The 211,435-nt window shown below is 40.1% G+C and overlaps 4 protein-coding genes across 12 annotated transcripts in view; all 4 read left to right on the plus strand.

Annotated features, from left to right (window-relative positions):
• Positions 1-24,416, plus strand: part of LOC146374308 (kinase suppressor of Ras 1-like) — a 61,625-nt gene extending 37,209 nt beyond the window's left edge. For 3 of the 4 annotated variants that reach the window (XM_084950309.1, XM_084950308.1, XM_084950311.1), the window contains 18 exons: positions 6,831-6,978; positions 8,230-8,626; positions 8,843-9,006; positions 9,126-9,192; positions 12,137-12,220; positions 12,320-12,381; positions 13,661-13,773; positions 13,930-14,104; positions 14,887-14,941; positions 16,936-16,981; positions 18,100-18,360; positions 18,456-18,652; positions 18,853-18,949; positions 19,287-19,420; positions 19,512-19,643; positions 20,058-20,193; positions 21,632-21,762; positions 22,404-24,416. In XM_084950309.1, coding sequence (XP_084806435.1) covers positions 6,831-6,978; positions 8,230-8,626; positions 8,843-9,006; positions 9,126-9,192; positions 12,137-12,220; positions 12,320-12,381; positions 13,661-13,773; positions 13,930-14,104; positions 14,887-14,941; positions 16,936-16,981; positions 18,100-18,360; positions 18,456-18,652; positions 18,853-18,949; positions 19,287-19,420; positions 19,512-19,643; positions 20,058-20,193; positions 21,632-21,762; positions 22,404-22,485 — 2,481 coding nt within the window. In that variant the 3' untranslated portion in view covers positions 22,486-24,416. Of the gene's footprint in view, positions 1-6,830; positions 6,979-8,229; positions 8,627-8,842; positions 9,007-9,125; positions 9,193-12,136; positions 12,221-12,319; positions 12,382-13,660; positions 13,774-13,929; positions 14,105-14,886; positions 14,942-16,935; positions 16,982-18,099; positions 18,361-18,455; positions 18,653-18,852; positions 18,950-19,286; positions 19,421-19,511; positions 19,644-20,057; positions 20,194-21,631; positions 21,763-21,895 lie in introns of all 4 variants that reach the window. The other variant, XM_084950310.1, reaches the window with a different exon arrangement.
• A 33,900-nt stretch (positions 24,417-58,316) lies between these two features.
• Positions 58,317-70,620, plus strand: lgals9l3 (lectin, galactoside-binding, soluble, 9 (galectin 9)-like 3). Its single transcript, XM_084951092.1, has 8 exons — positions 58,317-58,497; positions 60,585-60,673; positions 62,228-62,432; positions 62,717-62,836; positions 63,015-63,128; positions 65,159-65,247; positions 68,794-68,950; positions 69,193-70,620. Exons 1-8 carry the CDS (start codon positions 58,462-58,464, stop codon positions 69,337-69,339), a joined length of 957 nt encoding a protein of 318 aa, XP_084807218.1. The 5' UTR covers positions 58,317-58,461; the 3' UTR covers positions 69,340-70,620.
• A 10,795-nt stretch (positions 70,621-81,415) lies between these two features.
• LOC146374310 (unconventional myosin-XVIIIa-like) lies at positions 81,416-204,763 on the plus strand. Of its 6 annotated transcripts, none has more exons than XM_084950317.1 (43): positions 81,416-81,556; positions 84,216-85,290; positions 120,472-120,534; positions 121,057-121,144; positions 123,058-123,164; positions 125,056-125,232; positions 125,477-125,687; positions 126,404-126,546; positions 126,624-126,724; positions 128,012-128,075; positions 128,189-128,333; positions 136,345-136,515; positions 136,695-136,785; positions 137,056-137,248; positions 137,959-138,045; positions 145,143-145,284; positions 145,395-145,554; positions 146,478-146,664; positions 147,382-147,586; positions 147,850-147,959; positions 151,289-151,354; positions 158,260-158,388; positions 165,263-165,406; positions 166,099-166,188; positions 166,849-166,968; positions 168,247-168,358; positions 169,732-169,859; positions 170,698-170,852; positions 171,035-171,158; positions 173,216-173,323; positions 173,506-173,598; positions 174,239-174,349; positions 175,557-175,661; positions 176,257-176,403; positions 176,901-177,014; positions 183,018-183,134; positions 183,256-183,339; positions 188,297-188,434; positions 189,996-190,181; positions 190,354-190,493; positions 196,282-196,404; positions 198,588-200,024; positions 201,877-201,985. In XM_084950317.1, the coding sequence occupies exons 2-42, from the start codon at positions 84,301-84,303 to the stop codon at positions 200,014-200,016; spliced, it is 7,398 nt and encodes a 2,465-aa protein (XP_084806443.1). In that variant the 5' UTR covers positions 81,416-81,556; positions 84,216-84,300; the 3' UTR covers positions 200,017-200,024; positions 201,877-201,985. The 6 variants fall into 6 exon arrangements, with proteins under 6 accessions (XP_084806443.1, XP_084806444.1, XP_084806448.1 ...); XM_084950318.1 differs by lacking the exon at positions 120,472-120,534 and adding an exon at positions 191,466-191,510; XM_084950320.1 differs by lacking the exon at positions 198,588-200,024 and adding an exon at positions 191,466-191,510 and having other exon boundaries at positions 81,418-81,556; positions 196,282-196,416; positions 201,877-204,763.
• On the plus strand, positions 109,036-118,508 carry LOC146374311 (uncharacterized). The gene is made up of 4 exons (XM_084951530.1): positions 109,036-109,074; positions 110,917-110,949; positions 113,644-114,741; positions 116,442-118,508. Exons 1-4 carry the CDS (start codon positions 109,036-109,038, stop codon positions 116,562-116,564), a joined length of 1,293 nt encoding a protein of 430 aa, XP_084807656.1. The 3' UTR covers positions 116,565-118,508.
• Positions 204,764-211,435: the final 6,672 nt, after the last annotated feature.

Below are 211,435 nucleotides of genomic sequence, written 5' to 3' on the forward strand. Positions count from 1 at the left end.
CCCATAGTTTTTTCAGTTTAGTTTAGTTTTTCTATATATTTTATTTATAGGTGTATCTAATCTAGTCTTTTTTTCTCCAAGTTTTCAGTTTTTATAAACCATGGACCTTAGTCGTTTCTTCCTTGTTTTTATGGTCTCGCAGTCTTTCTTACGTTTTTCATGATGGGGGGGGGGGTCATACCGCAAGAACATCAGCGGAGACGTTGCAGGTGCCGGGCTGGAGAGAGGCTGAAAGTGAGGTGAAGAAAATATAAATCGTCCGTTCCATCGGTCACTACGGGAAAAGTGAGGTCTCTGGCTAATAAGATGGTAGGCTGTTAAGACATCAAAGGGAGTATTGGGAGTGCAGTATATTATGCTTCACAGAGACATGGCTGCACCTGGACCACAGTGCACCTGGCTTTTTCACTTTTCACGCGACAGAGACGCCAAGCTGAATGGTAAGAAGAAAGTTGATGAATTAGTTGATGAAAGATCCAGGACATGTTACTGTGAAGGAATGTCTCTGCTCGCTAGACATTGAACTTTTAACTGAGAGTATTTGCCCATATTCTTTACCACTGTAATAGACCCTGCGCACGAGAAAATGCTAACTTCCTGGTTTGACACCGGATGTGGGGTTGTACATTTCCGGTAGCTTTACTTTGCGGTCAATCGCTACTGAAGATATACTCCAAAATCATGTCCAAAACTCGAAAACGGAAAGATCGCGTTAAGTTACAAAGAGCAGAAGGTGGAAACACTCACCACTGTTGTGTCACAAAAAATCTAATGATCAATTTTGACGTTTAAAGAGTTTAGATCGATCAGTTGTTTACATCACTCAACACAAGCAGAACTGCATTACTGCAGCAGAAGACACATCGTCCACATTCAGAAGCACATCTCTGTATAGTGACTGGTCTTATGATTTAAACAGGCAAATGTTCAGCATTCAAACTACAGGTGAAGAATAGTCAAACCAGATGTTTCCCCGTTATGTCGATGTCAGCTAGTCAAGTACACACCTACACAGCATGTTAACAAACCGTGAAAAAAAGTCACACAAAAAATGAACGATTGCTGGTAAGGGTTTCTATACATTAGTATTTACGAAGGGTATGTTGTGACTTACCTTCAAAATTACAGTGGTCCTCGCTATAACGCGGTTCACCTTTCACCTCGCTGTTTCACGGATTTTTTAGTGCAAGTTTGCATGCTTATTTTTACATCACATTGTGTCCTGCGTCCTGATCGCTGCAGACGATCTCCTCCGTGACGTCTCTCCTGTACAGTACAGAATTGCTGCATCGATCGCTAGCAGTGTGACTCTGAAGTGCAGTACTGTATGTCCACGATGTCCATGAAACGTTTTGCACTGTTAAAAAAATAAAATTGGCTACTTGATTTCACCTATCGCTGGTTATTTTTAGAACATAACACCCGCGATAAACGAGGGACCGCTGTTTACAGATACTAAGAAATATAACATTTGAATCCCTTTTCTCTTTTGCTCTGAGGCGCGGGGTGAAAAATATCGACAAGTCGATGAACATCATTTACAGATATATTCGGTAAATGCCCAAGACATCTATAGAAATGTAAATCGCCGCTTGATTCATTCATTTGCTTAACTTGTTTTGGACCGTAAACAAGGCGCGAATAGGACACCGGAAACAAAGCTCCCCACAGGAGTTTCCGCACCGGAAGTAGCATATGCTAACGTGCACATAGTCTATTGTCTTTGACTACATCAGCAGGGGCAGCAGCATGTGACATTATACAAGTGACTGTCGCTGACCTACGGTGCAAACATCCAGAGGCTTTCATCACCATTAGTGGTGATTTTACCCGTATCAGTCTGGACTGCACTCTACCCGTTGGCAGAGACAATAAAACTCTGGACCTTCTGTATGCAAACATGCAGGATGGATAAAAAGCCGCTGCAAGTTCAGAAGGATATACCATGGTGGGACTGATCAGGTTTAAAGATATATACCGAGAGAAGCTGGAGACCAAACTCCAGCTGAATAACATCAAAGCGGTGTGGAGATTGATGTCTGTGAAGGTTCTCAGTCATCCAGGTCATCGTAGTCAAAGGAGCTTGCAAAGAAAAGCGTCTGGACTTCTTTAAGTTTACTTGAAGACGTTTCACCTCTCATCCGAGAAGCTTCTTCAGTTCTAAGGTCAAATGGTGGAGAGTCCCAGATATAAACCTAGTGGGAGTATCCCCCCACAGAGGGACAAAAGGACCCCCTGATGATCTTCTAATCGCCTGAGCCAAGGTGTGAAACTAGGTGTGGGTCCCAATCAGCCAGAGTTTCGGGTGTGTTCATTGTGAAACCGAGCAAAGTCAGCAAAGAGGCACAGAAAAGAAGACCAGACACCAACGAGGGAGGATAAGAAGGACAGACGCAACAACATTGTCATCCCCTATGTAGCCGGTGTATCAGAAAAACTTAGGAGAGTTTTCTCCAAGCATGACATCCCGGTGCATTTCAGACCCAGCAACACGCTCAGACAAAAACTGGTTCACCCGAAAGACAAAACGCCAAAACACAGACTTAACAATGTGGTGTATGCTGTACAGTGCAGCGAGGAATGCCCAGACCTCTACATTGGAGAGACCAAACAGCCACTTCACAAGCGCATGGCACAACACAGAAGAGCCACCTCCACAGGACAAGACTCAGCAGTCCATCTGCATCTTAAGGATAAAGGACACTCTTTCGAGGATGCCAATGTTCACATTTTGGACAGAGAGGACAGATGGTTTGAAAGAGGAGTGAAAGAAGCCATCTATGTCCACTGTGAGCGACCATCTTTGAACAGAGGCGGGGGTTTACGACACCAACTCTCTGCCATCTATAATCCAGTTTTGAGATCCCTTCCCAGACGCCTTAACGCCCACTCACATCCTGGGCCATCTGACCTCAGGAATTCGCATGATAAGGTGGGGCCAGGTTTCACAATGAACACACCCGAAACTCTGGCTGATTGGGACCCACACCCAGTTTCACACCTTGGCTCAGGCGATTAGAAGATCATCAGGGGGTCCTTTTGTCCCTCTGTGGGGGGATACTCCCACTAGGTTTATATCTGGGACTCTCCACCATTTGACCTTAGAACTGAAGAAGCTTCTCGGATGAGAGGTGAAACGTCTTCAAGTAAACTTAAAGAAGTCCAGACGCTTTTCTTTGCAAGCTCCTTTGACTGTGGAGATTGATGCATCTTATCACTAGACTCAATCAAAGACATACAACAGCAGGGGAGTAGCCTGGTTAGAGCCAATGAGCTGAATCTGTTTTTCAACAGGTTCAGTACTGGAGTCCCTCTTGCCCGTCCTCACACAGCACCAATCTCAACACTTCCTCAGCAATCAAAAACCCCTTGTCCAGTTGACTCGCCAAGGATTGACACGACTCGACTCGGATCCACTGGTTTTCCATTACAAACTAATAGTTCTTTGTTTGCGTGCTTGTCGCAATGTGATCACCGACAATCACTTGTATAATGTCACATGCTCTTGCCCCATCCTTTTTTTATGGTCTCACAGTCTTTCTTACGTTTTTCATGGTGGGGGGGGTCACGCTGACGAGAGTGGCTCTGTGTGTTTAGAGACGTCACGGGTGCCGGGCTGGAGCGAGAGTGAAAGTGAGGTAAAGTAAATGTAAATCGTCCGTTCCATCTGTCTGACATCCTGCAGGATCTCTTCAACCTGAGTCTGCTGCACGAAAAAGTACCAGTGCTATGAAAGACATCATGTTTAGTACCAGTATTAAATTAAGCCAGTCCTTCTGATCTTGATAACTTCAAACCAGTTGCCTTGATGTCATGTCATGAAGGTGCTAAAGAGACTGGTTCTTGCTCGTCTTAGCCTGTTCAGTTTTCTTTCCAGTGGATGATGCTGTTACCTACCTGTTGCAGTGTGCTCACTGTCACCTAGATGGTACTGGTGGCATTGTGAGAGTCATGTTTTTTAATTTTTAATACCCTCCAATCATTCTGCTGAATGAGAAGGGGGGGGGGGGGCACGCTGTCTGATGTGGTGGTCAGTAATACTGTGGCACAATAGGGGACTCCATTCCTGGTTTACCTTGTACTCCTCAGATTTCCAGTACAACAGTGAAACATGCCATCTGCAGAAGTTCTCTGATGGCACTGCAGTGGTTGGGTGTCTTAAGGCTAACAGGAGTTGGAGTACAGGAAACTGTGGAGTGAGCCAGAAGAAATCTTTTTTTTTTTTAAATCACTGTTGTATATAATTATAAATTCCTGCGCTCAAAAAAAATTTTTTTGGTTTGTCCGTTTGTCCGTCCAGATTTAGCCAAATGCTTGACGTCAGAACTGAAGAAGCCTCTTCACATGTCATCCAATTGGCTTTTTCAGTTTAGTTCAGGCTGCATCTGTCGTCCGTCTGTCTATCCATCCAGATTTAGCCAAATTCTGCAAAAGTGGACAGATAGCACTGTTTAGTGTAAAAGGATAATGGCTGAAAGCATACCCCAAAGCTAATCTAAGAGTTTAACAACGTAATGAAATGAGGTCTTTATCTGTGTAAGTCATCAGGTTATATAGCGGGCTGCGAGAGACCCTGCCTATGCAATTCACCAACCTGATCACGTCCAAAAAAGGTTTTTCTTCTTCTTCTTTTTAACCATCAGAACGTCATGACAGTGTGACTACCTGACAGAAAATGACAGTGAATCCACATTTTTGCACAGATTTGACCTTTTAAAGGCACGTGCTCCTAAACTTTTGATCAGCTGTAAAACAGCCTGTTTCAGTTTAAGTGTTGTTTTCAATACATTGCATGCTCAAATGCATGTTGAAGATCCAACCATGCAAAATATGATTTTTTCCATTTTTCAAGTGGTGTTAAACTTTTGATTGGGACTGTAGTAGTCTAAGATGCTTGGAAAGAAGCTGAATGAAGTTCTTTATATTTCACCTGTCATCCAAGAGGCTTTTTCATTTCGGAACTGAAGAAGACTCTTAGAAGCCTCCAGTTGCTTTCTTCCTTAGAAATGAATTATTGTTCAAACGCCAAGTCAGTTGCCTGATCTCAACTAAATGGAACATGCTTTTTCATCATTAAATATAAAACTGAATACAGAAAAGGCCAGAAATGAGCAGTAGCTGAAGGTGGCTGGAGTAAAGATATAGTGGAGTAACAAGGGATGAAACAACATGTCCATGGGTTGTAAAATGAAGTACCTACCTGCTTTTGGCTAAATAGTGTCATACTGCAACTTAACACAGGAACACTCCAAAATGACAGTGTGTGAATGTGAGCTGTCGTTTTCTGCTGCTTATCTGGGTTCAGTTTGCGGGGGCAGCAGTTTAAGCTGAGACAAAGTCATAATTGCTTCACCATAACCTGGGCCTCACCCGCACATGGGAGGCACCAACATAAATCCCTATTCTACACACACATGATCTTTCTCTTAGTATTTAGGTATGAGTACAACAGCATAAAGCAATGATGAAGCCAGCACAAAGAGACTTTAAAGTGATCGCCACAGTGACTCTAAAGTAGAATCACTGTGGTGAGGAAGAAAATGTTTGCAGTCATGCAGACAGATGCTTGCAAAGAGCTGAAGTTGTGTTAGCAGCAAAATGGCATTGTTCCTGTCTTGGTTGCAGTTTGCAGTTTATCATTGTTCTCGTGTCCTTTTTTGCAATAAAAATAAAAGTAATGTTCATATCCACACTTTAGATTGCACCACTATTTGCCTCTTTCCGCATACAAACTGAAATTAGCTGATTGTAGCATACGTACAAGTGAAACCAATAAGCAGAATCGATAGGCAAGCAGACTAACAATTCCAAGGAATTGAACTACTGGGAACTGGTTCTCTACAAGAACTGGTTCTCAATTTCCATGCGTACGCTAAGCCCCTCCTGAATGATCAAGCCCCTCAGCCGATATAGCCACGCTTTGGGAGAAGCACATTCATTTATTCATTGTTCATTGTGATTGTGGGAACATGGATCACCCAGTTAGTTGACAGCTTTGCTTTCACGCTCAGCTCCCTCTTTACCACAGCAGGCCAGTGCAACATCTGCAGTACTGCAGATGCTGTGCCAGTCTGTCTGTCAGTCTTCTGCGCCACTCTCCCCTCACTTGTGAACTAGACCCTGAGATACTCGAACTCCTTCCCTCGGGCCAACAATTCATCTCTGGCCCAGAGAGAGCATTCCACCATTTCCTTGCTGAGAATCTACACCTCAGATTTGGAGGTGTAGATTCTCATCCCAGCCACTTCAGCTGCAAACCACCCTAGTGCAAGCTGGAGGTCACTCATTGGTGAGGCCAACAACATCTGTGAAGACCAGGAACATGATCCTGAGGCTACCAAATCAGAAACCCTAGGCTACTGGGCTTTCTCATAGACCTTGGCCCACAAATTCTTTTCATAAAAGTTATGGATAGCATTTAGCATTTAGAAAGGGCAGTTTTGACAGAGTCCAGGTCTCACTGGAATGAGTCCAACTTACTGCAGTGACTAAATGGCCCATAATAACACGTTAGTCACCTGGTACTCCTGAACCGCTGCCCACAGGATGATCAGAGGGATGAATGTCTCTAAGTCCACAAAATACAAGTTAATTGAATTTTAAAAATCTATATTTCTTGTTTAGCTGTTTTTGGTTATCATTTTTTCTTTGTTTCTCTCGTTTTCTAGTTTACACATTTTTGCTGGTTGCAGTATTGCTTATATTTTGGTATACTTGGATTTTAAGTCAATGGGAATACACTTTGGGTAAAATCTGGCATATAAATAAAAACGAGTGAGCAGTAGATAACTTAAGCTGTCGGTGATATATGTCATCCTTGTGTCATGCAGGCTGCAGCAGGGAAGCTCTCGGTGGACAGCTTGCTGCAGATGTCCAGCTCTGAGCTGCAGGACATGATGAGACGCCTAAGATCCAACTCAGAGGATCGCTCTCGCCTCACTACTGCTCTCTCCTGTCTAAAGAGTGTTAATGAAACAGGTGACCAAAGAACCTCCCCTTCTATGTTTTGTTTTTCATGAGTCATTTGTAGAATAATTCATCAGAGGATATTTCGGGAGGGGTATATACAAGAATTTTTTTAATAGCAGTGCTACAATTCATACTTTAATCATCTGCGGTGGCTACTACATTGTTTTAGATGCTGAAAAAACAACCCTACTTACTAAATTCCACTGAAGAAAATTAATATATTTCCATTTCCATGAATTTTGTCAGTGGGCTGGTAGATGTAATCTAGCATATGTTGACTTTTTTCATGAATGGTCAGATTGTGCGCAGCTATGAATTGTGAGGTAATATTGTGAAGGATGCCATCACATAAAGGACAGCTGACGTGTCCTCTTTTAAGGAGGTAATGAAGCATTGAAGTTCTTTTCCTAAGCATTTGGAGCCTTTGAACAGCTTATGTTATGGTTGCTGCATAGCGACTTTAGGGTCACTTCACTCTGCTTAGAGCCTTCTTTAGCAAAATTAAGTTTTTGAATGTACCCATTGTCTCTAGTTGTGTTTGGATTTCTTCTTGTCATTTGTGTTGTACTAATTGTTTTATTACTAAAATGCAGCACTGTTCAAAAGTAATGAGCCACTCCTCTAATCTTCATATTTTTGCAAGGAAATTGGGAAACAATTTATTGAAATGTGTGCATACATGGAAGTACAGTATATAAGACTCTTAGGGACTTGTTGGTGCAAAAATACTATTTTATGTGTGTCAAATTTTTTGTAATTGGATTTTTTCATAGATTAAGCTAAAAGAAAATGGAACAAATTATGTGTTTTTGTGACATGCTAAAGATGTGTGAATGAAGCGCCTAAAGATTACATTATATTACATTAAAATTAAAAAGATTCAAATTTTAAAAAAGTTTTTTGCTAGGTTGCCTGTTATGTTTGGACAAAAAACTGTTTTATCCATTCAGTAATTCACAGGCCAGTCTCAGGTTGCTGAACAAACAAAACAAATGATTCTTGGAAAATGGTCAGGTACAGGGAGTGAACTGACAATGAGTGAAGAAACAGCCACTGTCAAAAGAAAAACTTTAGACAGAAATCTGAAAGGACTATTGCTGATGACCACTTTAAAAAAATACAGAAAAAAGTGTTATTCCTTGGAAGCAAAATATAAAGAAATGAGGATTGGTATAATTTTCAGCTCCTACAGAGGTGTTAAAAGTTTGATCAGACTGATTGTATTTCACAAGTAATGATCCAAACTGTCTTTAATTCTAGGAGGTGATCTGAGGCATAACTCAGGCTCCTGCAGTTCTGAGTCACAACAGGACAGCAGTCCCTTTTCTCCTATTAGACCCTCTTTAAGCTCTGGTAGCCCTTTTACCTCATTAAAACCCAACAGCAATCATGGCCGCTCCATCTCTATATCAGTGGTACCCTGTTCAGATGACCAGAGACCAACTGTACCAGCTGAGAACATGAGTGATCCGTTCTCTTTGGAATCAAGCACCCCTTCACTAACACAGGTCTCAAAGACCCACACGTTCAAGTCCTCCCACACACCACCACCACCCTCTCGCAAACTGTTGCAACTGCTTCCCAATATTGCACTGACGAAAAACAAGAGTCATGACTCACAGCCGACCAACCGCAACGAGGATCCTGGGACACACAAGTAGGTTTTAGAAGGAATTCTGCAGTCATACATTTTCAGCTCTACTTTGACAGGAAGATTTCTATGTACTTTCCTGAATCAATTTCTTATCTCCACAATTGTGAAAACTATTTTAAAAAATCATTTTGTCTATCCTTATAGTGTAATTCATGAATCACATTTATAGTGTAAGGAGGTTTCACCGTAGAATTTACAAATTTGTCGGTGTCTTTGCAGGACCTGTAAGAAGAACAAAGTGTTGGCTGCTATTCAGATCAACGGCTCTGGGATCAGTCCTGAAGATTCAGGTCTAAGATCACCTCTGCTGTCTGCCCAAACACCTGGCCCTGTCCCAGCCTCAGCTCCATACATGATGCCCGTCGCCCCCATCTTACTGGACAGTGAGTTTCTATAAAAGCTACCGGAGTGGATTTCTGTTCACATAGACTTTTGGCCCTTCTCTGTATCAATTTGACAAAATCTCTTCTTTTGATATGCTGGTTTCTAATATCCTTCACAGATCTAGCCATGCAGAGAAGTTCCCCCCATACAATAAGAAGAGACATTGGCCTGGCTGTAACCCACAGGTCAGTAACCAGTTTGAAAAAAACTAGTTATCATATGTTATGTTATGGCCACTGCAGGTGATGCATTTTACATATTGTGTTTCGAAAACTAACTGAAACGATATTTTGAGCATCTAACTTAAGCCAAATAAAATAAACAGGAAATGTTAACACAACAGCTATCAGGAGGAATTGGTGCATGTCGAGTCTGGGATGTTTACATGACATGAAGTGGTCTGTCTGTACAGTAGTTCTTAAAACATATTAGGCTTTTTTTGAGATACCACTTAGAATATAAAAACAAACGGCTAAAACAAAAATGTAAACTAAATTAAAATTACACATTTTCAAAACATAAAACATAAAATCTGGAAACTGAAGCTAAAGTGAACTAAAAACATAAAACTTTTGACATTCATTTATCAATAAATTGATATCATCTTGATATCAGTGATATCATCTGCATAATCTTTGTGCAAGTGTGAATGCAGATAACCATTCACAGTATTGTTGTTACCTTAATCTTTATTATGATTATTATCATTCCATCTTCTGTATTTTTTTTTTTAGTTTTAAAAAGTTATTTATTTATTTTTAGGCATTACGGTTTTGAATTTAGAAGCAGTTTTTCAACCAGTGCACCGAGAGAAATCTGACAGGAATTTGCCACAGAGTAACAGTATGGCAGTAGTAACTGGATAAAGCATTCTGATTGGCCAGTTAACTCCAGGCTTATTTTTTATTGGTGGATTTGTCTTCAGCAGCTAGGTGGTTCAAATCTGGGAAGTTGGGGTCAGTAGATGACTTTTTGAATCATCTTTTCTGGCTGGATGATTAGAGCTGAAACCATTTGCCTGTCTGTAGTGGATTCCCCCACATTTCAACTCATCTAACCTAATATAATGTCTGTCTGTATCTCCCCACTAACATGGACCTGGTCTGAAAATAAAACTCACAAAACAGTTCAAGATTAAAAACTACTTTACCTGCACACACACACACACACACACACACACACACACTCAGCAGGTTATTTAGTGTCAATTGATGACTTTCCAAAGATTTGAATAAGCCCTCTTGTGAAAGAGAATCTGGACTCTGCAGGATCTTATGACAGGCTTTTTGTGAACTTTAGCTCCACTTTCAAGTGGGTCACTGACTTCCTGTTTGAGAGGAAGCAACAAAAGCAGAATGTGGCATGTCACCACCTCTGCTAAGAAGATGCTGACGAACACTCGATTAAAGTGTTTGTCACACTGTCCGCTGACAAGATTCTGCTGTCCATTCGACTTTATTTTACTGACTTCCTGTTTGAGAAGAAGTCATTGATCTGCACACACAGCAGATTAGAGTAGACATGCAGATATTCTGCTTTTTCTTTCAAGATTTTAAGATTCTTGGGTTTAGATGTTTAAAACACATAAGACAACTCTTCAAGTGATTTAAAGAATATCAGCTTTCAATATTCATTCCGATTTATTTGATGATTCTAAATTTTCTTTTGTCATTAGCTTTTTCTAGTGTACATTTTAAAGATGTTTGGCTACTTTGAAACTTTGAAACTTCTTCTTCTGTGTGAACTTCAGTTTTCAACAGTTTTGCAGTTTGGCTTTCATGTGAATGAGTCAGCATATTCAGTGTACACACTGCTGTACAAGATTGAGCAATTATAAAAGTCTAACTCAAACCTTTCAGCTGTCAGTATTCACACTGCATTATTTCAGGAAACCCATTCTCTAGTTTTAGTTCTGTACATCACCACCGTGGATTTTAAATGAAACAACCCAAATGCAGTTGAAGTGCAGGCTTTCAGATTTAATTCAGTGGGTTAAACAAAAAGATTGCATAACAATGTGAGGAACTAGAACATTTTTTTAAAACAATCCCTTAATTTCAGGGGTTTAAAAGTAATTGAATAAATTACTTACAATGGCTAATACTTGGTTGAAAATCCTTTGCTGGCAATCACGTACATCGCCAGATGCTGTATTTCCTCCTTTTTAATGCTCTGCCAGGCCTTTACTGCAGCAGCTTTCAGTTGCTGTTGCCTTTCTGTCTTCAGCAAGCGAAATCATGCTCAATTGGGTTAAGATCAGGTGGCCATTCAAGAATATTCATCTCCTTTCCTTTAATAAACCCCTGGCTTGCTTTGGCTATATGTTTTGGGTCATTGTCCATCTGTATTATGAAAGGCCGCCTAATCTAGCTGGATTTGAACAGACAGTATGTCTCTGAGCACCTCAGAATTCATTCGGCTGCTTCTGTCCTGTGTCACATCATCAATAAACACGGGTTTCCAAGAGCCACTGGTAGCCATGCACGCACATGCCATCATACGGCCTCCGCCGTGTTACAGATGATGTGGTATGCTTTAGTTCATGAGCCCTTTCACACCTTCTCCATACTTTTTTCTTGCTGTCAGTCTGGTCGAGGTTGATCTTGATTTTATCTGAAGGAATGAAGGAATAGCCCATACCTGCCCATGAAATAGCCTTTGAGTCCAATTTGAGTGAGATTTTATGTAAACATATAGTATGTTTATTTCATACTGTACTATACTGGACTCCTCTATACTACATGTAATACTATACTCCTTTTTACATATGAAATGTTATTCTTATTAGCAGACTGAAATGATATTTGAACCTGTGATCATGCCTTTGGCTTCATCAGGAGAAATTTACGTTTTTTAGCTTAAGAAAAAAAAGCTCTAAGAACAGCTTGATGAATAAGATGTTTTTTGTTCTTTCCTGAATTCCTTTGTATTCACAGCATGCAGAAGTTACTATATGACTTTACACTGTCAGTCATTCTAAATGAAATTATTATTAAATTAAAATTCTACATTTAGATTAGTCACAAAATTTAAGGCTAGGGTTTTACTCATCATCTATTATCACCTGACTAAATTCTTAAACATATTTCTCAATATATTTGTCATATTTGTTCTCCTTCTCTTTTGCAGGTTTTCGACTAAGTCCTGGCTCTCCCAAACATGTCAAGTTTGTTCTAAGAGCATGATGTTTGGTGTCAAGTGTAAACACTGCAAGTAAGAACTGTAAAGATAAGATCGTGCACTCTGTCAGACTGCAGTACAACTTGTCATGACTTCTTTAGTGTATTATTTAGAGTATTCTTCTCCTCACAGGTTAAAGTGCCATAACAAGTGTACCAAAGATGCACCTTCATGTCGGATATCATTTGCTACATGTAAGCAACATCAAAATAATTTAGTGATGTGTGACTTTACTGGTCTAGTGGTGTTAAAGACTACATTAGAAATCTCCTGGTTAGACTGGTTAGAGATTGGAACGGGCCAATTTCCAGCATTCGTGGCCCTGACCAGTGACCAGTTGGCCATCCTCACCTATGTTCACTTACTACCCGGTCCATTTCATGCATGTGCAACACATGCACAGCAGTGCAGGCAAATAGTTATGCGCTTACTCACAGCTGCACATATATCAGTATGGAAAGTCCTGACTGTGATGAAACCGTTATCCAGAGCTCAGAAATGGGTGGGGCTGTAGCTCAGGAGGTAGAACAGGTCATCCTTAATCAGAAGGTTGGTGGTTCTGTCCCTGTATACTCCAGTCTACATGCCAAACATCATTGGGCAAGATACTAATCCCAAGTTGCTCTCTGACACAGTCAGCCGAGTGTAAATGTGTGTGAAAGTTAGATAGAAAGCACTTGCGTAGAAAAAAAGTACATGTATGAATGGGTGAATGAGGCATGCTGTATAAATGCTTTAAGTACTCGGATACAGTAGAATAGTGCTAAATAAGAGCCAGTGCACTTAAATTTAGCTACCTACAAGCCAGCAGTCCTTGATCATTTGCTCAATTCTATGAGTAAAGGAGAGTAAAAAAAAGAAAGTGTTAGTCTGTTATCTAGTGAATTTGTAAACATACTGGGATTACCATTGATTTGTTATATAACTCTATTGAAATGTGGGGTTTTTTTGGTAAGGGAAAATATGTTAGATAAAAGTGGGTATACAGGGTTTTTTTTTTTTTCAGTTCTATAAGTGGGAAAATATTCTACAACTTGTAGTTTTAGGAAAATTGTTATGGAAATTATATTTTTCTTTGTGGTCAGTTGTAGTTCTTAGAAATCAGTAACAAAGGGTATGCCAGGTCACAACTGGTGCCGCTCTACACTACAACATGGACCTCGGGAGGAGATGCAAACCCAGCCTGGGGAAGTAAGGGAAGATGAGGGCACATGACAGTACTTAGTAATGTCTGTAGACAAATCATCCAGGTGATTCAAGTCTAGCGATTACTGGCAACAATGCTATTAATTTTGTAATGGACTCCCATTAGCTTTGACAGTTACACTAGTAGCATATTAGGAAGGATATTATAATGGGCAGGATAGTATCAGCAAGAATCTAACATGTTAGGGCCTGTTTATTTTATTTTAGGAATTGTAAAGTTTTGAAAATATTTTAAGCTCAAAGCTTGTATTTTTATCTGACCGGTAGTGCCAAGGATGCGTAGGGCAGAATCGGTACCATCAGACATCAACAATCGGATTGATCACACAGCCGAAGTCTCAGTGCAGTTTGGCACCTTACCAAAGGCACTAACCAAAAGGGTAAGTGCAGCTTTCTAATATGTGTTATATCTCATTCAGGTCTGCTGTAGCTCTTTCTATTCTTCAATACTGAAATGGAGAAGATTGTTGAGATCAGTGTGCAAGAAATAAATAATGTGAAATAATTGAAATAATGGACTCCTTGTGTGTTTGGAGGACCCTGTCCCCAGTATTAACCAGCTGGAATCCAGCAGTAACCCGTCATCAGCCACCTCTTCCACACCTTCCTCTCCAGCACATTTCCAGCAGAGTAACCCTCCAAGCGTAAGTGCCACCCCACCACCTAACCCATCACCACAGAGCTCCTGGGACCACCGCTTCAACTTCCCAGGTATGCAACGTAATAAAGACAGCATTGTTTCACTCTTAGAAATTATATATTTAACTATAAATTCAATTAAATATTAAAGTTGTAGAAATTACATCTCTAACAAAAGTGAAAAGTGTGTTTTTGTGGAAAATAAGGCCTCATTTGTTGTCAGGAAGACTTTGTTGAGATGTGGGACTAGGGGAATGTTTACAGCCCTGTGAGTCTTAAGAGCTTGAAAAAAAGATGACAGCTGGACATCTTTAATTTATGAAGATGTTTCAATTCTCATCAAAGAGGCTTCTTCAGTTGTAAAAAAAAATGCTGGAGAATTCCAGGTATACCTTAAACTGAACCTTTTGTGTTTTAAAAAAATATTGATTAAAAAAATATACATAATTAAAAAAAATATTTGGTGAGTTATTCCAAATAAGTTTAAAATGATATGAAAATCAGTGTAATCTGTTTTTATGTAGATTTTTGAGAATAACCAACTTTTATTTTAAAACTGGGCTGTATGGCAAAACCAGTTTTTCATGTTTAAAAGTGTCAAGTGAATGATTGAGCATGTGAGCATCATGATCTGTCTTTGAACCATTCAAAGAATTGTTGTAAAGTGTTTTATTGTCAAACTGGTTAAAAACATTTTTAAATGCTCAAACGTGATAGTTTGACAGCTTCAAACTATGTTGGATTTAACATCCTTTGTCCTCATGTCATGTACTGCAAGTATCCAAGCATCAATTTTGAATGATGATAAGTAGTTTTGTAGTAGTGCAGTGCTCTCAAGCTGAGTTTTTCAACAGATGTTCCTGCCTCCACATACAGCGTTCAGCATTCTGGCAGTCACAATGAGTCTGGGTGAGAGAATACAACATTCATGTAGCGATCCAATGATGCACTTTTATTTCATTCATATACTTACTATCATGAGTTCAAGTCCGATTTGGTAGGAATTCAAACAGTAGCAGTGCTTTACCAAACAGTCCACTTACATAGTACACTTTCTAAATTACTTTAAAGTTCACAAATGGCTCTTTCAAACTGTATATTTAACATTTGTAGGTATAGTTTGATATTTCTCCTTTCTCTTTCTTTCTCCTCCTCCACCGCTGCTCTCTCTCCTTCCTTATTTCCCCCTCATCCTCTTCCTCCTTACCTCAATCGAAGTCTCTAACACATGAAAGCTTACGTGTATATAAACATACTTATTTATCCCCAATATTGTCACAATTGCTTATTGTCACGAGATTAGACATGCGACCCTCCCCTTTCCAGTTTACTATGAGCTGTGTGAACAACAGCTGATTGAAGTGTTTGTTCCACTAAAAAGAAAGTTTCACTAACACAAGTTAGCAGCACCTAACAACAGCAAAAATGGCAGCACTAACTGGCAGAAAATTTGAGGATATCTTCGACAACTCACCATCTGTCATTAAACAGAGGTGAGCTTCAATGACATTGACTTGCATTGGACTCTTTTGCAAGGTTTTACAGCCTTCCTCCTCTTTTTATATCGACACAGTGAGTCACTCTCTTTATCCACCAGAGCAATGCAAATTTTAAGATTTCTTTTTAAAAGTATTGTTAGATTGACCTGTATATCATTACGGTTTTTCTTTTAAACTCTCTTAAAAAAATCCAGTATTGCTATGTAGAGAGCACACAAATAGATTATTTACAAAATTTTCTTGAATTTGTAAAACTCATAAGATAACATGAGTTGGAAACAAATCTACCATGGCATCTGAGTTTCTGCTGATGTTACATCCTATCAAAATACTGACCACCTTTATTTGTGGTTTTAGGAAACTCCATTCCTGGGTCTGCCTCCTTGCAGGAGAATAAAGTAGAATCTTACATCACATTTTTCTAGCTTTAGGGCATTTACACTGTAAGCCATTTGTTCATATATGTCACGGTCAGCAGGAGCTGACTGCGAGAGTGTGAAAATGAGGTGCGGACAAAGGGGGTGACGGAGCGGAGCCTTGAACAAAAAGCGAGCTGTTTTATTCAGACTGGTAGACATGAACAGAGCCCAAAACAAGAACGACAACTAAACTCGAACCCATTCTGGGAAAACTAACTGAAAATTCTGATCAAACATGATAACGGTGACAACTAAGATTACTATGAGTTCTATGATTATGACTAGACGTGGAAACACAGACGTTCTGACAAAGAGAATGGAACACACAGACTAAATACACACAAGGGGTGATCAGGGGAAGTGGAATCACATGGGGAAATGGCTGACACAAATGAACATAGTGACACCAGAGGGGAAGTGTAAAACTAAGCACATTGAACGAGGAAACTCCAGACCTTCAAAATACAACAGGAAACACAGACGTAGAAACGACAGCACCAACTAGACAACATGAAATACGCTGACACGAAATACATGGCAGACTGCATAAAGGAAACCAGAACAGACTTACAGAAGAGGACATAGATGGACCTAAACTAGAATAGGCTCAACTAAAACCTAACTAATAATGCAACACCAGAACTACACATATTATTCTAAGAAAATACAAATTTACCAAAAAACACTCAAAATGCTGGGTCAGAGACCCAGCCACTGACAATATAGTTCTTTATGCGGGCCGGTGTTTTTGGATTGGAGCACCTGGATAAAAGCCACACATGCAAACTCTATAAAATAAGGCTCCAGGGGGGTTTGGAGCAAAATAGTTTTGCTGCCCAGCACAATGCCGGGACATGGAAAGAGGAGAAAGAGGAGCCGTTTTGGCAGCCAGTAGCTCTCAGCAAGTTTCCAAATGTAGTTATTCTAAAGATAAATTAATTTGTTACAAATTTTGGTGAATTCTTGTTAATTTCTTTGGTTTCAGGATGGTGATTACTGAGACACAAATAACAGCCACAGAACAGGGACTGGTGAGTAATAGAAGCCACATAACTTATTTTCTGTACAGCACTTTGGTCCTGTGTTGGGTATTTTAAAGTGCTTTATAAATAAAATTTGATTGGATTGGATTACAGTATATTAAATTAAAAAGATGAAGGGAAAAGGATGTGATTTGCTGGTTTGTCTCCATTACATGTATATTTTACTCATGTCATTTTCCTTTGGTTTACAGTACTTGCCAATGCACTGTGCTAAAGCATGTTCCTTTTTTTCTGACACTGATATCCATTTGGTAACTTTTCAGCTTGTTTCAAATGTTCCAAATTTTGTTATTTTTCAGCCTTTTGTTCAAATGATTCAAGTCATTCTTGTCTCACAAATCTACACACAATACTTCAGCAAAAGCAAGTTTTTGGGCTGCTTTGTTAACGTATTAAAAACTGTTCCATTTCTATTATCCTATTCCAAATATTCAGACCTTGTATTTAGTACTTTGTTAGAGACCCATCCTCGTGTCTTCTCATTAATGATCCTACAGCCATAACCAGAGGTCCTGTATTGAACATTCCCATTAAGCAGTACTTTTTTGGTGGAAACATTAAATGATGTGTTGGCTATATTAATATCAGACCTACCCAGTGTTCGGGACGTTTTTTTTCCTCGCAGAACTGCTTCAGATCCAGCTGATTCATACAACACCCAGTGTGACTGTCTATATGAGGTTATTTCACAGTATCTCTATTGGATTGAGGTCTAGCCTGTAATGGATTTGCTGGGATGTTTAGTTGGGTTTATTATATTTCTTTATTTAACTTAAGCTCATTTCCTGCCTGCCATTATCTTTGAAGATATTGGTAAACATTTCCTCCTAATGACAATGAACTTTCCAGGCTAAAAGGGAGCAGCATCCCAGTGGAGCAATCTTTTCATACTCTTCATACTGATGGATGTTATTTATTCCATCAAATATTTCTTCCAGCAACCACAAGAATTGTATAACTATCCAAAATACTTTTGGTCTGAATGGAGAATTACAAGACTGCAATACCTATTTCACATTTGTATACCAAGTGCTGCTATTTCCAGTAATAGATATCAAAGTGTTTAACATCAGTGTTCACTTTCATTCTTCTGCCATGTGTTACAGGAAGAGGAAGGAGAGGAAGGAGAGGAAGATTACACAGCTATGGATAAAGAAGAAGCTGACCAGACTGACACAAAAAAGAGTTATTCCAAGGAAGAGTATGATGAAGATGGTCTGGATGATCTGCCCTCTTCTATATGCCGCCGTCAGGCTGTTGGCCGTTCTGGGGTCCCCATCTCTCGTAAGGTCAGCCAGACCAGTGTCTACCTCCAGGAGTGGGATATCCCGTATGAGCAACTACAGCTGGGAGAGCTTATTGGAAAGGTGAAAGCAGATTTGTATCGTAGAAATATAAAATCCTGTTCAAAAAATGAAAAGAAAAAACATTATTTTTATTTAAATTTTGGCTTTATGTCCAGGGTCGCTGGGGTAAGGTGCATAAAGGTCGCTGGCATGGTGAGGTGGCCATTCGCCTTCTAGAGATTGATGGCAACAATCAGGATCATCTGAAAGTCTTCAAAAAAGAGGTTATGAACTACAGGCAGACCAGGCACGAGAACGTCATCCTGTTCATGGGTGCATGCATGGCTCCTCCTCATCTTGCTATTATCACCAGGTACTGCTGCATGACTGCTCACCTAAACACTGCATTGTCACTTATGTTGGCTTCCCCCCATTTCAAGTGCGGTTCCAACCACAAGTGCATATGTGCACTGTTGTATATAAAGTTCTATACAAAAAGTTGTTTGCTGCTTTTTTGACTTTTTGTGATGTGATGTTTATTTTGTAACCATACTGCATGTGTTTCCTCTGCAGTTTCTGTAAGGGTCTGACTCTATATTCTGTTGTAAGAGAAAGAGGTCACCTGCTGGACATAAATAAAACCAGACAGATTGCACAGGAAATCGTTAAGGTAAGTAATACCTGCATATTCTATTGGTTGATAAATAAGATGGAATTGTAGCCAAGAAATGCCAAACATACACTATGTACATTATATAACAAGTAGGAAAATGTACTGTTTTGGATACAATGTCAAGATTGAAATATGCTGCACTTCAGCATGTTTTGGTGCTTCCCCTCATCGCCAGTGCCACGATTTGAAAAAGTTTAGTGTCACACGTAAAATAAAAATCTACACAACGAGGCTTTAAACATATAAACTAAAAATATCTACTGTTGGGTCATCTTCATTTTCTTTTTGTGAATGTAGGAATATCTTTTGTTCAGAAAATCTTTGTTTGTTGCAGGGAATGGGTTATCTTCACGCTAAAGGCATCATTCACAAGGATCTGAAGTCCAAGAATGTGTTCTATGACACAAACAAGGTGGTGATTACAGACTTTGGCCTGTTTGGAATGTCTGGTGTGGTACAAGAAGGCAGGTAAGAGTGAAAGAAACTGCATCTAGGCAATAAATTTATGGTGAGCCATGTTTTTTCTCCTAATTATTCTTCTCTGTGTTTCTGTGTTTAGAAGAAAGAATGTGCTGCGGATACCACAGGGCTGGATCTGCTACCTGGCTCCAGAAATTGTTCGAAAATTGAGCCCAGAGGTTGATGAGGACCAGCTGCCTTTCTCCAAAGCTGCTGATATTTATGCTTTTGGGTATTGACTAGTGCCATTTATACTAGAAACTATTAATGTGATATTGAAGCTATAGTTTATATTATGCAGTTCTGCCTTTTAAATCTTTGTTTAGGTTCTTAACCTTTACTTTGTTATAATTTTATATTAGCTTGTTTTTGTGTTTTCTGTGGTACATAACAATTGTTTAATTGTTTGGTTTTCTCGAAGTTAAATCAGGATTTTTACTGTTGCCAGCTAACATAGTAAAATTGTTTTTGTAGAACCATGAATTCAGCTATCCAGACATGATGTGCAACTTTCAGCTAGAACTGCACACAGTTTTTTAAAACCTTTGTTTCTATTTTATTCATGCTCCATGTTGCATATTTGAGCACATGATGTAAGAAAATGTAAAAGAATGTAGTACATGAAAGGATCTTGTGTCATTTCCAGCACAATCTGGTATGAGCTGCAGATGCGAGACTGGCCAATTACCAACCAGCCTGTGGAAACTATAATCTGGCTAGTGGGTCGTAATGAAGGCATTAAGAATGTGCTGTTAGAGTCCAATCTGGGCAAGGAGGTCACGGTGAGTCTGAAGATCATGTCTACGAAAAAACTGACCCTGTTGGTAACTGTCAACAATTTACAATATATATTTTCTTTGTTCCCAATGTGGGAAATGCTGTTGTTGTAACAGCAGTATTAATAATAATCATCATAATAATCACAAGTATTGCATTTCAACATCAACACAGCACAGCATAATGACATTACTAGTGTTGTAAGAGCGAATGGTAGAAATAAAACACCGAACACATCTTTCCTTGCCACACAGTTGTATTGTAGAGTTGTTCAATGTGATTTATACAGCTTCTGTGCTGGTCTCCCAGTTTAGACTGTTGTTGATGTTACACCCAACTACTTGTACTTCTCCACTACATCAACATCCGGTTCTAGGATACACATGGGCTATGTAGCTGTTACTTTCACCACTGGTCTGGTCCAATTCAGGCCTAGCTGAGTTCAGCACCCACAGGGAACAACTCTAGCTTATTGCCAGTAAGGCAGACCAACAGTTGTACAGAGACCAAATGGCTCATAGTTACGGACCAGATGGCCCTCAGAGAGCACTCCAAGGGATGCAGGCAAAAGCTTTCTCCAAGTCTGCAAAAAACATGTAGACTCATTGGGCAAACTCTCACCTGCCTCCAAATATATTTAAGAGTTTGAAGAGCTTGTACAGTGTTCTGCAACCAGGATGAAATCTTCACTGTTCCTCCTGTATTCTAGGTTTAACTAACAGACAAGCTCTTCTTTCCAGTGCCATAGCATTGACCTTTCCAGGGAGGCTGAGGAGTGTAACTGCTGTAACTGTAACTGGAGTACACCTTCTGGTTCCCAATCCTAAAGATAGGAACCGCCACCCCAGTCTGCCAATATAGAGGCACCACCCCAGAATTCTATGCGATGTTTGTAGAGCCGTGTCAACCAAGACAGCCCTACAGCTTCCATAGGCTTTTGGAACTCACGGCGAACTTCGTCCGCCAAGGACTTGTTTCAAGCTGTTGCTCCTAAGTGGTTGATGGCTTTCGTGGTGGTGATGGGGCCATCAAGCTGAAAAAGGAGTCCTATCAGGTTGGATTAGCCTGTAGGACTTCAGAGGAAGCTGATGGGTACCAAAAGGCCAAACTAAATGTGGTTCAGGCGGTAGCTGAAGCAGCAACTCGGGTTTCGGAGGACATCAAAAAGAAAAGTAAAGAAAAGAAAAGAAAGAAAGCAAAGGCATAAATTTGTAAAATTTCAGTTTCATCACCATGCATCAAATGTTTTCAGTTCTCAACAAATTTTGTTTAGCATTGTCTTGAAATAAGCAAAATCTTTTCTTAAAAGGCATCTTCTGGATAGCAACACGTGTAAAGTATTAAAAGTATTAATATTGATTATATTATTATTATTTTCATATTGATTAAAATTTGATTACCAACCAATCACCATGTTCTATCTGTTACCTACCGTCCCAACAGGAGATCCTGTCTGCCTGCTGGTCCCTTACGGCAGATGACAGGCCACCTTTCACCCAGCTAGCAGGCATGCTGGACAGACTCCCTAAACTCAACCGCAGGCTTTCTCACCCTGGACACTGGAAAACAACAGAGTAAGTGTCATGGAGTGACAGTAAATTCATAATCTGGGTGAACCAACCCACTACACTATATAACATCAACATTCAAAATGTTTACCTATTTATTTTTAGTCATTGCTCATCAAAATCTTCATTTTCATTTCAGAAAAATTTGAAATTTTATGAAGCTAAGAGGAACCATTACACCATCAGTCAACAAAAATGCTGTAAATAGTGTTTTTTAAAGAAATGTGAAAAATGTAAAGCTGGCCTGCTGATGATCAAATGATATATATGTACATACTTAGACTGTTTTTAATGTGACTACTGTTTTGTTTTGAGGAACGAATGAATAATGTATCAAGTAAATGCAGTTTTTCTACTTTAACTGGTAAATTAGGCACTATCTTTACTTTTTCTTCTGATACGTGATAGTGTTTATCACAGTCTGTAATGTACTGCATTTCTCTTTTTCTTCTGTCTTCAACTTCCTCTTCTCTGGATGTTGCCTGATTCACCTTGGCCTGTTCCTGTTGTGCCTCATCTCCTGACGGCTTCCTTTGGGTCCTGCATTTCCATCTTTATCTATGATCTTGTTTCCTTATCTTTCTATTTGCTTACTTGTTTTCCAACATTCCTGTTTGTCTCCTGGGTCCACTCCTATTTTGGTTAAGGCCACTGGAAAATCGTGAATGCCTGAGACATCACTGCCATCAGCATATCACTAAGTTAGGCAGTGAGAGCTTGTTAAATTGACTGAAAATATGATATGAAAGATGCAGCTCTGACAGATTTCCTATAAGATCGGATATTATGCATGCACTAGCCAAAATTTGTATTCTAGATGAAAACCAGCAGATGAAACCTTTTAAGTTCTGTCAGGGATGTCACTTCTGCTCACGAGTTTGGAAGCCCTTTCAAAATGTAATTGAAATGAATGAAGATTATAGATTATAAGTAAATGAGGAAGTAATTTCGGACACCACTGAAAACAGTGACATCATAATACCTGGGTCTAAAAATGCTTTGCTTTCATCTTTATCTCTTTTCCCTTGATTAACCTGTGTGCCTACTTTCCCCCCACATTTCTAACGCCCAACCTTCAGTGAATGTAATTCTTCTTATATATGTTTAAATGTGAGTGTAGGCATAGTCTCATGGCTGTTTGAGTTAACTAAGAGCTGCTGGTTTCAGCTCTTAGTTAATTTAAAATACAATTTACTTCAAGGGTTCCACCAGAGTTTACTTTCAAAGGGTCAGTTCACAATATACACCCAGTAATTTTTTAAGTTACTTACTAGAAAAAGTGTTGTGCTTATAAATATACATTGATTATTATGTAATTATGATGCAGTCTCATAAACTTAGAATTAGTCCAATAAAATACATCAGTGCAGATTTCTTCTAATCTTCTTCTAATCTTGAGTTGTTGATTTAGTTTTTTCCAGAGTTTATTGTCCTACAGCAGCCACCATAGCTACCATTAGGTACTTGAATTGGAAGAGAAGAAAACAAAATTCAGTTGGCTGCAATCTAGTGACATCTAGTGGAGAGAAACCGACAGCTCTTTGCAGAAACTGCTTTTTGGTTTGTTTGTTTTTTGTTTTTTGTTGTTGTTGTTGTTGTTGTTTTTTGTTTTTTACAAATTTTCTACACACTGAAGAATATGAATATAGATATAATTTTAGCATTAACAGTCTGACTCAAACAGTCTCTCAGTCTACCACTGTTCTAATGTGGAATTTCTGCCTCTTTGATTCATAATATATCTCCAAAACTGAAAGTGTTTGCCTAGACTGAGTTCACTTTAGTGCGAAAGGCACCACGGAAATCATTTACCTCTCTACCAAAGTAATAAATATCACAGACAGATATGAGTTACTATTTATGTTCCACTTTGGCACAATGAAAGATAAAGATGATTGAACTGACCCTTGGAAAAACGATTCCCTCAAAATAACAACTTTGCTTTTTTTATTTCTGTTGCAATTTTACAAGATTCCCTGAAGCTATGAAATAGCTAAGTAGTTATGAATAGATGACGAATGTTGTGGTATCGAAACCACGATAGAAAGACACTGCAGTGCTCCAACAACACTTGACAGAATGCAGCTGTCGCACACTGCCACCTGATTAGTCATCATTAATTTATCAGAGGGCAAACCACTGAGTGATACCACCCACAGTGGGATATAAGAAGAGATACAAGTTATCTGTCTACTTTAACTTCTTATAGGACAACAGTAAGCGGAAGCACAGTAATAGAAAGAATGTTTTCATTATAGTATAAGGAAGATTGTGACAAGAAGCAGTGCACCCTTGCGCAATTTGTATTAGTGAGCAAGACATGGCTGTTGTGTTTGTGAGTTTTCTTTCCTCAGGCTGTACATTCACCAAAAGTGTTTGTATGTAATGGTTTCACCAGTAGGGCAAAGCCCAATCTATGATGAGAAAATTGAACTAATGCATATATGTAAATACAGTATTTTACTGCACGTTGTATTTTATACATGTTTGAGCAAGGGTTGAGTTTTAAAATGTTTTTGTTGGTACTATATTTATGTATGAGACTGTTGTTGGTGGATTGTTTTCCTTTTCTTGTTTCCATTTTTCTGTTTTTTGTTGATACTTTCAAGGCTTTTTGTCTGAACAATTTAAGACATTAAACTTGATATTTTGATAAGTGACTTGGTGTTCACTATTTTATAACAGTGTTTGTAAAAATAGCCATACATTTATTTTAAATGAATCTACACTACCAACTGGACATAGTAGTGGTAGAGATGCAGAAGAAGAGGGCCGTAGCAACATCAGGAAGAAGGAGCACGAGAAGCTGGAGAAGTACTAAGGGTTCAGAGAAGAGAAGATCTGGAGGGTGAAGGTAACGGTGGTCCCAGTGGTAATCGGAGCACTCAGTGCAGTGTTTTTTGCAAGCTAGTGGCTCCAGCAGATCCCAGGAACAGCATTGGAGATCTCTGTCCAGAAGAGCGCAGTCCTAGGAAAATAAAAGATATTGCGCAGGACCCTCAAGCTCCCAGGCCTCTGGTAGAGGACCTGAACTTGAAGGATAAAGACCGCCTGGAGGGGGCAAGAGGGGATTTTTTAGCCAGAGTGAAGCTGACCCCCCACCAACATGAAAAGTAAAGGCAAATAGGCGTTAGAGAGGCAGTAGAGCGGTTAGTGCTTTGTTTTTGCAGATTTGTGCAGGTACAATTATCATTTGTGCTGCTTTGGTTTTTGAGATATTAAACTTTATTTTATAGGTTATTTAAAGGTCACCATCCCCCCAGACTGCTCCAAAACGGACCAAAATGGTCTACGTTTTTAGTCTTTCATTTGTGCAGGTAAAATTATCGTTTGTGCTGCTACGGTTTCTGACATATATTGATTTTAATTCTTACGGCCTACGCTATATAACAACAATCTAGCTGTGGCGTTATACACTTTTATAGAAGACTGTCCAGTTTTTTTTAGGCTTGCTGCGTATTTATGAATGTTTTGTGTGTTTCAGTACATTTTAATAAACCAATTTAGTCAGTGGAAAGGTTGATATTTCTGTTACCAGTGCAGAAACGTACACAAGGTAGGCTAAAGTTTTTATTTTTTTCTGCAGAAAACACTGAGTTACATGTGAAGTGATTCAGTCTGTCTGTATGATTTTGTTTTTAATTATATATGTTCATTATCAGGGGCGGTTCTATATGGCGTTATTTTTGTGCCACTATTCTGAGCGCACATACAAAAAATTTGAGCGCACATAAAAAAGAATTTCAGGTGCAAGTGTTGCTTTTTTTTTTTTTTTTTTAATACTTTATTTGTAGTTTTCCAATTATCATACATGGCATTCTTATTATTTTACAGATAACCACAAAACAACAATCCCCACAGATCATAAAGACAGATAATACCAAGACAGGAAAAGGGAAACAAACAAACAAAAAAACACACACACAGACACACAAAGGGCGGTGTACCTCTCAATTGTTTTTACAGGACTGTTCTAGGGCAAACAAAAACATTCAAGGTTCCAGTTCCAGACCACGTAGATTGTTGACGTATGTTAACAGAGGGTCCCATGTTGTGTGGAATTTGCTGATGGATCCGTTGAAAGTACATCTGATTTTTTCCAGTTTGACATTTTGCATAACATCCCTTATCCAGTGGTGGTGTGATGGAGCAGTAGTAGACTTCCATTTAAATAAAATCAGGCGTCTCGCTAATAATGACAAAAAGGCAATGACCCTCTCTGTAAATGGGCAGAGGGAACAGAAGTCGCTATACCAGAGAAACAACCAAAAATTGCCACCAAGGGGGAAGGCGAGATGTTATAGGCATAGGCTTTAGAGATGACTTCAAAAAATGATGACCAGAAAGGAGCAATTTTCGGACAGGACCAAAACATATGAAGGGAAGTAGCTGGAGTCTGTGCATCTATCACACGATGGGTCTATGTTCGGAAATATTTTTGTTAGTTTAGCTTTTGAAAAATGTAACCTGTGTAACACTTTGAATTGTATTAGGGGGTGTCTTGAACATATAGAAGACGAATGGATCCTGGTAAGAGCCATATCCCATTCTTCGTCAGACAGCTGGGCACCCAAATCATTCTCCCACTGTTCTCGAATGTATGAAATAGACAGGTTACAACTATCCATAATATGTGAGTAAATAAATGATATTCTGCTTTTTTTCATCTCATTGACCCTTAGTATAGAATCCAAACAGGAAGGAGGGGGGAAAGTAGGAAAATTAGCAACCTTTTTACGTATAAAATCTCTGATTTGCAAGTATTGCAAAAAAAGCTAGCAAACATGTCATTAATATACATATCCTCAATACTGTGAATGCCCCTGTCGTACCAAATTTTGAAGCCATTGTCCATTAGGGATGGTTGAAAAAGATGGTTACGTATTATTGGAGAGTGAATAGAAATACTCTGAATACCCAGATGTTTTTTAAACTGATTTACAATGCGAAGCGATTGAGTAACAATTATGTTATCTTTAACATTATTAACTAGAGGTGGTAGGGGTGCACAGAGTAAAGCTGGGAGTGAATGTGGCCTGCTTGTGACCCTTTCAATCTGTAGCCATGCAGGGATCTGATCATTCCAGTCCTTTAGCCATAGAGAGATGGTATTGAGATTCGCCGCCCAATAATATGTGTGCAGGTTTGGCAGTGAGAGCCCACCTATATTTTTTGGTCTTTCCATAAATTATTTTCTTATACGAGACATTTTATTATTCCATATAAATGAAGAAACCATTCGATTAAATGACATGAAAAAAGACAGTGGTATGTAAACAGGTAACGCCTGAAATAAATATAGAAAATATAGAATATAGAAATTTTGGCACAATATTCATCTTTACAGAATTAGCTCTCCCAATGAGAGATAATGGTAAAATAGACCATCTTTTAACATCTTGTTTGCACTGTTTCAATAGAGGAGTGAGGTTACTGTTAAACAGACTGTAATAGGATTTGGTGACTTCTACACCCAGATATGTAAAGGACTCGGTAGACAACTTAAATGGCAGATTGGGGTATTCTCCTGCATTATTACTAATGGGGAAGTATTCACTTTCAGCTAAATTTAGTTTGTATCCAGATATGCTTCCAAATTCCTGTAAGACTCTCAGGATTTCAGGGGTAGAAGTGATTGGATTTGTTACATATAACAACAAATCGTCCGCATACAGTGAGACAGTGTGAGTTATGCCACCACACGAGATACCTTGTATACTATTATTGCTTCTAAGAGCTATTGCAAGTGGCTCTATAGCTAAAACAAAAAGCAATGGACTCACTGGATCCCCCTGCTTGGTCCCTCTGTGAAGAACAAAAGGTTCTGATGAGGTACCGTTGGTATAGACTGAAGCAGTCCGATTAGTGTAAATGAGCTTGATACAATGAATAAAGTTAGGACCAAAACCAAACCTCCAAAGTGTGTGAAAACGATAATCCCACTCAATCCGATCGAACGCCTTTTTGGCGTTAAGCGATATTACTGCTTCTGGGGATGGAGTATCAGCCTCAGTATAGATGATATTAAACAATCGTCTCAGGTTAAAATAGGATTGTCTACCCTGGACAAACCCAGTCTGGTCCTCTGAAATAATATGAGGAAGAATTTTCTCAAGTCGGAGTGCAATGGCTTTTGAGAACACTTTGCCATCACAGTTTGTTAAGCTGATTGGTCTACAGGATGAGCAATCTCGGGGGTCCTTATTCTTCTTTAATAAGAGTGTAATAGATGCCTGCCGAAACATAGGCGGAAGAATGTTATTCTCTATTGCTTCTGTGTAAATCAAGAGAAGAAGAGGGGCAAGTTTGTCCATAGATTTCTTATAAAAATCCGTTCGGCAACCCGTCCGGACCAGGGCTTTTTCACTCTGAAGGGACATTATGTCACGGTTCTGGGTCATGTTGACCCAGCTTCTGTTTTTCATGCTTTGGTGTTTTTCTAGATTATGATTTGATTTATCAGTGATACTGTTTTGATTATGATTATTATTTAGTAGGCTTGGTCAGTGTCAAGTCTGTCTCTCTCTGTCTAGTCCGTGTCTTAGTAAAGTGTGTTTTGTTTCCTGTTTTACTTTGAAGGTTCTTGTTCCTGTCTGATGTCAGTGTTCCGGCTTTGCTCTCCCTGTCTCGTTAGGTCTTATTCCTCCCAGCTGTGTCCCCCTTCTGTCTCTAATTCCTTGATGACTCCCTCAGTGTATTTAAGCCCAGTGTGTCTTTTTGTCAGTGTCGCGTCGTCCCCAATGCTGTGTGGATCTCCCTGTGTCTCACTGTGAGTTTTAGTTTGTTGTTTCCCAGTTTAGTTTAGTTTAGTTTGTATGTTTTTCCTGCCAGCCAATAAAGCTGTGACTTTGAGTTAACACCTTGAGTCTGAGCGCCTGCATTTTGGGTCCACATCTCCTGCCTGCCACACAGCGGTTCATGACACATTATTGCATTTTTAATTTCTTCCAGTGTCAGACTTTGTTCCAATTGTTCTTTCGAGTCAGAGTCAATTATAGGAATATTCAGATTGGGGGGGGGGGAAAAAAAGCGTCAAACTTATTTTGAGATGGTGCTGAATCTGAGAAATATAATTTAGCATAAAATTCTCTAAAATAGTTGTTAATAGCTTGATGATCCTCAGTTGATGAGCCATCTGATAAGATAAGTTGTGAAATAACACGGGATGCTGCTTTTTGGCGGAGCTGGCTAGCTACTAATTTGGATGGTTTATCTCCCTCTTCGTACAATCTACTACAGGATTTTAAAATGAGCTACTCTGCTTGGGCGGTAGTTAATAGATCAATTTCAGTTTGTAAGGCCACTTTGCTCTTAATCAAATCAGGGGTCAGAGAACCAGATATGAGTCTGTCCAGGGTCTTGATTTCTGAGGATAACTCCTCAATCTTCCTATACTTCTTCTTCCTCATATAAGCAGAATGAGAGATAATCTGTCCCCTGAGATACGCTTGAAGCGTCTCCCAGAGGGTCGAAGCTGAGATGCCATCCGTCCTGTTTACCTGTAGAAAAAAAATCTATTTGTTTTGTAATGAACTTCACAAAGTCTGAATCAGCCAGTAAGAGTGGGTCCAGCTGCCATGTCCGCTTTGTCCTCAGAGTCGGAAGAGTTACCTTAATACTAACCGGGGCATGATCAGAAATGACAATTGGATCATATTTACAGTCTGTAATAGCACTCAGTAAGTAGGGTTCAAAAAGAAAAAAATCTATCCTAGAAAATGACTTATGCACATTAGAGTAAAACGAATACTCCCTTTTAGTGGGATATTTAAATCTCCAAGGGTCTACAAGTTTATGTGCCTCTACGAATGACTGAATTGTTTGCACGGATTTAGACAGTCTTAGTAAAGATTGGGAAGAGCGATCCCAAACAGAATCCATTACCAGGTTGTAATCCCCAGACATAACCAAATGATAACTATCCAGATTGGGAATGGAGCTTAGCATATTTTTATAAAAGTTCTCGTCGTCAAAGTTTGGACCGTAAATATTGATCAATACTAGGCGAAGTTGAAACAGCTCTCCCACAACCATCACATATCTGCCATTAGGGTCCAAGATAGTATCTGATACGATGAAAGGAATTTTTCTATGGATGAGTATAGCCACTCCTTGGCCTTTACAATTAAATTGCGAATGAAACATTTGGCCCACCCATTCTTTGTGAATTTTAGACTGACCACAATTCCTGAGGTGGGTTTCCTGTAGGAAGGCAATACCAACCCCAAGATGTTGTAAATGAGAAAGGACCCTTTTTCTCTTGATTGCCTGGTTCATACCCTTCACATTCCAACTCATAATTTTTACGTCATCATTATCTGGGACAGGGTCCAATTTACTCTTTGTCAGAACTATGTAATTCAAAAATATAGGTGTTTGCCCAATTTAAACGATAAAAAAGCACAGTAGGTGCACACAGTGAATACAGAACGAATACCACACCCCCCAAAAAAATTCAAACTTTTGCAAACCTGCATTTGCATGCTGCCTGCAATAAAGGATACATTTTTGAACCATTAATGAACCTCTCCAACAGGGTATTAAACAAACTGTAACGCCCTTTCATAATTTGAAAAAGAGAAAAGAAAAAAGAAAAAAAGGGCAATAACATAAGTAATGAAGAAAAAAAAATTGAACATTTAGGAAGGTGTTCATGAGTGGCATTACGTGTGGTGTGTATTTACACCATCAAAAATAAAATGTTCATTACCACTGTCATGATCAGAGGCAGTAAGACACAGGGTTCTCAAGCACGAACCGCTTTTATTGAACTGTAGTAGCAGTGTATGTGGCTACATCAATTTTCTGAAAACATATACACACACAGTATTCTAGCGACCTCTAGTGGCCGCCCCCATGGTAGCCTTAGTAGGACAACATAAACAGATTTCACAACATCTCCCCCTTTAACAAAAGTACTTTAACCATAAAACAGTGTTGTCAGAACGCAGGACATCACAGGGGTAGACTACCCTCAGTCCTGATAAGGGATTATTCTGCCCTTAGAACATAGAAAGGAGATAGTCCTCAGTCTCTGAATCTGAGAGGTACTTTAATCTCCCGCCCCCTGGAAGTCACTCTCACAGGTGTGGTAGGGTGGAGAGGAGACCCCAGGACAGGGCCTGGTGACGCCTGCCTTACTGGTGGTTCTTGGGAAGCAGCCGCCCCTTTAGTTGGAGTAGTCGGTATAGCTGGAACAGTGCTCTGCTGCTGTTCCTCAGGATCAGCGCTGCCCAGGACAGGCTGAACGTGTCGTCTGTTGCGGCGAGTCACGGTCCCATTCGCCATCTCCACCAAGTAGGATCTCGGCTCCTTAGACTTACTGGTGACCTTGGCTGGAGTCGTCCACCCCTTTAGCCCGTCAAGCTTCACTACAACATCCTGGCCTGGGAGAAGCTCAGGAAGTGGACGAGCTGAATGTCTGCTGTTATAGAAGAATCTGTAAGAGTCCTTAGCTGCAGCATCCCTTTGGCACACCGTGTCCCTATTGACTGGACTGGGCAGCAATGTCTTTTCGAGTACTGGGACGGTGGTGCGGATTTGACGTCCTGTCATAAGTTGAGCTGGGCTTGCACCGGTTGCTGCAATTGGTGTAGAGTGGTAACTCATTAAGGCTAAGCAGGGGTCAGGCTGTTTGAGAATGTACTTGGCCGTTTGGACAGCTCTTTAAGCAGCTCCATTTGACTGGGGGTAATGAGGGCTCGACGTAGTGTGGGTGAAGCCATAACTCAGTTTGAAGTCTTGGAACTCTGATGATGTGAACTGCGTCCCATTATCACTGACCAGTTCTAATGGGATCCCCCATCTAACGAACATGTGTTTAAGCTTGTTAATGACCTGTCTGCTGGTTGTTGTAGTGAGGGAAGCAATCTCAATGTCTCTTGAAAAATAATCAACAACGACAAGAAAGTTCTTACCCTCGAGCTCGCACTGATCAGCTGCAATCTTTTGCCAGGGGGCATTGGGCAGAGGAGTAGTCACGAGGGGTTCCCGTCGCTGTGTAGGGTTGTGCTCTCTGCAAAAGGTGCATGACCTCACCTTGTGTGTTATTTGAAGTCCAATGTTGGGCCACCACACTGTTGATCTTGCGCGCTCTCTACATTTAGTTAGTCCTTGGTGGCCTTCATGTAATTGGTAAAGGACACTGGGTCTGAGTGCTGTGGGAATTACAATGCGATCGTGGTAGAGCACTAGACCATCTGATTCTGAAAGGTGGCTTCTGGCTGCATTAAAGCCTTGCAGTGGTGAGCTCTTTGCCATTCTCCGAGGCCACCCTTGTCTGATGAAGATGATTGCCTTTTGAAGCTCTGGGTCCCTCTGTGTAGCTCTACAAATTTCCTCCAACTTATGTGACTTGATAGGTTTGCTTGTCACTATGTTGCTCACATATGCCTTGACCTAGCTGTCTGTCTCGGATGGGTAGCATTCAGATGCTAAACATTCTTTTTCGATCTGCGAATATCTTTTCTCTGCGTCTGTGAGCGTGCGAGAACAAAAAGCAACGGGCCGTAACTCCCCGTCATGGTCCTGTAACAGTGCAGCACCCAGGCCATAGCTGCTGGCGTCCGCACTGACAACTGTTGGTCGGCCTGCATCATAATAACAAAGTGCAGGGGCAGCCACGAGCATTGCTTTTGCTTTGTTGAATGCTTGCTCCTAAGGCTCGCCCCACGCCCATACAGTCTCTTTCTTGAGTAGGTTGGAGGGGGGGGTGCAGCACTGTGGACAGGCCCAGCAGGAATTTTCCAACATAGTTTATTAATCCGAGTACCTGCCTGAGTTGTTCTACATTGGTAGGGCTGGGCATCCTGGCAATAGCCTCCACCTTGCCATCATCAGGTTTCACACCATCCGCACTGATGATGTGACTGAAGAACTGTAGCTTATTCTTTCCGAAGTGGCACTTGGACCTGTTGAGCTTAAGGCCTGATTGTCTGTAATACTGTAATACTACATCTAAGCGTTGGTCATGCTCCTCTTTGTTAGCCCCGAAAACCAGTATGTCGTCCATCACGACGACAGTCCCATCTAGGCCCTTGAGCAAGGTGCTCATGAGCCGCTGGAAGATCTCGGGTGCTGAAGTTATGCCAAATGGCAGGCATCTGAAGCAAAACCTGCCCATGGGAGTTATGAACGTGGTCAGTTTTTGGCAGCCGGGGTCCAGTGGTATTTGCCAGAACCCACTGGAGGCATCCAAAGTAACTTGGGAGTTATGTATTCCAATGTGGGCAAAATGTACCATTTGCTCTTTACTCCCTTATTCAGACGTTTTAAGTCCACACACACTCTGACCTCATCCTTGTTGCGCTTTGGAGCAGGCATCATTGGTGCACACCAGTCTGTTGGCTCAGTGACTTCCTCAATGATGCCAAGTTTGAGCATGCGCTTTATTTCCTTTTCCACCTTTGGGAGGACAGGAAAAGGCACCCGGCGTGGGGTGGTTACACTGTACGGCACTGCATTTTCGGTCAGCTCGATTTTTACAGGTTCACAGTTCAGCAGGCCAATTTCTCCGAACACATCCTCTGTTAAGTCACTACTGACTTTGTTAACTCTAGTGAGTAGTCCCATGCGCTTCGCCACCATCTTCCCCAGTAGGTTACTTGCGTATTGCCCTTTTATAACTGTAATCCAATGCTGGTACTTTTGGTCTTTGTACACTGTAGTAGCAAGGAATGTACCCATGCACTTGACTTTTCCACCAGGGCTGTACACAGTTGGCTTACACTGGATAAGTTTGGGTCTCTGCTGTGGCTTATTAACCCTCTCAGGCTCAAATTAAGTTTTTGTTGCTAATGCACAAAATAATACCTGCAGTGGTACTTCTGAGTAAAAAAAAACTCATAAAATATGTATGTGGGGTAATCAGGTTGTTAGCTTTTAACTGTTGCAAATCTGCAACGCCTGCCTTGAGAGGTTTAAAGGTCGTTTCTGTCAAAAGATAAGATAAGATGACCTTTATTAGTCCCACAGGTGGGAAATTTGTTACAAAAAGCTCCCCTATGAAGAATGAATCCTCATCTGAGTCCTCTACAGCCTCAGCCCTGACCTCTTTAAGCATTTTGGTTTTGCATACAACTTCAAAGTGTCCCAACTTATTGCACTTTCTGCATCTTTTATTGCGGGCTGGGCAGTTTTCACTTTTGTCATGCACCCTGTTGCATCTTTGGCATTTTGGTTTACTCTTACCATGTTGTTGCTCACGTACCTGACGAGGTTGGTAGTAACTCCTTCTCATGCTGTTATAATGCCTCTGTTTCACCTCATTCACAGTGCTTTCCACTCGCTCCGCACTTTGCTGTTTGACTTGTTCACTCTGGCGTGCTAGTTGAATGGCTCTATCCAGAGTTAAGTCCGCCTCGAGCTGGAGTTTTTGTGAAACATCTTTGTCAATTAATCCAATGACGATATGGTCCCGGATCTGCTCATCTTTACTGCCGCCAAACTCGCAGTGCTGCGCGAGCTCGTACAGGCTCCACACGAAAGCCTCGACCGTCTCCCCGGCCCTCTGGCTCTGTTTGTGAAAACAGGCGCGGTCGTGGATGACGTTTCTCTTTGGGACAAAGTGCTCATCGAACTTTTGTATAACCAGATCATACTCAAACTGCGGACTTGGCCTGGCCTCCGTAGCAGCAGGAAACACAAATGAGCCATATATTGGTTCAGCATCTCTCCCCATGGAGTAAAGAAGCGAGTTCACCTGCACTTCGCCGCTCTCCATCCCTAGCTTGGATGCCGCTTAAAAATGGGAGAATCTCTGTCGACATATCGGCCACTCTGCCGGCTGTGTAAAGTCGAATGGCTCCGGAGGTCCAAATTTAGCCATTTCTTTGTGTAACTTGGCGTGAAGTCCTCAATTCTGACACCATGTCATGATCAGAGGCAATAAGACGCAGGGTTCTCAAGCACGAACCGCTTTTATTGAACTGTAGCAGCAGTGTACGTGGCTACATCAATTTTCTGAAAACATATACACACACAGTATTCTAGCGACCTCTAGTAGCCGCCCCCATGGTAGCCTTACTAGGATAACATAAACAGATTTCACACCGACTCAGGATTGAATGTAGAGAAGCAATAGATGCCCGGTTCTCCTCCCGAAACGAGTCGATAGAGGCTTGTACCGCCGTAACTGCATTTGCTAGCGCGTCCATGCTGTTAGCGTTAGCATCTGTTTCTGTACTGACCGAGGAGTTTGAATCGCTCCGTGCTGTGGTTTTCCCACCCTGGGATTTGGGCGGTTTAGGAGGCATTCATCCACTCATAGGATAATAAAGTCACCTACTAAATGTTCCAACGAAGCTTTGGAAGACACGTCTACTCACTACTCATGCTCAAGCGCGTCCCCGCAAGTGTTGCATTTTGAGGAGAATAGCAGCCCCTCTCGCTCAGTTTTTGAATTTGCGCTTGTTCGCAATGTGTCGCTCACGCTCTCAACATTTCTGCCCCTCTGCGTTCAACTCTTTCTGTACACCGTTATATTCGTGCCACAAAACCAACCAATCACACAGACTTGGATGCAAAAAATTCTGATTGGCTGTTTTGGTCTCTAATCTGCTCGAAATGACGAAATGCAATATCCCGGAATGCATTTCGTCCGAGGCAGTGGCGAAGGAACGCAGAGTGGCGGAGTTTGAAATATTACTCTTTCTGGATCACAAAATAAATTAATAAGATATTTTCATGCAAGAATAGTGCTGTGTAAACTTCAAATATCAAGACATCACATGTTTGCAAAAGTGCTCTAATGTTTTCGGGCATTTAGCTGTTACCCACCAGCTGACCGCACAGCTAAATGCCCGGAGGCTGATGGTGATTTTTCATTATTATTATTATTATTATTGTTATTATTATTATTATTATTATTATTTCTGTGTCTTTGTTGCACAGTTGCCTCTTCTTCTCTCATTCTCTCATTCTCAATGATCAGCTGATCATCTTTTCTGTCGAAAGTCCCGTCTCTCTTGTTTGTTTATCGCCCACTTTGCACCAGAAAGAGGAAACCAGCGGATGTTGTGCTAAACAACAGCAGCATGTTTAAGGTTGATAAGCTGTTGTTAGAATTTATTTAATATTACTTTCTAGTATCAGCTGATGTTTGCTAGAGCCACAGCCGTAAAAGCTGCTGGTCATGATATCGGTTTGGATATTTGGTGAGAGGGAAGCATTAATCATACATATATACCAACAAGACAGTGTACATCACTGTCACAACAGCATTTGTTTTCGTTCAAAGGCTTTATGTTTTCGTTTTTTGTCCCAGTCCAGCCCTGGTTGATCGGGTGGTCAAGGCACGGACTCCCGGCACATCGTTTTCAAACCCCCCGCAGTCTTTCGCTACTTGGGTTAAACGCGATATATAAGTCATTTAGATAACTTCTAAATGTTAGTGTTTGGTTTAGTATTTGTTCCTGAGTAAATCGGTTTGGCTGAAATTTAAGTTTATCTTCATAACTGGACCGTTTTATTTAATACTGAAGTCTTACTTGGAGAGCTGTCAGTCTACAGGGTGGGCCATTTATATGGATACACCGTAATAACATGGGAATGGTTGGTGATATTAAATTCCTGTTTGTGGCACATTAGTATATGTGAGGGGGCAAACTCCTCAAGATGGGTGGTGACCATGGTGGCCATTTAGAAGTCGGCCATCTTGGATACAACTTTTGTTTTTTCAATAGGAAGAGGGCCATGTGACACATCAAACTTATTGGTAATGTCACAAGAAAAACAATGGTGTGCTTGGTTTCAACGTAACTTTATTCTTTTATGAGTTATTTACAAGTTTCTCTTTGTTCACAGCCATTGACATATCGAAGAGGTTAACACGTGAGGAGCGGATCGAAATTGTGTTGATATCTGGTGAATGCAGTAACCGGGTCATTGCAGCAGATTTCAATGCAAGACACCCTACAACAGCGGTCCCCAACGCCCGGGCCTCGGACCGGTACCGGTCCGTGAGTCGTTTGGTACCGGGCAGTGAGAGTTGAGACTCAGGTGTGAAATGTATGGTTTTCAGGGTTTTAATCGGTTTTGAGCATTATTTTGTTATCGTTTTTATCGTTAACTCGGTTTTCCTGGGTCTTTTCACGTGTGTTATGAATAAATCTTCTTTTTTCGGTACCGGTACTAGTTTTATTTTGTTGTATTTATCCGCGACACCTTAAAGGCTGGTCCGTGAAAATATTGTTGGGCATAAACCGGTCCGTGGCGCAAAAAAGGTTGGAGACCGCTGCCCTAGGAGACCACCCATCTCCCATGCTACAGTTAGCAAACTGCTCTCTAAGTTTCGTGAAACTGATTCAGTGTTGGATTTGCCAAAATGTGGATGCAAGAAAAAATGTCACTGGAGAGTGGCATTAGTCGAACATCCCTTCGGCGGATATTAGCTACTCACAAATAGCACCCTTACAAACTCCAGCTACTGCAGCATCTCAACGAGGATGACCCAGATCGCAATATTTGCGGGCTTTTATTGCTTGCGCTGCAGCTGTCAGCTGGTTGTTTGATCCATCCGTTTGTGTTCAGTGCTCGGCCCTGATTAAGATGTGGATCCACAGGTTGTTGGTGTGGCTCGTGCTCACCTGGGTTTTTTTATCCATCATTCATCACCCGACGACAGCTCTTCTCCAGTACTCTGCTACGGATCTTTTGTGGCTCCGTTTTTGCCTGGCTGTCTCTCCACCTTTGGCTCTATACTTCTACCCGGACATCGCCTTCAAGCCCTGCCGCAAGTATATCCACCGAGGGCTTCAGCGGAATTTCAACATCAGTGACACTAACTCAATATTGTCCATCTGGTCAAAAACTCGTCGTCCTCCCCGCAAGACTGACCGGGCTGTCGACCGCAATGTGCTGACCCACCTGGCTAGATCAACTAAGCCTACTGTCAGGCATGGTAACTCCAGCATCAACTTCGGTCTATTAAACATCCGCTCTCTCACTGGTAAGGGACATCTTGTCCATGATCTCCTCTGTGATCATAAGTTGGACTTTCTTTGCTTGACTGAAACATGGCAACAGCCCAATGACTTTATTTCTCTCAATGACTCCACTCCATCTGAGTTTGTTTACACCTGTCAACCTCGCATCTTGGGGAGGGGCGGAGGTCTCGCGATAATTCACCGGAAGCACTGGAAAGTTCTCCCTGTCTCTGCCCCTCCCTCCCATTCATTTGAATACATTGCACTACAGCTCCCTGGATCTACCCCCACCATCATATGTACTGTTTATCGGCCACCTAAGCCAAATAAGGAGTTTTTAAATTAATTTTCTGCTCTTCTCACTCATTTCTCTGTACTTTCTCCAAATCTGATAATTGTTGGTGACTTTAATATTCATATGGACAATGATAAAATCCCTCTTTCCAGAGATTTTACCTCCTGCCTGGAAGGTTTTGGGCTTCTACAGTACATAAAATCCCCTACCCAGTCTAAAGGTCATATCCTGGATTTGGTCTGTTGTTCTGGCATTACCCCCACCCATTGTAAAGCCACATTGTTTCCCTAGTCTGATCATATGTTTATTTCTCTTGATGCAAACATAACCGCTTCCAAAACCTGTATCTCTCGTAATATCACTTTTAGGAAAATTTGTAATATTAACCCAGCTGTTTTTTCATCTGCCATCCATGACCTTCCATCTTTTCTTTTCTTTTTTTGCCTGTCCCATTTGGTTCTTTAGCCGTCAGAATTGTTGTCTGAAGACCAACAAGGATACCCAATGGATTTACTTTGCCAAAAGGATCATCACGGCCTTGCCGTATTGGTCCATTTGATCAACCTTTGTTGTTATTATTTATTTTATTTTATTTTCAGTTGTTACAGACGGGACAGACATGACTGAGGGATAGGAAAGGGAGAAAGAAAGATGAAGGAAAAGAAAAACAGAAGGGAAGAGGGACAGTGAGAAAGGGCACTTAAAAAGAGAAAGAAGAGAAAAAAAAAAATCTCCTGGATCACCTATTGAGAGAAAAAGAAGAGAAAACAAGCAAAAAAAAACAGAGCAACATACTAAACACAACACCATCACGTTAATCTAGCTAAGTGTAAACAGCAGTAAATACTAAATATTGAATGTTGTTGTGTAGCAAGCAGGACCGACAGCACACAATGTGCTTGGAAATAGCAGCCAATAAAGGTGTAGTTTATGTCTATGAACAGTGAACACCCGTGTGCACACCTGTGTGGATCAGCGCCCTTGTATTCAAAAGGTTTCCCCTTGTAATGGTCTGCTAGAGGATGTAGAGAGCCATAGCTCTGTCCCCCAGGGCATGAAGCAGGCATGGAGGAGATCCAGGCTCCAGACATCCAGAGGTCCCAGAGTGCGAGAGCCCAAGGAGGACCACCGGAGGGGCATCCGTGCCACCCTCCTGGGAAGAGCTGAGGAGAGCCCCAGATGAGGGGTCACCCAGTAGCCACGGAGCAGAAGCTAGAGGGGGCTGCAGTGGCGTGCCCGCCGGCTCTGCCGGCAGCCAGCTGTGCCAGAGTGAACCGAGCCTCAGGCCCAGAGGCCGGAGGCCCAAAGGCCCCCTTTGCCCTGGAAGAGGCCTGACCGAGCAACAGGCACCAGGCCCCGCCAAGTAGTCACCGGGAGTGAGCTGGTACATACCTGAGCGCCCAGCCCTGGACACCAAGAACCACCAACGCACCGACCCCTGAGGGCATCAGTTACCGGCAGGGAGTGTGGTAAGGGGAGATAGGCCTTGGAGGACCTGGGAGTTCCCAGAGAGGTGGAGTGTAGGACCCTGTACACACAATCACACTCCCCAAACAAACTCTATACCCCAGGTCCAGGTACCCTCACCCCTGGAGGGGGAAACGGCACCTAGACCCAGGAGATGTTACCCTTTCCCCCGGGGTGGAGGCAAGCAGACCGCCCCAGGCTCCGCAGCAGCAGGGAGGCCCCGCATCTCAGATCCCAATCGGACGGCCAACACTTCCTCCCAGCCCCCCTGCCCCGATGGCCAGCAGAGAACAGGGGTGTGTGAAGACCCCAAACCTCCCTCCTCTCGCTCATGTGTAGTGTTGCATGTGTTGTTCTAAGGTGCATTTAAAACATGGGAGAGCATGGTGCTGCTGCCAGAGAGCAGCAGGTGTTAGCACGGCCCCTCCCGAGAACCCTCAATGTCTACATGGATTTAAAATTGAGAGGTGGGCACCGGCGCCAGAGGTGGGGTTGAATACACAAACCGTCCACTTGACGCCGTTAACGTGCCCACCCTCAAGGCCCTATATGTATGTGTTATGAGAGTGTGAGTAATGTGGATGTCTACTTGACCACTGCTACACCTTACTTGACCACTGCTACACCTCTTTCCGGGATGCGTACAAAGCCCTCCCCCACGCCCCATTCGGCCAATCAGATCACCGCTCCATCTTGCTCTTGCCTGCCTACAGGCAGAAGCTGAAACAAGAAGCTCCAACCCTGAGGGCGGTGCACAGTTGGTCAGACCAATCGGAGTCTACGCTCCGTGACTGTTTTGATCACGCGAACTGGGAAATGTTTCATGTGGCTGCTAATGGGTTATTGCTAATGGGTTGCTAATGGGTTTATTGCTCTTGGGGACTTTAACAAAGCCAATCTGAGCCAAGAGCTTCCCAAATACAGACAGTATATTAAATGCCCGACCAGAGAGGAGAGGATATTGGACCACTGTTACAGCACGATCAGCGGGGCCTATCGTGCGGTGCCCCGCGCTTCACTCTGACTTTCTGACCACGTCATGATCCACCTGATCCCCGCGTACAGACAGAGGCTGAAGCTCTCCAAACTTGTCGTGAGGACTAAAAAACTGTGGAGCAACGAGGCTGTGGAGTCTACAGACTGGGACACAATGAAGGCTGCTTCTAACAGCTTGGATGAGTTTACGGATACTGTCACCTCCTATATCCACTTCTGTGAGGACAGCATTGTGCCATCACGCACCAGGGTGAGTTATAACAATGACAAACCCTGGTTTACTCCTAAACTCAGAAAGCTGTGGCTGGAAAAGAGAAAGGCGTTCAGAAGCGGAGACAGGGACTGCTACAGAGAGGCCAAGTACAGGTTCACTAAAGAAGTGGACATTGCTAAACATCAGCACTCTGAGAAGATGCAGCAGCAGATCTCAGAGAATGACTCGGCCTTTCTGTGGAAATGTTTTAGGAATATCACCAACTACAAGCCTAAAACCCCCCACTCCACTGATGACTTGCTCTTGGCCAACACCCTTAACGACTTTTACTGCCGTTTTGACAAGCCATTAAGCAGCCTTCACACCTCCAACGGCCCCAACAAAAGAGACACTTTGGACACTCATTCCCCCACCTCTCCCCCCTCCATAGAGCCATCACCACCATCAAACACTTCACCTACAACACCTCCCTCCACACCCCACACCAAGGAGGATTTCACACCACCTTCTCCCACTACAACTCTTCATATTCATGAAGCAGATGTGAGGAAGCAGTTTAAGAGTCTGAATGCTCGAAAAGCTCCTGGCCCAGACGGTGTGTCTCCTGCCACCCTCAGACACTGTGCAAACGAGCTGGCCCCAGTGTTTTCTGGCATTTTCAACTCCTCACTGCAGGCATGTCATGTGCCTGCCTGCTTCAAGTCCTCTACCATAATCCCTGTCCCCAAGAAACCAAGGATCACTGGACTAAATGACTACAGACCTGTGGCCCTGACATCTGTGGTCATGAAGTCATTTGAGCGCCTGGTTCTCTCCTACCTTAAGACCCTCACGGCCCCCCTCCTGGACCCCCTGCAGTTTGCATACAGAGCCAACAGGTCTGTAGACGACGCTATCAACATGGCTCTACACTTCATCCTGCAGCATCTGGACTCCCCAGGAACCTACGCCAGGATCTTATTTGTGGACTTCAGCTCTGCCTTCAACACCATCCTTCCTGGGCCAGCTTTCCCAGATGAATGTGCCTGATCCCATCTGCCGGTGGATCACTGACTTCCTGACGGACAGGAAGCAGCATGTGAGGCTGGGAAAGAATGTCTCGGACTCCCGGACCATCAGCACCGGCTCCCCTCAGGGCTGTGTTCTGTCTCCTCTGCTCTTCTCCCTGTACACTAACTGCTGCACCTCCACCCACCAGTCTGTCAAGCTAATCAAGTTTGCAGATGACACCGCCGTTATTGGACTCATCTCAGACGGGGATGAGTCTGCCTACAGGAGGGAGGTTGAACGTCTGGTGTCCTGGTGCAGCCACAACAACCTGGTGCTGAATGCCCAGAAGACAGTGGAGATTATTGTGGACTTCAGGAAGCACACAGCCCCCCCCCATCATCCTGACTGACACCCTCATTACCTCTGTGGACTCATTCCGCTTCCTGGGTACCACCATCACCCAGGACCTGAAGTGGGAGCCCACCATCACCTCCGTCATAAAGAAAGCCCAGCAGAGGATGTACTTCCTGAGGCAGCTGAAGAAATTCAACCTGCCAACACGGACGATGATGCAATTCTACACTGCAATCATCGAGTCCATCCTCACCTCCTCCATCACCGTGTGGTACGCTGGAGCCACTATCAGGGACAAACAGAGACTGCGTGTTGTGCGCTCTGCTGAGAAGGTGAGACTCCCATCTCTGCAGGACCTGTACACCTCCAGGACACTGGGGAGTGCAGCTCGGATCACAGCTGACCCTTCTCACCCTGGACACAGTCTGTTTGACCTGCTCCCCTCAGGCAGGAGGCTCCGGTCCATTCGCACCAGAACCTCTCGCCATAAGAACAGTTTCTTCCCCTCTGCTGTTGGACTCATGGACAGTAATCATATGACTGTTCCCACCACTAACACATGACCCTACACTGTGTTCACTGCATCATTCCATGTTTGGCACTGATCACCACCTGCACTCATGCATATATCTATCTACTTAGCACTTTTAATTCTTATTTTTATGTCTATTTAAGCGTTATACGACAGTATGTTTGCACTAAGTACCGCAGCAATTTCCTAATGTTGTAAACCTGCTCGACATTTGGCAATAAAACCCTTTCTGATTCTGATTCTGATTCTAATGACATTGATGAGTACACAGACTCAGTCTGCGGATTCATCAGGAAATGCGTGGAAGATGTCGTCCCATCCAGGACAGTTAAATCCTTCCCAAACCCAAAACCCTGGATTAACAGAGATGTTCGCACGGCACTGGCGGCACAGAGCACCGCTTTTGCCTCCGCGAACACATCGGACTACAAACATGCACATTACCAACTCCGGAAGACGATCAAAGCAGCCAAACGTGAGTACAGGGACAGGGTGGAGCAACAGTTTGACAACCCTCGGAGTATGTGGCAGGGACTAAACACAATTGCAGACTTTAGAGGGAAAACCAGCACACCGCAGACCGCGGCCTCTCTGTGTGAGGATCTAAACGTATTCTACGCTAGATTCGACACAGCGAACACCATGAGACCGGATAGTGTGCCCACCGCGGATGACGTCAGCGCGCACATTGTGTCTGAGGAGGATGTGCGGAAGTGCTTCAGGAAGGTGAACACACGCAAAGGTACTGGTCCGGATGGGATTCCCGGCTGCGTCCTCAAGTCATGCGCTGCTCAGCTGGCTGGAGTGTTTACACACATCTTCAACCTTTCCCTCTCTCTGTCTGTAGTCCCAGCCTGCTTCAAAATGGCCACCATCGTCCCTGTACCCAAATCCTCCACCATCTCCTCATTGAACGACTGGCGACCTGTAGCCCTGACCCCCATCGTGAGCAAATGCTTCGAGAAGCTGGTCAGGGACTTCGTTTGCTCTTCACTACCCGACTCACTGGACCCTCTACAATTCGCATACCGCCAAAACAGGTCCACTGATGATGCCATAGCCCTGACACTACATACTGCCCTGTCACACCTGGACAAGAGAGACACGTATGTGAGAATGCTGTTTGTGGATTACAGCTCAGCATTCAATACCATCGTTCCCTCGAAGCTGGACAGGAAACTGCAGGATCTAGGACTGAGCAGCTCCCTCTGCAGCTGGATCCTTAGCTTCCTGTCTGACAGACGCCAAGTGGTCAGACTGGGCAGCATCACCTCATCCCCCATCACACTGAACACTGGTGCTCCACAGGGGTGTGTACTGATGAGATGATGATGATGAGATAGCCTTTATCTGTCAGTTGCAGGTCTTTTGCCCACAACCAAGATGACAGACCTTGCCGACCGTACATACAATACACAAACATCACATTGGGGAGACAGGTAGCGAGGAAAAAAACATCGAAATGTGTAACACAAAAGGATAATACAGGAATGCACAGATATCAACACACCATAGCACAATAAACACAGACAAGCAACATGGGAAAGAGTTCCAGTGTGTACATCTGATCTGGGACCGCTGCAATCTTTCGACTGCGCCTCCAACTGACCCGATGTCCACATCAGAGGGGAGGTAAGCGTTGGAGGTGGCGTTAGATCCGGGGTAGGGAGGGTGATGCGTCGGTGAGTGCTTATCAGTATATGTATGTGTGTGCGTGTCCATAGTTCAGCTGAGACAGTGTCCTTCGCCCTGCCAGGCTAAGTAAACAGTCTTCCAGCCAACCCAGGTGGCCTTGCATGGAATGGGAAGGAACAGACTAAACACAGTCGTTATCAGGGTGTTTTGTTCAGCTCCGGCCTTGCAGCTGGCGCCGAAGGGGTATCCGCATAAGTGATGTTATTTTTTACTTTAGTGCGAACAGCTCATATGAATTTCAAAGCAGTTCTACAGTCCATCACTGGTCTCTCAATCTCCCGTTGGAGAGCCGCGAGCTTCGCCATACTTGCGTTCTGTGATGTTGTAATTTCTTGTGCTCAAGGAGCCAATTTCTGAGAACTCACGGCAGTGTGCCTCCCCGAGATGTCATCCAATTTTGCGCCCAGAGATGTTATTCCGAGCTAGCCCTTCTGAGATGTATCCAGTCTGCAGTCAGAGATCTTATTCTGAGTATTCACAGCAGCCGTAGCCTCTCCAAGATCTTATCCGTGCTGACTCAATGGGCCCATTTTGAGAAACTCACGCCTCTCCCATCGCTCCAATCCCAGCGGGCAGCCTTGTGGGGGTTTGAACAGCCGGTTCCCCTTTCTTAATTCTTCGATAAGTCAGGGCCAAGCCAGCTCCGATCAGCCAGAACCCTGTTACCATGGTTCCGAATAGGTAGATATCTTCAGCACTCAGGCTCACCCAAGCCCAAACTTCTCGTTGAGAAAGGGGGTGTCAATTGCATTTAGGGACCAGTTGATCCAATCCATAATTCCTCTTTTAGGTTTTAGAGAACAGACTGTGAGAGAGTGTTCCAGGCAAAAGTAATACAAAAAACACGAGACTAGACAAGGACATAAGCAGGGAAGATAAGGGAGAGGAGAAAAAGTGCGTCCGCCTCCTCCGAGAGCCAAATGAATAGCCCTCTCCTGTACTCACTCTACACCTACGACTTCACGGCCACTAACAACTCCAACATCATTGTGAAGTTTGCGGATGACACTACAGTGGTGGGTCTTATCACCAACGGTGATGAGACGGCTTACAGGGAGGAAGTCAGCGCCCTGACCCACTGGTGTCAAGACAACCATCTCACCCTCAACGTCGCAAAGACAAAGGAGTTGATAGTGGACTTCCGGAGGTGCAGAGAAGTACACACCCCCATCACCATCAATGGCGCTGCTGTGGAGAGAGTGAGCAGCTTCCGGTTCCTTGGTGTACATCTGGCTGAGGATCTTACGTGGTCAGTACACACAAACAAAACAGTGAAGAAGGCGCAGCAGTACCTCTTCTTTCTCAGGAGACTGAAAAGATTTGGCATGAGCCCCCGCATCTTCAGGACCTTCTATCGCTGTGCCATTGAGAGCATCCTCACTGGATGCATCACCACCTGGTATGGCAACAGCACAGCTTACAACCGCAATCCAGAGAGTAGTGCGGTGCTCTGAATGGATAATTGGAGGTGAGCTTCCCTCCCTCCAAGACATCTACAGGAAGCGGTGCCTGAGGAAAGCGGAAAGCCTCCCCTGCACCCTGGTGACACCCCAAGGCCCTACTTGTGTGGGTGGGTGTGTTGGAGCGGGAAGAGGGAGGCAGCCGGGGATGGGGAGGAAAAGAAGGGAGGAGCAAGATGCCCTCCCTGGGGCCAGCTCCCCCGCTGACCCCAGTAGGCACCCCTGTCCTTCGGCACCCACCAAGGCAAGGGAGCCCAGCCCCATCCAGATCGGGGCCTACGGCAGCAGGACCGCCCAGCCCCACAGGACCCGGGGCAGCCCACCCGACCCCACCACAGAGGAAACTCTACCCACCCTAACATTCAATCATCTCCCAGACTGCACAAGACAGTAGACACCCAGGTTAAGTTTATTCTCCACCTCTCCTATACTCTCCCCCACCTGCAGAGTGGACTCCTGCAAGGATGGAACAAACTCCCTGTCGGTTGAAGAGCCCCCTAGTTAGGCCGATGCGCCAGAGGCCCCCTGCGCCAGGGCTGAGCTCCCATGCACCCACCCGCCCACAACCTTGGTGACACACCAACAAGGACCTAAGCCCCCAAGGCCCAGCCAGAGCCCTAGCATGGAGGCGAAGCACCCCCGAACCCCAAGCCCCCACGCCTGCCCCGGATCCACTCAGGGGCAGCCAGGCTACCAGGCCAGTAACCTACGTCTGCCAGCACAGACCCTCCCCCAGCCCTGCTGCACGCAGCCACAAGGAGAACACCCTCTAAGAGCAACCAGAGCCACTAACCAGGTTATGACCACAACTCCTGGGTTAAGCCCTCCAGGGATAACGTCCCTAGGGATTCTCCAGACGCCCTAAGCCTGTCCCTACCTCCACATCAACCACAATGGCGAAGGCGGGACCAAACCACGACCCCCCCACCCCCGCTAGGTGATGGAGCCGATCAAAGGAGCCCAGAGGGATTGATCTAATGTGGTGGCAGAGGCTGTCTCGAGACTAATGTGATCTATTAGATGGTTTCTATATTGGCTAGAGTTAAGATTATTTTTATTTTTCCAGTTCATGAGGACTGTTTTCTTGGCAATGCATAGGGCAGTAAAAATCATGTGGACTGTATTAGTTTCTGTAGTGACATCATCCAATTTGCCCAACAAACACACTAAAGGGGAGGTTGGAATTTTACATTTCAGACACTTTAATAAGTCTTCACATATCCCGCGCCAAAACTTCTGCACTGGTGGACAGAACCAAAGAGCGTGGATGTAATTGTCTGGTGTATTGCCTCAGTGTGAGCAGTTGTTGGAAGATGTAAAGCCCATCTGGAACATCCGATGACCTGTATAGTGCACTCTATGTAGTATTTTGTATTGTATTAATTGCAAACTGGGATTTCTAATCAATTTAAAGGTTTTTAAGCATATCTTAGACCAGAAGTTTTGGTTTAAGCTGACTGACAAATCTACTTCCCACTTTGCAATAGGAAGGGATATTGATTCATCTATTTTAGAAAGTGTTCTGTATATTTTAGACAATAATTTAGGGGATTTAGGAGTAAGAAAATGTATCGCGCTTGTTGGTGTTTGCAATTCAACTTGACTGAGGTTAAATTTCTTTTTTACTATGGATTTAATTTGTTGATCCCATATTGTATAACTAGTCTGTCAAATGGAATAAAGTCTTTAAGTATTTAATTCCTTTACAACTCCATTCTGGAAAATTAATCATATTATTGTTTTGTAATATGTCAGGGTTATTCCAGATAGGTGTACGTCTGCATGGGATTAATGAAGACCGTTATTTTTATAAACTCCCACCATGCTGTCAGAGAAGAGCTGATGTTGATGCTTTTAAAGCATTCATGTCTTTTGATGTTTGAGCTGATAAATGGTAGGTCTGAAATCTCTAGATTATTGCAAAGTGCCTGTTCAACATCTAGCCAGGGCTCATCTAAGAAGGTACGTTTTAACCATCCTGAGATGTACTGAAGCCTGTTGGCTAAGAAATATTGTTGAAAATTAGGCAGATCTAATCCTCCTTTATCTTTGGTTCTTTGAAGCATTTTTAAGCTTATACATGGGGGTTTATCTTTCCAAAGGAATTTAGAAATATACAAATCCAGAGATCTGAACCAATCTTGTGATGGTTTGTTCGGGATCATTAAAAATAAATAATTTATTTTTGGCAAGATCATCATTTTTATAGTGGCGAACCTTCCCATGAGTGATATGGGTAGAGATTTCCATCTAGTCAGATCACCTTCTACTTTCTTTAGAAGTGGGATGTGGTTTAATTTATTTAAGTCTGAAAGCTTAGGAGAGACATTAATACCTAAATATTTAATATATCCAGATTGTAGTGGGGCAGGAGAAGAATTATGGAAGGAGCAGTTAATTGGAAGACCTGTAGATTTTGACCAGTTAATTGAATAATTTGAAACTCTTGAAAACCAGCTTATTAGAGTAATTACCTCAGAAAGGTTGGTTTGTGAGTTTGGGAGAAAAAGCAACACATCATCCGCATAGAGACTGATTTTATGTTCTACGTTCTTACATTTTATGCCCTTAATTGTTGTAGCCTGTCTAAATGCTGCTGCTAGTGTTTCAATAAAAATTGCAAAAAGTGAGGGGGAGAGTGGGCATCCCTGTCTGGTGACCCTCAGGAGACAGAAGCTGGAGGATGTCTGGTCATTTGTTCTGACACAAGCTGTTGGGGAATTATATAATATTCTTAGCCAGTTTATGAAAGAGTTTCCAAAACCAAATTTGTGTAAAGTTGCAAATAAAAATTTCCAGTTAACTCTGTCAAACGCTTTTTCTGCATCTAGAGATAATATTGTGGTTTCAATGTTTTTACTGTGTGAGTAGACTATTAAATTAAGTAATCTATGTGCGTTTGTTGATGAGTGCCTACCTTTTATAAAACCAGTTTGGTCAGGATGAATTAAGAGGGGGGTTATTTTCTCTAGTCTCTTTGAGAGAGCTTTGCAGATTATTTTGAGGTCTACATTTATAAGGGATATTGGACAATAGCTTGAGGGAAATGAAGGGTCTTTGCCTGGTTTTAGCAGGAGACTAATTTTGGCGGAATTCATATTTGGTGGTAGTCTGCCATTTTCCTTGATTTCCTGCAACATTCCGTGGAATACTGGTGCCAAAATTGTCCAGAATTCTTTGTAGAATTCTGCAGGGTAGCCGTCTGGACCTGGAGCCTTATTATTGGGCATCAGGGCTTCCTGGAGTTCACCTGGCATCAGTGGCGAATCCAGTGCCATTGCTTGACTGTCTAGTAATTTTGGAAGAGTTACGTTGTCAAGAAAAATTTCATTTTTAGATGGGTTTATTTGTGGTGAATATAGAGTTTCATTGAAATCCCTAAAAATGTTGTTTATTCTTCCAGGGTCATATATTGTGTTTCCAGATAAATCTTTAACAGCACATCAATGTGTCTTTTAGAACCCATTCCTACAAAACTTCTCAAAGAAGTCCTGCCATTAATTAATTCTTCGATCCTAAATATGATCAACCTATCTCTAATAATCGGCTATGTACCACAGGCCTTCAAGCTGGCTGTAGTTAAACCTTTACTCAAAAAGCCATCTCTAGACCCAGCAGTCTTAGCTAATTATAGGCCAATCTCCAACCTTCCTTTCATATCAAAAATCCTTGAAAGAGTAGTTGTCAAACAGCTAACTGATCATCTGCAGAGGAATGGCTTATTTGAAGAGTTTCAGTCAGGTTTCAGAGCTCATCACAGCACAGAAACAGCTTTAGTGAAGGTTACAAATGATGTTCTTATGGCCTCTGACAGTGGACTCCTCTCTGTGCTTGTCCTGCTAGACCTCAGTGCAGCGTTCGATACTGTTGACCATAATATCATATTAGAGCGATTAGAACACGCTGTAGGTATTACAGGTACTGTGCTGCAGTGGTTTGTATCATATCTACCTAATAGACTCCAATTTGTACATGTAAATGGAGAGTCCTCTTCACACACTGAGGTTAATTATGGAGTTCCACAGGGTTCAGTGCTAGGACCAATTCTGTTTACATTATACATGCTTCCCTTAGGCAGCATCATTAGAAGACATAGCATACATTTTCACTGCTATGCAGATGACACCCAGCTCTATCTATCTATGAAGCCAGATAACACACACCAATTAGTTAAACTGCAGGAATGTCTTAAAGACATAAAGACCTGGATGGCCGCTAACTTTCTGCTTCTTAATTCAGATAAAACTGAGGTTATTGTACTCGGCCCTGAAAATCTTAGAAATATGGTATCTAACCAGATTCTTACTCTGGATGGCATTACCTTGGCCTCCAGTAAAGCTGTGAGGAACCTTGGAGTCATTTTTGACCAGGACATGTCCTTCAACGCACATATTAAACAAATATGTAAGACTGCGTTCTTCCATTTGCGCAACATCTCTAAAGTTAGAAATATCCTGTCTCAGGGTGACGCTGAAAAACTAGCTCATGCATTTATTACTTCCAGGCTGGACTACTGTAATTCATTATTATCAGGATGTCCTAAAAACTCCCTGAAAAGCCTTCAGCTAATCCAAAATGCTGCAGCAAGAGTACTGACAGGGACTAGAAAGAGAGAGCATATTTCTCCTGTTTTGGCTTCCCTTCATTGGCTTCCTGTTAAATCCAGAATTGAATTCAAAATCCTGCTCCTCACATACAAGGTCTTAAATAATCAGGCCCCATCTTATCTTAATGACCTTGTAGTACCATATCACCCTATTAGAGCACTTCGCTCTCGCTCTGCAGGCCTACTTGTTGTTCCTAGAGTATTTAAAAGTAGAATGGGAGGCAGAGCCTTCAGTTTTCAGGCCCCTCTTCTGTGGAACCAGCTTCCAGTTTGGATTCGGGAGAGAGACACTATCTCTACTTTTAAGATTAGGCTTAAAACTTTCCTTTTTGCTAAAGCATATAGTTAGGGCAGGACCAGGTGACCCTGAATCCTCCATTAGTTATGCTGCAATAGACGTAGGCTGCCGGGGATTCCCATGATGCATTGAGTTTTTCCTTTCCAGTCACCTTTCTCACTCACTATGTGTTGATAGACCTCTCTGCATTGAATCATATCTGTTGTTAACCTCTGTCTCTCTTCCACAGCATGTCTTTTATCCGGTCTTCCTTCTCTCACCCCAACTGGTCGCAGCAGATGGCCCCGCCCCTCCCTGAGCCTGGTTCTGCTGGAGGTTTCTTCCTGTTAAAAGGGAGTTTTTCCTTCCCACTGTCACCAAAGTGCTTGCTCAAAGGGGGTCATATGATTGTTGGGTTTTTCTCTGTATCTATGAATCGCCTCGAGGCGACTTTTGTTTTGATTTGGCGCTATATAAATAAAACTGAATTGAATATAGTTGTTTTTTCTTTATTTATTTTTAACTGGTTAGCTAGAAATCGACCTGATTTGTTACTGTGTTCAAAATTCTGCAAGCGAAGTCTTTGTACTAGGAATTGTGTTTTTTTTAATTAATAATTTCATTTAATTCTAGTTTTGTTTTTGTCATGATTTGGCTGTGTGGCAGGCAGGAAGTGGACCCAAACGCAAGCTCACAGAGGCAGGAATGAACTCAAAACACAGCTTTTATTGCTGGAGGGAAACGGCGAAACAAACTGATAAGAAACTACACTGGGAAGCAATACACTAGCACACAGAGAAACACACGGCCATGAATGAGGGAGAATGCGACACCGAACAGAGGGAGACATAAATACACAGAGGTTTAACGAGGGAAGTGGGAGCACACGGGGAACACAGCTGACACAGATAATCGTAACGAGACAGGGCAGGAGTGAACACAACATGACGCATACTGACGAGAGACTGTCAAAGTAAAACAGGAAGTACACAGAGGTTCAGAGAGGAGGAGAGAGAGAGCACAGACATAACGGGCTGGGGAAAACATTGAATGAAACACAAGGAGGGGAGACGAGGGCTCACAGATACACAGAGGGGCACACAGGGGGTAAAAGTCACAAGGGGAAATCAAATAAGGAACAACTTAACAGAGCAACCCAGGAACCATGGCCTAAATGAAGAACAAAATACAAGAATACATGAAAACTAAGAATGCTGGGCCAACATGGGCCAGGATCATGACATCACCCCCCCTCAAGGGCTGGCTCCTGACCGCCCAAACCCGAGAACCAAAAAACAAGAAAAAACGAAAACAACCCACCCAGGGCGGGAGGCGGGGGACCAGGATGGAGGGAATGAAACCAAACAAAACACAAGGAGCACCAAGAGTCCAAAACAAACTACATAATTGTTATGAAATGTATAAATTTCTCATCTAAAATGGACAGTGTGCTCATCTTCCAAGACATGGAGCGCTCAATATGTCTCATGGGTTGAATGGTTAGGACCACAGGAGTGTGGTCAGAGAGGCCTATATGACCAATATTTACCTGCTGAACTAACTGACTGATACACTTGGACATAAAAATATAATCTATACAAGATGCTGACAAGTGAGGGTTAGAGTGGAAAGTGTACTCTTTACATAGTGGATTATAGTGTCGCCAGACGTCCACAAGGTCAAGCTCATTTACAATTTGCCAAAGGGCTTTGGAAGTTTTTGTCAAAGATTGTGGGGGAAGTTTATCCATTTTTGGGCATAAAACACAGTTAAAGTCACCCGCTAATATTATATTAGCACAGTCCATGTCCACTAATTGACTAAATAATATTGTGTAAAACTCGTCATCCTGTGCATTCGGCGCATATATTACCTAGGAGAACAGTTACCCCATGCAACATCCCTTTAACCAAAATATATCTTCCTCATTGTCCTTGTGAGTGGCTGTAACAGTGAAGGGAAGATTTTTGTGTATAAGAGTAATAACCCCCCTTTTATTTGTGGAGTAGGATGTAAAAAAAATTTGACCAACCCATTCTCTACAGTATTTTTTCTGTTCATCATCTGGGGTTTCTTGCAAAAAAGCAATGTGAATCAAATCTTTCTTCAGAGAATTTAGAATAGACTCTTTTTTTCACCACATTGTTGGACCCTTTAACATTCCAAGTACTTATCTTAACTGACATATAAGAAGAGTAATATATATTTTGTGCTGTTTACATATTTAACCAAATCTACATTTGACCAGTCTGAGCCTATTAACCAAAAATAATTGAGCATAAAACAAGAACACTGGTTCCCAGCAAAACCTGAACACAAAGCCTGGAAACTAGTGGTGGGCGGATCGATCCAAATATCGATAGTATCGATCCCAAGTCGGTATCGGTATCGGATTGATACTAGTCTGGTTAGATCGATTCTTTACTTTGAGTTCTGCTTGTTTGCTATGCTGTGCTTTTGGCAAAAACGAAACAGCCAGGTTGCTGGACTCGCCGCTCCTGTGTCAGCAGAGAGCAGGCACACTTTGCTCCCCCCCCCTTATGTTTCGGTGTTGCGCTGACACGTCACGTGACTTAGACACTTTGGGGGGTTATTAAGTTGTTTACATATTAATTATATTTTTACCAATTGTTTTTGTTGTTGAGAATTTTAATTGTAATTTTTGTATTACAGTTTATCAACAGTATTTGTTTTAATTTGTTTACTGGTTTTCGTGCACTTAATATTAACAAAAAAAAAAAAGATCGCCACCACGGCAGACCCAATGGCATTTTCATGCTTCGCCGCATCATTTATTCTTACAATAATCACACGGTTGCTGTAACAGTACATTCAACGGCTGCAGCTCTCCCGCTGGCAGCCGTACACATCACCACCACCAAACCTGCTGCGGCATCGCAGAACACGCCCTGCCACATGCCCCCATCGCCCGCTTCACCCCACCCCGCGAGCAGGCGAAGGAATCGGCCTAGACCATTGGCGCCCCAGCAACGGGGAAGTGTCCACTCTGGCGGTCGCCCGTGCCTCCAGCGGAAGCCCGGAAGGTGGCCTGATGGCCACCCATATGGCAAGCAGCGGCGGCGCAGCAGGAGTGGAAGTGAGCCAGGGCTCAGAGGCAGCTGGGCAGACGGCCAGCACGCAGGACCATGCAGCCTGCGTGCCGAAGCGGACAGCATGCCGCCCTCAGGCAGAACCCCAGCGCACCTCGCGCACCTCGACCTCCATCTCCAGCTTGGCAGGTCCCGCTGGTGCGCCAGCCTCCGGCTCACCCCGAGCCGGTGATCACCGGCTTACAGTGATCACCCGGTTGCTGTAACAGTAGCCTACATTCAACGGCTGCAGCCCTCCTGCTGCCAGCTGTACACATCAACACCAAAAACAACAACAGTACAAGCAGCGCACAGGTTTTAAGCCGGTGAGGCATGATTGTAGATGCAGTGAAGGTGAGTCCATCTCACCTGCAGCAGCATCGCAGAACACGAACCACCACAATAATAAAACATTTTTTATTTAATTATAAATAAATTATTTCTCCTAATTATGTCCTGGGTTTTAACTAATTAATAATACCAAAGGAAACATCACAAAAAACACTTAAGGCCATGAAAATTAATTGCGATTTAGCAATTCAATGAGGCATCCACCTTATTTATTGAAAAGTATCGTATCGGTATTGGTATCGGCGATACTGGCCCAAATTTACTTGGTATCGGATCTATACCAAAATATGCAGTATCGCACACCACTAGTTAAATCGGATGTTAATGCTGAGGGAAACGGATACGACTCATTTACTCATGACTCAAGAATACTTCTCTGCGCTCTCACGGCTGTTCCGTTAGTCCGTTACGCAAGGCCAGGTGAACGCAGCAAACACAAACAGGCAGTGCGAGTTTTAGACCTCGCTGGTCGGCTTGGTTATACGCATGAGAGTAAAACGTTTTGGGTTTTTTGCGCATCATAAAAGTTTTGTTTTGTAAAACTTTCCGATCTTTCCAAAATGTTCACTTGCGAGCAGTGTAAATGAGGAAGTGTACACTGTTGCTTCCTGCATCTAAACGCTGAAGTGAACTTTGGCCTCGAGGTTTTCAGGGAAGAAAAGACACATGCAGATGCTTGAGTCCATGAGGCGTCTTGAGTTTTGGCTCCAGTGCAGCGGTTAGGTGGGAAACAGATGCGCAGAATATGGATAAAACAAAAGTTCGAAAACAACCCGACTTGCGTTATTCCGATACGGATATAGTGTGTAAAATATCGAGCCAAAACAGAATTCATATTTGGACATGTTTACTGGCCCAGAAGTAAATACATTTGCTTAAACATCTGCGACGCACAAACAAACCAAGTGCAATACACAGTGCGGTTAAGACTAACCGCAGGCTTTAAAACTGGTGTCACACACGACACACAACTTAAACTAAACATATAGCGTGTAAAATTCTATCAATAATAGAAGATCAATAATTAAAGTCACAGCTATTCTCTGATGTTCCTGTGTTAAATGGTATTCATTATTTCTATATTCCACTTCCTATAAGATCAGATTATAATAGTGAAGTTGCAATTCATGCATGACAGTTTAGCAGGAAGTGGTTTACAGCAGTAACATCCTTTTGCATTTTTGAGGCCTTTCCCCCTTCTTTGGTTCTAAGTACATCATCAGTAGCAGGACTTTTATTGGGACCAGATATATAATAATAACACTAATAATAATAATTATGCTGCTTCTGATGATAACATTTATTATTGTTGTCCTTTGTATATCTATGTAAAGGTGTCATTGGGGTGAAAATCTTTTTTCCAGGGAGAGACGATAAAACACTTTCTTTTCTAGACTCTACATTTTTTAAATGTATTATTTATTTATTTTAATGTGAGTGCCAACTGCTGGCTGCTGTGGAGGTCCTGGAGGGCCTTACACTGGGACCAGGCTGCATTTTTAGGTTAAAGTCGGCCATGTTTAGGTTGAGGAGGCTTCCTGTTGACGTGTGTGTGTGTGTGAATGAAGTTTGTAATAAGGAATAACTGAGTGCTCAAATAGAGTGTTATTGCTTTTCCCAACCCCAATGAGTTTAGCCTAATTCATGTTTTTCAATCACTTCCTCCTGTGTGTATATGCTGATATGTATATATATTTATAAAGCCTATAGTCCGACCATTTAGCAACTTGTTGTTGGTATTATGTTTTCACCATTTACAAGTTACTTAGTCATATATCCCTTTCCATTGGTTTGGAGTTCTGGGGGCATCAGTCAATGCAGAGTATATTGGAACCCGCAATCTCCAGCTCTTCTGATGGTACACTGAAGTCTAGAGCCAGTCGAGAAACAGCCATCGCCCAGTTGGAATTTGTGAAATAAATATATCTGCACCATAAAAAAAAAAAAACCTTAGAATGAAGCAAATAATTTGTGTTCTTCTTTGTATGATATCAACAACTGTGCAACTTTGTGTACCAAAATATTCTCAAAACTGAACAAATTAAAGTTCACAAATACGTGTTTTTCCAACTTAGATGTGAGTTTTCATGTCAATTTTGCCAGCCTTTTCTTCTTCTATTAAACTGCTGCCAACATAAAAACAGACATTCATGAAGGAAGAGACACACATATTAAAAAGTTAAGAAAGTGATACAAAGAGCACCTTCAGGAAACAAAGTAGCTACAAAATATGTAGCTATATATCCATCAGAAAGAAAAGAAAGAATGATCAGTAACAAAATGACACTGTTTCTTTGGTTTATGTGGCATTCTAACTTCATTTATTTAATTTTTGTAGCATATTAGATTTTGCAGTCAAAATATAAAGCCAGTAATTTGATGTTTATCCATCTTCTTTCTAGATAATCCCATTCACTGGGTCAATCCAAGGTGGTCTGCAGGAGGGGAAGTCTATCACTGTCAGTGGACGTGTCCTACCTGGGGCTGACAGGTCTGTCTTCTTGTTCCTTTATTTATCAGCAGAAGTGTTTTATTTGTTAACCAATGATTTTCTTCAAAGCTTTCGTCAACAACTATTTTTTTGCACAAAACAAGACGAAACTAAATAAAAACGAATGCAGGGGGACATTAACACTTTCATCTATAAATAAAAATGAGATGAAAATGTTCTGGACCGACAAGATCCAATCAGAAGTAATTAAGTCACCAAAACCACGTGAGAGTGTTCAGTCCACTCAATGGGCAGATGTGTCTGGGGCAGGAGCAACAAAAGTAAATACAGTAAGACAGGGGTGTCCAAACTTTTTTCACTGAGGGCCACATACATAAAAATATAGGAGGGGCTCGGCCACTTACTAGAAATTAGGTATATAACCTTAACTTTAGTGTATTAAAGTTAGAAAAATCACTTAACAGTGGTCAAATATGTTATATTGTTGAATATAATTAAAGACAAAACTGCCTTCATCACAGCTTTCCATAAATGGATCTTTATTCATTTATTCAGAAAAAGCTTTGGTAGCTCATTCTCAGTCCGGGGATGGACGTCCAGGTACGCACCGGCTCACTCCTGGTGGCTGCTTGTTGGGGCCTGGGGCTCGCTCGGGCCACTTTGGGGGTGGGGTGCCCTCAGCCTCTCGGCCTGGGGCTCGGTCACTCTGGCACAGCTGGCTGCCGGCGGAGCTCACGGGCACGTCATTGCAACCCCCCCTGGCTTCTGCTCCGCGGCTGCTGAGTGACCCCTCATCTGGGGCTCTCCTCAGCTCTTTCTGGGATAGAGTTTTGATCTCCTCCATACCTGCTTCATGCCCTGGAGGACGGGGCTGTGGCCCCCCACACCCTCTAGCAGATCATTACATGAAGGAACCTTTTAAATACAAGCGCGCTCATACTCACAGGTGTACACACGGGTGCTCACACACACAAACTACACCCTTTTTGGCTCCTACCTCAAAGCACACTGTGCGCTGTCGATCTTATGTGCTGCACAATAATGTTTAATATTTAGTATTTGCTGTTATATTCCCATAGATCATCGTGATGTTGTTTATTATATTGCTCTTTTTTTTCTTCTGCTTGTTTTCTCTTTTTTCTTTCTCAACAGGTGATCCAGGTGATTGATATGTGTATTTTTTGTCTGCTTATTTTGTTGGTTTTTGTTTTTTGCCCCGTCCCTCTTCCCTGCTGTTTTTCTTTCCCTCTTTCTTTCTCCCCTTTCTTTTCCCCAGTCAAGTCTGTCCCGTATTTAGCAAGTGAAAATAAAATAAAATAAAATAAACAATAAAAGGTGAAAGATTGACGCGTCATCTGGAACAAACATACAGACATATATAAAGGATTATTATAGCATGATGATGATATCACAAACTGGTAAGTTTCAAATCTCTAATTAGTATGTTGTAGAATTCCACACTAACTTTGAACACCTGTCATGTGTTCCTTAGCAAGTGTTTGTTTGTTTTTTGTAAAAGTCCTTAAACCCTGTGGTGGTAAAGAAAGCATTGCACAAAAGTGTGTGCTAGTCCAAATCATTTTTCCCACAGTGATAATACACAGCCATTATTTTCTTTCCATATTAAGTTAAAGCTTTGGAGATGGCCTGCCATTAAACTTAACTTTAAGTTGCTGCTGGAGTTACAGTGTAGTGAAATTATTTTTTTATTGAAAATTTGTCTGTGTGTATGAATGTGTGTGTTGTAGAGTCTTGTTTGAGGTTTGATAGTCTACAGTTAAATCGGATGTTAATGCTGAGGGAAACGGATACGACTCATCATATTTAAATGCCACCAGGAAGAAGACGGGCGGGGTGGTGGGGGACTCTGGCAGGATAAGCAAATAAGCAGCTTGCAAAAAAACTTTAAATACCGCCTATTGTAGAAAAACGAAACCTAAAGGTGGGCTAACTCGCAAAATTCAGAGCACTCTACAGCGCAACAATCTGTGTCCGTTCAGGGATATGGCTTTTTATCAGCAGTCACCTTTTTACAACCCGGTAAGAGAATAAAATATGTTCATCTTAAGACTTTTCGCTCTTTTACGGACGGCAAGAATACTCCTCTGCGCTCTCACGGCTGTTCCGTTAGTCCGTTACACAAGGCCAGATGAACGCAGCAAACACAAACAGGCAGTGCGAGTTTTAGACCTCGCTGGTCGGCTTGGTTATACGCATGAGAGTAAAACGTTTTGGGTTTTTTGCGCATAATAAAAGTTTTGTTTTGTAAAACTTTCCGATCTTTCCAAAATGTTCACTTGCGAGCAGTGTAACTGAGGAAGTGTACACTGTTGCTTCCTGCATCTAAACGCTGAAGTGAACTTTGGCCTCGAGGTTTTCAGGGAAGAAAAGACACATGCAGATGCTTGAGTCCGTGAGGCGTCTTGAGTTTTGGCTCCAGTGCAGCGGTTAGGTGGGAAACAGATGCGCAGAATATGGATAAAACAAAAGTTCGAAAACAACCCGACTTGCGTTATTCCGATACGGATATAGCGTGTAAAATATCGAGCCAAAACAGAATTCATATTTGGACATGTTTACTGGCCCAGAAGTAAATACATTTGCTTAAACATCTGCGACGCACAAACAAACCAAGTGCAATACACAGTGCGGTTAAGACTAACCGCAGGCTTTAAAACTGGTGTCACACACGACACACAACTTAAACTAAACATATAGCGTGTAAAATTCTATCAATAATAGAACATCAATAATTAAAGTCACAGCTATTCTCTGATGTTCTTGTGTTAAATGGTATTCATTATTTCTATATTCCACTTCCTATAAGATCAGATTATAATAGTGAAGTTGCAATTCATGCATGACAGTTTAGCAGGAAGTGGTTTACAGCAGTAACATCCTTTTGCATTTTTGAGGCCTTTCCCCCTTCTTTGGTTCTAAGTACATCATCAGTAGCAGGACTTTTATTGGGACCAGATATATAATAATAACATTAATAATAATAATTATGCTGCTTCTGATGATAACATTTATTATTGTTGTCCTTTGTATATCTATGTAAAGGTGTCATTGGGGTGAAAATCTTTTTTCCAGGGAGAGACGATAAAACACTTTCTTTTCTAGACTCTACATTTTTTTAATGTATTATTTATTTATTTTAATGTGAGTGCCAACTGCTAGCTGCTGTGGAGGTCCTGGAGGGCCTTACACTGGGACCAGGCTGCATTTTTAGGTTAAAGTCGGCCATGTTTAGGTTGAGGAGGCTTCCTGTTGGCGTGTGTGTGTGAATGAAGTTTGTAATAAGGAATAACTGAGTGCTCAAATAGAGTGTTATTGCTTTTCCCCACCCCAATGAGTTTAGCCTAATTCATGTTTTTCAATCACTTCCTCCTGTGTGTATATGCTGATATGTATATATATTTATAAAGCCTATAGTCCGACCATTTAGCAACTTGTTGTTGGTATTATGTTTTCACCATTTACAAGTTACTTAGTCATATATCCCTTTCCATTGGTTTGGAGTTCTGGGGGCATCAGTCAATGCAGAGTATATTGGAACCCGCAATCTCCAGCTCTTCTGATGGTACACTGAAGTCTAGCGCCAGTCGAGAAACAGCCATCGCCCAGTTGGAATTTGTGAAATAAATATATCTGCACCATAAAAAAAAAAAAACCTTAGAATGAAGCAAATAATTTGTGTTCTTCTTTGTATGATATCAACAACTGTGCAACTTTGTGTACCAAAATATTCTCAAAACTGAACAAATTAAAGTTCACAAATACGTGTTTTTCCAACTTAGATGTGAGTTTTCATGTCAATTTTGCCAGCCTTTTCTTCTTCTATTAAACTGCTGCCAACATAAAAACAGACATTCATGAAGGAATAGACACACATATTAAAAAGTTAAGAAAGTGATACAAAGAGCACCTTCAGGAAACAAAGTAGCTACAAAATATGTAGCTATATATCCATCAGAAAGAAAAGAAAGAATGATCAGTAACAAAATGACACTGTTTCTTTGGTTTATGTGGTATTCTAACTTCATTTATTTAATTTTTGTAGCATATTAGATTTTGCAGTCAAAATATAAAGCCAGTAATTTGATGTTTATCCATCTTCTTTCTAGATAATCCCATTCACTGGGTCAATCCAAGGTGGTCTGCAGGAGGGGAAGTCTATCACTGTCAGTGGACGTGTCCTACCTGGGGCTGACAGGTCTGTCTTCTTGTTCCTTTATTTATCAGCAGAAGTGTTTTATTTGTTAACCAATAATTTTCTTCAAAGCTTTCGTCAACAACTATTTGTTTTTTGCACAAAACAAGACGAAACTAAATAGAAACGAATGCAGGGGGACATTAACACTTTCATCTATAAATAAAAATGAGATGAAAATGTTCTGGACCGACAAGATCCAATCAGAAGTAATTAAGTCACCAAAACCACGTGAGAGTGTTCAGTCCACTCAATGGGCAGATGTGTCTGGGGCAGGAGCAACAAAAGTAAATACAGTAAGAAGTTACTGTGTGAGAAAAGATATGTTTGTTTCATTGAAAGTTGATAGCCCATACAGACCGTTGCACATCTGTGTTAAGGGACAGCCACTTAAGAGGTCACTATTAATCATGTGTCTCATCACATGAGCCAAGGTGTTTTTTTGTTGTTGTTGTTTTTAAAAAAATAAGGCATGGATCTGATATGCAGGGGTCCATTTTTATTATTATTTATATTTTTATTTATTATTTTAAATGAGAATAAGAAAGAAAAGTATGTCTTTGTGCTCCCCTTTTCCCTGTTAATGCCCTATCGGCCCCCCTGGCTAAACTTTGCTAGATCCGCCCCTGCACAGTTACCAGCGTCAGCTACGTAGAAAAGGATCCTGGTATAGAAAGTAATCTTAAATAAATTCTAACAACAGCTTATCAAGCTTAAACGTGCTGCTGTTGTTTATCCACTGGTTTCCTCTTTCTGGTGCAAAGTGGGCCAAAAACAAACAAGAGAGACGGACTCGCGACAGAAAAGCCGATCAGCTGATCATTAAGCAGTTTCATGATTGAAGTAGCAGCAAGAAGAGGCAGTCGCTCCATATATCGTTTGTTAAGCTTAACGCAGGAATGCTTTACAAACATTCAGAGAAGGACTTACACACTTGCTTTACTTCTCTCGGGGATAACTTTGTCGGAGATGAAATGCCGGGTTGCTAGCGAGGCTCCAAATGCTCAACCACAGCCGCTCTATCACGTGATGCATACTGCTCCAACGTGCTAACGTTCTGAGGCGAGTTACGGTGTGTTGCAAGTTTTGTGAGGTGCTTTCGTGATATTGAATGGATCGGATTACATTTTTTATTTTTCTCCGATATCCGATCCAGTAATTTAGGTCAGTATCGGACCGATACCGATACGTAATATCGGATCGGTCCATCTCTAATCTTAACCTGCCATGTTTGGATGAACAGAAAAGCAGAAAAGGTTTACTAGGTCATATTAATGTATTATGTTTTTTTCTGCATCTTAAGATCTTATTCTCTTTCTCTCCAGTAAAATAAAAAGTACAGACTGTTCATTTCTTTGTAACTTTCAAAGAAATGAATGTCTGTAGATCATTGCCCCACTGTAAGGAATATTTTTGTTAATTTGTAGTTCTTTACTCAGCACAGTCATTTAAAAACTCCTAAAACTTAAAAATTACAAGTTATACTCATTAGTTGTCTGTGAATATAATCACATAATACACCCATATGTTCCTTCTTATTCACTTTCTTACTCACAGGTTCCATGTGAATCTACAGTGTGGTTCCATGGCTGGTGCGAACATTGCTATCCACATTAACCCACGCTATGAAAGTCAGCATTATGTGGTGACCAACACTTTCCAGAATGGGAGCTGGGGCACTGAAGAGAGGAAGTACAATTCCCCATTTCCTGCTGGGTCCTCTTTCACTCTTGTCATTGCTGTCACCCGGGACTTCTACCAGGTCAGGTCCTAAACATTTTAATATGATCTACTCAGTTATGTAAATAAATAAATAAATAGATAAGACATTTCATTTTACTGTATTTGTGTGTTTATTTAAGTGTAGAGCAGATCATTCATATCATAAAAATCTATTTATTGTATTGAAAGTTTTATTTAAAAAACTAGAATTTCTTAAAATACTCTTCTTTGTGATTCTTTCTCTAAAATCTATTGTTGTGCAAAAATAGTTTTTACTGTTCGGACAATAAGACACAAATTTAATTCCATATGTACTATTACCAGCTCAGCAACAATGGCTGCCACTTTATGGAGTACAGACATCGCCTGCCATTTCACCAGGTTGACACCATCTCAGTGGGTGGAAAAGTGGAAATTTCTTCCATTGCTTTTCAGAGCCCTGTGGTGAGGAAGTTTACACAATTTATTGGCTGTTTATTTGAAATGCATAAGTAATATAGCAGCATAGTTGGTTGTGTATTTGTGCTCATTTTTGAATAATCTTAAACCTGATAAATAATCAAGAATATGATAGAACAGTGATAACAAAGTGGTTTCTTTTTGTATTTTATTTCCTGCACAGTCAGCTTTTCCTGCTCAGCCTGCGTTTGCTCCACAAGTAGGCTTTCAACCCCAGCCCGGATTCCCAGCACAGCCCGGATTCCCAGCACAGCCTGGATTTCCTCCTGTAACACCTGTGAGTATCGTGGTCAGGTTCTAGTTTGTAACATCTGCTGTGGTGACAGCAACAAAAACCTTCTTAGTTGAGTTGGAGAGTCATTTGAAACACACGCGTACACACACACACACACAGACACACACACACACACACACACACACACACACACACACACACACACACACACACGCACACAATGATACTACCTAATGAAAGCATGAAATGCAAATAGAACTAGGACCATCACAGAACCCTGTGGAACTCTATAAATTGGATTCAAATTGGATTATATTACCTAAATAGCATTCAAACCACTGTAGTGCAGTTTCTTTAGTGCCTAGGACAGTCTCTGGAGTTTGGTGAGGCCATGGAAACAAAACTTTTGGTATGTGTTCTTTCTTCTGGAAAACTGTTAGGTGATTCAGGGGGGCAGTATTTTACTTACATAGTGTACATTAGAGGTGGGGGTGCTGCATGCTGACTTTAGCTAAGGATATAGTTGTGCGGTGTTGGGCGGTGTAAGTAATACTTTGAGGAGCTTAATCCTCAGAATCTCATCTCTGCTTTTTGCAGATGATGTGGTTCTGTTGGCTTCAAAGGTGGTGCCCTCCAGGTCGCACTGGAGTGGTTCTCAGCAGAATGTGAAGCAGCAGAAGTTAGAATTAGCATCTCCAAATCTGAGGCCATGGAAAAGGGTGGAACACTCACTCAGAGCCAGGGACAAGTTTCTGCCCCAATTGGAGGAGTTTAAGCATATTAGCGTCTTACTTACGAGTGAGGGAAGAGAGGAGCAAAAGACTGACATACAGATTGGGGTGGTGTCTGCAGTGATGTGTTGTGGAAGTTTTCCATTTAAATAAAGCCTGCAGACGAGCGGTGAGCGGTAGCTAACGTTCTTTAATCCAAACACACAAAGAACAGAAAACCAAGCTTGTGAAGAGCCTACATGACCGCGGGGCAGGGTCAGCAGAGTCTCCCTGAGCCTAGCATGGCTCTCAGTTAAATACCTTCTTCAGGAACAAAAGGCAGTACACAGCTGTTTCACACCTTAAGGTTCACACTCCCTTGCTACCTCCCAGAGTCCTTGAAGAGACAAAAGACTATTCCTGTGGTCTGCTTCCCCCAACTTCCTTACTACACCCCCACCATTTGTCTTACTGTATGGGTGTCAGACATGTTAAAATCCAGTGGCACCAAGGCATTATACAATAAAATAATGTGATTAATACATAAGTAAAAGAAATTCCTATACAGATGTGAATGTTGTACCAGGCCTTCATGGTGAGGCAAGCACAAATATACTTGTCGAATAACATACCTGCACCTCATCATCATGAGATGGTAAATGGACATCTGAGCACTCAAAGCGCTTCACACAACTTGTGCATTCACATCTTTCGTTAGTGCTTTATAGCTAACATTCGCACACATTCATACTCCGATGGAGTATGCAATTTGGGAGCAATTTGGGGTTAGTATCTTGCCCAAGGATATTGGGAAAACCAACCTTCCAATTAGTAGATGAACTGCTCTACCACCTGAGCTACAGCCACCCCGTCTGGTGGGTGCTTCAAATGTGCTGACAATTAGTATGACTCTGTGTTGATTTATTCAATTTAACATATTCAAACTGCTGCAACCTGGTTTCTGAAAGGCAAAATAAATAAATATGTTGATCAATTATTAAATCATTTAATAAAAAAATCATTAATTAAATGACAGGGACTTACAAGAGAGAGACCTAATGCTTAATCACCCACATTTAACTGTTTTACTCTTTAGTGTAGCTAAAGATGCTATATTGTTCTTTCTTTGTGAATTTTCTTTGTAGTAGTATTAAAATGGATGCATGAGACTTTTGTGAAAGGTAACGTTCTAGCTTCTAAAAATGTGCTCATTTATTTGTGGCTAAAACATTGTCCCTAACCCTACCTTTAACCCTAAAGATGTCCCTAGTGAACTGATGGATGTTAAGAAGGTAAATCTTACCTAACTTTAGTCAGAGTTGCAGTTTTGCTGTTGAAATAATATATATTTCTTGTGTGCAGGTGGTTCCATACAGGTCTGCCATCAGTGGTGGACTAAGACCTGGCAGGACCATCACCATCCAGGGAACTGTATACCCAAGTGCCACAAGGTCAGACTTCATGATCAGATGTTGCTTTATTTACTTTGAAACTAGCATATATCAATTTAACAGCGAACATCATAACTATGTATGTGAAGTGAAAAAATTAAGAATTAAACTATACAATGAGGGAGATCCCTTCCAAAGAAATGAATTATGGTGGCTTAATTTTAATGGAGAAGAGCACAATATCAACAAAAAATATGGGAAAAAAACATATTACATAAATGTTAGAAGTTCATTTGCATGTCATTGAGTAAATCAGTTTTATCCCCAGGCAAGACATAACTTAGTACTTGGTCGAGAAACCCTTGTTGGCAGGCATAGTGGTAAGATATTTCTCATAGTTGGTTACCAGGTTTGCGCACACACAAAGCACAGATTTTGACCCACTCCTATGTACAAAACCTTTAAATATCCTTTAGGTTTTTGGGTGCCACTTGCCTTCATTATTGTGCACAGATTTTATAGGGGTGGCTGTGGCTCAGGTGGTCGAGCAGATCAGCTACTGATTGGAAGGTTGGTGGTTTGATTCTTGGCTCCTCCAGTCTGTATGCCAAATATCCCTGGGCAAGATACTAACCCCAAATTGCCCTCCGATGTGTTCATCTGTGTGTGAATGCTTATTAGTTGCACTTGAGTTTAGAGGTGCTTGTATGAGTGGGTGTGATTGGATGAATGAGACATGTTGTATAGAGTGCTTTGAGTACTCTGGGAGAGTAGAAAAGCGCTATATAAGAATCAGTCCATTTACCATTTTCTATAGGATTGAGGTCTGGTGACTGGCTAGACCACTAACACGACGAAACAGCCTTTGTTGCCTTGGTGTATGTTTTGGTCATTGTGTTGGCCATACCAGAAGACCCATTCACAACCCATTTGGCTGAAGGAAGGAGGTTCTCATTCAAGATTTTACAGTATGTGGCCTGTCCATTGGCTCGATGCTTGACTGTGTGGATGCTGTTCTTTGGGTCAGCATTGCTCTTCCTCCAAGCATTGTGGGTTGAGTTGATGCCAGAGAGCTCAAATTTGGTTTCATCTGACCACAGCACTTTCTTCCAAGCCTTCTTTGAATTAATAAAATGTTCACAGGCAAGTTAAAGACGGTCCAATACATATGCCTTCTTGAGCAGGGTGACCTTGTGGGCGCTCCAAGATTTGAATAGAATAGAATAGAATAGAATAGAATAGAATTCAACTTTATTGTCATTGCACATGTCACAGGAACAAGGCAACGAAATGCAGTTTGCATCCATCCAGAAGTGCGTTAGCCATGATATAGATATATTACAAATATATATATATTAGCAATAATATAGATATGTAAGTATATTACAGAAATGGGTCTATTATGGTATGTTATAATGTACACGGTATGAAGGTATGTTATGAATATGCTATAACTATAAGTATGTACAGGCTGTAGTGAGTACAAGCTATGTACAGGCTATGAACAGGATATAAATTTAAAAAAAACTATACAGAAATATGAGATATACAGCTATACAGAAATGTGAACTGTGCAAGTTATAAACAGTTGTAGAATTAAAAATTATCGTATGTACAGAATGATTATTTACACAGAACTATACAGTAGTGCAGTTAAGATAAGTGAGATGTGTGGATAATTTCTACAGAGGCTATATAAAGTGCTGGTGGTTGTGAGTGGTGGTTCAGTTCATGTTATTATTGTGTGTTTGAGGGTACAGTTGTCCATTGTGTGTGTGTGTGTGTGTGTGTGTGTGTGTGTGTGTAGGTGGTTGTGGGTGTGTGTATGTCCAGTCCATGTGTTAACGTGGGTCAGATGTCAGGAGGCAGAGTTCAGGAGTCTGACAGCTGTGGGGAAGAAGCTGTTCCGGTACCTGGTGGTTTTAGTCCAGAGGCTCCTGTAGCGCCTCCCAGAGGGCAGGAGGGTGAAGAGTCCATGTGATGGGTGACTGGTGTCTTTGATGATTTTCCCAGCCCTTTTCAGACACCGCTTCCTGTAGATGTCCTTTATGGCAGGAAGTGGTGCTCCGGCGATGTGCTGGGCAGTTTTCACAACCCTCTGCAACGCCTTCCGGTCCGAGGCAGAGCAGTTCCCGTACCAGACTGTTATACAGTTGGTCAGGATGCTCTCGATGGTGCAGCGATAGAAGTTCACCAGGATGTCTGAGGACAGGTGGTTCTTCCTCAGAGTCCTCAAGAAGAAGAGGCGCTGGTGAGCCTTCTTGACCAGCTTGGAGCAGTTGGTCGTCCAGATGAGATCCTCGGAGATGTGGACTCCCAGGAACTTGAAGCTTGAACACGCTCCACAGCCGTCCCCTTAATGTAGATGGGTGGATGTGGGTCAGCATTCCTCCTGTAGTCCATGATGAGCTCCTTGGTCTTCTTAGTGTTAAGCAGCAGGTTGTTTGTGTCGCACCACTCAGCCAGACGATCCACCTCCTCCCTATAGGCGGCCTCATCGTTGTCATTGATGAGGCCAATCACCGTGGTGTCATCTGCAAACTTAATGATGGTGTTGGAACCATCGGCAGGTCTGCAGTCGTGGGTGAAGAGGGAGTAGAGGAAAGGGCTCATCACACAGCCTTGTGATTGTAGATGAGCAGTGGTTATCCAGCCGGACATGTTGGGGGCGGTTGGTCAGGAAGTCCAGTAACCATTTGCACATGAGGGAACTGATGCCCAGGTCTGTCAGTTTCCTGATGAGTTGTGAGGGGAGGATTGTATTGAATGCTGAACTGAAGTCTATAAACAGCATTCTGGCGTAGGTGTTGTTGTTGTCCAGGTGTGAGAGGACAGTGTGCAGTGCGATGGAGACTGCATCCTCTGTGCTCCTGTTCTGATGTAGTAGTAGTGTGTAGTGTGTTACCAAAAGTGTATTTCGTGACTGTGCTCCCAGCTACCTTCAGATCATTACCAAGGTCCTCTTGCGTAGCAATGGGCTGATCCACCACTCTACTCAATGAGACAAAATTTTGCATTGATGGTCATTTTATATTTCTTCCATTTTTTAATAAGTGCACCAACAGTTGTCACCTTCTCACCAAGTTTATTCTTCATGGTCTTGTAGACTATTCTAGCCTTGCGCATGTTACAGTTTTGTTCCTGATGTCCTTTGACAGCTCTTTGGTCTTGCCCACAGTAGAAGAGAGCCTGGGATAGAACACATTGATTCTGTGGACAGGTGTATACACATAATGAGTGGACATCAGGAGTATCTGTAATAGACTGATTGATTGTAATCTGTGTGCCACACAGGGACACAGCCAATGTACAGAAGCCAGAATTGTGGTTGTAGGTGATCAAATACACATTCAAATGTTTCATCTAAAACAGACATTCCAGTTTGAAATGTAAATTATCTGCCAAAGCTACAGTAACATAACATTGCTCTTGAATTGAATCTTGTTACCAGGAAAAAACGAGCTTAAAAAAACATAAGAAAATTTTTTTTTTCGCCAGCCAATTGGTAACCAAACTGTCCTGTCTGTATAATTAGAGACTTAAATTACAAAAGAAATGATTAATTAATTAGTCACTGGTATTGTGTTATTTTGTGTTTCGTCACAGGTTCACTGTGAATCTTAGCCACCAGTCTGGCATCGCTCTGCATTACAACCCACGTTTCAATGAGAATGTTGTGGTTCAAAATACCAAGCAGTGGGATCAGTGGGGCTCCGAGGAGCGTGGTGGTGCCATGCCTTTCCACCGGGGTCAGCCTTTCACGGTACGACTCTGAACATACTCACTGTACAAGTTTCAGTAGAAGTCACATCGCTTTGTGGTACACTGCTTTTCAGTCATGACTTCACATAAAATAAAGGAGAATTATAGGTGATCTGACCTCGGAGTACCATATAACTTATAATGTTTCTATTGTGTCTCATGTTAAGTGTGCTATCTTTAGCTGTTCGTTTCACTGTAAACAAACTGATTTCACTAACAAAATGATCTTTTATTTCTTTTTAGTTGACTATAAGTTGTGAAGCTCACTCCTTCCGAATTGTGGCCAATGGGATGCAGACCCATACTTACAAGTATCGTTTCAACCCCCTGCATGCCGTTACCTCCCTGGAGATTGACGGTGACATCAGCCTGACCTCTGTGATTGTGTAGAGATGCAGGACCCTGTTGCTGTTGGCAGCATTTTACAACATTTCCCTAACTATAGCCACAGTAATTAGCCATTAATTGGAAATTTGTGCTAACTGCTTAATTTGATTATATAATGTACAAAGTATAATCAACAGCTCTGCATTCATTTTATAATCGCCTGATTCTATAATATTGTATGCTCTATATTTCTGAAACATGGTCACTCTTGAAAGAAACAACCATTATTGGTTATCAGGGACGCCTAATTTACACACATACATTCTGTCCAATGAAGGCAAAAAAGAGTAAACATTTTAAGCAAATGTAACACTGTCTAGGTGGAAGTTGGATTTGTCACCAGTATTGTAAACTTGACCCATGTTCAATCATTTTCTTAGTTGAGTTCAAAAGCTTTTACAGTCATTGGTCTGGTCCATCAAATAGGTGACACAGAAAGCTAGCCAAACACATCCATAGGTAATTTCGAATCACAAATTAACCCACAATGGATGAATAACCGCTGCACCACTAAACTCAGGTGGTGCCTGAGTAGTTGATTTTATTCCCATACTGTAATTTTTAGATTTTATTTCTTATCATTCTGCACTTAGATCATTACTAGCCAATCTCTATAATATTCTTTACTGCATTTCACATGAAAATGTAGGGTGGTCTTTTCTGTCTAAAAGAACTGCTGCTTATATGTTAATGTTTATCTCTATGACGTTTGTTGGCAAGCTGCCATTTTTCAATACTGTGCTTGACAGTTTCCCTGAGCCATATCCAACTTATTTCAGTTACTTTTCCAACACTGCAAGGTCTATACTGAGCCTCTGTTAGTTTCTTTATTCCAGCTATAGAGTACATATAAGACCGACATAACCGCAGTAAGCTACAGGTTGGTGGTGTCTTATTATGAAGCTTTGTTGTTGTCATCTTGATATTTTAATGAATAAGGACAAAGAAATCTGTCAATATACCAGGTCATGGCATTTATGCAAGCCACCAGGCTGCTTTTTAAAGCCACTTTGTGGGCTAACCCACTGCTTTGAGGGCTGTCAAAACATTAGATATTGTATTGATCCCCATGATGCCACGTCATTAAGACTCTGATGTTGTTGGGAGTGCAGACTTTTGGTGGGAATTTGAATACAGCCTTCACATGTCTGATAATGTGAGTTTCCACCGACAGTTATTAGATCGCTTTTACTTATATTTTCAACTTTAATATTTCTTTTATTACAAGCTGATGTGTGATGTAAGTGCTGCATAAAAATAAATAAATGATTGCAATGAGCACAACAGTTTGGGCTTTGGAGTTAATTTATGTAAGAATAAATATAATCTTGTCTCTTTGTCAACAATTTGACTTTACAGGTACTGGAACTGGAACCACATAGTAACCTTCCATCATGGCCACCAGAGAGTGCTATAAGGCTTTAGTAAATTGAAATCAGTGTCATGAGACACTGATACAGAGATATGTCATTATATTGCCTGCAGTTTGAAGATAATGTATATATTCAAGATTCAAGACCATTATTAATCCTATGCAAGCACAACAGAAATTCAGTCATGCCAGCATTACATGGTGCACAACATTAAAACACATAAATAACAAGTGACACATAGTCACAGATAATCTCAAACTGGTATCCTAAACATAGTGCTGTACTCAGATGATTTAATCTTTGTGACATGATCCATTATCCTGCAGGAAGCAGCCATCAGAAAGAGATCGACATGATCAGCAACAATACACAGGCGGGCTGTGACATTTAAATTATGTTGAGCTGGTGCCCAGAAAATATTCCCACATCATTACACCACAAGCAGCAGGCTGAACAATTGATACAAGGGACAATGGATCCATGCTTTTAATGTTGTTTATTCTGACCCTGCCATCCAGCTGTAGCAGTAGAAATCAAGACTCATCAGACATTGCTGTCAAAGTGTGTGAACTGTTGCCTCAGTTGTCTGTTTTCAACGGACATCTGAAGTATATTTTGTCCAGTTTTGTGGATATATGCAGTCATTTTTAACATCAGCTTTGGATAATTAAGCTCTTGGAACTGCACCAAAAAAATATTAATAATAATAATGATGCAGGCTGTGCTCAATTTTCAGTCATCCAGGTCATTGTAATCTAAGGAGCTTGAATACATTTCACCTCAGACTTCAATATTGAGGCTTTAATGCTCCTCAGTGTACACAGCACAGTCCAGAAGCTGCAAACTAGTAAAAAAGACAGCACAGACCAAGACTATCGTGCTGATTAAGAAAACAATAAAAGAAAATGCTGACAGTAGTGTCCAGATCAATATAGTGTTTCTTTTGATCAGTACAACAGTTTACACCTCGGTAATGTAATTTCAGGGCCATGTTTCTATGACTGATAACAGTAGCATTGCTATCTACTCATTTTCAAAGTTGAGGAGCTGTGTCTCCAGTTCCAGACTGGCCTACAAATCTATGAATAATCTACATTCATTCAATATACCATTGCCATTAAACCAGGCTGAAAAGTTACTAAATATTTGACACACTAAGCAAGAGAGAAGCAAGGCAAACCCATTTCCAACTTTTTTTTAAATTTCAGACCAAAACCACTATGATGATTATCAAACAATAAATAATAATAAACAATAAATAGACAGTGGTCCACCCAGATATTCAACACCTCCAGCTTTTAATCTGTTTCACACATGGAATTGTTTCCAGCTCTTACAATAAGAATTTGAGTTGTCGTTTTTTAAAATTTCTTTCATTCATTTTGAGCCCAACTGAATTCACTAAGCTGCAGCTCCAGACCCCAAGCTAACAAAGTGTAATCCCAAAACATTTTGTCACACATCCAAGTGACTTCTTCAGTCTGCCCAACCTTATAAACAGTACATTTGCACAATGCCTGAAACTAGTACCACAGACAAACAATGGGCTGTAAGATCAGTTTCTTGATCATTAAGAAACTGATTGTTTATAAACATCATTATAAATTTTATGTACAAATACATTGATATTTATTGATAAGAACACCTAGCATAAAAAGCTTTTCTCCAAACCTGAGCTTTGAGATGCTTTTTGAAATTCTGAGCTTTCTGATCTCAGCGTTAAGATGCCTGTTCCCTGAGTGCAGCTGCCTCAATAAAGTATTTCTGCTTCTTGTCTCCTCCTAATGTTGACCACCTGCCTTTACTATCCTTCACTGTATCTAAGGAAAAAAAAAATGGGACAAACATTTGCCTTCCTTTTATAACTATATTGATACAGAGGTATTTAGAGGTAATCCACTTGAATGAAACATTTCAAGTGGAGAATGAATGAAATCAGTTTTTCAGGTGGCACAAAGTCAGTGTTTTTTTCTTTTAAATTCCGTTATATGGAACATGGCGTAATTTGGATTAATAGTAATACTGTGTTTTTTGCATATTATTGCTGTACATGCTTTATATATTTTAAGGGTTTAAGGGATCTACAGTGTTACATTATAATTTATAAGGATATTATGTGTTTGTATCATCTCTACCCTGTTCCTTCCTGTTTGTTGGAGAGGTTGTGGGCAGATTGGGAATTTTACACACATTCCATTCAATTGTCTTCAGTTAATTTATTTCTGGAGATATGTTGAAAAAGAGATTAAACAAATGTTGGGAATTGATACTATGTTAAATGTGTTACTGGATGTATGTAGCATACACCCGGATAATATAACCAATGAGAAATTGATATATGTATTAAGAATGATACAAGTGATTGCACCTCTGTTTTACCCCTTTGATTTGTTTTTTGAGTTGAAGCACTTATGGTATGGCATGATTTTCTCACTCAAAGGAATATTTAATATACTACTACTCTACTTCATTTTATTAGAAACATACAATTTATCACAGTTTGTTAATTTACAGCACTACTTCACTTGCTTCAAGTAAGCTTGAAGGAAAATGAAGTGGTGCTGTAAGGAAGAGGACTCCCTTACTAGGATTGTTTATATTATAAGGTGTATAGCACTGTTGCACTTTATTAAAAGCACCTTATCTAGCACCTTATTCAGCATTGCACCTTGACTATAGATATGCACATGAAGAACATTTGCACAGACGTTTAATTATTTATTGAATATTTATTGTGTATTTTAAAATCAGTAGGTAGCCTTTTGGTTCCAGGTCCTGCACAGCTGCTCCTCATTAAGAAATGTGGTGGTTGTCTGTGAAAAGGAAAGGTTGTTACTGAGAGCAAATAAGGTTAACCACTGAAGAGAGCTGTGGCAAATGTGTCTGGAAAACATAGAAATAAAGGTGGTGCAAAGACTATGTCATGTGATTACCCACCTTTCTTTCTTGTGTCCTCTCCAGGCTGTTTGGGCAAACGCTTCCCCAGGGATCCAGACACCAGTTAAAGGTTCCGGGAGAGGCCATGGGTTAAGGGAATGTGGGGAATCTTTGTGCTTTGAGTTTTTGGTGTTTTTATAATAATGGTATTGTGTACGATAAAGTGTGAAATATTTCAAAAATATTAAAATGTTAAAATGTATGTATATATTTATGTAATAAAAATGCTATACTATAGAATATGGTGGAAGGTTAGGATTTGAGAACAGACCTGTTAGTAAAATAATGCTTTTGTCATGGTCCTGAGTCAATTCAATTCAATTCAAATTCAAATTCAAATTCTTTATTGTCCCACAAGGGGAAATTAGTTTAGCAGCAGGATAAAAATAAACAGAACAATAATATAAAATAATAATGACAATAATAGTGATAGAAAGTCCAAGGACAGTTATTTGCCATGTAGGAGACAAGATGCAGTAGGGATAAAAGAAACCTGGAGTGTTTTAGTCTTCCTCGGAAGGCAACAACTCAAACTCACTGTGAAGTGGATGGTTCAAACAGTTAATAATAGAATGAGCCTTTCTAAGCACATTTTTATTGTAAATGGACAAAAGTCCATCTTGCCAGCGCCCTGAAATTTTGCTAGCAGTCCCAACCGATTCTTATTCTTCACCGTGAGGTTACCAAACCAGGCAGCGATACAAAAGGACATCACAGATGGTGTATTATTATTATTATTATTATTATTATTATTATTATTATTATTTGTGGACTCATGTTCTAGTTTAGGGATGATTTGTGTTTTGGGATTTTCTGGTTCTGGGGTTCTGGGTTGCTGCTCTCTCTGGTCCCCGGTGTTAGTGTTTCCTCTGTCTCGTCAGGTCCAGCTGTGTCTCCCACCTGTGTGTGATTCCCCAGTGTCCCTCTGTGTGTATTTATGTTGTGTGAATTGGTGTGCTCGTTACTGGTCCGTCTGTGTTCGTCTCCTGAAGACTGTTTGTGAACCTCTCTGTGAATCCACTGTGTGCTCTCCCTGCTGTCCTCCCTTAGTGTTCAGGCCGTTCTATAGTTGAGTTTTTCCCAGAGATTAAATTAGATTATCCTTAGCTCTGTTTTTGCCATCCCTACTTTGTGTTCTGTCATTTATAATAAATCTCCCTCGCATCTCAGTAAATGCCTGCATTCGAGTCCTTTATCCCACACACCACATTGTCACAACTGAAGAGCTATATGGGCAAATAAATGCCTGTTGTTTCCACCATCTTGTGTCTTGGTCTTCCTCATTGTAAATCCAGTTGCAAAAAGCCGATCTGTCACAGGTGTCAATAAACTCAAGTGTCTCGAAGTGCTGTTCCTGTGCAGGAATGGTTCTGTCTGGGGGGGAAAAAATACCAACGGCTGTGAAGCCGAATAGGGTAGCCAGGGTACCACCAGCCACCTCAGTTTATACACCATGTAAAATTATCAGGCTGTTGTCTCCTGCCAGACTCATTTTGGAAACTCTCCTATGGGTCGTATTTGAGGGCAGTTGGCATATTCTAGGTAGCTGGAAAAAAGCCAGATAAAATACAGCAATAAACCGGTGTTGAAGGGTCTTTTAGCATGACTGGAATTTTACTTTAACAGGCCAAAAATTGACAGGCATCCTGCTGAATTATATGTTACTCTCACATTTTAGAGACCAACCAGCTTTGTTACTTTTAAGCTTCTGTTTAGACACAGAAGAGTTCATAAAAGCCAAAAGCTAGAATCTTTAACAAGCCCATGTAAATGGGTTATATGCAGAAGACATGTTTTTCTATCACCAAGTCTCTGTTTGTGAAACAGGCTGCAAAAACATTCATGTTAAAAGGTCATTTGAAAGTCCATAAAATTCAGCATTATTGACAACCACTGATAGTCAGCTTTTGTTTTGAAGAACTTTTATTTTGAAAGTTTTCACACTTCTTGTAATGCTTTCAGTCATCAAAACATTCAATGTAGTACTGGTTGTAAGGCTGTGACAGTGATATTAATAAGATTAACAACAGCCGTGCTGAACTGGTTTAAAGCTGTTCCTTTAATGGTCCTGTTAAACAGGACACACTGACCCCCATATACCTCCACGGGATCAGCCATGATGAGTTTAAGACTATGAAAGAGAAAGGATGATGTGACCATGTGGGTTGGATGGCTTGCTGTGGTGACTAGAAGTACGCTAAGGATATGAGATGTTTAAAAAAAACCCAAACATCATCAGGGAGGAACACAGAGAAAAAGGAGGGTGTAGGTAATATAGAGATAAGGATTTCACTCTTTACCAAAAGCTTACCAAGAGAAAACTACCTCACGCTGAAAAACTTCTTTCACCATGAGGGACAAAAACTTTTCATGTACAAAATGCTAAAGTATCACATTTAAATTGTGTATTATATGGGTGTTGTCACAGTGTTAAGACAGCTTGTGGTTCTGATATTCAGCTGTAATAATATCAACGCTTATGTTTTATACCGATTCTTTATGAGTGAGGCTGTGCTTTTCTGGCATTCATGACAGAACTGTAAATCCTATTACATCTAACACTAGATGAAAGAGGTTTGTTTTGAAGTATTTATTATGCATGTAGATGAAAAGGTTTTGTCATAGAGATCGAACGGACTCTGAGAGTTTAATACAGCTCACAAAAGTTTATTTACAAAGACCGGGTCTTTGTAAATAAACTTTTGTGAGCTGTATGAAAACCTTTTCATCTACATGCATAATAAATATACAATGTGAGGGGGTAAGGCTTCCAGGGATCCAGGGGGAGGAAGGAAGACCACACCAGACTCAAACGTTGCAAACACGCTAGGGTCCTTTTCAGTCACTCCACACTACACAGGTCCAAGGAATCTATGTGCAGGAAACAGACAATTAGTACAACGCTAGGAAATCACATGAACTGCAAGAGCTGGATAAGCCAGTTACACTAACACAGGTTGCACAATGATTCAGTGGCAAGAAGCACCAAGCCACCGCCTTAAGTAGTGGCCCAGAGAGACAGGCTAATGAACAGCAGGTGAGTCATTGATTGCAGGTGCGTGGGCCAAAGGCAGGAACCCATAACAAGTTCCCCCCAGGCGGAAAAGAGGCAGGAAAGAAAGAGCGAGAGAGACAAAACAATAACAAAATATGACAGGACCATGACAGGTTTGGGTATTAAACACATTGAAACATTTTTTTCTGATTATTTTCCAGGCTCAAAATTTACAGTGGGTGGTGTCAGTACATTATGGAGGCAAAATTCCACTGAAAAAATATAATTCTTCATAAAACTTAAGCTAATCTTGTGAAAAAAAACATAAAAGATACCAAAACACAGATTAAGTCAATAAAAATCCAAAGCCTTGTGCTCCATAAAAATTTTAAATTATGTTTCTACAATAAAATATGCTTAAGAGGTTGGTTTAAAAGATGTTGGTCAATTTTTTGCAATTTTGATGTGGAGAAGCAATGGCTCTACTCTGAGCCCCTCCTGGATGGCCGAACACCTCCCCCTAACTCTAAGGGAGAGGCCAGCCAACCTTCAGATAAAGCTAATTTCGCCGGTTTTATCATTCTTTTGGTCACTACCCACAGCTTATGGCTGTTAAGGGTAAGGACGTAGATCGACCAGTAAATTGAGAGCTTTGTTTTTGCACTCAGCTCTGTCTTCACCAGACAGGCTGGTACAGTGTCCGCATCATTGCAGCCGCAGCATCAATCCATCTGTTGATCTCCCGCCTCCTTCTCCCGTCACTCATGAACAAGACCCCGAGATACTTAAAGTCCTCCACTTGGAGTGGGCACTCCACCCTTTTCCAGCTGAGGACCATGACCTCAGATTTGGAGGTGCTGATTCTCGTGCCCAACACTTCACACTCAGCTGCGAACCGTTCCACTGCGAGCTGGAGCCCATCACCCGAGGAAGCAGAGATGAGATTCTGAGACCATCCAAGTGAAAGCCTTCTACCACTTGGCTACGACTGGAAATTCTGCCCATGTCACGGTTCTGGGACATTTTGACCCAGCTTTTTCTGTTTTTTATATTTTGTTATATTTCTATATTATTGATTATTATTCTAGATTAAGTTCAGTGTCTGTCTGCATCCTTGTAAATTGTTTCTTGTTTCCTGTTTTACTTTGAAGGTTCGTGTCTGGTGTCAGTGTGTTCAGTTTTACCTGCCTCCCGTCTCGTTAGCCCAATCCCTCCCAGCTGTGTCTCCCTCATGTTTTCCATTCCCTGATTACTTCCCTGTGTATGTAAGCACTGTGTTTCCTTTGTTCTCTGTCACGTCGTTAATGTCTACTCACCCTCAGTCTACGCTCTGTGTTTCGGTCCCTGTTTATCTGCCTGTCAGTTTATATTTTCCCAGTATAGTTAGTCCTCTGTTCAATCTGCAACCTGCAAATAAAGCTCTTTACTTTGAGTTCAACTTTGCCTCACTGAATCCCGCATTTTAGGTCCTTCCTCCCTGCCTGCCTGCACACAGCCATGACAGCCCATAAAAATTATGAACAGAATCGGTGACAAAGGGCAGCCCTGGTGGAGTCCATCAACTACCGGAAAGGAGTCCGACTTATTGCCGGCTATGCGGATCAAGCTCTTGCAATGGTTGTATGAGGATCAAATGGCCCATAGCAATGGGCCAGACACCCCATGTTCCCGAGCCACCTCCCACAGGACACCCCGAAGGACACGGTCAAATGCCTTCTCCAAGTCCACAAAACACACGTAGCCTGGTTGGGCAAACTACCATACACCCTCAAGTATCCTCGAGAGGATAAAGAGCGGGTCCAGTGTTCCATGACCATAACGAAAACCACATTGTTCTTCCTGTATCCGAAGTTCAATTAACGGACTCTACTTTCCAGCACCTGATCATAGACTTTCCCAGGGAGGCTGAGGAGTGTGATCCCCTCCTATAGTTGGAACACACCCTCCAGTTCCCCTTCTGAAAGATAGAAACCACCACCCCGGTCTGCCAATCCAGAGGTACGGCCCCTGATCTCCATGCAACATTGTAGAGGTGTGTCAACCAAGACAGCCCTACAACATCCAAAACCTTCAGGAACTCAAACGTCATCCACCCCAGGGGCCCTGCCACCAAGGAGTTGTTTAACAGCCTCAGTGGTGACCTCACAACCAGAGATAGAATAGTCGTCCCACTTGTCCCCAGAGGTGGCCTCCGCTCTTGGCTGAAAATGACTCCAATATTCATCAGTTTTACCAAGGCCAAGAGAATGACCAAATTTCCCCTTGTGTTACCAAATTTTCCCTTGTGGGACAATTAAAGGTTTATTCTATTCTATGCCATCCAGAGTAAGGTAGATACCATATTTCTAAGATTTTTTAGGGTCAAATACAATAAAGTTTTATCTGAATTTAGAAGCAGAAAATTAGAGGTCATCCAGGTCTTTATGTCTTTAAGACATTCCTACAGTTTAACTAATTGGTGTGTGTTATCTGGCTTCATGGATAGATGGGTGGTGGGTGTCATCTGCATGTATGCTATGGCTTCTAATGATACTCCCTAAGGGAAGCATATATAACGTAAACACAGTTGATCCCATAGCACTGAACCCTGTGGAAGTCCATAATTAACCTTACTGTGTGAAGAGCACTCTTCTTTTACATGAACAAATTGGAGTGTATTAGTTAGATATAATTCAAATCACTGCACTGTAGCATCTTTCATACCTACAAGCATGCTCTAATGATTGTAATAAAATATTATGGTCAGCAGTATCGAACGCTGCACTGAGGTCTAGCAGGATAAGCACAGAGATGAGTCCACTGTCAGAGGCTGAAAGAAGATCATTTGTAACTTTCACTAAAGCTGTTTCTGTGCTGTGATGCTGTGGTGGGCTCTGAAATCTGACTGGAACTCTTCAAATAAGCCATTCCTCTGCAAATGATTAGTCAGCTTTTTTTTTTTTACACAATTATTCTTTCAAGAATTTTTGAGATAAAAGGAAGGTTGGAGATCGGCCTATAATTAGCTAAGACCGGTGGGTCTGGGATGGGTTTTTAAGTATTGGTTTAATTAATGGTTTCATTTAATTACAGCTTAAAGACCTGTGCTACATAGCTAATTATTAGAGATAGGTCGATCATATTTAAGATAGAAACATTACATAACACAAATGTTGATGGTTTGGAGGATGTAATTACTGAGGTTAACACAGTAATTAAACAATAGTAATTCCATTGTTATAGTAAAGTAAATAACAATGCTATTGAAAGTAGCCGTACATAATGTTATATCTGTGAAATGATTCCAAGTATTTTTTTCACTAATGGTTAAAATTGTATTTGTTAAGAAATTCATGAAGTCATTACTAGTTAATGTTAAAGCAATGGTTGGCTCAACAGAGCTCTTTTGTCAGTCTGGCTACAGTGCTGAAGAGAAACCTAGGGTTGTTCTTATTTTCTTCAATGATGAATAGTAAGATGTTCTGGCTTTATGGAGGGCTTTTTCTTTTTTATAAAGCAGCAAACTATTTTCCCAGGCTTTCTTTTTCACTGGAGTTACATTATCCAGAGTCGTACATAGTGAACAAGTAGAATTATTAACAAGATAATCGACCGCTGTGCACAAATACTGTGGTACAGTGGTACAGTTTAAATACACAACTCACAATTAAAAACAGTCTTTCCTAGTGATGCGCGAATCATGAACGAATCGTTCAATACTCGAGAATCACTTTACTGACTCATGAATCATGATTCACAAGCCCAACTGACTCACTGACTCATCCCTGTTGCTGTTAGCAGCAATGTATCTAGCCTATAATTAAAATTGTGGAGAAAAACACAACATCCAGTATCGTAACAAAAAAATTTCTGCTCTGAACTGGAAGAAAAAACCATGAGTAGAAGCTCACATCAAGAAAATAGCTCCTCGGTTCACAGTAGCATCGCTCTGCTAACATGCTAACAACACATTTGAGCTACTCACCCCCTCCCTTCCTGTGCTGAATCATAGAGCGAACAAATCACTCACTCACTCACTAACCCCCTCCTTCCTGTGCTGAATCATAGAGCGAACGAATCACTCAGGACTCACTAATCCCCTCCATCCTGTGCTGAATCGTAAGCGTAAGCGAATCACTCAGGACTCGCTCACCCCCTCCCTCCTGTGCTGAATCGCAAGCATAAGCGAATCACTCAGGACTCGCTCACCCCCTCCCTCCTGTGCTGAATCATAGAGGAACGAATCACTCACTCACTCACTCACCCCCTCCCTCCTGGCTCACAGCTTCTTCTTCTTCTTCTTGGTTGGCAACCAATGTTAAGGCGCATTACCGCCCCCTGGCGCACAGCTCAGTGGACATTTAGATGAGAAAATATATATTAAACACATTTAAGGAAAATACTAATAAAATAAAAAATAAAAATATATTAAAATAAAATAAATAAATGTTTATTAAGCAAATTTGATAGGAAATTACTTAATTTTAGAAATGTTTTTGCTCTTTTTTTGCTCTATAAAATAGTTGTTTTCTTTTTAGAATCATTCATCTTAGCAGTAGGATTTACATGAAAAGAGAAACAAATTAAGTTTGAGTGAAAATGTACATTTTTTGCACTCTCTGGTCGACTGACTCAGTGAATCAAATGACTCAAAAAATCCGATTCACTTTGGTGAGTGACTCATTAAAACTCGATTCAGTAAAAAGAATCAAATTTACCATCACTAGTCTTTCCAGTAGTGTACCTGGTTACACTGTATGAACAGAAGGGGGAGTAGGTTGACTGCGTTTTAGATACAGTATTGACGCTTCAGAGCTGGACTGGGAGCAGCCTGCTATCACAACCAGAGCCTGAAAGCTTGTTTCTGTTCCCTACAAGCCGAGCTACACCCATTAACAAGGGACTAGCGAGGCTTCGTTTGAAGTATTGGAAAGCTGTGAGTATCTGTTCCTATAATAAGATGTGCTTCTACTGAGAAGGCACATTTAGTGTTAAGGCAGCTGTGCTGAGACGGACAGGCAGTCAGTGGGGCTGACTGAATGATTTTCATAGGATCCCAGAGTGTTCCAGGATTTTCTTTACCAAAATGAGGGCAAAGAACTGAGGCTGTGACCTGAGCCAATTAGGCTAGTTAGCTAGCTAGACGCTAAATGAAAAGTGAAAAAAAAAATACATAAAATATGTAACCTTGTGTTTTTGGCGCGTTCTCATTTGGAATAGCATACAACAAGAGATATTGATTATTAGGTAACATTACCTTCATTTACAAAGCAGTAGCTCGGCTAGCTAATGTAGCTGAGAAGCTATACTTATTTTAGCTCTGTCATGCTTTTGTCCCCGACTTCACGCTTAATGAGAAGTGCGGCTGACAAATACGCTTTGTTTACGTTAGTGGTTAAGTATTAGTGTCGATTTAACCGCAGAAGCCAAGTAGATAAAAGGGAGGCAACTTAAAACTCTTAAGCCATTTAGCGTTTTAGCATTCCTTAACCAGTGCATATAGGACCTAACGCTACTCTTAGTGCAGACGCTCTTCGTTTATTTTGGCTACAGATGACAGAAGGTAATAATCTGAACGGACTGTTAAGGAAACCTTTACTGTTCTGGCAAATTGGTTATTTGATACTGTGTTGCTAAACACTATGTAAATCTGTACAACACGTTACCACGGTAGTTTTGCTGTATAGTTATAAATAGCTGTTATGTTTTCAGTGCTATTCTGTTACACCTTTGAGCATATGACTACTTCATAACTGACAGTTTAGGCTCTTGCCTGATGAGGTTTTTATAACAGCTGAATGACATTTTTTGCTGGAAATCCGGACTTATCTTAGCAGGAGAAATCACTGACATAATTCACCTATTCCACAGTTAAAATAGTAGGAGGTTTTTTATTTTTATTTTTTGTAAATAAGAATCTCTGTGTATTACCCAGCAGTTTATAAGAACCAGGCTGAACCATGTGGATGTGCCTGCCTGGACTTTTAAGTTTGTGGCAAGACTTTACCTTATTTGTGAGGCTTACAAAAATGGTCTTGTCAAGATTCTCCAGTGGGCTTCTTTAATGTAAGAATACTAGAAGTGTTCAGGGATGTAGGTCTGTTTTTTTTGCAAGGGCATCTACACATATGCTCTATGCAAACAATCAGGTTTGCTTAGACGTTTGATGCCAGCTTAAAAAAATGTTTTTAACTTCATTCATTATCACTCATTCAGTCACCTGTAATTTTTTACAGTCTTCAAACTAGATCTGGTCTGTGCATTTTAATAGTAGTAAAATTATGTGTGTAATTATGGACATTTTTAACTATATGCAACAATACAGTGGTAAAAAATCCATTAAATAAGCAGGCAGAATCATGAAACAAAGCAGACAAAACATGTGGGATTTTGACTACAAAACATATTCCAATACAGAAAGTGCTGCTAAACTGTTGAGGCTGAGAAGTGATATAAAAATGTAACTATGAGACAGTATAAATGTCTGTTGTCAGATTATGCCACCACTAGCAATAATAATAATAATACATCCATCCATTCTGTTCCGTTTATCCTTGTCAGGGTCACGGGGGAGCTGGAGCCTATCCCAGTGTACACCCTGGGCAGGTCACCAGTCCATTACAGGGCTAACACATAGAGGCACACAACCATTTGCACCTATGGGCAATTTAGATTTACCAGTTGACCTAACCCCTCTAACTGCACGTTGGTAACCACAGAAGGTCCTGGGTTCAATTCCACCAACAGGCCAGAGTCTTTCTGTGTGGAGTTTGCATGTTCTCCCACAGTCCGAAGACTTCAATAATACTGATAATAATTATTGTTTATATTATTTAATTGTGACATTAATGAGAAAAGGCAATTTTCTTAGCCTGTCTGACTGTTCTAGGTGTGTGAAAACATTAGGGAATCATTATTCTTTCATTATCACTGTTACAGCCGCACACTGTCCTGCTTACCTTAATTTTTTATTCAGTTACAACCTTTTGGTCTGTGTGACCTTTGTCAGGTACAAAGAAACAGTGTTCATACACGTTTGCGCATATATACACATTGAGTAAGATTCAGCCAATTAGGGATTCCTGGCTATTAGGTAAATGGTAAAATGGTAAATGGACTGGTTCTTATATAGTGCTTTTCTACTCTTCTGAGCACTCAAAGCGCTTTACACAACGTGTGCATTCACCCATTCACACCCATTCGCACAAGCACATTTTTCTAGGTGCTAGGCATGTCACACCTGCATAATAGTCCACTCAGAATGTCAGTGCAGTCATCCACAAGCCAAATGACATTTAACATCGCCATCTGATTCAATAACCGGGCAATTCATGTCTCTTATATATTCAGAAATTATCACTTAAATTCATAAATTGCCACAATTACAGAACTAGTTTACAACAAATATTCATACTTTATGCACAAATCAGTGATGTATAATATTTTAAAATACCAACATCGCAATATATAACAGTCACATATACCACTAAATACACTCATGGACACGCACTGGTGTGCATGGAGAGCAGCTACTGTAATATTTAGCAGTTTAACAGAAATTGTTCTCTCTGTCTCTCTCTTTTTTTAATTCTTAGCCTTTCCTCGCTGGATCATAGCAAACACACCTGACCTGAAGTCAGTTCAGCCGAAAAGGGAACATTAAGTTAATTTAGTGCCACAATGTTTAATCTAAAGAAAAAGGAGAAGGAGAAGAAGGAGAAAAAGGAGAGGATGTCTGCAGCAGAGCTGCGCAGTCTGGAGGAGATGAGCATGCGCCGTGGTTTCTTCAACCTGAAGAGGGAGTCGAAGCGGGAATCTAGGAACAAGCTTGAGATTTCCAACCCCATTCCCATCAAAGTGGCCAGCACCAGTGATCTCCCCCTCACTGACATTGAATTAGATGGCTTGAGTAACCGAAGCAGCATGATCCTGGATGACCAACTAAGCATTGCCAGCTCCAATGATGATCTGAAGGGTGAGGGTGGAGGAGGACAGGATGGACAACGCAGCTCAGTGCGAGATCGAGTTGCTCACTTTGGTTCACTTGCCAAGCAGAACTCTACACAGATGATGAAACGCTTCTCCTTTTCCCAGAGAAGCAAAGAGGAGAGCCCTTCAGAGGGATCCACCCCTTCAGGCCAGAATTCTGCTGCCCCATCCCCACAGGTGGAGAGTAAAGTTTTCAGCATGCTCCGCAAGCACAGCCTCAAGCAGCAGCCTGGAGCAGAAGCCCCCAAAAGAATCTGCATTCCCGAAGTGGTCGATAAAACCTTCCCTGCACAACTCCAGCTGCCAGCTGTGGTTGCTCCAAGTCCACCTGAAACCCGTGAACTGGAACTCCAGCGCCGTAACACTGGTGACTTTGGATTTTCTTTGCGTCGCACTACAATGCTGGACCGCAGCCCTGATGGAGGAGTGTACAGACGTGTGGTTCACTTTGCAGAGCCTGGTGCAGGCACTAAGGATCTGGCACTGGGCCTGGTGCCAGGCGATAGGCTGGTGGAGATAAATGGACGAAATGTGGAGAATAAGAGTCGAGACGAGATAGTGGAGATGATCCGTCAGTCAGGAGACACGGTGAGGCTGAAGGTGCAGCCAATACTGGAGTTAAGTGAGCTGAGTCGCTTCTGGCTGAGGAACACCGAGGGGCTGCGCAGGGAGGCCAGACTGGTAAGGACCTCTTCCACTTATATATTGCTTTGTTGGTGATCAGCAGTGGCATCCAACTTTTTTGTCAGTTCTGCATATTTTGATTTTGAAAAGCCATGTACCTTTCAAACATTATGTAAAAAGTACAGAGTAATTGTCTCTATTGCCGAGATGTAAAATTTGGGTGTTCCTGTGCTTATATTAATCTTTATCAATTGCTCATTGTTTTCTAGTTTATAAGTTAATTGTTAGTAGAAGCCTGGAGATTAAAACTTTCTTTAAAACATACGTTTTGTGCTGCTGATTGAATATAGCAAAGATGACTTTTATTTTCCCTTTTATGGTTTGAAATTATATTTTTGTCCACTCATTTCAAACTCACTTAAAAGGCTCTAAACAGAATTTTCTTACTCCGCCTCTTTTTCTTGACTAAACCCTTTTTGATTTTATTATAATTACCTAACCCTTACTTAACCCTTTCACACCCAAGTTAATAATATGTTTTTTTCACAACAAGAATGTTCTGGACCTTTTTGTTTAGTTTGTTCTTCCTGCTTCTGTGTGAGGTTTCTTCTGCAGCCTCTAAACCTTCTGATCTTACATTCTCAGTCATTTTTGACTGCTGTCATCTGGCAAATGCAGGTGAAAATGCTGACCTTAGTGGTGAGGGTGTAGCTTGATGATTGATGTATTTTTAGGTTTTAGCCTTTACAGAGCCCTTCCTCAGCAGCAGCTTGGCACAGACTTCCATTTCTGCAAAGTCAGCTTTTCCTTCGTTTTTACCTGAAGTGCTGATACACTCAGCATAATGTGTGTTTACACAGCACTGATTCCATCAGTACAACCACTGACTCGATATCTTACCGCTCAATGCCTTTTCATTGACAGAATTACTGTTTTCATTCGCTAATTCTTTCCTGTCACATTTACCAATTTAAACTACTGTCAACACTTCACAGATGTTTAACAGTATGTAGGTTGTAACGGTGATTCACGGGGCATAATTGTGTATTTTCTGTTAAGCTTTTAATTTGAAAATCCACCTCGTATGCTAATGGCAACTGAACGCAGTGCTAATAAAACTTGTATTGATGATTGCATGTTTAGCTGTCATAATGTACAAAACAACATGTTCAATAACCCGCTGAGTAGAATTGCAATGATTAGACAAGTAAAGATGGTAATATTTTGCTGATCCCCCCCAAACCCCCCCGCCCCCTTGTTTGATTCTGCTTTATATTTGGATCCTTGAACAGTTGTAATACTTTGTAGCTGAAAATCTTGCGCTATTTGTATAGATACCTGGCTTTAACAGCATCTGAGTTTACTCCAGCGGGCTCAGTGTCCCGATCAGGGCATAGTTGGCAGTATCAGAGGACTTTGTTTGGCTTTGGATCAAGAGTCCTTGTGACACAGTCAGGCTGAAAGAGACTCTGATCCCCTACTCCCACAATGGAATTCATCTCCTCTGGGATGCAGGGAGTGACTGTGCAGCCCATGCTGCCTTTTTCTAAACAGGAGACAGAGGCAGTGGCTAACTGAGGAGGTCTTTCTCTACAGTGGCTGTTTGTTAGGAAAATGCTGCTCTGAGTACTGGATAAGGACTTACTTGTGTCATGTGGGGAACTTCTAAAGTTTTCATGAAGCAAACAGGAAGTGTACACCGGAGGGAACTTTGTTTTAAGTGTATAGACAATCTTTGGTCAAGTACGCAAACATTCTGCACACCACAGAATGATCCGTTTTGTTGATTTTTTATGTATGTTAAACAGCAGGCCCCTCTGTGTCTCTTTGTTCACTTTAATTGATATCACCAACTTGGGTCAAACAAAGGCAAGCTGACAAAGGGCCCATCATTCAATCTTGATAAAGTGTTGCCAAGTCACACTCCCAATTCCAACAGCAGCTGCTGGCTTTTCTGCATATTTTAAACATATTTTTAAAGCTAAGGTGTGTTGGTGCAATGAGTCTTCAACACAAGTATGAACACATTAAGACTTGATCAGGACTTGGAAGCAGGCAGACAGGATGCACTATTGTTTTAGCTGTGACCAGCATAGACAGGATATTCTTAAAAAAGCACGGAGATATCTTCGGAAACGAAACAACACATAGTACAATCATAGCCATATGTTTAAACTAAGGCCAGACACAGTAGCTGGGTCAGCTGATGTCAAAGCTTCTGTCAGTTGTTTTCGAAATGAACTTTTCTGCTGGTCATTTTGAGCATTCACTGATATTACTAAAAAACCATCAAAGAAACATTAGTGGTGTCTTCGCTCTTATGTATTTACATTGCACTGGGAACACCAGTCCACAGAGAGAAACACTGACCAGCCTGGCTGACCCTTTGAAGGGCTGCTCTAATGGTTTCCAGTTGCTGCCATAATGGAAAGCCCCTAACATGACACAAAGTAAGCCTCTTATCCAATTATACTCTGAGCAGCATTTTCCTGCTCAGAAGCCAGAGCTTCTGTCTCTTACCATGTTGTGTCCTGATGACTCTATTACACACACAAGCATACAAAACATGAAAACAGTGGCAGCCATGCCGCCACAGCTGGTAACAGCTAAGAAAAGTTTGGCACACTCATAGTGTCTTGACCTGCCAGTCACCTGGTCAAGGATATCCTGCCTTATCATCCTTTTTGATCTAACAGGGACTATCAAATTGTTATATTGATTGATTGTCAATTGTTATTGTCATGTTATATTCAGTAAGACTTGAAACAAGTGACTGAGTTAGTTCCCGTTCTACTAAACAAGGGGATGTCCTTTTTGTCTGTTTACTTCCCGCTGTTTTTCTCCCTATCTTTTTGAATTTTGTCTTTGATTGGATCTGGCTTTCAAATGTCTTTACTGGCTGTCTCTGTATTAGGGTTTCCTACTTTACTGATGGCTTTCTTTCTACGTTAAGGCTCATTAGGCGCTAAGATAGTGATGTTTTAATTGTATAGAGGGCGAAATAATTAATTGGTCTCTTGGTGAATTTGTACGTTTGCCTACTTTGAGAGAACTGAACAGTGTCTCTCCACCGAGTCACATTTTGCTTGTGCATCAAATACAATGCAAAGCGTTAAGGTAATTTATTTATTTTATGATTATTTTATAATGTGTGTGGTCATCGCTATAGCAATGTGGCTGAGCATCCTGTGACCTGATTAGCGTTAGATACGAACGCTACAACAAAGGTGGATGTCGGGGTGTGGATATATCTGCTGCTTGGTCTGTGGCTTTTCGTCAGAGTCACGGGCCACTGTGTTGGTTTTTTTTTTTTTTTTGAAGCTTTTCTATCGTTGCTGGGTTTCAAAAATGGTGGTTTTAATTTTTTCACTTTGGAACCATGGCCGAGCAAGTAGTATTTCAGTACCAGGTACTATGACCTAATGGAAAACCTTTAAAACTGTGGCGAACCGTTGCAAGTCGATCTGAGTAGGTACTAGTGGAAAAGGGACTTATCTGTCACTCCTAAGGCATACCTGACCATTGTCTCGATGTCCACATACATGTCCTGCACCACCCTCACATACTTCTGTGCCACATCTAGTTTCCTGAAACAGTACCAAAGTTCTTCTCTTGGCTTACTCGGTCACCCTGACCTGCTGCCCATCAAGCTAAAAAGCTTCCTTTCTTCTTTGTCAGTGTCCAGCCTCTCATACAACTCAGTAGAGCAGGGCGATATGACCAAAAATGTCTATCACGATATACATTTGAAAATTTGCGATAACGACATAACTGACGATATAATTGACACTAGACAAAATACTTGCAAATACTTTTGCAGTATTTGCAAATACTGCAAAAAAAACAAAAAACCATCAATGTATTTTGCACTTACACAAGCAGCTTTTTAAGTGCATTAAAGTTATATAAAAAATTTGCAGTGCAAATGCAAATCCTTGCTGACAGTTTAACCAAAAGGCATTTCCAGTGGAAATTGGCCGACATATCCTCAGCATAACCATGTATAATATCCACAAAACTTAAAAAGAGGTTATACACACACAGTACGGTAATATTATGTTGAAGCACAGTACGTATCACTCCGAGGCTCCTGCCTACGACAGCCGTAACGCTCCGACAATCCATCAAGCGGTGCGGCTTCGTAGCTTAGCAAAGTCGTATTAAAACATTTGACAGATTTTCGAGCGCCGTGTACATAAAATCGTTTCGAGGTCAGTAAACACAACCAGAATTCATACATAAGGCACACGGGATTATAAGGGGCACTGACGATTTTCTGAAAAATCAAAGGATTGATTTTAAGTTTTTCCAAAAAACATGGTAATAACGACGGCCCACTAGCATGCTCTACCAAAAATAGTGCTTTGTTGTATATCTGACGGACGAAAGCCAAACCCGTTCCACATCACTGAAGTTGCAGCATTTTTACAAACCAATTCTGGTTCATCCGTTTCATTCAACGATCCACTTTCGCTCTTCTCATTCTGCGCTGCAGCCATGTGCGTATGTAAACAAAGGCACTGCGCATGCGCGTTTTACCCATATTCTATCGCGATATTTCATTTTCTTATCATTGCCCAACATTACACCGGTATTACCGTGAACGGTATGATATAGCCCAGCCCTACAACTCAGTGTAAGCCTTTTCTTTTCCCTTGTTTGCCTTTTTTCAAACAACTTGCCTCATTCATAATGCATGACACAAAGCCCCACATTTTTAAGTCGCAATTTAATATTTTTTTTTAGATGTTATTATTTGATATCTTAATAATATGCAAACATCTTTTACATTAACATTTCTTCATATCATATTTAACAGAGGTCCCGCACAGTAAAGCGGGATGATTCGCTATGGAATAATGTGTTTAAGGCATTATTATATTACATTAGTTTGCAATGAAATGTAACTGAACTACAGAGAGAAACTTCTTTTCGGTGACTTGTTGTCTAATACTGGAGCCTCAGTTTTTCGTTGATAAAATTAGCACATCCTCTCAGTCAGCTGAAGAAAAGTGAATGTTGGCCTATGACACTGTTAAGACACAATGACCTCTGTGGTGTTCTATTATAAACACGTATGAAAACAGTGATATGTCAAGTTTTTGTCTTGGATGAGTTCCTTAGTTCCATGTTGCGCTCCTCATTTTTCCATCTCAAATCCATATTCCCCCTAAAAAGTGTTCAAGTAGTGTTATTATTGATGTAAGCATATATTAAGTAGAAAGAATGCCTTAACTTGTCATGTAATTGCCATTGCCAAGAAGCTTACATCTTTAGTATTTGGCATACTTTTGCATAATTATCTCAGCTTTTTACAGCCACACCCTGTTAATTAGGATAACATGCAGCATGGAAATGTTTAAGTAAACCTGCTAACTTGTAAATATTATTCACATAAGATTTTAACAGAGGGAATAAAAACTGAAAAGGTCTGAAATAAGAGGGCTGGGTGGAGCGTGAGAGAGACTGGAGGCTAAAGTAGTAAGAAGCCATCTTTTCTTGTCTTAACAGGCTGCCTAAAAGCAACGGAAAGCACGTCTTCCCTTTAGGTCTCACTTTGGTATTTGTGGAATCTGTTTTCGAACAAATAGGCCACTTCCTGACCCTATCCTCCCGAGAATCTCTTGTGGAGGAAGAGGAATGAGTTTTTGAGGATCAGGGTTGATGGAGGAGTGAAGGAACTTGATGGGTTCATATGGCTTAGAAAACATCTTGGAAAACAGTTTACTGTATGGTTTTCTGTATGGTAAACTGTTTTCTACAATGGTTCTACATGCTGTATTTAAAAAAACTTTTTTCGCACGTTGTTATTCAGCATGATCTAAACGTCTGGAATCCAGAATAATGGACTCGGGATCATTGACTAAGACCGTGTTAAAGCTGACAGTAGTTCTGTACAAACACAGTGTCCTAATTAATGCTTTCATAAATGGAAGTGTTAATCATTTGTTTTCATCAATAAACAAAATGCAGTGAATGAACAAAAGAGAAATCTAAATCAAATCAATATTTGGTGTGACCACCTTTGCCTTCAAAACAGCATCAGTTCTTCTAGGTACACTTGTACACAGTTTTTGAAGGAACTTGGCTGGTAGGTTGTTAACATCATGGAGAACTAAGCACAGATCTTCTGTGTATGCCGGCTTCCTCACATCCTTCTGTCTCTTTATGTAATCCCAGACAGACTTGATTATGTTGAGATCAGGGCTCTGTGGGGGCCATACCATCACTTACAGTACTTCTTGTTGTTCTTTTCGCTGAAGATAGTTCTTAATGACTTTGGCTGTGTGTTTGGGGTTGTTGTCCTGCTGCAGAATACACTTGGGGGCAATAAATAATCATTTATATTTCTGAAAGCATTCTTTTCTTATAGCATTTTTTTCCACATCTGCCTAAAACTTTTGCACAGTACTGTACATGCATGTATACATAAATAAATAAAAAAATACTGCAGTTGCTCTTGAAGACAAAAAGCTAATCACACCAAAGGAAATAAAATGTTCTTTGTGTACTTCTAGGCAGAGCAAAAAATGAAGCTGTATCAAAAGCTTTTAGCCATGTACATCACATCAAGTCATGGCTAACAAGCAGTGGACAGAGTGTTTTCAGATACAACTACTATGGCATTAACCAGCCATAAAACCACGGACAGGTGCTGCTACAAGATCATTATTATCTTGTCTAGACATCATACCTAACTATTAAAAACGAGGCCGTGTGTAAGAGCCATCAGAAATTAATTAATCCAACTACACATAAATGGATGGGCATTTCTCTTTCAAAAGAGCTAATGCTAATAACACCCCCCCCCCCAATCTGTATAGCAAGTATGTTTATTTAACCACATACAAAGATGTTGCAACATCAATAAATAGGTGTTTTAACATTTTAATGTTTTAACGTTCAACTGATGAGGACTGACAAGCCAGTAGACTGGAATGCCGTAGGACAAGTTTTAAGTTTTGTGATAAGTGATGGTTGGAGCACACATTTAATGGCGGTGCATAACTTTACATCAGTGTGTCACAGTTGCCTTTACTTAACATTATTGGTAATTACCAGAATATTTTTGTTTCTGTAATGGTTGCACTACGTGCATATGCTCCTTAATTGGAATAATGCTAAAATGTAACTATTGTTGTTATCCATAATTTTTTAAAATGTACTGCTTGCCAAAAAAAAGAAGACAAATTGAAAAGCACATTATTATTTTCTTAATAACGATGCCAAATTGCATTTATTTAGTTGCATTCTTGAATAGAAAAATTAATTTTAGTGGTTGAATATGATATTTTATTAATTTCTTAATTAATACATTTTTTAAATTAATATTCTGACATTGGTTCTTGAAAAGGACTATATAAATATGTCTGTATAGGTTCTCAGTCATCCAGGTCATGGTAGTTTAAGGAACTTGGACTATGTAAATAATATTTTTTCTTTATTTACTTACTTTTGACTTCACAAAGTCAAGTCTACTGTGTTGGTTCAAATTTAGGTATAAAAATGTGAATTCAGTTTGAAATGCGGCATTCCTGTTCAAAATGGTGAAAAAGGGAAGAGTCTGTGTTAAAGCACTTTGCGATGTTCGAGGGTTCTCACAGTTTGATCAAGTATGCTTTGGAGTGGATTGCCAAGACTGATACTTGCGGTAAGGAAGAGGCAGAAAGCCGACTGAAGCAGATATCTGGCACCTCAAGATTTTAAGTACTAGAGCCAGAGCTCCATCTCAGATAAATACGTCTAGATCAGGTAAATGGACTGCTTCTTTCATACCACTTTTCTACTTGACCCTACTTAGCTTGTGAGATCAGACAAGTTCGTGGTCAGGGTGCTATGGCCATAATCAGGGTCTGAGAAGATCTCAAGAATGAATAAGCACATGACTGAATGAACAAGGCTTTAATGTAAAAATGGCTCATAAGAAGTCATTATTAAGCCCTGTTTGTACCTAGAAATGCCTGAGATTTGCTAGGGAGCATAAAAACATAACTGTAGACTACTGGAAGAAGGTACTCTGAATAGATGAGTCCTCGTTTAAAGTGTGTTTCAGCATCATCCTGTTTATGTCTGCAGAAAAGCTGGCAAACATTTTGATGCTATAAGCAGTTCACCCAGAGTGAAATCTCATGATCATCCTCACGCCACAAATCAAGATCTTGCATGAAGCTTCAGAATGAGGTAAATTGGAAGAAAAACTGTCAGTCAAAACAGAATTCAATGATTTGTAAGTCATTGAAAGCCTATATTTAATTTAAAGTACTGAAAATACAAGAGATTAAATGATAAATAAATAAACAAACTATGCCAGCAATGTATTTGAAAAAATCTGGGAGACTGGCATGCTTTTGGCTATGCTCGTCTCACTAATAACAAATGTTCAATTCTTGTAGAAGTAAACAAGGGCTTAAATACTTACTTTGCTTTCCCTGAGTAAGCCTTAACATGGACTACAGCAACGAAAAAAAGTATATGGCCTCAGCCTATAGAAAGGCCTTGGTCAGAAGGTGAAGTTGAACTTCTTGCTGTGAGGCGAGGGTGCACACCACCACACCACCATGTTGCCAAGTTCTGTATTTATAACATATTATTTTAAATATTCCTTGCATAAAGTATCAATAAGAGTATTTATTCTGCACAATGTGAATCCTCATCGTTGAAATATTGACGACTGGCCTGTAGGTGTAAATAGACAGTGGAGTCCTGGCCTGACAAGTTAGCTCGTTTGTGTTGTGCCATCAGCTTAGTCAGAGGTTTTGTAGTTTCCCCGATGTATAAATCATGTCATTCCTCCTGGCACTTAACAGCATGGACTATATTACTCTGTTTGTCCCAGGGGACCAGATCCTTCGGGTGGACCATGTTTTGGGTTTGAAAGCTACAGAGACGTGGTGTTTGGAGAAAATTTGCGAGTTAGCGTGGATCACCCCGTGCGTGGGGCTGCACGGTGCTAACACGTTTACGAGCTAACCGCACTAACGTGTTGACGCTGTGCAGCCCCATGCACGGGGCGATCCGCGCTAACGTGTTAACGAGCTAACCGCACTGTGTTGATGCCGTGCAGCCCCACCCATGGGCAATCCGTGCTAATGTGTTAACGAGCTAACCGCACTAACGCGTTGATGCCGTGCAGCCCCACGCATGGGGTGATCTGCGCTAGCGTGTTAATGAGCTAACCGCACTAAGGTGTTGATGCTGAGCAGCCACATGCACTGGCAATCCACATTAATGCGGTTGTAACGTTAACGTCATTTTAACAAGATTAATGCTGGCAGCACTAATTTTTAGACATAAGTTGTAACGGCCGCCATTTTCTTTGTGAGTGTTTATTACATTGCATGCTGCGGGGAAAAGCCTGTTCTAACGTTTAGAACAGCCTGTTTTAAGGTTTATTTTGAGGACCTGATGGCTGTTTATTGCTTCTCATCCGTAAACTCCATACTCTATCGTGTGATTCTTGCATAGGTGGTAGAAGAGGTTTGCCGTGTTTGAGTCTGAGGTGGGGACCGGTTTGCGACATAATTTGCATAGCACAGTTTTGTGGTCCGTGTCAGACTTTTCATAACCAAACCATGTCCATGCTACAGAGGTAGCCCGTCGTTTAGGAATAAGGTCCTCGATTTGTTTTGATTGGTCCTTCTGTTTTTAGCTATCTGGTTCTGCCTCATCTTCACTGGATTTGCTGGTATTATCTGTGCCCCAGTAAAAAAATATTGGCGTTAACAGTGTATTTTGCGACAAAACGAAACAAAAGATGGCGTATAATTTGAAATGATAAACGTTTTCATTTTGTCATCCTAGGGCTGGGCGATATGACCCAAAATTCATATCTCGATATTTTTTAGCTGGATGGAGATATACGATATATATCTCGATATTTTCCCAGATGAGATGTAGTCCCAGATGTCACACAGGCACTTTTATTAACATACAGCATAGATGTACATGAAGAAATTACTCAAAAATAAATGATCAGCATTTATTAAATAATAATGCTCTATAAATAAAAGAAAACAATGTTGTTTTTGTGCATAACAAAAAGCTCACAATTGTGCAGTCAAAATGTAAACTAAAAGATGCTGAGCATAATAACACAGACAGACAGATTTCACAGCTGCTCTGTTCCCAAGTTCTACTGCGTGACTGACAGCCTGGAGTTTGAAATCCTCTTTGTAACCATGTCTCTCACAGTTGCCATTTATGGCCCTTATACGTTGAAGCACAGTACGTATCACTCCGCGAGGCTCCAAACTACGGTAGCCGCAATGCTCCGCCTCCGACAATCCATCAAGCGGTGCAGCTCCGTAGCTTACCAAAGTCGTACTAAAACATTTTTTTGACAGATTGCTGAGCGCCGTGTACCACATAAAATCAGTTCGCGGTCAGTAAGCACAACCAGAATTCATACATAAGGCGCACTGTCGATTTTTGAGAAAATGAAAGGATTTAAGGTCCTCGTCGTTAGCGCGGTTAGCTCGCTAACACGTTGACGCTGTCCAGCCCCAAGCACGGGGCGATGCGCAGTAACTTGTTAACGGAGATTTGCCGTGTTCATCTTGTCATTGCCTGCAGGTGAAGCTATGGGGGAGGGGGAGTTATGTTCAGTGAAGGAGAGGCGAGGCCGAGTAACATTGCGGAGAGACAAAAGTGGACGAAAGAGAGGCAAACTTATATAAGTATAATTGTAACGTAACATATACTATATCGATATAAACGATATTGTCACATCTTATATCTCTTATGAAAATATATCGATATTTTTAAAAAACTCGATATATCGCCCAGCCCTACGTCATCCTATATATTTTGTCATATATGGTAGGGAAGTTCCCTACCACCCAGAGCCTGTCTCAACTCCTCTTTGAACTCTGCATAACATTTTTCCTTTTTCAACTTCTACCATTAAATCTTTGCTTATGGCTTCACTTCCTTTCCCTTCTTAGTGTACAAAGTCATCCAGACTACCTTCCGATGCTGAGTAGCTACATTCTCCCCTGCCATCACTTTGCAGTGTCTTTCAGACTGTATGATCTGCAAAGGTGTAGTTCACCTGTGTACACTGTCCTCCACTCTAATAAAGCTCTTTTCAGCTAGTCCCTTGTTACGAGGAGTATCCAGATTGGGTAGGGCTGAGTTTTAGATATAGCAGTTTTATGTCAGATGTCTTTGCCGACACAGACCCATAAGAGTTTTGTGTCTTTGGTTAGAAACAAATTAGCAATCTTTTGCTTACCAACTGAATGTGTAAACCACTCTACTATGGAAGCACCTACCTCATCTTGTGTTCCTCCTTCTTCTTAACCTCCTAAGACCTGAACTCTTTCATAGCATGCATTTTTCATTTCTCTTTGCTATTTGGGCTGATTGGGATCTGATGAATGTAAAAACAAAGAATTATCTTTTGACCTGATTTTGCTCTACAAGGGCCTGGTGTCCACATATGAGGACATTCGTTTTAAATTTCGATAGAGCAGTGGCAGTATAATGTTCTCGTAAGTGGATATCAGGCACTTGTGGAGCAAAATTTAGTATTGTGGTCTACACAACCCATAATGTGATGTCCACATATCTGGATGCCAGGTCCTAGGAGGTTAAAGTATATTTTCACCATAGTGAATTCCATCCATGCTATTGGTTAGTCTTAACCCCTATAGTCCATTCACTCTGACTGGCTGCTGTTTCATTTTTAATTCCTAATGGCTCTCTGTTCCTCTGTCCTGTCAATGAGTGGAGCACAAGAACCAGATCTATTCCCTGGATGAAAAAAGTCCAAACATGCTCCAGACTTGCTGTGGAGATATTGTTAATGCTAATATTGTTGTGCTAAAATGAATACCACATTTCTGAGGAAGCCAGTTACCTAGCTCTCAGCAGGTAAGAAATGTGTGTAAGAGTTAAAGAAAAGTGGCGGATTAGCACACTGCCAGAGCCCATGTCTTGGTTTGATACCACAGTTTGTTTTGGTCTGTCTCTGTTAGTGCTGCTGCTGCCTGAAAACCACACCGTCAGCACTCTCCTTTTTCTACACACTAAGCACAGTGACACAGCAGCATGGTCAAAACACGCTGTCTCCGTTGAAACACTTGGATGTTTCCCTGTCAACGCTGTTATTGTTCACTAAAACTAAAAGAAAAAGAAAATCTAAACAAAAACTAGACTTTAAAAAGAAATTAAAACTGAAATGATTTTGTGGACTTGGAAACAAGCTAAAGTAAAACACAAATATATAGGAAATATCCCCAGTCTTAGTGTGTATCACCACTACTTTGATGAGGATCTATGCGCTCTATACAATAATACTTAATTAAAAGTAACACTCTAACTGAATGTGTTCTTTTTATTTAAGGAATCCCTTTGGGACATAGGGAGTTGTACTTTCCTCTGCAGTAATTACAGACACGTTGTTAGTCTGCAGATATCACAAATACTGGGATAAAACAGAATCACTGAGTGATTTTATCCTGTTAGCCTATGGGGTGGGGTGTTGCCTGCGGTGCCGTGCAAGGAAGGCGCACGCACCTGCACGGCATCCACAATCATGCCCCGCTGACTTAAGTAATTACACTGGGTCCTGTGGTTGGGGTTGTTGTTGGTATGTTGAGCTGGCAGTGGGAGAGATCCAGCTCTGTGTGCAATGTAACAGCAAACGTGTGTGTAAATAATGGATGCAAAGCATGTTCATGCCATCGGGTCTGCTGTGGTCATTCACATGAGACTTTTCCATTTTATCTTTTGCAGCAACTGGCAGGTCAAGCCAACCAAAGTATATATCATTGTGATCATTAGCTCTGATGAGTTATTTAGTCATTTTGTTCTTGACAGCAGACACTTCCTGTATGAAAACCCCCAAAATGCAAGAGTAGGAATTCATTGCAACAAATGTAAGCATGCTCCTTGTTTTTTGGGTCTTATACTGTCTTGTAGTATTTGAGATATAGAACTCACCAAGCCACTGGTGCCACATAGATTGCAATGAATTGCACTCCATTCTGTGTGGCAGGGGTGTTTCAAACATAAGTGATTTCATGGTTTGGCTACTAAGCTGTTGTTCAGTAGAAGATGTGGTCAGAGTGAATCAGTCACATTAATCACTTTCATTTACCTCTAAGCACATGCTCTGGCTCATATTTTTGTTAAACTCAAGTGGATTCAAGTGGAGCTCCAGTTTTTCACCTAGTGCCAGGTTAAATTATGGTATTGGGGCCCCATTTAAAAAAATAAAATAAAAAGAAAGAAAAGTTTATTATAAATATATGCACACTTAAAAAGACCACATTTGTGCCACTCAATGAAAACTGCTTTTCAGTTTTTGTTTGACCAAATGGGCAGAGTGCCTCTGTGTTTTATCTATAATTTCCTCTCCTGACCTAAGCCCCGAAATTTCTGCCAGCCCAACACAGCAGACAGTGGATTAGCCTGATTGTACACTACGGTATTCAGTCATAAGTTATGGTGTGTGTGTGTGTGTGTGTGTGTGTGTGTTCACCTAACTAATGGCTTGCATATAGCAATCTAGTAATTTACAGATATTGTATTTACTTTTAACTATGCAAAAGACTACTGAAATATCATGTGAAATATGTTTGAGTTTGAAGCTTTAAGTCATATAAAATCTATTCCACCTCTCTTTTTTCTGTAAGAGTCAGTCATCCTTGAAATGCATCTAGGAAACCTTAGGGGAGGTGATTATGTAATTTAGGTTTTAGGGTTGCACATATAGAAACTATTTTTTTTATTTATTCTTGTACCTGTACTCTACTGTGATTTTTATCCCTGATATTTTTTTGTCGTCAGCCCAAGTCAGAGTTACCCTGATGATATTGTCAGGAACTTTTTTCAGACTTGACAAAACTACAGATTACTGAGCCACACAACTCCCTGGTAAATTCATAAATTCATGAATTGTAGTCATGCTCAACTCTTAAGTAATGTTGAGTGATATCAGGAGTTAGGGTGATATGACCCAAAATTCATATCTTGATATTCTTTAGCTGGATGGCGATATAAGATATATATCTCCATATGTTTTTTAAAGCCATAAAGTAAGAACAAAAAGAGAGTTCTTAGTCAAAGCTGTGTCCCAAATCTCACATAGGCACTTTTATTAACATACAGCATAGATGTACAAGAAAAAATTACTCCGAAATAAATTATCAGCATTTATTAAATAATAATGCTCCATAAATAAAATAAAACAATGTTGTTTTTGTGCATAACAAAAAAGCTCACAATTGTGCAGTCAAAATGTAAACTAAAAGATGCTGAGCATAACAACAAAGACAGACAGACCGCAGCAGGTTTCGTGGTCAGTAAACACAACCAGAATTCATACATAAGGCGCACTGTCGATTTTTGAGAAAATGAAAGGATTTTAGGCCGGTCGTCAACGCGTTAACCTGGTTAGCTCATTAACGCGTTGACGCCGTCCAGCCCTACGCACGGGGTCATCCGTGGTAACTCGTTAACAGAGATTTTCCCCGTTAATGCAGTTATGGCGTTAACGTCACACTGGCAGCACTAAAATAGTAATCTTCAAATGTTTTCTTTTTACTGACCAGCTCCTTTTTGATAGCTGCCGTGTCCATCTTGTCGTTGCCTGCAGGTGAAGCGATGGGGGAGGGGGAGTTGTGTTCAGTGAAGGGGAGAGGCGAGGCAGAGTAACGTTGTGTAGGGACAAAAGTGGACGAAAGAGAGGCAAACTTGCGGCTCCACAAGTATAATTATAAAGTAACATAGACTGTATCGATATAAACGATATTGTCACATCTCATATCTCGTATAAAAATATATCGATATATTTAAAAAGTCGATATATCGCCCAGTCCTATCAGGAGTCATTAACAGATCAAAAGTAATGTACCGAATTTTTCTCAAATAAAGTCAGTTAATCTGGGTTTATTTGACACACACGTAAAACCAAAATGGATTCCAGTAGGAAAACAATCCTCCCCGGCTGTGTATGGAGTGTCTGCAAATACTGCAAAAAATCTTGTGAAGACGTGATGTTTTTCTGTCCTTGTAAATTGTGTGGCTTTGAAATGATTGCAACCTTCTATTGTTTTGTTGTTTTTCACTTACCTTTGTGTTAGATTGGCAAAGCTGTGACACTATCATTGAAGTGGGTAGAAAAGTTGATGACCATTTCTAACACAGCCGGCTGATTTCAGGATGATCTTTTTGCTGGTACTAAATTAAATTTTGCTCCCACTGATCTTTGTGAAGTGTCAGCACGAGGCTTTGTACATAGATGTCACCAAATACACCCACCAAAGAGGGAAAAAATAATCATGAAGGCCTGAAGTTGACATAAACAAAGAACCCTTTCGCTCTTTGAACACATTTTCAAGTTAACTTTCAACAACCTAAATCCATTATGGATTGTGATGTGTTCAGAAGCTGCAACCTGATTTCTTCTGACATCATTGACATGTCATCAATACATTCCATTGAACCACACATGCTTTTAGCTTTCATGATGCTGAGGGTTTTAGTCAATGATGCTGTTTGTTTGGTTTTGGCAGCAGTCACTGGCCTGTGCTTTGCTGCCCCAACATCTCTTGCACTTTGATCAGATATGAATTACAGGAGCTGATTCTTAGTGTGTAAAGGGCATCATCTGCTGTTTTGTTATGCCTATGCATGCCTCAGAAATTACAGTAGCCAAACAGAATTTGCATGCTTAGGAGTAGGGATGGGTACCGGTATCCGGTGCCACGATGGCACCAGTTCTGACATAAACGGTAGTAACCAGACCGAAAAGCAGCGCACATTTCGGTGCTTTATTTCGGTGCTTTTTTTCCCTGAGCTGTGATACACTTTAGATTCTAGCCAATCATTTTACGTTTCCGAGGATAGTAGGCGGGTCCAGGTACGTACGTTCTTTTAGAGCAGAGCTACAGATTAAAAATGCCCAAGGAGGACCGGTCAAATGTATGGCTGTACTTCACAGCAAAATATGCAAACTCAGCAGCCTGCAACAAGTGCTTTAAGCTGATACTGTGATACTGTCAAAGGAGGTAACACCTCAAATCCGATGAAACACCTGGCCACGCATAGCGTTTTTTTTAAAAGCCGAGAAATGCGCCGTATTTGATAGCTTGCTGCGAGACCTCACTCCGTGCACATCTACTGCGGGTGGGTTGCCAGTTATTGGACCCGGAGCAACATCCCCCAAAAACCCGAAGAATAGAGTCCTGGCCCCTAGCCCTGCCAGTGTAGCAGAAATGATGACGGATGATGATGGCAGCAGCAGCCGTTCTTCTCTGCGTGAGTAGCGTAATGTTGTTCGTGTGTAATTTACGTTGAGTAGGCTAACCACGTTATTACATTAATGCATGTAAGGTGAACTAGCAAACATCATCATAGCTACATGCGGCTGTCTTCTTGTTTGATGGCAGATACTCCCTTCACCCTGGCCAAAAAGGCTAAAATGACCAAAGAAAAAGTGGAAAACAGTTAAACACGAGAGGTTTTTGGATAAAGTTTGTGTTTTTTCCATTGTTTAAGCACTGCTTCCAGCCAAGAGTGATACCATATATGCCCCATAGCTGCAGAAAAGGCTAACATTGTTATCTTTTTACAAAAAAACAGCTGAACATGAGAGGTTTTTGGACAAAGTTGGTGTTCTCCATTCTTTAAGCACCGGTTTGAGCACCGTTTAAGCACCGGCACCGTTTCAAAAGTACCGGTTTGGCACCGGTATCGGATAAAACCTAAACGATACCCATCCCTACTTAGGAGTGAAAAAATATGTTCATTTGAGATGGGGTGTTTTTTGTTTCTTTTGAAATGTAGAACTGTGTATGTCTGTTTGTGTATGCATTATTATCATCTTTGCGTTTTTAATTTTGTCACTACCAACAAATACTCAACTTTGGCACCTGCAGCCCTGCCTCTGCTCTTTTTGTTAGTGCTATTGTCTCTAAATTATACATAGCAGGTCTCGCTACCATCTTGTAAACCTTATCTTTCATTCATGTTGCTATCCTGTGACAAATCACCTGACACCTGTCTCCACCCACTCCATCTTGCCTGAATTCTCTCCGCCTCTCTTGTGCATTTGTATGTCTGCCTTTGTGAGCACAAAGTGTAATATTTTGAAAATAAGGAAATATGGGGACCTTTGACTTGTTCAGTTTAGATTCTGGTTTAGGTTAGGTTAAAGATATTAGCACACGTGGTATGAGACAGTCATGAGATCGAATAATATAATTAAGAAATGTGCGTACAAGCACAATCATTAGGCACCTTGAGTCAACTGTTGTTGTGATCTGGCACTATATAAATAACACTGAATTGAATCATGTATAGCTTTTTATATTATATCCAATAATAGGATAAATTTATATCTTCATGTAATTTAATTATAAAGCTGTCAGTTTCAGTGTAATTTGTGATTTACAACAGTATGCTGTGTTTTCCTCAAGTTATCTTCAAATAGAGTAGGCTGCTGGTGATCAGTAAATAATTGCTATGTTTTTATTGTCAAGATTATTAGATACTTTGTCATTAGATTCTTTCTCAGGATCAAGGGTCGAGGATTAGCTTCTTAATTTTACCATATGAGGAAAGAAAATCAACAGTTTGTAGCTGGGGTACTGCTTCTTGGATGGGAAACACCCAGCTGCTTCTACTGATGGGTGCCAATGATATTCTGGGCAGTTTTAATCATCTTCTGCAGAGCTTTCCGGGCTTAGGCCTTGATCATCCCATTGTGATGTTTCCAGTTAAGAAGATTTCTGTTGCTCTTCTTTAGAAGTCAACAAGTACTTGAAGTTGAGTTGTTTTTGAGCTTTCTTCATTAGGGTTGAGATGAGTGATAACCACAGCTTCAGTGATGTAAAGCATTTCGCCTAATTCAACAATCGAGTCCTTAGTTCTCTTGATCATAAGCAGTGGGTTGTTTAGTGAACTTTTACATGGTAAAAGCCTGGGCTATGCTCTCACGCTTTGCTTTCACCTTATCTTTGTCTTTCCATATGTTAGTAAATTGAGTATGTATCATTCTAAATATTATATAAATAAAATGACAGTTAAATATTTTTAGAAAAAAACAACTTAACCAAGTTGGGTCAAATTTCAGACTGTTGATTTCATCTCATCTGATTTGATTTCACACAAGCCTTTGTATACAGGACTTTGCTAATCATGATACTCAGAGTCACCGTAGAGATGTTACGTCAGCGCATTTCTCCCTTCTTTCACCACCCTCTTCTTTAGGCTGCATTCTTTCCAAAGGCACTTTAGCTTGCCATTCCCACAACCCTCATTCTCTTTCATCTTGGCTAAAGCTATCATAAAATATTTGTACCTTATCTACATCAGTCTCCCAGATTCCCTTCCCAGATTAATGTGGAAGCCACTGCAGAAAAATATATTCTGTAGTTTTGGGATTGCTGAAGTGTGTGTGTGTGTTTTTGGTTCCATGGCTCCATCTTGTGGAGAAAGATCAGAAGTGTGGAGAAATGCAGAGCACTAGGGGGTCAATATCTGCTGCCTACTGGCTGCTCCCAATAGGGCTTAAATATCTTGGACTCTCCGCCAATTGCGCTTAGAACTGAAGAAGTATCTCGGATGAGAGGTGTAACATATTCAAGAAACTTAAAGAAGTCCAGTCGCTTTTCTTTCCAAGCTCCTTAGATTAACATGATCTGGATGATGGGGAACCTTCACAGGCTCATAAACCTGACAGCTGCAGTAAAAAGTACTGTGATTGCTCAATGAGTAGGAAAGCAAAATTTAAGTACCTGTTGATGCCTTTTGCGTTTTCATTTTTGAGTTGTTTCCATAATTCTCCTGATTTGATTTTTTGCACATCGAGGGGCTGCTGTCTTGTGGCTGGTTCTAAGCTTTGGATAGCTTTAGCTTTGGACAATTTGCCTTTCTTTAATCTTTATAATGTCCATGTTCAGCTGGGTGAAGGGGATTAAACTGTTTGATTAGGTTTGTTGTTACCAATGTTTTCATGGCTGACCCCTGAACCCCTGGTGAACTTTGCATCTTCACTCAGAGTGAGGAGCTTCAATGCAATATTTTTGTGTGCATTACTTTTTGCCTGCATCGTGTGTTGCACATTAAACAGACCAACCTGAGCCTGACCAGTTGGCCACCAATAAGGGCTGAGGACATTGGCAATGGGGATTTTCTGGTCCCTGGCTAGCCAATCAGCGCATCTCTAAAACATATGACTGTGGTAATTAAAACATGCCTCAGACAGGGTTTACTTACTAAAACAATCACTTAACAAATATATATACATATATAAAACGTGGGTCCTTTTTAGGAAAAGCCACAGATTAGTATAAAAAACTCCTGTTAACAACAACGGTAAATAACATTACTCATAAGAGAACAGACTTTACTTAACTGGGACTCATTCAACTGAAAAAGTACCACAGTTTAGACAGAACAGAGATAAGACCTGGGTTTTCTTTCTTTCCTTTGCTAGCAGGATGAGAGAAGCATTCATTTCCTGTAACATGTTCCACTCTACTTCTGCTTTCATTGTGATGCCTTCCTTTAGCTGCTTTACACGTCTTCCTCTTTGCTGTATACACTGGTTTCACAAAGGAAGACAGTGCAACTAGGAACCCCAGCACTCTACACAGCACATGTAACATGTCTTGTGCAAAATTCAAAAGCAGAGAGAGTTGATAAAATAGAAGGTTTTGTAGGATTAGAAAGCTGTAGTGCTAAATGAGGAATTGAATTGGAACAAGATGACTCGACTAAATGTGAAGGTACGTTACCATTATATGGGACATGGCACTGTAACTCAACTCGGAAGTTCTAAGAAATAATGGCTAAGATCTCTCCTGACTATTGCTCTACAAGATCAATGTATCTTTTGTCATTATAGCAAGCTCGTACTGTAGTGCTGTGCAAATTCTGTGTCTCTGTGTCTACATATACAGTTATGTTTAAAAGTTGAATTACTTGAACAAACAAAAACTGGGTGCACAAGTTGATGTTATTTAGGATTTTCTGTAATCTGCACAGGCTCAAAAGTATACATACAGACTTAAATACATTTCTCAAAAACTTGCAACAGTTTTTAATCAGAGTATACCATCAAGTCAGTTAGGTTGCAGAGGGGGTTATTAATCAGTTCCAGCTGCTTTGGTGTCGAAACAGGTGCACTAGAGAGGCAACAGTGAGACGACCCCCAAACAGGAATGGTTTTACAGGTAGAAGCCACTGACAATTTTCCCCTACTCATCTTTTCTGACCTCTTTTTCACTAGTTTTGCATTTGGTTAAGGTCAGTGTCACTAGTGGTAGCATAAGAATGGCTCATCAATATGTGCTGTGGCCAGAAGGTTTGCTGTGTTTCCCAATCCCCCCCAAGACAGAATCACTTGTCTGATCAGGACCATACCATTACATTGTCAGGCATTCATTTTTTTTTTTGTTCTCAAAGATATTTTTATCAGATTAAAACGACAAACAAAAAGAGATACACAAAAAATTCTTATACAATATGTGAGTAGGTAGGCTTCACGATGATTGCTTAAGCTGACATAATAAAATACAGCTTAATAACACAATCACATATCTTTTAATTGTTGTTTACCCCCTACCCATCCCACACAATAGCTCTGTCCCTCGATCCAGGTAAAAAAACAAAAACAAAAACAAAACAAACAACAGCAACAAAAAAAACAAGAGGAAAAACAGAGGATTTGCTGAGCAGCCGAAGGCTGGAAAAATATTTCAGGAATTGCCTCCACACCTTGTAAAACTGGTGTTACTAATCGAATAACAGATCTTTTCAAGGCTTAAATAACACATAAGGCACCTCAGCCATTGAGCACGGGTGGGCAAAGCAGCACCCGTCCATCTTAGTAGGACTGCACATCTCGCTACAAGGGAAGCAAAAGACACTGACAAGGTCAGCAGTGCATCAGCCTCCCCATTAGTGCCAAAAATAGCAACTAATGGATTAGGATCCATATGATATTCAAGAATTAGAGACAAAGGTTGAAATATGTCCATCCAGAATGTTTTTTGCTTTGGAAATAGACCCAAGATATAATGCAGCGTGTATTTGCTGCCCAATAGTAATACTGGAAATTAGGCATTGCCAGGCCTCCATTACTCCTGGGCTTTTGAAGATGGGCTTTAGTCAATCAGGGGATTTGGCTCTCCATATATAAAATGATATAGTTGGATCTAAAGAATCAAAGAAAGATTTGGGGATAAAAATCTGTATTTATTGGAAGAGAGAGAAAAATTAAGGGAGTACATTTTGATTGAGTTAATTCTTCCCACCAGAGAAGTAGAGAGAGGGGACCATTGTGCCAGGTGCTGTTCTGTATTATTTAATAAATAAAGGAAGTTCACTTTGAAGAGACAGTTATGCTTCCTTGTAACTTTTATACCTAGATATGTAAATTGATTTTGTGCTATTTTAAAGGGGAGAGTAGAATAGTCATACACTGGTGCTCCTCAATCCACAGGAAATAACTCACTTTTATGCAGGCTAGGTTTTTATCCTGAAAACTGACCAAACTGATTAAATACTGACATCTTTGCGGGTATAGATATTTGGGGGTTTGAAATAAAGATCAGTAAGTTGTCAGTGTACAGGGATACTTTATGCTCAACTCCTTTCCTCCAGAACGCAGTAATTTCCCCACAGCTGCGGAGTGCGATGGCAAGTGGCTCCATATCGAGATCGAAGAGTAGAGGACTTAAAGGGCATCCTTGATGGGTTCCTCGTTAGAGGTTGAAAGGTTGCAACGTTAGGACACACATATAATAAATAGCCTCATCCATGAAATAAATTTCGATCCAAAATTGAATTTTTATTGAATTCTAAATAAGTATTTCCACTCGACCCGATCGAATGCCTTCCCCACATTTAGAGAAAATCCACAGAGAAGGCACTTGGGATGCACTTGGGAGGGGTGTATACTATATCTAATAGACTACGGATATTGAAACAGGAGTAACGATTCTTAATGAAACCAGTTTGATCTAAAAATATAATTGATGGCAAAATGTTTTTCAGCCTCGTGCCAAAACTTTAGCCAAAATTTTAACATCGATGTGTAATAGAGAGATTGGCCTGTAGGACGAACATTCTGCGTTGCCTTTCTGGTAAGGATGGCAGACGTTTACCACGCTTCCATGAATTGGAGAGGGTTAGACATAATTGAGGTGAAAGCAATGATGAAAAAAAAAAAAAAAGCATCAAGCTCTCCAAAACACACATTGTGTACACTCCAAAAAAAAACCCTTCCTTCCTTCAAATCCAATGATTTGAGTAAACACATGGAACCACAACACGACATATAACCAACTTTGAGAACATTGTAAGCAACGAGACATGAATAGCATCCCTGCTTGCAAATAGCAAAGGAGAAGAGAAAAGAAGAGGAGTCTGTAATGCGTAAGCGTAAACAAAAATCCTTACATATCCCAAAAGTAGGAGAAAATCAGACAAAACAGTCTACTCACAGGGCTGTCCCTCAAATAAGCATGAGTACATAAACAATCTTTCAGTGTGATTCCGCTGTAACGGGCAGGTCGTCCAGTTATCTTCTCGCCTCATCAGTCGAATGAAACCACTGTCTTACACTGCTGGGAGATGTGATGCAAAGTCTTAGGATACAACAGAGCGGGTTTGAGACCGTGTTTATACAGCTCAGCCATCACTTCTGGGTACTCCGTGCGTCTGTTTAGAACTTCCGGGCAGTAGTCCTCCACCATGCGAATCTGCAGTTCATGGTATTCTAGTTTCCCTCTTCTCTGGGCTTCTCAGTTAAGAAGGTTCTTTATCTGGTACCAATGAAGGTGTATGGTTTCGGGGTGCAGTCTCTGTCCTGGGGCCGGCTGGGAGAGACGAGAGAAGTTGCATGTGGCAGCATTGATGAAAAATAATTAGAGCCTTTATTGTTGTAATTACTCCATGTGCTGAAGTGAATGTAACACCTGCAGCATCAGCCTCATATATAAAGCCACAATAAGCAACAAATAAAATCTCGGCTATGTGCCTGGGATGACCTTCATAATAGGCAGTTAGACACGCACACAGGCAGGCAGGCAGGCAGGCAGGCAGCTGAGATGACACCAACTAGAGCAGCATGTGTGGTTGAGCAGTGAGGCAAGTGATTGAACTGTGGCAATGGTTGGGGGAGTGAATGGCAGAGCTGTCTAGAAGACTGGAAGGCTGGGGCTCCTATTTTTACCTTTTAGCAGCCTCCTATCACAACAGCTGTCCCCGTCAACTCTTGTCTGTACACCAACAGGAATAGCCAGCCTATCATAGTGCTCCCTCTCTTGTCAGCCCTGCCGTTTCACTCTCTACTTTGTATGTCTCTGGCTGGTCTTTCAGATCTATTCCTCTTTACCCAGTTACTGATTTGGTCTGTTGTTTGAGGACTACTTTAATACAGAAGTTGTGGGACTGCTTCATTTACAGGTAGAATTATTTATACTAACTATTTTTTTTTTTTTTTACAACAAGTGGTTTCTTCTGCTGAATATATATGACAAGAATGGGGCCTTGAGGCTCTACAGCCATTGCCACTATTTATGGCTAGAGATGGACAAGGGGGGGCTTTGCCAACTGAAAGTAGCATTACACAATACAACTTCCTTGGTTCTTGTTGTAGTCCAAATTTTTCTGCTCAGATGTTGGTCAGTAAGTGGTCCCAGTTAACTTACTTTACATTTATGTTTTCTTGGAAAGGATGGAAACTTATCAGCTTGTGGCAGATATGGTTTGTACATTATGAAAATAATGTTACGATAGATTTTTACATTCACATTGATTCACATTGTCTATAAATTATACAGGATGAATGAAGCTGTGATGTTCTCACCTCCAAACTTCACTGTTGGTATAGTGTTTTTGGTGTCATCTGCAATGTCTTTGACCTCCAATCATGGTTGCATTATGGCATCCAAATATTCAGTTTTGGTCTCATCTGACCAAACCATATTCTCACAGTATTTCACAGGCTTGATGAAATGTTGTTTAGCAGATTTTAAACGTGTTTCAACATGCTTTTTCTTGAGCAATGGAATCTGACCACAAGTGATTTTTGGCCCTTTGACAACCCTTCTAATAATTCCTTTCACTCCTCTGTCTGAAATCTTGTGGGGAGCACCTGGCCATGGTCAGTTTATGGTGGTTTATGGTTTATGGAAACGTTTTTTATGCATTTTCCATCAAGCTAGCGGATCATCTTCTCCGTCTATGACCCCCTTGCTGAGATAACAGTCCATTTCTATCTGCACCTTCTCCTCCATTGTGCAATTTAGCAATTAGTTCGCCCATGTTTGGACTTCTTCTGTGTTCTAAACGCGGAAATCAGTCCGTGGATGATTACATTGCTCTGCCCATCAAAAAGTCTGCGCTTGCGTGAATATATTGCCTATTGTTAGTTATTGGACTGACGATTGTCCGTTGGAAAATATTTACATATTGCCCAACCTTAGCCCCAACAGTGCTCACTGGAATCGTCCAGTGCCAAGAGTATGCTTGGAAACAATAAGGTTGGGAAGGTCTTGCGAGAGCTCATTGGTTTTACAATCATGAAAAGTTTCTTGTGCGGCACCTTGGTTTTCATAGGCCATCAGTTGAGACTGAACCAGCTGATATTAATTTGCACAAAATGACAGGATTGCTTTCTAATTACTGATGAATTTTAATGCCTTTTTGCACCTCTCTTTCTTGATGTGTTCAATACTATGTAATAATAGATTGGATGGGTCGTTACCAACATCTGGTGATAATTTCATATCAATAGCACCTTGATTAGTGACATAGTCAGTACTTATTTTTACCTGCTGTGTATGTTACAATCATTATAGTAGTATAGTACTATGATACACCATTCTAATTTGATATTTTATATTATGACACAGTGCTCAATTTAACTGTCAAATGTATATGATTGTGGGATTTGCATAAAATATTTGTATACACCACATAGATGTTGGCACTCACAATGTCCTTGGCAATGCTTATGGAAACTTTTATCAAGATTAGCCCACTTGTGTAGGATGAGTTACTTTTGATTTTGTATAGTTGTTTTTACAAAAAATGTTTACATTTCTTAGAATAAGCTCTAACTTTGTGCTCATTCTTTGTTTTTCTCAGTGCTTTGTCATTAAAAACAAAACGTTACTTGCGCTGAAAATTCAGTGCGTCCTGGTGTGTGAAGAAGTTTCTCTTAACTGTGTGTAATCTTCCTTTCCTAGCTTTCCTCCACCTCCTTCACCTGCTTTCATCTCATCCATCAAAGTCCATGACAGCAGATCAGCCAACATGGCATTTTCATCTCGTTTTTCGTTCTGGGAACAAAAGGGAAGTCTTGTTTAGATGTTTAGTAGAGCACATTAGTGTGATGGGACTACTATGGTGTACTAACATCTCTATGTTTGGATTTGTGTGGCATTTGGTGTGGCACCCCACTTCAGATTTTAATGGCTTTCACTTATTTTATGTTATACTTAACTAACGCAATTTAAATGCAGTAAGTGCATTGGTTTCAGCTCTTGAAATAGTAAGACAATTTTTACAGCACATTATTGCACATTATATTGCACTGAAATAAAAATATTTTCATGCAAGAGATGGCTCTCAGAATATGTGCATGTTTTGAAATTTGCATGGTGTGCAATGGATCTAAGCTATAAGATTTTGATCTGGTTTCCTGTTCAACACATTTAGATTAAAGAAGATAACAAGCCAGCAAACAAAAGTGTAAGTAAACAATGGCATTAATTAGAGTTTCTGGCTCTCATTTTAGAATCGTCTTGGTTCTTGACATTTAAAATCCAGTGTTTTAGCATGGTCTTTGTATTTATATTTCAGGTTGAAGTGTTAGGATGACACATTTTATGGCAAATACCCTGTATATATTGCCATCATCTATTTCTTTGTTGTTTTTTAGGTTAAATCTGTGAATATATTTAAAAACAAAATGTTTTGTTTACAGCACTATTCCTGAAATATTTGTGGCAATATATTTTAAAGCAAATGTAAAGCTTTCTGAATTATTTAAACTACAATTAAAGATAGTAAAAAAATGTAATTAGTGAATAAAAAAGTGAGAAAAGAAATAAACACATTTAAAAAAATTAAAATTAAAAAATTCTAAGTTTGTTGTTGCATTAGTTAGTTGTAATAACAATACGCAAAGGTTCTTTTCAAAAGTATAGAATGTTCAAAACAGTGTAAAACACAGAAATGCTACAGATTATTAATAAAAAATATATAAAACATTTCTATAAATAACTACTTTGACTTTAATCTGTCACTGACTGTAACAGACATGGCATGTCTGGAACACATCACTCAAGAGGTGCCTAGGAACCATCCTAGTGAGATGCCCAAATTCTTGAGCTGGCTCCTTTTGATGTAAAATGGCTCTACTCTGAGTGTATACATATTCTCATTCTTTCAGTTATTACCTAAAGCTTGTGGCCATAGGTGAGTGTAGGGATGTAGAGCTAATGTAGATCTACTGGTCAATCAAACAGCTTTGGTTTCCTGTCAACAGTACAGACCAGTTCACTGTCTGTATCACTGTGATTGTGGCCCAGATCCGTTTCCCCTTCCCCCCGCTTGTGAACATGTCCCTAAGAGACTTAAACAACTATACTTGGGTCAACAACTGTCTGAGGCCCTTTTGAAAACCATGGTCTCAGACTTAAAAGTGTTTCATCAGGCCACCCCTGATGAAGTTGACAGAAAATCATATCATCTGCAGAAAGATGGAAGAACCTGAGACCACTAAATTGGAGGCATACCACCACTTGGCTATGCCTACAAATTCTGTCCATAAACATCTCCAGAAAACATCTGTCTTGAATGTCCTCAAGAGGATAAGAGCTCGCCCAGAATTCCGTACAAAATGCATTGTTCCTCATGAAACTTCTCCCACACCTGAATTTTATATCAGCCACTGCAAGAGCCGCACTCCACATGGACTGCTGGTACCTGTCAGCTGCTTCCCGAGTACTACAGGAAAACCAAATTCGACAAGACTCCTGCTTCAGCTTGACGCCACCTTGGTGTCCAGCATGTAGTTCAGGGATTACTACTTTGACAGGCACCAACCACCTTGTAGCTGCAGGTCTATGCATCTGCCTCAGTAATGGGTACTTGGTATGCCAGGTCTGTCCAGTGTCCAAGACATGCACCTGTGTGCTACACTTTCTAATACCCCACCCTGTGACTCCAAGAAGGCTGGGTATTTTGAAAACTTGTTTGGCACATAAAGGGCAGTGATAGTCAGGACACTTTCCCCATCATCCACCAAGATGAGAAAGTCTTGACCAGGAACAAACCCTAACTTACATGCACCAAATTGTGAGATACAAGTATCCTGACCCCTGCTCTCAGCCTCACCACGGCAAATGGTAAATGGACTGGTTCTCATATAGTGCTTTTTTTACTCTACTTCAGTAGAAGTAGAGTAAAAAACTCAAAGCACTTCACTCAAAGCACTTCATAGACACACTTTTTTTTCTACATCTTAAGTGCTTTCCAGCCACCCCCGGTCTCCAGAAGACTGGTTCAAGAACCCACACTGTGTGTTGAGACAAACTCGACTATATCTACCTAGTATCTCTCAAACCCAACCACTCAGGCTTCTTTCCCAACAGACAAGTGATGTTCCATGCCCCAAGTGGTAGTTTCAACAGCTGGGGGTTAGACCACCAGGGTCTCTTCTCTTTCATGATGCTTGACACACATTGCAGTTGAAAACGTTCTTAATTATTATCATTATCTAAACATCTAGGCTTATCTCTTTCCTAATATATAATAACTGGAATACTCATTCGCATCAGCATATATTTGAACTTAATGCCACAAAGTTTTGGTTTTAACTCATTCCATAGTAGGTAAATCCCTGTAGTGTACTGGATTAATCATGCTAACATGCTTTAGCTGATAGTTGGCAACTAGCACTTTCCCAAAACCTTGAGGTGGACGGCTAGACATCTTGTTCCAGGAGAGCAAATATGTCATTATAGATAGACCTTTGGACCTGATGCAGCATGCTGACTTATTTTATATAGAACAGAAACTCTCAAACTGATTGCTTTGGGATGATTACATGTTCTTATACACCCTTTTAGTGTTAAAATTAGTACCATGTCTAGCAAAATGGAGCTGTGATGTTTGCTGAACCTGTCCTGAAAGCCTTTGATTTCTTAGGGAGCCTGTTTTTAGGCATTGGATTTCTAGGCTAAATTCAAAGTCATTGGAAGCTCCAATATTGCATTATGTTGTAGGGTTAAAGGAATATCTGTTCTTCTCTGTTACTAGTCTTCATAAAATTCATTGTAACACACCAACATTTTTATTCTTTGACAGAATAAGACATAATGCTTGGATTTTCATTACTTGTCTACATTCATGTAATTGCTTTCTTTTCTCTGTGAGTAGTCAGACAGTGATGGGATTCCCGGCCGAGCCAAGTCAGTACCAGCTCTAGATCCTGGCAGGGGTTTATTGAGGGCAAAAAGTCCTACTGCAGAGTCAGTTGCCAGGATCAGGAGTCCTTCCCCACCAAAAGTCAGGACACCCATAAAAGTCCAAGGGCACTTCAAAAGTCCTGAGCCACCATCAACGACGGCGGCACAACTTAAAAGTCCTGAACCTCCACAAATTCCTCGGAAGCTTGAACCAGATTTAAGTGAGCAAGAACAAAATGGCGTGGTGGGAAAAAGCACAGTCAATGGTACTGCCAATGGTATCATCAGCCTTCCAGGCACCAGCACCAACCAAATGGCTACCACTGATGACCAGGGTTACACACGTAAGAAAGTAGTAAAGGTTGTTCGTCGTGTTGTCAGGAAGGTTTTACCCTCAGAAGATGAGATCAATGTACCAGCAAAGAAATCTGACAAAGTTACGGAAGTAGGCAAGCCTGCTACTGACACAATCAAAGTAGCAGCAGCAGCAACCTCCGTGTCCCAAACCCAAGTGATGCCAGGATTCTCTTTTAAACATGATGTCATCAAAACAGAAGACAAAGATGATATTTCAAGGGGCTTAACAAGCCTTATGGTCAGAGGCAGAACAAGGGAGCGCTTTCCAAGAATATTTCAGGATAACCGACCAGAAAAAATGGAGTTAGACAAGATAAGTGAGAAGATGGATGAAAAACTTGACTTGAAGGAGACAACAAAGGAGCAGAATGAAGTTAAAGCCAAGCCAGAGTTGCAGGATGTTAAACACAAATCCAGCAGCTCTTCTCCAGTTACAAAGGAAATAACATCTTCTCTGGCTTCTGTTAACCCTGCTAACAAAGCAACTGTGGGCTCAGCTTCAGGTTCTTCCAAATCTCCTCATTCCCGACCTTTATCTTTCGCACCAGTTATGGGCTTCATCCCAGCTCCTGACTTTATACCTGAACCCCAATCATGTTTCACTGCATCAACTTCTGTGAGCCCTAATCCTCCCCAGCCCAGTGTTGGTCCACTGTCTTCTACGCCTATAGGAATTGTTTCTATCCAGAAACCTGCTGTTAGTCAAAAAGAGGTACAGTCTAACACTTGGCATGTCGTCTTGACTTTTGGGACATGGTGTTGTTGATGTTGGGTGCATAGCATTTAAAATGCATGTTTGGAGTGAAAGAGCACTGTAGTGTTTGCTAATAGTGTTTGCACCACATTTATGTGTAATGTTAGTGTTCACAGTGGCTAGACTCAGCCACTTTTAAAAAGCTGTGGAAGACAAATGAGCAGAAGAAATTGCAACACACAAGGAAATGGTTTACTTGGAGTCTCTTGAGCTAATTGCCAGTAGATGATGAAGTCACTAATTAGTAATTAGTCAATTGACTTAATGTACAGTTGTTCAGTTGTTTGACATTTTATATTGAAAAACTGTTGGTCATTTTCTTTGTACCTTTTGTTTTTGGGCATTCAACAAGGGCTCTTTTATGAATACCCTGCTTCTAATCAGCTTAGCAACAGGTGGTGTTATATTTGGAAATATTAATATTATATCCAACCAGTATTTCTCATTCTTGTAATCATTAAACCACAAGCACATGTTTACGTCCTCAGCTTAGTCATTTCTACAGAATGCTGGTGTCGCTGTCAGAATTGTATGTTCTTTAGCGGCTATGTAAACTCCTATGGTTTTAAATACACGTGCTAGTTTTGAGGTTTATGACTCTTGAATCATTTTTGTGATTAAGTCTGCCAATGAACAAGGAGGACAGTTTCAGTTTTTAACCTTTGACATATCACATAGCAGAATGTATTTGATAATAAGCCTTGTTTGCAAAGATGGAGTGTCAGCAAAGACATTTTTCAAACAGGGAACTTTGGTAGCCTGACATGACTAGCATCACCAGGTAGAGCCAGTTACTGCAATTCTGCTTTGTGGAAAAGCAACTGAAAGAAAAAAACATTATATTTGAAAATGATGCTGCCACAGACAAGTACGCTAACTGGTCTGCTGCCTGTTTCTCTCTTTATTTTCTCTTTAGCGCTCTTAATTTTTTCACACATTCTGTTTGGTTTGTTCCAGATTGTGTACTGCCAATTTTAGTAATATACTGTGTTACTCTGTTACACTGTTTTTACACAGTTTTTTTTAACCTCCTAAGACCCGAACTCTTTCATGGCATGCAATTTTAATTTCTCTTTGGGACCTCATGAATGTAAAAACAAAGAATTTTCTTTTTTACCTGATTTTGCTCTACAAGGGCTGGATATCCACATATGACATTTGTTTTAAATTTCGATAGAACAGTGGCAGTATAATGTCCTCATAAGAGATATCAGGCCCTTATGGAGCAGCATGTTTTATTGTCGTCTAGACAACCCAAAATGTGATGTCCACATATGTGGATGCCCAGTCCTAGGAGGTTAAAGCATACGTACTGTTTGAAGCAGAAGCTATTTATATATTACTACTATTACTACTACTACTACCTATGTAGTGCTACTACAGAACTACTAAACATGGTGTTTTTGAAATGGATTCCATGGTAACCCAAACTGCTTATGCTGTTGATACAGTCAGTGTATGTGTTTGAGTCTCCTGTGGGAAACATTAGTGAAGTCAGTGAGGATATCTGATGTACTTGTTTATTTTTTAAAGATGACTAAACATAACTAAAATACATATCCATCTGCTGAGGACATTTCTGTTTGTGTCTAATTGTGGGCTTTGCTTCATCTGTGTCAGTGTGCTCAGATTCAGTATTTTGCTGCTTTGACCTGTAGGAGGCACCGGTCAGTCCAACTGAGGAAGCTCAGCGACGCCTGATGAAGATCTTTGGCGTCCCTGTAAATAAACAGATAATATTGCCTTTGAATTTTCCGTGTTTACACATCAAAAAAATCTAACCAGCATTATTCACTTCCCCCATGGTCTAAAGCAGTTTGACGATTAGGCAAGTTAAAGCACCGATGTAAAGGGGTGGCTCTTTTTACATTTCACATTTGTGCATGTGGCAATAACACAGTGTGCTGGTATGAAGCAACTGGTGGTGAAAACTGTCATGCCATGTAAAGTAAGGGACAGTTAACCCTGTAGCAAAAAAGTAAAGAGCCCATTATTGCTGTCATAATTTCGTAAATGCCAGGTGTTACCTCTACATATAGTGTGCTGGCACAGGAGTACAGCAGTTTTCTTGAGAAAGTCTCAAGCTGTTGCAACATCTCCTTCTTTATAGTCTGAAGCCCTGTGATCCTCTGCACTGATATCTCATTGAAATGGCAGTAAAAACTGACACAATCATGTCTTCAGCCTGGCTGTGCAACCGGTAAAAGGCTCCAAAAAAAGCATAGAGATGCTTCAAGTGGTGCTCCCATTGATTATTGATTATTTACTGCTTTGCCAGTGGCGTCATTGAGTCAGTGGTGTTAAAGAGAAAAACTGTTTCACCAAAGGGAATCCAGAATAGCTGAAATGGTTGATTTAAAGTCATGAAACAGCTTAGTTTAAAAACGGCTGTTTTTAAAAGTTGCTCTCTGAAAGCTGCTAAATTTATTCAGTTAAATTCTGTTTTTTTTTATTTATCACCAAAAACTATGAGGCAACTGTTGTTGTGATTAACTGGTCTAATGTTACATAGTCTTGCATCTCCACACCCTGCCCACTCAGTCACTTTGGTAAACTCCACTTATGTGCCAGCTAATAGAAAATATTCCCCTAAAGACAGCAAGACAGTACCATGACGACATGGAAGTTTTTTTTTTTTATCTCTCCTGTTCATATTGAATTCTGGATCTTTGATGAAATGTTAATTAACCTTCAAATGCACTCTTGCAGTTATAACGATCTGTGTTGCACAAGGTCAGGTTAAGTTAAGCAATGGAAACTAAGTCTGTCAGCAGGGTTAGGGAAAAAAATCAGCAAATTCTGAGCTTTAGCTAACTAGTTCTGCTGCCTGTGTTTTTTGTTGTGCTGTAGTCTTTTTTAACATCTCAGAAATGTTCCCCTTCCTTTCTAATTTAATAATAACTTCACCAAAGCTGTTAGCATACATCACTATTTATCACATTGATCATCATTCCACTCTCACAATTTTTTTGCAACAATTTCCCTTACTACTGTGTTGCTCATTACCTGACAATAAAAACTTGTACTCTATTAAAATTATATTTCAAAACAATGGAAAAATTACTGGAAACCTTGAAAATTGGGCTGCCCTGATAAACATGAATTGGGCCCACAGTTCTTCTTGACTTCTGATGCAATGTCAAATTCTGTTACCTTTAAATTCAGTCATTTTGCTGGAGCTGCTAGAGCTGTGGACACTACAGAAACACCCACTTATGGATTTTGTTGTAGACTTGACAGGTTTCAGAGAGAGTTCTGCTTAAGACATTCCTGTGGAATGAAACTCAAATTATATCTCGCTAGTTAGTTTTGTAGCACATTCCCTTTCATGAGTGATATAACCAACTTACCCAATAACTGAATAATTGAACTGACTACATTCTCATTAGATAGGGGAATTATTTCAATGCCATGGTTACTCATTGTAAAGCCATTTTCCCTTTTCCATTGCCACTCAAATGTTCATGCACTTCTTGTTACTTTCATGTTCTGCAATATTTTCATCTGAATTTCCATGTTGACTGTGTCTTCTGTGTTCTTCCCCTCATTCCCTGTCTTTCTCTCCATGCTTTACTCACACTGCTTTTGCTGGTTGTCTCTGTGGCTAGCTGGAGCCAGCAGTCAGTGTTTCATCTTCTGTTGAGGCGCTCGTGTCTGCACCCCTGCAGGCTCAGGGCACCCTCCATGCACCACAGACCTGCATTTCCCTGGGGCTCCTATCTGGAATTTGTACTCATTTGACATGTGAGAATGTAAGGCCCAAAATCCTTTTAATTTCCTCAATTTCCCCCATTTGAAGTATTGTATTGAACTAAATTGAATCGAATTTTATTTATGTAGTGCCAAATCACAACAACAGTTGCTTCAAGGTGCTATTGACAGTTAAACTCCACGAAACTCCACATACGCTTAATATGTTTGGTTTTGTTAGAGCCCCCCCTCCCCCTCTCTCTCCCTCCCTCCCTCCCTCTCTGTCTCCCTCTCTCTCTGCAACTGCAAATCCTAAGTAAAATGTATATTAAAAAGAAGGCAAACCCAAATTGTAACATGTTAAGAAACAAATAAAGCCATTTTGAAGAACAATAGGCTGGAAAAGTAAGTGGTACTAAATACAAAAATCCAATAACTGGTCTCCTCAGTTTGCAGACATTTGTAGAATGAGCCTGTAAACAGTGGTAACCTTTGCCCTGTCCTACATTTTTTTTGACCTATTGCCATCAAGTTCAAAATGACCTCAATTCTTTCCTTAAAAGAGTAGATTTTCTCAGTTTCAACATTTGATGTGTTTTCTGTGTTCTGCTGTACTTCTGCTATTGTACAGCATCCCAACATTTTTGGAATCAGAGTTGTATTTCAGGCTTTCAAGGACTTTTTCTTACAATATAGTGTTAGTCCTTCAATTCAGGCATGCTAAACTGGATAAAGTCTTTCTAAAGATGAGAGCAGCTAAGACATTATACAGGGATGCTAAAGTGATATAATAACCTGCAGATAGTTGGATATTAGGTTGGGTTGGATATTAGGTTGGGTTATTAAATTAATAATTTCCAGAATTGCCAACATATTCACAGAGTGGTATGTGTGGCACATGGGGGGTTGGGCAGGGAGTTCCTACTTGGCACGTGTTTTTTAGTAAATGCAATCATGAAAGAGCTTGTTATGAAAATAATTTGTAATCATCTATTTGGGATTTTTTTGGTTTTAAGCAGATAAAAAAGTTAATTTAAATACATGAAGCAGTGAGGAGGCTGTCACTTGCAGCCTTCATCACAGATTGTTTGACAACTGTGTTCACTTATTTGTCATGAGCACAGAACTCCAGGGCTTTCTCATTGATGGCTGGCTGAAATGGCCAGTAGCCTATAACCTATTGCTCAGCCTTCATATACTAATCAAATTTCCTTGTTCTTTATCGGTATAAAAAGTCTAAACTTCACTGTTGGCATTTTCAGTTTTCTGTTCCATTGTATTGGGTGCGTCTACTAAAAATCTCAGATGAGTTTGAATATCGGTCAAGTTTTCTAAACATCTTGCGAATGCAATAACTCATAACTCATAACTCAGAAGGAATTCATCTAGGATTTTCAGATTGATACCACAGGTGCATCAACAAAAAATTGTGGATGAGGTTGAATCTCAGTGATCTCAACCTAAAGGTCAGAGTAAGTTTTCTGTCAATGTGGTAACTTGAGAACAAGGTGATGTAGGATTATGAAATTGGTAAATGGTAAATGGATCGGGTCTTGATAGTGTTTTTTTTACTCTGAGCACTCAAAGCACTTTACACTACTTGCATCATTCACCTATTCCCACCCATTCACACAAGCACTTTTTTCTTCGCTCTTTCTACGGAAGTGCTTTCTATCAAAGGCAATGTCTTTAGAGTCTTTATGAATGAGGCCTTTTTGCTGTCATATAATCATCATGTTTTAGTGACCTGTGAAACTTTCAAAATGTAACATTCAAGCAGTACTTTTAATCGATGATCATGCATAGTGAGTAGACTTAATTTCTCTTTCTCATATATTCTGGATATGTAGAGCATCTGTTGCAGTGACATTGTCTACAGCTGTGCAGATGATGTTTCATTTTATCTGTGTATTTGTTTGTATATGTCTGTCTGTTTTAACATATATTGCTTATGTATAACTGTGACCTTTAACCTTCTCATGCTGGCAAAATCACCAGGGATCAGTAGAAGAGGATCTTATTGCTCTCCAAGCATCTCATGCAGCAGCTAAGCAATCCCAGGTGTGGACTGCACTATGCCTGAGTGTGACAAAATCACCAGCTCATCCCTTGTGTTGTGCTGCATTGTGCTCGTGCTTGCAAAGTGCAGTGTTCCCTATTCATGTTTCCTGTTAAAATGTAGTAAAATGTAAGAAGTCATCAATAGGAACACCCTAGTTTTTTTTGTGCTTGTTTCCAGTTTACTTTGTTTTACACTTTCATTCTTGGTTCCCTATGTGTTTGTGTTCTTTCATGTTGTTATGAATATTGGGCTGAACCAAGCTACTCTCTGGCATTTTAGATACCAGGGGTTGCTACTGAACTGCCGTTTGACAAACGCAAATGTCCTCACACATTCTTCATACAAGCCTGATCAGTCAATCACATGATCATTATTTTGAAAAGCTTTAATTGCATCCTTTCAGCATGTACTGATATCTCACTGGAAATTCAAATGGTTTAAAAAAAACACATGTTGCTGTGAGTGGTCCACAGGTATAATTTCCCCTGCTGTCCTCTAATTCTGACCTTTGTCCTTTTTAGGTGAAGACTGAGGAACAGATTGCAGCAGAGCAGGCCTGGTATGAATCAGATAAAGTATGGCTTGTCCACAAGGATGGCTTTTCCCTGGGTGAGCCTGGCTTAGCTTTTTAAAAATGTTCTTACAGTGGCATCACATTTTTCCCCATTCCATTGCCTTTTATTGGTCTTTTATAAAAAGCTACATAGTTACTTGCTTCTAAATGTGTTTTTTAATATATCTACCGTTTAAAATACATGAGGTGTGTACGTAATATTTTACTGTAAAAAATCTGTTATTTTGCATTAACTTAATTTGTCCGGTTACTTTAGAGCCCCTGAAATGAAGGGATTGTGTTAAAAATGCTCTAGTTCCTCACATTTTTATGCAATCTTATCCAAAATTAGAAAAAAGTTGTCTCTGTCCAAATATTTATGGACCTAACTGTGTCATTGGATGGTGAAAAGAGTACCTAAATTACTTAAGTAGCTCCTGAATCTCCTTTAAATGCATCCTATAGTGGAAAAAGAAGCTGGAAAAAAAGGGGACATCGCTCACATCCTTGTGGCTGTCACTGAGGGAGTTAAATAACTCTCTGACTGCACGACATCTGGGGTGATTGAGATTTACCCTAGGTTTGAATGCTCGTGATCAGGGGTGTCAAACATGTGGCCCACGGGCCACATCTAGCCTGCAATAAAAATATATTCGGCCCACAAGATAATTTCATGTGTAAGTTAATAATGACATGTTGGTATGTGGGAGCTGAATCTTCAGCTGTGCTGGGAATTCATGCAGGCAGGGGCGCGACTTTACTTTGATTGGCACATCAAGCAGTCAATCACATGCAAAGACAGACTGGGATCATACCATTATGTGAAAGAAGGAAGAGGGGAAGAGGTTCTGAAGACAGCAAGTGTAGTGGTACAGGCCAGGTACACAGAGAGAAAAAGTGAAGAAAAGGAGCAAAAACATAAAATAAGCAGCATCTGGCTGCATTTCAATGATACTGGAGACTGCAAAGCTGAGTGCAGAATTTATCACATCTTTCCATTGCACAGGACAAACGGTGTCCAGGCTTTAAACCTCATATTCTCCCTAGTAGTATCAAATCCATGAAAATAAGGCTTTTACACTGAATAAAAAACACTGAAAAAATTGCTAAATTGAAGAAGACTAAATTTACAGTTCAGTATTAAATTCTACATAAAATAAACTACATACAGTGTTTTTGAATGGCAGAAATGGAAAAATGTGTGCATGTAGTACAGAGCCATGGCTCAGTGTCTGAGTTTTGCTGACCGATTTTTTTCTTCTTCTTTGTAACAGCAGTTTTTTTCTTTATCATGTAGAAAAACTGTTAAATATGTAATTTCTTTACACTGACAGAATGATGAGTTAAGGTCAAAGTGGGCCGTAGGTGCTCCACGATGTAAAATGAGTTCGACACCCCTGCTGTAGATGTTTTGGGGCTGTCAGCCTGCTTTTGCAACATTATGTTGAAGTCATAGAAAGTGCCTGTGGAGTAGCGGACTGGAGTCGTTGTGATGATGTGGTTTTGTTGGCTTCACTGAGCAATGATTTTCAGTTTGCACTGAGAAAAGTGTGTTGTTCTTATCCCGATCTGTTTGCAGCAGCTCAGCATATGCATTCTACAGCTTACCACTTAACACTGCATATATTTGCATATTTGAAATTAAATTTTTAGAACCTCCTAGCTGTGAAGTGTTTTTCATTGGGATTAAATGTGTTAATTAGCTATAAAAAATAATTTTATTGGATGATAAAGTCTTTAAAATGGAAATAAAAAAATCCACACATGTACATAAAAAACAAAACAGATCCGCAGAGGGGAAAACTGGTGGTCTTCTGGGTAAACTGCTCTTTAGAGTTTTAGATGGCAAAGTCATGCATTTTTCCTTTTGTTATTCTCTTTAATCATCCACTTAAGATATAGAGATCAGTAGAGTTGAGCACTTCAGTCAGGCAAAAACTAAAGTGTTTACTGTCTTATCTCTGGCTAGCCACCGTGATAAAGACAGAAACTGGCTCTCTGCCAGAGGGCAAGGTAAGAATCAAAATGGAGCATGACGGGACTGTACTGGATGTGGATGAAGACGACATTGAAAAGGTGAGTAGGTGACTTCCGACCCTGTTCATCTAAATTCAATTCAATTCATTTTAATTCAATCCAGCTTTATTTATATAGTGCCAAATCACAACATTTGCCTCAAGGTGCTTTATATGTTAAGGTAAAGACGCTACAATAATACAGAGAAAACCCCAACAATCAGATTAGCCTCTATGATCAAGCGCTTTTGCAACAGTGGGAAGGAAAAACTCCCTTTTATAGGAAGAAAACTGCGGCGGAACCAGGCTCAGGGAGGGGCGGCCATCTACTGCGACCGGTTGGGGTGAGGGGAGGACGATGAACTAGGTTTTCAGTATCTCTCTGAGACAGGTTGTTTCTAATTTTAGAGATATTGTACAAATAGAAGAAATCAGTCCTCCATGTTTTGTTTTGTTTTTATGTGCATTGAAGGACACATCCTGGTCAAAAATGCCTACCCCAGGGAGGCAAGTATAATGTAAAGAGAAATGGTCCTAGCACAGAATTCTGTGGAACTTCATAATTAACCTTAATGTATGAAGAGGACTGATGTTCTAGCTTTATAGAGGGCTTTTTTCTTTCATAAAGATCAACAAACTATGTTTTTTAAATTAGTAGGACACCTTTTCCTGTTAGACTTTTACCAGGGAGTCAATTACTTCTGATTTGAGGCTTTCTTTGTCAGAGGAGCTACAATCTCAAGAATCGTACGCAGTGAAGATGTAAAACTATTAGGAAGATAATTGACCTCTGTGGGAGTAGAGTTCAGGGGGCTACTTTGCCTTGGCTTATGGCACTAAAGAAGATAACAGTGCAGGATTTGTATTGTAGTTAAACTTAATTATAGCACTTTCAGATATACATTTACTGCAATGCATATAAAGGTCTAAGTTTGTCACTTTCACTTCTGGGATATTATAAACAATAATACCCATAAATTAAAGTAGATTATTAGATTAGATTGTTATGATCGCATTGAAGGATCCACAGTACAAAACTTTCATATCAAATCACACTGTATCACAGAACAACAATGTGCATATTAATTATGTAAGCCTGTGGTAAACTGATGGTTAAAACATTTTTTTGTTGCTGACACATTAAATTCGAACATTCAAGCACGTTTGTTGTTGTGACTTAGCACTGTATAAATGAAATTGAACTGAATTTAATAAACGATTCATATTCCAAGTAAAACATTGTTATATAAATTATTATTTATATAGCATAAAGTTTTTTTAAGTTCAACAAAGCGAAAAAAGCTAGCTTGAAGCTAGCTATCATTAGCAGCCTATGTACATGCAGAAGGAGGTCCAATCAGTGTGTACGAGAGACTCAGAAGCAGAGAATCAGTTTGTCACAGACGGCCACAGAGGATACTACCAGCTCACGGGAATGCTGGAATAGGTGTAGGTAAGGTCAGATGGGACTGTTGGGAAGTTTGGCAGACGCACACTACTGGCTGTCTAAAGTTACTTTCTTGCTCACAGCACTTATAGTACTTCTAAAATCTATACAAATAATTTCAGTGGAGCACAGTAGCTTTGTTATTACCATAATTCTGAGAGCAAGGATCTAAACATCAGTGCCCTGAAGAAAAAAAGACAGTTATTTAGTTGATTCTGCATTATTTTTATAAGTATTTTTTGAGAAAGGAAGGAAATCGAACATCTGCCAGTTCACTATACTGATTGTTTAGACATTTCATGAGCAACTTATGGCAGGTGCTTGAAACCAGATGTAACTGACTAAATAGTTTATTCACTAAACTCTCCAATATAAGAATATGAAACTATCACATTTGGTAAATTTGATTTTAAAATGACTGTGTAATAAAATAGGATAGGAAGTGATTAATCAATGAATGAGTACAGCTCTTCTGTCATTTTATGATTGCTCTCTCTATGTGTAGGCCAACCCTCCATCATACGACAGATCAGAAGATCTAGCTTCACTACTCTATTTGAATGAATCCAGTGTAATGCACTGCCTGAGGCAACGCTATGGAGGGAACCTCATCCATACCTATGCTGGACCCAACATGGTGGTCATCAACCCTCTCAGCATGCCCTCCATGTACTCGGAGAAGGTAAGCTCAAGACTAATGAGCAAGGCCAGCCAAATTAATGGATTGCATTTATATATAGTGCATTAATGCCGGTTGTTTGTGAAATAAAGTGTAGCTGTTTAGTTTAGTGTAGCAGTGTAATGATCACTTCGAGGGTTTGGAGATGCTTTATGCTACAGCTAACTCTTCATTAGTCTCTCTTTAGTCTCTCTTTATTTTTGTGTTTGTACATGTTTTAAGCTCATGTTCTGTTCCTGCTCATAAGGTGATGAACATGTTTAAAGGCTGCCGGCGTGAGGATTCAGCTCCTCATATTTACTCTGTGGCCCAATCGGCCTACCGCAACCTGCTCACCACCCGACAGGATCAGTCCATTGTGCTGCTGGGCAGGTCTGGTAGCGGCAAAACCACCAACTGTCAGCATCTTGTCCAGTACCTGGTCTGCATTGCTGGCAGCACAGGAAAAATCTTCTCTGGTGAGTTTGTCCACAAAAGACAGGGGTAGGTGGACTACAAACCTCAAATATCTTATATTGGAATTTTAAATGGTTTCTCAGGATTCTCAACCTAGTTAGAAAGAATTAGATAATAATTCATAATAATTAATAAACAAAATCATCATCTGATAAGTTCTCTTTTTTCAGTTAAACTGAAAAAAGAGAACTTATCAGATGATGATTTTGTTTTTTAAGAATAAATGCTCAGGTTTGAATTTGAGCACAGGATAGCTTACACTGTCCAAGCCAGAACATCACAGCTGTACTGGTTTCAGCCTTTTGTTTTGCATAATCCTTATTCTCCACAACTTTTGAAATTAAGTATTACAGATGATAAAATCAGATAATTTTTAAGTGGTTTTTCTTCGATTACTAAATACAACTAAATAGAAATAATTAACTAAACACAAGAAGGCTCAAATCCTGTTACTGTCTAACATAAATCAAAAATGAAAGAGAAGAAACTGACAGTGTGAGCCAGAGGTTTTTTACACCAACAAGGATATGTAAGACAGACAGGCTGCGGTTTGAGTCAGGGCCTGTTTTGAGGACAGGTATAACAGTTATATACTGAAACACAGTATTGTCAGTGTCAGTGTAGCCAGTCCACACAATGTCAATCTTTGTGAAACATTGATTGCTAGTTTGCAATGAATCATCAAATGATGGGACATCTTATCGTTTTGGTGACACAGCTGAGAAGTGGCAGGCAGTCTACACCATACTGGAGGCCTTTGGGAACAGCTCTACCACCATAAACACAAATGCCAGCCACTTCTCTCATGTTGTTTCCTTGGACTTTGACCAAGCTGGGCAGGTGGCCTCTGCCTCCATCCAGGTAACAAACACAAGTGCGCGCACACAGCTGATTAGCTTGTACTGTACCCTTTTTACAAAACTCTCTTTACTTCTTAGACAATGTTGTTGGAGAAACTGAGGGTGAGCAGACGACCTGAGGGGGAATCCACCTTCAACGTTCTTTACTACATGATGGCTGGAGCCGACAGCAGTCTCAGGTGACTCGTTGAGCCCTTTTTTGTACTGTTTAGTAACGTAGAGATTTTCTTTTGTTTTTTAAAAATAAAAAAACATTTTTTGATTTGGAAGAATTATAGAGTTACAATAGGTTTTTCACAGTGTTTGTCATATTATTTCTTGATGTTTGTTTTCTTGTCAAGATTTCGTCACCTATTCTCTGTTTGCTATGGATAGGCATGTCTGGAAGTTTCTGGACAGTGGCATAATATTCACTGTTTCACTGCTGTATGGCAGCGCAATTGCATTGAAATGAAATTGTCAACAATCAGTATCAATGATTTTTTCAGTCATTGTATCATGGGAGCATATGTTACTTTAAAACCTGTATATATACCTTACAGCATGAATGTACAGGCTGTTAATTCTATAGGCCACCCATTCCCAAAGTCAAGAATCCTGTTGCCCACTTAAAAACCAGAAAATCCCTTGTGGTCCACCCACCCTAACCAAAATACAAGAGGATGTGATGTATTTCCTTGAAATTTTTAGTCAAAACACAAACAATGCATGCTGTTGATTAAACTTTCTAATGCTTTGCAGTGTGTTAGGGCCTCCCACCGGGACCAAAACCTAGATACAGTGTCTGAAGAAACAAAACATATTAGCAATTTAACATTTTATGGTAATCAGGTGCCAATCAGGCAGCAGCATTGGTAGATAAGATTTGGCAGGTTTTTCATGGGGGTAACCCATATACTCGATCCACAAATGCATTTTTCTTGCAAATGTGGCAATGCTTAAGGGGAAATAAACAGACTTTCCAGTGGTGTAATATTTATAGCTAAGATGCATTGTTACAACAAAGAAAAAAATCAACCAAACGCAGATTTCGTTACTTTTTTAGGTAGCAAGTGGACATTCTGTGCTCGAAGTCTAAAAATGGGCAAGCTTAAGGATTTGAGTAAATTGTTGTCACTAGACGACTGCAGTTCTTGTGAGGTGTTCCTGGTTGACAGTCGTCAGTATCTATCAAAAGTAGTACTTGGAAGGAACTGTAGTGAACATTGATCCTGTGATTTGCAAGTCATTGCGTTCTGTTTTTAATTACATTTAACAAATCTTCTCAACTTTTTTAGAATTGGGGTTTTACACTAAATATCTTTGCTAAGTCAGCAATTAAATTAGAAAGCTGTCTTAAAAGAAAATCATTGTCACATAATATGGATATTCTTCTGATATAACAAAAATACAACAACTGACATCAAGCTTAAACATTTGTCTGGCACTGAGGAGCTTATGTTTCTAGTGTCTTTCCTCTCCTCCAGGACGGAGCTGCACTTTAACCACCTGGCTGAGAACAGTGCTTTTGGGATCCTGCCACAGACTAAGGTAATCACAGTAGATGGTAGATGTTAATAAAATGTGTGGATGAAAGCAGCTGTTTATTGCAAAATTCTAGACTCCCTGCAGAGTTCAGTAAAGTTTGATTTGATCTGCTTCAGCCTGAAGACAAGCAGCGATCCTTGCAGCAGTTCACCAAGCTGCAGGCAGCCATGAAGGTGCTGGGCATCTCCAGTGAAGAGCAGAAAGCCCTCTGGCTTATCCTCGGTGCCATTTACCACTTGGGGGCAGCGGGGGCGACTAAAGGTAGGAACGCCCTTCCTCGTTGATTTTAAGTACATCAGATCTTGACTAGGGAGATGGTGTGATTATAGGGGAATAGGAGAAGATGTAATAAAAGGATAGCGTACAAATAGAAATCTACAGTGTATCACCAACTGCCACACCTGTCAGAAAAACAACCATACAGCAACTAGAACCCAAAAAAATAAAAAAATGCACAGATATATTCTTCTTGTGGGGGTTGTGCGGTGTGTGAGTGTGAGTGTGAGAGAGAGTGTCCAGTGAGAGTGTAAGTGTTTAAGTGTCTTTGTCACAAAATGAACTTGAAAATGAGGGTAGGGGAAAATGGGCTCCAGGCGCCCAAGAACTGGCCGGCAGAGACCCCCCCAACACGGAAGACGTGTAAGCCATCCCAGACCACCAAGGGAGTGGGTCAACAACCATGTCAGAACAGCGAACCACACGCCCTGGAACCAACAAGTATGCCCAGGGAGGGGCAGCAGCATCCAGCAAGGAGCACTAGGGAGGGTGAACCTCTTTCCTCCATGACCATATCTCACAGGGGCCAAGCCCCAGCAAGCCCCAGACCCAGCCATGCACACACACAAACACATGGACCAGATTGTCATGGTCAAAGATCTGACCACCCTCATAAGTTCTGGGTAATGACCAGTAAAATAAGGTCGTGAATCCAAGCAGCTAAAAGGAATTTCCTCTGTAGGGAGGCTCGGCTGTATCTTAGACTTAAAGTTAGGAGCTTAGACATCTGGAGAAAGATTGTAGTAGAGCCACTGGCAGTGTTGGGGAGTAACGGAATACATGTACCGCCGTTACGTATTTAAAATACAAAATATGAGTAACTGTATTCTGTTACAATTACCATTTAAAAAGGTGGTATTCAGAATACAGTTACTTTGTTGAAATAAAGGGATTACACGGCGGTCTTTTCCTGTTTCATATGTTAGGCTGTCCCCTCTCTATTTTTGGTAATTCCACGCCGGTGGAAACCCAAACAAAACACGCATTAAGAGGCTCAAATGCCTGGGTCTCAAGCCCATGTCACCTCTACTTGCGTCCCGCAAAATGACGTGACGAAATATTTAAAAAAATTATTGTTCAAAAAATTATTTAATATGAAGGCAATACAGGCATAGCCCCAAAGAATGTAGCATCATGGGCAATGTAGCCCAGTTGTAAGTAAGCTATTAAGACTCGACTGTACACTGTGTTCCTGTTTTCCTCTGAAACAATGAGTTCCATTGGAGCAGCCTTTCAACGCCTCTCTCTGTCTCTCACTAGCAAAGTTGACCCAGACAACAAAGTAAAGCTAGTTTTCGGCTACGAGCCCAACACGAACCCGACGTATTAGCCAGAGGTCCCTTTACTACGGTTCGGAGCCGCGGACCTGTTTTATATACGCACAGAATAGTTTTCTATACGAGATCGCTGCAAAAAGTGCAGCCTTACCTAATTTCCACCTACTGTTACTCATTTATATTAAGATTTAAAAATGTAGTTGGTATTGGTATGATGAGTAACCTTCAGTAATAGTAATGAATCACACAGCAATAGTACATTCATGTAGTTGTAAAAAGCATGATAATGTATAGTAATAATATAAGTAATCCAAAGTATTCAGAATATGTTACTCTCATTGAGTAACGTATTACTCAATGATAGTAACGTATTACTCTCATTGAGTAATACGTTACTCTCATTGAGTAACGTAACGGAATACGTTACAAAATACATTTTGGGGCATGTAATCTGTAATCTGTAGTGGAATACACTTTAAAAGTAACCTTCCCAACACTGGCTATGTCCATGGTGCTGATGTAAGCTATAGGTGACGGTTTCTGTTTGTATATAAATGTGTATATATATATGTTGTCATATATATGATAACACATGTTCAGTGGAATCATAACAAAACACCCACATTTCTGTTTTGTAACGCAAAACAATTATAAATCTGAACAGAGACGGCGTCTGAGGTTGCGTTGATGCCCGAATTCTTTCATATTTATTCCTGTAAAGTAAGACAACTGTAGCCCTTTATAAGATTTATTTAATTAAACCCTTTATTAATGTTCTGGCACGTGCATATGAGAGGCGTCATCATCTCCTGTGAGACAAATTTAACAAAGATCTGTGACAAAACTCAGCGATAAAACAATAAATTGGAAGTGTAAAAACATCTTTTTACTGTTCTTTGAGGTAAATCCCAACATTTATGATTTTCTGCAGCCTGTCCTGGTAGCTGCCATTCATAAGGATTATTTCTGCAGAAAAAGAATGACTCCTTACATCGCCATGATTAGTTACATGGTCACAACAAAATTACGGCCTGTTTTGCACCCTACTTGGAAAATGATATTAAAAAATGATTTCCTTATGTATTTTTAAAACAAGAAGTTGGCTCATCCAGCTCTCAGCTGTTGCCATACTGTAATTTGTGTCATTTGCTTCCAGTTATGTCTAATCAGTCTGTTTAGACTCAACAAAATAGTTGACCTATTCTGTGGGCACAAGGACCTCCACCTGGTTCTTCCAGTGATAAAGCAGTAGTCACAGGCTCCACAACCACAAAAAGCACTCAGGATGACACTTCTGTACCTAATCCAACTACTGACTTTTTTCTCGATTTGGACTGAAATTCATGAATCTCAGTCAAAACTTAGAGAAGAAAGCACCAGTGAGACTGACAGGACAAGAATCTGTCAGACAGACTGATTGCTTAAATTAGCGAGATGAGGAAAGTATTGACCGTGTCCTTAAAGAGGCACAAATAAATCTTGATTTGGTTAAAACAGTTTTAAATTAGCTATAAAAATCTTGACTGGGGTATAACAATATTCATTAGACTCTTACCATCTTAATCAGGCAATACACACAACAGTTCAAAATGTACATCAACCCAACCAGCTGCGACAGATGGCTGCCCCTCCGTGAGCCTGGTTCTGTCGGAGGTTCCTTCCTATTAAAAGGGAGTTTTTCCTTCCCACCGTCACCTAGTGCTTGCTCATAGGGGATTGTAAAGCCCCTTTTGGGGTTTTCTCTCAAATACTGCAGGGTCCTTCCCTTACAGCACACAGAGATTTGTGATGACTGTTGTGATTTATTGCTTTATAAATAAACTTTAATTTGAAATAAAAAAGTCCAAATTTTAAAAAGTAATGGTTTGTGTGTACTTTTAAGTGATGTATGTCAAAGTCAGTGCAACAACTCAGTGTTTCTTGATATTTATTTATAACCACCTGTGTTAATTCTTGATATTTATTATTGAGGGATTGGTATATATTAGTGCTATTTCTTAAATTTGTAAAATCTGTAACATATTGTATTGTTGAAATAGTTTAGTCTGTTACTGTTATTGTCTTGGAGCAACAGTAACCCATCATTTCCTTAGGGATTAATAAAGTATTCTGATTCTGATTAATGATATGTGTAGTATTTAACGATTCAGTAATGAATGAAGCTTGACCTTCTGGGAAAGCCTTTCACTTCATGTGAAAAGCAGTGTTGTGTTAAGCTGCCTTGTTGGCCATAATAGTTTACAGATGAAGCATGTTCTCTCTTGTCATATGCCTTTCATTCTCATTCCCTCTGCTTTACTGCTTCCATGATGTTACGCTGATTTTATACACTGATCTGATGCTTCCTGGAGGTTTTTATTGTAGAAAAACTCTTTCTGATGATCAGTTTGCTGAAAGGAAAAGGTATAAAATCTTTTCTGACATGCAGTGGAGCCCCGAAGGTCTGACACCAAGAGTGAGAATCCTCCTCTTGCTTTAGTCTTGAATTTAGTTTTGACAAAGTTTATTCTGAAATGATAATATTGACTTAAAAATGTGATGGAAAAATGTAATCTATTAATGGTTCACTTGTCTAAGAAGAGATATTTTGAAAGATAAGTTTAGATTAAAAAACTATTAACTTGCCTTCGCATGGCCTCAAACAGCCTGTTCATGCTAAAACAATAAATAAATACCCCCCCCCCCACCCAATGTGGCTGATTTAAAACAATTCTACAAAGAAGATTGAGCCATATTTTCTCCAGAGAAATTTGAAAGATTCCCTTTCAGTGTTAGTTCTTCATGCAAAGCTAAATTTATTCCCACAGAGGAGTAATTTACTTGTAAAGGCTAAAAACAACATTATGAAAACTGAAGTGTCATCGTGTCCGTACTGCTGAATAAAATGCATATTTTCCTTTACATTTGTTTTACTTCTCATAGTTGGGTTTCATTTGGAATTTCCTTTGGAAATCCAAGCGCTTTAGAAAGACTGGAAAGTGAGAAGTTTGCATGGATCACGTCATGGTCTTCCTCACCTCTCAGTCAAAGGTCCTGATGAACTCTAGCTATGCCCACTGGTCTGTGCCGAAAGTCACTAGTTGAGGCAGTTTGGGCATCTTCTTAGTAAGCCTATTGGCCACCAACCTTTGAAGGTTTGTTGGGCACACCGAACTGGTAGGAGACAGCAGGGTAGACCCAGAACTTGTGTAAAGTGAACTGGAAAGTATTGCTTGGGACAAAGGTGGTAGAAATATCCCACTTACCCTGCTGCCACTAGAGTGAGCACTGATCCACTCCAAATAAAGTAAGACCTGAAACTTGCAATGTCATCCTGCTTAATAGGGAAAAGGTATATGGAAAAAAGAGGCCATGGATGACAATATGTTAACAACAAACTGGCAAAAAGTCTAAAATGAATTTGTACCAAATGGGCAGTCTAAAATCTATATGCCATATTTGACTTGTCCCTTTAACATGATCCTCCTAAGTATGTAATTTTAGTTGTTTTAGATTGTAAGGACAACTTGAAATAAAAATGTGCATATCCTGCATTTTGGTTTTATACTTATATGCAAGTTTCCCAACAACTGATTTATTGATTTTCCCAGCTTCTCTGCACTGCACTGCATTGCATTCATTTCCCTGACCTGATTACTTAATGCCAGCATGTCTCTGTTCAAATTACAATCAATTGTAAGGCATCAAATGTGAATTCTTCTTGCAGAAGTTGGAAAAAAATTGTTTTTAAGTCAAATTTACTTTCTACCACCAGCCACTAGGTGTCATGTTTGACATATGAATGTACTGCTCTCAGTCAGAGGCATGCTGACTACAGAGGTAAAAGGGAATGCAGATTTTTTCCATTAGATGCCGTTTAATGTGGCTTTTTCCAAAATGTTTCAGCAGTCCACAGTTAATTCCCCTAGAACTTTTAGAAGTCTAGGTATGTTGATCAAATCCTACATTGTGTTCTGTTTTTATGTATGACATCCAAACAGTTTTTGAAATTGAGTTTTAGTTTAATCACTAGTCATATATTTGAGGTTTTACTGTATATAAGTAGAAGGTCCCTTAACTTTAAAATTGTGCAGTCTGAAAAAGAAGGCATACCTGCACAGAAAATAAGATGGAGCGCAACAGAATACATTTATTTTATATTTGGATGTGACTACTTTACAATCACTACCAATTTAAGTGCCAACTTTAATTTATTTGCAAAATTGTGTCTCCATAACTGGAAGTGATTACACTTGCACGTATTTATCGATTTTTCTCCTCATTGCAGCAATCTCAATGTGGTGGCTGTGTGAAGTGTTTCCTTCTGTTTTTTGGGTCGTATGGGTTCAATGTCAGGTGGCGATGGATGCTCCAACATAAAACTGGGGACAGTAAAAGTCATCTTTTTACATGTTTTTGCTGAAATGCACACTTACTTCAAAGTGACATCAGTCATAGTATAGAAAGTCTTTTGTGACTTGAATAATGTTTAACGTCAATAGTCTGCACTGACAGTGACTTTACTTGAAGGACATTCTTTATGCTTGGACCATTTTCTTTTAGTCCTGAGTATCATTTACTCTCCACTGGTGTAAAACAGGGGTTTGGGGTGCTATCAGTCACATGTTAAATTTCTCAGCTAGCTGTTCCAAAACATAATGATGTGTTGTCAGTGTTGTTGAATGCTAATGTTCATGTTTTCCTGTGTCTGTGATGATGTGATGAATCCTTAAACTATTATCTCTAACACCCCCCCCCCCCCTCTCTTTTTACTTGCATGTTTGCATGCTGCGCCATATCAAACACAGATGGAGATGAAGGTAATGGGAAAAAAACAACACACAAGTTGTTGACCCCCCCCTTTTTTTTTTAACCTAAAAAACCTTATGTCAGAGCCTCTCCTGTTTGTTTTCTGTCTGTATGCCTTTATCATTCTCTTCAGCCCTTAAGCCATTAGCATTTTTATTGTTTCTGCTCCTCCTCTTTCTCTCTTGTGTTTTTTGTGTTTTCTTCATTACGGCTCTCCCATCTCCTTGCATCGCCTTTTCCTTTTCTCTAAAGTGAAAATCAGAACTTCACTGTTTCTTTAAACTGGCCTCTCTGATACCTCCCCTGTCACCTCATTCGACTTCTGTCACACTACTACAATTCTGAAACAAACAAAGTAAAACTTGTACATTTTCAAATCTCTTGTTTGTGTTTTAGCTCTCTACCACAGACCTTGTATTTCCCAGATTAACCTGGAAGGGACCCTGTTGGGTTCTCTGGTTCTGTGTCGCTTTGATTGGCTGTATGTGCCTGGTGTTGTCATGATTCTTTGGTTTATTCTAACACACTGGCTTTGATTGAGGTTCAGACCAAGTGGAGATGCTCTCTTCTTGCAGATAATTGTGCAAAAACAGATTGAGAGTTAGGATTAAACATGATTAGCTGTCATCTCCATCACATATCTAAGAACACACCAGCCTCACACAGCTTTTCAGTTCTCACAGTAGAGATTTCCATATTTATGTTTGGAGTCGTGGGAACAGAACACAAACATGATGTGCTAAAACCCACACAACAGAGGACTCTTGGTGTTTAAGGTGGGATCATAACTGGATCCTACTTAAATATTTTAAAGATTTTTAAAACATTGATTTCATTTATTGATATTAAAATATTTAAGTGTCTCTAATTTTTACTGTCAGTGTATGTGCTGCAAAGTGTCAACATGAAACTATTCTGTACTAACTTTAAGTATTTTAGTAAAAATAATTTACATTACGTCAACTGCAAGATATTCACCAGTTGACTTTTAGAGCCACCAATGTTCAGCATTAATTCAGCATTAAACATTGCACAAAGAAATGCTGCCTTTCTCTCTTTGTCTATGCCGTTGACAGCATATAATACAGTATAGTTGTGGTATTATAATAATACATTCTTCAGGAGTCTGCTGTCGTGTTTTGGATGGGGTAAAGTGATATTATACAGTAAATCAGTACTAGACTGTACTGTACACCTCATGACATCTTTCATTAAGAGAATAGATACTTTTTAGTCCTTCTAGTGAGTCCATCACAAAAGTTGCCTTTGTTGATGGCAGTAGTTGGGGTCTGGAAAATTTCTCATTCACTCTGCCACTTTCAGGAGATGAATTATCATTATGCAGTTAAATCTTGATATAAGAGATATCCCACTCAAGTATAAGAATCAAGTCAACATTCATTTCCTTTTAGGGAACTCCTCTAAATCACAGATGCTGATATGACTGCGTTACTGCGTTAGAGAAGCGCTAAATGTTCCATTACTGCAGAATCTCAAGCTCAGTTGTCGTTTCATTTCAACTGACAGTTTTTGCACTTTTCAGCATTGTTTTTTCACATCTGGGACAACTCCTGTCAAAGGCAGAGAACATCTCTTTTGGTTAAATAGAGGTGCCAAGCGAAGTGTTTACCAGGTAGAAGGCCAGGACCATCGTTGAAATTGAATTTGTATTTTAACAGTTACAGTCTGAGGTCTTGTCAGCTATACTGAACCTCAGCAGAGCTGATAGTTGTACTGGATTTGGATACTGGAGTGTCACAGATATGAAATCTTGCCTAAATTTGCAACAGAAGGTAGAAATAGTAGTTTTGATCTACAGTAATTGTATACTTACACTTGCTCTTCATTTTTACCGTACATGTTATCTTCGTTGCCTTTCTTCTTCTAGCTCTTTATTTTAGAATTTGAACTCATTCATGCTTTACTTGTAGTGGGACGTCGGCAGTTTGCTCGTCATGAATGGGCTCAGAAAGCGGCCTACCTGTTGGGCTGCACCTTGGAGGAGCTATCTTCATCTATTTTTAAGCATCAGGCCAAAGGACTGCAGCATTCTACCTCATTCAGAGGACCACCAGATGAGGCTAGCCATGGTGATGGCTTAGGTAAAAATACTGCAAACGTTGGAATTTCCATTTATGTTGAATTATTGCTAAAAGGGTTCCCATTGTTGATATGATCATTTTTTCTTAGATGCAGACCACATTTTGCTTGTTTCCAGCTGCTGTTTAAAAACTGAGTCTCATGAAAAAAACATAAAATGTGCATCTCATCTGTCTCTCAGGCCCTAAAGTCACAGCTCTGGAGTGTTTGGAGGCCATGGCATCAGGACTTTACTCTGAGCTTTTCACACTTGTCATCTCCCTTATTAACAGGTTAGCTGTCAGCATTTACCTCAAATTCTATTACTACAGTATTCATATTCAATTTGGACTTATATAAAATAGCTAGATCATTCATGAATTCATCTTGCCAGATAAGCGCTGCACTTTAGATTTTTTTTGTAAAATATTTAAAACATTCACCTTCAAATATTGTAAGAATGAATTGGTATATAAATATAATTTTGACACTGGGAAGCTGCAGACTGCTTGATTAGTCAAAGCTTCTTCACTAAAGCCTGCTGATGTATCTGTGTCTCTCAGGGCCCTGAAGTCTAGTCAGCACTCTCTGTGTTCTCTGCTGATCGTTGACACTCCGGGTTTCCAGAACCCTCGGCTGGCTCATCAGCAGAGGGGAGCCACTTTTGAAGAACTCTGCCACAACTACACCCAGGAGAGGCTACAGACTCTGTTTCATGAACGGACCTTTGTCAAGGAATTGGAGAGATACAAGGAGGTGCAGCTGGAATAACAGAGCTTAACACTTGGGAGGGACAGAACATATACATATTTCATGCACTGATTTTAAGGACGACTTAATAATAATTACATGTAGTCAAACACAGATGTATATTTTTTCTGGCGTCTGCCTGTACTGATAATTCTCAACTAATTTAAATTTTTAGGATTTTAGATGCACTGGAGATCAGTTCATTGGTGCTTCACAGCAGTAAAGAATTTAACCTCAGTACTCCAGATAATCCACAGGATACTTGGGGTTTAGAAAATTTCTACTTCTACTGCAGTTCCAATGCAAGTGGTTCACATCAAGATCTGGGGTTTCTACGAGTAATTGAGCTTCAAAACTTGAATAAATACACAAAAACTCAAATGTTGAGAAATTGGTGGTGTCAGTCAAAGCATTTCTATGTGTAGTTTATACCCTCGCCCTGTGCTTGTGTGGGTTTCCTCCAGGTAAGCTTGCACAGACCAAAGACCCTACAATAATGCAGAGAAAACCCCCAACAATCAAATGTCCAGTTTAGGAAATGTTTCCAAAACTTTTTATGTACTCAACCCAATCTATAGCTTTAGTAACTGCTGATTTCAAGATTGAGATGAACAGCTACACTTGATTTTCTGTTTTTTATTTTTTATGAGCTCATCTTCTGCTGGTATATGTCTTGTAGGTTACTAACCTGAGTTTCTGTCCCCTCCTGCATCTAGGAAAACATAGAACTTGCTTTAGATGACATAGAGTCCAACACCTCACTGTCTGTAGCAGTTATTGATCAAGCCTCAACCCAAGCTCTGGTAAGCAACCCTCACTACACTCTGCTTTGCTTTCACCTGGAATCAGTTGTGAGAAATATGCTGTGTTAACAGCACAGATTAAAGTTGTGTTTATGTTCAATTCAATTCAATTCAATTCAATTCAATTTTATTTATATAGCGCCAAATCACAACAAAAGTCGCCTCAAGGCGCTTCATAGATACAGAGAAAAACCCAACAATCATATGACCCCCTATGAGCAAGCACTTTGGCGACAGTGGGAAGGAAAAACTCCCTTTTAACAGGAAGAAACCTCCGGCAGAACCAGGCTCAGGGAGGGGCGGGGCCATCTGCTGCGACCGGTTGGGGTGAGAGAAGGAAGACAGGATAAAAGACATGCTGTGGAAGAGAGACAGAGGTTAATAACAGATATCATTCAATGCAGAGAGGTCTATTAATACATAGTGAGTGAGAAAGGTGACTGGAAAGGAAAAACTCAATGCATCTTGGGAATCCCCTGGCAGCCTACGTCTATTGCAGCATAACTAAGGGAGGATTCAGGGTCACCTGGTCCAGCCCTAACTATATGCTTTAGCAAAAAGGAAAGTTTTAAGCCTAATCTTAAAAGTAGAGATAGTTTCTGTCTCCCGAATCCAAACTGGAAGCTGGTTCCACAGAAGAGGGGCCTGAAAACTGAAGGCTCTGCCTCCCATTCTACTTTTAAATACTCTAGGAACAACAAGTAGGCCTGCAGAGCGAGAGCGAAGTGCTCTAATAGGGTGATATGGTACTACAAGGTCATTAAGATAAGATGGGGCCTGATTATTTAAGACCTTGTATGTGAGGAGCAGGATTTTGAATTCAATTCTGGATTTAACAGGAAGCCAATGAAGGGAAGCCAAAACAGGAGAAATATGCTCTCTCCTTCTAGTCCCTGTCAGTACTCTTGCTGCAGCATTTTGGATTAGCTGAAGGCTTTTCAGTGAGTTTTTTGGACATCCTAATAATAATGAATTACAGTCGTCCAGCCTGGAAGTAATAAATGCATGAACTAGTTTTTCAGCGTCACTCTGAGACAGGATATTTCTAATTTTAGAGATGTTGCGCAAATGGAAGAAAGCAGTCTTACATATTTGTTTAATATGTGCGTTGAAGGACATGTCCTGGTCAAAAATGACTCCAAGGTTCCTCACAGCGTTACTGGAGGCCAAGGTAATGCCATCCAGAGTATGAATCTGGTTAGATACCATATTTCTAAGATTTTCAGGGCCAAGTACAATAACCTCAGTTTTATCTGAATTAAGAAGCAGAAAGTTAGCGGCCATCCAGGTCTTTATGTCTTTAAGACATTCCTGCAGTTTAACTAATTGGTGTGTGTTATCTGGCTTCATGGACAGATAGAGCTGGGTGTCATCTGCATAGCAGTGAAAATGTATGCTATGTCTTCTAATGATGCTGCCTAAGGGAAGCATGTATAGTGTAAACAGAATTGGTCCTAGCACTGAACCCTGTGGAACTCCATAATTAACCTCAGTGTGTGAAGAGGACTCTCCATTTACATGCACAAATTGGAGTCTATTAGATAGATATGATACAAACCACTGCAGTGCAGTACCTGTAATACCTACAGCATGTTCTAATCGCTCTAATAGGATATTATGGTCGACAGTATCGAACGCTGCACTGAGGTCTAGCAGGACAAGCGCAGAGATAAGTCCACTGTCAGAGGCCATAAGAAGATCATTTGTAACCTTCACTAAAGCTGTTTCTGTGCTGTGATGAGCTCTGAAACCTGACTGAAACTCTTCAAATAAGCCATTCCTCTGCAGAAGATCTGTTAGCTGTTTGACAACTACTCTTTCAAGGATTTTTGATATGAAAGGAAGGTTGGAGATTGGCCTATAATTAGCTAAGACTGCTGGGTCTAGAGATGGCTTTTTGAGTAAAGGTTTAACCACAGCCAGCTTGAAGGCCTGTGGTACATAGCCGACCATTAGAGATAGGTTGATCATATTTAAGATCGAAGAATTAATCAATGGCAGGACTTCTTTGAGCAGTTTTGTAGGAATGGGGTCTAAAAGACACGTTGATGGTTTGGAGGAAGTAATTATTGAAGTTAACTCAGAAAGATCAATTGGAGAAAAAGAGTCTAACTTAACATCAATGGTACTAAGAGTAGCTGTAGATAATATTACATCTGTGGGATGATTACTGGTAATTTTTTCTCTAATGATAAAAATTTTATTTGTGAAGAAGTTCATGAAGTCATTACTAGTTAACGTTAAAGGGATGGTTGGCTCAACAGAGCTCTGACTGTTTGTCAGCCTGGCTACAGAGCTGAAGAGAAACCTGGGGTTGTTCTTATTTTCTTCAATCAGTGATGAATAGTAAGATGTTCTGGCTTTGCGGAGGGCTTTCTTATAAAGCAGCAAACTATTTCTCCAGGCTAAATGATGATCCTCTAAATTTGTGACACGCCATTTCCTCTCCAGATTACGAGTCATCTGCTTTAGGGTACGTGTTTGAGAATTATACCACGGAGTCAGGTACTTCTGATTAGAGACCTTAGTTTTCACTGGAGCTACAGTATCCAGAGTCGTACGTAGTGAGGAGGTGAAATTATTAACAAGATAATCGACCTCTGTTGGGGTAGCGTTCAGATAGCTGCTCTGCTCTGTGTTGGTACAGGGCATTGAAGATGATAACAGTGGGTGGATTATATTCTTAAACTTAGTTACAGCGCTTTCAGAAAGACATCTACTTTGATAAAATCTACTCTCCACCGCTGTGTAATCAATTATTGTAAATGTAAATGTTATCAGGAAATGATCAGACAGGAGAGGGTTTTCAGGAAACACTGTTAAATGTTCAGTTTCTATGCCATATGTTAAAACAAGATCTAGAGTGTGATTAAAGTGGTGGGTGGGTTCTTTTACATTTTGAGAGAAGCCAATTGAGTCTAATAACAGACTAAATGCCATGTTGAGGCTGTCATTTTTAGCATCTACATGGATGTTAAAATCACCCACAATAATTATTTTATTTGAGCTCAGAACTAAATTAGATATAAAGTCTGAGAAATCAGACAGAAACTCTGTGTAAGGCCCAGGTGGACGATAGATGGTAACAAGTAAGACTGGTTTCTGAGTTTCACAGCTGGGGTGGACAATGTTAAGCATCAGGCTTTCAAATGAATTAAAAGTCTGTCTTGGTCTTTCATTAATTAATAGGCTGGTGTGAAAAATTGCTGCCACACCGCCCCCTCGGCCTGTGCTTCGAGGTTTCTGGTAGTTAGAATGACTCGGGGGTGTTGATTCATTTAAACTAACATAATCATCCTGCTGCAACCAGGTTTCTGTAAGACAGAGTAAATCAATTTGTTGATCAATTATTAAGTCATGTACTAACAGAGACTTGGAGGAGAGAGACCTAATATTTAATAATCCACATTTCACTGTTTTACTCTTTGGTTCAGATGTGGATACTGTACTGTTCTTTCTTTTTGATTGTTTATGTTTAAGTTGTTTGTTGCTGGTTTTTTGTTTGTTTTTTGTCTTTTTGGAAGCTGACACAGTCTCTATGGAGATGGGTTTTTGGGGGGGTAGCAGGAGGAGAGAAGCTGCAGAGAGGCGTGTAAGACTGCAACTCTGCTTCCTGGTCCCACCTCTGGATAGTCATATTTTGGGGGGTTTAATAAATTTGTCCATATTTCTAGAAATGAGAGCTGCTCCATCCAAAGTGGGATGGATGCCGTCTCTCCTAACAAGACCAGGTTTCCTCCAGAAGGTTTGCCAATTATCTATGTTCAGTGGAGCATTGAGGTATTTAGGTCCAGATTCAAGGGCAATTTATCTGGGCCTGAATTTCAGTCATTATTCAGGGAGACATTAATGCAAATGAAGCTGTAGCCAAATGAGCACCCCAGAGTACCACTGAGCCAGCAAATAGCTCTTTTCATCACTGCTGGCAAATGCAAATAGTTTTAGGTCCATGGCCAATCTAGCAAAGCAGGCATCAATATGTGCTGAAGCCAGAGGACCTGAGATCTGGGACAGAAAACTCCCCCTCTACTCTTCTTGAGACTGAAATTAGATGTAACATAAAAGCAGAGTTTTCAAAGCATGCTTAGCCTAAATGCTTGTCAACTTGTTGTGATGGTTGGTTCCATATTTTCTTGCTGTTTCTTCCATTTCCTTTAGGATTTTGTCTGAGATCAGCACTATTGATTAGAATCAAATTTGTGATGTGTTTTCTCTTTGAAGCTTGAAAGAGTCTCCTTTTCTCTCCACTCGTTGGTTCCCTTTTTACTAAAAGTCTGTGTTGTTAGCAGTACAAGTATCTGCAGCATTTGGTCTGTGTAGATGATCCTGCAGTCTTGATGGAGTTGATGCAAGTACTAGATTCCAGCTTTCTTTTGTGTTGGACTGTGTTGAATGTATTAGATGATTTATATAATGGTGTGTATTTTTATTTGAAGTGGAATCGCATGAGAGTAGAACAACAAACCTGTAATTATGTAAGAGTAGCAAATGTCTGTTAACCATAATAACTGACATTTGATACCATCAGCAACGTTGTTTTTCATGCCAAACTGTTGATCGTTCTAGTTTTCAAGACACCTAGAGACAATCAAATCTCCCAAATATTAGCTGAAATGCTTTAAGCTGCATCCATATTGGAAGCAGTTCACAGCAACCAGAGGCCACACAACGTAAATGACATTCTGTGACTACAGGCAAAATAACAAAATAACCACTGGAGATACATTTCTCCAGGCAAGTGGTTGACGCAGTTATCAGTGCGAGAGCAGGATCCTGTTGTTTGACATATGACTAGGTAGTAAATAAATTAGATGGTTACCCAGGCAACCCGTACCTGGAACATTAAGGAAACAGGTGTCAGCTTCAAAGCGAGTGTGGTGCTTTAGCAGCAAAGACTACAGAATGGATTCCTTTTTGCTGGCATGTGTGAATCTGAGGTCAGTTTCTAATGGTACAACTGAATTCAAATGAACTCTTAGGACACTAGATTGACAGTGAATGTTCTGACCTACAATCACTAAAGATTTTAGAAGTTTCTGCAACTGATCCTCTTTATGATGGACCTACACATTATGTACACACATCCTCAGATAATACAGTGCTCAACCACAAACACTTTTGTGTCAAAATCACTCTGTCAAGCTGCCCTGGTCTTTCAAGGCAAGGAATCTGTAGACTGAAGGTGTTAGCGTCACAAGGCCTCTGTAGATCAAACTTTTATCTTGTTTCCAATCCTGAACAATCAGAGCAGTGAGGAAAGGTGCAGTATCCTGTTGAAAGGGGCCACAATAATAAGAGAGTACTTTGCCAAGAGCCTGTAGCAATGTTAAGATACGTGGTACAGATATTACACCAACATAAACACCAAGGTCCTCTGCCTCTGGTGCCTTTTTTGTTCCATCTTCCATTGCTCTGTGGCACATTTCAGGCTCCCACATGTCCATAGTAGGCGTTTTGGCAATGGTCATGGGTCTGCAAAGGCATTCTCACCACTGTGTGGCTAACAGCCCTCATATGCAGCAAGATGCATATATGCATAATCTGGTACCTTTTTTCCTAATCATAACCAGCTTGAAGGATTTTAAGCAACTACATAAGACTTTCGGTGAGCTTGAACCACACAGCTTGTGCTCCACCAGGCCATCAATGGAACTACACCACACTGCCACTGTCCTTTTGAATGGAATCATAATAATTGTGTGTCTGTGTTTGTGTGTGATGTCAAGTAGTGACCAACAAATTATTTCAATTTATCTGAAGAGGAATTAAAATAATGTTGTTGATCTTTTTGAGGTAGCACCGCATCGTGTTACACAAATATGAGTCTGTCCAATACCTTTAGCTTTAGTTAATACCTGCATTACTAATGACACCCAGAAGAACAGTAGACACGGAAACGCACTGTGACTCAACTGATTAAACAATACAGGTGGTGCATTTGCATCTAGCTTGTGATGTCTGTTCAAATTACAGCAAACTCTTCTTTTTAATCTCTGTAAGTGATTCAAATGACACTTTAGCAGATAATTTGTTTTCAGCAGCACAATCCTAAGCCTCTTCTTTGATTTGGAAAGCCTTTAAGAGTCAGCTAACTTTGTATTTTCATTAAAAGCGGCCTGTCTGCACAGGTTTCATATTTTTATGTCGAAAGTCTCATCTCTGCTAAGTCCACAAATTCAACAATTTAACAAAACAGTGCAGGATTTAAACTTTGTACTGACAAGAGGAGTAGTTTTATAATCAGCTGTTAAGGTTATGAAAGCCTATATCCAAGTAATCAGCTTTTGTATATTGTTAGATTTTGGGTGCTAATTTACTAGCATTAATTGAACATTGATTTCTAAGTAGAATGACGGGCATTCAGAAATGCTTGTGGAAGGCTTATTCTGCATTTGTACAGAATTCGTTTTATTTGCTTGCTTCTTACTTAAATATATGAGCTGTATGATTTTCAGTGCACAGTTGGAAAGCTCACTCAAGTCTGATTTGTGTGACTGACAATTTTTAAAAGATGGGAGGAAATCTTCTTAAAAGTAGAAAATTAAATGAAAGGGCCAATCCTTGCACTTTAGTTTAAATCAGTCAACAATGGTAAATAAATAATTGATGTTCAGCTTTGAAGGTTTGGGAGGACATTAGAATGCACTTGATTGAGTCTTTATGAAAAATGCTGAACAAACCTTAAGGACAAATTTCTCTAGAGCAACAGCAGCTTACTGTAGGTGGAGATTTGCCATGTGGAAATTCACTTTATCTAAGGTTTGAAGGAGTAACAGAAATTGGTCCAATCCATGCTACCGAAGGCCTCTTTGTTTATATAGTGACATCAGATGATGGTGCTGACAGTCAACTCCACAGCTCCAAAGCAACCTTTAATCTTGAGAGCAAAAATAAAAAATGTTTTTACTTTCTTTATTTTGTTTTTGAAAAAAGAAAGCAAAACACAAACATCTCTTATAATTGCCTTGTCAGATATTTGGCTGCTTAGTACCCAGTCACTGTCCTCTGATGAAAGTGACAGATAACGATTTCTATATTGTCTTTCCTTGATCTGTCCAAATAAAAAAGACATTTTCGCCTGCCTTTGTTCATCACAGGTTCGTACTCTAGCCAGGACAGATGAAGCTCGAGGCCTTCTGTGGCTCATGGAGGAGGAGGCTGTCCAGCCAGGAGGTTCAGAGGAAACCATGCTGGAGAGACTCTTCAGCTACTATGGCTCTGCACAGGGAGAAAACAAAGGTGAACACTCAAACACGTAGCTGTCCCTTAACGCAATCAGTCGAGGCTTTCTGAAGAAACAAATAGACAACACTGATACACCATGGCAGAATATTTCCATTCTGTTGCAGGAGCTAATCTACTTCTGCGAGGAGAGAAGCCCCACCTCTTCCTGCTGGGCCACAGCCATGGGACCAATTGGGTGGAGTATAACACCCAAGGCTGGTTGAACCATGCCAAGCACAACCCTGCTGCCCAGAATGCTGCAACTCTGCTGCAGGACTCCCAGAAGTATGATGCCTCTGTCTATGCATGAACATCATCCAATTTAATAGAACAATGTATGAAGTGATTGGTCATCACCGCTGTTGTTTTTTAAGCTGCACATGCCCTGATGGAGTTGCTAGTAGTGGATTTGAATTAACTGGTTACGTAAGAAGAAAATAAAACTATGTCCTGTACTAATAGAATTACATTTGTCTGATATAGAGAACATAAATGTACATTACAGTACACTGCATGTGAACTTGTGAAAAAAATGCCCAATTTATTCTTGCATTGCCTGGATTTATCTCAGTTTCTGTCATGTTAGGCCTGCCTTTCCACCTCTTTGGGGGCTCTGTGTTCTCTTGTCTTTAGTTCATATGCACTCATTTCAGTCTGTCTGTAAATTTTATGGTTTCAGTGACTCAAAAAAAAACATAATATGCTTGACAAGGGGAAGAATACATCTATCATGTAGAGTTTAATCAAATGTTTCCAGTATGATCTTACTGCTACAATTCACAGTTCAACAATGAATGAAGTCAATATATTTTGTACTGTAGGTTATGAAATCAATGGCTCTTTGTCTATAAAGTCTTGGGAACATTGCCTTACTGTCTTGCAAAAGGGAATACACACTCTACTTAAGTATAGTCTAGCTAAAGCTAATTAATTTGCTCTAAAAAGACAAAAATTGCAGGGACAATATCTAACTTAGCAACTTTTCAAAATCTGTTTCAGACCTTTAGCAGTCATAAGGTGAGTGTTTGACACCATGAGGCAACAGAGTGAACCAAAGAGTGCAGCAAGGAGCCTGTCAACATATGGCTCTCAAAACAGTATAATATGGCACTAATGCTATCAGATTGATTTCTTTATATTGTCTTGTGAATTCTTGGATGCTAGTGATGTGGATTTGTACAAACCCTATCATCTTTCTGCCACTGCAGGAAGAACATCAGCGCGCTGTTCATGGGCCGGGCCAGTGGAGCCACCGTGTTGTCGGGCTCCATCGCCGGTCTGGAGGGCAGCTCCCAGCTTGCCCTGCGGCGAGCCACTAGTATGAGGAAAACCTTCACTACAGGTGTGGCTGCTGTCAAGAAGAAGAGTCTGTGTATCCAAGTGAAACTCCAAGTGGTAAGTGGATGAGAGTGTGGTTAAAAAGTACGAAAACACAACAGGCACCAACCACCTTGTGGCTGCAGCTCAGTGCAGCGGCTTTGGCAATGGAGCTGCTAAACATGGTCCATTCGGACCCAATGTCCCTAGTCTCCCTCGGAATGCACACCTCTGCCATAGGTGTGCATTGAAGATCTTGCAGACCGGGGCCTCTGCCAGGCGTTCCCAGCGCACCCTCACTATATATGCACATTAAGGTCATGCAGTTCCCACCACCTGATCCAACTCACCACCTGGTGATTGGTTGACAGCTCAGCCCCTCTTTTTAGCCAATTGTCCAAAACATATGGCCGCATCTCTGGTGAAATGATTACAAAATCGATCCTCGATCTCTGACCTAGGGTGTACTGATGCCAAGTGCACTTATGGACACTCTTTTGTTTGAACATGGTGTTCATTATGGACAAACTTTGTTTTGCACAGAAGTCCAACAACAAAACACGGCTCTGGTTCAGATCCGGGAGGCCGTTCCTCACAATCATTCCCCTCCAGGTCTCGCTGTCGTTGCCTACATGAACATTGAAGTCTCCCAGTAGGACAACAGTCCCCCCTTCTGTTGCTTTTGTAATACTTGTTAAGGCAGTGACGCTTAACTCTCTACTATTTTTATAGCTTGTTGTTGCATGAAGTCTTAGAGCTGGAAACTGATATCTGATATAATCTCTTTATTTTTAGGATGCTCTGATTGACATGGTGCGGCGTTCTAAGGTTCACTTCGTCCATTGCCTACTGCCCAAAGTAGAGGCAGTAGGAGGAGGTGATTACCGTATGGCTCATGGAGAGAGCCCTGACTCAGGTCTTATGACTCTGGACGTGAGCCTCCTGAGAGCTCAGCTCCGAGGATCCAAGCTGCTAGATGCTCTGCGCATCCACAGGCAAGGTAACTACTTTGCAGTGTTATATGTATGTAATTTCAACACTCTTTCCAGTCACTGTTATGCTGATGACAGAACCACGTTTCAGTTTAATTTGATCTGGGGTTAGGGGTTAAAGTACCCTAATGTAAGACTGTCCCATAGACATTCATACTTTTGTCTGTCTGTTGGCTGTTGATAAACTGCTAGCCTTTCCACCAGCTGCTACTTTAACTTTGATGTTCTGAGTTTGTGTGCTCTCTTCTCTGTTCTACCTCTCTGCCTCTAGGTTATCCTGACCACATGGTTTTCTCTGAGTTTCGAAGGCGCTTTGATGTTCTGGCACCTCATCTAACCAAGAAGTATGGCCGCCACTACATTGTCACAGATGAGAAGAGGGTGAGTGCAGAGTTAGCATGATACTTGCAGTTCTGCTGTGAGTAGTTGGACTGTGACTGCTGATATAACGAAAAGTGCTCTCTTGTCAACATCCTTAGCTGTTCGTATATTAAGATACAATGTAATCATTTGCCTTGGTTTAATCAGAATAATTAATTCACAAGGGGAAATTGTTTTGTAAAATTTGCTCAGGATTGTGGGAGATGTAAGGTTATTTAAAAGTACCTGAAATCCACTGTTAAAGTAATGTGGTGTAAATGTGGGATAAATAACAGGAAATGTTACTTTTAGATCGATCATTTATGTTCTTGTAAGTCTTTTGCCTGTAAGTCAAATACTTACTCATGGGGATATCTTTTGTCTTTTTTTTCACACCACAAAATCAGGTACAGTGTAGAAAGGATGAAGTCTGGACATGCGGTGTTTCCCTCTTTGCCCTCCACACTTGAGTCTGTGATCACAATCCATTTATTCTTCCTCTTGTCTTACCGCTGTCCTGGCTCTCCCGCTCTTGTGTGTAATTAATTATAATTGTGGGGGATGGCAGCATTCAGCCACTGTACTGAATAATTACTGATGGTGGGAACAGTTCTTTGTTTCCTCTTCTCTCTGTCTTCCCATCCATTCCCTTGTGTCTTTTTTGCCTCGTTATCTTTCAATTTCTTTTGCATAGTTGGCAGAACAGTTTAGGAACATCCCTGGGCATATGATTAATGTCTTCCCTACATTTATTTAGCGAGTATATAGCATTTTTGCACTAAGGTGTGATTAGTCTTACGACGATGCTGTGAGAAAACATATCTACATTAAGATCCTCTGTACCTCATGTCTTGTCTTAAAAGGTGCAGAATCTGTTTTCTAAGAATCAACATTTTGTTTTGTTTTGTAAAAAGAAAAAAAAAACTTAAACAAGGACATCAGACACACAGATGTGTAAAATCTCGTGCTCCTTTCTATACTGCTCTATGCTACACTGGCAGTGAGGAGGCTCAAAGTTTCTTGAAGATGAGCTTAGAGAGGATATCCCACTCAAAGAGTACTAATGCTACGCAGATCTCTTTATTTGAAATGTACAGTGGTCAAAAACAAAGGAGGCAAGGAAGATGGATGGAAGGTGTTGGTGTGAGATAGAGATTACTTTAGCCAGATTTAATTGGACGATAATACAAAATATTTTTTTTTCACAGAGGGAGAAAGCAAGAGAGAGGGGGTTTGGTTTGCTGAGTCTGTCGGATGATTTGTCTCTGCCAAACAAAAGCCCCCATTTTTCTCCTGCTATAGCCCAGTACTGTCTGCTCCTCTTAAGACAGCATGCTGTAGCCATGTTGTCAGTGTCCATATGGTACGCCTGCCAAGAGCTTTTCAGACCAAACAGGCAAACAGCAGGGGAGAAATTTAATGCATCATCCCTGAGAAGCTTAATTCTCTCTAAAGTTTTCCTCCTTTGAGAGGTTCCATGGTCTAGAATGCCTGGTATGAAACATCTTTTACAATCAGATCCCAGTTTCATACCTGTCTGATAGATATATCTGTCTGTCAGCTTCTTGTGAAACACAAGAGGCAGCCCAAAAAAAAAAAAGGATGCTTCCAAAAAAGCTGAAAACTGAAGCTACAATATTAATAACAATATTGTTTTTTATGGCAGCTTAATTTTGTAGGTTGAAATGAAGTTTTCCTGCATTATAAAATGCAATGTGATTGTTCAAAGTCACGCTTACACACAGAATCTAAATAAACTAGGAATTTGCAATTTTTTGTACTTTTTTATACAACACTTCAAATCAAATTCAAGACTGTTGCAATAAAGGGAACGTATGCAATTGAAAAGCCTACGTTTCCAAAAGACCACTGTGTCTAGTTCCACTTCACGTCAGGGAAAATGTTCTGAGACTAAATTTGAGCATTTTTGGTTTTTGAACAAATTTTAATTCATCAACTCCAAAACATAATCATGATGATCTGAGATCTGAAGTTTAAGTCTGATGAGTAAATTAACAACAGAATGGTTAAAAAGAAGAGTTACTGAGGTGTTCAGTGAAGAAATCGCAAAAATACCAAGGACCTAAAACCCTTCTTTAAGAGGAATGCTCAAATTCTTCCTTAATTACTGCAAAAGTCCTGTAATTACATTAATCTTGTCTTGCAATTGTTCAGGAATTTCACAAAACAGATATGTGCGTGAAATAAAGGTAGTTTTTCCAAGAGTTCTCAGAATAGATTCCCTCAAAGGCTCTTACAGTGGGGGAAACAGTTACTTGATGATGAGCCCTTGCTGTTGCCTTACCAAAAAAACAGAGGAGAAAAACAAGAACAGTATCTAATTTTTATTGCAGTTTTATTTCAATGCAGCAATACAGAACTACAACTATTTTATTTGTAAATGGAAGAAATCTAAAATGGACATCTTTCCAGATAGAGGACGGATGATTATCGTATCTCATGGGGTGGGGATGATCATGAGAAAGGTGGTAGATCAGTCCAAAGCTTGGAGCTTGTTAATGATCTGAAGGCAGCTGGGAACACAGTGACCAAGAACCTTGTTGGTTATACACCATGCTGTAATGGATTGAAATCTTGCAACGCCAACAAGGTCCCCCTGCTCAAGAAGGTACATATACAGTTTAACAGTGAACATCTAGATGATTCAGAGAACGCTTGGGGAAAAATGTGAAACCAAAATTGAACTCTATGGCATCAACTCAACCGTTTTTTGACAGTGATCAAACACATACTGCAAAGACAATAAGAGAGTTGCCAAAGAAGCACATTAAGGTCATGCAGTGCCCTATTCAGTTTCCAGACCTCAGTTATATAAAAAATCTGTGGATGGAGCTGAAGCAGGCTTTAAGTTTCTGAGTGGCAGCCAAGAAACCTAAAAGATTTAGCGAGTTCATGTGAAGTGGAGTGGTCCAATCAGTTTGTAACTTAACTGTAATTCCTTTTGTCTGGATTTTAGGTTGCTGTTCTGTGTTTTTCCCCTAAAATAAAAACCACCATAAAAGTTAGAAACTGATCATTTCTTTATAAGCAAACTTTCCAGTTCAGCAGGGGATCAAACAATTATTTCCCCCACTGTACATTTAATGACGCGTTTACCAAATGTAGTGTGTAGCATCACTTTTCACACCTTGTAGTCTGTTTCCTTTTAGGGACATCGAGGTATGTGTGTGCTTGTGTTAGCTGATTCCAGAGTGGATTGGTGTTTGTTGCTATGGCACGTAACTTGCATCATTTTTAGGAGCCAAGTCACATGACCAGACATAGGTAAGGCCCGGACACAGAGCGATTGGGTTGTTTATCTATTGAGTGTTCGTTCTGCTCATATCCAGGCAGTGGAGGAGTTATTGGAGTCTTTGGAGCTGGAGAAGAGTAACTACCACATGGGGCTAAGCAGGGTGAGTGATGCCTCATGCATACACTTTTCATCTCAATGTACTTCTACTTATGAGTTAATGCAGTTTTCCTGTTATTGCAAACTCAACATTTCCTTCACAGTACTAATTCTTTTCGTGGTGATCCTCAGACTCCCCTCTTTTTTATTGCAATCCTAAAATCCAGTTCTTTCTTCTTTGTTGTCTTTACATTTGTTGTTGAAAATTAGATTTTTGTGGGTTTTCATCATCACTTACTACACTGATGTTGATCAGCTTGTCGTCTGGCTGTTGCTGCTTTGTGTTGCTGTGAAAGAGCAAGAAAAAGTATTCAAATTCAAAAACCTTTTTATGCTTTGGCCCTTGCAGTTAAACAGATAATTAGAACACATTTTCATTCTACTCACTAGCTTGTCTAGCAAAAGGGGCGACAGGCTCTCTGTTTCTTTTTTGTTCCTCTGCAGTGACAAAGTCTTCACACTTCCACATGTATCCTCACTAGTTCTAATTCTCTTTTTTTTCTTTTTGGGGGCAAGAGGTGATATTTTCTGCACTCTCTGTATCTTGCCAAGCAGCAGTCAAACACTTGCCAGACTGTTGAGGATAAAGTGCAGCTAATCACAAGGAAAAGGGCAGGCAGTTTTTGCTAATTAGATCTGTGAATGTCTGCGGAATAAAGAACAGTCTGGGCCTTGAGCTGTCAATTATTGAAGTTTCTTGGCAGATATTGCAGAATGTTTGACCTTGCTTCAGAGTTTGACCACTAGATTCCCAAAGTTAACTTTTTAGTACCAAAGTTTTCTTTTAATCTGTGGTTTTCATATCAGTAACATTGGTAATGCCTCTTGTTTTGTAAGGTTTTTACTGACAGTTGAAACACAAAGGTGTCCAACCAGCTCATGTGGGAAAGTAAAGCACCAGCTTCCCATTTAGAGAGTAAGTGGCCCAGTCTGTGGGCCAATTACTCTCCAACCAGCCTACTCCTATAATACTTAACTAAACATCTGATAAATACCCTATATTACTCATCCATCGCTCCCCATATTTCCATATTAACAATTACACAGTATGTACAGTTAGATCCGAAGGTCAGTGAAGATAAGTAAATACATTTTCTAATTCCAGATGACAGTATCAGTTTGGTTAAATTACTGCAACACTTGAGCTAGATGGACTTGATAAAGACATTAAACATGATAATCAGTTTTATCCCAGGGTGATGTGGCAATGTTACAAAGACTTTTTTTATACTGCTGAATAGGGATGGGTATTGATAAGATTTTCACGATTCCGATTCCATTTTCGATTCTGTTTAACGATTCGATTCTTTATCGATTCTTTTTAAAAAGGAGAACACTAAGGTCGATTAGCTTAGAACTTTGTTTTATATCTTCTCTTTGAACAAGATAGAAATTTAGGAGTAACATGGCCTTACAAACCCAACAGTGAGATCTTAAGAGATCCACAGCCTCTTCAATGGGGTGTCACAGGGTCCCCAGGAAAACAAATTGTAAATGTAAAACAATAAAATAAATATTCTTCTGTAGCAATAACAAAGTATAACATAAATTATTCTGTAGCAATTACACAAGAATATCCAGTAATGTCACTGCCTACAATTAAACACATTCACTTACCGAAAATCGGGGCATCTGCTGTGGCAAATGGGTGCAAGCCTTTGACCACAAACTTAGTCACTGCTCGGTGACATTCTTCTATCCTGGCCTGAAAGGAGACACTACCGGTAGACTGCAGTGAGAACTGCCAGGATCTGAGCCAACCAGACTCTGTCTGTCTCTCTCATCATGGTCACCTAAATGCACAGTAATGGCAGGTTTTGTAATAAGGCAGATCGCGCTAACATAATATGCACTGTTAGTTGATTATTTACCTGCCGCATTAACGGGAGAGGACGTGCAAACGTTACCGCTGCTGCTGGGTTGAGATTCATGAGTCCGGAGCGGGTTTCGATACCCATCCCTACTGCTGAAAGTGTTGGGCTTTGCAAATGTTCCATAAATGGTAAATGGAGTTGAGGTCAGATTTCTGAATTCAATAAACATTAGTCTTTTTAAAGATGCTAACAAAAATTGTGTGTCCTCAAAGAATGGAGTGCCACTTCTCCTTTATGAAGAAGGTAGCTTGGTGAAGCAGCACTTCACATCACAGAATAGTTTACCAACCAGTTACATCATTGTTGAAATGGTTGGAAAAGGAGAAAACACAACAGGATTAATTTAGTTAAACACATTATGTTATATCATTACATATTATTATTTATGTTATTATGTATATATATTTATTTATTATTTTTATTATATATATATGTATGTATATATATATATATATATATATATATATATATATATATATATATATATATTATTACTATATATATATTTGTGTATGTTATTTTTTTTAATCAGAGTCAGATGGAAATACAAGAAAGACAGGCGCACTTAAAAAATGGCAGTAAAGAAAACAATGACTTGCCTAAGAGATGTTGTTGATAATTAAAGGTACATTTTCCAGCTAACGTTTGTCTGTGTTAATTAATAATAACACCTGCCTAACATGGTCTATGTCAGGGGTGCCAAACTCATTTTACATGGCGGGCAACGTACAGCTCACTTTGACCTTAAGTGGGCCAGACCAGTGAAACTTCCCATTCTGTCAGTATAAAGAAGTTACTTATTTAACTGTTTTTCTACATGAGGAAGAAAAAGCTGCTGTGACAAGGAAAGAAATCTGTAGGCACGCATCTTTGGACTTAAACTGTAAGTAATAAATGTGGAAGATTACGGCAAAAATTCTTGCAGCTGATTGCCCAGACCGTTCAGGTTTTTTTGTAATCGTAAAAACCAGAAATTTTTATAGAAAGTGGAAAAACAGAAACTTTTCTGTCATTTAAATTTTTAATGCCTAATTATTTTGTGTAGTATGAATGGCCATATGAGAGCATTTTATCAGTAGGAAAAACTGTAAGACTTAAGAAAACAAACAAACAAACAAAAAAAACAGTTAAAAGGCCAAAGTTTCTGCTTGTGCTTGTTTGTGGTGAGCAGAAGTTCAAACAAGTTAAGAATTATAAATATCTTCAAGCACATTCTGGCCTATGAGACTCATTTAGACACTGAGCCATGGCTCTGTGCTACATGCAGATATTCAAAGACACTTTGTATATAGTTTATTTTGTGTAATATTCAATACTGAACTGTTACTTAGGAGAACACATATGAGGTTTAAGGCCTGGATATGTTTGAAACCTTTTATCCTCCACCATGGAAAATGGCTGAATATAAAAGTGGATATCACTTCAGACAGTCTCCAATATCATTGAAATGCAGCCAGATGCTGCTCATTTTACATTTTAGCTCCTTTCTTCACTTTTTCCCAACACGCTTGAATTTAAATCCAACTCGCCGTCTCTCTGTGTACTTGGCTTGTACCACTACACTTGTTGTCTTCGGAACATCTGCCCCCCCTTAAATCTTTTGCATAATGGTATGATCCCAGCCCCCCACCTCCACCCCCGATTTTAATAATTTAAATGAATAATAATATTACATTTCATCTAAGAGACTGAGGGTCTTAATACTAGCATTGTCTAGCATTTGTGGGCTGTGCAGGTATTGCTGCCAACCTGTCCCTGGTGTGCAATGCCAAACTTTTTGTAGCTCTCTGCATGGTAGTATTAAACCATTCCCACACTGACACAAGGGTCTCTGAGGAGCATAGCTGTTAATGTTTGTCGCATGTGTTGTCTCCTTCCAGGCTAGTTAGACATCATCTTCCCACAACAGAAAATCCCACTGGAGCAGAATTGATTTGTGGTACCCAAATCCATTTTTGGGGAGTGGAAAAAGCATTTCTGTGCTTTTTATACCTTAGCCACTTCGTTTTCCCACCAGCATCTATAGCCACAACAACATTAAGGCTGTATTTAAAACTGTTAGATTGGCGTATAGGGAAAAGGCCTGCACAATGCCAGTCTAATGCCTTTTGTATAATGCCTCAATGACTTTTGCCTGATGGCAAAGTCATTGAATCTTTTAATACCCCATTTTACACAAAATATCAGTATTTGTAGAAATCTATAAAGCTCCACAAACATAAACAAAAGTAATTCACCATAATATTCTTTGATACTCTGGAATTTGCTATAAGCCCTGAACAAATGTTGTTGTTGTTGTTGTTGTTTTTCCCTCTGGCAGTAAACATAGCTCACAGGCAACTAGATGAGGAACAACCTACTGCTCATTAAACCACTATATAAAAAAAACAAACAACCCCAAACAAAACTATAGCAGTTGCGCAGCTGGGCTGCAAATTTTGACTTGGACTCTGCCTCAAAATCATAGTAGAGCACCTCACTAAACTATAACGCAGGTACCCACACAGTGATTATTGCAGAATTACATATACTCATCATGGGCATAACTGTTATTTGTAATTTAGGGTTTTTAATAATTTCTTTAAACTGCTGTTTTAGTTCCAGTGAAAGGAACTCTTAATGCTTCAGCACACCGAGGCATTTTGGATAATTTCATGCTCCCAACTTTGTGGGAACAGTTTGGTAATGGTCTCCTTCTGTTCCAACATGACTGTGCACCAGTGCACAAAGCAATGTCCCAGAAAGTCTATTCTGTTCATCTGGAGTTAGCGTTTTCAGTGGAAGAAACTAGAGATGGACCAATCCGATATTACGTATCTGTATCGGTCCGATACTGACGTAAATTCCTGGATCGGATATCGGAGAGAAATAAAAAATGTAATCCGATCCATTAAATATCAAAAAAGCACCTCACAAAACTTGCAACATGGCGTAACTCGGCTCATAACCGTAGCACGTCGGAGCAGTGTGCTCACGTGATAGAGCAGCTGTGTGTATTTGTAACCTCGCTACCAAACCAGCATTTCATCTCCGAGAAAGTTATCCCAGAGAAAAGTAAAGCAAGTGTGTAAGTTCATCTCTGAATGTTTGTAAAGCATTCCCGCGTTAAGCTTAACAACCGATATATGGAGCGACTGCCTCTTCTCTCTCCCTCTGTCTCCTGCTGCTACTTCAATCATGAAACTGATCAGCTGATCGGCTTTTCTGTCGCGAGTCCGTCTCTCTTGTTTGTTTTTGGCTCACTTCGCGCCAGAAAGAGGAAACCAGTGGATAAACAACAGCAGCACGTTTAACCTTGATGAGCTGCTGTTAGAATTTATTTAATATTACTTTCTACACCAGGATCTTTTTCTACGTAGCTGACGGCTGGTAACTGTGCAGGGGCGGATCTAGCAAAGTTTAGCCAGGGGGGCCGATAGGGCATTAATAGGGAAAAGGGGGCACAAAGACATACTTTTCTTTCTTATTCTCATTTAAAATGTCTAGCTTTTAATAAATAATTATCTGAATCTTACACCCAAAGTTTTAATGTGATGTAAAATGTATAGAAGTCCATTACTGTATATAGTAACTGTTAAGTCTAATATACCCTAGTAAGCTAGTACTTTTTCCTTTGGGAAGGCTGGCAGTCTGCAATTCTGTAGAAGAAAGATGTTGAATTTATTTAATTATTCTTGAAAAATAATTTATTTCTGTGCATCAAATTAAAGTTGATTAAGTCGATTAAGCATCATGAGATGGGGGGTGGTTCCCTATTTTTTTTTGCTGGGAGTTTGCAACCCTATTAGTTAGGTTGCTTAATATTTCTGCTAAGTACTCTTTAAAATACCAGAATAGGGAGGATGGAGCAGGTTTAAGTTTATTAGATTGATCAGAATTGCTGAACTATGACATATTTTGGGTGCAGTGTATTTTTTACATACAGGTATAACAGAATAGCTTTAGTGTTTGGTTTTTTTATAACTTGAGTATGAACTTATACAAAATGCAGCAATATATTAAAAAAACAGTTTTATTGATTAAAACACACTATATCGGATTCATATCGGTATCGGCAGATATCCAAATTTATGATATCGGTATCGATGGACATAAAAAAAGTGGTATTGTGCCATCTCTAGAAGAAACATTTAGTCAATCCACCAAGTGACTTCTTCAGTCTCAGCTGGCTGCAGGTTTCCCCTTCATTATAAAGAATACATTTGATTAATGACTAAAACTAGCCCAACTGACTGTGAGGTCAGTTTCTTTATCATTAATATGCAAATTGTTGCTTTGAACAGCTTTTTTCCCTTAACAAATGAAGTCATCATTTTAAAAAGTGCTACATTTACAAAAGTTTACACAAATAAACTACATTTATTTCTAATTACTCTGGTTATCTTTTTCTAATATTAAAATTAGAGCAACCTGGTCTCAAACACAAACCCGTATCCAACCAGGTCGAATGCCACCCATATTTCAGACAACCAAAACTTCTGGAGTACTGTCATCAGAATGACATCATGATTGTTGGCTATTGCCCAACTGGCTCCTCTAGAGATGCATCTTGGGTGAATTTGCTAGGCGATGAGGTGCTTGTATCCATTGGGGAAAAAGTACAACAAAAGTAGTGCCCAGGTGGCCCTGCGCTTCAACATACAGAGAGGAGTTGTAGTGATCCCAAAGAGCTTCAAAGCTGAGCGGATCAAACATAACTTACAGATATTTGATTTTTCACTGACTGAGGAAGAAATAAAAGCCATTGAAGCACTGAATAAAAATATTCGGTTTGTTGAGTTGCTGATGTGGATTGATCATCCGGAGTACCCCTTTCGTGATGAATACTGAACTTTGTAACTTTTATGTGATGTACTTGATTTTTAAGAATAAATGACAGATCATGGGAAAAAAATTAAAAAAATTAGAGCAAATAGTTTTTAACAGCACTTTACTTGAACTTGAACTATTAACTTCAGAGAGTTAATAATGTGAGAAAATAAAGGAGAGAGCCGGTATATGTGACACTCTTCTAACTCAACTTGTCCTTCTGCAGGTGTTCTTCAGAGCAGGGATTCTGTCCAGACTGGAGGAGCAGCGAGATTTCCAGACGAGGAGGAACATTTCTCTGTTCCAGGCTGCTTGCAGGGGATTCTTAGCCAGACAGGCCTTCAAGAAGAGAAAGGTAGGACTACTTTATCATTTGGCATTTAAAAGTTAGGAATTACATGTTGAAATCTGACCAACACAGCACTGATGACTTGCAAAAAAGATATGTCGTATATTTGCCATTTGTAAATATACTGGCTTTCCCCCTGCTGCTCGGATGATTTTTGTGATCATGCATCTCCAGTGAGCAACTGCCAAAGAAACAGCTCTCAGTTAGCTACTCTTTCCCACTGTGACTTCATCATAGTCTAAGTGTCTTCTTTAACCATTCCAGTATCGATTACTGACTGTGTGACGTCATTCTCATACCTTTTTTCACCTTTCCCCCTCCATTTTAATTTTTCATTTTTGATTGTGTTTCGTTTTGTTCTGCATTTGCATTTACATACCTTTGAGGTGACTGTTGTTGGGATTTGGCATTATATTCCTTATAGGTGATTTCTATCAGGTAGATAGATGACAGATTAGGAGGAAAACTTTAAGGAAAGGAACTGAAGAAACTGGAGATGCAGAATACCCCTTTAATCTGTCTGTACCTTTTATGCCTCATTGGTATGACCTTATTATTTTACTACACTATAACCACAAAAAGCTTGATTCCTGACATTGACTTTGAATCCAGAATGAGTAGAACTATTAGGACATTACAGGCAATAAAAAACACATAATCAATCATAATCTTGAGCAGCCATGTGTTAACATCCTTTTGGAAATGCCCTCCTGGTAATCCTCTTAAAAAACAACCATTGGGTGTCATCAGTCCCCGAGGAGACATCAGGGCCAACCAGTAAGGAGCCACAAGTGCAGCCATCGCTATTATTTACTCAAGGCCTTGGTTTGAGCCCCAGCTTTTATGGCAAACAGTTATCTCGTATAATTGATGTAGACTGGAACTGGGTTAATTTCTTTCATGTCATTGTAAATAGCTAGTTGCTGATGTGCTGTTTATAGGCATTGGACAGAGTCTCAGACTTAGTTGTGTCAGAAGCTGGTGTTGAAGGCAAAGAGTAGCAGTGACTCTTGAGGTAAGGGACAGAACATGTCTGACAGATAAAACCCAATTTTGGGGTTAAAAACATGCATAAAAGTGTTAACCCAACCGACTAAAAGACAAACCAAGGCAATGTTTATACAACAAAAGTATGATTTTGCATTTTTTATACATATATATTTATTTTAAATGGTACAATACATTTCTAGTACCTTAAAAATGCATTGTCCAGAAGCAGGTGTGATAATATTAAAATACAAATATTAAAAAACAAAAAAGTCTATTCTAAATGGTAAATTATACTAGTATTTGTAGCGCCTTGCTACTTCACTTGAGCACTCAAAGTGTTTTCTACTAAAAATCGTATTTACTCGATCACATTCAGACAGCACTTTTATCTATGCCTAAATGCTGTATCTAACATTCACACACACAATCTGATGGGTGCATCGGGGGAGTGTGTCTGGGAATAAGTATCCTGATCAAGGACCCGAGGATACTTCAGCACTTGGACTGGATGAGCCGGAGATTGTTGCACCTACCTTACAATCGGTAGACTGCCTGCTCTACTGCCTGAGCTACAGTTGCCCCTGTTTCAATTAAAAGACCGTCATGGGATTTCATTATTATTTGACAGTTCCCCTGAAATAAAAGTGAGTTTGAGTTAGGATGTATTTAGGTTGCTACAAAGAAGCTTTAAGGATGTGTTACCTGTTTGGATGATTGTGCTTTAGTCATTTTCTTCTCTGCATGCGTGCGCGCGTTTGCGCGTGCATGTGTGTAAAATAATAACCTGACAAGTGGGAAACATTGGTGCTGTCTTGCAAAAATACACGTGGGGATCTGTTGACTTTATGTGTAGCTTTACAGAAGTGTTCATGCTGCTTGTGAAACTTTTCTCATGTGTACACAAAGTTAATTTGGTACACAGTGTTTGTATTTGTGGTAAGTGTATATGTGTGTGTGGAGATTAAGCTTTCATTACCATTTCATTTTATCCTGTCTTGCAGCACTGGTCTCAGGGCTGCCAACAAAAATGACTTTTCAAGGGCGTTTGGCTTTCATGTTATCCCCCAAAGAACTCAGTTTGAGCCTCATCTCTTGTGGCAAACAGTAATCTCATGTAATTGATGTAGAACTGGGCACATTTCTTTTACGCCGTTGTAAATAGTTTGTTTCTAGTGCGCTGTTCATAGGCATCCTGGAGAGTCTCAGACTTGGTTGAAATCTCAAAGCAGATAAGAGGAAATGGCTCACACTGTAGTTTGTCTTCTAATGCAACTTAGGATGCCTTGACAAGTTCATATCATCACAATTACATATGTCTAAAATATCTTCTCAATAAGTTACCCAGCATTTCATCACTTCAGTGCTTGTATTGTAAAGGAGCAGTAAGAAATTCTGGATTTGCACTAGAGTTCTAAAAATTACAAGAATGAAAAGTGAAAGTGATAGACATCAGTCAAATCCAGCATCACAGCCCTGTGAAGAAACTTTAAAGACACATTAAATCCAATCTGCTTACCCATAAAACATACATTGAATGGATATTGTTAAGCAATGAATGCCGGTGGGAGCTTTAAAGATGTAGGAGTTGATTGAACTCTGCAGTTACTGAGTCAGCTGGGTGCTGGCGGCTTTTATGTAATGCTGCTCTGTAACTTTACAGACTCCGTATACTGAGTGTTCAACATTAGCCAAAAAGCTAATGAAACTAAAAATTAAAGATTTATCCAAGTCTGTCCTTTTTCATTCTTACAGATGGACTTAGTTTAGAACGTGAATTTGTGCTGTAATTTGTATAACAATCAGGTTTGCTTTTTTTCTCACAAGACAACCGGTTAGTTTGTTTACCCATCTAACCCACTTCCCTGCTCTAGGGAACCTCCTTGTTGTCTTCCAAATTCCTCATATCCTACCCCCTCTCTCCCTGAGGGAGCTGCATTCAAAGCTCTCCAGGAAATAAGTGAGATGGAGAAGGATGATGGGGAAAAGGGAAAAAAGGAAAGAAAAGCTAGAGAAAGATGAAGACTCCACTTCGCCATGGGGGAACAGACAAATAGAAGAGATCTGCTGACTGCTTTGAAGCCCTGCAGTCTGTCTCCACTCTCTCTCTTTTTGACATTCATAGGAACAGTTGAGAGTAGAGGAGCACGGGGGATTCCACTGCCAGCCAGCCAACGCTGAGCCTAATTAAACAGTTGCCTAAAGAAAGAATCCCCACTACACTTTCCCCACCCTGACAGGAAACAGGTGTATTGAGAAGGATGCTACTGCTTGTATTCAGACTAAGTGTTACTGTCACTGTCATGTATTGAAAGCATTTGAAACAAAATGTATAAGAATGTTGGATCTAAACTTTTAATGAAGTAAAATCATACAGTATGGTGAAAAAATATCTTGAGCCAGTCCTCTTTTCTCTTTGCTAGGAAAATCGGAAGCTAAATAAGACTTGAAGCTTGAAAGTCAGTATTTGTTATTTTGACTGTCTTTACTCTCCAACATAGCCATAACTCTCTTAGGCTCACTATGGAAAACTGTGGTTGGGGTCCATGTCCTGACCAAAATTATGGAGAAATATTGGTGATCTTTGAAGTTGTCATTTCAAAGATAGGGACCAGGTCTGAGGCTACTAACTACTGTCTTCAAAGGATTTCAAAAGGTCCATCAAGATGAGAATAAAATAGCACCAAGACAGAGTCTGTCTGCGATTAGTTTTCCATTGAACAGGTTCAAGTTAGCACTTATATGCAATCTGTTTGCAATAATACCACAATTAACTCTAGTAAATCTAAAATCTGTTGCCATCTGCACCAGATGACCACTGATGAGCAACTACTGATCAAAAACCATTGATCAATGGCCATGAGTACAATTCAGAGAGCTGGGGAATGGCTGCAATCACAGCATTGTAAGATGGTGAAAGATGTAACACCGGTACCAGAACCATGACACAGATCTAGAAAGGAGTTTGTGTGCAAGAATATTTTAAGTTTTCTGTTATTTATAAGATTAGATTGAAATGGATGAATGAAGAACTATTTACTGAAAATAGTTTTGGTTAATTTGCAGTGCAAAATATTTGAATGGTCAAATTAACTGTAAATATGCCAAATCACAGACTGCTATGCTTTTTCTGATGACTAAAGATGGGATGTTTGACACTGAGGCTCTGAAGCCTGTTTCACTCTGTTGATAAAGACTGGTTCGAAACACTTTCTTAAGGCTTGTTTCAAATGTCCGTGGTTACGTGACTGATGAGATTTGATGCTTTGTGCATCACAGTGAAACACTGGAAGTGAGGTGACTTATTCAAATCTTTAGCGCTCTTCTAAAGATCTCTTCCTCTTTGCTTCGTCACATTTTTCAGTGGTCAGAACTTCTCACAAATCTTCAATCATACCTCCCATAATCATAAGTTATGTTTCAAGTATTATAAGCAGTAACACTTTAACACAAGACCTGCCAGAATGGGCCATTTTGATCGTGACCTGTTTTTGAAGAAGTTAAGTTGTTCATTTTCATGTTATTTCTTTTCTAGTTTTAAGCAAAGGTTGGTAAAATAAGTATTTAAAATGACTTTTGATAGGTCTGTGTAGCACAGGCCTATTGCTGGAACACCAAGACAATTCTACTACAATGGCAAAAGCAAGACGCAAGTCACCAGAGCTCTTTGTGTTGCTCGTGCACGAGGGAGAGAACTGTGACGAGCGCCGTTCCTTCCGCTCGAACCTCAGTCGCTCTCAGTTAGCTCCCTTGCAGCACTGTTCTTTATTGTGGTTACATGAATATGCATAGTCTCATTAACATATGACGTCTTACATAGGTATACATGTGAACAAAGAGTACCGTCTGTGTGTATGTGTAGGTATGCGTATGTGTGTGTGTGTCTCAAGATGTGACCCTGTGAACGACTCCCCAAAGCTGGTGCCAGGAGCCCAGCGGTCCACCTAAACAAAGGGCTTTTATACTAAAACAGATACAGAGTAGGTGTCCTCCTATACCATAAATCAGTAAGAGAAGGTACGACCTCAACCCCCGGGCCTCGGACCGGTACCGGTCCGTGAGTCGTTTGGTACCGGGCCGCGAGAGTTGAGGCTCAGGTGTGAACTGTATGGTTTTCAGGGTTTTTTATCGGTTTTCAGCGTTATTTTGTTATCGTTAACTCGGTTTTCCTGGGTCTTTTCACGTGTGTTATGAATAAATCTTCTTTTTTTCGGTACCGGTACTAGTTTCATTTTGTTGTATTTATCCGCGACACCTTAAAGGCCGGTCCGTGAAAATAATGTTGGGCATAAACCGGTCCGTGGCGCAAAAAAGGTTGGAGACCGCTGCCCTAGGATGTGTGTGTATGCCAGAACCCTCTGGAAGGCACACAGAGTCTTTGCAGACTGCTAAGGATCAGACATCCTATCACTATGCAATCGACTATATACCTCTAAGCATATATGAGTATATATTTCTAAGCATAAATGACAATCCAACAATATAAACCTAACAACTTTCTAGGGTTTTTGTTAGATTTATAGATTATTTAGATAATTTCATTACTGATCATAAATTTAAAATATGCATTATAATAAACTAATAAACATAGGGAACAACAAATTACACAGCAGCTGGCACATGTAAATATTTAATTGTTATAGAAGAACTTTATGAAAAGGTAAAAATGAATTATTACATATTATATACATATTACATATAAAAGAATTATTGTAACATTAGAAAAGTTCAAATTTATCTTCCACATCTTCCTCTGATCACCTGCAGCCTCTCATCAGCGAAACACACTGCAGCCCTTCACCCCCTCCGCTCTTCTTCCCTGAAACCTGTCCAATTTCACTGTTTATTTCCACAGACTCTTTGCTCAGTTTAACTCTTTTCTGCTGCTTCTCTGCAAAGCCAGCAACACATCCAGTTCTGCATGCACTCTGTCACACAGTGCCCACTCTCATCTGCTATTGTGCCAAAAAGTTGTCTCCAAAAAAGTGATTTCCGATGTTTTTGAGTGTTTTTAATGTCAATATCTTTGCTTATACGTGTTATGCCTGTAGAAGTGACATAACATTAAGTGGTTAACCTATATATACATTTTGAAAAAGGACCTGTTTTGCAAGTATCTTTATGATTCTGCCTTTATAGTACCCACTATGTGTTCTACATTATAATAAATGCAGTCCTTTTTGGCCACTTCACATATCTTTATGGAACTGTTATCTTATTATATTTGTTGTACTTTCTGCTGCCCTCTTGCCCAGATGCCTCAGTGAGTGTTTATACCTGGATAAGTGAAGGATATATAAAAGTCACTTTGCCAACAGCTGATTGCAGCTTCTACCTGGTGACAGGAATGTTCTTTTGCCTCAAAATGACTTCATATCATTTGAGAGATCACTTTTTTGCACAACCCGTTCAAGCCTGCAGTAGCCTAATTGTTCATCTGTTATTTAACTGCAGTCCCTTATATATTTGTTTATCACATTTAGCTCACTCACATTATTACAGCATCTTTCATGACAAAATGGGGTCAACACGACCCCCTTGGTGGTTTTACTGTTAAACATTTTATAGTAAACTGACATTTCAAAATGTTGTGACACTTTCATGTGTGGATGATAATCCTTAGAATGAATTCTTGCCTTTGTGTTGGAACTGGAGTTGAAAGTTTGTGGCCACTATAATTACAGCTGACCAGTAGATGTTACTGGTAGGATATGTCTTTGAGGCTTTGAAGCTTTGAAGCTTTAAATCTTCAAATCTCTTTTTGGTACAATCAAGAAGAAACCTCAAAGTCTCCCCACATAGTACTTTTTTGGTTATCCTCCATTTTGTATCTGTTAATATCATTGTCCAGCTTTGTGGTCTTTTTCTTAATGTTGTTGTATTTGTGTGACAGATTCAGGATCTGGCAATCCGCTGCATCCAGAAGAACATAAAGAAGAATCGTGGTGTCAAAGGCTGGCCATGGTGGAAGCTGTTCACCACTGTCAGACCTCTGATAGAGGTGCAGCTCACTGAGGAACAGATCCGTGGCAAGGATGTAAGTTTAAGCACATACTGAGTTACCACACTGGTGGTACATTCCTGGTATGTATCTGAAATAAAGCCGTGTGGTGATTTAATGCACAAAAATCAGTAGCCATTTTTGTGGTGGGATGTAATATTGGTGAATTTGGTTATATAAACTTTGAATAATTACTTTATTTTGTATTTTACATTCAACAGTTTTAGAAATGCCTTCTCCTTAATTCTATATGACAAATCCTGAAATTATGACCAACCTGTGTAATGAAGGGTTTGTATCAAGTGTCACAGCTGTAATTTCTTCCGTGATATTACAGATAGCCCTGCATATTTGATTTTGGAGTTTTAAACTGGATACTTTAATTAATAATTTTATAATTTTACAAGTATCCATACTTTTCAAAATAATTTTTATTTTTCCCCCAGGTTTTCTGCTTTTTGGGGTTGTTTTTTAAAAGCTATGTTTCACACTGAAGTCTTTATAGTTTTTTAATAATAGCGCAATATGGTTTTAAGTAATGAGTTTTGTAATTTGTTTGTGTATTGTGAATGTAAAAGCTCGACAAGGATTGAAAATGAGCAACTATGGGCTCTATGTGCAGCACATCAGTTTCGTGCTCCATATTGAACTGTATTAAACTGCATTGTCCCTTTTAAATACATAAATAACTAAAACCATCTTTTGATCTTTTGCATATTCCCTCTCAGGAAGAGATCCAGCAACTCAAGCAGAAGCTAGAGAAGGTAGAGAAAGAGAGGAATGAGCTGAGACTCAACAGTGACCGTCTCGAGAGCCGGGTAAAAATACACACACACACACACACACACACACACACACACACACACACACACACACACTGGGAGATTTGAGTTACTCCTAAACATAATCAATAGAATTCTTTACATTTGGGATTAACACATTTAAAATTGTTAGCATATTTCTCAAGTGTCAGGAGACAGCTAACCTGGAGTGATGTTTGCTAACATTGGTCATCTGCATCCCTACAGAGATATAGATTTAACTACTGAATATCATTTCATTGATTTATGAGTGATGATGATAATTGTTAACTGTGTTTTATCCATTTCTGCTCAGTGAAAACAGAAACAATCACATTTTTAAGTGACCCAAACTTTTGAGCTGTTCAGCACTGTTCTTCCTTTGTCCCTCTAAAATTCTTAACATTTGGCCTTGTTGTTCTTATATCATCCTGCTATGACATGAAGACAAATGACAACTGAAATATAAATTCTTTCTTTAGCAAGGCTTAGTTAGCATTAGTTAATTAGTTCTCATGTTTTACTTATCGGGTCCCAGATGATACCCTGTCTATTAGCTCCTAACAACAAATTTTACAATCTCCGAACTGACCCTAAAATAAAATCTCACAATTTTTGAGAGTTCTTCCAAGCTATACATTAATACAAGATTTGTCAATATTCACACTTAATCTTCAGATCACAGAGCTGTCAGCAGAGCTGGCTGATGAGCGCAACACTGGGGAATCTGCCTCCCAGTTGCTGGAGACAGAAACTTCTGAGAGACTGCGTCTGGAGAAGGACATGAAGGACCTGCAGGTAAAGATGGAAACATACACACATGCATGTACACTGGAGAAAAGTGTTGTCACCAGCTACTATAATGCTGTATTTCCGGGCTACCTCATTTTGACTTCTACTTTGAGGTGAGCGTATTATTCATCCAGCTCAGAAAACTTGATATTTGGGCTTGTGAATGCACTTCATATTCAGGAGAGGAACACTCCTGAAATTGCACTGCTTACCTGCAGTTTGTGGTTTGCAGCGTGGGCCCCTTGAGCCAGGTAACAAAATTATAATTCCACGTTGCTGTGTGTGCAGGACACCCTGGCTCAGGGTGTCTGTCCCATTATTCTCGTACTGTTGCTTTGACCGTGTAATGAAATTGGACATTTTTGCTTATGCATTGCAACATATACTGAATGTTGTGGTAGCAGTATTTTTGACTGTTATTTGTATTTCAAGACTGCCATTTTTGCAATAATAAATCAGATGACGAAAGAACACCAGCGTCATTTTCACACATGAGTAGTAATGTTAAACAGTCATGACATTTACTGCTGAATTGGTTCACTGTTTATTCAGTAAAAGAGTCTAGATACCTAAAATGATCATCAAATAAGAAACAAACTACCCAGTTTTAAGAAAATGAGACTTTCAACTTCAAATATTTACACAACTAAAAACTAGTCTTTTGCTGTGTGTGGCAGGCCCTGCAGAATTTGTTTGACTCAAAGGGGCTTTGGTAATGCTCCTTTGTCAATGACCAACAGACAGAGATAGAATGTTGAAATCTGTTTGGGTATAAGCAGTAGGAGAGAAAGAGCGAGGAAGGTAAGGCTAACTTAGTTTAGTCAGGGATGGTGGATATACTGGACAAAGGATGTTGAACTGCCAACAGGAGGAAGAGACGATGATGACAGAGAAGACTCAAGGATGTGCAGACGATTGATGTAAAAGAAGATGATAGAATGAAATTGAAGTAGATGATACCTAAAGGGAGAAGCATAACGAAGAAAATAAATAAGAACATGTGTTATATATATTTTAATGTAGCCAAAGTCCAAGCACTGTTCATTTCACTGAGTAATATTTTTCACCCAGACCCAGTTCTGGCCTTCTCTGAGCTGTGAGCAAAATTATGTTAAGGGGACCCTTCACCTGACCCATGAGCCATGTAAACTTTTACACACAGTTAAAAATGCTACTCAAGTCTTAACACTGTAATGGACCTTTTCAAAACCACATTCTTGATTAATCTTCGTAGAGTTTTGTTGCCATTGTTATAGAAGCTGCTTGTTATCCCTAATCCACCAGGCCAAATTTGACAGCACGAAGAAAGAGATGGAGTCTATGGAGATGGAGGTGATGGAGGCTCGACTCATCCGTGCTTCCGAACTCAGTGGAGAGGTGGATGATGATGAGACAGGTTAGACACAACCTCCCAAGCACAACAGTACTGACCAATCAGGACATAGTGATACTGATCACTCCTGGGTGTCAAGCTTCTTGTCACTAAATCAAATGAGTATAACTTATTCATAGCCTCTACACAGTTCCAAATCCTGTTTGTACTTCCATAGATTTATAATTGCATGCAATAATTCACTTCCTCTCATTTTTATTGGTTGAGCCCCCTCAATACTAAGAGCTACATTCTAGTAAACCTATACAGTTGTTTTTGTAACTATTTTAAGGTCTATGAGGGTGTACTACTGCAGCATCATTATATCGTGTATGTAATGTAACAAAGGGGGAAAAAACAACAAGGAACGTTAGTGGTTGCTACAGTTTCTCTTTCAGCAATTCTATCTTTCACTTGAGGCTTTCTAAATACCTAAAACGAAATTAACACTTGACAATCTCTGCACAAGCTCACATCATCAAATCATTCTTGTGGTTTGTGTTATGTTTTCTGTTCCCTAAATGGACTCTACTTCACATAGCCCCGCACAGCTGTTACAGTACCAGTTATTCCAGACTGTTAGAAAAACCCAGTGTGTGTTCTTTAGTGGGGGTGCAGGAACCGCAGGGGTAATGTCCAGTCAATGCTTTGACAAAAGCCAAGAAAAATCCAATGTGAAGAAGTACATTAGAGATGGATTGGTTCACTGCAAGAAAGGAAGCAAGGACTCAGTTCATGACGGCCTGCAGGCCTGCTGCCAGCCGTCTTTGTGTGGCCTGCAGACTTTTGAAAGAAGAATTGATTCCTCAGTGTCTCCGTCTTGCAACAGCTTTTCACTTTTGTACTACAGTAAAGGAAAAATGATGTAGCACCACACTCATGGAGGGGTATTTATGCAGGACTGAAGTACATTCAGTACCTGTAGGTTGCTCCTCGTGGCTATAACTGACAATTGTATAGGTCTTACTAAAGTGCAGTTCAGAGTATTGAGGTTTGTTGGTAAAATAAGAGAATGTTGAATTAATGGACACTGGACAATTCCCTGAAGACGCTCTATAGGGTTTAGTCAGGTAACTTAGCTGGTCATTCAAGCACAGTAATAACAGTGTCACTGTGGGCATTTGCTAAGTCCTGTTGGAAAATGAAATCTGCATTTCAATTAAGCTTTACAATAGATGTATGAATTGCTTTAAGATATCCTTGGAGATGTTTTGCCTTGGACTAAGCAAGGTTGACTTTAGTTCGTAGCATCTAAATGTTTTTATTTTCAGCCTTTCAGAACGTCTTTTATGGCTGGATACAGTAAATACATGTGTGGTATTGAGTACATGGGGTAGCACTTCCAGCACAAGTGACAGAGCACATGATGTAGACAGTAAAAGTACGAAATATCACAGGAGGAGAGTGGAAGCTGAAGTATGAGCGAGCAATCAGGGAGATCGAGTTCACCAAGAAGAGACTGCAGCAGGAGCTTGATGACAAACTGGAGGTGGAGCAGCAGAACAAGCGGCAGCTGGAGAGGAGGGTGAGTGGACACTGATACATATTTATGAACAGAATTCAATTTTTTCTTTACAGTAAAATCTTGGGCTTTATCTTAATTATATGACTCTGATTTCCTTATTTTATTACAAAAACAGTTATTCAGTTATATATATATATATATATATATATATATATATATATATATATATATATATATATATATTCTGACAATATAATGTGTCATACCAAAACATGCAACACATACTTTCATGGCTCCCAGATAACGAGGGTATAACAACATAGCTGGTTAGTTTTAAACACATTAAGAAGGGAATTAATTATTTTAGGTGATGATGTCATGAAGCTGTTTAAGTTCTTACCAGAGGTGTGCATAGCTGTCATCAATGCAAACTGTGACTACTTTAAGGAATTGACAGCAAGAAAGATGATTTGCTTTGTTCACACTTTGGCCTTAACTGTTGTCTCTTCTGAGACTTTGATGATAGGGTGAATCTGGGTTAAATCACAAGTAACATCCTCACTTATCTGATTAGAAATTATAATTTGATTTGAGCATCTATTGCAGTAAGAGTGCTCAGCAAGTGGTAATAGTATCCTTAAGCAAAACAAACACTTGCACTCAAAGCAAGCACATTTATGACTATATAACTGAAAGCATATTGGAATTTTTTTGCCATTAAATCCAGTTTTCTTCTTTTAATTTGAAAACTAATCTCATTCCCCACGTGGTTTTTAACCTACAATGGTCTTAATAAGCTGTTTTAAAAAACAATAAATTGCTTGCGTACTGCTTGACTGTATTTTTTTTGCATTCATCAAACAGGCTTCTTAACATATTGAGGATACTTTTTGTGCAGATCAGTGACCTGGAGGCTGATTATGAGGAGTCTCAGCGAAATATCCAGCAGCTGAAGAAGAAAGCCCAGAGACTGACAGCTGAGCTGCAGGACACTAAACTTCACCTGGAGGGTCAGCAGAGTCGCAACCATGATTTGGAGAAGAAGCAGAGGAAGTCAGTACACAAACACACGCAGTCAAGTTTTACCTGTCATGTCATCACACAGTTCTATTACTTTACCTACCTCTGCCTGGTTCCTGGAAGGCCCATTCGTAATGGTGTAATAACAACAGTAATTGTAAATAAATTACAGTGTTTTATGTGTGTGTGTGTGTGTGTGTGTATATTTTTGAAAGGTTTGACAGTGAGCTGAGTGCAGCCCAGGATGAGGTGCAGAGGGAGAGAAGCCTGAGGGAGAAACTGGCTCGAGAGAAAGACGTGCTGACCGGAGAGGTCTTCGGCCTCCGGCAGCAGCTGGAGGTCTGTGTCTCTGTGGTCTACACTGTGGCACGTTGCTTTAGTGAAGGGGTTTTTCTTTTCTTGGGACGTGGTGCGTTATTTGTGAATTATTTATTCAATTCAATTCAATTTTATTTATATAGCGCCAAATCACAACAAAAGTCGCCTCAAGGCGCTTCATAGATACAGAGAAAAACCCAACAATCATATGACCCCCTATGAGCAAGCACTTTGGCGACAGTGGGAAGGAAAAACTCCCTTTTAACAGGAAGAAACCTCCGGCAGAACCAGGCTCAGGGAGGGGCGGCCATCTGCTGCGACCGGTTGGGGTGAGAGAAGGAAGACAGGATAAAAGACATGCTGTGGAAGAGAGACAGAGGTTAATAACAGATATGATTCAATGCAGAGAGGTCTATTAATACATAGTGAGTGAGAAAGGTGACTGGAAAGGAAAAACTCAATGCATCATGGGAATCCCCGGCAGCCTACGTCTATTGCAGCATAACTAAGGGAGGATTCAGGGTCACCTGGTCCAGCCCTAACTATATGCTTTAGCAAAAAGGAAAGTTTTAAGCCTAATCTTAAAAGTAGAGATAGTGTCTGTCTCCCGAATCCAAACTGGAAGCTGGTTCCACAGAAGAGGGGCCTGAAAACTGAAGGCTCTGCCTCCCATTCTACTTTTAAATACTCTAGGAACAACAAGTAGGCCTGCAGAGCGAGAGCGAAGTGCTCTAATAGGGTGATATGGTACTACAAGGTCATTAAGATAAGATGGGGCCTGATTATTTAAGACCTTGTATGTGAGGAGCAGGATTTTGAATTCAATTCTGGATTTAACAGGAAGCCAATGAAGGGAAGCCAAAACAGGAGAAATATGCTCTCTCCTTCTAGTCCCTGTCAGGACTCTTGCTGCAGCATTTTGGATTAGCTGAAGGCTTTTCAGTGAGTTTTTTGGACATCCTGATAATAATGAATTACAGTAGTCCAGCCTGGAAGTAATAAATGCATGAACTAGTTTTTCAGCGTCACTCTGAGACAGGATATTTCTAATTTTAGAGATGTTGCGCAAATGGAAGAAAGCAGTCTTACATATTTGTTTAATATGTGCGTTGAAGGACATGTCCTGGTCAAAAATGACTCCAAGGTTCCTCACAGCGTTACTGGAGGCCAAGGTAATGCCATCCAGAGTATGAATCTGGTTAGATACCATATTTCTAAGATTTTCAGGGCCGAGTACAATAACCTCAGTTTTATCTGAATTAAGAAGCAGAAAGTTAGCGGCCATCCAGGTCTTTATGTCTTTAAGACATTCCTGCAGTTTAACTAATTGGTGTGTGTTATCTGGCTTCATAGATAGATAGAGCTGGGTGTCATCTGCATAGCAGTGAAAATGTATGCTATGTCTTCTAATGATGCTGCCTAAGGGAAGCATGTATAATGTAAACAGAATTGGTCCTAGCACTGAACCCTGTGGAACTCCATAATTAACCTCAGTGTGTGAAGAGGACTCTCCATTTACATGCACAAATTGGAGTCTATTAGATAGATATATTTATAGATATTTAGTGTCAGATACCCCAGCATTTTAAAGTTTTCAGCATCCTATTCATATTTAGATTTTGTATTTACTCTGTCACTTATTGTCTTTGAGCAGTAAAGACAATCAGTATGTTTAGATGAGCATGTGTGATCATTGTGAGTTTAAGGGGCGTGTAAAGCTGCAAGAAGAAATTGTTGTTTGGGCCTCCTTTGTAGTTACCAGGATGGCAGCACAATATGATCCAAGATTGTACATTTTTATTCTAATTGTGTGTCTAACTCATGCCAAGTCTACAATTTTTTTTCCCACGGAAACTTGTAGCTCTTGATTGCAGTTGTAATATATTGTAAAGACCTCCAGCTTCATACTGTGCTTGTTACAGAGAACAAGCTTGTAATTTTAACTTGTAATCGTAACTTCCCTTTTGTGTGTTTCCACTTTGTGGCTATGTGTAGAGCAGAGTATCTCAACTTTTCCCCACCGTGCACATGTGGCAGTTCCCTTTTCTGTGTTCTGACTCTAATCACCTGTCCTGCAGGACAAAGACCTGGAAGCTTGTGCAGTCAACCTGAAGCTGGAGCAGCTGGAGGCCGAGCTGCAGGATCTCAACTCCCAAGAATCAAAGGATGAGGCATCACTGGCCAAGGTCTGTCCTATTCCCTTTTTAGTTAGTCAAACCATCCACTCCATCTGTTTGTGCCAGTCCACACCCACAAAAAATCAAAACTGTTCTTTGTCTGTTCAACTAAAATAGATATATGATGGTGCATTAATTTATTAATTGAATATCAGGTATTCATTTTGGAACATCATTTTTTTTCTATGCAGGTGAAGAAGCAGCTTCGTGATCTAGAGGCAAAGGTGAAAGACCAAGAAGAAGAGCTTGATGAGCAGGCTGGTACCATCCAGATGTTGGAGCAGGTACACACGAAAAAGGAAAAAACTAAAAAAACTCCAATTAAAGCTGTATTTTTGCTTAGTAAAATTTTTTATTTATATTCCCGAAAAGCTGGTCCTGTTCATATGGACGTAGCGTTTTCAGTGGGAGAAACGTTTCATCACTCATTCAAGTGACCAAGTCACTTTCTCGGATCATGAAGTCATCCAAGTGATGTCATTTGTGACGAAACGTTTCTCCCACTGAAAACACCACGTCCATATGAACAGGACCAGCTTTTTGGGATTTCCTTAACTGAATGATTGAGCATGCATCAAGATATTTTAAGGCTATTTTTAGACTAGTATTAAGGATGGTAGTCATGCTTTTTAGATTACAAAGATGACAGTTTGGAACAAAAAGGACATTAAGAGTGCATCCACATCCAAGTCCAGTATCCTGCAACTTTAAAGAAAGTTTTCAAAATCTGCACCAAAATGTAATGATTCTTGTTTTTGTACACATTCAGCTCCTTCTGAAAGTCATGCTAGTATATTGCTAGTATATTTTGTGAAATATGAATGGCATTGGACACATACCTCCATCAAGGCAAAGACAGAACATTAACATTATGCTTCTTTAAGCCACAGTGAGTCCAGAGCATCTGGTCTGTGTTTCTTTCAGGGTAAGCTACGTCTTGAGATGGAGATGGAGCGCTTGCGTCAAACCCATTCCAAGGAGATTGAGAGCAAAGATGAGGAAGTGGAGGAGATCAGGCAGTCATGTAGCAAAAAGGTGAGAAAGTGCTTTTTCACATTTTGTAACACTTGTCTGTGTTTAGGCGAAGCAGGATTAAAATTTGTGGTTTTGGGCACAGCTAGAGACTAGATCCAGAGACACTGATGGAGAAATTAGCTGTAAGGGCATGAACAGCAAAGGATAAATGAAATGATGACAACAATATGACAAAATCCAATCAAGCTGCTATCAATTCAGTGTTGTTTATGGGAGGTTTCTAGACACCACAGAAAACCATTGAACTAACATGTACCCTGTTTTAAATGTTTTTCCTTGATGCTTGACTTTGTGTGTTTCTTGCCTTGACTTTGTGTGCATATTTCTTTTAGGTGCACAGCACTTCAGAGAACAGCTATTGTTTTTAAATGTGCAATAGAATTAAAAATGGTGGATTTGACTTGACTCACAGCGTAGGATCAATGTGTAATTAATCAAAACCTTACTGACAGCCTTCACTTCTTGAAATACTCTGAAAGGTTTGAGAAAAAAGTCCTTTCTTTTTTGAGATTATAAACTTAACTCACCAAGAATCCAGAAACTAGCAGAATGAATTAAATGACACAAGATGTTAAATGGACTGGTGCTAGTACCTGCCTCATTCACCCATTCGCACTCATTCATATAACCAACGTGCACCTAAATGCTGTTGTATCTTGTCCAAGGATATTTTGGCATATGACACATTTCCATGTACACATGGGTGACAATGGGGGAAAAAGGTGTTCATACGGTGTTGGGCTATTACATGTTACATGTCACAAGAACAACTTCAGGTCCCCGTTTTGCTTTGGTTCTTTGCATCTCATGGGTCTCTGCGGGCCTAATGAGGCACCGTTTTCCCAAAAGTAATTCCCTCATTTGTCGTTTCAGTGATGGTGGTGGAGAGCGCCGTCAATCTTGTCCACAATTCTTCAATAAATGTTCAGTTGGCAGTCTAATAGCTGAAGGCCATAGCACACGATTCCCACTGTTGGCATACTCAAACTGTTCAATGACAGGGCATTATGATCCCAGTTTCACTTTGTATTGATTTGCAGTGACCTCTCTTTCTAAGTGAACAAATTGAGCCAAACCAGCTTTTATTGACTATTGCTAATCAATAAAAGCTGGCATGTGAAAATAATATGTTAATATGGTGACTGTGTAAAAGGTTCTTGAACAGTTGCATTACGACTAAAGCATCACTGTGTGTGTGTTTGTGTAGCTAAAACAAATGGAAGTCCAGCTTGAAGAGGAGTATGATGAGAAGCAGAAGGTGCTGAAAGAGAAGAGAGAGCTGGAGTCGAACTTTCTGTCTGTACAGGACCAGGTAAATACAATGAACACAGTGCAATGCAACCGGAGCAGCATCTGTAAAAAAAAGAAAAAAAAACTGTAAACAAATATCTGACATGTATGACCTGAGGTTTTAGCAAAATTTGGCCTTGTGGAGTATGGGCAAATAAATTAAACGTAACAAGTTGTGTGAGGTGTGTATGTTTAAAATGAGCTGTGTTATCAAGGGATGTAAGCATCACTCATTTTGTTTCATGATATTCTTTTAGACTACATTTTTTAGACATTTTTGCAAATGTATGCTAAGGTAATAATTCATTTGTTTATTCAAACATACTTAAAACATTTGTAATGCAAAAAATATTGTCTTTAGTAAGTAAGAAACTACTGGGAAAGTTTATCTAGTAGTTAAAATTGTTACTTTCTTCGTATGTAGTGTTTCACTGTAGCCAAATTTAATTTATCAATTCAGAAATTTCAGTTTTTTCAGAAAGTTCTATGTATGCTAGATGATCTAAGGATTCTTCCTTTAATGATAAAACATACTGTGTATTACTATAACTACTATAACTACCATAACTTGTCCCACTCAGTCAGTTGAGTCACACTTTGGTCATCTTGGTTCCCAGGTGAGAGGTGGTGACATAGAGGTTGAAAAGCGCTTGAGGAAGGACTTGAAGAGAACCAAGGCTTTGCTAGCAGATGCCCAGATCATGTTGGACCACATAAAGAATAACGCACCCAGCAAGAGGGAGATCGCCCAACTCAAGAATCAGGTACAGCCACAACTTCATAAATTACTGACAGCAGCAGTTTCAAAAACATGGTATCATCTGTGGCTTGTGGGAAAATGGAAAGACCCCTAATCTAAGTAGATAGAAAAACACCAAAGAATGAAAGAAGTCAAATACTGACACCAGCACATTTACATGTTAACACATTTTATGCTCCTCTTATGGTAATTAGCATAATCTTGGATTATTTTTTGTGACAGTTTTTCAGGCTTTAAGCTGTGAAACACCCCCTGATGTGATTGAGTTATGACTCAAAGCATTAATGTCTGTGGCCTCACTTCAACTCCCCTGTGCCTTCTTACGGGACTGAACCGTCTGAAAACCTCTGATCCAAAGCAGAAGATTTTCCAAATAAAGCCCAGCCACCTGGATTCTTGACTGGGACCAGAATCCATTAAAAAACTGTAATATATCTACTGGGATACTAACTGTGAAGTCGTCCTGAGCTCATTCTTTTCCTCAATGTCTGTGTGTTTCAGTTAGAGGAGTCGGAGTTCACCTGTGCAGCTGCAGTTAAAGCTAAAAAGTCCATGGAGGTGGAGATTGAAGACCTACATGTTCAGATGGAGGACATTTCCAAAACGAAACAGGCGGTCAGTACAGCTCACTAGATTTCCTTCTCAGCCTTTAGAAGGAGAATTTTCAGCATGCAGTCTTAGGTGAAGGTTAGGATTCTTCCTAAGAAAAAGCTAAAGCTGTCTCAACCATGTAGGGCATTTTCTTTAAGATGTCATAAGGCATAAGATGTCATCTGTGGTGGTAGCGGGGTATCAGTAGATATGTTGAATCTCTACTTTTAGCCAGAGATTAGTGAGAGATTGAAGACATACCTGTTTCCTGTGAGACCCCTCTGAGCTCATCTTACTCTTTCTGGTCCTCTTTTTTAAATTTTTTTTAAATATATTTACATATAAAGACAATATAATTTTCATGAAGAGATTTTTCTTAGTCACTGCAAAGTACAACTCTCTTCTTCTAAGAAGCCATTTTTAGCTCTTTAGTTTTTTTCTTAGTTTGCTCCTGTCAGAAACGCTCATAATCTGTTTTGACCTTTATATTTTCTGTCCTTTTCGGAATGACTTATTTTACGATAAGCCCGGTTCCCATGGTAATCTGGTTTTCACACATCGGTCAAAGTCTGTTTTCTCCTTTCTCCCATGGTTCTCTTGCCTGTCATTTACTCTACTCTTACTCTCTGTCTCTGTGAAGTTTAATCTCCTTCTGGTTCTTCTCCTGCCTGTTAAAAAGAAACGACTGTCTATCACACAATGGTTGTTCACGTATTGCTAAAACCAATTTAAATAACAAAAAGATTAACTTTAATTTTAGGTGAATATTATGCCATTATAGTCAGTCAAATCGTGGAAGGATGGATGGAATTAATGAACGGATGGCTTTACATATCAATACTTAATCATATAATTATTTAATAAAATTTTCCTTTGGCTTTCTATTAATCTGCTATACTTGTGAAGCCTGCTGCACACTTCTAGTCTTTTATTGATTTCATTGCACACTGTACTTGAAGCCAGATGTAGAGAGGTGCAAGGTCAGGAATTTGTTTGTACTGAAGGTGGTTTGAAGAGTTTTAGCTTCTGGTAGTTTCTGCATTTTCACATAATCACCATAGAGTGTTGCAGTGACTATGTATTATGTAGAAGAAGCTTAACTTCTTCTACATAATTCTTTATAGTCAATGAGCAAAAAAATGAAATAAAAAAGTAAAGAAATCAGTATAAATATATATTAATTACACTGCGTTACAGAAACAGCTGATCAGTTGAATGATAAGTTGTAAGAATAGAAGAGTGTCATATAAATACCAGTTAATTCTAATACACCTGTGTTCAGCTGTTTTTATTCTTTTATTCATGCTGCACTCTGTGTGGGTATTTTTAGCTTTCTGCAGTCCTTCCTGGCTGGACGTGTAATATATTATTACTTCCAGTGCCCAACGTACCCTTTCCCCAGAGAAGTGGTGGAAAACGTTTTACTGCTCCTATGTTTGCTTATGGGTCCAAAAAAAAGGTTTTACCTTTTATATTTTTAAATATTAATATAAAGGTTTATTATTTACAATCTTCATCATCTAAATCTGCAAAATAATAAGCTAGTAAACCAGACAACAAGAAAAAAGCATAATTAATTTAGTGTTTCTAGTTCCCAGGTGAACTCATAACTGGGCTTGGTGAAAATAGCCACTGGCACGAACAGGCCAGCAGGTGGCTAGAAAACTGGCCCCACACGTTTTTTTCTTGTTTTATATCAACATCACCATGAAAATAATAGAAATTAGATTCTGGTGACTCTTTGTTCAGCTAGCCAACTGTGACCACCAGATGGCAGTAAATTACAGGATGAGTTCAAAGAAGCAACATGAGATCATTTGTGGAGCAGTACCGTTTAATCGATACCTATTTTTAGATTTCACTGGGCAGGCAGTGCTTGCCTTGCTTGTCCTGATGTATAAACTGGAAGAAATGGCACTGAACATTCACTTTAGTTGCTAATTATTTCTAATTAGTGTCATCGTGAATGCAGGTTAATGAAGAACTTCGCTGAGAATTCAGCTGCATGAGCATTTACATTGAGCCAACACAGTTAAATCTGGACAAGATAAAAGGTTTTTGTATTAACTGAATTAGCAGAGAAACCCAGGTCATAGTTTGGAAAACGTCAGAGTGTACCCTATGTACACCGAAACACACTCTTTCAAAAATACTTTTGAATGAACAGCCGACTGGCAAAAAGAAGAGAAGATACAGTGTAATCAAAAGGCGATTTCTTAGTCTTTAGTTTATTTTGTCACACTTGTATGTTTCAGATCAACAAAGAGCATTTTGTTTTTCTGATTTAATTCTAAATTTTCTTTAGACAACTCCAAAACCTTTATTTTGCTTTTTGTTGAGCCACTCAGAGGTGGACTTCTTGTCGTATTTTGGATCATTGTACTGCTGCATAGCCCAAGGGTGCTTGTGCTTTAGGGAACAGACAAATGGCCACCATTCTCCTTCAGGATTTTGAGGTAGAGAGCAGAATTTATGGTTAAATCAATTACAGCAAGTGGTCCGTCACACTATCCCCACCATATTTGCCTCTTGAAGTCTGTTTCTTATTGATGAATCATGAACTCCTGACCTTAAATGAGACAGGTGAGGCCTGCAGTTCCTTAGCTGTTGTTCTGGGTTTGTTTGTGACCTCCTGGATGATTTGTTGGTGCGCTCTTGGAGTAACTTTAGTCGGCTGGCCACCCTTGGAAAGGTTTATTATTTTTCCAGGTTTTCCCTATTTGTGGATAATGGTGCTCGAAGTGGTTTGCAATCATTTCCGGAGTGATAGATGTCAGTTACTTTCTCTGTGGCATGGTGGTTATTACTGTTGTCTTGAATAAGAATAACCAGAAGAGAATGAGTGGATTATTTTAATAGGTTAATGCATAATGTTCTTCCTCTTCAGACTTACTCACTGTATGTGTTAAATTAGAATGTATTATGGCCTCTGTCCCTCTACCCTGGATGTCTTAGCCGTCATTTGTTCTTTCTCAGGTTGTTTGGCGAACATTGAAAAGTGTTGTACTGCAGAAAATATTCATCTTGGGATATTAATACTGCTTAACTGTTTTGACAGAATGTGTAATCTATTCAGTAAAATGTGAAGGAGGAGTATATAAGATGAGATAAGGAATCAAGATCACTGTGCCAGCAGCTGTTTGTTTTTGAAATGGTATCTTTGAGAATGACCTCTTCATGCACCCAGCTTGCTGGAAAAGTAAAAGGCTGTGAGAACCGATAACAGAAACTGTAATTACATAAATGGAGGATTTTTTATGCAGCCCTAACTACATGAGACACTGCAATTCAGTAGAAATAAAATCATGCAAATGACATTTCTTTTAGATGGCTGCCGCTTGCATGCTTCTCCCATTGCAATTGCAGTGTTTTGAGAAAATTGTCACACATGTTTTCAACAGCTTTATTTTTCCACAAAGAGCTTCTAGCAATCTGAGAGGGAAAATAAAAGAGAAAAAAACAAAGAGCCCGGCCATGTAATTGGGCTGAAATTACACTAACAGTCTATTGTTAAATGAGAGTTTGATGCTGGTTACTGGCACTTTTTTCAAGTATCCATCACATGCTCCAGAGATGGAGATGCATTCGCAGCTTTTATCAGCACTCAGCACTGATAAAAGCACTCAACAGTGGATTAAAAAAAGAAAGTGTGATATGTAAATGAATTTGCCCCAGATTCCGCATGGATATTTTTAGTGCATCAAGTGCATCTTGGTACACCTAAGCACTCGGTGCTTTCAATAAAAATAAATATAAAAATAAAATGAAATCTTAGCTTTATGATCTAAACCCCGATTTTGAAGCTATGGATGTTTGGATCATTCTCTATCCCATTAGACTGTTTTTCACTAAGCGCTGAGTGTCACTAGCTCTTTGCGTTAACTCTGTGCCTAAATTGATTTGTTAACATTTTCACATAGTCACATTAGTCATGATTTATTAAACCATTGCCCTGCACCAACAACCTCTCCTCTTATTTTGTATATTATCCCAGTCATTACAAAAATAGGATTATTTCAGCACAGTTCCCAGGCTGCCAGTCTCTTAATTAGGTATGTTGGTTATATCAGGGAGATTGGATAACCTCTGGTGAGTTCTGTCATTAGAGCAGCATATGTAGGCTCTATGTCAGCCACATCATCGGGACTGCATTGTGGCCGTTCACAGATTTAGCCAGTCACGCAGTCCATTGGAACAACTGTTGCAGATGACGTGTGGAGCCCAAGATTTATCCTGGTCATCCAGCAGACAGCCAAAGCACAATTTGTATATCTTCTTAAGGTTTGTGGTAATTGGGTGACGCTGTGCTTCCGTCATGAATGAACCACACACGTAACAGAAACTGTCTGGATGATTAATACAATTTCTAGACATGGTAACAACTAAAATCAATCACAATTAATGCCGTCTATAACAAACACGGGGAACTGTTGTTAAATCTGGTAATACTAATTATTTTACACTAATTATCTCAGTCTGAATGGATCCAGTCTTTTGGAGTGGGCTGGACTCTGTTCCAGTCTGGAGGCAGCTGGCAGGGATGAGCATTTTTGTATCCCCCTGAGTGTGCTTCCTGTACATTGGGGAATTTTGCCAGCAGATCAGAGGATTGTTTCCCTGCAACTTCAGATGTCCTACTGTCTTACTGGGAGACCCCAGTGCTCATGTGAGCAATCACAGCGAGACCTGAAGGACAGTGTGAGGAAAAGCCTGTAAGATGGTCTGTTATTAGACCTGTGCACATAACAGTTTGTCTGTAATGAACACCGTCTTTGAAGGATATCCATAAGATCATGTGGCATCAGGACATGTGTTCTCGATGCAGGTCAATTTTGTATGATTGTGACGATAAGATTTGTAATCATATCATCCACTCTGTCATATGTTCTGGACACTTGGGTGAAGAGAGGACCTGATCACCGCCCAGTGATGAGTTGGATGAGGTGACGAGGGATGATGTCGGACAGACTTTGCACACCAAAAAGTTTTTGTGATGGCGTATTGTGAGTAGTGTCTCTGGATCAGGGAAAAGTGACTGCCCCAAGTGGAGGAGTTTAAGTATCTTGGAGTCTTGTTTATGAATGACAGGAGAAAGGAGCAGGAGATTGACCGATGAACTGGGCCTCTGCTACTTTGATGCTGACAATCTCACTTATGGTCATGAACTCTGGCTAATGACTAAAGAATTAGATTGTGGATATAAACTGCAGAAATGAGCTTTCTGCAAAGGGTCACTGGTCTCTCCTGTAGATTTAGGGTGTCTACACACATTTTATGTTAAAGATGGTACATCTGGTGCAAAAGATGCATAAGAAAGTTTACTTGCTCATTTAAAAAGATCTTAAAAAGCTCAGAATTTTATAAACCACTCTTGTTACTTATCCAGTTCCAGATGCCCGTTAATGGGATTAATTATAATGCAGAAATACTGCACAGTGAGTAATGTTAATGTGTAATCAGTAATGTGAGCCATTTTATCTCCACTCGTTTTCCAACATTCTTTTATATTTTCATTCATTTTACTTTGAAATATATTCTGCAAGATCTTAAATTTCTCTTTTGGTAGTATTGTTTTACAACATAGTAACTGATAATAATAGATTAATAGATGTTACTTTGAGTAATTGGACATGCAATATTGTGAAAAGGTATTTATGCCCTCCCCGATTTCTTTCTTTCTTTTTGCAAATTTTAATATTAGAAAAAGTTAATCTGAGTAAATGCACAATGAAAATGTTAGATAATGATTTAATTTATTAAGGATATAAAGTTTTCAATCCTACCTGCTGTTGTGTGTAAATTTACTTTAATGATCTGAAACATTTACGTGCAACATATATACAACTAACTAAAAAAAAAAATCAAGAAGTGTGCAAATATTTTTCATGGCATTGAATAGGACTGAGAATTGTATAGGATTTCCTACCTCATCTAAATCTTGTGAAGACAGTTGAATTTTTTATTTCTGGAGAAGCAGTTGCCTTCTTGCTCTGTAGATCTTTGGCATATCTTTTTTTTTTTTTTCAGCTGGAGGAGCAGCTGAGTCGTCTGCAGAGAGAGAAGAATGACCTGCAGTCAAGAATGGAGGAGGACCAAGAGGACTTCAATGAGCTGATGAAGAAACACAAGGCTGCTGTGGGCCAGGTATGATTTCTTTCTTGTTTAATGTACACTGGCATTAAAATGTTTGTGATCCATTTCAAATGATCATTAAATCCAATAAAATGTTGCTTCATACCTTGTTTTCCATTTTTGGGGGTTTCAGTCAGCTCAGAACCTGGCTCAGATCAGTGACCTTCAAGCCCAGCTTGAGGACGCCCTAAAGGAGAAGCAGGAAATTCAAGAGAAGGTAGATGATGACTTTTGTTCTTGGCATAAAAATGGAGAAGTGGCATGGTCAGCCAGGCTTTACTCTGTCTAAGAACAGAAAATGGGAATAATAATAATAATAATAATACAATAATAAATGGTAGAGATGCAAGCAGTATGTTTTTGCTCTATTTGAGCACTCAAGTTCTCCAAACGTGTGAAAAGATGGGAAAGGAGTAGCATAATTTAAAAAAACAAAACAAAACAGGAGGATAGAGTAAGTGAACAGAAATTCAGTCCTTTAATCATCAAAACATAAAAATAAAAAAATAAAAATTTTGAATTAGAGACTCTTTAAAAGTCAAATGTGAACAATTTAGGTGGATCTGTTTTGGGGATATTTCATCTTCCAGAGGACTGCATTAGGTCTTTATGGTTAGTCAAGTTTTGCAGCGCTCACTTAAATATGGATAGCTTAATTCAAACAGTGGGTTGGTTTACCTTTTATGTTTGGTAGTACAACCAGTGTAAAACTAGGAAAATCTTGACACCCAATAATTTTTCTGTATCATATTGTATGCCAGGGGTAGGCAACCTTTCTGATGATGAGTGCCATCTAAAATTTCCTCAGAAGTCAGTGTGCCATATAATTGCATTAGCAATAAATTTAATAACGCTCTATACTAACAGTTACACACTATATAGAACCACTTTATAGAATTATATTTGTTCGCAGATGTTGGCAGCTGTCAGCGAATAGTTATCAGCTATTTTGAAACAAAAAAGACTTTTTATTCATAACAAGAACAGCAAATGAACTGTACAACAGAAAATGCAAATGCTATTTATAGTATCCTCACAACAATGATAAGAAAAATAAACTGGGTCAATATGGCATGTTTGTTAATACAGGGATACACATGTTAATGTGATCTCTGGTGTCCCACTGAGAAACACAGGTCTCCAAGTGTCCAGCATTCAGAGGCTACCTGAGGACACGCTTCGTGTGAGAGAAAATCTGCTCACACAGATATGTAGAGCCAAATACTGTCAATAATGCCTCTGCAATGTTCTGAGGACAGTTAAACTAGTCAGGTAGTGATGTCCAGCAGGTGAAAATGCAAGCTCCATGAACACGCACAGCTGTGGATTCCAACTGAGTTCGTAGTTCTGCAAACTTTGACCCCCACAGAGTCGAGCTTTTCAGTTCAATCAGCTGCATTTCGATGTCCTCTGTGTCCAGCCAGTTAATGCGAGACAAATCCAGCTGCTCATTAAAGCTTTCTGGTTTGATCAGAAAAAAAACATTGGTCCATACACCTAAAAGTCCCGAAAATGCATTGTGAATTCTGTCTCGAGTCTACGGATTTCCGTGGTGCTGATGCTGCGCTGAGCGGACAGCTCCTGAAGCATTTGAAGTGTTGGAATGTGGAAATTTCAACATCGCTCGAAAAAACTGCCAGCTAGACACGTCCCTCTCACCGGTAGACTAAGTTATTTTTAGCCAATTACAAGTTGAATCTGGTAGTTGGGGTTGTTAGCTAAGATACCGTCATGTCATTAAGAAGGGGCACAACTAATGTATCTATGCGAGCTGATTGGCGATGTGCACCGCTGGCCCGGCCATTTATTTTTTAATACACCTGCTCAAATTAATTAACTGCGTGTCGTGCCCAGGGCTGGACTGGGACAAAAAATCGGCCCGGGCATTTTGACTAGAGACCGGCCCACCGGGTATTATAGGAAAAGCCATAAAGCCTTTGAATGAAAACAAACGCTGATGTGACAGTGATGCACACTGTCTTGTTGGTATATGTATGATTTCTATACATTTTACGTCAGATAAAAACTTTGGTTGTAAGGTTCAGATAATTATTTAATAAAAGTGAGACATTTTAAATGAAAATAAGAAAGAAAAGTATTTCTTTGTGCCCCCCTTTCCCTGTTAATGCCCTACCTGCCCCCTGGCAAAACTTTGCTAGACCCGCCCCTGCACAGTTACCAGCTGTCAGCTACTTAGAAAAGGATCCTGGTGTTATTTCTCAGAAACAGTTCATAACTTCACTTCAACTCATTCATGTCACCTAAAAGGTAAACCTGTTTCTACATCACCTGTTCAGCTCTGATGATTCAGTAAGGACATCTCCTGGTTTCATCTTCATGTTTCCCTCTCACCACATATCCAAACCGACATCATGACCAGCAGCTTTTACAGCTGTGGCTCCAGCAAACATCAGCTGATACTAGAAATTAATATTAAATAAATTCTAACAACAGCTGATCAAGCTTAAACGTGCTGCTGTTGTTTAGTGCGACATCCGCTGGTTTCCTCTTTCTGGCGCAAAGTGGGCGATAAACAAACGAGAGAAAAGCCGATCAGCTGATCATTGATCAGTTTCATGATTGAAGTAGCAACAGGAGAGAGAGGGGAAGAAAATGAGAGAAGAAGAGGCAGCTGTGCAGCAAAGACGCAGAATAACTCCAGCTTTGTGTCTTTTTCCATTCTAGCTGAAGTCCGGGACAAACTGCGTCCCCTCTCAGCTCAACACGAAACGCGTAATATTTTCTCTGAATGCGGGACCATTCCATTTTTTACGGGACGGTTGGCAACTCTACTAACTAACCTTATGAATAAAATAAAGTTCACTATCAGTAACATAGCACCCACCCAGCTGTATAGAAACTCCGTCATGCTAGCTAGTACGCAGTACAAGTTATTGTAACTGACTGTAAAAAGTCAGCACAACGAAAATAAACTAAACCTAAACTTGGTTTATATCTGACCCAGATAGACTGCAGGTCATAACTTCTTACCTGAAGTTCAGTTCACCTGACACTCAGGTCTCTCCTCCTCCTGCCTCCCCTGCCCTCATCCACCTGCTGGCCTCTGTGGAAGCTCCGCCATAGCCACTACCAAACAACCGAGTTATTTTTACACATCGGCCAGCATCTGGCCAGCACACCACTTCCCATTGTCCATGCCGTTCCAAATAAAAAAAAAAAAAAAAACCCAACCAAAAAAAAAAAAACCATTGGCCCATAAAGACGAAAAATCGTCATCGGCCCACCGGGCAAATGCCCGGTATGCCCAATGTCAGTGTGGATGCCAGTCCAGCTATGGTCATGCCATCAGTTAACCCTTCGCGTGCCAGCTGTGGCACGCGTGCCCAGGGTTGCCGACCCCTGTTGTATGCTTTGATGCAGCCATGAGAGCATTCTCTTTCTAAATGAATGCCACGTTTGCGGTTGCCACCAATTTTCCTGACATTCAGCAGTAATTAGACCATTTACTGCTGCCTAAGAGCTCAGAATAGAAACTGTGAGCACTATATGGTCCTGTGACAATCATAGTTTCATACTGTAGACCCTCTGCTTTCCTCACACTGAAAGTTTCTAGAGTTTCTGCTACTGCAGTTCAGTGAAAAATCTCATTTACAGAATATGATTAATGTGTACCTCTCCTCAGCCTGTTTCCTTTGCTTTTGCAGCATTCTCTTGACAAATACAATCCTCAACATAACTAGCAAAAATACGACCTACGACCCTACAGGAAGTTTTTGCCAGGCCTACAGAATTTATTTGCTTTGTTCGTGTATAGAAATACAGAGGTGCATGTTAATTTATCATGTTATTTTTTTTTATGGCAAAAACAGGTGTTGATAAACACCAAACAAATAGTACATAAATGTGTTTATTGTTGTTAGTTTTTGCAAGCTACATATTCTTTGACAAAGTAATCAGTTACTAATCAATAATAATTAGACTTTTTCACATATATAAATGAGAACACAAAGTTGCACTGCACTAAAAATAGTTTAACAAAATGTATTTAGAAACATACATGTAACGTAACAACATACATGTAACACATAGCATTGCCATTTATTTTGACATTACACCAAACATAACATGTAGAATATATAAGAGGACAATTCACAGTCGCACTAGAGCGTAATGGTGTTCATTTTTAGATCATCTACAACAGCTCATATATATATATAATTGCAAGCAGTTAAGTGTTATAAAAACAATTCTCAAAAGTTATATAAATGTTGATATTCCTTGTAGCCTAAGCAGTTTATATAGCACGTTTCATCCAAACTAGTTAAGGAGCAGAGATATATGCATACACTGTGATCATTATAAGAAGATGCATGTGTCATTCACGCAACATTGACACTGACAATATGGGACACAGATGGCCAGCTTGGTTTCCATACTCAGGCAAGCACTACTGTCATCCTTGTAATGACTGCAGCTGCATGATCTTTTTTTCTTCATCAAACACATTAGTTGAACCCAAATAAAAGGAGAGGGAAATACGTGAACTTGTACACATTGTTTGGTTCATGTGTAAAGAGGGAGAAAAGTGAAAATGGCACAATGGCTGTTTTAGGGATAGTTTTGTTTTTCATTGAAGTTAAATAAGGTGATTTCAGTGTTGGTGTTAGTGTGTTTGTGTTTACTGTATCATAGAAAGCATTCATCAGAGATCATATTTAAGGAGTTTGGAACAGCTATTATAAAATGAACACTTGGTGACTTATTGACACACTGAGACATTCTCGGTTCCAAGTACCAAGCATCCTCAAGATGGTTTTGGGTTTTGTAAAAAGGAAAAACAGAATAAACTGACAAGATGAACAAGAAGGCATCTTCTGTACATTTTCTGTTAAGTTAATTGTTTATTATTAAGTGCTTTCACTTGCAGTTTCTTCTTGAAGATCAGTAATTTTAATTTTAGGTAGATTGTGTTTTAAATGGGAAACATTTTAGGACTTAAAAAAAATAGATGCTTGAGGTGCAGTTTTACCAGGATAGTAAAGACAGTGTTGAGGATGTGTAAATGCCCATTGCTAGGTGTGTCTTCACTAAAAGTTCTAAATGAAAATAGCTGTTAAACTTTTGGAATGAATTGAACTTGATTAGGAAAGCTCAACGTTAGACAGTGTGTCGCACTAAATAGTAACATCAGCATATCTACATTTGTGTCTTAGATGCAAGCCCTCCAGAGCCAGATCGAGTTCCAGGAGCAGTCCATGGTGGAGAAATCCCTTGTCAGCCGGCAGGAAGCCAAGTGTCGTGAGCTTGAAACCAAGCTGGAGTTTGAGAAGACCCAAGTCAAACGCCTAGAGGTAAGAGCTAAACACAGGTTGGGTGCTGCTGGCATTGGTAGACATTTTGCATGTTCTCTGCTTGTCTACATGGGTTCGATTTGAGTATGCCAGCTTCCTCCGACAGTCCATGCAGTTAGTGGTTAGCTTAATTGATGATTCTAAATTGACTGTAGGTGTGAATGTTTGTCTGTTTCTCTGTGTTAGTCTTGCAACAGATTAGTAACCTGTTAAGGGTATAACCTGCTACTTGCAATAAACTCCCCCACTCATCAACCCCGAATTTGATAAGTGGAAGAATCAGTGTATTTTTGCTACAGCAACCCCATGTGTTTAAGTTCCCTGGTCCATGCTACTAGGCAAGGCATGTCTGAGGACAAGAGCTACTTGACAGCCCTTCACTACCTAAAAGCATCAGCATATGCTGATCCCGCAACGGTCAGCCTGTCAGTCAGCTGCCTGGTTTCCAGCAGTCAGTCATTTGGTCAGCTTTTGTCTCAATCTGCATGTATGCAAATAGCCCAAGAGGGGGCAAATACTAATCATACACATTGAACAGGGCCCAATAGAGGATGCTGGACCCTGAGACTACCCTCTTGTTTGGTTCACCCACAGATTCTTTGTTTCTCTGTTTGGTCAGAGGCATTCATACCAGGGGCCTGTTCAAGGTCATTTTGCAGGGCTCTAGCAGTCCTCATCCTGTTCCTTCTTGCACAAAGGAGCAGATACCTTTATTGATGATGGTTTAACAACCATCTACAGACCTGTCCAATTCTCCAAGAGTATGCCCGTCTCCTGGAATCTCCTCTTTGCTCTTGAGACTGTGCTGGGACTTTACAGTAATACAAAACTCCAACAATCAGACAACCCCCTATGAGAAAGCACTTGGCAACGGTGGGAAGGAAAAACACTCTTTTAACAGGAAGAAATCTCCAGCAGAACCAGGTTTAGGGAGAGGCAGTGATCTGCTGTGACCACTTGGGGGTGAGAAGAGACAAGGGTGGACAAAAAAAATGAATAATTACAAAGTTGTGTAAACCTTTTGGAAATGGACATGTACCATCCTGGTGGAACTAAATTTCCAGCTAATACTGTGTCATACTACCAGTAGTGACACTAAACCTAATCATACCATCAGCTGGGTCTAGGGATGCTGGTCAGTCAGAACATCGCTTTGGCCCTAAATTTGGCCAGCAGTGTTTTGCTATATACTTTGATACAGATTTTCAACCACACAATTAATGTGTAGGTCCACCTCATTCCATAAAACAACATTGCCCTATAAAAACAGAAACTTCACAAGACCCCTGAAGGCATCCTGTTGTATCAGGAACCGAGACATGAGCAGCAGGTACTTGAATTCAAGAGGTTGGGCCTCCATGGATAAGATGTTTGGGGTTTTGGGGGGGGGGGGGGGGGGGGATTTTTTGCACATCAGTGAGATACCTGATTGGTACAGTTTCTCTTAAATGTTACTTTCACCACCATTACTATACATCATATTTTTCACATTTTACATGCCATATCTATATATTTATACTTTCAGTCTCTGTCTCTAACCATCTCCCTTTGTTGCTGACAGAGCCATTTAGCTCGGCTTAAGGAGAACTTGGAGAAGCTGACGGAGGAACGAGATCAGCGCAGCAGCAGTGAGATTCGAGAGAAGGAACAGAACAAACGTCACCAGAGACAGCTCCGTGACATCAAAGAAGAAATGGCTGAGCTGGCCAAAAAAGAAGCAGAGGCCAGCCGCAAGAAGCATGAGCTGGTAAGACAGTAATGAGAATGATATCAGTAAACTAAGCAGTGCAGTCATATGCTACTGACATGTTAGGACACCCTGCACAGCATCCACAAGCAATATATCAGCAACACTGAACTCATCAGCCTTTGGTCCAGACTAGCTGAAAGGTTCATTTTATCTCTTGCTTCATTAACAGGAAATGGACATTGAGAGCTTGGAGGCTGCAAATCAGAGCCTGCAGGCAGACCTTAAGTTGGCTTTCAAAAGGATTGGTGACCTCCAGGCAGCCATTGAGGATGAGATGGAGAGTGATGACAACGAAGACCTTATTAACAGGTATGGGGCCACTTATATGTGTAACTGAAGCTGAGGTTTAAAATCACTCTTTTCTGTAGTGGTCACAATACGAGTTCTCAAGATTAAATCTGGAGAACATTATCTGTTTTCACTGGTGCCTGCCTTTTTTTTTTATATCTAACTGAAAGACAGTTTTCATCAAGTTGGTTATAGTTTGACAAGGTATCCAAGAAGAAAAATTTCACGTTTAAAATGATGTCAACAAACCAATCATTGTCTGTCAGCCAGGACAGCTGTCATGTTGAGCTCTCATTGACCATTGAACATCAGCTCCACTGACAGTTCCAATGAAAATTGTTAAACAGTATACAATAGCTGTATCCTTTTTTGACAGAGTGAGATTTGATCTCAAATCACACTGCAGATTTTCATTCATATAAATTTAGCATGAATATGATATGCTTGTCTTTATAGACGATGCATTTCTTTTCTTCTGTGCTGCACCAAAGATTTCTCTAACTGTGTCCCAAAAGCTGAAATGCATATCATGCTATTGAACCGAAATATACATGCTATATTATGGAGGTGCAATAATTTGTTTGCAGGGGAAACTCTTACATCCACATTGTAAAGACATTGTAAAGAAAGTTTAAACCGCTGGGAATTAAAGTCAAAGTTAATGGGCAGAGCGTATAAAACAGTAAGGGACAGAGTTCGATACACTAAAGTGATCTTTGAATAATGAACTATTTCAAAGAATGAAAGAAAAATGATTTCTATTCATTCTGCAAGGTCAGATTGAAGTAGTCTGCTCTTTGTCCCTTAAAAAGGTTCAGAGAGTTTGCTGAAGAGAAAAAAAACTGGGTCGTCACATTAATTCCTGAAATAATTTGAATATCATTCACGTTTCATTTTTGTCATAATTTTTATTCAATTTTTTTCTTTTGTTTCTTTGTTGTTGTTTTTTTATTTCTCCTGCCCCCCCCCCCTCATCATCACCACCACGGCCAGTTTGCAAGACATGGTAACAAAGTATCAGAAACGAAAGAACAGAATGTGAGGAACCTGTTCTCCTTATGCACACACACATACACATATTTATTTATTTTATTTTCACCACTGGAAATGATGCATTCTAGTCTTTGAACATTTAGATGGATTTGGTTTACATCTAGTTAGTTTTTCAGTTTTGAAAAGACTAGAAGAGGTGATATTACAGATTGAAATAATATAGAACATGGATTTTGAATGAATGTATTTAGAGTAATTGCTCCATTCCAAATGCACTGATTTTCTGCAGTTTGTGCAAACAGGAATGAAAGCGTCATGTAAGGAGAGATAATTCTAAGGAGAGATAAATGCATCATCAACAGTGCTCAGAGATTCCCTTATTAACCATGTTTATTTCACATTTTATTGCATGCCATGAAGATGCATGAATAACACTTACAATACATTATGAACCCTCAGCATGAAAGTTTTCTATTTTTTGCACATTTGATTATCGTTAAGTCTGCAGTGGTTTAGTCTGCCAGCCTTGTTGTGCTCCACATCACCACTTAAAGTGAGTATTCTTAGAATAAAAACAGGAGGCAGAGATTTGTGAGCTGAGTTGAAGAGAAAAACATAGTCAGGAGTGTGCAGATTATTGATTGGAATTTTATGCTAGAAGATTGATTTTTAGCCAGGTTGGCCACAACTTATAACAACAAAGTTATATACTTGACCAGCTTGTATGTTAATGTATCCCAGACACTGGAACAGTCTTTTGGTAGGATTAGATAGCACAGAATCCTAAACGCACAGTCAATAATGATGGCTTTTTTGACTTTGTGAAGTGGTATCTGATTACCCATGAACCCAGGTACCTGCTGACTTAAAGAGATGCTGATTTTTATGACTCACATTTCTGCTTCTAGGTGATAGCATCAACACAATACATCATTTATTCTACTGTGACATACCCTCTTTAAGCCTGGAAGCTGTGCAACACTGAAATATGTGAAAACCCGACAGACTTCACAAAAAGATTATTTTAGTTCTGTTTCAGTCAGTTTATAAACTTACTCTTTGGTTAACCACAAGTGTCGGGATCTCTTTGGTCATCCCTCTTGAGGAGATCGTTCTCACAGTTCTTGTGGTCTATCCCACTGTGTTTATGTTCTGGTTTACCTGGAAAGTGTCAGTTCGTCTGTGTTGCGTTTAACTATCAGTTGGTGATGCCTAGCCTCTCGCTCCCTGGGGCCCTCTTAATATTTTATTGCCCTGCTCTAGGGCTGGATGTGACTGTGACTCAGCAGTGACTGCCCTCCTGACAGGAGAAAGGGATCGTGTGTTTCTCATCAATCTTTAAATTGCACTTGCTTAATAATGCAGAACCCTTAAATGTCTTACAAAAAGCTGTCTTGCTCAACACTCGAACAGTTAACCTCTGGTTCTCAGCTATTCCACTACCTTGTCAGATTACTAATCAAAGCAGGGAAGTGTAGACTTCTGGCTTTCATGCCTGACTTATCATTTTATATAATATCAGGTACAGTTTATTCTTCATATGGTTCACATACTTCGTTTAAATAGTCATTTGCAAAGACCTGCACATCTTGTCCTACACCATGAGTTGTTAAATTAGGTACCAACAGTCACTAAGATATATATTTGATTTGATTTATGATATATATTTATGTTATATATATATATTTGATTTAATTTAGAATTGCACACTACTGCTCCCAAACTACACACACTGCCCCAGTGGTGTGCAGTGGTTTTTACAGAAGTACTTCTCCCACCCCCTCAATAAATAAATAAATACATGAGAATAAAACAAAATAAAAATGAAGTGAGGAAGAAATGAAGAAGAAAATGTAGTCTTTAACCAGACAAACACACCGCTCTGACAACCCCTTACTTTACCCTTCCTCAACACTTCATCTCTGGCTTAGAATTTTCTTACTACTAAAGTGTTTACTATTAGTTGCATCATATTCTTTCAATTCATGTTTGCAACAGCTGTCCTGCAAGGGCCGCAACAGCTTTTAATCAGGTCAGAAACACAAGGCAATACATTGATTTGAAAAGCATTTTAAATTATTAAAACTTTTTTTTAAAAAATCAGAGCTAAATTTAAATGTTTGAAACACTGTATGATGTGGTTAACTGTGAATATATCAAGAGTGGGATTAAAAATTAATGAAAAATGAAGGTGGTGTATTAGTAAAATCAGTAGTAAAACTCTGTATATTTAGTCAATCAAGGGATTTACACAGGCCCAGGTAGATTTGGATAGCCTTTTTTTCCTCCATGTAGAGCAGATGACTAACGTTTAGCTAGTCTTGTTAATCTAGCTGAGTGAGTTCAGGCCAATGCAGAACAGCACCAGGGACAGAGAATTTCCTTGGTAAATCCCGCACTGCAATTGGCTTGAAGCTGGCCTGTAGGCTTGTTCTGAATTCCTGATTAAGGCACTCGGGATCCTGCTGATCTTATATAGTTGTACACGTTCCAGGATCCATGTATTAGGCATTGAGTCATTGTTGTAGTCAATTCAGGCATCGCCCTGGTTGATTAGTCTGGTGTTATAGTCTTGAGTGAGTGCTCTGTCTACCAGTATCTCGTTTTTGGTTCTGCCCCTCCTTTCTGGACCCTGCTCGTTCATGCCATGTGCCTACACACATGTATATAAAGATAAATCCAGGGTGTACCTCCGCCTCTCGCCCTATGACTCTATCCAACATAGATTTCACTTGCCCAGCCTTTTCACATATGGCAGGCAAAAATAATAGATTTTGTAAGACTCGGGGACACACAGAGAATCTATACACGCTAATGATGAATATAACAGAGATGTACAACCAGTGGCGAAAGAATGTCAAGGACAATTTATGTCTCCACAGCACGAGATGTGGAGAGATGAAAGATAAAAACAAAGAAAACGAATGGTCTTTTGTGGCAAGTCCACAGAGGAAAAGATGAGGACATACAGTGGGTAGAAGCAAATCCCACAGATTGTTTAATAGCTGAGACGTGTGCTGCAAAGCTTTTTATAGCTTAATAGTCTGTTGCCTCTGTCCTTCCACCAATCCCTTCTACATCATCTTTGCTGGGGCTGGGACTCAATTCAATGCAGCTCCAGTATTACTATTTAAGGTATTGTATTCCATAAGAGCTGGATCTCATAGGGCAAAGCATACAAAAATCCCTTTTGAAATCTTCAGTTTTAGTTTCTGATTGCAAATGATTTTAATTTTCGGTGGTTCTAGGCCTTTCTGTGCTCCACATGATGGTAAGTTTTCTGAAACAGATGCAGAGATGTTGAGCCACACTCTGATGTCTCTATAGGACAATTAGGCTGTAGCAACTTAATTTCATAGCACCACACAACCTTTGATGGCACTTAATCAGTGTTGCAGGGCCACCCTCACCAAGTCTAGTTTGGTCAGAGACATTTATACTAGAGATCATTTTGTAGGTCTCTGGCAGCGCACATCCATGCCAAACACCTTTAGGCAGGATACTAACTCCAAATTGCTCTCAGATGCATCCATTGAAATATGAATGTGTGAATGTTAGATAGAAAGCATAGTGCTTGTGTACATAGGTGTGAATAGATGGATGTGAGTGAAGCATACTGTATAAAACGCTTTGAGTGCCCAGAGTAGAAATATGTTTATATAACCGGTCCATTTACCATTTATACTGGTCCTGCTGATGGGTTAAAGACCTTTTATGGCCTGTTATACGAGAGTAACTGCCTGTCTTCTGCAATTTCCTCCATGCTCTTTAAACTGTGTTGGGAGACACAGTAAAATAATAATTTTGTCCATATCTCTCTAGTATGCGCAAAACTTGAAAACCCACAAAACAACTGTGTGATGGAGATGTTTACTTCTTATACAATTTAAAAAAGAACAAAAAAACCCACAAAATGCTAAATAGCTAAAATAACCAGATCTCCAGTTCCTTTGAATGATGATGATAATAATAATAATAATGTATACTTTATTTATCCCCATGGGGAAATTACTCTCTCTGCATTTGACCCATTCACTCAGTGAAGCAATGGGCAGCCACTAATCAGGCCCCCGGGGAGCAGTGTGTAGGGATGGTACCTTGCTCAAGGGTACCTCAGGGTAAGCCATTCAGTGGATTCGAGCCCCTTCCGATCATGGGGCGACCACGCTACCTACTGAGCTATCCCTCCCTCCCTGGTGAACTGTATATATCAAAGCTGTTGTGCCTTGCATTATAGCTCTGTCATGTTGTTTCTTTGTCACTGAAGTAGAGAAGTTTAATGTTTGCCAGCATTGGTAGCGCTCATTTAACCCCTTAACGCCTGGTGGATCCTATTTCAGAAACAGACACAGTTTTTGTGATTTCTGCATCATCATGATCCCCCCCGCCACCCCACCTCCCAAAAAATACCAAATGCAACAAATACAGTACAAATTAAAATTCATATAAACAATTTCTATTCCTTTTTGTACAATTGCCAGAAGGTTCAATAAACACTCAAAAACGTGTGAAATTTCTGGCATTGATTTCATGGTTTGATAACCATAAGTGAAGTCTTAAGGTGTTGATATCTCTGCAACCTTGACATGCATGTGTTTTTTTTCCCCCTAGAATAAATGCTACAGCCACCCTTCGCTGCCACACTAACACCACACACGAACATTACTACCTGTGCTAACTGCCATTTCACATTCATATTCCATCACCCTATTCTCCCACTGAATGGCAATATTTGACTTTTCTCTTTATCCTATTCTTTGCTCTCGTCTCTCCTTTGCTTCCGCTGACCTGTTTTCCTGTATCTGGCCTGCACCAGTCAAGGGGATTCAAACACAGATTCTGAGGTGGAGGATCATGTGGAAGGGGTGAAGTCATGGCTGTCCAAGAACAAAGGTTCCACCAAAAATCTCTCTGATGATGGCAGTCTCAAAAGCTTCAGGTCAGTACAAAGGTAATGTAACACACGATACTTTGTTAGGATCTTGGGCTTATGTTCTCTAGGAATCGACTAAGGAGCGAATGACACACAGCTAAAAGAACAGTCAACATTTATTCAAAAACAAAACCAAAAACAGTCATTCAATAGTTCACAACAGTTCCAATAGTCCATATTTGTCAGTTTGTGTATTCAGTTTTAGAGTTCTTTTCAGTTCAGGTGTGTGTGTATAATGTTAATGTTAGTAGTACTACCCGGGTAGTGTATTGTTCTGAGATCTCATAAGCTTATCTGTCAAGAAGTAACGCAGTTGTCACTTCTAAGTAGGCTGGAAACCTTTCCTGCATCGCAGCTGGGGATCCGGAATCCTGCCTCGCAACTTTAGACTCCAACAAAAAAAACAACCTGCACAGGGCAGGAACATATTTTACATGAATATCATATAACAACTTAATCAACACTAGTGACCAAATGCCTCTCACTCTTTGTATATAACGACTTAATGCAATCAATAATAAAAATTAATCAAAGAACCTTAAAACAATTTCCACATCATACAAATTTAACTCAAATCTCATATTTTGTGAACAGCAGTCACATGAATCCAATGAATTGAGAGAAAGCACATTACTGATGCACGAGGAAAGTGCAAAACGTGGTGGCAGTCCTTTTTAGCCAAAGACTGCTCGTATTTATCATCTCATTACAATAAATAAAACTTACCTACTAGCTTCCAAAGAAATATTTCCGATTGGTTTAAAACATTCACAAGTGAAGAAATAAAAACATAATACAGCACTTAAAAGGAACACATGAAATTTACATTATACTAAGCTAATGATTAGCTAACGATTAGCTTGCTATGCTAGCACAGTTAGTCAACTCACCGGAAATGAACAAAAACCACAAAAACAGAGGTACATTGGCATCAACAAAAAGTGTCCGTGTTTCCCAACAATCGGAAGAGTAAAATCCAATTTGTGTCTTCACACATAACATTTTTCTTGAACAAGGATTAAAGAAAAACTTGGTGAGTAGCTCCGACCAGCATACGTAGCCTTAGCACTATTCTCTTTCTCTATATCAACTCAAGTTCACAAGCACTAAACAATCTCATAGGGCCATCTACTGACATTCTTTGGGAACAGCAGTTCATTTTCATGAGGCAAATTTTAGGTGGGTTACAGTAGCAACTCTCACCGTCACTTCAGCAGCAGTTGGGAAACAGTCTGCCAAGACATTTGTTTTTCCTGAACTTAGCATATTTAAGCATATATGCTTAAAAAGGTTAACATGTTGTGGCCTGAGGAATAAAGCCATCAACACAGAGAATTTAACTGAAAAGAAGGGACTGCTATTAAATGTATTTTGCAAACTGTTCTGTCTTCATTGTCATTCACTTGGTGAAGCAGGGCTTTTTTTCCCTTTAGTAAAAGGAGGGGACCTTGGTAGTGGATTTATCGATATGCCCATAGGCCAGCTGGCACAGTCTACCTGAGCCGCTTGCTGATTAATGTCTGCGAGCTGACGGTTTTGACTGGGCCAGATTTATCTCCTTACCAGATTTAACTTTCCTCCCTCAGCTGAGCTGAGCTGAGTCATTCCCAACTTTAAATACTTGGTGTTTTTAAATTTCTCTCAGCAGCGTCACCCTATGGACACACACTTTCAAGTTCAGTGACTAACTGCCAGTACACAGGTACAGATACTTTAGAGTTCCTGTTGGGTTTTTTTTTAACTCATTATAAAACAGCTCAAAAGAAAGGAAAAAGGGGAGAAAGGACTATGTTTTAAGGGAGAATTTACGCTGTGGTGAAGTTCATTTTTCTGTGAGTTTCAGCCACATTATGTGAGTGAAATGCATACAAGTGCACTTTTATGTGCTCGTGAAAAAAATTATTAAAAGTCACACATTTTTATAGGACTGTATAGATGGGTAGACAAATTAGCCCTGAACCAAATCTGAGTGGTATTGTTACATTGCTTTCCTTGCTTTCATCTCATTTTGCTAAATTTCAGCACTTGCATTTCTTCTCTCATTTCAGTTTTTATGATTTTTGTCACATTTCATTCATTCATTTCATTCTCTTCTTTCACTCACCTTTGCTTTTGCCTAATATCTCGTCTTTGTCATTTTCTCTCCCACTGTCTTTATTTCTTTTGTCTCTTCCTGTTTTTCTTTGTAGAAGTGCTGTAAATGTAGAAGCAAAGGAAGGAAAGGAATTGAAAGAGGGTAAGGAATGGAAAGAGGTGAATAAAGAAGGCAGAGAGGTAGAAACAAGCAGGCCAGTTTCAGTGATGAGCTCCCTAAGCTACAGAAAACGATCCAACCTCAGTAGCAAAGGAGATGCCTTCTTCAGTCAGAATGCTGAGTCAGAGGATACACTATCCTTTCGTAAACCGAAACCCCAAGCTTCTGATTTTCAGAATGATGCATGCTTAGCCAGCTCAAGGAGAAAGTCTCAGGTATTGGATGGCATGAATGACAGACAGTCAGTCATCTCCCAAGCCTATTCAGAAGCTAACAGCCAGGCTAGAAAAGGCTTGGACAGCCGCTGGAGCAACTTTAACAAAGAATCAACCATTTCGTTTACTGCACCAAGTCGGGCCTCCACATTTCTTGGGTTAAACCCAGAGAATGATGCCAAGTCTAACGTCAGCTTAGGTCTGTCAAGCCCACTTGGACGCCATCAAAGCACCTCAAGATTAGACAAGGGTAGAGGGAGCCGTTCACAGTATAGCAGTGGTCCCAGTAGCCCTTGCTATAGCAGACGTTTTGGAGGTTGTAGTCCCGGAAGTGTTAGTCGGCCTGACTCAGTGGCTTACAGCTGCCGTCTTAGTGAGTTTGATGTTGATATTGATGATAGTAGAAGTGTGGCCTTCACTGAGAGGTCAGCATACAGTCCACACTCTTCAACTGGACGCAGTATCTCCATGCCACCACCACAAGTCAGATCAAATTTTGAAAACGACGCAGTTGATAACTTGGATGTCAAAACAGTCAGCCATCGCAACTACCTTGACCCTGACCTGGAGAAAGCCATCAATGAAGTCCTGAGTTTTAAACCTATCAAATTCAAGCGCAGGACTTTGGAAGACTCTGACTGTGAAGAAGAAAAGTTAAACAATAATGAAGCTGACAGAAAAGATACTCACCCTGTCAACAGCCTCAGACGCTCTGCATCTGCCGCGGACTGCATGAGACCAGCCAGTAGCTGCAGTAGCCGCAGTAGTAAAGGAAAGAGCAAGAAAAAGAAGAGAAGCCACAGCTCTGACTCTGACAGCTCAGAAGATGGCCATCGTCACAGAAGCAGCTCCAAGAGGAGATCCAAAAAATCTAAGAAAAAATCCAAAAGGAAGGATGAGTCTTTGTCTTCTTCCTCATCTTCCTCATCTTCAGAATCAGAATCCAGCTCTGATGCCTCCACTATTTCCTACCGAAGTTCCAGCAGTGTGAAAAGGGCACCAGCTCGAAAGGCTTCAAGTCCAGAAGTGGATGAAGAAGCTGGGTCTCAGAGCAAGACACAGCCCCTTAATAAAAAGGATGAGAAGAAGAGAAAGAAGAAGGTCGACAGCCTGATGATGAAGTATTTATACCGGGCGGAGAGTGACTGATGCAGGCAGTAGGTAGACTTACCTTGGAAAGAGTTGTTTGAAGCATGATGTCACCTAACCAAACAAAGGCCTTTCACTTCTATTAACCAGCACATTAACTATTTCTCATACAGTCTGACTTGAATAGTTTTAAATTCTAATAAGGGGATTGCCTTTTTCACGTGTGACATTAGTGATGCTAACAGTTTTTGCTGTACACTTTAGTGACAGTAGTCTGTGTGGTGGTCTCTTCACATTGATTGCTTTTATCCAGGAGTCCTTTAGACCAGAACTGCCTCCTGGTTTGGTGAAATGTTATCATAAAAGGAGACACAGTCGATAAGAAGGTATTATTTGTGGATATCTAGCTCAGCTACTCAATACTCCTGAGATATTCCTTTGATTTACAAAGGAATAAAAATTACATTACAAGTCAATTAGCAAATTTATGTGTGATGCACATTTCACTGTAATTAACTCCAGCAGTTTACAATATTTAAATATAAATATGAAAAATTTCTATGTTTATTTTTAGTAGGTTTCTTGTTTTTCTTGCTTTTTCGGCTAATTGAGGTGTAAACAATTCTCAAAATGGGTTAGAAAATGGCCTATATTCGATTTGACCTTACAGTATAGCTGTGTGACAGTGTGAAGCCACTATGCTGGGTAAACAATATCATGACCCTAGAATAAATCATTGTCTCCTGCTTTTCCACATTTTTCTCCCCCTATATTTTCATATTCAGTTCAGTGTTATTTATAATGGGCTAAATCACAACAACCATTGCCTCAAGGCGCTTGAAACAGTATCAGACAGCATATGCTCTGAGACCAAAATATCTCTCACAGGCCATTGACAAATATTATTGTAACATTTTGAGATTGTAATCTCACCTGTCACTTTGAAATCCTTATCTTTAATAACAACATTAATATGATGTGTTTTGGATGGTAGCATGTTCCCACATTGCTTGAGATTGCAAGTTTTTGTGCCCACTAGATGCTAGAGCAATGGCTGACATGAATTAAATACTGCAGCTCTCTGATTAGAAGAATATAACATATACACACATGCATGCAGTCAAAATAATGAAGGCTAATGAAGAAAATCTAGTCACCATATGGACATAATACATCCAAAAATCAGTGAAATATATAAGACCTGAACTGTGAACTGTGGCAAAGTGTCTTTTACAGTATATTAGCCTTTTTTGATCAGACCAGAACTTTTCACAGCATATCACAGAGTGTTTTGTGTACATGTTGTTTGTACAGCTGCCAGAAAAAGTTTGTAAATTCTGATATTTTCTGTACAAATGTTATTGGATTTTGACTCAAGTACTAAAAGCAGATAAAGAACTAATTTAAAACAATGAAATCATGCCAAACCTTTTTATCTATTTATTGAGAAAATGTATCTGGTATTACAAAATTCTGAAAGGGAAAAAGTGTGAACTTTTGGTGACTTTAGAAGAAGGCATGTTTATGCTTAACAGGCTGCAAAAGGCATTGAAACTGCTAGGAGTTTAAACTACACCAATCCACAGTCAGGTGGATAAGTCAGCCATGTTTTGTTGTGTGTGGAGGAAAGGGGGTAAAATTGTTTCAAGTAAACAACCAAGTCAGTTCATTTGGTTCCACTTGTTTTATTTGATTTGTCTAATTTTATCACTTGTGTAAAAACGTGATGCCTGTTTTCATATTTCTACAAAAATACAGAAAATGTCATCAGATTCACAAGCTTTTTTTGCCCCAAATGAACAAATGAAATAATAACTGAGAAACATTCGAGGACATTTCTCAGATTTCAGCCTCCATACTGTTCTCTATTCGCTTTCTAAATAATAATAAAAAAAATCTGTTTGTTCTTCCTTGCTCCAGCCCGCCTAGCCAAAGACGCTACCTTTTCGATAGATCTGATGAAGAGGAAGAAGAAGAAGAAAAAGAAGAAGGCGGGGCGTCCCTACGCTATCCTCGATACAGATACAACACCAATGTGAAAGGTCGAGATGGCGAGGACAAGCCTTACGAGACTGCATCATAGCCTTATGAGACTGTGACAGCTGTGACATTTTGTCTTGCATGCAGAGATCAGCACATTTGTGGTCATATGGACACAACCACACACCCAAACACTCCTACCCCTGCAGGAGAACACAAACACTTAAAATCAATGCTTCCTGTGGCAGACCCTCACAGGACATAATTGAACAGATACTATGGTCTGTTTTTGACCGTGCACTTATCAGTCTGACCTCACTGCACAAACAGCAGCTCCATTATTTACGGCTCAACTGTGCTCATTGCATGCAAGCAGCAGTTGCTTTGCTTGAACAGCCATCTGGTATAAAACTCATCATGGCTGCAACTGAGCCAAAGAACTTGAGCTTGCAATAATAATGGATCCTTTTTCTCTTTGTCTCTCTTCTGGATTTACATGTAATATACCACAGTAATATATATTGCCATACTACAGTGTATTGCCAAAAAAGCCTTTGTTCCAAGTATGTGAGCACACTGCTTTTCTTATTACCAGTCTTTTTCCTTCCTTCCTTCCTTCCCGTTTGGGAGAAGTGCCATTTGATTTAAGTGGGCTCCTCTACAGCTGGCTTCTCTGCAGCTGGGGTGCTTCATGAACTGCTGCATGGTACACTTAAGATGCTTTCATTATCATCTGCTCGCTTTTTGTTTGCCTGAATTCTCTTTTCTCTGCCTTTTACTGGCAAATTAGTTCTTCCTTCCAGGAGAGCTATATCACTATGAAACCCAAACATTTTTCTCACGTTTAATCTTTTTTTTCTAATGTACGACAGATGTGTTTTTCAGAGGATTACTGTCAAGCACATTCATTTACTTTCATCTTACTTCTGTGAAATGGTTTGAGCTATTTTGATTTGATTTGACAAAGCATTTCCCAGGCTTTGTTAGTGAGGAAGACTCTATGACTTTGTCCTGTGTGTCATGCCTACATGCGCTCTTGTTTCCTTTAGTTTTGAGGTTGATGTGCTTTCCTTTTTTTAAACAGAATAGACTTTGGACAACAGTCATTTGTTGGGTTCTTATAAAAACTGATCCTCAGCCAGCATATAAAAAAAGAAAAAATCTAGTGTTATGCTTTTTCTTATCACCAAATTACATGGAAAGATCAAAACTGACAATGGTTTTGGAACAAAATATGAAGTGCAAAAGTTCGCACGTGCAGTAGTGACCTGAGGGTGGTATTGAGGTTCCTCCCAACAGGTCCTTGACACTAAGCTAAGAGTGAAACCACTTAATATGTAGCTGCAGTTATAATCCACAACAGTCTAAGGCAGTTAAGATTTCAATGGCTTGTTCAATTAAACGATATAAAACTGTATTTATACAGTGCCAATTCACAACAGCAGTCTCCTCAAAGCGCTTCATATTGTAAGGTAAAGATCTAATAATACAGAGAAACCCCAACAATCAGATGACCCCTATGAGCGAACACTTTGGCGACAGTGGGAAGGAAAAACTCACTTTTAACAGGAAGAAACCTCTGGCAGAACCAGGCTCAGAGAGGGGTGGGGCCACATTTTGTCTGGTCAGCAGGGAGGACCTTTATGTTACCCACAGTCACAGCTGCTACTTCAGTTTTGTACAGTGAGAGGAAGCAGTGACACATTATAACAATCATTATAGACAGTCTGTTTGATGCCATCAAAGCTCTTAAACTTCCTACTGAAAACAGAAATCTAAAAAAAAAAGAAGCTTTAAAATGTATAGTTTTCCTTTTAGAGCTCATTTTATTCTTTTAGCCACCTCCTGAAAGGTCAGCTGTGTGACATTTGCTTCTATCCAAACGCTAGTTGATATCTTTATTTTTTTCTGATGTAGGTGGGGTTCTCCTGTGTAACATGAAGCTGATCATAAACACGCAAGAAGCTTTGTTTCACAAACTGCAGTAAAACTCTGGGATATGCATTCTGAATACACAGTACTAACACTTCTAAAACGGACTATTGGCTTAGTAGACATCTCTTCATTGGAATGAAAGATATCCATTTCAGTAAAGCTAGTGCTAAGTTAAAATATCTAAATGGATTTTATTTCTATCAAATTAGGAATGTTGTCTCATTCAGACAAATAGCGAATTACCCACGTAAACATAAACACACTTGGTGATTTCACACATGGACCAGATGTTTCAGTCCACAGAAGTAAATGAATATTAATTTGGATGTCTTTCAGTGAGTTTTAATAATGAGAGTGTAAAACATCACCAAGGTTCATTTAACTGTAATGTCTTTAACTGGATACATTATAGCCTATATAAGCAATACTGTGAAATCATGTTCAGTGTCATTCAAGCCTGTTCTGTTTTCAGTTTGGTGTTTCCTGAACAGCAAAAGAAAAAAAAAAGAGAACAACCTGCATTTTATTTTTTTGACTGAAGTGTTACAGCACACCCTTTGGTCTTGTCTGGTATTTACTGAGTGGCATTAGAAATGTTTGGAAGCAGTTTAAACTTCTGAAAAGCTTCACATTACAGAGGCTGAAAGAATCAGTGGGTGTTCTTCGTGGGAGGATTTAGGTGTGATTCTACTACACATATTGCGCTTTTTAAGAAATGTTTTTTTTTCTTCTCTATGCAGTCTGCACGAGTGTGGAAATGTGTTTTTTGACCTGATTGACCTGATAACATGTTTTGTTTGAAGACACATACACACACACACTCACACACTCACACACACACACACACACACACACACACACACACACACACACACACTCACACACACACACACACACACACACACACACACTCACACACACACACACACACACACACACAAAATAAAAGAAAGTAAAAAGGTTGACCCAGTACTGACTGCACACACACAAACACAGTATTTATATATAAATATGTTTATGATTCATGCTAGCTTTGAAAATAGTTCCTATTTTCATTACTATACAAATTGACCACTTGTTACAAATTTTGCATTACTTTTTAATATATTGTAAATAAATGATGGGGATTGTTTTGGAATGGCTTCTAGAATGGTTGACTTGAAGTGTTTTGCTGCTGTGGGAGTATCTGATGCACCTACTTTTGTATCTTCGTGTGTTGTGAGATAGCAGTATGGATGCTATGGGTGGCTGCTTTTAATATTTATTTCACTGTGTGTAATTTAAGGGAACACCAGCCCGTTTCTTCTGCTGCTTCTTTTGGCTACTCCCTTTAGGGTTCGCCACAGTGGAGCATCTGCTACCATCTAACTGTATCCCTAGCATCCTTCTGGCCAGTCCCAATGAAAATCTTAACATCTCAACTTCTAGTTTGACCTGTATTTTGGTAGTTCCACTGTCTCCATATGTCTATACATCATAGCAAGTCTCACTACCATCATGTAAACCTTCCTTGTCACTCTCACTGCTATCCTTCTGTCACAAATCAACACAGAAACTCGTCGCACTCACTTCACCGTGCCTGCACTCTCTTCTTGACCTCTCTTGTGCACTCTGTTGCTTTGGATGATTGACCCCAGGTATTTTAACTCCTCTATTTTATACTATCTCTCTCATTCACACACATATTATGTCTTGCTTCTGTGGATCAGTCTCTGACTGGCCATTCAGATGGGTGACAAATAAAAGAAAAAATCTGAAACTTTAACTACTAAAGGCATCTGTTGACTCTGTTATGTTGTGGGAGGCATACCGCTGGCAATATTTGGGTCTACTTGTCTTTGTAGAGGTAAAGCAGTTCCTAGTTTATCCTTTACCATGTGAAACATTTCTCTTCTGCAGCTTTTACTTGACAGACAAGCACAACACAAAGTGAAACACAAAACTAAAGAATAAGGGCAATAAAATACAATAGGAAAACTAGATAAAATCAATGGATCTCCACCAGGGGTCACTTAAAAATACTGACATGCATGAAAATGTTGTACACATATGCTGTGGTTTTCCTAACAATGAGATCTCAACCCAGCTGAACACCATTTGTCATCTTCAGCAGCATTATAGAAGGGTTTAATATTTTCTCATTTGAATGTTGCTGTAGTTTTAATGCAAAAGTAAATTGAGGATGCAGTGAAACAAAGTCAATTTGCAGAAGTTGAGGAACTTCTACTCTGTAACATCATTGAGCCAGAGACTGATGCAGGAGCAATAAACATCCTGCAGTCTGTTAGAACTCTTTGCATGCCATTTTTTGTGTTCTGGTGCCTCAATCAAATGTAGAGTATACGTCTAGCTACAAGTCTTAAAACAGGTTTCTGTTAGTTTTAAAGTGATGTTGCTGCTGGACTTTAACATCTTTCCGTCATGAACTGACACCAGCTTGAAGTCTTTCGTCTGCTGCATTCAGTTTGACAGAGCATGTCCTTTGTCTTTGTTTCTTTGTGCTTCTCCAGAAAAGTTTAGACAGCAAAATTAGGAACAATTGTCTGCTTTGAAATGATTGTAGTAATTCTTGTTATTGTTGTGTTTTGTTTGTTTGAAAAGTGGTTTCTTTCTTTCTTTATAGAAATTCAAGATTCAAGGAATATTGCAGTATGTCCAAAATGCGAATACTTGGATATCTAAAATATGTTCTTGTTACCCACTGTTCCTTAAACAAATGTATTTTCCACTGCAGTCAGCAGATTTTATATAAATAACTCTCTCACTGAGCTAACACAGCCAATCCCTCAGCATGTTGTACTCTCTGCTCATATTGCCTTCATATTAAATCATTTTTCTTTTTAAAGAACTTATTTTAACATTGCAGTCAACAACAAACAAATCCTCCCTAACAAAAAAAAGTAACTTCAAGGCCAAATTGCATTTTAGTTCTTCACGCCAATAGACGGAATTTGAAGGTAGTGACACATCTAAAAAAAGAGGTTTGGATGAACAAAAGGCGTTCAGTTTGAAATGGTAAATGGTACTAAAAAGAAACCACTGGAGGAAGTCTGCAACTAATTAGATGGTCATAGAGTGAAAAGGTATTTGATCCCCAAGCAAAATATAATTTAGTACTTTGTGGAGAAATCCTTGTTGGCAAGCACAACACTAAGACATTTCTTCTTGTTGTCACCAGGTTTACACACATTTGCACAGGAGAGATTTTGGCCCACTGCTATTTGCCTAAACTCTAAATTCTTTTTCTGGTTGCTAATTGGCAGCTTGAAGCTTCAGCTGGCTTAAATAGGACTGATGTATGGGAACTGATGAGGCCTCTTGATTTCTCTTCTTTAGCCACTCCTTGTTACCTTGGCATTATGTTTTGGATCATTATCATGCCTCAAGACCCACCAATGACCCATCTTAAGTCTTCTGGCAGAGGAAAGGAGGTTCTCATCTAATATTTGACCATATTTGGCCCCATCTCTTGGCCCTTCAGTGTGGTCATCCTGTACCCTTAGCAGAAAAACAGCCCCACAGAATAATCCCTGCTTGTCTGTGCGGATGGTTTTCTTTAGGTCATCCTCCAAATACAGTCGGTCAAGTTGTCAGAGCGCTCGGTTTTGGATTCATCTGACCACTTTTTTTTCTGAATCTTTTAGATCTCCACTGCCAAACATAAGATGGGCCTGTACCCCAACAGAGGTCGATTATCTTGTTAATAATTTCACCTCCTCACTACGTACGACTCTGGATACTGTAGCTCCAGTGAAAACTAAGGTCTCTAATCAGAAGTACCTGACTCCGTGGTATAATTCTCAAACACGTACCCTAAAGCAGATGACTCGTAATCTGGAGAGGAAATGGCGTGTCACAAATTTAGAGGATCATCATTTAGCCTGAAGAAATAGTTTGCTGCTTTATAAGAAAGCCCTCCGCAAAGCCAGAACATCTTACTATTCATCACTGATTGAAGAAAATAAGAACAACCCCAGGTTTCTCTTCAGCACTGTAGCCAGGCTGACAAACAGTCAGAGCTCTGTTGAGCCAACCATCCCTTTAACGTTAACTAGTAATGACTTCATGAACTTCTTCACAAATAAAATTTTTATCATTAGAGAAAAATTACCAATAATCATCCCACAGATGTAATATTATCTACAGCTACTCTTAGTACCATTGATGTTAAGTTAGACTCTTTTTCTCCAATTGATCTTTCTGAGTTAACTTCAATAATTACTTCCTCCAAACCATCAACGTGTCTTTTAGACCCCATTCCTACAAAACTGCTCAAAGAAGTCCTGCCATTAATTAATTCTTCGATCTTAAATATGATCAACCTATCTCTAATAATCTGCTATGTACCACAGGCCTTCAAGCTGGCTGTAGTTAAACCTTTACTCAAAAAGCCATCTCTAGACCCAGCAGTCTTAGCTAATTATAGGCCAATCTCCAACCTTCCTTTCATATCAAAAATCCTTGAAAGAGAAGTTGTCAAACAGCTAACAGATCATCTGCAGAGGAATGGTTTATTTGAAGAGTTTCAGTCAGGTTTCAGAGCTCATCACAGCACAGAAACAGCTTTAGTGAAGGTTACAAATGATCTTCTTATGGTCTCTGACAGTGGACTCATCTCTGTGCTTGTCCTGCTAGACCTCAGTGCAGCGTTCGATACTGTCGACCATAATATCCTATTAGAGCGATTAGAACATGCTGTAGGTATTACAGGTACTGCACTGCAGTGGTTTGTATCATATCTATCTAATAGACTCCAATTTGTGCATGTAAATGGAGAGTCCTCTTCACACACTGAGGTTAATTATGGAGTTCCACAGGGTTCAGTGCTAGGACCAATTCTGTTTACATTATACATGCTTCCCTTAGGCAGCATCATTAGAAGACATAGCATACATTTTCACTGCTATGCAGATGACACCCAGCTCTATCTGTCCATGAAGCCAGATAACACACACCAATTAGTTAAACTGCAGGAATGTCTTAAAGACATAAAGACCTGGATGGCCGCTAACTTTCTGCTTCTTAATTCAGATAAAACTGAGGTTATTGTACTCGGCCCTGAAAATCTTAGAAATATGGTATCTAACCAGATTCATACTCTGGATGGCATTACCTTGGCCTCCAGTAACGCTGTGAGGAACCTTGGAGTCATTTTTGACCAGGACATGTCCTTCAACGCACATATTAAACAAATATGTAAGACTGCTTTCTTCCATTTGCGCAACATCTCTAAAATTAGAAATATCCTGTCTCAGAGTGACGCTGAAAAACTAGTTCATGCATTTATTACTTCCAGGCTGGACTACTGTAATTCATTATTATCAGGATGTCCAAAAAACTCACTGAAAAGCCTTCAGCTAATCCAAAATGCTGCAGCAAGAGTCCTGACAGGGACTAGAAGGAGAGAGCATATTTCTCCTGTTTTGGCTTCCCTTCATTGGCTTCCTGTTAAATCCAGAATTGAATTCAAAATCCTGCTCCTCACATACAAGGTCTTAAATAATCAGGCCCCATCTTATCTTAATGACCTTGTAGTACCATATCACCCTATTAGAGCACTTCGCTCTCGCTTTTTGCTAAAGCATATAGTTAGGGCTGGACCAGGTGACCCTGAATCCTCCCTTAGTTATGCTGCAATAGACGTAGGCTGCCGGGGGATTCCCATGATGCATTGAGTTTTTCCTTTCCAGTCACCTTTCTCACTCACTATGTATTAATAGACCTCTCTGCATTGAATCATATCTGTTATTAACCTCTGTCTCTCTTCCACAGCATGTCTTTTATCCTGTCTTCCTTCTCTCACCCCAACCGGTCGCAGCAGATGGCCGCCCCTCCCTGAGCCTGGTTCTGCCGGAGGTTTCTTCCTGTTAAAAGGGAGTTTTTCCTTCCCACTGTCGCCAAAGTGCTTGCTCATAGGGGGTCATATGATTGTTGGGTTTTTCTCTGTATCTATGAAGCGCCTTGAGGCGACTTTTGTTGTGATTTGGCGCTATATAAATAAAATTGAATTGAATTGAATTACATGCGCCTTCTTGAGCAGTGGGACCTTGCTGTTGGTGACAAGAATTAATGCAAAAAATTCATAAGCAACTAAGAAAACTGAGACATTAATTAGAAATGAGCTATATTCTCCTCTAACATTTCATATTTATTGCATGTTTGGGAGAATGTGTAAAGGTTGGCCTCATGCAGTTTCCCTTCACAGGTCAAATGTGATTCGCCCTTCGTCAGTGGCTCCCCACATGCAGCGTAGTGCCACTGACAAGCAAAAGCCAGCAGGAATCAACTGGAGGTGAGGTCAGATCATCTGTGGAGCTGGAAACTGAAATGGAATTCTCCCTCACTGAGGCTTTTTTTTAATAGGGAACATTCCCAAGCTGCAAACAGGCAGCTGTTCAGCTTCACCTCTCATAACACATCAGATCGGCAGCTTGCTGCATCAGCACTTCCTGGTTGGGGAACTGGCAATTTCAGGCACTTCTCTCGGGTGTTAATAGCTTGTAGTTGTCTTCTGTCTGGAGTGAAATGAAAAGCTTACTGCCTTAAACAGCAACAGCCATTCTCTCTTTGAATTAGTGTAAAAATGAAGCATGAATTATTCCAATCCATGTTAGTCCTTCCCCTGGCTCATTGTCCTAGAAATCCTTCAAGTGGATTACAGATTACTGTCAGCAACCTTTGTCCTTCCTTAATCAAAATTACTTGAGCCCATTCAGTATTCAGGAGCTGAATGATGAGATTCGGCCTTTCAAACACTGTAGCACATCTCTGCGGGCTCGGGGGGAGGGGACTGAGGTGGACTCGGATGACAGAGGGAGCGATAGTGGAAAGGCAAGCATGCCTTTTCCCTAGAGAGAGACGGTGACAAGAAGGTGCCATAAAAACATGCAATGCTTTCAGTGTTTTCTCCTGGATGCCTTGCCAGCTCATTACCCTTCCAAATGTAGCTGCTGTTTCTGTCTTTCCCCTTGGGCTCCTTGGCTGACAGTCCATCTTGTTTTCTGGCTGACTTGTAGTCGTTGCCTCTGACCTTGTGTCAAGCGTACCACAGAAACCCCTCTGAACTGTCATCTGCTCTGGAGGATGAGATTCTCGATGGTGATTTTTTTTTTTCTTTTCACAATGGTCTCAATTTGTCATGTATGACATCTGATTACTTTAATTATTGAGTATAAATTGTTTATAAAATGTCAGAAAATAGTGAAATATTATACCATTGTGATATTTAGTATTTTTAGTTCAGCTTCATCCGTTTTGTTTTCCCACAAAAAAATACTTTAACATCATGATGTAAAAATGTGAAATTTTTTACTAGAGGGCATTCTTCACATTCATCATCAGTAGTGTAAGTTTCCTTTGTATCCATAAATGTGATTTAGATAAAATAGTATAGAAGACAAACCCAGGTATCTTTCTTTTATCTGAATTTACTCACCCCGACATTGGCAATCGAATAAGCAGCTATACCAAGCTGGTTATCACCTCAGTAACTCAAACCAGATTTGCCTCTGTGTATTCTCATGTAAGAAGTGGCACTGGCAGAATCAGACCAGTCTCAAACATG

Source organism: Perissodus microlepis, chromosome 14 (assembly GCF_051167445.1).
Source record: "Perissodus microlepis isolate ML-2025 ecotype Zambia chromosome 14, ASM5116744v1, whole genome shotgun sequence".
NCBI lineage: Eukaryota > Metazoa > Chordata > Actinopteri > Cichliformes > Cichlidae > Perissodus > Perissodus microlepis.

Coding starts and splice junctions, on each gene's coding strand:
- LOC146374310 (XM_084950317.1), top strand. CDS start 84,301: ATGTTTAATCTAAAGAAAAAGGAGAAGGAGAAGAAGGAGAAAAAGGAG. Junction 120,535..121,056: donor CAGCAGCTAAGCAATCCCAG/GTGTGGACTGCA, acceptor TGTCCTTTTTAG/GTGAAGACTGAGGAACAGAT. Junction 188,435..189,995: donor CCCAAGTCAAACGCCTAGAG/GTAAGAGCTAAA, acceptor TGTTGCTGACAG/AGCCATTTAGCTCGGCTTAA.
- LOC146374311 (XM_084951530.1), top strand. CDS start 109,036: ATGAATGAAGCTGTGATGTTCTCACCTCCAAACTTCACT. Junction 109,075..110,916: donor TCTCACCTCCAAACTTCACT/GTTGGTATAGTG, acceptor CAACACATTTAG/ATTAAAGAAGATAACAAGCC. Junction 110,950..113,643: donor ACAAGCCAGCAAACAAAAGT/GTAAGTAAACAA, acceptor CTCTGTGAGTAG/TCAGACAGTGATGGGATTCC.
- lgals9l3 (XM_084951092.1), top strand. CDS start 58,462: ATGGCTTTTTATCAGCAGTCACCTTTTTACAACCCG. Junction 60,674..62,227: donor GTCCTACCTGGGGCTGACAG/GTCTGTCTTCTT, acceptor TCTTACTCACAG/GTTCCATGTGAATCTACAGT. Junction 62,433..62,716: donor TCACCCGGGACTTCTACCAG/GTCAGGTCCTAA, acceptor TACTATTACCAG/CTCAGCAACAATGGCTGCCA.